This window comes from Tauraco erythrolophus, chromosome 11 (assembly GCF_009769465.1).
Source record: "Tauraco erythrolophus isolate bTauEry1 chromosome 11, bTauEry1.pri, whole genome shotgun sequence".
Lineage (NCBI taxonomy): Eukaryota > Metazoa > Chordata > Aves > Musophagiformes > Musophagidae > Tauraco > Tauraco erythrolophus.
Window position 1 is genome coordinate 15468697 of NC_141475.1, and position 248138 is coordinate 15716834.

General features: G+C 48.0%; 7 protein-coding genes across 12 annotated transcripts; 5 read left to right on the forward strand and 2 right to left on the reverse strand.

The window, feature by feature from the left end:
* Nucleotides 1–7600: 7600 nt before the first annotated feature.
* BDH1 (3-hydroxybutyrate dehydrogenase 1) lies at nt 7601–23907 on the reverse strand. The gene is made up of 7 exons (XM_086618263.1): nt 23870–23907; nt 22460–22591; nt 19313–19385; nt 17727–17837; nt 12470–12611; nt 10731–10883; nt 7601–9314 (listed from the first exon to the last, which is right to left on the reverse strand). The coding sequence occupies exons 2-7, from the start codon at nt 22540–22542 to the stop codon at nt 8845–8847; spliced, it is 1032 nt and encodes a 343-aa protein (XP_086474389.1). The 5' UTR covers nt 22543–22591; nt 23870–23907; the 3' UTR covers nt 7601–8844.
* Nucleotides 23908–24008: 101 nt separating this feature from the next.
* LOC104373143 (D-beta-hydroxybutyrate dehydrogenase, mitochondrial) lies at nt 24009–41649 on the forward strand. The gene is made up of 5 exons (XM_086618307.1): nt 24009–24122; nt 27894–28004; nt 34494–34635; nt 38879–39031; nt 40677–41649. The coding sequence occupies exons 1-5, from the start codon at nt 24009–24011 to the stop codon at nt 41156–41158; spliced, it is 1002 nt and encodes a 333-aa protein (XP_086474433.1). The 3' UTR covers nt 41159–41649.
* Nucleotides 41650–54609: 12960 nt separating this feature from the next.
* APOD (apolipoprotein D) lies at nt 54610–59822 on the forward strand. The gene is made up of 5 exons (XM_009981684.2): nt 54610–54674; nt 55683–55836; nt 56113–56234; nt 58038–58126; nt 59587–59822. The coding sequence occupies exons 2-5, from the start codon at nt 55714–55716 to the stop codon at nt 59820–59822; spliced, it is 570 nt and encodes a 189-aa protein (XP_009979986.1). The 5' UTR covers nt 54610–54674; nt 55683–55713.
* A 2296-nt stretch (nt 59823–62118) lies between these two features.
* Nucleotides 62119–77076, forward strand: PPP1R2 (protein phosphatase 1 regulatory inhibitor subunit 2). Of its 4 annotated transcripts, XR_015222404.1 has the most exons (8): nt 62119–62276; nt 66849–66956; nt 67417–67497; nt 67797–67900; nt 69089–69268; nt 70527–70737; nt 72288–72338; nt 73658–73692. XR_015222404.1 is itself a non-coding variant. In XM_086618278.1 (6 exons), exons 1-6 carry the CDS (start codon nt 62119–62121, stop codon nt 73723–73725), a joined length of 699 nt encoding a protein of 232 aa, XP_086474404.1. In that variant the 3' UTR covers nt 73726–77076. The 4 variants fall into 4 exon arrangements, 2 of the variants coding, with proteins under 2 accessions (XP_086474404.1, XP_086474403.1); XR_015222403.1 differs by having other exon boundaries at nt 72288–73699; XM_086618278.1 differs by lacking the exons at nt 70527–70737; nt 72288–72338 and having other exon boundaries at nt 73658–77076.
* Nucleotides 77077–79494: 2418 nt separating this feature from the next.
* ACAP2 (ArfGAP with coiled-coil, ankyrin repeat and PH domains 2) lies at nt 79495–148487 on the forward strand. Of its 3 annotated transcripts, XM_086618352.1 has the most exons (26): nt 79495–79576; nt 100883–100940; nt 103595–103714; nt 105055–105108; nt 108792–108850; nt 109348–109531; nt 111786–111830; nt 112775–112870; nt 116820–116894; nt 118277–118288; nt 123790–123902; nt 127741–127761; nt 130958–131009; nt 131747–131847; nt 133067–133172; nt 133620–133828; nt 134046–134115; nt 135467–135561; nt 136881–137065; nt 137395–137499; nt 137898–137990; nt 138865–139052; nt 139381–139490; nt 140493–140603; nt 140846–140907; nt 145716–148487. In XM_086618352.1, exons 1-26 carry the CDS (start codon nt 79524–79526, stop codon nt 145817–145819), a joined length of 2481 nt encoding a protein of 826 aa, XP_086474478.1. In that variant the 5' UTR covers nt 79495–79523; the 3' UTR covers nt 145820–148487. The 3 variants fall into 3 exon arrangements, with proteins under 3 accessions (XP_086474478.1, XP_086474477.1, XP_086474479.1); XM_086618351.1 differs by lacking the exon at nt 118277–118288; XM_086618353.1 differs by lacking the exons at nt 118277–118288; nt 137395–137499.
* A 2008-nt stretch (nt 148488–150495) lies between these two features.
* XXYLT1 (xyloside xylosyltransferase 1) lies at nt 150496–184850 on the forward strand. Its single transcript, XM_086618448.1, has 4 exons — nt 150496–150939; nt 157244–157391; nt 169754–169886; nt 184429–184850. Exons 1-4 carry the CDS (start codon nt 150496–150498, stop codon nt 184823–184825), a joined length of 1122 nt encoding a protein of 373 aa, XP_086474574.1. The 3' UTR covers nt 184826–184850.
* Nucleotides 184851–238574: 53724 nt separating this feature from the next.
* On the reverse strand, nt 238575–239663 carry FAM43A (family with sequence similarity 43 member A). Its single transcript, XM_086618536.1, has one exon. The coding sequence runs from the start codon at nt 239661–239663 to the stop codon at nt 238575–238577; it is 1089 nt and encodes a 362-aa protein (XP_086474662.1).
* Nucleotides 239664–248138: the final 8475 nt, after the last annotated feature.

A 248138-nucleotide genomic window follows, 5' to 3' on the forward strand; every position in this document is an offset into this window, starting at 1 on the left:
CATCACACCCCAGACACTGTCACACGAGGTCATCTGCCCGGCACAGATGAAGGGTGGCCACATCTAGAGCAAATCCAAAAAAGCCCATATTGCTGATGCTTCACTCTTTACTCCAAGGGATTTCTGGAGGATTTTGTCATGGGCTGCAGTTACGGTGCTAACTAGAGCACGGCTGCAGTGGGTCAGAGTCACAAAAGCATCCACGTGCAGGAGCCTGCTGTGAGATGGTGGTTGGGCATGGAGGAACATGGTGCAGGGTCCGGCCGCAGCAGCCAGAGCCACAAAGAGCCTTTCAGGGCAGGAAGCAGCGGCTGGGGCTCAGCTTGGTGGTACGGTACCAGCCCGCGCGCAGCTGGCAGCACCAGCATGTGGCCGGGCTCTGGCTGCACTTTGTGCCAGCGACTGAATTGCCTCTTGCGGATGCATCACCCATTGTTCTCCCTCGGCTGAAAGGGACCTTGTCCAGGCCCAGGGATGACTGCTTACCTTTGCCCAGTGTTTTGGGCACCCAGCATTTGCAGTCCCTGGCAGGACCACAACACCAACACCCATTGAATCCAAGAGGGGACTGCAGGGAATAGCACGACTGTAAGGTAACCAAGTCCTGGGGCTCCAAGGAGTGCCTGGGCTTGCAGACAAGCTAAAACACCCCTGGGAGAGGGATAAGCAGTGGCTTAATGCTTAGAGACAAGGACCCTGGGTCTCCGCCCACCTCATTGCCACAACCTCCTCTACACAGGAGGGCTGAGCTGATGCACAAAAGGGGCTTTGCTGTACGCTTGTCCTGGGAGCCAGGGATGCCATGCCAGCTTGCCTCCGCATGCAGACAGCAGGTGGCTGGAAGGGCCCCAGGGGTTTCAATCCAGGGCCAGCACCTCGGGGACAGCCCATCCTCTCACCCACCACCCCACAGCCCTCCCATGGCAGCCGGGACGGGAGCTGGCCAGAGGCAGTGCAGCAAACCTGCTCAGGTCACAGTGCTGTGTCATTTTCAGCAGCAGGTTAGGGCTACATGACCTCTGGCAGTGCCAGGGTCGGAGGCTCTCGCGTCAAGGCGGCACAGACCCAGAGCTTCCCCAGGCTGCTCCGGCCAGGGGGAAACGCTGCACATGGGAATGCTGCTCTTGGGGTGAGCCTGCTCCCTGCCACCACCAGCCAGGCTGCAGGCAGGGTTGCTTCAGGTTCCCAAACCCCTTGGGAGCGTACAGCAACTCACTGTTCTGCCCCACACACATCCCCATCCTGCGGCAGGCTGCCCTATGCTCCTGCAGCCTCCCCAAAATGCCACGCTGTCCCCCATGGCACCTCTGCCACATCCCCGCATGCCCATGTCGCCCCACAGTATCCCCATGCTGTGCTGTCCACACAGCACCTCCACACACGCCTCCCATCCGCTCCACGGTCCCGGCCCAGCTGAGTCTGTGAGGGAAACTTGCTTTAAGGAGAAAAAAAAAATAATCTACCAGCCTCTTGATGTTCCTGCCAGCCGCTCACCTTCCCTGTGTGCAGAGCGCTTAGGGAGTTCAGCCAGGGATGGCCACCATTCCCCAGACATGGAAACGATTTTGGATGGCAAACCGTAGCTGAGCTAAACCTTTCAAAAGGCCCTGTGCACCTGCCTGCGCTCTTCTGTCTCCTCTTCGGCAACAAAATGCAGACTGGGCATCCCCAGAGCCATGAGGTGCCACAAAACACCGGGGTGTCACTGCTCCTGCAGTCACCCCCCCGGGCCACCAAATCCCCAGCCCCAACTGCATCACCCTGCACAGAGGAGCCAGCCTCAACCCCGTGTCCGACAGGGGCTCCCACACAGCAGCCATCCCGTGTGCTGGTGACCCCCTCAACACAGAGAGATGGCAGCCCCACACACAGCCACACACACAAGGACAAAACCAGGGCCACCACCAAGAGAAACCTGGGAGCCACCTGCTGCCCCCCAGGACATTCACCCCTCCGAGCCTCGCACCAGTCAGTGCCAGAGCACAGCTAGAAGTATATTGATCCAGCTGAACAATTAACCTGAGGGATCTCCCAGGAGCTGAGAAACAGAGGAAGGGTTCAGGAGGAAGCAGGGGATGAGAGAGGGTTGCAGCCCTGGGGACGCTGCCCAGGCAGCAGCAGTACAAGTAGGGCTGGGCTGTATCCCAGTTTGGCCCCTCTCTCCTGAGCAGAGCCCCTCTTTCCAGGCATGCTGGTGATGGTGTTCATGAGAAGTGCTGCTCCACTGCAGGTGAGCTGGAAGAGCAGCACGTTCATCCTTGCTGAGAGATTCAGTGCTACAGAAAACCAGTAGTTAACACAGAAAGGCAGAGCTGGCCCCAGCACCAAGTCCCTGTCTCTGTGGGGTAGAGGGCGAGTCCCTCATCTGTGAAGGTCTCCGCCAAACACGGCTAATCCCCACGGAGCAGGCTGAGAGAGGTGCACCAGGAGCAGGGTAGCATCTGGCAGAGCTTCAGGGAAAGCACTGGCAAGCCAGAGGAAAGCAGCTCCCTCCACTCCTGTGGATCCAGCACCCTCTGCTGCAGGCCAGCACCCAGCCAGAGGCACATCGACCGGCTACAGCAGGGACCTCTCAGCAGCAAGAAGCAGCATCAGGGTCAAGCAGAGACAGGACATCAGAGCAGATCCATCCCTCCTCACTCCTGAGTGCTGCTCTTCCCCTGAGCAGGAACATGGGCTCTGTGCACTGCAGAGAGAAGTAGGCAGGGGTGTAGGAGTCACTCCAGCCCAGTGAAGCTGGAGACCAGCATCCTACATCTCCACCCCAACAGGGACAAACAGCCCCAGGCGGGGCTGAAATAGGATTCTGGGCTGTGGGCAGGGTGGGGGATTCCAGCTGGGGCTGGTCAGGTCCTGATGATCCATCAGGGAGTAAGATCTTTCTCAGTGTTTTTAAACTCATTGCATATCCAGAGGTGACACACAAAAAATAAATCTTCTGTTGAACCGATCTGTAATTTTTCCTGGTTTCTCCCTCAGACCAGCCATACTTTCAGTCTTATGACAACAAACACTCCGCTTTCATTGTGTTGTGAATTGGATCCTGGCAAGGTTTCCCACACCGCCTCCAAGATCTCACACTAGAGGAAGCAGTGGATACTGACCCTGTGTTCACAGGTACAACAGAAGCCTGCTGCTTTCTGCGCTAGTGATGCCCAGCCCTGGGTGGGCTGGCTCAGATGTGCCGGCAGCACTCTGACTCCTAAGGCCTGAAAAACTGGCTGGAAGTCTCTGTAGTAACATGTTATCTTACAAGATTTATGGTCCATCCTGCTCCAGGCGAAGGCAGAAATACCAGTGCAGTCATCGCTCCGGATATTACTGCGTTTTTATGCTGCTGCTCTGACATTTGCAGCTGAGGGAGGAATGAGGATGGGAATATTTCGCTTTCAGCCCAGGCTCCTGCAAGGAGGGGTTGGTGTGCAAGTATTCAAGGAGGAGGACAGCAGGGTCCTGTTACTTCCCAACTTGAGATTCTGGCTGGAAAATGAAGTTGTGCTCAAGGATGAATACCTGTGCAAGCCCAGGAGGAGGATTTTAGTCTTCTATGTCCACTTTTACCTTGGGAAAGGCATGACCTCTCCCCATCAGTGGCTGGCCCCGTACGCTGATGGAGAGGTAAGCAGTGAGGGGAGCAAATACACCCAGGACCAGCACATTGAAGCTTGTCAGAAATGCAAAGGGAAGAGAGGCCAAAGTCCCTGCCAAGGGCTGCATGTGTCTAGGGTGGCTGCAGTGAGGCCGTGGTTCCCAGGGCACAGTTCCTCAGTGCCATAGTCTGATTCCAACTGATCTGTGGGTGGGACGACCCGCTTGCTGCAGGTCTGTGAAACTGGAGCACCCCCACCTCAGGAGAGCTCTGGTTGCCCGGGACTCATATCAGGGGTAAGGACGAGTCTCCCAAGCTTTTCTGCTAAAGCTGTTCCACATCACATAAATAATTATACAACCTTTGCTAGAGAACAAGGAGAGAGGATGACTGGAGGAGCCTGCAGCCAGGTCCAGTCCCTCTTCCAATTCATTACGGTGGCAGAGTACTGGAATAGCAGAGAGACTCATTTGTGATCGGGGACAGACGCTGACAAAAAGTCATCTTCAAATAACCATGTTCAGTAGCAAACAAAACACTGTGTTAGCAAAAATTATTCTAAGATAGCAACCTATATCTTAGGCAGACTCCTCATCTCTATGCTTCCCACAGACCGCAGTGAGCTGCCTTCTGGCTACAGGAGCAGAGCAGCCTGATCCGCAGTTTTTCAATCAGTCCTGAAGACCTGTAGCCCTTTGGAAGGTAGAAGGTGGTAGATGACTAACTCCACCTGTCCCTCACCAGCCGCAGGGGAGCTGCAGAAAGGCATCCTTGCCACCGCATGTCCCTCCTGCGCGGTTGTGAGTGGAAGGCCCCGGTAACGCAGGCCAAGCTGGGACCCCTGTGTTTGATATTGCCACCCACACCGCTCTGCTGGCAGGGGTGATGGTGAGCCTGCTCCAGGCAGTCCATCTGTCCTGCTAACGCAGCCTGCACTGCCCCAGCTGACTGCCAACAGTAGGGGACATTCGTAGCACCCCTTTCACCCACCGCCCAGCAAGCACTGTGATGGGTGGTGACGAGCACGGCGTGGCACAGCCAGCGCTACCTGCCATCCATGTGACAAGTGCACGGGCTGCTCCTGGCCCTGGCATCTCCCGCTTCTGGCACTCATGCACGGTGGGGAAGAACTTGCTGCTCGCTGCTTTGGTGGTACCATGACAGTGCTTCATCTCACCCAGGGAAGCACCAGTTCAAGTCTGCAGCACCCCAAAGCTGCAGCGCCAGCCCTACACTGCTGTTGGGAAAGAGAAAAGAGAAACCAGTGCTGTGCTCCTGAGCGGCATCTCCCCAGGGAGGTGAGTTACGCATATGATTTCCTTCTTGTTTACTGGGAAGATACTTTCTTTTCAAAACCATAGTTCCCAAAGTGCCGGCAGTTGCATATACGCTTCGGAGCAAACTCCCTTGGCTTCAGTCCAGCCTCAGTAAGACAGGAATTTGACTTTGTGGCTCAGCAAAAGAGCCATTTGTATATTTAATTCACTATCTATTTATTTTTTATATTTAAACAGTTAGGGCAGGTACTCCGTGCTCAACTATTTAACACTGCCTAAGCTGGAGTGGTCTTTTTCTTTTTTCTGCATCCAGAGCAGTCCTGTTTCCGAACTGCCGGCCCAGGACCATGTCTCAGCCAGACTCACAGGGCTGAGACATCAACCTGGGAGGGAGCCTGGGCCAGACCTCTGTGAGGATGCAGGAACAGAGGCACAGGCTTGGGACCAGCTCTCCTAAAGCTCTGCGACTTCCTGGCTGTGAGATGATTTTCTGTTTAACTGGGAAATCCCTGTACTTCATCCAGATAATGTGGCAACAAGGGGTCACTAAATCCTGGTCTCAAAAGCAGCATTTACCACCCTCATCACTAGCAGCAGAAAGTTCTGAAGCGGGTAGGACTTCATGATTCCTCATTAAGGCTCAGAACAAGAAGTAACAACTGTAGTTAAAATTACCCCATCTCTGCTGCCTCCCACCACACCAGGGAATGTTATTTTTAACTCCAAGTTGCCCAAGGGATGCTGCACAGTGACATCTGTTGCATCATGACAACAGTCTTTTCCTGGCAAGAAATTAGGAATAAGAGAGACCTTCCTCCAGCCAGCTAGGATCAGACTAGAGCCCAGGGGTGGGCACCCTTGCAAACTGACCCCTCCAGGCCCCCCAGCTCCTCCCAACGGGGCAGAAACTTCCACCAAGGCAGCTCTGGGAGTGCAGAGGACCAGGTGCCTGGCCAAGTCCTCTTTTGCCATGCTTTTGTTCTTTTTAGTTTTCAAATAAACTTTGTGAGCTGAAGCTATTCCAGGAGCCGTGGTGGCACGGTGCAGGCAGGACCTAGAGTGCATGGAGTCACAGGGACAGTCATGCAAAACCAGAAGGGATTAGCTTTTAATGTGCTTCTCAGGGCAAACTCTGAAACTGTGGGATTGCCAAGATCCCAGCAGGAAAACTAACCAGCTTCCTGCCCTCCTGCCCACAAATCAGCTACCAAACTCTCCCAACTGTGAAGAAAACTCGTACAGAAACCTAGGAACGGCTGTGATGCACAGGAGCACCCCGGCCATCCCCTCCCCAGTGTATGTGGCCACATGGTTCCCTGTGAATCACACTGCAGAGCAGTGGTACCATCACATCTCCTCTGGCCCCGGAGCAGTGGCACAGCTTCAGAGCTCCCTGTGGGCATCTCACGTGAAAGAGTTCAGAAGCCTCCAGAAGAGATGCTGTGCAGATGCGAGCACGGTTATCACTTCGGCTTTATCTTTCTGGCTGGGAATGAATGTGCCACTGTTAAACATCTGCCACGTTTGCTCTGAGGGGTCTCCGAGCTAAATCGAGGTAACACAGCTGTGCACTCAAGTCTTTTCCATATCTAACTTCATTGATGCCTGTATTAAAACCCAGCAGTACATGTGAAATTGAGAGCTTGCATCCCTGTTGCTCACCAGCCTGGGCTGCGGCACCAAGGACGCTGTTGCATCTTCCGCAGCCAGGAGGAAATGGCCTGCCTCTTGTAGGCAGGGTCGGTACCTTGAGTTGATTAGTAATTAGTTCGTTATCTCAACTCAGTCCAGCTGGGTAATAATGACTGGATGCCATACATCCCAAGCGGAATTACATGATTTTTAGTGTTACTTAGCACCTTGGGGCTAAATCTTTAGACTACAAGAACTTTTCTTGTAAAGACTTTTTTCTTTCTGCTGTGTCATCTGCAGAAACCTCTGTCATCCAAGTGTTTTGCTCTGGCTTGCAATTTAGTCCCTGTGCCTGCTGGGTCTCTTGTGATTCATACTCTTTTATGTTTTGACCCAAAGAGAAGTCCACATACTGGGAAATGAGGCAATATGCCCTGGACCACAAGATGCAGCTACCACTGCTAGGACTCTGGAGAAGATCATGAAGGTCTGGAAGCTGGCAAGTCCCTCCCAGGGTTTTATTTGAGGTCAGTCGCTGACCTGTTGTGTGCCTGTCCTGCTGAATCACCACCATCGCCCTCCCCTCTTCAGAGCTCAGTTTCTCTTCCTGCTCCCTGGGAATAATCCATAACAATCCTTTGTAATCTGTGTGAGTCCGACACAGATGCAGGTTTAAGAGCTGTGAACACAGAGTGTAGGAGTTAGGATGTTTTTCAGGAGGTGCAGGACACACCTGGTGCTCGTACAGAAGTCTTGCACTACCCAGCACAGACGTGTAGGACCCAAGACTGAAAATCAGCCTCTGAATGCGGCGTGAATGCCCAATGCAAAGCAGACGCGTAACAGGTGAGAACCTTGCCAAATTAAAAAAAACACCACTGAAGAATATGAGCTTTTTGCCTTAAATATTTAAAAAACACAGAGAGGAAGCCTCTGAATTTTGTTACCATTCATGTATACCTTTATTAAGCCAAAAGAGTTTTGATCATGCCACGGTATGGTACTAGAGGATGTAAGATCCCTTCTTTTTAACTTCACTAACAATGGTTATTTCGATTACATTTTATTTTTGCTTTTCAAGCTTAAAAAAAAATTAACTCTTCCCACATTCCCCATGAAAGGCTCTTTTATGGTTTTTTTTCTTTTCTTTTTTACAGTACAAAACAAACGTTTCTCAGACATGTAAACAACCATCTCAGAAATGAAACTGCTCTTAAAGTTAACTTTATTGTTATGGACGTTCTGTTAGATTTATGTTGTGTAAGATGTATTTCAGCTCAGTGACTCCTTCAATGACAGTTATTACTGTTACCATCACCTGCACTGCAGTAGTGCCCAGAGGCCTTGGTCAGGGCTAAGGCCCTTCTGTGCAAGGTGCTGTACAAACACTCCGGTCTGAGGTCCCTGGTAAGGACGGCATTCACTGATGTGACTAGAATCCTTTCTGCTTCCCTCTGCTCAGCAGTGATCCTCACAAATTATAGGAGCTGGAGTGAAACTCTTCTCTAAACTAAGTCTGGAGCTGATGTTCAGTTACTGTTGAAGAGAAGAGAAATGTCACTACAGGCCAATCCTGATGCCTGCAGTCCTGTGTGTAAAGCTGCTCATACTCATGGGAATGCTCATATAAGTAAGAAACTCCTGTGGGAAAGGTCTGCAGGATTGAGTCCCTGGATCATTGAATTCTGTAGGATTGAGTCCCTGGATCACTGAACTCCTTTGCAAGACAGTATGCAAGAAAAGCAGACTGGTTCCTTTTCTCTAAGGTTTCATTAGTATAATTCTAAGAGAGAAAGGGACAGGGTCAGTTGCTCAGGTTCAGCACCTCAAGCATTTTGAGTTCTGATCCCCAAATTAAAAACGTCTCTGCTCTGCCTTGGGCTACTGTCACCAGGCCTGGAAGAGTCTGTTGGACACTCTTTGTCATCAGGAGGCAGTGGTTTGCCGTTACAGCATGAAGGGCTTCTGTTTTACGGTGTGAAGTCTGCATCCTAGGCAGGAATTGTGACTATTGTGTTCAGCATCAACAGAAATTATTCTGAAAACACTTCAGAGCAAGTGCTGTTTAAATAATAACTTGATATTTGAGGTGAGAAAAAAAGATTACATGAAATAAATAGCAAAGAATCAATGTCCCTGCACAAACATAACATATTCCTGCCTATGAAGCATCCCTTCCAAATTACTGCCCTTTAGGTTATGTCAGATGTTTAAATGAACCCTTGAGAGCTAAAATACAGTACTCTGAAAAGAGGTTAGAAAAATTTTAAAAGGACTAATGGGAAGTGTATACAATGCTCTCTTTAAAACAAATTTCCCACCTGGGCAGCCTAGGAGTGTGAGGCCTCAGTAGACATAGAGCCGATCTGAAATGGCAGCCGGCATGTGCGTCATGATCTGCATGCGCAGCCACCAGTAGTAATCCATGGGGTGGTAGCGGGTGTAGGGGGTCGTGGAGGTGAGCGCGTGGGTGACGCTCTCGATGACCGGAGAGGTGTCTGTCGAGCCGCTGTTGCAGTATGTCTCCATCTTGCTGACCTGCTCATCAAAGTACTTCCTGCCGTAGTCTTTGCGCACTATCTCGGGGAGCTCATCCCACATTTTGTCGGCTATGGCTTTGATTCGCTCGGGGCTGTACAGGTTGGTGGCAGCTATGAAGTTGCCAGGCTCCACGATGCTGACCATCACCCCCTGGGGCTGCATTTCATACCGCAGGCAGTCAGAGAAGGCTTCCACGCCAAACTTGGTGATGCAGTACGGTGACCGGGCTGGACTGCCCATCCGACCCATCATGCTACTGATGTTCACCACACGACCTAGGCAGAGGACAGGCAAAGCACGGCTGAGCTGTGGTACTCGATCCAGAGCAGGTACCTGACACACACCACCCAACAGATTCCTGAATGTGCATCCACCCGCCCGCTGCACATCCGTAAGGGCTGCCTGGCCTGGGTCTATCTGTGTGTTGCTGTCCTATGCAACGGCCTTCAGGCAAGAGAACAAGCCCATTGCTTGTGCTCCCTGGCTCTTTACACCTGAGGGAACAGGCACATGGTGAGGCACAAAGCTCAGTGCTACAGGGAACTCAGAAGAGGCTGGACAGAGCCTGCATGGTGGGAAACAGGACTGCTCAGCAGCAATCAGGGCTGAGGCCAGACAAGAGGAAGCAGCACCAAAGAAAGCCTCTGGCACCAAGGCTGAGCTTGTTTATTTGCAAGTCAAAGGCACAAAATCCAGGAGCCCAATGGTGGCTTATAGCATCTGCCTCTTAAAAGGGAATGGGTTGTTCCTGCACCACTGAAAGGCAGAGCAGTGTAAGTCCACTGCACTCTTTACTACCTGACAGGTGACAGCTCGACTGTAGCTCCAGGCACAGAGCTGGGGCCTTTCCCTTTCCCAGAAGCCATCCATTTCGGCTGGGGAGAATGCTGGAAGGAGACTGTGGATGCTGCAGCCTAATTAGAGGTTGCAGCTCTCTGCACCTGCTATCAGTGTTCATTGCTGAGTTGTGTTAGGAAGAGAAACTTTGACCACAAAAGTGAATATGCTTCATGGTGGAAGAAATGCTGCCTGGGCCACATACAGCCCAAGTCTGCAACACAAACCAACATTGTTAATGCCTGTGGATGCCTCAAGAGTAAAAAATATTCTCATTTAGCCAGGTAGTTGGTCCCAGTACAGAAAAATTTTTGCCCCTTTATGCCAAGATCCGTGCAAGCTCCAGGTGTGCATTCCTTTGCTGTACAAACCCCACCTCTCATTCGTTACAAGCTCCCAAAATAACGCAGTGCACAGCTGACAACTTCCCTGCAAGAAACACATCATTGCACACTGCTGCTGCCCACGCTGCCAGCAATGGCACAGCCGTTTTTTGTATAGAGGGGAGGATTTCTCCTGACACTGGAATTTACAGTGAGCTGCAGCTTCTGAACAGGTAAAAGAAGGTATAACGGATTAGTTTTTGCATGGGATGTTGCAGGAGAAGGCAGCACAGATGGGAAAGAGAAATAATAACTGGATTTCAGGACTGCTGCCTTGTTGTGTAACTCAGAGCGGTTAGAAAATCTGTTATTGGTGTGTATGCTGTGGGTCACATTCTGTCTGTAAAGGTATGAAGGTGGCCAACAGTGCAGAGAGAAGCGTAATAGACCTTTTGGCCTCTAATACAACAAGACATGGGGCAGGATGAGGGACCTGCTCCAAGGAGTGCCAGTCAGGAGGAAATCACTCACCCTTTGACCTCCGGATGAGCGGAAGGAAAGCCTTGGTGGTTCGCACAGTCCCCCACAGGTTCACTTCAGCTACTTCCATGTAGGTGTCCATGCTGGTGAACTCGACTTCCCCGAATGTGGAGATCCCAGCATTGTTAACCAGCCCCCAGAGCCCTAGAAGACAAAAATGAAGCAAAAAGTTTTCCCTCTGTGAGACCAATGAGAGCAGCTGGGAAAAGGCCTTGCTACCAGACTATCGAACCACACAACAGAGCTTTTCATGGTAATTGTAATGATGGAAGCCAGATAGAAGAGAGGCCAGAGTGAACTTCAGTTTCCTGAGCAAAGATAACCACAATCACAATCTGCCTGTACTGTCCAACACTGCAGCCAAAGTACTGTGAATAAGGCTTCCCAGGAAGTTCTGAGCTAGCAAACAGAGAACTTCAGCCTTGTCTAAGCTGTTCTCCTTGCCATTCTCTTTTTATCCATTGTGGTTTTTTAAAAGAAGCAAAATATGGTCTCTAAATGCAAATAAGAATAGGAAAGACCTTGTAAGAAACAAAAGAGTAACTCTTTTCAAGTAAAATCCCTTGTGTCACTAGAAGAACTAGAATATCTGTGATGCCGGGAAGAGGGACGTGGACGTGGGTGGACAGGCATGCCACGGCCTCTCCCTTCTATTCTGCTGCAACAAAGATGGCAACAACTGAAGCTACCAACTTATTTGGTAATTAAAAGAAAGATTAAAAAGGAATTTGGAATAAAACAAACTCACTTCATATAATATTCTAATTGCTCAGGACACAGACTGAGAAAGGTCTGGGACGGCTTCTCTCTGCTATTTAGAAAAACTCACTGTTATCTGTTGACTGACTGTGTCCACATCTGTGTTCTCAGAAGCAGCCCAGAAAAGGCAACTTCATCCTGGCCTATGCTTGAGAATATAGGGCTAGAAAACTTAACTTATATAGAAGATCCATATATAAAATTTAAACATAAAGAAAAATAAAAGAAATAGGTTTATCCAAAATCTAAAATAAAACATTACTGGTTGTTCTGCTTTTAAACAACCTTCATGTGTTGAACTGTGGATGTTCTTTAAGAGAAAAATATAGTTCACCAAAGGGTGGAAAGGTTTCAGGAATGCATGAGCAACTGGGATTTTCACAGTACTGGAGCAGAATTTGCTGTCATCACCTCAGCAGAATAAGGTAAGCAGACTAAAGTAAGGTAAGGTAAGTCAGTTACAACTACCCCTTGAACTCTGAAATCTGTAACATAGGGTAATGCTGCAATGGCATTAATGATACTCATCTGGCTTCATGGAAAATCCTTCGGAAAACCTCTCCATTTCCTTTGCCTTTTGAAAGCACGGGGGAGACACTTCCGTTGCTAATCCCCAATATTTGGGTACTGGCCAGGTTTTACAACATAAAGGGAATCACAACAAACTTCAGGTCACAGGAATAAAGCACTAATCCCAGGGCCTTGAACACCACCCTGATTTCTACTAATGTCCCTATAGGAGCTAGTGGAGAAAAAAGCAGTTTTCTTTGGAGATGCTGTCTTAAGTGGGAAGCTGCTTTCTGATACGGCCCAACATTTAAACAGACAATTTGCTCTGCACTGCTGCTCCTGAAAACTTTGTGCTCATCAATCATGTCAGCTTTGGAAATACACCCTGAAAATGCTCTCAGAGCCCAGCTGAGGGAGCTCCTGCCATCTATGTGACCTTAGAGCCCATTGCATGCACCTACCTTTCTCTGGGTCCTCCAGGCTGCTATTCACATGCTCCACTGCTCGGTCCACTTCTTTGCTGTCACAGACGTTGAGCTGGACAGTTCTCATTCGATCACTGTTCATGTTGTCCAGATCCTTGGAGCCACCATCTCCCTTGTCCTAGAGGGGAAGAAAGCGCTGGTTTGAATCTGGCCAAAGAGCTTGTGTAGAATATCAAACGCATAGCAACCATCAAATCAAGCCAAAGAGAGTGCACGGAGCAGTCACAGAATAAATCAGGACAGTCCTGCAGCTCTAAGAGGAAGGGGAACAGACAGGGCTGCTCCTGCAGAACATCATTCCTCAAGCATCTCCATCTGACCATGAGCCCTGCCACCCAGTCAGCTGGTACAAACTGCTTCGACCACCAAGAACACAGCCAGAGCTAGATCTGCCCCAGCAAGGCAACTCCTGCCTAGTACAAGCTCCTGAGACCAAGCAATGCCCCACTGCTGCAGTGGTGGGAATGTGATGCTGTTCTCACCTTGGCTTGCCTACAGGACACAGCAAATAGCTTGGCGAGGGTGTGGTATAAAATAGCCGGTGAGTGGCTGCACGTGGACATTGCACGTGCTTCTCAGTCACGTTGCCAGCTCTGGGAGCGACAGTCCTAGAAGAGGGACTGCCTGTCCACTGCTCTTAACCTTCAACTGATCTACACACACAGCTCTCACTGCCTAGAAACCTACCTACTGCCTCCAACAGACTCCTACGGAGTCCCATCACCAAGTGCCTGGCCAGCGTGCCCACTAGCAGCTCCCCCTGGCGTCTCCTCCAGCACCTTGCTCTCTTCTCTGCCTCCCCCCATGAGCTTTTTCTCACTCCCATTTCCCATCTCCACTCCTTTTTTCTCAGCTCAGAACAGGTTCCCCCAGTATAGACATATCCACTCACAGCCCAGCCAATTAACTGCAGCAAACCCCTGAGACACCTTTCCCATCGGCCAGAAGCTGCTAGCAACAAGGCTGCCATGCCCAGAGCAAGCCCCTTCACAGTGGTGAAGCCTGGCTATGGCACTTCCAGGACATGGGATAGTAATATGAGTTTGGGACTATCTCTGCATCACTCCCATGGTTATAAGTTACTGGACTGTGCTGGCCACTCCAAAGTACTTTTGTAGAGGTTGGTGAGGTCTAGCTCGGAAAATAATCACTTTAGGGCAACATCCCTGTCTTTACGAAACTCCCTCTGTCCCCTCAATATCATCCCTCACTAGAAGTCTTTTACTCCCCATTAACAGAGTAGACATGGAGCGTGTCCCACAGGATCATCTGACAGCTGCTCAGCTCTTCTTCCCCCACCGCTCAACCGTCCAGGTAGACCTGCTCACTGCGTCAGCATCAGCACGCAAGCATCGGAGTGCTCTTCACTCCTGATAGACGAGGCTTTTTTGGATAGACAGCTTTTTTTCCTCTGACCTGGAAGAGGCCAGTTCTTCATAGCAGGGCTGTTTCCTGACTGCTGAATGACATTAGATTGCTCTAAACACCTGGAGGCACAGGCGCTCCCTGTCAGAGACTGCCAGCAGTCAGTTGTCAACGAGATGGTGCTCGTCTCTGCAGTCTGAACCCAGGCTGCCCATTTGTGCCCCTGAGCGAGAGTTCCCTTCAGACACCACGCTTTAGATGGCACACGAGGGTGGCCATATGTCACCCTGTCTCTGTGCCACCTGTCTTCCAAAAAGCCTTCTCTTGGCTCCTCTCATTCCTGGGCTTACCCACCATGCTCACAGACAGTTCACTAACTTAAGTATCTGACATCTCCTCTGTCTTCTCCACCCTTCCTTATTCCATTACAGACTTTTAATAGCAGTTAGTGTTTATCCTCAAGAGAAGGCATCTACTGCACTCTCTTCACACGGAAGCATATTGCATACAAAATGGAGCAGTTAAAAGTCCCATGCACAGCTTACTGGTGTCTGCTTTTACAGCGACTGAAAACAGAACTTCGTGTGAAGTTTGCTGCTCACTCAAAAGCACAGTGGTGCCGAAGGCAGTGTGGATGGCAAAGCACTGAAAAGCATACAAGTGGCACATGTGGGAATGCCAATAGGGAATCAGCAAATGCAAGCATGCAAGTCCCTTGGAAACAGCAGATATGGCTAAAGGGAAGAGGAAGAACAATAAGGCCAAGGTGCTCCTTTCCCCAATCCCAGGTCTACGAGGTGCTACAAGATCTCTGGGACATAGCAATACACCAGCCTCAAAGGCCTCATAAGCTCTACTGGGACCTTCACAGCATCCTCTTCTTCCTCCCTTACAGGGTTGGCTCAGCAAGCCAACATCCCTCCTGCCCTCCCACCCATACACAGCTGGGTGCTTGGACAGGGACCCTTGGGGCTGGGATCCTGGCCAAGAGTTGAACTCCGGGCACTAACAAGACCCACAAGGCCACTCCCTCGGCTCTTCAGAAAGGGCAGATGGGTGGTGTTTAAGTCAGGCACCCTGTGATTGTGCCAAGCTCTCCTGGCATGGAGTGCAGCCTATCCCACAACCCCCAGGCCCATACACAGCAGTGGAAGGACCTTCTCATGCTACACCAAGAGACCAGTACATGTCTTTTGTCAGCCCCAGGGTCCACTGTCCCCATGGCAAGAGGACCCAGCTCTTGCATAATGAAACAGCACACCGCTGCCTCATCTTCCTCTTTCCTATAAGCTTCAGCTTGTGTCTTTATCAGTGTGTCCTTGAAGTGTCTCTGAGCACTCTTGTTGAGCCCTACAGTAACTGGCCTGCATGCTGGCTTGCTCAGATAACCTCTGCCTTCTCAGCCCCCTGCAAGCCCCAACAGGCCTGAGCACACAAAGCGAAGCAAACAGGGGTTCCACCACACTCCTGGCAGCCGTGACAAACATCACATATGTCCACTGGTAACAGACACTGATGGAAAAATACCTTCTTCATCTTGTGTCAGCTGGCTCCTCCAGCTATTAATCAGAGGAAAAAATAAGACAGCTGCAGTGCGATCGTTCACTGGATCCAGTCTACTACTGTCTTTTGGCTACGAAGCATCAACACAACAATATGAATACATCTGCCAGTGAAAATGTTAGGAAGAAACTGTGTGTGAAACAGCACACTTAGCACGGATCCATCCCTGGGTTCTCCTCAGTCATGACTCTAAACACCTCTCTCAGGTTTCCTTCAGTGAAAATACAGTCAGGCCCTCAGGATCTGGCCAATCTAGGTAACCTTTCCTGATGAAGAGTCAGTGCTGCAAACACTTTTCATCTGCAATAAGGACATGACGTTCCTAAGAACAGTGCATACCCTGAATACACGATGGCTCCCCAAGCTGGACTATGCTTCTGATGTGCAGGTGTGCTGTGAAAAACAGTCCCATGAAAATAACGCTGAAGTTTCATAGTCATTTCCTCTCTGTCAGGGCTAGGTCAAATATATCCAAGCAAAAGATGATGCTTCTTATTTCTACCTTCACTTCTACCTAGCATCTAAAAACATACCAGGCTTTTTCTGCCCCTAAAATCAGCACCAGCAACAATTACACTCTGATCAGAATTCTCCTTATGGTTTTGCTAGTGAAACCTGTGGCACTACGAGAAATCAGGTCAGTATCCTGGAGGTGTTTTAGTTTTACAGAGCAGTTCTACATACAGTATATGGCCTGAAGACACATAGAAGGCCAATTTGTTAACTAAGGAGCTTTGGCATTTTACAGTGGTTTTCTGATGACAATGGCTGTTACCAGTCTTGCCAAAGTCACACTGATTTTGGAACGCAGGAGGTGAGTCCAGCTAAAGAAGCAATATTTAATTACACAGTGATACAGCAAAGCTTTCTGCTGATTTTTGGCAAGGAAATAAATATTCATCAAAGCCTAAAAGAGTTCTGGCATGCTGCTGCATGTCAGCTCATGCTAAAATTGTCAAGAGGCCAAGATTTTCCACTAACATGCATTCAGTAGAAGGAGTACTGAAGACATCAAACTGGAAGGGAGGTTTCAGTGACAGTTAAAGACGTGCTCACTGAAAATCGCGTCTTTCTGCCAGCTCAGACAGAGGAAGTGAAACACAGAAGTAACTTTGCAGCTCTGAAATTTTTGGCTCCTGTCAATATAGAGGCAGGCTATTATTCTAAACAGTGGTTTTTAAATCTGCAACATTCTCATATTCTCCAATGTTGATCTTCAGTTACAAAAACCGAGTAGAAACATCTGCCAAAAAGTAGTCATCTATCCTCTCTCTTCTTGACACCTTTTGAAAAGTGGTAGTTTATCAGAAGTGTCTTGCTCTGCTGAGAAGCCTGTAGAGGGAGCCCAGGTTAACAAATAACCCCTTGACCCAAAGCTGAGACACCACAAGGGACAGAGCTATTGAAACACAAACTTCTCTTTTGAAAAAATGCAGCAGAAAGAAACTAATACTTTAAGCAAAACTTAGTAATAATGGAAAAATTAACAGCAGAGAAGTACTGATAACATTAAAAAACACATGGCAAATTATCTTTAAATAATATAACTATTCAAGATACATTTGTAGTGATAAGTGAGCTAAAAGATGAGAATCAAAATAACCGACCCACCCCAGGATATCCCGAGGAGTAAGTCTGTTTCTGTTGGGAAATGGCCATGCAGTTAAAGTGTAGTGCTTTATAAGGAGAGACTAAAGCTCTCTCCTATTCTCCAGACCAGGTATCTCTGACTGCCACACAGAGCACGCCCAGAGGGTGCACCAAGACTGCATCACTAAGCTACCTGTGGCCTGATTCTGCTCTCATCTGCACTAGTGGAACTCTATCGCCTTCACAGCAGTTTCAGGAGCCCCTCAATACACACTGAGGTGTGGCTGTACTCATGAATATAGAAAAATATGCTCATACTAGATGCCATAAAATCACTGGTGGCTTGGTGTACGTCACAATTAATCAAAATAAACCCTGTGTAGATACATATACTCTGAGAGCGAGGCCAATCTGATCCCAAAATTTGCTTACGGATAAGCCTGTAAAATTAAAATTGGCGTTCCAGTCTATCAGATATAGGACAGACCACAATACTGTTATTCAAATAAGAACCTCCCTAGATACTGTTCAGTCCTGGTTCTGGACTAGACGAGGTTAGACTATGAAATTCAAGCACCTGTGTCTTTCCCTTTGGGCTACCAACCACTCTCCCTCTCCTTGGCAGAAAGCTGTGCAGAGCAGAGAGGGAAGACTGGATTTGCTACGTGTCTCTGCACGTGGCCCAGGTGAAGAATACAGTTTTTGTTTTCCCTACCTTTTGCAGGCAGCCAGCATAAACAATGAAGCCTTTGGCATGCAGGTGCTTGGCTAAGGCAAATCCAAATCCTGAGTCACAACCCGTTATAAGCACAGCTCTGCTGCCAATCTGCAAAACAAAACAGAACAAAACACACTGGAATTGAGTATTTGAAATCAGTGATTTGCAGTGCACCAAACAAAACCATGTCCCTGGCCAGGGGCAGTCTGTTCCAGGAACGTTCTCTACACTCGTTGCCAGTTACTGCCACCCAGTGCCTCCTGAAGACAAGAAACAAGAGTTTCATACGGAATTCACTCCAGTGAGGCAGGATCGCTGTCCTCCCAACACAAAGAGAAGTTTGTCACCTTGGGCAACAGGCTCCCAAGGCAAAGAGACCAAGCAAACCACCATTCTCTGGCAGTTCACATCCATCTTGAAATCTGAAAATATACCAGTCAGTTCCCAAGACATGTTTTCTATTCAGCAGGAACTGTTCCTATATGTCCAAAGCAGGCAGGAGTCCACTATTCTATGCCATGCAGCCCATAGGGTACGGGGAAGACAGCTTGACTGAAGAAAGGGTATGAGTTAACCTTACTGAGCACTCACTCATCTTTCTCTAGCATGTAATTTCTCTAGTGCTGGGTTCTAAAAGCTAGACAGAATCAAGTGGGTTTAATATTTGAAACTAAGACCAGTTGTCATCAGTCTGTTTGTTTGGTTTTTGGTATTCTTATCTTACCTACTTACAATTTATATGCAAATGTACCTCCTTCCTTCTCCAAACCCCTTCTTGCAACCCAATGAGAGGCACCAGTCAAGTGACACATTAAAAACTGCATGGTGTATCAGACATTCCAGCAGCAACACGAGTACATGCAACAAGGTGTTGCTGTGGGTGGGATTAGGGAATAATTATTTGCGATTCATTCCAACTTATCTCTTTTAACAAAATAGAAATTTGGCTTTCCCCAGCATACACAGGAACTGACCAGCGTCACACTGGAAGCCCAGCAGTGACCAGCAGTGATGCAAGGGCCATATCCAAATTCCACTGAGACTGTCCCAGGGTTATGGAGCAAGATGTGAAGGCTCTAGCACTGCTACAGTGCTCAGTTCTGTGTCACAAGACAGGCAAGAGGGCAAAACGTCCTCCTGCCTTTCACCTGGCACTGTTTCTGGCAAGCAAGCACCTTCAAGGAGAGGCCTGTTAAAGAAGAGAGCTACTCTCCAGATCAAGAGGTGAGGACATACAATGATTTATTTCTGTCTCTTTACACAACCGTAATCCAGAAAGAGTGCTTTATCAGGAATTTGTCATGCAAATTCCCTCCACTCTAAGGTGGAAGATGTCATGTCCTGAGCGAGTTCCAAAAATAGAAAAAACCCCGCTAGTCTGATTGTTTATTTCCATCCTTAGCAGCGTGTACCATGCTACGTCAATGGAAGCTCTGTGCTAGGAAAGAATGTGGAGTATGTTGGAGAGGTCCAGCTCGGAGTCTTTCTGTCAAATCAGAAAAAAGAATTTGGTCACCAGGCTTCAGGGATTTTAAAACCCCAGCTCAGCACAACTAGTTCCTGGAAACCACAGTCACACTCACCTGATCGACTTCACTTGCATAAGAGCGGCTGCCACATGGGGACAACAGAGGGAAGCAAAATCTTTGCACAGGTCTGTTAAAAAAACAAAAGAAGACCAAACAACAGAACAATCAGGCATGGAATGTCTTCTCCACTCCCTGGTGCTGCAGCATACACATGAAAAGGAATGTAGTGTTGCCTATATACATGACACAGATCGTCATTTGAGAAGACAGAATCCAGTCTACAGTTCTCCTTAGTCTGAGCCTGTGTGTTTTCTACAGTACAAAACATTTGTTTCTCAAAAAACCTTGATGCTATTTCCAGCTGCAGAAACTGTCTGGATATTAATAAGAATTCTAAAACAGCTTCTGGTCTGGAAGCAAAGAGCTGCTTCCACCCACAAAACGGGCAGTACAGTGTTTTCCTTTCCAACAGTAACAACACTCTCACTTAAGTGTTGCACAAAGCTGGGACAGGGGAAGGTATTCATTTTCCAATGAAAGTGTTCTGCTGTGGTTTTGTCTCTGATACCCAGTCTAAGGTTGAATTTGCTTGGATGTCTCTCACTGCTTTTACACACAGCTCCACCCTTCTGTCATCTTGGATGACACTTCTTCCTCTGCAGTGTCTACCCATTAGATACTCCTAGATTTTATGTCTCCTCTTTGCAACTGTTTGAGCTAAGAGACACTAAGACTTTGAGCAATACCTGCCGTGCAGATCTGAAGCTCCTCCACATAGTATGTCTGACTCCCAGGAAGATGAACCATGTTCACAAAGACAGACCACAGAAAAGCAACAATGCCTTCCAGGGAGTAAGATTCTATTTAGAAAACCTATGCTACCAGTCGCATCATGCTCTGTTAGGTCTCACCATCATTCATCAAAACTGGGCCTAGACAACGCACCAGAGTGACCCTAGCCTCTGTCCTTGCCAGCCACCTCTCTGGTCAATATCAGCTTTTTCATTTTTGCTTTGGACACTGACATTGCCCTCCCAGAGCCTTCTGGCCTACCCCTAGACTTGCTGTACTATGTCTACCCTTTGGTCTAACAACATCTATCCTTCACCAGAGCTTATCTTCCAGGCCACTCTTCTGTCTTCTAAGTGAATTTGCATAATCATTCACAATTATCTCCTGCTCAGACATCACAGGCGCTCCCAGGGTGACCTATGCTACACTGAACAGCAATCTGCAGACACTCTGATCTGCATCTTGGGAAAACAAGACCAGAAAAAAGGATCTGCTAGGGCAGAAGCTTTGAACCAGATGGGTAAGGAGCTGATTTATATTCAGGCAAAGGCGTCCACTCACCTTCCTGCAACAGTTTAGATCTGTTTCTAACTTTGAGTGTCACAAGCCCCATCAGCTCTTGAAATAGCTACAGTCAATTTAATTGTTGCAAAGGTCAGTCCCCAGACAAAGTCTGCATTAAGATCACCGACCCGCAATCCTGGCTTGGAACTTTTATCTCAACAATAAGCCTGGTGTGTCTTAAAGAGCCCAGAAACAGTCATAACATTTCTTTCAGTTGTGTGAACTTGATTTTTATTTTTCAGTGTCATGTCTGGTCCTGTTATTTCACTGCAGAGCACTGACTTGCTGCACTCTCTTCACAACAACCTGTAGAGAGTAACTGCTTCGATATTCCGCCTACCTTGACGTGAAGGCAAGGCGTAAAATAGATGCCGGCTGCTGATCAGCAGGAACATCATCCGAGGAAACAGCTACAATGCACATGCAATGTTAGCTCCCACACAGTACAGTAACGTACCGTGAGCCATTTCTGTCACTCGGCATGACTGAATTCTAGGACCACAACTGAGACTTCTAAAATGCACAGATGCTCCTTGAATTGAATCTGTGCTTGTAACCATGCATTCACTTCTGTTCAGTTACAGCAAAACAGGCAGTCCTCAGATTGAAGAGTCAGGTATATAAATGCTACCTCAACGCATTAGGATAACAGTATAGTGACAACACTGCCTTTCAGATAACAGTTGGATTTCCATTTCAGATTTAGCAGCTTGTGGGTACTTCAAAAAATGCAACATGTTTTTGCCCTGAGTACAAGACAGACAAAGCACAAACACACAATAAGCAAAGCAAAAGAAAAAAATGCTGAAAATTATTCTCTCGAGTTAATAAAGCATTAATTTGTATTTTTAAGACCACAATAGATTCCTGCTGGTGAAGCTTTGGTGTGTGTGGAGTAAATAGGAGATAAAAGGCCTATGTCTGTTTGCAGAGGAAATCTCTAACAGCTTAGCTATCTTTGGTCTCTACAATGCCCTGTTACGGGAGCATCCATCCTTGACAGTGATAGCAGTGCTGGACACCACTGTCAACAGCAGTAGAACAACACTGGAGGTGGCACTTAGTACTTAGCAGGTCATAAGCCACTTTTAAACAGCTTGTGCAAAATTAGTGGTACACACACCATTGTTTGGGAATGCTGCTCTAAAGCAAAGCCAGTGAAAGCACTCAACTTGCTCAGAATTTGGACTAGTAGGGTTCCCATCATATATCAATATAAAAGGTATTTTTTTTCAGATCTAGCAATTAGAATTACATAGGTAATTTTCTGTTCATGTTCAGAAAAAAAAGTTCCATTATTCAGACCACCTCCACTTCTCACTAAAACCCTCCCTCTCAACTTTCCCTCTCATTTCTTGTGATTCATTGCCTCTTTAATGAAGTCATAGAAATATATGACAGTTCCTTGCACTGCAGCAAGGCCTACTTGCTGATATTCAGGAATAAATCCTTGCCTGATGCTGAATTAATGCTCTGCTCAACCCCCTTTTGACTGCACATGACTGTCCAAGTGTAAAAAACCCTGCATCATGTTGCCAGTCCCTCCTTGCACATAGAGGCCATCTCTGGACTCAGATCAATGACTGAGTACTGGCACAGGTTGCCCAGGCAGGTTGTGGAGTCCCTTGGAGATATTCAAAACCCATCTGGACACAGTCCTGGGCAATCAGCTCTAGCAGGCCCTGCTTGAGCAGGGGGGTTGGACCAGATGACCTCCTGAGGTCCTTTCCAACCTCAACCATCTTGTGATTCTGTAAATAAACAGTCCCACTGAAATCAACCGAGCCCTCAATGTGTGCTTTACTCAAGACCTCACTCTTTCTTCTTCTCCATCAAGTTACTTACCTGAAACCATTCCCTGGGTCCTTGAAATTCAAGGCTTTCAAAGAGAAGTTCAGGAGAGGCCGGGACAGCTTGGTAGCCAACATGTTTTCAATTAACACACTCTGCCAACAGCAAGACTTTTCTCCCTTAGCTCTGCAATACAAGATAGCACCTCTGTTTCAGTTGCTCAATTATTTTGTAACTCGTGCTGACTCCATGTATTTCAACAAGCAAATAAAGTCCAAAGAAACTCATCTTTCCCCCTTGCAGTCCCTCACACTGAGATAAACAGCTCAACCTTCAATCGACTCAAGATACTTTTGAACAAGAAAAAACATTATACGTAAACTGACAAGCAGGGAGTCATTTAAACAAAATGTCAATTTCTCCTTCTTTAATGCACCTCTAACTGCATTCTTTGAAACAGTTGAAAATTAAGGTACTTACATGGAATACATTCTTTCAAGTGAGCTATATGAAATAATTTTTAACTAAAATACAACTTCAAGTCAAGGGTGATATTGTGTCACATGTTCCCAAAGCAATCCTTGGGCTTTAAAGCTAGTACAGCCATGGGTTTAAAGATACATTTCTTTGTAATTAAGTAGCTGGTGATGCCGGACTATGCACAGGGAGTCACCATGAAACTCACTCACTATGGAGTGAAAACAGCTCGAGAACAAGAGTGAAGTACAGGAAGTCAATTTCAATCATATTCATCTCGGATAAAACTGATCCAGCACACAAAAAACATCCCAGTTTAACGTGCAGCCTCCTCTATTAAAGCAGAGAAAACGGTAGCTAATTGTCAGGGCTTACTCGCCTCCCTTACCCCGAAGGCTGGGCTGCTGCTGTGGCAGCTCCAGGGCCTGCTGGGAAACAGGCCTCGACTGAAAACCAGCGAAATTACCCCAAAAAGAGCAGTGGGGGGCCGCCGAGCTCGGCAAGGGGAGGTCTGGGCTCAGGAGGGCTAGCTGGCTCCGGCAAGCCTCACAAATTCGGGGGGTTGATCAAATTCAAGAGTTCAGTTGCCGCTCACGCAATTTTTTGTGCGGCATTTTGTAAGGAGGAGGCGAGGGGACGGGCCTGCCCCGCGCTGGGGCGCGGCTGCCGCGGCCGGGACGGGCTCCCGGCGCTCGCCAAGGGCGCGGAAGCGCGCGGCGGCCCCGCGGCCGCGGGAGCGGCGGGGCGCGGCATCCACGCGGCAGCGGCGCGGCGCGGGCCGCGGGGGGAGCCGCTTCGCGGGGGGAGCCGCTTCCCGCCGCCGCCTGCCCTGCCCGGGTCGCCCCCTCCCCGCGAGTGGGCAAGGTCACCGAGCGGCCCGGCAGCCGGGGGTCCGGCGGGACCCGCCTGCCGCCGCGGCCCTTCCCCGCCCCTCTCCTGCGGAGGCCCCGAGGCGGCGGTGGTAGAAGCGGGTCGCCCGCGCGTTACCTGGAGCCGGCGGGCCTGCCGGGCGCTGCTGCCGTTTGAATGAGGCTGGGCTGGTGCCCCGGCTGCCGGGGCGCGGCGGGGGGCGGGCCGGGGGAAGGGCCGGGGCGGGCGCGGGCGGCGGCGGCGATAGGCTGCGGCCATGCGGAGCGCCTCGGTGCTGCTGCTGGCGTTGGGCGCCGCGGTGCTGCTGGCCGGCGGCGGGCGGTGCCTCCTCCTCCTCCTCCTGCCGCGGCGGGCCCGGCGCGCCCTGCCCGTGAGTACCGCGGCGAGGGGCCGGGGGGCTTAGGCCCCTTCCGGGACTCGCCGGGGGGGGCTCCCGGGGCCCAAAATGGCGCCGCGCCTTCGGGCCCGCCTCTGCTGCCGGCTGCAGGTTAACTGGGCTGGGACTGAGGCGTCGCAGCGGTGGCAGCTGTAGGCAAGCCGGGACACTGCCAGGCTGCGGGGAGCCCCGGGCTGGCTGCCGGCCCGTCCCGGCGCGGGGCCGGGGCCGCGGTGCGGCCGCCTGCTGCTGCGCTGACCCCCCCGCTGCTGCCGGGGCCCGCGGTACTTCACAGGGCTCGTGAAACGGTGGGCGCGTGGATCTTGTTCCAGTACTCTGCATTTGGAAGTGAACGTAAGGGAGAGAAAAAAGCCCCGTGAGTGGAGCAGAATTGCTTAACCGGCCTGCTTTTATAGTTTTTTTAAGATAACAAAACGTCTGGGGTTCTTTGCTGGGTTGGGGTTGGTTAGCTCTTGCTTATGCTCCAGACCACCTTCCTGCAGGCACCAGGAGGAACCTCCCAGTGAGCATGATTTTGCTCCAGAGCCTCCAGCTCGGTCCTGCCTCTCTGAAATGGCCATATAACAGCTTTTGCCTGTTTGCAGCCTCCTCCTTTGCTCTTCTTCCGTCCATTCTGTCCTCTGACAGTCCCCATCCCTGTCACACTGGAGAAAATACCTTCCCTTTGGTGAATGTTTTCAGTTCCTTTTCCTGGGATTGAAGACCTCAACTTCCTAACTCTGGAAATAAGGAACAAGAGAAGTTTACTGTTTAACTGCTCTCATCTTCAAATTAATATGGTAACAGGGGAGGGCATCAAAGGGAACAGGATCTAGAAAACAAGTGACACAGTGGAAGACGATGAAGTCCAGGCAAGCATGATGGGTTCCCACATTGTCCAGAGAGACTGAGGCTGATGAAGTAGCTTTGCTTTCCTTAGTGTCTTTGGTAATAAACGCATATAGTTTTGACAGATCACCTGCATGAGTGAAATAAGTTCTAGTGTTTAACAAAGTGATAATATTCCAGTAAGAAAAGCTGGTAAGGTGTGTGCAGCTGAGCTGGTTGCAGGTTAAAATCCAGCTGCCTCACTGGGGCTGTTTGAACTGTGTCTCATACAGCATGGATATAGACAGTTTTACCTTGCCCAGATGCCACACCAGCACCTCCAGTATGAGAAGTTACTCTGTGCTCCTAGCAGGGCTCAGGTGCCCTGGCAGCACTGTACGCAAGTGCTGTCTCCTGTGCAGTATTTCCCTAGAGCGCCGTGTGACCATTAGTGAGTGAGGCACCTGAAGTTCTCAAAACCCTGATCAAGGTCACTGTGGTGCCTGCTAGAGAGGTGGTAGCTAGTCCTGTCTGCCTGTTTCAGCACTGTGTCAAACTGGAAGCTGCAGTCTGACCTTATCAAACTCCAGGAATGAGGCCCATTAGGCCTTATCTTGGGGCTGTTGAAAGATAAGGATGATCGGGATTTTCCATGTTCAGAGTTTTTTCGGAGATAAGATCTTTTTGACTGGGAATGGTGTTGCTCCCTGCTTTCATCCCTGAGAGCTCTCTGTCCATCAGACATGGCACAAAGACAGGGGCACCTACAGATGTGAGATCTAGTAGATCGCACGCCTGTTAGTGCTGCCGGGGCCTCTGTCTGTTGTGAGCCATGCTGCTGTAGTCACGTGTTTTATTACCAGCAATTAGGGTAATAGCAAGTAATTAACAAATAATCACAGGAACTTTCTCATACTGTGAGTCATCCCTCACTTTTTTCATTATAGACAGCTGAGAGGATTTTTAAACCTCCTCCTTTTTGTGTACATTTTGGTGGTTGGTTGATTGGTTGGGTTTTTTTTAACCTGAGAAAGCAAACCAGCTGCTGAGAGCTAAAACTAAATGTACACAGGAACACAGCCCAACCATTTGCTTTTATTTCCTGCAGCTGAGCTCTGTCCTTATTAGACCGGCTGATGAGGGAGCTAATGATGGCTGAGGATTGGGTATCATCTCTGTTTGCCTGTCCTGGACTCATGAATGCGATCACAACTTCTTGTCTCCTGCTCAGTTGCTGCCCTTTTGGAAAGCTCTGTCTTCAGGATTTGGAGGAAAGGATTCCACAGAAGTGAGGCGGAGAAAAAGTCAAATCATTTATTCTGTAAGGGTCAGGCTGCTGAATTAACATGGGTGATAACCTTGGCAAATTCTGTGGTCTGGTTCATACTTAATGCTCATCTCTCTTGGAGCTGTGTCACTGTAAATTAGATTAAGACTGAGAGTATTATGTTTAATTCTCACTTACCGTGTGTAGCTTTAGCTACCTTTGGAGCTTTAGTAGAGCTGGCCTGTAGCTGGGTGCTCTTTGTCTGAGTGTAGGAATCAGTGTTAATGTGAGTGTTTTTATGATAAATGCAATGTAGACTTCTGATCTGTTCTCATTTCAACTTCAGGTCATGACTCCCCTTTGAAAGCAATAGCTTCAACATGAGATACAGGACAGGGTGTAGCATATTGTACTCTGCACGTCTTGAGTTTGTACAATAATGCTCTGATTGCTATCTCCCTGCAATTATTCCTTATTACCACTTCACTACCACGCATGTCAGCAAAACGAGATCAGAGAGTACTGGTGATTGCCCCATTTCTGTCTGAAAAAGTGGCTGGACAAGCTGGTGCGATTCATGTGCAAGTAGCAAAAAATATGAATATTCATATTCCAGCTGTTGTTAATACACTAACAAGGAATATTAGTTGTGGATACCTCCACAGAGCTGGAAGCACTACCTCACTTCCTTATTGCATGCTCTAGATCTTTTTTACTGTATCACGTTATTGCCTCACAGATACGATTTCAGTTTGGAGCAGTGTGTGACACTGAAGCTGGGTGCCTGCAAGTTGGACTAAGCTTTGTGAGTTTATTGCTCCGCAGCTGTGGTGAGGAGAGCAGGGAGACAAGGCTTTCAAGCAAAGAAAGAGTGTGAAGGTGCAGTGTTTCAGAATGGGATTTTCTTTGAGATTTGGGATTCTGTTTTCAGATGCATCACAAGCCTGTTGCATCATACCAGATGGAGTATCAAATCTTCTCTCTCAATTTATCCATCAGTCAAAAGATAATAATAATGTAAGAGAGAACTGTAGGATTTGATAAGTTGTTCCTGTTAAGACTGCAGTGTTTCAGGAGGAAACTCTAACCTGCAGTGACATTCCTGCATGCTAAAGTACATGGAAAGTACTGCATAGAGTGGGAGTAGGTGGGGAACAGACAGTGGAGAGTCACGGCAGTCAAGAGCTGCTGTGCCGTTTAAGCAGGTGATGTACTGTCATGTACATTGCTGCTCTTTCTTACAAAGCCCGTGAACTGGTAGATCATTAACGTCTTTTGAAATTTGTGTTCTGTTTTGGCTGCTGATAGTTGAAAGAAAGAGCTACTGTTCTAACTTGAGTATCAAGGCAACACAAATCGTTACAGACCAGCAATTGAATAAATTCAGGGTTTCACAGTAATTGGGAGCTGGTTATGTTCCTGCACAGGAATCTTGTAATCTCATTTACACTGGCTGACCCAGCAGAAGCTCCACTGAAACTGTTGGGTTTAGATTGCAGTCATGTTAGTGTGCAGACAGGTATATACCCACTGTGGCTTACAGCTGGAATTGCATGTCCTAAACGCTGGCTGCAGGGCTGCAAGCTGCTCCTCTGTGCTGTGTTGCTCAGTGCTGGTGGTGCCTGCAGCGTTGTGGTATCTGATATCTGTTACTGTCTTTCCCCACACAGGCCGAAGGGAAGGCGGTACTAATAACAGGCTGTGACAAAGGTTTTGGACATGCCTTGGCAAAACAGCTTCACGCAAAGGGATTTACTGTTTTTGCTGGATGCTTGCTCGTGGTGAGTAGCAATATTGATAAAAATTCTTCTCTGATTGGAGGAAAAATGCTTCTCAAGTGACAGCGTCTTCATCTACAGCCTCTGTTTACCCTAGACCAAGACCTGGGGGAAATGCAGTGGGCAGGGATCGTTACATCTTCCATTGCTTCATCTGCCTGTTGCATCTTGTTGTTCCTGTAATTCTGAGCTCTTTAGGACAGGGACTGTCTGTCTGCTGCCTGTCTGTGCAGTAGCTCGCACAGTAGGGCACTGTTCACTGCTGGGAGCCTCTCAGCAGCACTGCAACACGCTCAATAAATCTGATAGTCCAAGATTGCTATGGCACTATGGCTTTCTGTCTATTCTGGCATCTCTGTTGCTGTCTTTCATTCTGTCACTTTCCTTTGGGGACACTGTCCTCAAACTCATGTCCAAGCTGCCTCTCTTGCCTTGTTCAGGGTCTATTTCCAAAGTGTTTTCTAACTGTGCTTCTACATTTTGTGTAGAAGCTATTCAGTTTCTGGATAGCTGAATAAACAAATTTCCATACCTTTCTGATATTTGTAGGTCTCACTCTCTGTCACCTCTGTTTATCAGATGGCATCACTTGTAAGAGATCAGTTTAGGCACACTGAATCAGAAGGAGTTGCAGACCCATCATCCCAGTCCCTGCTCTTGCAGGTAGCTGTGTTGTGTAATCCTCTTTATAAACTGGGCCAGCTCCACTTCCGTCTCTGCTGGGGTTTTACCCTTACTATGCTTTTTTTGCTGTTTTGATAGTCAAAACTCATGTAATTTCTGATTTGAATTGTTCAAAATTGTTCATTCCCTCTTGGTTCTCCATCTGAAGATGGCTGTTTCAGCACAGGTGCTCAGGGAGTGACTACCACAGACTCTTGGGTAGTGTGGACGGTAAGAACAAAAAAAGGTGTCCCTTGTTACCTGTGTGATCTCAGCGGAGGTTATGTTCTTCCACCACACCAGAAGGGAAAGTTATTATCAGCTGACGTATTGTGTAACTTGAGAGCAAGACAGTCCTGTTGGAAAATTGCCACTATTTGGAAATTTCCATGTGGAGGCTCTGTAAATCTTTCAGTAATCATGTCATACACTGCTTTGGGATGCTAGTGTCTGTGGTGATAGCAAGTCAGGCGCTCACTTTGGCTAGTAGCAGGTGTAGGGAACCAAAAGGAGAGAAGTAGGGTGATCTGAGAGGGCTGTTCAGAAGGCAGCACGCTAGTGTGGAGCAGAGAGGGCCAGGCTCTGTTTGAAGCCACGTAAAGAAAAGAAATGATCCCAAAGTGAGCCCTACTGGCTTGTTTTATTGATGAAAAAAAATGTTACTTCTTGATCACAGATTATTACCTGTCCCAGAATGGCTGCACAGCTCTCAGCACCCCCTCTGATCTGGCCTGGCAACTTCTTGCTCAGAGCCAAAACCTTTGTGGTTCAGTACTTATATTCTGTGTGGAAGTAGAAGATGGATCAGCAATTGTAGTTGATTTGCAGATGACTTTCAGGAGATTGACTGAGCACTTGAACCTGAAGGGGTAGAGTAGGAGAATGTGATTTTTCTTGTTTTCTGTATTAGTAAGTTTTCAGAAGACCTGGACTCAGTGCCCTAGGATTTCACTTGTGGGTGTGTTTTTTTTTCCCTGAAACGTTAATGATGTTAGGTGCATCTGAGGGTCAGGGCCTGGTGGTTACACAGCTATCTGGATAGCTGTTACAAAAGTAATACAGCCAAATGCTTTCTATGGTTCTAGGGACAGCCAGGATCCTCATGGAACAACGTTGTGTTGGTGGAGGGAGCTAACAGCCTAGGAATTTAAAATTTAGTGAGCAGGAGCTTCCTGAAAATCTAATGGTAGAATGCACTTGGGATTAAAATGGTTATTAATCTGGAGCTGACTGCTTCAAGGAAAGGAAGCATATAGGGCCTGCAGAAAAGGATGATGGATGCAGAAGGAGCAGGAAACATCAATGAAGGCAGGGAGCTGGTAGGTCAGATGACTTGTGAAGACCAAGGTATGAGCATATGAGTGATACTGCTAATGAGTGAAGGAGCGCGTGTGCAGTGTGGCTAAAGATGCAGCTGCCCCATGGTAACTGGCAGTGTGTGTGTAACTGCTCATGACAAGTGCAGGAAAGCTTACCCTGTCATGGGAGAAGAGTGAGCTGCTGTAGGTTCATTGCAGGGTCAGAGCAGGTATGGGGGCAGTTGTAGAGCAGATGCCAGGCTATTAGTTCACACATAGTTAACTCAATCATCACCTACTTGCATGGCTTTATACTGAGAATTAAAGGATCCCTGATACACTGACCACCACAGAAAGCTCTTGCATTAAATACAAGATGGTACATTGTCAGGTGTTTCAGGAGCTTTTTAATAATCAGACAGTCAAAAATAAAGCTACAGGAATAACAAGAATACCGCAAGCAGGCTGGGATAGAACTGGAGAGGACCAAGTGCAAAAGGGATTTCATTTAGCAAGGACAAGGCCACAGAGAAAGTTTCTGTTGATATATTACCATTAAGATGGAAAAATGCACAGAAATTGTTTACAAAATAACCTGCAAAGTAGAAAGTACAGGAAAAGTTGACATAATCATTGTCTTGTTTTCTTTAATTTTGCTGAAAAAAGGATAAATTGTTTTCAGATGCCTACTGCCAGCAGTTTTCGTGAGGACTGCAGGCAAGGAAAGGGAAGGAACAGAGAATGTTTACATAAATGGATGTGTTCAAGTTCACCAGGCCTGACAAAATGTACTGAAGAGTATTTAAAGGATGAGCCGTTGTGATTTCTGCCCCATAGGTGGTATTTCCAGGAACACCTGGAGGCCAGGGGATTTCCAGAAGGCTGGAATAAGTCAGATACTGTACTTCCCAAAGGAGAGACGCCTCTGGAACTGCCAACCAGGCAGCTCACCGTCAGTGTGCTAGATGAAGTAGCAACACACTAAACTGTTAATTTTAGAAATGTTTAGATCAGTCTGATATACACTGTCTATATAAACTCATTGGGACCTGACTGTGCTGTGTCAGTCTAATCTCATTCTGGCTAAGCAGCAGAGAGGTTAAAGCGGAAGGAATAAATGTATCCTGAATAAGGGTTTTGACACAGTGCCTCATGATAGTCTCATGAGCAAACTTACGCTCTGAGCCTGTGACTGCTGTTCAGTCCCAGGAAAATTTTCTTGGAAGTGCCCTCTGGAATAGAGAGTTCACTTGGAAAGAAACATGCATGGTACCAAGCAGGGCAGATTGCAGGTCCTTCAGGGAATAGGGTTCAAAGTGATCCTGATAGATCAGATGGAGTCTGAAATTAATTAAGTGGAAACCATTAATGACAAATACAAGGTGTTCTGCCTAGGAAACACAGGAAGGGAGCGGGTGGATAGGCATCAGCAGGGTGAGGGGGGAACTGACGCAGATGGAGCGAGCTGGCTGGATCCACAAGTGTTCAGCATTATGTTTGTGGCTTCCTGATTTATACTGACATGTCGCTGTGGGTGCCCAAATGCTTGCCAGGACCTAATCCTGAATCCCACAAGCTTCCCTGAGAAAAGGCCGTGGCACAGTCCGTTACAGGAGGGCTCTCTGCTAACAAGCCCTTGTGTGATCTGCCTGTCCCTCAGTACCAGCTGCATTGGGACCCTCTGAACCAGAGCAGGAGAAGGTGAGGGGAAGGTGGGGCAGCTGAAAGGTGGAGCAAGGCTCTTCTGCTGAGTGGAGAGGGCTTGTGTGGCTGTTGGGCTCTGCGCCCAGGAGCAGCCCCTGCTAGGCGGAGGGTGGGGTGGGCAGCCAGAACCACGCAGGACTGTGAGGGCTGGATAACAGGGGGAAATGAGATAGCCGGGAGGAAACGAGAACATCCCACTGAGGCCTCTCTGGAGAGTACTTGGGCAGCAGGCTGGGCTGGAGCAGGGCTGCTTTCAGCTCTGATGAAACTGGAAAGGGAAAGCTGAGAGGTTCTCCAAGAGCAGAAATATCAAACAAATAAGTGGCAGCAAAAGGAGGAGGAGAGATTTTGCAGGAGCAATTGGGCCAGTGCTGCCAGGATCTCCCCCAGGGATCCTGCTCAGCTCACACTGCTGCATGGCTCCTGCTGGTGTGTCCCAAGACCACAAAGGCCATGCCAGGGAGGACAGCGTGCCGGCTCCCATGGGAACTGCGCCAGGTATCTTCCCAGCTGGCAAATCTACCATTTAAAAAACAAGGAGGAAGTACCATATGAGTATCTGATCAGGAAATGTGCTTACAGCCCCTGAAGGGCACGGAACATAAGATGATATTGACTTCTTTCCATAAAAATACACGCTGCTTCATTTGTGAAGAGATCTTCTAGACCTAAGAGTTAAGCAATTTGTTTTACAGTTAAATAGTGGCTGAGGTGGTGTCTGCAACTATAAAATGTGGTTCCAATTAATACTGCATGTTGAAGTCAGGCTTCTAAAATCAGGATGTTTTGTCAACAATGAGTAAATTTTAGCTGAGAAGGTAACTTTGAAAATTGAGTTGTATTGGTGATAGGGGAAAATTCATTTCAATATGAATAATACAAACCATTTATACTGGACTTTTAAGTTGCTGGCCTATGACTTTGTTTCTCAGAAAACAGTAGAAATATTTCTTGTTTTGTTTATAAGCATTATGAAAGATTAAAAAACATGTAGGGAAAGGTATTTTCAGTGCTCTGAAATGACAACTGGCACTTGAGTACAGATATAGCTAAGTTTTTGTTTCTGTAGAGATACAGTAAATCTCTCTTTTTACAAATTGAATTAGCTCTACTTTATTCACTGTTGAGTAGCTGAAAGTTCTTTGTATAACTCAGTGAGATGCAAGAGCATCTTCCAGAAGTACAGTGAGGCATCACAGAACCCTCACCTATTTCAAAGGGAATATAATATTTTGGTGACTATGTTATTAAGTACTTGCAATGCCACTTTTTGAGATTCTTTTTGTGGCTAGATAAGAGGGCTAGACACAGTATGTCACTGTGTTTGATGAAATTAGAAAGCTTAAAGTCTTTATTTGCTGTTTTTGTGATACCTGGAAATAAGTCAGTTGTGAAATGCTATGCAGCCATAGGGCCAGAACCTCATTCCTACTGTCGTCAGAACCCTGGTGTAACTATATATTGATTTTTAAGAGAGCTACTCTGTCTTGCTCAAGACTGAAATGGACATTTCAGCTCTTTTCCTTCATTATACGTCATTGTTCACTGGACTAAAGGTGGAAGTGAGATGTTGTATACTATATTCATGAAGTAGCCTGAGATATGTATAGAAAAACGAAGTGGTTACACGGTTTTTACATCAGCCTGGCTGCAGAAGCAGCTGAGCAGGTGACTGTGGGAGGGCTGCTCGCCTTGCTTGCCCTTGCGCTGTGGGGGTTGGTGTCAAGTGCTAAAGGAAGAGTGGCAGCCAGGCGTGGTGACTCACCAATTCATAACTTCTTCCTCCCTAACGAGCCAGAGCCTGTGATTCAGGGTGTAGTTTGGTGAATTAAATCTCAAGCCTGCTGTGGGACTGCATGGCTAATCTGTGCTCTACTGACTTTTATTTGTTGTGTACCACCCGAGCAAGGCTGTAAGGCTTAGGCAGCAATCCTCTCTGGAAGTGACCAGGTAAAATTTGGAATTTGAACTATGTTCAGGTTTGACTAAACAAAAAAAAAAAACATAGTAGTAACAGAATCTCTAATGATAGCAGCAGGGGAGAAAAAAAAACGTGGAAAGAAAGGAAAAGGATAGAAAGGAAAGCACAGCCATCACATTCTTATTACCTATAGTGTAAAAAAAAGACAAAAAAAGCCAAAAACTTGTTCTTGCTTCCTCAGCCAGAATCTCCTCCTTTCATGCCTTGTGTCTGTAATCTTGTCATTGTGTGGCAGGTCTCCACTGTGCATGTATTCCTGTGCATCCTGTTCTGCTGTGTAGTAAGAGCAAAATACTATTATTATATAGGTTCAGCTGTAAATGTTTCCTGCTGTGTCCTGTACCATCAGACCATTTGCTGTTGGGCATGCCAAAGGTGTCCCTGCTGTCTTGCTTTCAAAGTGGTCTGACAATACTGTTTCATTAGAAGCCAGACAATATTTTGGAATGAGTACGGTGCCTAATTAGCCTTTTGCTTTTAAGCCTGGAAAATCTGACCCTGATTTCTGTACAAGTGTTTGCTATGTTACCTGCAGAGCATGGAGACTGAGGTGGTGGAGAGTCACCCTCGGTTATCCCAGGCTGGCGCAGTATTTGACAGCATTATGGATGTGAAACCCTTCATGCGAGGAGCTAACAGCAGGGGCTTTGTGGCCTTTCAGAGCAGTGGGTCACTGATGCAGATATAGGGCCTGTGTGGCTAGTTCATGTGGCTCACGTGCCTATTGTGCACCAGGTTTACACCTCTGTGTACATTTTCAATGTTTCCTGTCCATGTGAACTGGCCCCAAGCCGCATTACTGTTCCTGTCTGTCTTAGTGGGACATCTTTCTTTTCTGCTGAGCAGGACAAGAATGGAGATGGAGCCAGGGAGCTGAAGAACATGAAGTCAGATCGCATGCAAGTGCTACAGATGGATGTCTGCAGTGACCGGGAGGTAGCTCAGGCTGTGGATTTTGTGAAGAGGACCCTGAAGGAGCCAGAGGAAGGTATGTGTGTATCTTCATATTTCCAGCACAGAATCCTTCGTACGGAGCAGGCTGTACACTGGCCAGGTTGTTCCCTCTCTGCACCTCCAAAATAGGGTTAACAAGCCTGGAGGCCTGTGACTGTGTGGCTGGCAGTCAGGCAGCGCTGTACCCAGGTCAGTGAGGAGAATTGTCTTGCCATATGATGCTCACATGGGAAGAGACCAAGACTGGCTAGAGGGTGAGGCTTAACCTTACATGCTGTAAAAAGTGGTGAGTGGCAGCCAGCCCACAAAAGCCTGCATCTCTCTCCCTCAGTGACTGTGAAGGGCGTAGGGTGGGCAGAGCCTGATCCCTTCCTGGTGCTCCTGCTGCAGCCTGGCTCCCACAGACCTTTCTGTAGTGATCCTGCTAGTGAAAAGGTGACAGGCCTTGGCTGCTTACTGCTGTCCCCTCTGCTCTGGTACAACTTGTTTGTGTAACTGAGTGCTCAGCTAGAGCACAAAACTGACCTGCCCCTAAACCTGGATTATTCTTCAGCCAGGTCAATGCATGTTTTTGATTTGCCATGCAACATCCCAAAAGTGATGTGAGACAGGATCCAGGATGGGCTACTTGGCATAGGCCACCTTAATCCACACACAACCTAAAGTGGGTGTCCAACTTACCGGCCGTAGGAGCATGTGAAAGGAGGTGGGAGTCCCTTCTGCATGCTTCCTCCTTGGAGATATGCATGAGGCTGGGAAGGCAGGAGAGTGCTTGTTGCAGGACCAGTCCAGGGAGCACAGGCAGCTCAAGATGCAGCTAGTGCCAGGGTGCTCCATGTCTACCCTTGGACTGGCCTCTGGGCTTGAGTGGAGCAGAGGTACCTGGGGGAAGGGGTGGGTGAATGTATCACACTACACGGCTTCGCTCCTGGGTTGAATATCAGGCAGCTCCTCATATGAGTGGTTTGGCAATGGGATGTGAGCTTACAGCCAGAGCCTGGTGTGACATCACCTCACCTCTTCCCATGTGGTGAGGCTGTGAGGTTTCTTGCCCCGCATGGGTTTCTCTGCAGCCTCTGTGCAAGGAGCAAGCTGGACACCAGCTGTAGACCCAGGCTGAGGGTGGCTTTCACATCTGTGGCTCCAGGACTTGTGGGTTATGTGGCTGGAGGGTGGTTGCTCCTCTTGAGGCATGGATGAGACTGCCATGGGGCTGTCTTCGTTCACAGCAAGTATAAAGCTAGTAAATAACAGTAGCTCTAATCTTCATGCAAATTACACGAGCACACCCTTCCTTGTAAAACAAGCATATGAAATGTGACCGAGTTACATGCGAGCTCTGTTCCCACACATGTTCTCTCTGCATGATTTTTCTTCCTACACAATCACCCAGCCTTTGTCACACATTTCACAGCTTCTCAAGCTTTTCCTGAAGAGCCCAGCAACAGCAGCAGTGCCACAGAGCCATTTCCCACCGAGTGAAAGCTTGTAAGGGAGCAGCTCTGTTGCTTTTATAAATGCAGCAGTGTGCAAAACCCTGTGTGCAGCAGGGACAGAGAAGTCTTGCATCCTTGATCAGCAAGTTGAACCAGTTTTTCCTGCTCTTGAGAGCCTTATCCTGTAGTTGTTTGCTGCAGCACAGTGTGCAAAGCAGAAAAGGCTTCTTTTGAGGCTCATCAGTGTGACTGAGGTTTGGGGTTTGTTAATCAATAGTGCTCAGTAAAAGCACTGGAACATCGAGACCGTTGAGACTGAGGTGTCTTGCACAGAGGTGCTTGTGGCACACCGAGTGTGGCCCCAGAGGAGCCAGTGCAGAATCGTCCTTGTGCTGTACATTTATTTCTTCTCACTGTGCTGTGTATATAAGGCTAAACTCATTTTGATGGGAGTGCCCTGTTTGTTTTCGGTCTTATGCAGTTCCTACTGTATTGTTGACACTAAAGAAGTAATAGTGATAAGGCTCTGCTCAATAAACACACCACTGTCCAGCAAACAGCCCTGTGACCAGGTACCTATCAGCACTTTGTTCTGTATGTCACGTGACCTGATTGGTGAGCAATGGCATTCCAAGAATGAACTATTGTGAATCATGTTTTCATGAATGTCCCTGAATCTAACCTCGTAGCCCTCGTAAACCTCGTAAGAAATTGGAAATCGTTGTAGAGAAATTTAGGATCAGGAATACTCTGCAGAGGTCAGTTTGGGACTGATGGTGTAAGTCTTTGTGGTCTTTGCCAAATTTGCTCTGCGTAGCTTTTGTTACTGATGAAATTACACCATCAGTGCCCTGTTTCCATGGTCCTTCTGCTAGCGATTAGAGCCTGCTGTGCAGCAGCACAAGGAACCCCATTCAGGCTGAGATGCTCTGCTGGCTGCTAGGTGTGTGGATTTCAGTTATCTTGACCCATTAAAGCTGGCAGCTTGAGTAAGTGCAGTAGCAACTGGCAGAGGATCTTGGGCAGAGCAGGAGTAGAACTACCTGACTGCAGCATTTAGAAAATTGAATTAATAAAAACAGAAGTAAGGATAGGTGACCAAGATGTTTTCTTGGCTTTTACTGCAGGCCACAATTTAGCTGTTATCCCAAACAGCCCCTGGGGCTGTTGTGGCCTGGTGGGAATTGAGAAGGGGTTATTCTGGAGGAGGATAGAGCTGCAGGTCAATGAACTGGAGCAATATTCACCACTGTCTGTCAGAGACAGGTGTGCAGGGCAAAAGGGGTGCTGGGATTGCCGTGTGAGAGCTGGGCAACGTGAGAATGGTGGGAGCTATGAGAGGCAAATAGGCAAATCCATTCTGGGACAGACCATGAGAGAATGGTTCATGTACTGTTATCTCTGGGTAGGACATTACTTTCTCTGGTCCACTATACACAGCTGATCAACAGCCTTCAGGGAAAACGAGCTTAGCTGGGAGTGGGGCAGGGTTACTAGGCCTGGTGCGAGAGCAGAAAGCCAGTCTAACAGGGGCATGCTGGTGTTTTTAAATGCATCAGAACGATAAATTCCATTGGTATTTATTTGGCAATGGTAGAACATTGCAGTTTGCATAGAGGGCTGTGTTCAGTGCAGTACATGGTTACTATCTGACCATGCATAAATATAGGCTGGAAGTTATTGAAATATTTTCATACATAAGGGCAGGGAAGCCACGGAGCAGAAGAGGGGCAAACAGCCCCAAAAAATTTGAGAGAGTGCCTGGTAAGTTTTATCAACAGGGTGCCATGACATGGGTGCTTTTGATAGCAGTATCAGAACTCCGTGGACATGAAGACTCCTTCTTACCCGTGTGTTTGTTCTTGGTGGTAAGAAGGAGGTCAGGGAGTAGAAAGGGGCCCCGAATCCAACTGCTTCACTTATACAGTGAAAAGTAACCATGGTGTATGGCAAGGCATCTAGTGAGGAGCAACTCTGTTATCTTGTTCCAGCTATTCTCTTTGTTCCTCCTGCAGTTTATGGCTGCATAGTCCTGTGCTTCAGCAAATTCACAAAGTACAAACTCAATCTTACGAATGTTTGCCACTGGGACTCCTATAGTTTCCGCTTCGAAGGGTCAAGTCCTCAGTGACCTGCTAAGTCCTGGACATGTAAAGGGCTCAGTGCAGAAGCTCTTGGTAAGTGCAGTCAGTTTAATTTTGACAGGACTGCATGCACAAAAGATGTTCAATTTTGAATTCTAGTCATTTTAACAGTTGGTTGTAAGTTTGCCATGTCCTGCTGTAGTTAGGATTGAGGCAAACCAAATACCTGGACTAAAATAGAGCAGCTGGTAACTGGCCCATGAACCTGCAGATCAATACCATGCACTCTCCAAAACAGTGAGTCAGAGTTGTGAAGGGGATTTAGAAATCCAAGATACTTGCTTTCCTTCCTTTTTTTTTTTTCATTGAGGGAAAGTCCAACCCCCTCCAAATTGCAAAAGCTGTGATAAAGTCACTGAGTGAAGACAACCCAGGAGGCATAAAAGAGGGTCAGCCAGATCCAGCTGTACAAAGACCCAGGACAGAACTTGGCCTTAGAGGAGACATTCCGAGAGGCAATGCTTGTGTGACCTCGTCTGTCTCCCTGCTGCTCTAAACGAGCTCCACTGGCTTCATTTCTGATATATCAAAAATGTATTTCATCTCCTTGCTTTTACTCTACAACTTTTTCTTTTTTTTTTTTAACAAAAGTGCCCAGTTCTTTGTCAAGGGGTTGGGTTACTTTGAAAAACAAGGAAAGCTGCTTCTCTAGGACACTATTCCTCATTTCACTCTTTAACCATGTGTTTGTTGGTAGGTCTGTGGGGCCTGGTGAACAATGCTGGTGTCTCGACCTTCGGAGAGGTGGAATTTTCAAGTTTAGACAACTACAGGAACGTGGCAGAGATCAACCTGTGGGGCACCGTGAGGGTGACAAAGGCTTTCTTGCCCCTCATTCGCAGAGCTAAAGGTACATGCTGGGCAGTGTGGCAAGGCTCAGAGAGAGCTTTTGCAGCGCAGCAAAGAGATGTCCCTAAAAATCATGACTCAGACTGTGCTTGGAGGAGTGCCTGTGTGGTCCAAGGAGGGTGTCTGAAGCGTGCAGGCAAACTAGGCAGCAGGGTTCAAAATGCTGTGTAAGCATTTGGTAGCACAGGCCAGGCACCTACACAGCAGGTACTATTTTAAACATTCCAAGATTCCAGAGACCTTTGTGCGGTGCTGGCAGATACGACACAGGACTCTGGCCCACCTTTAGAACAAGTGACTGGGGGCCAGACAAGATAATCTTGTGCTCGTGCTTGAGTAACTGAATCTTCTCCCTTCATGTTATTCACTTCACAGATTATTGTAGCACGGTAGTGGTGCAATAAAGGATAGTCAGTAACAGCATTTGAGATATCTTACAAGACAACAGTATTAGCGAAAGTCTTTGGTTTATATAAAAAAAGAGTTCAGAGCAGAACTCTGAAGAGCTTCTTTTAGCATATGTGAGAGAATGCTGGCACAGCTGTGTGTTCTGTGAGGACAGAAAGGGGTTATATTTAGAAGATTGCTCAGATATGTTTCCAGAAAGTAAATACCCACTAAATGAGCCCCATCTCACTACAAAAGGTAGCTTACCCATCAGGTCAGCAGGTGGTTCTCACAGTCCCTCCAAGCTGCGCTTAGGTCTGGAATGAGAGAGCAGAGCCACCCACTTGTTTTTCAGCTAAAATTTCAAGATGCAAAAGGGTGTCATGCTCCACGGCTGTGAAAATCCTCTCTGTAAAAATAGCTGGTGAGATTTCAAGGGCCTGTTTGTAAGTGCATCTGAAACCATAATTGCACACATCTTGTCTTGGGGAAGGACAGAGCCACCCACAGAGGAGTGAGCACTGCTGTCACTGCCCCTGGGCAATGCATGATCTAACACAAGCTGCCAGAGCTCTGGAATCGGGCTGGCATGGGCTGCTGGTAGCAGTTAGGACAATTGCTCTTCGCTGCCCCATAGGCAGCAGCACATCAAGTCTCCTTTCCGTTTTTCCCAGTCATATAGCACTCGTGGCCGGCTAGCTAGGTGACCAGGCTGTGCTGCTCACGCTGCAGGTTCAGAGCAACCTCCACTGGTTCTCTGCCATCCAGCTCAGGTCTAGAAGTGTGTAGCTGCGTTAGGAAGAGTGGCTGCAGAGGAGCTGTCATGCTTACAGAAAGAACAAGAACGCTTCTATGGTGTCACATGGTGGTATGTGCTTTCCAGCTCGTAGCACTGCTAGCTGGGAGCTTGAATGCTTCTTTAGCAAGATGCAGGAGTCAGGCACGCTGATGTGACTAGCACACAGCTAGTAGCCTCAGAAGATCTGGGTACATCCCTACTTGGAAATTAGGAGGGAAATGTATGCTTTGTAAATCCTTTTTAATACAGAGGCAAGCATGTGTACCATCCACAGAGGAGGTCAGAGCAGGGGCTAGCCTTGCTTGAGTCAGTAGAGAAAGGCTCCTTGACAGGGGATTTGGATACCTCTTCAAGATTTAGATTTTAAAAATCAGCATCATCCTACAGAGCACCTTTTTACTGGGATGTTCAGGCTGCTTCCTCTGCATCCCATCATCTCTCCCTGCTCTTTTCTCTCTAGGCCGTGTCGTGAATGTCACAAGCATGTTGGGACGGATGGTGAGTCCGTCTCGCTCCTGCTATTGCATTTCCAAGTTTGGGGTGGCAGCCTTCTCTGACTGCCTTCGGCAGGAGATGTACCGCTGGGGTGTCAGAGTCATCCTCATTGAGCCCAGTAACTTCGTGGCGGCGACGGGCATCCTGACGGCAGACGGCATCGACAAGCAGGCTGAGGCGCTGTGGAGTGGAGCCAGTGACACGGTGCAGGAGGACTATGGGAGGGAGTATTTCACCCGCCATGTGGCTCTGATGAAGTCCTTCATTAACAGCGGCCTGAAAGATATGTCTTTGGTCTTGAATGACATCACCGATGCGCTCACTTCCCCGCACCCGAACAACCGTTACAATCCCATGGAGACCTACTGGTGGGTGAGGATGCAAGTCATGACTCACTTGCCCACTGCCATTGCCGACTGGCTTTACGTCCCCGGAGCCACCCTGTAAATGGCCGTCCTTCGGGCGTCCTTCCAGTGCTCATACGTACCCACAGGTTAGAGCTGGCTGAGCCAGGGCTGTCCTGCACCCTTTGCTGATGCGTCTCCCCTCTAGATGCTTGTGCTTTCACTTTGGGTTGTGGCTTCAGGTCTTGTGCTGTGGGATGCTGAGAACAGCATGGCTTTTTTGTTGGTGGTTGTTTTTTTTCCTAATTCTTGCTCTTTGTATCCCCTGCTGTCCTGATTAAAGTTGAAAGGTGTTTTCCTTTTAACTGTGGAGGAGGCAGGAGAAGGTTAACATAATGGGTCAAATATGTGGCTAGTGCAGTTAGGTCAGCAGAGTTCCCCCAATGATAAATTTGGCTCATTAATGGGCTCTTGCTTTTCCTTACAAGGACAGGCTGCTAATAGCAGAGCAAAGCTGTTGCTATGAGATATCTCAAAGGGAGAAACTAAAATGGGAAACAAAAGCAGAGTTTTCCATTTGATTGGAAATGGGTCAGTCACTGCCTTCTGTTGTTTTCATGATACTGCTAGGAAGCTCTGCTGCTGTCTGCTCTTTCCAGGAAAGCAGCAACGCTGCCTCTGAACAGCCACGGTACCTAGCTCTGGGGGTCAGATCTCTGCAAAGAAGGGTTCTTCGCTCCCAGCACTGTGGCCAGGAGCTGCCAGAGCCAGTGACTGCAGACAGGCTGGGCAGGGAAAAGCCTTTCTAATAATGAGTGAGGTCTGAGCCAGCTCTGTCAGTCCCTGTGGATGCTGGGACTTGCAACCTCTCTCCACCCACTGCTGATGAGATTTGTGAGACAGGATTGAATCTGATGTAGCAAATAAATTTGGCTCCTCTGACTGCTACGTTAGGTACTGCTGTCTGATACTGGTGCCTGAACTACCCGACTGTGGTACAGATACTGTCCAGCCATCCCCCTGCTCCCCTCATGTCACGGCCCCATGCTAGGCTCCCTCTTGCTGGTGAGGGAGCTGCTCTTGCTTTCCCAAATCAGTTTTTTGGTTTCATCCTCTCTGCACTTGAACAGTGATGGGGCACTGTGCAGCCACTATGAGCTCTGGAAGGGTGCTTTAAGTGACATGTTTCTCTTTTTTTAACATTGCACAATGAAATTTCTATGTCACGCGATTGTTTCCTCAGAGAACCTCCGATAACTGGTATGAGCTACTTTTGCACTGTATCCCCAAGGGTCTCTCCTGTTGTCCATATATAGGGATTTCAATAATTTGTCCAAGTGTTGGGGCTGCCTGGCTTCATGCCCTGTTCCCTCTGTCCCAGTGGTGACCACCAGTGGAGCAGCCAGTGGGCTGTGAGCGCTGCTGGCCAGGCTGGGACTCTACCCTCTGACTCTAGCGACCAGCTTTCCCTGCCACTGCTAAACTTCATTCTGTTTTTTCCTATGTGAGATTAAGTGGCTATGAGAAGAGCTTATTCACTCTTTCCTCATCTGTCTCTGCTAGCTCTGGCTTGGAAACTCTGCTGTAAACTTTTTGTATGCCGCTGGCTGTAAATGCTTGGAGTCCGCACGCAGCTGTGAATGCTGTGATGCCTGAGGAGGAACGCAGGCTTCCCTTGGAGATGCTGTGGAGGTAGCTTGTATTACAAGTAACAACTACTGGAAATGCTGGCTGTGCAGTTCTTTCCTATTCCAGATCATCAGCACATGGAGATTGCCTGGGATCCAGAACTCAGAACGATCCCACGAACTGCAGCTTAAGCAGTGCTGTAATCACTTCTGCCCCCTGCACTGTGAAATGTGAGTAATGTTAAGTTGCACCGATTTGCACAGAGAAAAAATAAACTGTGAGATTTGTAAAGCACACGTCCATGTCTCTAGTGCTCATTTCTACATTGTTTTTCCCACCTCCTTGGAATCTGAGGTCAGGATTCAACCGGGCTCAGTAATTAAGGAGTTGGCAGTGGTTCAGCAGGTGGTGGGACTGTGGAGGCTCAGTGAGAACTGCCTGGAGCAGATCGGGTAGCACCACCCATTTCATCAGCAGCAGGCAGCTAGAGAGAGGCCTCTCTGCAAACACAGTGTCAGTGTTGGTATTTTATGCGGTTCCCTCAAATGCCACTGTTGAGAGAGTGGTGCTGTGCCTTATTCATTGCCTCAGTGCTCTGCGTAACTAATCCAAATGCTACAGCTGCCTGGCAGTAAGGATTAGCTCTTCTCACAGACGGAACAGGCACTTACAAGTGAAGAAGTGTCTGAGGCTGTGCAAGGACCTTGTGGCTGAGTCAGGGTTAGGATTTCACAGCATGTGAGCCCCAGTCCCTCCCTCTGCCCCCTGAGAAATGCTCAGGTGAGCTGTCGGTTCCTGATCTGGTTTCTGCCTGGGTGAGGAGCTCTGGGTGGATGCCTGGGTGTGAGAGTAGCAGAGTGCTGGTGTGGGAAGAGCAGGTATCAAGTGTTTCTGTACAGTGCAGATGATCACGTAAACTCTGAGCCAGTGGAGCAAAGCCAAGATGACTGAGCAGGTCCCTTCCCATCTTGAGCTTCCAGCAGCCGTTCCAGGGAAAACTTGGTTCTGAAATGTGTTCCCTGAGGCAGCCAGACCCTTGTTTCACATTGTAGTGTTGCATTAATTCAGGCATTGAGGGCAGATCGTTGCCTTGCTGGTGAGTTAACAGAAGGAAGAAAAACTAATTTCCATTTGACAGTAACCTTCAAAGCTGGAGGATGGAGGAGACAGAAGGAAGTTCAGTGAAGTCCCCTGTAAGTCCATGCTCATTGTTGCTGTGGTATCCTGTGAGGAGTTAGGCTGCCGAAGGTGCCTGTGGCTTTCCTTTCAAGGGCCAGCTGCTGAGGCCATGGTAGTGTCCTACCTTTTTCTGCATGTTTCTCACAGTGCTTTGGAAGATAGCAACGGTACAGCTCCTTGGTGCACCCTTTAGCCTTTGTAAAGTGTCTCTATTTTCCCTTTGGATCAGCGTGGTTCTCTGTGATGACACTGGAAACCAAGAGGTGGTCCTCTGCATGTCATGTTTGCTCTGGCTCAACTTAACACAGTAAGGGGCTTCCCAGGGTCTCCCAAGCAAGCACTGTGAGTCTGGATACTCCAGATAGCTTCAGGTTCTGTCTTGACCAAAAACTGAGTCCCAAACCAGTGGCAAGTCCTAGTGTGTGTCCCAGACCTCATAGCACCTGTGATTCCTGGTTTAGCCCAAACATGAAACCTCCGCTAGAAGCAAAGGGAGAGTTTAGAAGACAAAAAGCTTATTGCAGGTGAAGTGAATAAAGATCATCTCTAAAAGCCAAGAAAAAACAGAAGTCTCTTCTGAGTGGCAAGAGCTGCAGAGGATGTGGTTCATTTCAGGCAGAGGCGAGAAGCAGCAAGTTGCTATGGAGATCTCTCATTGAGAGTCCTTTATGTGTTTATCTCTACAATGAGCTGCACAGAGGATGGGAACGTATGTTTCTTCCTTTGGGCTTCAAAAGTCTTTACCAGTGTCACGAGTGGCTGACGTCTTAGGTTTGCTGTTCTGTTGTGGCTGAAGAGCTCAAACAGTTGCAGAGCTGGCCAGGAGGCACGCTGGCCCACAGGCCAGCTGTGCAGTGCCACTGGGAGCTAAGCTTGGCAGTCTGCTGGGCTGACAGGGAAGACCCAACCCAGCCTTTGGAGGCGTGTTTGTAGGCCGTGGGATGTGATTTCTCTTAGCTAATGGACACTCCTGTTTCTGGCCAGATGATGCATATAACTGACTTGGGGTATGTTGGCACTGTCTGCTATGTAACCTGTTGTTCTGACACCTGGGATGGAGTTGATAGGGGAAAGTTTAGGATTTGAGAAGCACTTCTTGCGTGCCTGGCATTGAAGCTGCAGCTAAGGAACTGTGCCACTGCCAGGAATGTTACTGGGAAAAGGAGGCCAGTGATAGCAGTGCTTCCACACACAGCAACAGCCCTGAAAACAGCATGGGAGCTTACCCAGGGCATCTTTCCTCTGTCCCAGGTCAGGGCTTTACCTCTGCTACCCCAGTGGTCCTTTCCCAGCTTCCAAAGGTCTCCACATGGGGACTCGGTGCCTCTCTGGTGGGCCGCCTGCCCCAGGGCTCCTTGGCTTTCTTGGGAAGAAATAAAAGAAAAACATAATCAGCACTATCAATTAAAAAAAAAAAAAAAGTGTTAAACATGTCAAACGAAGATTAGGAAGCTGTGCTGGCAGCCAGGGCAGCGTATGGGACCAAGACACCTTCGCTTGCTTGATCGCTGCTTCTGCAGGGAGCTCTGCTCATCGGCACCCAGCTCTGCAACAGTGCCACCCAGCGCACCCTGAAACAGGAGCCTTGCTTAGCATTTTAGAAACTTTTAAGACCCAGGAAACCCAAAATGGGTTTATCTTTCTAGCTTGGAGACCCCTTGCCGAACATGGTGGTGCTGTGTAAATAGCAACGGCAGCACTGTCCTTCTGGCTGGGGTTTTGAAACACGAGTTTTCAGCTTCTTGTGCAACCACGGTGCTGAGAAATGTCTTAGAAACAAACCAGAATGGATACTGATAGCAGGTTTCTCAGCCAGCAGCCCGAGCCCTGAGAATTGGAGAGATGCTACAAATAGCACGGGAATTTGTAAGAAAGCCAGCTCCTCCTCCGGGGCCTGGCCCGGAGCCAGACACAGTTAATTCATTCTCAGCAATGCGGGAAGGGCCACAGGGATGCTGCTGGTACAGCCATACCATCCTCTCCCCTGGCACTCTTTGAGGAAGGGAGCAGACCTGCGTCTTCACCTCTGACCAGTGATGTGAAATAATACTTTTGCCCTGACAGCAGCTCATCGGGAGGCACAAAGCGGCAGCGGGCACAGGTCTCCTGCAGCACACAAATGCCTTCCCTTGCCATGTCTTCATAGGGAACCAGCTCTTCAGAGTGCTGGGCAGGATGCGGGAGAGGCGTGCGCTGACCTGACGAGCTGTTCCCTGAGCACATCTCCTGCTCCAGGCACGTGGGCAGCAGGGCTGGCTGGTGGCATCGGCTCACTGGTGCCGAAGCGAGCTCTGGGCACAGCGCTTGGCTGAGCTGGTGTTCAGGTGCAGTTATCGTGCACATGCTACAGTGAACATGCAGTAATTTGCTTCCCTCAGGGTGGTTTAATTTGGTTCCCCGAGGGCCGTTTGCCTCACAGCACTTTTTGCCAGTAGAGCAGTAACGGAGTGGGTCTCTACTCACCCCATTGCCCACGGATTTGCAGTATCGCTTTCCTCTGTCCTTAACAGAGAAGCCGTTTGTGGTTTAGTCCCATAGGTATGGTCAGGGAGACATTTTTCTGGTCTCCTTTCTGATAAAGCACATCGTTATCAGGTTATCCTTAATGAAAGAGCCCTTGCCACCAGGCAGCTTCCAGCCTGAAGGAGTCAGCATGGAGAAAGAGTATGAAGTTTTCTGGCTTTTTGGAAGAATATCTATATTTTTAAGAGTTTCTAAGGCTCAGTGGTACTGCTATGCCATTGCCAGCTTTGCAGCTTCATAGCCCTTGCATTGTGAAATTGGCCCAAATACTATGAGTTTATGGGTTTGCATTGAAAAGCACATAGTGACAGTTGATCTGCCTACCCATTCCTCACGCTTGCCTTCCCCTGTGCCTGCCTGCTCCTAGCCAGCACGGCTAGGCATGTTGTGTCAGATGTTTGGGACCCTTATATGAAGGCTCCTTCTCGTGCAGGACCTGGTAGATGATGTGACAAGCAGTGACATTTCCCAGTTCTTGCCCACTCCAGCACACAACCAGAGTAGCTCTGGTCCTCGCCCACTCCAGCACACAACCAGAGCAGCTCTGGTCACCTTGAAAGTCTGGCAGATCTCCCATCACCATGTTCACCAAGAACATCATCAATAAAAGTAGAAACATGTAAAATGAAAGAAAGAATTTCTGCCTTGATTGTAGAGAAAGCATTCAGCAGAGTAACCAGGTAAGAGCTGGTCTGTTTTAATGGTATAATGGAAAGACTTCTGCCTAGGACTGGGATCCAGCAGCTCTCATCCTGGCCCTGCCATTGGCTTGCTAAGTGTCCTGAACAAACCACTCTGCCTGCGCCAAGCTCCCTTACCATCCCAGCCATCTTTGGCACCACCCTGCCCATGCTGGAAAGTGGAAAACAAAAAAGGATACATTGCAATGCACTGCAGTGCTGTTTGCTCATTTTGTTGCTATAACTGATGCCAGAACAGGTGTTATCCCCCTTTCCGTAGGCTGAATTACTTTTTGTGGCAGAGTAAAAAATGTGGTGTCTCCAGTCTTCTGCATGAAAGGTGCTACAAGTGGCTTATAAAGTCCTCTGAACTTTTATAGCTTCAGGGAGGAAGGTGCCAGGGTTGAGGGCAGACATTAACACTGTTGTGCTGCTTTTAAATGGGCACCGAGGTTAACCATCACCCCATGGTCACCTTGCCCAGGGACCTTGAACCCAGCTTGAGGGAAAGCTCTACATCGTCTTTTACTGTGTAACTCCAGGGCCTCCCTGCCAGGGCAATCATGCTGCCAGGGCTGCTGGTGGTACTGTCACCTTGTGGGGTCAAGTTGTTTTTCTGGTGGGACTTTAACCAGGGTTACTATGACAATCAGCGGGCTGCCAGCACCGCGTGTCCTTGCGTCTCCTTCCTGGTTTCTGCCTGCTCAGGGGCGTTGAAGCGTTCGGAGCACAGCAAAACACTCTCCCTTTCCAACTCCAATGAGATGCGACTGTTGCTCCAGGAAGCACGACTAACGAGGGAGCCGGCAGGACAGCGAACGCACCCTGGTTAAGGCCCCACGACTCCATCAGCTACTGCGGGGAGGGACGTGGCAGTTCCTGCATCCCACTGGAGACATCCAGTGGATGTTTGGAGTATGGCTACATGGCTCCTCTTCCTATGGAAAGCAGTGCAGGAGCGCTTGTGCTTGCGCATGTACTTGCGCTGGCAGCCCTCCAGAGAAGACGGGGATCAAGTGCTCCAACACAGCCGAGGTGCACTTTGGTATTGGGAAAGTGCCTGCAGAAAATCTGCCTGGGCACTCGGGAAAGGCTTCGAGGTGGCAATGGCCGTCTTTAAAGAGGACGAGCTAGTGCAGTGGCTTGGCTCTGTGGCAGGAGGTGGCTTAGTAGGAGGTGCAGGATGGAGTCATCCGGTGAGTGCAGTGGTCTCTCTGTCTCAACCAGTGACTCCAGCACTGAGTTTTCTTGGGGCCGGCACTGGTGTGGGGATGGTGCCAGTGCTTTTACTGGTAGCTGCTGCTGCACCACATGCACACGCAGGAAGCACCTCTCCTCCCTGTCTTCCTCATATACTCTCAGCCCCCACACTAAGTCCCAACCTCACGCCTCCCTCCACATACTCTTTTGCTGCACACCTTCATCGACAAGCGAGTCCCTGAGCCTCTGTATCCCCAAGAGCACATCTGGACCTTCTTTTCACACTGCTGGCACTTTTCCACCCCCTGACCCACACGTGAACTGCCTGGTTCCCTAAGGCTTTGGGGACACCTTGACTAGGTGGCCCCTGCCCACCTGCAGCACTAACAGGAGTGGGAAGCCCCCAGCTTGCCAGGGGCATGCATGGCACTCGGCACAGCCCCATCTGGCTCCTGGTTCAGGCAGCTCTCCTGCTCATGGGCAGTGGCCAGGAGCCAGCTTCCAGCTCTGCCTGCACACAGGCACTTACGGACTCAAAATCAATCCCCAGTTGCTCTGTTGCATCCCGAGGAAGTTCTTCCACTCCTGTACAACTGTCCTGGCACGGGAAGTTTTAGCTCTATTCCATGTGAAACAACCATTTGCAAGAATAATTACGGCTAGGAATGTAAGGTATGACATCTGTTTTCAGAAAAATTCAAGTTAATTGGATAAAGCATCTGTTGTGTCACTCCAAGTCTCTTTACACTGACATACATGCCTGGCTAGTATCCCTGGGGCGCAGCACAGATAAAAGCGTTTTTAACACTGTCTAAACTAATCATTCCTAAAATCTCCTAACTTGTTTGAATGAAACTCGCTATGAATGGTATCTCTGTGCTGTTTCATACTGTAACTATGTGTTGAAACAAAGTCAGAGCATTGACCACTGAATTCATGTTATTTATTTTCTGTACAAAGTAAACTCCAGCTTAGCAAACGCTTCGGCTTGTGTTTCAATGCAAGGCATGTGTGCCCGGGCTCAGTGGCCTCAGTGCAGCTATTCACGGGAAAAGCCAAACACATCTGCCAGTGTCTCTGCGGTCTGCAGCCTGTGCGGAGGGATGTGACTTACTCTTTCAGAAAAGGGATTTTTAAAATCCTCCTCTGACCTGTGGTGTGAGATCGAGAGGCTCAGAGATGGGGGTTGGAAACACTGTGCTGGCCCTTGGAGAAGTCTATCAGGGCCAAAGTGCTGCCCTCAGATCCAGATCTTCCTGGTGCATATATAAAATATATATAAAACAGCCTCACAGCATAGGAACAGAAGCTATGTCAGGGTCTGAGGCCACCCCCAAACTCCATGTGATTCCTGAACTCCTGGTAGCTGATACAAGTTGCTGACTTGGAGCCGGCTCCAAACTGCTCCTGCAGCAGAAGACCCGCATCCCTGCTGAAGGGCTCCCTGCTCGGCTGGCAGGACAGCATAATCTGCAGATTTCTGAATTGCATTTCTTAATGCACTAGAGTCTGTTCTCCCTTTCCGTGAGCAGAGCTGCAGTTACCCACACACTATAAATCAACATTGTGAGGAAGATTGTGTAGGTTGTATGTAGGTCATAGAAAATATAATTGTGTAACTGCATTAACGCATTCATGAGCTAAGGTGCTGAAATATGGTTTAGCTGCAGAAAACAGGGCTGTGGGCTTTAAATAGCCTTACTTGGGCATCTCATGGACAGATCTGGTGATGCTGTGAGCAGATCCCTGGGCCTCCTCCAGGAGAACAGAAAGTCCCTTTGCAGAAGATGCTGTCTAAGAATGTTTAATGACATTTTTTAAAGCTTTTACACGTTTCAGTATGCTGGGGGCCACTTAAGGAGTCCAGAAAAAAGCATCATGAATCCATGGGAGAACGTGGGAGCTATCCTCTGAGAAGCGGGATGCAGAGCATGGCAGCAAACATCGGGGTGCCTGCCAGGGCTCAGCCCGGCGGGGCGCAGACGCTCCCGTGTGAGGGGGAAGCAGCAGCCGGGGCCCTCTGTGGCACCCCCAGCCCAGCCACCATTCACCACCGGGGCTGCGGGACTCTGGTATCAGACCGCGGGATCTGCTCCCGCACCCCGGGAGGAGTCCTGCACTTCCCTCTTCTGCTGCGCGCTTCCTCGCTCCTCTCTGTGAGAAGGAAACCCAGCTGAACGCCTGCCCTGCCCGGTACCTACCACGTGCTATGATGACCTGGCAGCAAAATAAAACTTAAAATCTTTACCTTATTTAGCTGTGTAAGGCTGACCCTGATGCAGGGCATTTTTGGGACATACTGAAAAGCCAGGATTAAGTGCACTGCTTGAGCTCTGGTTTTTACGGTGAGCACATCTGCAGGGGTGAGGTGTCTCCAGACCAAAGCTTTATCGCTGGTCCAGCTCTGGCTTTGCAACGTAGTTCTGTCTGTAGAGACTTGCCTGTTGTCTCTTTGTACCTCTTTGGCCTTGTTTTAGTTTGCTCCGTTTTTTTTTTTTTACTTTCAGAAAAGAAGAGATTTCCCTGGCTCCTCTCTCCAGAGACTTGGACCTCAGCAGCAGAGCCAAGCAGGTCAGGGAGCCTTCTAGGAGCCCAGCCAGAACCACTGCTGGCCCTGCGCAGCAGGGTTTATCCCTTAAATAATAATATCTTTTTTAGTATTCTGACTTCTTAAATCTCTCTCTTTGGTTTCTTCTGTTTTGAATACATAATCAGATAATTTCCAGGGTGGAGAGCTACTCACTAATTGTATATACATGAATCACAACATCTTTCGTGCACTTGCCTTGGACTGAGTTCCCAGAGGCCAGTTCACGCTTCCAGAGTCTGTTTACTTCCTTTGGTGTCATAACTGTAATTTGAAATTTTACACCATTTTGCATGAACAGATTTCAAAGCACTTTCTGCCACTCCTAGAAGCAGAGGAAAATTCCCACCTGCCTTCCCTTTCTCTGTCTTGTCTCCTGCATGTTCATTTTTGTTTCTATATACATGTGGCAACTTGCCTGGGCAGCCTAAAGCCCCATTTCCTTTAGAAGAGGGAGAAAAACAACAAAAATGAACTTGCAGGATCAAAAACAGAGAAAGGAGGGAAGGCACCTCCCGAGGCAGGAAGAGCTGTCCATGCAAACAACAGTGTCTTTGTGCTGGGAGTCTCGGGACTCCCAGGATATCCTGGGTCCCAGGATATGATGCCTCAACACTGCAGGTCCCGCAGAGAGGCTCCAGCACCGGGGCTTCAGAGGCAGCAGGCCTGAAGGCAGGATCTGTTCACGCAAAACGGTGCAAAATGGGGGCCGCCGCGCCTCTGCAACGGACAACGGGCCGCGCGAGAGAATCCCGGCGGCACGCGCCCCGCGCGCAGCGCTGCCCGACACCGCGCACGGCGCGCGCCCCGCGCGCCGGGCAGCCGCACCCGCCCACCCGCACCCCGGCACGCGCTGTGCAGCTCGCGCCGCCTCGCTCCGCGCGCGCTTTGCACCCGCCGCTGCCTCCCCGTGGGCGCGCGCGCTGCCCGTACGCCCCGCCCGCACCCGCGCCCGCCGCGCGCGCGGCGCCGCAGCGCCCCACCCTCCGCGCGCCGCGCACGCACCGCGCGCGCCTGCCCGGCAGCTGCGTCGTGTCCCGGGAATGCGGGGGAGGCTTCATTCCTGCGGGAAGCGCTCCCAGCGTGTCTGGTGTGTCCCCCTTTGCCCCAATTCCCCCCCTCCCCAGCTCTCCTCCTTCCTGGCTCCCCACCCCTGCTCCAGCTTCCTGCCCTTTGATGTGCCACCCCTCCTCTGCTCCGGGGCACGAGCTGCTTGCCAGGTGGAGACGGCTTCTCCCCACCCGCAATTAGGGGCAATTATAAGGTTACACTTCTCCCCCAGCCCTCGCTGTGGTGCACGTGGAAGGTGGACGGGCTCACGAGCAGAGTCCTGCTCCAGGCTACTGACTGGCAGGACGTGGAGCAGGACCTGGTCTGTGCAAGCCTGCAGGCCAGCAGTGCCGGGAGGTGCTGGAGGTGGGATGACAGGAGAGTCCTGGCGGTGCTGGGGATGGGGTGGCCACTGAACACATCCTGGCCTGGTGGCCCCGAGCAGGGACTCAGCTGCAGGAGCCCAAGCCTGCTCCGCTCCAACACGGGAGCAGCAGATACCTGGGTGCTTCCTGCCCTGGTCAGGCGGAGCCCAGAAATGTGCCCCTGGGGAAGGTGCAGCCAGCGCTAGCGTGGAGACAGGTCCCAGCAGCTGGCAGTGAGCTTGGCTGTCAGCTCTTGTCATCTGTGCTTCAAGCTGTGCCTTGGCACTGTGGGACGCCCCTTGGCTGGCAGCAGCCAAGCAGAGGAGTGGGGCTCCACAGACTGCAGCCCCCGGGCTTCTGAAGATTCCACCTTTGGCTGGAGGTGGGACCTCCATGTCTCCTATTAAGACACAGGTTTGCTTCCACTGCTGTCGGTGCTGGCTGAGAGCGAGCTGATGGCTACAGCAGATCCCACTCCATGTGCCATCCCTGCTCTCACTGGGGTTCAAGGAGTGTCAGCTCTTGGTGGCTCCTGGCCTCTCATCTCCTGGCCAAGTCCCAGGTGAATGCGTATTCCTGCAGCAGGTTTCGTGGAGCATGGCTGGGTGAACGCCTCATTGCTCCAGTGTGACCTTGGCTGCAGGGTGCTGGGAGCCAAAACTGCAGTGCCCGGCCACCTGGGCACGTCTCTGGCAAGGCCAGCACTGCAGGGCAGCCCTTGGGTGCTCGCAGTGCCTGGAGGCTGGAGCCAGTATGAGCCCCTCATGCTGCAGCAGGGTGAAAGGCTTCATCAGAACAGTTCCATCCAAGGACACAATTCTGCCTCCACAGCCAGGGAGTCCTCGCTCAATCCCACAGGAGAATGCTCCATGTGCAGATGTGGGTGCGTACACAGGCCTCCACGTGCTTGTCCTCATGCACACTGAGCAAATGCTCTGCTGTGGCCAAGGCTGGCCATTCTGCAGTGCTTTCCTCCCTGTTTGCTCTGCAGGAGCAGAGCAGGAGAAAAGATGAGCTCACTGGTCCACTGTGTGCGTGGGATCTCCCCTCCGCAGTGCACTATGGCATGGCAGCACTCGTACCGTTGAGGTCAACGTGTCTGTTGAGGGGTTTTTCTGAGTTCTAACCTGTTTGTATCCCAAAAGGTGCAGATGAACATGGGGCTTGCAGAGGGTCTGCAGGACACCTCTGGCTATGACATGGGCAGCCAGAGCAACCTCATCAAGGACACGCACATGGTGGCTGCCAAACCACCGAGGGAGCTGGGTAGAGACCCTGTGTGCTCCCCTGCCCCGTGCCAGGCACTGCTGGCAGCGCTGCGGAGCAGGTGCTCCCCTCGAGCTCTTCACCCCCTCCAGCACTGCAGGGTCTGTGTTGGATGAGGCATGCACAGCTGCGATGGCCATTGAGGTCCTGGGAGCACCTCAGCTGTGGCCGTGTTTCAGAGCACACCTCGGCAGCACGGCCCCAGTCAGGGACAGGACAGAGCCATTTGTGGCTCTCGAGGTGGCGTTTGGGCAGCCAGGGGCTCTGTGTGTGTGTGTGTGTGCGTGTGTGAGGAAGGCATGCGGTGTAGCGTGTGAAAACACACCTAGAGAGAAAGTCTGAACAGAGATTAGATTAAAGGAAAATGTAATTAAGCACAGAGAGCATCCTGTCTGTTACTCAACTCTCCTTACGTAACTCTGGGACCGGCTGCCTTCACAGATGGCTGCTCTGCTGTCAAAGTCATTTGCTGGGCACCTGTTGGAAAAACTGCCAGGTCAGCACAGAACTAATTGCACAGGCATCTCTCCTTGTAGTAAGATCTAAAAGTCCAGAAGAAAAGTTGCTGACAGGTCTTGCAGCTCCCTAGATGAGCCTGCGATGCCTCCTGCTACTTAATCCTCCTCGTGTACTCCTGCGAGTGACCCAGAGGGTCTCCAGGGCTCAGGTGGCCCCTGGGGGATGAGGATGTGTGTGTCCCCTGGCACTATGGCAATGGCTGCTGCTGGGCCAGAGGGAGCAGGATGGGAGCTGCTGCTGTCCCCAGCCCCTCTCAAAGGCTGCGGCACTTCTCCCGTTTCCCAGCTGTTTGCACCCAGGTCCGAGGCTCTTGGGGGTGGCTGGACCACAGAGAGCTCCGCAGCTGTGCAGCGATACCCAGACACGTGGGGTGCCTTTGTTTGCCTGGGTGAGCAGCCAAGTTGCAGCCCATCTCCAGCTTCGTACCAGCTGCAGATCCAAGGCAGCTGACTGGCCTGCCAAAAAAACAAAACACGTCGAGGACCAGGGAGTGGCTTGTGCTGGCGCTGAATAATGATAATCCCAGCACGCTTATAAAACGACGAGGCGAAGAGCTTGCCACAGAGCTGTTCCTTGCAGCCCTGGTCCTCCACAGAGCATCACTCCGCCTCATCAGCCAAGGTACGTTTCTGAATTAAGAGCTTCAAAATGGGAGCTGCGTTTGTGTTCGCAGCGGGGCCAGTGCTCTGCGGCTGGAGATGGGCTGGGCTTTTCTTTTAAACTTGGGGAAAATGCTACCGCTGCTCTTGCAGAGGAGTTTCCGGCCAGGGAAGCAGAGCAGCCCCATGCTTCAGGGTCTGTAGGTGCCAGCCTGCCCCAAGCGAGCCCAAAGCACCTGGGCAGCATCCTGGCTCCAGGGGCTGCTGGGGGGTGAGCAGCACAGCTCCTGCCTCTGCTCCGCCACTGGTGAGCATGTAGCAGAGGGGATGCCGCACCGTGCCCGTGAGGCGCAGGGCTGTAAGGACCTGCTGCAGGAAAACGTGTCCTCTCCCTCCTCACAGAATGCTTTTGGAGGGTCAATTCATGTTTTATTTGATGCTGATTTGAGTCTCTCAACCAACTTCCTCATCCTACAGTGCTGTGTACATCCTGGCACATGAAGACGCCCCTCTAAAGGCAGCTGCGCTGTCCCTCCCGCCGCCTCGCAGGGCCAGGCAGCCCTGGCACATGTGGGGATGCCCCACTCACCACACAAGCTCCTGCTGTGGTGTACACCTCACTTCCATGTCCCAGGGCCCCGGCTCTGCCCTGGCTCCGGAGCATGTTCCTTCTCCTCAGCATTTTATGGCAAACGCCTCCGCATTTCTCCTTGCTTCAGCTTTGCACAAATGACGATGCTCCTGAATGTCCTCGGGCATTTGTTACCCCTGCATCTTGCCAGGTGCAGGTGATGGGTCACTGCCTTGCTTCCCGCAGAGCTGCCAGGCACAGCCTGAGTGCAGGCAGGGCTTCAGGCCATTTTGGGCTGGGAACTTACCTGACACAGTGCCTTCATGCTCTTCTCATCATCTTTTTCTTCTCCGTGTGCCCCTAAGGAGCCCTGCTGCAGACGTCCTGTCTTTCTTGCCTTATTTCACACCAATTTCTACCCCAGGGAGGCCTCAGCTCAGCTATTTTCCTCCTCCCCAGGTCCATATCCCGCCTGCATCCCGGCGCAGCCATGCTGGGCACGGCAGCGCGGCTCTCGGTCCTGCTCAGCCTCCTCGGCTTTGGGAAAGGCCAGATGTTTCACATGGGACCGTGCCCAGATCCGCCAGTCCAAGAAAACTTCGATATCAACAAGGTGTGAAGAGCTTTCTAAAAACCTCACGGCAGGTAGCGAGTTAGGCTAAGCGGGCATGGGAGCAATGGCAAATTGCCTGAGTGTAGGGGGGGTTGGAGGGTCCGGTCTCAACACCTTGTGCCAGAGCTGCCAGCATGGTCTGTGGCCCCGTGGATCCCCATAGCCTCCTGCACCACGGAGGTGGATGCGAGAACAAACCGTGCTGGCAAACAAGCCAGTCTGCTCTGCCTCAGCCCTCCTATGCTAAAAGCATCTCTCTGGACTTTCTTTTATCAGTATTTGGGGAAATGGTACGAGATAGAGAAACTGCCCTCAACTTTTGAGAAAGGAAGCTGCATCCAGGCAAATTACTCGCTGAAGGAGAACGGGAAGTTCAAGGTGATCAACAAGGAGATGCTGTAAGTGTTTGCATTCAGGCTGTGTCCTCGCCACAGCTGTGGCACTCCTGTCACCTCTCTTGCTGTCCTGGGTGGCTATTTTTCTCCAAATTGCCTGTTTCTGGGTCTGGGGGTGCTGGGGGAGGCACTCTGTGATGGCAGTAACTCTGCTGGGATAATGGGCTTTGCTGCGGTTACGGCAGAGGTGTGGGTCTCTGGTTTCTGCCTGTGCTTCCCTGGGGCTCAAGCAGGTCTCTGTCTTGTTGTCCAAGGTGAGCAGTGAGAAAATAGAACAAATGCACATGGTGACTCCAGCATGAAATAGACAGGTCTGCCCCTGGCTGGTTTGTGATCCCCAGTGATGGCTGGGAAGCTGGATGCCCCAGGTCCTGTCCCGGTGGTTTACAAGGCTGGTTACAGGACAGTAGCCACCACCTTGTGCCCCTGCGTGCGGAGAGGTGCCCGTGCCCTGCGCTCCTCTCTGCTCTGGAGTAAAGGGACCCGATGAAAAGGGGCAGGGAAGGTGAAGCATATGGGTCATTTTTACCTAAGCAAATATTTGTCAGCCTTTTTCTGGAGCATTTACCTTGCACTGGCAGCAACTGCTGTGTAAGGGGATCGGCAATTGCTGCCCATTTAAATCAGTGAGCAAAGTGAATGCACCGATTGTCCTCTTTATTATACTTGCTGGTTTGCAATTATCCCAAGCTTTCCTTGCTTTTTGCACGGATAGATGCAGATACTAATTTATCTGCTTCCATCACCAGCCCCAGCTGCCGTGGGGAGCTGCTGAATGAATGAGAGGGAGCGAGCAGTGAATGCAGCACTGTCCCCTGCGCTCCTGGCATGGCATGGGGACTTTGTTCTGGCTCACAATAACAACAACGCAGCAACACATCCCCCGTGTCCGGCAGAGAGCAGCGTCCATGCTGCTCGCTGACCGCGCTGCACTGTCTCTGCAGCCCCGCTGCCAGGGCAGTGCCTGGCGAACAGCTGACCATTTATTTGTGCCTGCATTAATCCGTGGGCGACTGATCTTACTGTTGGTGTCACCGCTGCAGCGGCTCAGTTGGGAAATATTTTGGGTCAGGGGTGCACTGAGCATGGCTCCAGCCTCAGCCCCTTGACCTCTGCTGCTGCCAGCACTGGCTTCTGCCTCCTTGAGTCTTCCTGTTTCACAGGGAAGCATGAAAGTTTCCTGCCCCACAGGCAGCATGCAGGTCTTGAGACATCCAGGGAAAAATGCGATTATAGGACAGGCAGCCCGAGTCATAGGGTTTGCTGCCAGCAGGGCAGTGCTCTGAACCAGCAGCGAAACAAAGCCCAGCTCACCAAGCAGAGTCAGGTAATTTGTGTGCAGAGGAATGTGCCGTGACCTGGAAAAAACACAGGTGATTAAACCAACACGAACATGTGCCTTCCGCAACTGCCAGGAGTTGAGCTGCTCCCCAGAACATCTGAGATCAGTGCTGGGATCATCCTGTCCCACTTGGAGGGGTCTTCCTCTTCTCAGTCACCGTCCCTGTGGCGCTGAAGAGCACCCTGCTGGCAGGGGCACACGGAGCGAGGCACGCTGGGGTGCTGGGGTGGTTCAACCGGCTACGGCATTTGCACCTGTCCCAGGACCTGGTGTGCCTTGTGTGCTGCTGAAGCCATCCCCAGAGCTGCGCTGTTCCTCCAGGGATGCTGTGGTTAGGTGGTACATGCTTCAGCCACCTCTTGGCAGGTGGATGCGTCAGGAGGGATGATTTAGTGGAAGACCAAAAAAAAAAGTGATTTCAAACTCACCCAATTTTACTTCTTGTCTTGTCATTCTCCGTTTAGTTCCAATGGCAAAGTCAACGAGGTCGAAGGAGAAGCCATGCACATGGATGTGAAGGAGCCAGCCAAGCTGGGCGTCCGCTTTAACTGGTGTAAGTGTGTGGCTGGGAGGCTCACAGCCCACCCTGGCCTCAGCAGGGCTGCGGTCCAGGCACCGCAGGAGGGTGCCACCCTGCCATGTGCATCAGGGGTGCAAAACTAGCAAAGCGAGAGGCGAGCCTGCCCTGGTGACTTCATCGCAGCAGGATGGGGCAATGGCGAAGGATTAGCACAGACGCTGTGACCAGCAGGCAGTGCTTTGGTGATACTTACACATCAGTTACAGCAACAGCCCCCCGCAGCGGTAGAGCACTCCTCACCAGCCAATCTCAAAGCAAGACAGATCAGCAGCGTGACTGTCCCTCCAGGTTGTTTCACAGATGGGGGAGAGGCGAGAGAGGCAGCCCTGCAGCTACTGCAAGGGCCAGGAATAGGCTTGTTTTTCTGAACGCAGCAGCATAGCTACTAGCCCACCCTGCCTCTGCTTACAACTGCCTTTAACAACCATCAATAACACGCTTTTTTTGCTTTTTCTTCCCTTGCCAATGGTGTAAGACCCAACAGGGCCTGCCGAGGTGCAGTGCATTTTATTCAGGTTGCACCGCGCTTCCCTCTGTCCCAGCAACACTTGGAAAGTCAGCAGAAGCCTCCCCTTGGCTCCTTTCTATTCTGCTCCCTCACAGCTTTTCCTTGGCTGTTCCACAGCTCTGACACAGACGGGTTATTAGGAGAAATGGGTGGAGCTGGGGTACTTGCAAAGGAGATACAATTATTGTTCATGAGCAGAGCTAGACGCCTTTAAGCACTGCTAAGGCATCACCTGAAGCAGAGTGTGCAACCCCAGCTGTCCTCACGGACACAAGCTCCAGAGAACAGTGCCCGGCACATCTAAGCACATTGGAAATAAATCCCAGGGTGCCTACGCCTGCCCGCTGGAACCCCTCTGCTTTCTGCCTGACGGTTTGAAGCTGGAGGGGTTGTCCCTCATCAGAGCAGCCTGATGCAGAACAGAATTTGGCCCAGGTGGCTGGTGCTGGTGAGATGGGCTGAGCCATACAGATTCCCATGGCCCAGGCGCCAGCTGGCTCCATGAGGCAGGGCACTCCGGGGCAGCGGGTGGTGAAGAGGGAGGTGGTGGTTTGTGTTCCTCAAGCCACCAGTGTCAGCTCCCAGCCCTCTAGCTCCTTCCCGTCAGCAAGCACCCTCACATGGGTACGAGCTGGGCTGGCTTTTGGTGGCCCAGACGAGCTGTTCAGCTCTTAGAGTTAACTTTCCAGCAAGACTTTCCTAGTCAGGGCCTTCTGGCTTTCTCGAGTCCCTCTGGGCAGGAAAAGGAGTCCTGACAGGCTTTCATAAATTATTGCTCCCTGTACTGATCACAATTACACAGCTCAGGAGCAGCACAAGTGGGAGCAGCACAAGTGGGAACAGCACCAGGAGCTGTGGCTCAAGTGGTGCAGAACAGTGCAGAGTCGGTTACCCACAGCGTTCATGGTGCCCTTCTTTCTCCTAGTCATGCCTTCTGCCCCTTACTGGGTCATCTCCACCGACTATGAAAACTACTCACTGGTTTACTCCTGCACTAACATCCTCTGGCTCTTCCACATTGACTACGCCTGGATTCTCTCAAGAGCTCCCGAGATGCACCCAGAAACCGTGGAGCACCTGAAGAGCGTTCTTCAGTCCTACAAGATTGACACTGAGAAAATGATGCCCACGGATCAAGTTAACTGCCCTCCCGAGATGTAACGCCCGGCATGCAGTGACGTAGCGCCAGATCAGCAATAAAATTTGTTGCTTTCTTTATTATCCATTAGAATTTCTCTATGCAACAGAGAAATGTAATAATCCTTTTGCTAACGGTAGTTTGCCAGCCCTGAGTTACTCCTTGCCATCATTCCCTCTATCGCTCTCCCTCCTTTTTTGTCTCGCTCTGACTTTTGCAGGGTAACTGACTGGTTCAGAGCTAATGGGTGAAGAAAAGAAACCCTGAAGTGCAGATGTGAAGCTCTGCTGTTGCTGTGAGTCCTCCAGAATGTGGATGCAAAAGGGTATGAGATGTGATGTGAAAGTATTAGTCCCAGGGGACAACCTGTTGTTGTGTTCCCCCAGGTTTGTTTCCTATTTTTGTCTTGATGCTTCTGGGCCTGCTACGAGTCTGCGGTGTATGAGCCACATCACAGGCACTGCCTTCCCACCGGCAATGCCCAGACACAGGGGGGTTGGGCCTGCAGCCTGGGAACTGAGCCTGGGGGTCTTTCATGGTTTGTGTTGCAGGCCTGTAGGTGTATGTTACTGCCGAGTCAGCAGACCTCCTCGCTAGAAATCAGATCTGGCCCTTGTATTTGAAGTCCGAGAAGCCTAAAACTGTCCAGAAATTCAGCATCGCCCCATCCACAGTGTCTGTGTGTGACCTGTCGCACGTGGGGCTGGTCCTGCATTCCCAAGGGGTCAGCTCTGAGAGTACCCGTAAGCAGGCAGAGATGGGCTGCTCCTTTGTCCTCTCCTCCTGAGGCTTCTTCCCGAACACAGAGAGACGTCAGGCTCTGCCTGACATCCTGCTCACCGCTCTTGTACCTGCCGAGTGCCCGCTGGCACTGCATCTGCCCTGGCAGGTGTTCACTGGGCACCACGACAACTCCGCTTGAATAGCATTGATGCAACTCATTAAAAATTAAATCAAAATATCCGCTTTGGGGCTTTTGTACCTTCCCAGCTGCACAACCTTTTTGAGCAAGCCGGGGGGCTCGGCATGCGGGGTCTGCCCCTCCTCTGAGGCCACGGCATGGGCACCACCGGAGCAGGAATGCAATGCAACATGAGCAACCATGTCTGAAGGGAAATGGTTTGCTCCAGGAGCCTGGAGGTCTTTCCAGCTCTTTGGGTTTGGATGGGTGGGCTTCCCCCATCATCTGAGCCATGCCAGTGACCCCGTGTCGTGGCTTCGGCAGGCAGTGACCCCATATCCTGCTGCTTGCAGTGACATGAAGAAACAGCGATGTGGATGCAGGACACTAAATCTGTAGGAAATTTACATCTGTAGGAAATGTACATTGCTGTGGTGGGACCCCGATGGGTGTGGGTGGGCAGCAGAGCCCTTTCTTGCCTTGGGAGGGCTACAGGGACTTGGCAGGCAGCCACCATTTCTTTAATCTTTGCCAGTCGAGGAGGCTGGGATGGGAGGGAGGCCAGCAGGGATCAGAAACAACTGCCATGTTTAAGCCATTATCCCCTTAAACTTTTAAATCCCAATGCCACAGTTCCTGTCACACAAAATCAAACACTCCACCTGCATCCTCCACCTGGAAGGGTGGTGGAGGGACATGCCAGGATGCTGACAGCTGCGTGGTGGCTCCCAGGTGCATTAGATTTTTGGGGTGGATCATTTCATCACTGCTTCCTATTCCTATTTTCTTCCTCACACGGATGGCGATGCCCACATCCCCTCACAGCTGCGCTGCCAGCCCACGGCCGGGCGGCTGTGCAGGCACTGAGCCCGCGGGGTGGGAACACCCGCTCGGAGGGGGCGGCCACCACTCCTGGATCCAGCCGGGAACCGGGATCCGCAGGTCCTGCGGAGAAACGGGAGCACAGGGGGCCTTCGGGGACGCCTCGCGCAGCAGCGGCCCTTCCTGCGACAAACCGCGCGCGCCAGCAAGCGTCTCCAGTAAAACAGCGAAACGCCGTGCCCGTGCCAGGGCCCCTCGCGTGCCCGCGCCTCGCTCACGCCCGAGGACGCGCAGAAGCCCCGAAGGTGCGCGGGCACGAGCCCTGTGCACACGCACGAGCCCGCGTCTCAGCTGCCCGTGCGCGTGCGAAGGAGCCCCACTCGCGCCCCAGCGCCCCGCGGGCGGGCACGCTCCCGGTGCGCGCGCCGCCCCGCGCGCACGGCGGGGCACGGCAGCCGGGGGCTCGGCGGTCCGCCCGCCGCCAGGGGGCGCGGCCGGAGCGGGCCGAGGCGGCGGCGCGCGGCCCGCCCTCCCCGCGCCGGCGGTTCTGACGCGCGGCGGGGCGGGGCGGCGACGGAGGCCGGAAGCCGGCGGCGATGGAGGCGCCCTCGGTGCCGGCTGCCTCGACATCGAGCGCGGCGGGGCGCGGGCCCATCAAGGGCATCCTGAAGAAGGGCGGCGGCAAGCTGTCGGCGGGGGGAGCGGCGTCCGGGGCGCGGCGGGCCAGTCCGGCCCGCGATGAGGACGAGCACGGGTGAGGGCCGCGCCGAGCCCGGCCGGGGCCCCGGTCCCAGCGGGCCCACCCCTGCGGCCCCGCTGCCCCCAGCCGTCCCGCTCGTCCGGGGTCTCCAGCTGGCGATTTCTGGGCTCTCCCGTTTTTCAGGGCCGGTGTTCAGTGGGGTGAGCGGGTTCGTGGGTCGTTCCCGTGTGCGTCCCGCGCCGCGGCGGTCCTGGGGCACAGCTGCACACGCCGGTGGTGGTCCGGCAGCGGGAGCGCCCAGCTGAGGCTGGGGTAGAGCTCGGGGCAGGGGCTGTGCGCCTGGGTGGAGAAAGGGAGGGAGAAACTGTCGTCGGGCTCTTCCCGAGAGCTGAGGTGCTGCTTTGCTGTCCGTGGAATATTAGCAGAAGCGGTGTTATCTTCAAACGCTCGTTCGGAAAGACAAAGAGAAGGTTTTACAATGGCTATAAGGATAGTTTACAGTTTGGGAAATGTGTTTTGCTGTGGGAGACTTGTTCTCAGTCCTGTCCTCCAAGGCAGCTTATTTCTCTGTAACCAGAAATGTGTCCGTGGAAAGAGAACCTCTCCTGGGTTGGAACATAAGTAAGATGTGCTCTCGTTTTTTCAAGAGGAATCTGTAAAGATCTCACACTTGAGAATATACGCTGGCCATATGGTTTGTGTTTTGAATGACAAGAAAACCTTTGTTTAATTGTAACATGCTGAGTTAATCCAAATATGCAAGAAGTAGTTTTTAGCCAGCCAGCAGCTGTCCTTGGCCAGTGAGGATTCTTGCACTTTTCCTGATGTTAGCACCAAGTATGTGCTGCCTAACGTTCCTCTGAGACTCCATCACATTACGATGACCAGGGTTTGAGCTGAACTTGTATGTTTGTAAAATTACTTTTGGTGGTTTTCTTCATTTGGCACCTCACTCAGCACTGCAAGGAGAGAAATAATGATGAAATAAAATGGATGTGCAGGGTTTTTTTTTGTATTATAGTAGTATTCCTTTCCCTTCTGCCTAGGTAAGTCATAAGTATCGTCTAAAGTCAGCAGGTAGGAACGAAAAGTTTTTGGTTTGCTCTGTTGTGTGTGTTAGGTGCTCCTGCTTTCCAGGGAGAAGTTATTGCAGCTGAAGGAATGAGACAATGTTTTTGAAGGAGGTGAATGTAAGTAGCAATATGGTACACAAATGTGTTTTTTTTCCTGTTCTCTAGTTTTAGTATAATATAGCACAAAGTATTTGCTGCCAAACCAGACATGAAGTAAAACTGGCGATTGGTAGCACCTGTTTAATTTTCTGTAGTGTCTTTTGTACCATCTTGAAGAATGATCAGAAATTAGATTACAAACTGGTGTTCTGAATATATAGTATATTGGTTATAGTACACAGTAATTTCATGCAAAGCAGTTAAGTGGGCAGGAGTCCAGCTTCTATTTCCCATTTACCAATGTGAATCAATAAAGTCAATAAGATGAATTCTGAAATTGCCTTGCCAGTTAAAGGATTTTGGCTAAACCTGGCAGGCTGCGTTAGAAGACTTCCTGGAAAGATCAGTATACGGTATTTAAAGCTGGTTTGTGTGCAGATACTACTCTTGGTTGGCAACGCTTCAATAAATTAGTGTTACTTCTGACTCTCACACTTAAAAGAATGATAAGCAGTAGAGCTGTGATTTTCCTTGAAGATTAAAAATTAGTTTATAAATTCAGGTATCTGTTGTCTTCGTGCACCTCTATCAGCAGCCTCTCTGCTTATTTCTAATATGGAAATTCAGATCTGAATACCTTTAAAAATAGCTGCAGATGAAAGAGCTCATTGTGTCAGCTGTCATCTTTCAAAGCACTGTATTCAGCAGAGCTCTCATGTATTTGCATCGTTACTAACTTTGCACTGTTGTTAGTGATGGTAAAATTCTTTGGAAAACTTCCTTAATGAAAATACAATGCAAAAGGGAAGCTTGTGAAATTGGGACACAACTGGAATTACACCCTAAGAGCTAAGATAATGGTTTAATGGTAGATACATTCTTAGCATTCCTGGTGTACAGTATATTTTGCCTTAGTTCACTGGGCCTGCGAACGATCTGATCTGGAGTTTTACAAAATAAGTAACTCAGCATGTGTGTGTAAACAGCTGTGTTGGAATAGGCAGGGGAAGAGTCTGCTATGGCAGGAGCAAGAGGGGTGTGAGAGGTGTTCCTTCGAATAATTCTGCTGCAGATACTTCGTGCCTGTCAAGGTGCGGTCTCAAAATAAATGATTATATATATTTAAAGATGTGAGAGAATGCAAATGAGCACTTCTGAGATTTTTCTGAAAACAGATTTCATATTTCTGATTCTGACAGGATGTCGGGAAGCGTTTTCCTGTGATGGTCCTAAGCTCTGTCATTAACGTCATGCTGCTCAGGCATGCTGAAGCATGCTAAATTGGAGACAGTCGAGAGAGGCGTGTGTTTTTAGAGCACTTAGTTACTCTCCTGTGATGGCTTTTTACTCGGAGGGGTGAAGTGATGTGTTTGTCTGTTTGCCTCTAATGATATTTTTTTTCCTAGCTGAATTTTAAATTGAGCTTTGGGAGATGTTCCGCAGCCAGGCTTTTAGTGTTGGAATCGAGTTTAAAGAAAGGAATGTGAAAAACGAAACCACTAAAATCTTCCTCAGTCTTGTGTTGACGTGTTGCTGAATTGCTAGCTGTGGGCTGTCTAATTTCAAGAGCAGTGTATGCCAAAGAGATGCTTCTAAGGTTGCAAATATTATTATTAGGTATTGAGTTGTGAGCCCAGGCAATAAACCTTGGCGCGCTCTGGGCAGGTGCGGTGAACACAAAGCATATGATGAAGAGGAAATGTGACAGATGGCAGAAACTCCTAACTAAGCTCTCTGTCTTTATAGGGGCTGTGTACCACTGTTAGACTGCCATGGCTCGTAGAAATTCTTGTGCGCTCACTGTGTATCCGTGTGATCATCTTACGTCAGTCATAGATGAACTTTAAGCAGCCATTTGGCTGATGTTGAACTGGTCGTTTTTCAACTCCTAAATAAGTTTGCATGACTGGCGTTCCTAGATGAGAGCTCTTGCTTTGTCATCATGAAGCTCATGACTCTCCACCCTGCCAGAGCAGGCAGTCTGGCTCACGTGTTGTCTGCTTAGGTTGCAATCCTTGTGTTGCAGTTGGAACAGAACGACTGAACAGATCTGGAACCTCAGACAGGAGAGTTTGGCACTGGTTACTGTATGCCAAGGGGGTTAAGCTCACTTAATTTGTGTGCATTTCTGGAGTATAAATCTGGGGCATGTAGGATTCAGCATCAACTCCATCAGTGCTCTCCATAAATGTAAAATTTAGTTTGCCCTTGGAATTTTGCTTTATCAGTTTTGTTTTACACATAGCATTCCGCTCAAGAGCAGTTGTGTTATTGAGATTGAATATATTTTTCAAATTTGTTACTGGAATGGTCTGTATTTTTATAAGACTAGTTAAGTTAAAGTCTTCTCGCTCGCTACTCCCCTCCCCCCCCCCCCCCCCAGTCAAACAAAAAACCAACAAAACAAAAAAACAAACCCCCAAACCCAACAAAACAAACCCCCAAGACCAACAAAGCCCTCTAACATTTGCTTCCTTAAATAATGGTTTGCAACAATTCAGGAATTTGTTAATGCATAAGGTAACATTAAACAGTGGAATGATTTTACTATTCTAAAGTTACATTTCTTGATTTAGTCGAAGGGAAAGACCACCTCGTATGAAGCTTGTAGTAACCTTTTTAGAGACAATGTGGAATGTGGTGGGCTCTGTTGATTAAACATTTCTGTGGCTTTTAGATCAGTGGATGGGTGACTCTTCCTCTGGCTGTAAGGCAGTTGCTTTCCTTGTGGCTTACATATTTTGTCAGTCTGGGTGGGCTTTTGTTTATGCAAATATACATGAAATGAAAAATGATGCATTCTTTGGTTAATTGAGGAAATTCTAAATATTGTAACATCATTGGTGCCTGTCTGTAAAATGTGAAACTCCCTCGGCTTAATTACAGCTGTGAATCAGTTCTGGTTTATGAGTCCACTTTAGGATGACAAAAGCAGTATTAATAACCAGCTTGTTCAGTGCTATTTATTTTACTGCAGGAGATGATTTGTTGGTTGGTATTGCACTAATAATCACAGGTGCTCACTGAGCAGAGATGAGGTGGAAGTGATTTGGTTCTGTTGAAGCGTTGTGGGTTGTAGTAAGAGGAAGAATGATTTTACAGTAACTTGTAACAGGAGCAAGCAGTTAACGGGACAGTGATTGAACAAGACTGGAAGTCTTTTGAGAAAATACATGTATATGAATAAGAATACATTTATGGATCATTGAGTTTAGTTGTTGTGAATTGTTAGGGAAATTAAGCTGCACTGATGATTTGTCATGACTTAACTGAAGTATGTCTAGAAGAGGGTTTAATAGCGATACTTTGAACATGCCTGTGTATCATAACAATATTCTTTGTGTATAGTATGTAGTAGAGACCAAAAGACATTCTAAATATTCCTTTTCTGTGGCCAAACAGAACTAATTGTTTTTAGAATATAAGAAAATTTAACTTTGTTTTCTTATTTCAGTAAAAAATCCCAGAAGTGGGATGAAATGAACATCATAGCTACATACCACCCAGCAGGCAAAGATTATGGCTTGATGAAAATAGACGAGCCAAGTACTCCTTATCACAGGTAGGCTTGCTAAACTGATAGTAAATGATAGTAGTTTTACAGCAAAATTGACTTTGTAGATGATGCAGTATTTACTGTAGCTGATTGCCTAACAGACCGCGCGGCCCTGTTGGATCTATACAACATAGTCAGATTTACAAAGCTTCCAAGTAAAGGCTGATAGCTTAACTATCAAGGAGAACTGTCAAAAAAGAACAAGGTCAATTTTTAGAAGGTCTGTGCCTAGCAGGCTTTGAATGGAATAAGTAAGTTTAACTTGTATTCTTTTTTTTTTTCAATTAACATCCATGTACTAGAATATAAAGTTGTCATTCATATCAATATTTAAATTAGATTTGGGAAGTTTTTTAAATTATTAAAGGAGTCTTTTAATTGAGTGTTGTAAGGTTTAAACTGTTTAATCAAGCAAATTTTAAGCAGCCAATTATTGATAAAGGCTACTTTTTTTTTGCCTTCCAAGCATGGTAGGAGAAGATGATGAGGACGCAGTGAGCGACTCAGAATCAAATGAGCCCTTAAAAGCAGATGTATTGAGTAAAAAGTAAGTATTGTAATAGAAAATTGACTGAGAATTAAGATAATTTTCTCTTTTCTGGAGTAGTTTTCTTTTTGGAAAGGTGTTGCTGTTTTCTCTAGAAGTTAAATTTTTGCCGTGGTCAAATTAAGTAGATTCTGGTGTTTGATAGTGCCACTGACACTTAAAACCTCTTACAGGTTGTTAGTACATTAAATATGGCAAAAATAATGAACTAAGCAGTTCATGAGTGTTCTGAAATTTCATGTGGTTTAAATAATGAAGAACTTGCTGCTTCAGCATTTTGTACTGCATGTTTTATGTAGACTAGCAGCTGCCGCTGAAGGCAAAGGACCCAAAATTATAGCAAGGCAAGAGGAAAGCAGTGAGGAGGAGGAAGAGGATGAAGAATTAACACCTGAAGAACGAGGTAGGCATAAATTATTTTAGTTTGTGTTGTGTTTTTTTTTTCCTACAGATGGTTTCAGTTTTTCAGTAAGAAATAATGGGGAAGAAAAAGTACAATCTAATAGAAAGATGATGTCATTTGTAAATGGAGATATATGGTCTTTGATGGGTAAGTAAAAGATTGAATAAATGTGTTGTGGGAATTCCTCTTAAAAAAAACAGGTTTCTCCAATAAGAGGCTCTTCTGGTTTGAGGGTGAGGGAGTACTTCTTAATCCGAACATATTTTAGATAGATTTTACAATTCAATGAGTACCACTGCAATTAAGATGCTACTAATTGCTTGCAAACATACAGATTATTTTTCTGTTGTTTTGAAAGCAACTGGTATATGGATCCAGCAGGAAATCTACGTTTATTTCAAAGCAAATTGCATCTTCAACAGATATATTGTGTTATGTTAGCTTGGGCTAGAACATTTTGAGGAAACAGTCAAACAATAATACTTCTAAGGTTTCAGGTTTGCGTTATCTAGCTGTTGCTTCTCATCTTTCCTGGCCCCAACTTTGAGCATGTAACCTTACTGTTCTAAAAGAACAAAGAAACAGTGTTGGTGCTGCCAATAAGCAAAGTTTAATTTAATTGTAACGTGTTACTGCCAGACCTGCTAATGTTTAATAATGGAGCAAAGTTAGGCTTCAGGCCATGGGGAAAGTGGAAAATACCTTCTTCTACGTGTGGTAAATATAACTCTCATAATTAGCCTTTGGTAGCTTGCCAGGAGTCAAGTCGGACATCTGCAAAAGTGCATCTTCTATCCCACCAGTACATCTCAATTTGTCCTTAAGTTTACTTAGAAACAAGCCTTGCAAAACTTTGGAATTTCTTATGCTGTTACTAGATGCTTCTCTGGTTCAGACAGGCTCTTAGTTGAAGACAGGTTCTTTTAAAAGAAGTGCTGCAGCCTTTCCAGTCCATTAATTACTAGCCTTTTTGTAAATCAGACTTGTTTAAAAGAATGCTCCGCTGCTAGAAAATCATTTGAATTTGGTGATTACTTGATCATATAAACAATGGACTTTTGTAGGAATAAAGGTAGGAATAAAATTGACCTAGGAAGTAGATGGTGCCTCTCTGAAAAGGAAATAAGTTGGTTTGTTATTTTTTTAAAAAAAGAGAAGAAATAAATATTTGCATTTATGTGTTCACAGAGAAGAAGAAACAGTTTGAAATGAAGAGAAAAATGCACTACAATGAAGGACGAAATATCAAACTGGCAAGACAGCTCATTGCAAAGGAACTACGTGGTGAAGAGGAGGATGATGATGAGGATGAAGAAATGCAAGATGCTGCAGATGTAGAAACAATGAATACAGAAGCTACTGAACATGGTGAGTTACTGATGAATCAAAAAGCACGTTTAGGTACCGGTGGTCCTTTCAGCTGTTGGGAAGGGTATACCTTCAAGTGTGAGAATGAATGGAATGGAGGGTACAGCGTGTGTGCAATGCCCAGTGTGCAAAACTGCCTGCTGTCTGAATAGGAAGATTGGAAGCGTGGTACCAAACCCATCAGCATTGTTAAATAGCATGTGGGCTTTTGTTTGCTGTGGCACGACAGAAAAGCAAACACATCTGCTTCGTACTATTTCCCCAGCATAACTGATCTGAGTTGGCAGCCTTTTTCAAGGAGGAGTTGTCCTGTACAGAACACCTAAAGCTGTGACCATGTGGGAGAGCCTGGCCTTACGTCGTGGTTCCATTCCAGTTCTGCTCCCAAGCCATCCTGTAGCCAGCAATGGGAAACTAGCATGAATGCTTCCTCCCTGTTGAGAAGTGTATCTAACTTCCTGAGTAAGAACTACTCCCTATTTACTGTAATGTAAAACTGCTGTTAGGACTGCAGTACGCACTTGTCCTTAAGCAGTAATATTAATTTCTACAGTATGGAGTAAGACCCTCAGCTTTGCTTTTAGTGCAGCTAGTGGAAGAAAGTCTGGGACTTCTAGCTGGAGCTGTTTCTGGAACCTGCTTCAGGGCTGTCTCTTGATAGGAAACTCATAAAACTATAATAGAGGCTGACACCTTCTCTTTCATCTTTAAGCATCTCTCTGGGTGAAAAGGATAGACTGTGTAATAAAACTCTTTGATTTTTTTGTGGTGGCTGGCTGGTGAATAGCTAAAGCTGTTCACTACCCACCTCTGTGTGTAACATAACAGCACTTTGAACAAGTTTTTGGCATTTAAAAAATAGGCATCTGTTGCTCACGAGACTGATAGCAATGGAAGTCTGTAAGCCTCATTCTTCTGTTGCTGGACAAAGCTATGAGATGTCAGCAGTCTGCAGACTTGGGAAGATGCTGCATGGGTTTAACTTGGTTCACATTTGCTTTTCACAACCATGTGAACTAGGAACTCTTCTAAAATTAGTTTAAATTCCACGCAATAAAAAGGTGATTTGCAAAGTTTCATGTTTTTAAATTCTGTGGATTGTACACTTTAGTCCCATTATTTATTACAGGACTAATGCCTTCATAATTGCTCTGAAAGGGTCGTTTGGTATGTGTCTGAGACCCATTAATGAAATGACTTTATCTAGTAACTTACCATATGCCTTAAAATGGCTATTTACTAGAACTTCCCTCTCCAGGGGAAAGGAGAGCTCCAATAGGCAACCTTATGACCTTTCTCCATGGCTTGAAGCTGCCATCTCTCTGCTCTCTGATGTAAACCAGAGGCAACTCCGCTCCACAGCTGCATTCGCCAGTGGAAAGAAGGCAGACCTTTGCAGCATTTTTCCATCTCTGTTGTTGAAGTCCATTTTCCACCTTGCCTCATAACCAGCTTCAGAGCCACAACTGGTAATTATCAATTTTAGACTGCTCATGGCCAATAGAGTCCATAAATGTAACTGTTTGCCAGTTTATCAACTCGTTAACTAACTGGTTCACTTCCACACTGTGGCATATAGAAATACTTTCCATTAACTTGATGTAGTTCTTAATTCTTCATTTTTGCTTTGTATAATTCTGCTTAACAAACCTTGCTGTTTCATTATCTCCTAATCTCTACATCAACCATCACAGCTTTTGGTCTCTCTACTTGATCAGTTCTTCTGAGGTTAAGTACTGGTCTCACGTTGGTAACAGCTAGTGAATTGAATGCCCTCAGACTAATTGTGTGTGATTCTTTGTAGCAGGATTGGTGAAAGGATGATGGAATATGGTCAAAACTATTAATAAACTTCTCCGTTTCCTGCTACTACCCATGTTTTAAGAAATTCCTGTATCGAGAAGATAAACACAGCAACATAGCAGTGTTAAAGTAACGTCAAGGTTTTACTGAAATAACTTTTTTGAAATGGTATCTCTTGATCACTCTCTCATCTATATTCTCAGGGCACAAAATAATCTCCTTACTCATAAATGTTAATTAAACAGATATTAGAGCTGCAGAATGTTTCTCAAATAGCTCGTTTTAACACTCGCCACTTGGGTTCTTTGCTAGTCTCTGCTTTTGGTCATGCCAGGCTTTTGGTTGTATTAGGCAATTGTGTATTTAAAACTGTATTTCAGTTTGGTTGTTTCCTTCATGGAAGTGGATCAAAATGCTATTAATATTCTCATTCCTGAGATTCCCCTGTTAGGACTGTAAGCATGTGGAAAGATTATTCATCTGGATAGCTTTTCATGAGCTCTTCGACTTCAAATTGTTGTATTTTAAAGTGCTTTTTTACAGGCCAGAAAAGGAGGGTTTTCTTTACTCAGTGTATTGGGTGATGCAGGAGCTGATCTTTGTGATGGCTTATTTTGGCTGCACTCTACATCAAACTAACAGCTCTGACACTTGCTTTTAACTTCAAAGGAAATGTCTGTCTTCTACATGTTGTATTGTAGCTACATTTTGATAATTTCTTCCACTCAACGTCAGTTCTTCCGAAGTTACAGAGATCATCTGGTGATGTGGCTACCACTCACCTTTATTTACAGAGACTGTAAATCCATGTAAGTGAGAGCTGGTATGCAGTGTGTTTTTATTCCAGTAGAACAATATGACTTCTGTAGTACTGATGATCATTCCAGGTGAAGATGTGCCATAAGAGGCATTTCTCAGTGGTCTGTTGTGACTCTAGGGCTCCACTGGCTCGTGGGTTGTTTTTCAGGCAATTTGAGACCCTCTTCTCACTTGGAGTTTTTTTGTCCATGAAGTTCCCTTAAAGGTTCTGTGCTTCACTTACCCGATGCTCGTTTCTACCCACTAATCCTGTCTAGTTTGTATTTGAGTAAAACTAACAGTGCTTTTCTAATCTCTACACTCTCCTTTTGAAGAAGGGGCTAAAGACTTAGGTTTTTGAGAAGGCTTCTGTCAGATACCACCGGGTCTGCTAATGAGTTGCCCTTCTTGGTTACAGACTGAGATTTCTTGCTGATTGAAATGAAGATGGCCAGTCCAGTCAGTGATGGTGAGAACTGTTTGGATATTTTTGCCCCTGTCTTCATTGTGGGCTACCAAGTGTTTTAAGTGGATGGGTCATTCCTTTCTTGCCTCAAGCAGCTGTAACTTATCCCATGCATATGGATTCTGGCAGCCAAGGTTTTTGGTGGAAAAGAAAGTTCAAGTTGTAATAGACTGCATTAGGATTGCTTGCCTTTCAGTTTTGTCTGGAATTTCTCTGACTGCTCCCTATTTATGACTCAATGAACAACGTAAATAGACTTTGCCAGCAAACTAGTGACCTTTGTTCCTCTCCACAAGGATTCCCGATGTAGGCAGATTTAAACGTGATGATTTCAATGCAGGCCTGTCTTTACTTCTGCTACACAAAAGTATCACCTACAAGGGTGTGATCTGTAGCAGTTCAATTGAGAAGCAGTAAAACTATTGTTCTCTCCTCATGGTTGGTTTAGCTGCTCAGATACTGCTGATCAGCTTCGCTGTCAGCTGACTGGGTGTGCGCTTCTGGCCTTTGGGAGGTACAGAACGAATTGTGTTCTCTGAACCTCGGTGAGCATCGCCCTGAAGATGAGTAAGGGGGAAGGCTGGGAGCACACACAATCCGTTCTGCTTGTCGGCTGTGCGAGTCGCTGGTTAAACTGCGCTCCTACCAAGTGTAACTCGTGCCAAAGCCTAACTGGCCTTTTTTAGCAAAGATTACTGCCTGGATGTGTTTTTTTTCTGATCTTTGCTTTATGTTGCTCAATTTTCAGGTGCATATATAATTTTTTTTTGAGAGATATATATAGAGAGAGGGCTTTTTCATATGTAAAGCACTAATGGGAAGGAGCTTTCTCAGATTTATTGCAGTTCTTTGGCTCAAAACCAGGAGTTTAACGACTTCTGGAAAAACACAACAAGCTGTGCTCCTTCATTTATAAGCTTGTTTTGTTTTGAATTGTCTCATCTGGAATTGAAATTTGACCTGAAAAGTACTATGTTTGCTCGTGTTTCAGGAACCTCATACGTTAGTTCTGCAAATTGATCTCTCTCTGAATTGAACTCCTGGCTTGCATCCTCTCAGTTCCAGGGGTGGTGAGCATTCAGTGCTTGGCATACTGAACAATGGTGTTAGGAATTTCTTCAGAACATGGCAGTGAAATAACTATTTCGGAATTTTCTGCACTCTCAAACTAAAAGCTTGTAATTTGCTAAAATGGGCTGGCAAACATTACCTCTGGAGAAGCAAAGATGATTTCAAGAGGATATTTGTGTTTATTTTTGAAAATATTCAATGAGTGTGAAGAGTTATCTGTTTTTTTTTTTTTTGTAATCTTTCTTACGCAGCACATGATACTCGTGACCAGCTGGAAAGTAGAGCACACAGCATAGAAGAAATCTGTCCAGAACTGTAACTGCTTGTCAAAGACACAAATATAAACATCGCTTCGTGTTTTTTGCCATTAAGGCTCTTAAATATTGAGAAGCATATCAGTTACAATGTTGTATTGCCAAGAATGTTAATTTTAGACTTGTCCATTAGGCAGAAAGAACTGTCTAATTGATTATTCTTGTGCCTAGTATTTCATGGAGAATACTGCTTCATAATCTGTTCAACCAGAATGGCATTCCCTCTGTGTAAAATGCTGATTATCTTGCGTAATGTGCTGTTACTCTTCATGCTTTGAAACAGACAGCATCTTTTGGTTTTTCACTATTTATTTGACAGTGCTCTACATGCGGTATCTCTTATGGAAAGGCTTGGGATTCAAGAGCCAAACGGTACAGCATATATCAGATTGACATGCAAGCTATTTATCAGATGTGTTAAGCAGTTTAAAAAGGGATATTTAAGTCTTACAACTTTTTTGTAAAATGTTGACCTGTTAATCTAGATTTCGATACGTTATTACCTGTACTTTCCCAGTCTTTAGAAGAGCTGTATTACTTTTTTTGATAGTGCTGTTCAGAATCAGTTGTCAGTTTCTGACTAAGGCAGTACAAATGTCTGGTGGAGGGAATGTTTAACACTGGAAATGTTCTAACTTGAACTTTGCATTTAATTGTCACTGTCTTGTCCATCGGGACTGGATGTTTTGTGGAGCTCTGGCTTATCATGAGAACATGGAAGTTTCCTTCTACTTTTCTCTTAAAACCACATGCACTGTCACTCTTCTGGCTTGTTTCAAACTTTTGGTTGTTTCTAGTTGCATGAAGAGGCTTGTGCTACTAGCATCTGAGGAAAAACACCCAAGAGCAAATCCACATCAGGGCTGTGAAGATGAGTTGAGGCTCTGGCCTTCTTCATGTAAGGATAACTGCTGCAGATCTTCTATTCATTTGGGGTTGGTAACTTGCATACTGAAAACCACTGGTCTAAATCTTCCTGTATCCATTGCAACTTACAGCAGCTGCTTTTGTAAAATGAAGGCTGTTTGGAATAGAAGGGAAACTGCCTAATTCAAATACTTGTTTACAGTGTGGTTGTATAGCCCCTGTAGAGGGGGATTTTGAACCTCTAAATTGCTGTAAACAACTTCCCACTCAATGGAATTGACTGGTGAATGTTCCAGTGTTGAGAGTAGTTCCTGGGTTTTATTACACAAATGAAGTATACACTTAAGCTTTAGCTTGGTTATGGACTACAGTGTATATCTTAATTTAGATCTGAATTTGATATGTTGCAAAAATCCATATAATTATATGGATCTATTTTAAAATGTCTTTTTGTCCACTGTATATGTGAAGTTTGAATAAAGGAATGAAAGTTATTTTACAGTTACATGCATTCTCAAGTGTGAGCTTTCATGAAATCCCAGAGAGATTGAGAGTGAATAAGGCAATAGGATGCGGTCCTTTGAAAGATTAATACAAGAATAATTCATTAGAATGGGTGAGTTGCCAAAGACACCTGTGAGTTGTGCTAACTGGGTGTTGCAGTGTGCCTTTCCCAACTATCCTCTCCTTAGTAGATAACAGGGTTGTCAGTTGTGGGATATTTAGTCTTAACGAGGGCCTGAATCAGGACTGATAGTGTCATTTCACGAGAAGAGTTGAACTCTCGATTCAGTCCAGTGTGGTGACATTAATTTTCAATATGGAGAATACTATTTCTTCTTGTTTCAGATGTGGTCACTTCTGTAGAATAAACAGAGGCAAAGAGTAAGTAGGCATTTAGATACTTCTGACGCCTCAAGTCACTTACTGTAGCTTTAAATCTGGCTCCCAAGAATAGGATTTCAAAACAGTTTGCACCCTTCGTATACCAGCTTGCAATGTTCAGACTGTGGGAATGTCTGCACCGACCTGTATTTCAAACTGGCCTGGTCTGCCTCAGCTGAGCCTACTGAGAGAGTGTCAGCACTCAGGAAAGCTGTGTTACTTTGACTGGAGCATCAATAGGTCGAGACTTGACCCATGGGTTTGGGTAATGCAGATGTCTCCTGCGATGCTGTAAAACAGATTACTTGTACTTTGTGTTAAGTACAAGTGGGTACTTTGTACCCACAGTCAAGGCAGAATCCATCAGAAGCAGCTCTTACATGCCATGATGTCCTGCTTTCCTTCCTCTCACACTTTGTGTCCAAGACCTCATTTTCCTTTTGGTGCTCAGCAGGGGTACTTTGTACCCTACAATGCCCGCAAAGCATTTTGTTTAAGAAACAAAAAAAAACTTTGCTAGCTTCCAGTAAAGACCTCTCCTGTAATGGTTTCCAAAATCCTGGATGAAGTAGTTATGTACCTTTGAGGGAGGTATAGTATACGTAAATCTGGGAAGATGGTTTTCAATGAACCTCAGAATGTATAGTAGGTCCCTTCGTAAGTCAGATGATTTTGAGCTGTCTGGGTGATCTCCCTTTTTCTGTGCCACCAAACCCCCAAATTTTAGTCAGATGCCATTTTGAACTGGTACTGGTTTTAGTTATGGGTTTTATTAAAAGCTTTGTTCTCCTCTTAATGCTCTACAGTGCTAGCAAAAATTCTTTTTGTGCTTCTTCATCTTGCTCACCTGAAGTGCAACCTGATGTAGGTGACGCTGCTTTTAACTGAAAGGCTGGTTTATTTGACTTTATCCAGGCTTACACCTTCATGCATTTTAAAAGCTAAAATAGGCAAGTTTACTTTGCAGTAACAAGAGATACTCTACATAGCTTTCTGTACAAAGGGATGTCCAATTTCCTTCTATTGTGGAAATTTCAATTATAGTTCTCTGCTGAATGGAGACAAGAGAAGAAATGACTTTTCTCTTTACATTTGATGGACACTTAGCTTGCCTGCAAGTCTTAATCCTGGGGTGCACATGGTAAAGGCTCATTAGTAGAGTAACGAGTGGAGTAAAGAGGAAGCAAAAGACATGCAGCCCTTACTAGTGTGGACAGTGAGCTCCACAGCATTGTAATTGTGAAGCTTCTCGCACAGGTTTAAGTCCTCAAGCTGCATCCTGTTCAGAGAAAATATTTTCAATATGCTTCCCATAGGAAGATCACTTGCACTTAAAAGCCTTAACTCTGTGTCTGTTTCTGTCCTTAAATGTTTCTTTCACACTGAGTTCTATACACTTCATGGAAACTGCAAGTATTTTTTCCACAGCTGGCTGTCTCCTGTTTAATTTCTTCACCTTACCAGAACTTTTTGTTTCTGTAACATGCTTTTTGTGGTGTTTACTATGATACCACCTCACAAATGTAATTATTCTCTTTGAAACCAGTGTTAAGTGTCACAACATAAATAAAACCATTGTTTTCATTACTGCCTTACGGTACTGATACTAGATGTATTGGTTTGACTTCTTGGAGCTTTTTGGAAGAAACCAGCAACTACTGTCAAGTTTGCAGGTGTATTTATAGATGAATACTTAAACCAATATTGCCATTTCCTCACCACTGCAAATGAGGAAGTACTCTCTAGTGTAGCTTTGATAGACATTAGTCTGTACACACTTTCAGATTTTGCGGTTGCTTGGCTGCCTAGACGTGAGGGTAGATCTGGGAACCAGAATCATGAATTGAAGACAGCAGCATCACAGAAAAGGCTGCATTTTTCAAGGTAATTTTCTTTGTGTATTGTAGCATTAAAGCAAGACTGGTCCGTCTGTTCATGGTCAGCATTGAGTAACCACTCACTAGCATTGAGTAATGGAAAATGACTAACTACTCCTTAGGAAGTAAAACTGTATTCAAAACAAAAGAGAGCTGGGCCCTCTTCAAGTGCACACTTTAGTTGAAAAGTGGATTTCACAACATAAACGCAGCCTAAGTGATACAAAAATTTCTTAACTTGCCAATTTCTGCGTGGGACAGCTCACAAAAATACACCATTGTTGCATCTGTGTAACTTGTTGTGTGGATCTGATGTTACACCGGTCTTAAAAGAAGAAAAAAAGCCTGTAAACCCTAGACCACAACTGACTGAACCAAAAAGCTTCCCTTTGCTTCTGTGAAAGGACACCTTAACACAGGAAGGGACAGTAAGGGTACGGCAGGCATTCAACTGTTCAGAAAGAAGTCTCATGTTCCCTCCATCCTTCCATGTTGACTGTTTCTCCTTGTGAGACTGAAAGGAAGTGGAGGGAGACAAAATGGGTGGGATAAGAAAAAGGGAAAAGGATAAAAAAAAATAGAAGCAGCTTGGTGCAGGTGATGAGACATGGGAGAGGTGGATGGGGTGAAGACTGCAGAGGGTGAGCAGGCTCCCTAGGAGCAGGTATGGCTCCCACTCTCATGGAGGAGCTGAGAGTGAATGTCATCAACTCACGTCAGCTTCCCAGCACGACATCTGCGTAACTGCAGGACAGAGCCTGTGACTTGGTGTAATATTGCTTCCTCTTGGCCAAGTTTAACTTGAAGAGTAACTTGGACTCCTCTGTCACTGCCTTTGAGGATGAGTGGGCATGGCTGCCGCTCCTTTGTGTTTGTCATTTTTACATCTGGGAACAGTAAGCAGTGCCGAACTTGTTAAAGCTCTTTTTCTGTTTTCTCTGAAGGGTTCAGAAATCTACAGTGTTCTGCAGCCCTTCACTGCCAAGTGGGAGAGGACCAACACGGTCCTTTTCATTCCATAATGCAGCCCTTCTGCTGCCTGAAAACCTTCAGGAAGTACGCTCGGGCAAAGTTCGTACAAACTCCGAGCACGCACGGCTGACGGTCGCTGTGCAGAAGAACCTGCTGCTCGCCTTTCTGCTTCGGAGAGAACTTCCAGCCTCCCCAAGTAACGCAAATCCCGGGCCCAGAGCTGAGGCGCTGGCGCTCTGCCGGCGGCACGGGCTGCCCCGGGGAGCGGCAGCCTCCGCGGCCGCGCACCGCAGCGACGGGCTGGCTTCTGCCCGCCGCCCCGGCCCTGCCCGGCGCTCCGGGGCCCGCTGCCCGCCGCAGCCGACCCGGCTCCTCCGGACGGGCGGGCTGCTGGCGACCGGGCCTCACCTGCTGCGGTGGGCGCCGGCCGGGGCTTCCCGCGCGCGTCTTATGCCCGCGGGAGCATTGACCCTGCCTGATTACCGGGGTGAAGTCAAGCAAAAGGGGCCAGTTCGGAACGCTCGGCGGCCCGCGCCGCGCCCCGGGCAATGCCATCCGCCGTGAGCGGCGGGCGGATCAGCCTATCACTGCTCTGGAGCCGCCCCCTCAGTGTTTATGAGCGCTGCGATTGGTGTTCCGGATCGCTGTGGCAATGGAGCTTGCCAATTGGCGGGAGGCCAACGGCGGTTTTCCCGTTGGCTTACTAGGCTGTCACTCTTGAGGACACCCGATGAGGAAGTACTCACTGCGGCACCCGGCGGTTGGCTGCCTCCTCTGAGTGGCCCACTTATTGGGCGGTCTTCCTGGTATGCCCTCCTGTCTCGCCTTGTGATTGGCCAGAGCGCTCTCCTGCGACTGGATGGGAACTTCTCCCGCCCTAAGCCGATTTGGGGGAAGCCCCGCCTTAGCTGGCGTCTTATTGGCTGTTTCTGGTGTGGGCTATTTTCCATTGGTCAGTCGGGCCGCCAGTCGCGGCCGGGCACGGGAGGCGGGCAGGGCGGGTTTGTCGGTGCGGCGGTCCCCCAGCAGCCGCCCCGCCAAGGCCGCCCCTCCGCGCCGCCATGAGCGCCGCCCCTGCCTAGCCCCGCCCGGCGGCCGGCCGCGGGTCGCCTCGCCTCGGGCTCACCTCGCCGCCACCACCACAGGCAGCAGCAGCAGCAGCAGCGGCGGCGGAGGCAGCGGTGCGCCCCGCGGCGGAGAGGATGAAGGTGACCGTGGACTTCGAGGAGTGTCTGAAGGACTCGCCGCGCTTCAGGTGCCCCCGGGAAGGGGCTGGGCCGGGGCGTACGGGGGGACAGGCCGCGGTGGAGCGGCGGGGTTCGCGGGGGGCCAGGGAGCGGGGCCGGGTGCCCGCAGGGCGATAGGCCGCGCAGCAGGGCGGGGAGGGGGCCGCTGGGGCGGGCCGGGCTGTGGGGACGGGAGTTTTGGGGGCCCTGGGGAGTGACAGCTGGCGGCGAGCTGTGGGCAGCCGGGTCTGAGGAGGGTGGCAGGCTGGGACGGGGGCCTGGGCAGTCCCGGGGGCGTGGTTATGTGGGGTAGATGAGGGACCAGCTGTGGAGGACAGGGTTTGGGGAGTGTGGATGACAGGGCAGGGGCAGTGTGTGCGGAGAGGGGGCTGTGTGGCGAAGTCGGGGCCATGTGTGAGGAAGGGGCTGTTGTGGGGCTCTGTAGGATGAGGGGCCTGCTGGGGTGTGTGGGGGCTCTGAGGAGGAGGAGGGGGATGCGGGAAGTGCGGAGAAGGGAGGCAGCGTGTGTGGTGTGTCAGCTGGGTGGGCAGTGTGCGGGGTCTGGGTGTCTTGTGGGGGCAGCACAGCCTGCAGTGAACACTGCGGGGTCACCCGCCTTCGAGCAGATGTGTCGGGGTGAAGGGCGGCAGGCAGCTGATTCAGGAAGTGCTCAGCAGCCGCAGCAATGCCTGCTCAGGCTCAAGAGCGTGAACTCCCTGGTGGTCCATCTCCAGTTCTTCAGAGTTGTGCTTACGCTTCAGTGCCCAGTGTCTCCTACCTGTGTCTGCTGCATGCGTCCGTACTCGGTCTGCCCACTGTTGGGGTGCCAGTGCTAAGCAAGCTCAGTATAATTTTACTTCCCGTTGTCAGACCAAGGCATGTACTTTTTTGTTTTTCCCCACTTGAGTGGCCACTTGTCTGTCATTGCTGTAGGCTTACTTCTGCTTAAGTTGGGCAACTTTCCCTTTCATCTTTCCCTATGCTTTTATCAATTCTCTCTCTATGTATTACACCATTGTATCTACTCAATATCATTCTGCCTCTCTGTTGGATGTGTGGCTGGCCTGTGCATGTAGGCCCACTTTCCATGCTTGGTGTCACCCTGCTAGCTGAGGGAGAGGCAAACAGCTCTGTGATTTGATGTGATGTGTCACTGTTGTGCCCCTCTAGTCCCATTCTGAGCCTGTGTTTGGAGCACTTGCAGCTTTGTGGTTGGCACAGACTGGGTGAGCTCTGACTGTTGGGGGAATTAGTCCTGCTCTTCCCCTGGTCTCTGACTGTGTGTTCACGCCTCCTCTTTGCGTCAGCTTTAGCAGTCATGTGGTTCTGGGATGTGGAGGAAGTTGGAGAAGAAGGTTTGAATGGCTTACCTCTGCAGAAATTTGAATTCCTGTTCTTCCTTCTTTGCTTCTGTCTCTGCTGCCAGCTTGTCCCTGCCTGCTTCTGCCATGGGTTTTTCTGGTGGCCGTGATGTTGGATCCTTCAATGAGCCAGCTGCCCTGGCAGAAGAGACTGGATGGTTTTCTGCTAGGTTATTCAGTTGAGCCAGTGTTGCAAGGAGTCTGAAACCTACTAAAGCTTATGGGGAGGAGGAAGAAACTTCATTGCCAGAAGCAATACTAGGGGAAGGTGGTGGGGAGTGAGACCTTCCCTGAAGCAGCAGTGAGCTTTTGCATCGGCTTAGCTGTGCCACAAAACTTTGCCCTAAGTTGGACATGCTTGTTGGCATGTGTACTTTCTGGCACAGTTATGTTTAGTGTGAGTCCATCCTATTTGACGACAATGGAGTTAGATTGGCTTAATTTAACCGTAGAACTATACCATGAAGTATAATTTTGTTGGTTTGATTTTTTTATTTACTGATAACTGGTGAAGTATAGAATACGATTAAGAAAGCAAGAAACAGTGACTACAATTTGTGGGCAGAAGTGTGCTGCTGTCTTGTCAAGTTAAGACATACTATTTCAACTCCCTTTGTATTATTCTCCTTTTGAGTTTCTTGATTCCTTTCCTTCGAAGAGAGAAACTGTGGAAAACACTTTGTCAGAGTCTTCTAGTATATTATGGTCTTTCTGAGAGTCTCTGATGCTACTACCTTTGAAGAAATTGCAGAAAACCTTATGGTGTAGTCACTTGATGCCAACAAAATATCCTTCCAACCTTTAACTGATAGGAAGTGGTTAAAATCATGAAGCAAAAATCCTGTAGTATTTCTGAAAAAAGTCCATATCTTTCATTATTAGTCATTAATATTTGCTATTATAGCATTGGTCATTCTTAGTGTTCATATGAATCACCAAAACTGAATACTAGAAACCTTCTAAATGAAGTTTTTCTGCAGTGATTTTTATTAAGGAATAGTAGAGACACTAGTGTAGAGCAAGGTCATTACAAAATCCTAGCACTCTTGCAGGGAGTAGTGTGGACATAAAGCACCTTCCTGTGCTGCGTTCCTTATCTTATAGCAAAGCAGAGCTGCAGCTTTCTCCTGACCTTGTTGAGCAGGTAGGTGTAGTCTCTGTCCTTCCCATCAGTATACCTGTTGGAGCAGTTAAATAAACCTGTTAGGAGGCATATAGTGTATAGAAATGTCATAGTGTACTTTCTTATAGTCACGGAGAGAACTGTGAGGACGTGGGTGAATCAGTTCCTGAGTCAGATCCCTGTTTTCACAGGGAGCTATTTAAACCTTTTAAAATATGCTACTACATACAGCTTCAGACACTGAGCTTTCTTGCTCATCTCATGAACTTCATGTTGATCTCTTTTGGCTTTGAGATGTAATCAGGAATATCATAGTTACCTGAATCAAAGAAATAAAAGTTTGTTTGATTGCTTAAAATGCATACGAAGGGAGCATGGGTTGTCACTTGAGTTGCTGATATGTGATTAGATAATGGCTATAAAGATTCCTGTCAGAAGTATCGTGGGTTATTTCATAGTAGGGCATGCTTCTCCCCCTAGTAGGTAAAGAAATCTTTGAATTACAAAACCTGAAGCAATGATGGCCTATTGCATCACTAGGTTTGTAAACTTATGACATACCAGATCAGTCTGGGGTTGGAAACTTGAGATTTAGAAACTGATTTTGAAAAGGGTAATGGAAAAGGCTGTGAATTCAGGAACACTTTTGAAAATTTGCAATCATGTTTTCTTTTAAATCTCCCTGAAATCACATGCTTTTCCTTCATGCCTCCCTCTCTTAAAGTATGGACAGACCAAAGATCTAGCAAGGAAATGCGTTTGCAGTTCTCTTACAGTGTCGGTGACTTCCCATCAGATGGAGAAGTTGCTTGGGGAGGGGCCTTGGAGCGGTCCTTAAGTAGTAACAACTCAGCTGTGCTGGCAAGTTCTGTGTAGATAATCAGGAGTTCTTGGAGTGGTTTTTAAATATGCAGATAGTGTTTTGAAATAATATTTTTCTCTTGATCTTTAAACAATGAAAATTTTAGTTTCAGAGTTTAATGGAACAGGCTTTTACATTGATGTTTCATTTTCATTTTTTCTTCTTAATGAGTGAGGTGTGCGCTGTAGCAGCCACATGAATCACTGTGAACCGGAATTTTTAGAAAGGAGAAGCAAGTTTAAGTGATGTGGAAATATATCTGCTGAAAGTAACAGTTAACAATCTCTATAAACAACAAATAATAGAAAAAGCAAAATTATGTTGCTTGTGGTGTGTACAATTATAAAAACTCTTTAGAAAAGCCTCCAGTCTGTTCCAGTCATTAAAAACGTATCAGTGAAAAGCTGTGCATTTTTGAGATCATCTCTTGGTCCTTATCTGTCATTGAAGTTTCATTTTTGTTTTGTGTTCACTTCCTGAGCCCCCAGCTGCAGAACAGATGATGGATGAAAGAGGTAGATGAAAGAATATAAATGAAATTGTTGCCAGTCACCATTTTTAGTAAAAGCATATCATGGGTAGTTTCTGGGTAGAACTGGTGGTTTTAGCGTATTCCCTTCAAAGGGACTTGTCTGAGGAGTCTGCCATGTAGATTGAGCTAAAGCATTGCTCTGTGTAGGCAGCCCCGCAGTGTGAGTGAGACTGGCTTGTCACTGAAGTTCCCTGGTGTGTGTGCTGCTGGTTTTCTTCTTCTGTGCCTTCAATTCTAGTCTGTCTAAACGAGGCCGACTGAAATGTACCTTATGCTTATGCAGGGGATGGAGGCTGAATAGGTCACTTGTGCCAGTTTATGGCTTTCTAGATTTATCTTTTTTTTTTTTCCCTCTCTTCTTTAGTCTTTAGTACTGTGTAACCAAAGTTTAGTCGCTAAGCATCTGTGTCCCAGGTAACGGGAAGTGTTTTGTCACTTTATAATATGAGTAATGTAAGAAAGTGACTTATTTAACCTATTTGGAATAGGTCTTGTTCCGTAGTCAGAGAAATTACTGTGTGTGCCTAACACATATACTTTGGTCTGCTTATTATTTTCTGAAGAAAGCATAGAAATCAGAACATCAGCAAACTTGTCCCTTCTGTGGTGACTTCCGGTGGGTACGGTGCTGTGGTGCAGCTGCCTCGCAGCGCGGCGAGCGCTGCGCTTGGCAAGTCAGCGTGTTCAGCGTGGGCTTGTAGCGCGGGTGATTCGTGTGTGGTTGTGGTACGGCTGAAATCACTCAGGCTGCTCCGTGGGGAAACCCAGCCACGTTTAAGGTGTTCAGAGGCGTGTGACCAAGAGCTGTCCCCACATGCAAAATCTGTTTGTTTTGCTCAGGCTTACCTAGCTGTTTTAGGAGGAATTTCCAAAGAAATGTTTGGTCTGGGCTTTCTGCCCTTGGTGTTTGGGACTGAAAAGCAAGTTTGTAACTTACTTGGCAAGGCAGGGTGGAAAGTATTGCAGAAGAAGGATACAGTAAGTCGAGAGAGAGCTGCCAAACATTTGTTTCTAAGTTTGCGTTTACCTCTTTTCATACTTAGGTGGTTATAATTTCCAGTATGTAATTGGAGAACAGCACTTTTCATAGCTGAAGTGTAGTGACGTGGAGGACAATCTTAGTGGGATGCTGAAGAGTTAGTTACACGTGTACAACATCTCTGTCCACACTGCTAGGAGTCTGGTGGAGTTAGTTATATGGAGTGCTTCTAGATTTCTAATTCTTCCCTTTTGTGGAGATTACAGTCAATGTGCTGTTCTGCTCAGACTCTAGTCAATGATTGATTTATTTTTAAATCTGTGACTGTGTCTTACATATGTACAATAAGAAAACAATTGACCTACAGCACGGGGAATGTATGGGAAGATAAGACCCAATGTCAGAGCATTTACTTCTAGGATAATTGTACCAGAGTAAAGAAGTTTCATTGAAGATCCCTCTCAAATACATTTCATCAAAATCTCTCACACTGAAATCTGAAGTCTCTTCAAATTTACTAGTAAGTTGTTATAATCCTTCCTTATGGAGATTAGGGAAATGTGTCCTGAAATCAGGTTGTCTTGATTTGGTTAGTACACCTAAATTGTTTTAATTAAAAAAAAAAAAAAAGTTAGTTGTCATAATGAAGAATTACAAAGGTTAGGATTTTTTAATGATGATTCTGGTTCTGTTTCTTTGTTGTTTGATTATGATTTATGTTAAGTAACAGCAAACTGAAAAATCTTAACTATATCTCAAATTGCTAATGGGAACTTAAAATGTTAATTTCCTTGGTTTTGGTCTTTTAAAGTTTTTTGTCTGGAATGTTTAAAAAAACCCCCCACGCACTAGGAAGGGAGCTTAAAGTGGAAGTAGTAACAAAATCTGCTAGCTATTGTAGTGTTGCTGTAGCACAGTAGCAGGCTCAATTGCTGAAGAGCTGATATTAACTAAGCCTGTGCAACTGTTCTTTTGGGAGTACTTGCAGAATTAGAAGGACAGCTTACTTATGCGTGTGCAATGTAACTGTAATTATACAAGCTCTTACAGTCATTCAAGTTTTAAATATAGATTTGAAGAGGTTTGATTCTTTAGCCTGGAGTGTTTCTCCTTTATGTTGGCTAAGCATATCTCATGTAATGACATTAAGAACTAAAGTTATGGAGATGACAGTTTTATATTTTAGGGGTGAGGAGTGTCAACGTTAAAATCTCTGGAAAGCAGAGTTATTAAACAGAATATTCATTAGGAAGGTGACAACTATAAAATAGAACTGTGTTTATCTTGGGCTGGGGCGGCCTTGGGTGGCTTTGTTTTTTCCTGTACACATCTGTGAAATCGACCACCAAATAGCAAATGTACGGATTTAGCTGTGTTCGCAGTGTCCTGTGATCTCTTTTCAGGCTTCGCTTCTTGACAACCTTGTGCTGAGAACTGCATTATTTAAAGTTAGCATTTTTTCTGTTCTTACTTCGCGCAGTGAACAATATGACTTAAACTTAAGTTACTGGTAATTTTTTACTGTAGTATATCATTCTAAAAAGTCCACAAGGCAAACTCAATCCTGATAACCTGCTATAGGAGAAAAAAGGAAGGGAAATACCTAATTTTCATTGTTTGTGGAAACATTCCTACTGAAATTACAGTTTACAGAGCCACAAAGTCCTTGCCTGAGTCTTGATGCAGGCCTTTCTGACTAAATTAGTTGAGTATCTCAAGGAGATGCAAATGCAGAAGTGTCATGAGGGAGTGCAAAAAAGAAAAACCACCCCACCAAAAACCCCCATGTGGTTACTTAATGTTACGTCTTACAGCACCTTACGTTTACATGCGCAGGAAATAGAAGAATAAATTCTGACTAATTTAGTTACTTTTTTTTGCCTCTCGCTTGTATGTGCAGAATTCAGTTTACACAGCTTAAACTTCTATCGACCTTTTTAAATGCATTTGTTATCTTTTTGAGCAGATATTGTGGTGTTTGTTTGAGATATCCCTGTGAGTTTAGGTAATTTCAGGTGGTTTGTGTTTTAATGGTGGCAGATTTGTAACAAAAATAAGAGCAACATTAGCAGTCTGCAGTGGAAGGCCATTATGAGGAAATCATCGAATGGTTTGTGTTGGAAGGGACCTCAAAGATCATCTAGTTCCAACCCCCCTGCCATGGGCAGGGACACCTTCCCCTAGATCAGGTTGCTCAAAGCCTCATCCAACCTGGCTTTGAACACTTCCAGGGACGGGGCATCCACAGCTTCTCTGGGCAACCCGTTCCAGTGCCTCACCACCCTCAGAGTGAAGAATTTCTTCCTTATATCTAATCTAAATCTGCCCTCTTTCAGTTTAAAGCCATTGCCCCTTGTTCTATCGCTACACACCCGTGTAAAAAGTCCCTCTCCAGCTTTCCTGTAGGCCCCCTTTAGGTACTGGGAGGCTGCTAGAAGATCTCCCCAGAGCTTGCTCTTCTCCAGGCTGAACAGCCCCAACTCTCTCAGCCTATCTTCACAGGAGAGGTGCTCCAGCCCTCTGACCATCTTCGTGGCCCTCCTCTGGACCCACTCCAACAGATCCGTGTCTTTCCTGTGCTGAGGACTCAGCCTTTTGCCTTCCTGATAATCTCTTCAAGAGGAGTCCTTGCATGTGCGACAGAATAATTACTTCACGGTTAACATTTGCTTTGTGAATATTAAAAGTAGCCAGGCCTCAGACCTAGAGTAAATTGATTGTTTTGTTTTGATGCACTGTAAATAACTTACACCTGTGTGGAGGAGAAATCTAATTTATGGGATGATGTCCTGTATCCATTTTCAAACTGACAGGACACAAGGGTAGACTAAGAAAATAGTCCCTGCTGCAAAATAGTCCCTTCAAGTGTTTTATGAATGAGAGGAGGTTTTGAACAGAGAAAATGCCTCTCAGATGGTTGGCAGACTTACTCGTGTGGCATGAGTCTTTCTGGGAATCAGGCTTTCTGTTTGATATTTTAGGTTTTCTCTTTGAAATTTTAAAACTCTACAATATGCAGACACGATGCTCTTGAATAATTTTTAGAGTTCATATGTCAGCAGTAATGGCTATTTAAATAGTCATATTGTGGTTTCTGTATGAGAGATAGTCGAACAGTAGTCAGTGAACACGTACAAATTACCTTCTTTCTTTTCATGAATTTATGATATGCCTTCAGTAACAGTCATTAAATGAAGACTTCTGCAGGGAATTTTGTGTGAGTAAACATAAAGTGGAGCTAGTGATCAGTTTGCTTGATGTGATTTTCAAGTTTCCAAACTTCCAAAATGTATTTTTTTTTTGTTTTAGGTTGGATGTAATACAAAGAGAAATTGGAGAAACCATATGTAGTGAAATGTATTCAGTCTGACAGAATTTTTTAAAAAAAGCTTTGTGCAAGAGAATTCCAGATTTCTGTCTTTCTGGGTGCCAGATGTTGATTTAAGTAGGAACACATGGATATCAAACACACTCAATATTTCTGTGCATTTTAAATATTCTAGTCTTCAATTATTTGTGATCTTGTAATTATTTTTTAAAAAATGTATAACTTATGCAATGCTGTAGATCCTGTAACAGATTTTTGTGTACTGATGTTGAGAACAATGTTTTGTGGATTGAAATTTGAATCGAATCAACTCCTTCGGTGCAAAGGAAAGACGTTGTATTCAGAGTCTGACATCTGGCCATGAATGCTCTCCCTTCTGCCTGACAAAGCAGGTGTGCACTTTCTCCTGGGAGATGGGGTTTGGATTTCTGCTCTGTGTCCTCTACCCAGGGAGACACCGAGCCTCTTCTGTCCTCTTCCTCACTGCTGTAGCGATCCCATCTGGGTTCAGGGCTCCCTCAACTGCTTTGCACAGTGTGGTGGCTGGTGCGAATTGGTGCTGGGAGATCTGTCCCGCTGTCTGATGCCTTCCTAGACTCCAGCTCTCCAGTGAGTCCCTTGCTGCTATGGCTGCTCGTCAGTTGGCAGTAATGGGAGGCTGAATGTTGCTTATTGTTAGGATAGAAAAGTGCAGCTTGTGCATGGTTTTTTTTTATTGTTTAGAGTACTTTGTGTAAGTAGTCAGACTCTGCATTTGATTAGATTATTCTGATGAACTTTAACGTAAAGAACTTGTGGTGGTGTTAGATAAAACAAATGATACTGTAATACGTTGTTGCTAACGTACTTCAAGCTTAAGATGACCCAAGTAAGAGCCGAGTGGGTGAATAAGAAAAGTAATGTAAGTAGAGCAGTGTTGGGCCTTGTGATCTTAACTGGGACTAGCAAAAGGCATTAAAAAGACTCTCTGCTCAACTGGAAATGTAGGTATATGCCTGTTTATTCTATCCTACTTGATTTATCCCCAAACTAACGATCAAAAAATGACAAGGTGAAGTGTTAAGTGTGCCTACTATTGCAAAATATCCACTGTATTGTAATTATAGATCTTGCAAGGTTGTTTGAAAATATTTGCAGTTGATTTAAGATGAGAAACCTTTAGTATGTACTTAATAAAGGATGTGAGCTTCTGTTTGGTTGAGAAATAGCTTATCTGCAGTTAGCATCAATAGGTGAATGGAAGCCTAGAGTCTTTAAAAAAATTTCTTTATGACTAAAAGTAGTGGGTGAAAAGATACGAAATGTACCCAAAGAATATTTAAATCTTTTCCAGGGCTGTGCGTGTGCAGTATGCATTTTGTAGTTTTTATTTTATAATATTCAAAATGCTTATTTTTTTAATAGATCGCCCATTATCATTTGAGAGGGATGAAAAGTAAAAGAGACTGTTGTTTGTTTTTTTTTTTTCCCCCAACTGTGAAAATAGTAAATTTGAGGAAAATGCCAATACATTGTATTTCTATATTCTCCTACTCCTGATGCTTATGCACTCTGTTATCTTGAGACTGAATTCATCTGACTGGCTACTTCAGTGCAAATAAAAAGGCATAAAGGACAAATGAAGACTGTTCCTTTTCAGTATGTGGGAATGATAAAACTCTTAATTTACATGTAAAATGCATTTACAGTAACTGAGTGTGACATGTATGCATATGTACGTAATAGCTAAGCAAAAATTTCAAGTTTGGAACTTTTCTATTGCCACAAAGCTGCAGCCTCCCCTCTGACTGTCAGATAGGGCACTCTGATTTTGTGAAAGTGGATTGCAAAATATTTGGGTTCTGAAATGCACAAAAAGGGTAAATACTTGCTGAGGATTCAATCTTCAATAGCGAATCTGAAACTTTCCTCTGGTTTCAGTAAGGAAGATCCACCTGATATAACCGGAATTGTAGAGAGCTAATGATCCTTGGCTCTTCTGAAACATGGTGAGTTTTTGTTATAAAGACTTGGCCGTCTTACGTTGGTTTGGGCACAACAGTACCTTTCTAACTGTAGTAGGTGTGAGATAGCAACTAATGAAATTACAAAAAGAAAGAGACAGAAATTACCTTATTTTTCTGAAATCCAAGCAAACAAAAGACTTGCATGAAGATTACAGGCTATCTGTAAAGACTGATCTTTGATTAAGTAATTATGTAGTACTCTGATCTCCAGTTGCCTCTGCTTTATGGGATGTTTTTCTGTACAGATCATTAAGTCTTACTGTACCAATTCTGAACATGTTGATACTGAGAATCCTATACTGAGGGGACCTAGTGACACTTCTGTTTTCAGGCACTGCTGCCCTGTCTATGGGCTGCATTGGAGCTATCTGAGGAGTATCTTTCCAAGTTGGGGATTAGTTCCTTCATTCTCCCTCAGATTGTTATTACTTATAGCTTTTAAAAGATAAGTTGACATGACTCCTTAGCATCTGACTAGGAACTCCAGATCTTGAGACTAATGGTTAGGGCGTAGTGTTCTAGATGCAGAGATGGCCCATCTTACATCCTTAGCAGTTGGTTGCTTGATGGTTGCGTTTATGGTTCCACTTCTTGACCTTAATACGTATTTGAGTTTTCAGATGTTGAAATCCTTTATTCCTTCTGCTGCTTCGGTGTTCAAGCTCCTGGATAGTTGCTGAGATTTAAAAGATTAAAGCAGCTCTGTGATGTTTGCAAGTTTTCAGCAACAAGAAGTTTTTGCACAGCACCATTAGTTTCTTGGTCTTGTCCCTGCTGCCCTTTTTTTGTTGCAACATCTTGATACTATAGTCCTACTTCCTTATCTGGTAGTAAGGCCTTCTAAAAAGCTTTTGACTCTTTCTTGAGACGTTGGAGTTACTAGTCAAGGTTGTGCAGGACAGGTATTGTGATGTGTTGCATTCTTATCTGAGTTCGTTTAGCAATGTAATCAACTTCTTGAAGCTGTGAAGCTTTCAGGATCACCATTGTGTCCCCATCTTGTTAACGGCTGTCTCATAATGAACAAAACATTGAAGTTGAAAAATGACCTGAATCTGCTTATCAGAATCTGCTTATCAGAATCTTTGTGGAAGAAAAGGGTCGCTAATTTCCTATGTCAGGCTCTCCTGAGGTAAAAAAGCTTAGGGGAAAAATATTAGGCAAAACCACTGGGAAGAAAACACGGTTGGGCATTTCTGGCAATTTACTGCAAAAGCGTAGTGAGAGAAAAAGCTTGAGAATTTAGGGCCAACAGGTAGCACAGATGTCATTGCGGACTGTGTATGATACATTAAATGCTGCTGCAAGGGTAGAGGTAATTGGTTTGACTTTGAGCGGTGTGTCTTCAGTGCAATAGAATTTGTTCCGTTTTGAAGACTGATTTGTTTATCATGTTCATTGTCTTTTGAGCCAAGTCTTGCAGTAAAGAACAAATGAAGTGAAGCATGCATCTTAAAGGGATTTGTCCTGTTTCTTAACTTGTTATATCAAAGGCCATATGAACTACTGAGGATGAACTAAACTTTGTAGATGAAGATGACTTTGAAAACTGGTACCTACAAGCAGGCTTTTGGTTTAATGATTAAGTGAATTCAATAATATTCTTGTCTTATTTCATTTGCTTATTTTGTAAGAGGAAAAGTCTGACCTGCGAGGAATAGACTAATGGTTCTCCTCATATTGAGGACTTTATTCTTGTTTCTTCTCTCTCGGTAAATTTGAAATACAGATATTGCTTGCTGTGGACCTGAGAAAACTTGGCGTATTCATCAACATGATAATCTTCAGTTCAGGAAATGCATTTCCGTGTCTCAATCCACCAAGCTCATAGAAAATTCCTAGGATTTTGGGGTGGGGGTGAAGAGAATGCCACATTTCTGATTCAAAATCCTACTGTTCAGATTTTGAAGCTTTTCCAAGCTAATGATAAAATATTTTGTGGCAATTACTGGAGAAGTAATAAGGTAAAGAGTAGTAGCATGACTGAGGGAGTTCATCTTGGCATGTCAGGGAGCATTCATCATCTGTTCCTCAGCATGGAGGGGCTCTGTGCCAGCAGGGAAAAATCTCTGTGATGCCAAATCAGGACTTCAATGGGCTCTGTGACAGGCTGCAACAGCGTTCTTTCTTCAGACCGTATTAATGGTTATGACACATCTCATAGGTTATAAAACTCTTCTTGTATATATCCGTGCTGTTATCCAAGATTATTAGGCCTTATTGTGCAGTGTATGACTTCTTTGTCCCTCAATATGTCATGTTTCTTTTTTAATCTGCGGTTGTCTGATGCCACAATACATGTACCAAATGTATTTGTTATTAGCATGCTGGTTAAGATGCCTCTAGATACCTGTTTAGCTATAGATGAAAGAACTCAAATGAAGTACACAGTGATTGGAAGGAGCAGTCGATATGCTTGAGAGTAGATCCGCTAGCAAGGAGGTCCTCAGCAAGGTTGACCAAAGCACTGGTTGAAACCTCCTGAAGCTTAACCAAGACAAATGTGATGAATTCCACTGAAAAGGAACAACCCCGTGCAGCTGTTCTGGTAGACAGGAATCTTTGTGTCCTGGTGAACAGCAACTGGACTATCAGCCAGCAGTGTGCCTGGGCAGTGGTGAAAACTACCAGTGTATCATAGAATCATAGAATGGTTAGGGACCATTCAAAGGTCATCTAGTCCAACCCCCCTGCAAGGAATAGGGATATCTCCAACTAGATCAGGTTGCTCAGGGCCTCGTCCAACCTGATCTTGAACGTCTCCGGGGATGGAGCATCCACCACCTCTCTGGGCAACCTGTTCCAGTGTTCTACAACTCTCATGGTAAAAAATTTTTTCCTAATATCCAATCTGAATCTACCTCCCTCTATTTTAAAACCATTACCCCTTGTCCTATCACAACAGGCCCTCCTGAACAGCCTCTCCCCATCTTTCCTGTAGGCCCCCTTGAGGTACTGGAAGACCGCTATAAGGTCACCCCGGAGCCTCCTCTTCTCCAGCCCCAACTCTTTCAGCCTGTCCTCATAGGAAAGGTGCCCCAGCCCTCTTATCATCTTCGTGGCCCTCCTCTGGACCCTCTCCAACTGGTCCATGTCCTTCTTATGTTGGGGGCTCCAGAACTGGACGCAGTACTCCAGGTGAGGTCTCACGAGGGCAGAGTAGAGGGGGAGAATCACCTCTCTCGACCTGCTGGCCACGCTCCTCTTGATGCAGCCCAGGATGTGGTTGGCCTTCTGGGCCGCAAGAGCACATTGCCGGCTCATATTGAGCTTCTCGTCCACCAGTACTCCCAAGTCCTTCTCCTCAGGGCTGCTCTCGATCCATTCACCACCCAGTCTGTATTTGTGCCTGGGATTGCCATGACACAGATGTAGGACCTTGCATTTGGCCTGGTTGAACTTCATGAGGTTGACATGGGCCCACCTCTCCAGCCTGTCGAGGTCCCTCTGGATGGCATCCCTCCCTTCCAGCGTGTTGACAGCACCACACAGCTTGGTGTCATCGGCGAACTTGCTGAGGGTGCACTCCATGCCACTGTCCACATCACCGACAAAGATGTTGAAGAGGGCCGGGCCCAACACGGACCCCTGAGGGACGCCACTCGTGACCGGTCTCCACATGGACATCGAGCCGTTGACCACTACTCTCTGAGTGCGGCCATTGAGCCAATTCCTTATCCACCGAGTGGTCCATCCATCAAACCCATGCCTCTCTAGTTTAGAGAGAAGAATGTCGTGCGGGACAGTGTCAAAAGCTTTGCACAAGTCCAGGTAGATGATATCCATTGGTCGACCCTTGTCCACCGATGCTGTCACCCCATCATAAAAGGCCACCAAGTTGGTCAGGCACGATCTGCCTTTGGTGAAGCCATGTCGGCTGTCACCCACCACCTCCTTGCTCTCCATGTGCCTTAGCATGGTTCCCAGGAGAATCTGCTCCGTGACCTTGCCAGGCACAGAGGTGAGGCTGGCCGGCCTGTAGTTGCCCAGGTCCTCCTTGTTCCCCTTTTTAAATATGGGGGTTTGTCGTGGACTGCCTGTATCTTCTCACAGTGGGTCGCAACCAAACGGCTGTTGCGACCACGACGTATCTCACAATCAGAAGGCTGATCCAAACTCGCTGCTATCTCAATTCAACAGAGAGCTCCAACTCACGCTCTCCGGGGGCTCCTACCACTCCAGTCTCCAGGAGGGAGCTGCCCCACTCTCTTCTGGGAGTGCCCTGCCTTTAACCATCCATGAGTCACGTGGTCTCCGGCTGACCAACGTGACTCACAGCACCTGTCCTGACGAGGCACAGGTGCTTTCTATTGTAACAGCCAGGAAACTTCCCCGACAGGGGTTATGTTCCCTCTCTTCCAGTCATCGGGGACCTCGCCAGACCACCACGACTTCTCAAATACAATGGCCAGTGGCTTGGCAACTTCATCCGCCAGTTCCTTCAGGACCCGCGGATGGATCTCATCAGGTCCCATGGACTTGTGCACCTTCAAGTTCCTCAGATGTTCCCGAACCTGCTCTTCAAGTACAGTGGGCGGTGGTTCATCCTCACAGTCCCTGCTAGTTCTTTCCACAGCTTGGGTGGTAAGACAAGAGGCTTTATCAGTGAAAACTGAGGCAAAAAAGTCATTGAGTACCTCAGCCTTCTCTATGTCCCGGGTAGCCAGAGCACCAGTATCCTTCCGGAGGGGGCCTATGTTCTCCTTGGACTTCCTTTTGTCCCCTACATACCTATAGAAGCATTTCTTATTGCTTTTTATATCCCTTGCCAAATTCAATTCCTTCAGGGCTTTAGCCTTCCTCACCTGATCCCTGGTCACTCGTACAGCTTCTCTGTATTCCTCCCAGGCTATCTGTCTCCGCTTCCACCCTCTATAGGCTAACCTCTTCATTTTCAGGTGGTCCAGGAGCTCCTTGCTCATCCACGTGGGCTTCCTGGTCTTTTTGCCCGACTTGTTCTTCATCGGGATGCACCTCTGCTGAGCTTGGAGGAGGCGCTCCTTGAATGTGGACCAACTTTCCTGGGCCCCTCGTCCCTCCAGGGCCGCCTCCCATGGCACTTTGCCCATCAGGTCCTTATGAGCTGTATTGAGCTGTATTAGCAAGAGCATAGTTGGCAAGTTGAGAGAAGAGATGAGTACCCTGTATTTAGCAGTCATGAGACTAAGTCTGGAGTGTTATGACCGGTTTGGGGCCTTGCCAGTACAAGAAAGATATCACCAAAAAGGAAGACGTGCAGCTAAAGGCAACTGGAATGGAAAACGTGGAGCTCAAGGGAACTCAAGGAAAGGATGAGGCATGTGGTCTTCTTTGGGCTAAAAAGGCTCATGGAGGATGGAATTGCCGTCTTCAGTTACCCAGTAGGATGTTACAGAGTTCAGGTAATAGGTCTGGGTGTGGGCTTTGTTTTCAGGTGCACAGTGGAAAGATGATGATTGAATGATGCAGCAATGCAAATGACATGCACTGAGGTTTAAGCATGGGAACAAGTTGCCCAGAAAGGTTGTGTTGCTTCCATCCTCTGTTCTCACTCAAAGTGGAGAGAATCAGGAGTATTGGTTATAATGTAGTTACAACTCGCTTTAGGTGGAACAGCATCATCAAGTTATTCCCTTTTTGGTGTTTTTGCTACAGCTGTGTTACAGCTTCTTGTAGTTGAGATGTGTGTTGATCCTTGGGTTTTTTAGCAGAGAGTGCAGATGAAGTACAGAGGCTTGAAATGTGTCTCCAGTAGAACTGGTTGTTTACTTGTTTGGCATGGTATTGCTGTTTTGTCTTTTTTTGTGATGTTCGTAACAGATTTCTCTTTGGAGGACTTTGCTGTCAACATTGTACTTCTCTAAATGGTGGCATTAGTCATGATGGTGTGTTTCTAAACTAATCTATAAGTAGTTGCGTAGCTTCTGAACTGTGATACTAAGGTATAACTGCTATGTGTGTGTAGAGAGAGCAGACCAATTAGATGACCAAAAGTAGTATCTTGTGTGGTATACCTGCATTTTAATTTGCCTTTACATCATACTTGCAGCTTGTAGTCCATCCTCTGATTAATGTCTACTGGGCTTTTTGCTGTCTGCCACCTAAAGGTTCTGGCATAGAGGAGGAGACATTCCTGTAAATAATCAGGTGCATATTCTTATCTTGCACTTCTGTATGTCATCCTATTTCCAGTTTTTCACATTCAGTAGTACTTATTTTCAAGTTATCTTTAAGGTATTTTGAAGTTATCTTGCTTTGAAGTCTCTCATATCATTATAAGAAACTTAGTGACTGATTTACTTCTAATTCCCTCTGTCACTGACGATGTTGAATGCAATCACTGTTGGAAGTGGTCCATAAGCAACTCCTTTGCTGATTTTATTTCAGTCTGATAATTGAAATCAAAATGATTAGAAGTCACTAGCTTACTGGCCTTTTCATCTGAACCTGGGCAGCACAGCTTGAAACCTAATTCTGATATCACATAAAGCTATAGCCTGAGTGCTTGGTAATTTTGATATAGTTTGATTTTTACACACATCTAGAACTGAGATGCCACTGTGGGATGCACAGATAGCTTGCAGCTAATCTGTCCTAGTGTGTGTATTTGGTTTGTATTTGACATGAGGGTTCGAATGGTCAATTGCTTTTACTTCAGGCAGTTATGAACCACCTTTATCCAGCTTTGGCCCTTGCAATTAGTGAGCTGTACATAATCTTGTAACTGCCTTTCAATTTTCTTAAGGTCCATAAAGTTTAAAATGAAATTCAGTTGAAGAGGACAAAGGGAAGTTAATTACAGTACCATTTACTTGTTGGTTTTTGTTCAATGTTCTCTGTCCTTCCGAGACTGAATTGTTCTCCATTGGCAGTGGAGCATGGTAATGCTTCTTTATTCTTCTGATACACAGCTGATCTCATGAACTTACACTGCAGTTAATGAAAGAAAATGTGAATGTAGTCATACTTGAATATGTGTACTCAAATACTTGGATTTATCTATTGATAATTTGTGGCTAGTCTTGTGTGTCAACTTTATACTCTGGAACTGTAGTGGATGTTAGTTGAAAGCATACATCATCTGCAGTGAAGTCAAAGCTGTGCAGTAAGGGGCTGTTTTGCATAGAATATGTGCAAGTAAGAGAGCTGTGTCTTTCCGAGATTTGAAGACAAGACTTTAGCAGTAATATTATTGAAACTGCCATGGTGGGAATCTGTTATTCCCACTTTGAGTCCAAATACATGAATGTATTCAGAAGTTCCAGTCTGAATAGCAGTTGATTTTTGTGTACTCGTTCCTATTCTTCTGAAAGTATAGTCAAGAGTTGAATCGAAGATTTAGGTTTTAAACTTTCAAAAAAACCCCACCAAACCACCACACCACAAAAACCCAAACCAAATGCAAGCTGTAGGAAAATACTTATTAATGGGCTTTTATTCTTTCATTTTTTTTTCTAGTGGGACTTGTTAATTCTAGAATTAACAATAATGAATTGTTAATTATCCATAGCACCTTTTGACTTCTCCAGTTTGTTGTTTGTCAGCATGTAACGTAAAATGACTGCTGATTCCAGCCTCCTCACTTTCAGGAACACAGTCTGAAACGCAGGCTAGAACATGATGAATGAGGGGAGGACTAAGGGCAGGATGTGGCTTCAATGGCAGTTGGATATCGTTTGAAGAACAGCTGACTTTAAAAGCATTGACCATTGCCACCTTTTTACACTGTAAGAGCAAGCAGGCCAAGCAGACACTTGGCCTTGGCATTACAGTCAGCAGCGTGGAGTGGTTTAGTCCAGACTAAGTTATTTTCTTTAGCAAGTGTCTGCAGCTCAGGGCCTAAAGAGAGACCGATGTGCTTTCTAAAGGAGAGTTTAGTTGTCATCTGTGTGGTTCCTGAGATTCTTGGAGTCCTGTAGTACCTTAACCTGGAAGCAAGTCTTTCAGTGGTCACTTTAGAGGAATGCTGTGATGAACACCAGAGTTCAGCTTTCCTTCATCGTATGCTGGGCTAGGTAACTGGTGACATGATCCTGGTTTAAAAAGGCTGCTAAGTCAGGTCTTGAGTTTTCTTCCATCACCTCTGATGTTCCTCCTGCATTGCAGGTGTGGCTGTGCAGGAAGCTGTATCTAGCAAACTGAATTGTGTTTTAGGAGGGAGTGTGGAAGAGAGGAGGAACAGCAGAGGAGAGAAACATTCCTGAGAATCCTCGTTATGGAGCATGAAGAGCATGGGAAACTGCTCATTTATAAAAGCTGTCCTCCGGCCTTAAGCAGCTGTTCTGATTGTGTGTTGCCATGCAGTGTTTGAACATCTCGGGAAGCCACAGATGTTTTACTTTGATTCATATACTGAGGCTGATTTGATCCTTATTCCTAGTGCCAGAGCCTTCTGGCTGAGATTACCCTGATGCAAGCCTTGCTCCCAGCTCCCATTGCACGAAGGAGCAATGTTTTTGGTACATGGTGGTAGGTCTGACACTTGGTCCTCAGCTGTTTTATGACCGCTTCCTGTGTTTATAGCTGGAAGTTGGGTCTTGGCTGTGGACATGAGATTTACTCGGAATTATGACAATTTTCTGTGGACTTTAAGTGGTTCCTGACCCAGATGTTTTAGAGAGAAAAATGCATCTTTTTACTCCGTGGCTTCAAAAAATATTAAATTAAGAAAAACAAGGATGGCATTAACATAAGTACAGCTCAGATCAGCTGTTCTTAAGGTATTCCCCAACTCAATATGAAAACAATTTTTGTGACTAGATGGTGTTAATACATTATTAGAGATGTGTATCTGTATTCTTATAATCTGAGGATATCCTCTCCATTGTTCTTACGCTGGTAATCTAGCCTTGGTCTAATACTATGGGTATGTTTGCTTGAGAACAACTTTTCTAGTTTTTGTATGATGGAAACAGTGAAAGTCGGCAGTCCTATGCAAAGAAACAAGGAGTTGAAACAGGGTTTAGCTGGAACCTAACAGCTGTTTGATCCATATCCAGCTGTAGGGCTGAGGTGTGCCCTGCCTCCGTCGTGTGGCAGTGGTGGAAAATAGCCCGGAGAACCAGCCTGGTGCTTCAGAGGCCTGTGGTCATTCAAAGATGATATGCTATGAATCAGGTGGTGGAGGGGGTGTATGTCGCTCTTCTCCCATGGTATCTCTTTCTGCTTTGCTTCATACTTCTTTCTTGACCTGCCCTTCATCTTTTCAGCTTTTGATGTTCTATTTTTATTTCTCTTTCAGTTGAGCTTATTCCGTCTTAAAATTTTCCCCTTGGAGTAGAGCTTTAATTACTGAGCAGATGTGTTGTCTTCATTCTGCCTGCTCTAACTGCCTTTATCTCTCTTCCTTATCTTGAATCTTAGACTTTTTAGCTCATTAAGTCCCGTGGAGCTAGAACTCTTTGCTAGTTAAGAATATTTTTTTTTTGTTAGTGTCTTTATCAGATCTTGCTGCAGTTCTGTAAACAAGCTACTTAATCATGCTTTTATGTTAATGCCAAATAAACAAATAAAAATTGGTTACACTGTGATTATAAACAAACGAATACAAAATTGCAGTCTAAATATTGAGATACTTTTCCTTCCTTTGTTGTTTTTTTCTTTCCTCTGTAATGCTCTCTGAAACAAGGTTTAAATCTAAAGACTTAAATGAAAGTTAATCATTTATGGAAGAAAATAAAGTAAAAAAGAAATAGATGTTGCCTGAAATCCTTCATAGTCCAAAGCCAGAGAAGAGGCAGAAGCTGAAATGTAACTGTGCAGGAATGTGCTTAGATATAAACCTAGGATGTAACTGTGGGAATGCCTTTGGATACAAAAACTGGAATGTAACTATGTGTTAGTGAAATGTGCAAAAAGCTGGGAACCTCATGCTGAATGTTTGAGAACTGCAAGCTATTGGCAGTGTTTTTTAGAACTATTCTCGTAAAAACTGCTTTTCCTGGGTTTCGGGCCTGATCCAGTCTTTTTTTTTTTTTTTTCTGTTCTTGGCTTGAACTCACGTGAACTAGAATGGAATTAGCAAGAGACAGTAAAGCTGTGGTTTTGTGTGCTCTCTCCTCAGTGGTAAAGCTGGCTTAAGAAATTCCTGCTCCAAATCATACTTTCCTGCCTGTCTCACTTTTTCCAGGAAGAGTTTTCTGTTGGAGTGAAATGTGAAATGTATCTGATCCAATTTTCCAAAAAGCATTACAGAAAACTTCCGATTACTTGGTTTTTGGTTGTTTTTTTTTTTTTTCCCCCAAGGCAGACTACTGCTAGTGAGCAGTGTGGCTCTGTGAACAGTTATGCTGGAATGGCTGAAAGAATGAGGTCCCTCGTGCAAGGGATAGGAATACAGCTGTTCCTACCAACCTCTGTGTAATGTGAAATCCCAGCCTCGTTGGATAGATCTGTGTAGTGTAGCATTGGTTGCCAGAAATGAGAACATTCAAGCTCTTAAGGCAGTAGTGTGGAGAAACAGCTGTGTTGGCAAACTCTCTGAGCACTGTCACCCTTTCTGTCTTCTGTTTTTTCAGGTAGCAATAAGCAAGGGAGGAGATGTTAAAGGAAACATCCGCTCTAAAGCGAAAGAAATTATGCTTTAGAAATGCTTCATGAAAGTAGCTTTTACTGGTGAATAAAATTTGACTGGCCTGAAAGTTGCAACCAGTCCAGGCTAGAGGCAAACATTATAAACAAGTGTGCCATCTGAACTTCCTGTGAAGTCAGCTGACTAATGGCAAATGCTCCATTTTTCATAATCTCATTGCGAGGTTGTTCCTTAAATAGCTGTAGGTTTGCAGGTTTGAGCCAGGAGAGTCACCAGAAAAATTACTTAAGAAATTTCCCTTAGACTTTCAGTTTCTTTCCTTTGTTATTGCCTTTGAACGTATAGACTATTGGCTATACATGAATAGAGGAAACCTGTTTCAATATGGCAAACATGAGGATTAATAAAATTTCATCTCAAATCTTTATGACTAAGCTATATGTTTTATCAGTGATGTAGTTTTTCTTCTTTTTACTGTCAAACTTTTTGCAATTATCTGTAATTCCTGTACTGTTTTATACTTGAAATTTAAATGAAACAGTGATGGCAATAACATGTCCCTCCCCCTTACTCCCAGTCCCAGAGTATTTTCTGTATAAAGTTTTACAGGAAAACATTTTTTTTAACCATACAGGGCAGCTTTAGAAGAAGTAGAAGGAGATGTGACAGAACTGGAACTGAAACTTGACAAGGTAAGCTTCTTAATTCAACAATGTCTGTTCTGAAAAATATCGAAAGATATGGTTAGGTTTTGTTTTAGAGTTCACAGCTGGGAAGCTGCAGTGGCTGTGCCGAGCGTTGTGCTCTTTCAGCGGGAAGGGATCTGGGTGGAGTGCACAGCTGGGCCCCAGAGACCCGAGCTTGAGAAACAGCGGCAGCAGCCAGCGTGAACTTGCTCCCTCCTCCATTTGGGGGTTTGGACTGTGCGATGCCTTCCTGCCCGGATGGCTCCTGGCACTCGTGTGACTGAGCCCCACAGTGGGAGCAGCGAGCAAACCAAGTCAGCTTCCATGTGGGTTCAAAGCCAGGGGCTGACCATCGCTGCGTGGAGAGCCTGTGCTTTATGACAGCTGCCGACTGTGAGGACATCTGGATACTCTTTGTTTCAGAGATGTAAATTCAATGCTTTGTCTTTGGCAGTCTGCAGCACAGTCACATATATGAGGTATATGAGAGGTATATATGTCCTTCACTTTCATCTGCAGGACTACTGTAAAATCCATGCTGCTTTTTGTCATGCTTTCTGCATGTATGTACAAGGTTACACACAGCATCTTTTCAGTGCCTTACAATCCATTGATTGGTTTCCTAAACAGTAGTATTTGGAGGCTTTTGTTCTTTCTTTGCTAGTATTTTGAGGGTGGCTTATTTTTGTTTTACATTTGTAGAAAGTCTCCTTTCCTTAGCGTTTTATGCAAAATATTTAAAATTATTTTTGGCTGTGTTGTGATGTGGTAGGCAGAAGTCATTTGTTCACCTCCTTAGCTACTTTCTGAATACAAACTTTTGTTCCTGCAGCTGCAAGTTGGCTGCAGAAAGAGAGAGTGACAAAGTCAATGTCAAGTGTAGTGTTAAGTCTGAAGACTTTTTGTTACTTCTGGTAATAATATTTCTTGCTTTTGTAGTTAATAATGTAACCATTTGCTCTTTCAAAATAAATGAAAGACACTTAATTTTGATTTGGTGTGTATTTTGGTGAAACTGATGGGTATAAGACACGTTTTTACTGTAGGAGTGATGAATCTGTTTTGGTAGATTAGATTAAACCATGCAAATATGTAAAGGATCTGAAAAATCTGTCTCAAAAGTGTGTTTTTTCCACCAGTCTAAAAGGATTATTTTTGGGGAAAAGAATTCTTAGGTTCCTTAAGGGGCATTATTCTGGGCCTTGCCCTCAGACACTTGCCAGGAGGCCAGTGCCTAACATATCGTTCTGTCATGTAAAAGCTATAATTGTGGTATTACCCTTTGCCCTGAGACAGTATCCTAGTACTCCTTAAAACAAAACCACCCAAACCCATTTGCTCCTCAGCAAGAAAGCAAGTACACAAGGAATTTAAGTAGATCCATTGTAATGTTGAACTACAAGTGATCTAGTGTAACACGTAAGTTGAAAGCCAAGCTGCTCGTGGGAGCTGAAGTAACTAAGGCCTGAAGGTAATGATGTGTCTAGACTGGGTTGGTGACTTGTTCTGCTTAGTTATTCATTCCAAACTTAGCTTTGTTGTCTCACAATGGTGACTTTGGGCTATGTTATCTGTGTTTTTTTTCCCCTCTGGAGGAAAGGACGCTGGGTTCGAGATTGTGACCCATAAGCAAAAGTGAAGGAAAAAAGGGATCATGTTGGTAGTGATTTTTCTGTCCATTGTTCAAGCAACTTGGCCGTTCATCAGAACGTGGGAGATGATGCTCAGATTTCTGGGTAATTACATAAAAATTACAGGGTAAATCAGGTGGGAAGGTCACTTGGGTGGTTTCCTTGCACCAACATAGAATCAAGTACTTCTTTGTTTTTCTTCTTGAAAATTTATACTTGAAAAATCCTTCAGAGATGAAGGTTCAATATTCTGATTTTTATTCTCAGTTTGATTTAGGGTGAGGGAACTCAATCATAATATGCCTTCTCTCAAGTGATCATCTTAGTGATCGCACTAATAATTCTTTTTCATTAACTAATTAATTAAAAAGTGGAAAAACATCCATCACAAGATACTGATGGTGTTCATATCAGACTCTGCCAGTACCATGATAGCTAAGGTGCTGACCTAAACAGTGACTGGTAGGGATGGAAAACCGTCGGAGAAAGACTAGACTGTTGTATGCGTGAAAACAAGAATGATTTCACCTTCTGAGATGTAACCATCTCTCTTCAGTTGTGCTTTGTGCCGATAGCCTTTTGTTTTCCTGTGCCTGTGTTCTGAGCGTCTGAAGATAAAACAACTGGTGTGGGTTTCTTTTTGAGGTTTTTTGGCTCGGAAACCACAAAACACTTATTTGCTTGGGTTCTAACCAGTTATGTTTTAGTTGCTGCGCTTTCTGCCCTCATACAGCCCTCTCTCATGAAATATGTGCAAAGTCTCAGCTAACAATGAAACAAATAAAATATAATTTAAAAAAAATACAAAGAGTAGCAACTGTCTCAATGGCATATCAGTTGACCTAGAGTAGTATTTTTATAGTTATCGCTATCCAATAGGAACCTTTTCATAGAATGTGGGGCTCTGTAAATTTAGAATTTAACTTTTGAGATTTTTGTTTCTTAGACTTAACTAAACTAAGCTGTTTCCTATTTATGTAAAAAACAAACAAAAAAAACTTCCACTTTGTTATTTTTTCCTCTCTTTAGCTGGTGAAGCTTTGTATTGCTATGATTGATACTGGGAAAGCATTCTGTACAGCCAACAAGCAGTTCATGAATGGAATTCGAGACCTTGCGCAATATTCCTGTAAAGATGCCTTGGTTGAGGTAAGTTCTTTAAGAGGTGAAAATGGAAGGAGAAAAATGTCACTTAAAAAGGGTAAAATATAGCAGTTGGCAAGAGAAGCAGTTGAGTTTATACTATTATTTGCCTTTTTGCTCCCTTTTCTTTGAGATGTCTTAAGAGTGAGCTTTTTTGACTGCGATGCACTGCAAGTGTCTGTGCTGTTTAGTTTCAACTTTAACCTGCAATGGCAAGGGTTTTCCAAATGCCGGAAAACAGGTATTAGGTCAGGAGTGGTCATCTTGGGAGGAGTGGAGAAAGTCAGGCTGAAGCTGTGAACAGCTGCCCTGTTTGCTTTGCTAAATAAAGGAGTTCTAGTCATGAGATCCTAAGAGCCAGTTCCCTGCAACTAAATTCCCTTAGTTGTTCTCTTGGGTCCTGGAGCTGGCACTCTCTAATACACAGAAATTTAAATTTTTCAATGTACAGAACCCACTTTGGTGGTGTAACCTCAGACTGATGGTCTTGTTAGGCTAATTTGGAATGCCTAATATTTCCTGTCCATGTTAGTTTGAAATGAGGTATGAAATTGTGTGATATGCAGTTCTAATTATGTGCACATCTCTGTGTATATCATCTATATTGGATGCATATTATGTAATAGAACATACATTGCATGTATGCATCTTCACACACCAGTTGAACTGTATAATGCCTGTGAACTTCAGTACAGTCTGCAGGCAACCGAAACTGCTATTGTCTGGAAAGTTACTTACAAGAAATGTAGTGCAATGTCAAACTAACAAAACTTACATGATTTGATTCCAAGTAGGTTTTTGTTACACTTGTTTTGTAAGCGATAAGCAGTTATCCAAATGTATTGGGGACTGTTGTTTTCTAACTGTTTGAGACATTGATTGTACAGATTGATGCCGGCGTTACTAAGCGTATCAGCTGTGAGGCAGGAGTTCCTACTGTAAATGTGTGTGTACTGATGATGACAACATGTTAACCAGGTTTTTGGTCTTGGAGTATTAAACGTTAATAAATATTAAGTAATATAATATTAAATATTGTAAATTAATGTGTTAAATTATGTGAACTTCTCATATATTAGTCAATTAAATTTTTCCTGCTTTACTTCAGTTTGGTCCTTTATAATAGGTAGGTAGCAGTAACATTTTTGTTGTCTGTAGCTTTAATAGATTTACTTCATATTATCCCCATGTTCTTCTTCTAGCATAATGGTTTCAGTTTAGTAATCATGCTATGGAAAATCGGTTCCCAAGTTCTTTTCTGAAAAGCTGTGAAGCTCTGAAACATTGCTTTCGTGCTGTGTATTTGGTAGGGCTTGACTTAAACTACTTTGTTTTTCTCTTTACAGACCAGCTTGACAAAGTTCTCTGACACATTACAGGAAATGATCAATTATCACAATGTAAGTATTTCCAGCTGAAACGTGACACTGATAGCTTACCTCCAGATATATGTGATGGTAGAATAATGCTAAAGCTTTTCTTGTTGATAGTATTTGCAAAGTTGTGGTTTAAGTGGTATTAAATACCTCTGATTTTATACTTGAAAATATTTTATTTATATTTTGTTTATGAAGTATTTATAAATATCCTCTCTTCTGCAGGTTTTTATCTCAATTTTTTGTTTAGAATTTGAAGCTTTGCTAAAACCCAGTGCTGTAAGACAAAGTAAATACTGGATTGTTTCATTTTTTTTAAACAAACTGATGGGCAACAGAGACAAATTATGAGCATATTTCTTTGCTGGACTGAAATAATAATTACCTTTTCCATAACTTCTAGGGTTTTTTTCCCCATTCTTTATAATGCACAAAATGAAGCACCTCTGATTTGTGTGTAGTTTTGTTTTTGAAAGCATGGCAGATTTAGACGATGTAGAGAAAGGAGAAAATGCTGGGATTTAAAACTAATAGTGATTTTTAGCATGTCAGACTTCATCAGAAAGCTCGATTTCTGAAATTGTGTAATATGCAGTTATAATTATGTGCACATCTCTGTGTATAGCCTCTATATTTCTATAACCAGTCTATGATTTTGCCTGGATTGAAAAATGGTTTATTTTTTTTCTCCTCTAAAGAGTTTAGTCTTGTATCCTGAAAGCCAAAGGGATGCTTGTTCTTCTATTTTCTTCCTCTTTCCTTGGCCTCTACTACTTTTCGTTCATTTTCCAGCAAATTGCAGGAAAGCAACTTAAGTGTCTCCAAAGTGCTGAAAATATGCAGGGCACTTAAATTATTTTTTTTAATACCACTAGAAGTTTGAAATGTCATGAGATACAAAGAATGCAGCTCAAACAGCTTCAGCTGAAATTAAGTTTGTCAGCATTAACTTCGCTTCCTAAAACTGCCTTATTAGGCTTTTTTTTTTTAGATGCATACTTATAGAATGGAAGAGAAACAAAGGGAAGAAGGTTAGTACTGAGTTGGATTGAGTTGGATTTCCTTTCCATTGCGTGAGGTGTACATATCTACACCTAATATAATGAAAACTGTAAAGAGAGGAGTAAGTGGACGGTGATACTTTGGTAGAGAGAAACTAGTGCAAAGGTTCAAACAGGTCCCTATTATATGCTTTTCATCACACTTCTTGCTGCTTGTTACCCTCTTAACCATGTCTTTGCCATATGGTGTGCTCTTTTTGACATATCTGACTTAGGTCCTATATTTTTGTTGCTGTTATTGTTCTACATGACTGTAGCTTGCAGTGCTTTGGTAAAATTTGGCTCAGCACAACTCTCCCTTTAGGGCAGTTTGAAAGCAGAAAGCAAAGAACAAGACGTATTAAAAGATTTCTTTGCAGATCTAAGTAGGACCACTCTGAGTTCTGTCCTGCTTTTTTTGCCTCCGCTTCCTTGCTGTGCTCAAGCATAGTGAGTAGAACAGTGACTTTTATCAAAAGGCACAAACATAAGTTTGACATCTTATGGGGTGCTGATGTAGACCTTTGCCAGGCATGTTGTGGTCCTGCGTTGCTTTTTGTGGATCTGCTTGGTTCAGCGGGACTTAGTAGCTTGGAGTGTCAGCTCTGTTGTTGAAGAAGTTGGCAGGAGAGCCATCATGAGTGAGAAGAAGTTAGAGGAAGAAAGAGGAGAGGCAAGCATCCTCCAGAGGAAGAAGGGAAGGGATAGGAGATGGTCCCACTGTCGATTTTCTCATATGAGGTTTTGCTACAAATAAGGCTAGGAACCAGACTAATGCAGCATCTTCACTGATTCAGCAGTGGGGGAGTAGCTTTGACAGCTTATGGCAAATAGCAGCTCTCTTAGACTTTGTTTGGAGTGTGTGAAAGGTAATGTGTTGGAAAGGCTGTAAATCTAGTCAGATCATGGTCTGGATGCTTTTCTGTTCTTCTAGGGGAAAAAAAGTGTGTATATTTTTCTGCCTAGCACTTTTTTCCTCTTCATTGCTGTAAGCAGAATTGCAAAGTTCATATTTCTGGATGTCCACTGATCAGTTGAGTTCCCATCTGGTTATACTCTTTCTGTATTGATCTTGATTGGTGCACTCCTCAGGCACTGGCAAGCTTAAATGTCAGCAGTGGGAGTAGTCCCAGCATGACTTCCAGCTTGTCAAGAAGTTCTTTATTCTAGTTGTCTGTTTTTTCTGGTTTCCAAAAGTGGGAATACAAACAGGTTCTTTCATGTGTTACTGTTGGATATAGGACAAGTTAGGTTGGAAAGAGACCTCAGGAGATGTCTGGTTCAACTACCTGCCTAAATCGGGATCAGCCCTGAGGTTGGAGCAGGTTACTTAAGGTTTGATCCCATTTGGTCTTGAAAACATCCAAAAATGGAGACTGAATGGAGGATGTAGTACCACTGTTCATAGGTGACTTAAACTCAGTCATGTTTTCCTTCCTTCAGTGTTTCTAGAAAAGAGAAACAAGCTGGTGAAGGTTTTGCTGTCAGTACTTGGCATTGCATGGCTTTTCATTCCTAAATTTTGTGAATAGGGAAACTAAGACTGAGAATGTTTAAAGAAAACATTGTTTGACCTGAAGCTCTGAGTTCTTGTCTCACTCTTTCAATAAGATCATTAAGCACTTGAAGATCTTTACCTTTTGTAAGAATTTCTGTTCAGTTGGGCCAACTACCACTTCCTTATATTCTTTCATCTCTATTTTTTGTGGTTGTGCCTTGTATATTTCTGTAATGCAGAATGGGAGGTGTAAAGGAGTTGGAGATTAAGGCGTTGTTTGTGGTTTTCACAATGATAAGTGGCAAAAGGATTTGTCCTGTAGCCATTGACCTGTTCTGCTCTGTCCTGAAACTGAGAGGGCGAATGTGAAGCTGAAGGGATGTGCATTTTCATTCCTCAGTTAGAATTTCTGGGATCATAAGAGAAAATACAAGTTGTCTAACATTCAGGTATGCTTTGGCCTTGGAAACTTAACAAATTTCTCAGACTTTACAATTTCACTGAGTAAATGTCTCTCCAAATCATAAGAAATTTGAGAACCATGGCTTGGAACACTTAATCTTAGAAAAAGAAGCAGCAATTCTTCTTAGCAGTTCAACAGTGCGTGTTATTTTACAAACATATTATGTATAGGAGATGATACTAATTAATACTGTTATGCTTTTAGCATTATTTTCAGTCTGTGGTTTATTTTTTTTTCCAGAAGCTAAGGATATGTTCTTTCAAGGGTTTTATTTGTCATTTAGTTGTTAAACTGTGGAAGTCTAAGAATGAAAAAAAGTTGTTTCTTAATATTCAAGGTTGTTTCTTCTTGACTGTTTAATAATGTTTAATAATCATGATAAACATCTTCTATGAAAGCAGGCATGTCTTATGTTGTCAGGATGAGAGAATAAGATGCCAGGAGCTCTGTCTCTCCTTATAAGAGCATTTTTTAAGAAAAGACAAGAAAAAGGGGTTGGCTTTGTGTTATTTTCTATATTTTATTCCCTATTTACTTTTTATTTATTTCAAAACTACTTGGAAGGAGTTTATATTTTGATATCAGACACACATTGGTTTAATAATAATTCTCATCTAATTCTGCATAATAACCATGTATATGTCTAAAATGAAAAGTTATGAATACTCCTAAGTTATTGACCTACATAATAATGCTTTTCTTTCAGATCCTGTTTGACCAAACCCAAAGATCAATTAAAGCACAACTTCAGACTTTTGTTAAAGAGTAAGTTAATTTGCACTTGCAATGGGAAAATTACAGGTAAAACAGAATTTAAAAATATCTGATTTGATTCGGTCTGTGAAACAGCTTTCCTGAAAATGAGCAGTCATAGAGAAGTCTGTATTGTTGTCAGAAATTGCCCCAAATCAGTGAGGCTTTGGATCCAGCTGCAGAAATGTTGAAATATTATGAATTACTGATCTTAATTACATGTTGTCATTGTCTAAGCTTAGGGGAAAAAAACTCTTACCAAAGCTTTTCCCCAGTAAACATGAGGTGCATTTATTTAAATATTGATGTTGTGCTTTCCTCAGAAGAGAAAGGCAGAGAAGCTTCTATCATACTTCGTATGATTTCCATTTGATCCAAGTGTTTATTGAGGAATATGAAACCCAAGAAACTAGCTGTAACAGTCATGAGCATGGTCTGTCTAGTGTATCTTTAAACAATTTTTTCATGCTTTGGAATTAATTTGTTACCCACTTTTCCTTTTTCTTTAGAGATATTAGGAAATTTAAAGATGCAAAGAAACAGTTTGAAAAAGTTAGTGAAGAAAAAGAAAATGCTCTAGTCAAAAATGCCCAAGTTCAAAGAAATAAGCAACACGAAGTAGAGGAAGCAACTAATATTTTGACTGCAACACGGAAATGTTTTCGACACATAGCTCTGGATTATGTTCTTCAGGTAAGTACAGCAATAAAAGTTATTTTTCAAAACCATTTGTTACATATAATGAGGGATCTGTCCTTTAGAAGTTCTTATTGTAAGCTTCTCAGAAGCTCGGGAGCTTCAGTGAAAAAGGAATAACTTTGCAAGTAATTTATTTTTTAATGAAACCTGAGCAAAATTAATTTAATCGATGCATTCTTACTGCTTAATGCTTTGGTATTCAGTGCTGTTGCTGTAATGACACAGTTTAATTTTTCAACTTGAACATTAATTTTGAAAAAACAGTATTTGCCTGATTCTTACCTAAATGTATTTTGTGAGTTTGCCATGCTGTAGTTCCTTATATATTTGAAGTAAAAACTGTAACCTAGCCTAGGAAATACAAACTACCTGAATAATTCTGATACAGGATATATGCTACTAAAATTTCAGCTATTTGCTTTGGATTTTATTTAACAAATCCTACTCGTCTAGAAGCTTCGGAGTTTGGCTTTGTGCCATCAGGGAAATCAAGAGCATAACTGCTCTTTTGCTTTTTAGTGCAGATCTCCTATAGAGTATTGAGAGACGTTCTTTGTCCTACCACTTTGAATTCTGTGAAATAATAATAAATTTCCTGTCGATACTTACAATTCATCTGTTTCATAGTTGCCCACAACTACAGCAAAACAGGATTATTGCAGCTTGGATGGTATGAGGGGTTGGGTGCTCCTAAATGGGTCTGGAGGTCTCCTATGATCAAACACAGAACGAAGCTTTAAAATCATGTCTGGTTTTGTATTAGATGTTATGTCCATTTGTGACAGTCCACTCAATTGCTTAAAGCTTAGTTAACTGCTCTGTAAATCGCGTGTATCTGAAGTGGAGTTGATCTGATTGGCACAGGCACATGCACAGATATGGTGGTCAGTGGTCAACGCTGAGCTCCTGCCTGTTGAATTTTAAGGACAAAGTTTGTTTTGATGTTTTAAGTCACATGAATTATGCACCACTTGATTATTTGTAATAACATGAAATATTAGCAGGAGAGGGAAGCTGGCAGTCATTGCTGTAGGCCAGTTCCTTGTGTGTGCATTGATCGTTCGCTTCCTGCAATTGGTGTGTTTAAAGTATGAGCAGTTCCTGGGATAAAAGTGCATTGGAAGTAACAGGGAGAAGTTTCAGCATCTCTTAATGCAGGTAAAAATGAATTCAGCTTTAGGAATTCTTTCCACTTGAGTGACTCTTTTCCACTAGAAAAGTGGTGTCATGACTACGGTCTCTTTATAGCTATATTGGCTTTAAACTATATTTCGAAACCTTTGCTTTCCTTTTATTTATTTTTTTTTGCCTCACAAGTTGTGAGTTTCTTCTATACAAACAAATCTTAATTATTTTTGCTGCAGAAGGTTTTCCAAAATACCGACTAGTTAAGTATAGAAGTACAATCTGGTTTTGATTGTAGCTTCAGTAAGTTTATTTCTTTTGCTGGAATTTTAAATGGACGTAGAGGTGTTAAATTACAAAATCATGCATGTTTCTGCTAAATGGGCTTTTAAAGAAAATCTGTAGTTCTGAGTGACAACCTTCAGGATTAGGGGACAAAGAGTATAGAGGAACGAGTAAATGTGAAACGAGTTATTTTTTTTTTCTATATAATTTGAAATTCTTCAAGTTCTAGGGCAACACCATTGGTCAGTGACTTCAGCTAGCTTAAAAGTGCAAGTGTATATGAAAAGTTACTTATTGAAGTTGTTACGATCTTGCTTGTTTTCAGAGGCAGGGGCTAGATCCCAGTTTTGAGACACTTCAGACATGTCAGCCTGAGTGGAAAAATAAACATACCCCTGTCCTCTCCTCTCCCCTCCCCTGGCAGAGGTGGTGCTGAGTGCAGCTTCTTCAAGAAGTTGGTGGGCTGGGTGAGCTCATGCTGTTGGAAAGGGTGTTTGAAAGATGTTGAATTCAGTCTCTTGAAGACACGTACCAATTTTCCTTGCTTGAGAAGTGCGTTATATTACTTCTAGCCAGCAGGCCATGTCGTATATTTTCCCTTCTAATGTAAGAAAGTTGTGGCTATCACTGAAACTCCAGCTTCACAAGCCTTTTCTGATTGCATCACTTCAATGTCATGACAAAACCAGCATGAATCTTTTAAAAGTACTTTGTAAAGTCTGATATTGAGTTATGTTCTTCCAATGTTTTAAGCTTTGATATGATTATTTGGAAGTTTAATTCTGTGGGGAAAGTTTGCAAGTAGAATTAAATAATTTACTTGTTTGGTTTTTTTTAGATCAACGTTCTTCAGTCTAAAAGGAGAGCAGAAATCTTAAAGTCGGTAAGATACACTTTATTTTCTCTACAGAAAATATATATAATACATCTGAAATTAAAAATGTGACTGCAAAGCAGTATATTAAAAATTTAGTCCTTTTACCCATCAAAACATTATCAGTACATTTGGCACTTTAGTGACAGTTTGGCCTATACTGTAACTGGGCATAGATGTTTAACTGTTTTTGGCAATCCTTTTGGTTCAGATTTGAATACTTTTAAGGTTTCCACTGCTGTTGTCTTTGTGTTTCATGGCTAAAATTGAACTTTTGTCAAGAATTCTGCTGTTTAGGTCTACTATATTAATTTATAAACAATAAGTACTTTTTATAATCTATTTTAAGATGGATTCAGCTCTTTCTACAAAAATGGTATTTTCAATGTAAATAGCATATTGTAATAGCAAATATATAATATGGTAATTGCTAAATTAATATACAGCTATATCTGCATGCTAGTTTTCTTCTGATTGTGTTCTCTTTTCTGTTCTATCTTGTCTTGGTAAAAAGTTTACTGAAGTAGAGACTGCCAAATTGTGCTTTTCTTTCAAAAGTCTAAATATGCACTCCCATGATTTCCTTAATTCCTTTAAACTTGTTTTTTAAGACTTGTTTTTTAATTCCCAACTTGTTTTTTAAGACTGGACAGTCTTCTCAGCTATGTTCATAAAGGTTATGGTTTTGGATGATTAGTAAATAAATTGAGAGGGGCTACAGAATATGTGTGTCCTAATTGAACACACGGTCACATGAATCAGAAGTAATTTTCTGCCCTTAGATAGAATTGGGCTCGATGAGATGATGTTGTAAAATTGCCAGGACACTAGAGAGCAGAAATTAACCCTGGAATTGTATTTTAAGTTTGTTCATGTGGATTAGTTAAGTGATATATTTATGTGATAGCTGATAAATACTTATCCTTTTAAAAAGTATACTTTTTTCTTTCTAGATGTTATCGTTTATGTATGCCCATCTGGCTTTTTTCCATCAAGGCTATGATCTTTTTAGTGAACTTGAGCCCTACATGAAAGATCTTGGCGCGCAGGTAACAAATTACTTTAAAAATTCGTAACTGTATGCTGGAATAGGTGAAAAACTTGGTATATGCATATATATCAGATACATCATAGATTTTTTTTCAACAAAAAGAACTGTTGTGTGATATAGGCAAAGCATAAATATACACTGAGTGGTTTGAATGAAAATAGTTAGAAACTGAAAGTTGCCTGTTTACTAAAATTAATGCTCTCTTTAGGATTTACGTACTTAAACATAGCCATGTGGTGCTGTTTGAGGTACTCTGTGGTGTACGGGGCACTGGATTATTTTGTTTTAAAACTTTTGTATATGACCTGTGTTATAAATATGTTCAGCAGCAATAAGTAGATTAGTTTTTTTCGTTCTATTTGTATATATTATTTACTGTATAAACTAGACAGTGTGCCAAAAATAAAATTGATGTTAGCAACTTAGATCATAAAACAGAAGTCTGATTTTAATAAGTGGCTCAAAACTGAGTTCATACACCGAATCCTTCTTGCCCGGTTTTGTTGTTTAAGAACACATAATTGCAACTTCCTGGTTTCCAGTGAGGGACTCATGAAAAGGTTAGATGGACCACAGTCAACTGCACACATGAGGCGCTGAAAATGGTTATGCAAAATAGAACATACAATATTCAATTGAAGATCTGTCTGTGGTGCATGAAAAACACTCGGCAGTGTCTTGACCTGTTTTCAGTGCAAGTTGAATGGGCCTGGAAATCTGTCATCCTTTTGCTTGATTTGGTAAGGAGCACTGTATAACGTTCATTATGGTGCTGGTATCATAGCAACTGAAGGAGTTAAATTTAGAAAATCCAAAGCTGAGAATGTTTAAAATATATTACAGTTGGAGCAAAGATAGACTGAAGACCCTAAAGTTGTATGACTTGCTGAATTATTCTTTCGTGGCAGACCTTGGCATTTAAGTAATGGCTCAAAACTTACGGAAGTTTAACAGTTAATGGCTTTGCAGTTTGTAATAGGTTGAAGTTTCTGCCTTTAACAGGTCAACAAGAAGGTATGTTGTGACATAACACAGATTTGCTAGATTTTTCTGAAAATACTGTCAGATTGTTTCTGTTGGTGAGTTTTCATTCCCAAGTAAATTTTGTTTGTGATCTTAATTACAAGGTTTAACAGCACCTGAAGTATTAAAATTGAAGTGATCTTATATAATGTAGTTATAAATTCTTGTGTTTTGTGTTTTCAAAATAACTGGTTTACATGATGGAGTAGGATTGAGCAATTTTGCTTTCTGGATATTTTAGATCAGGGTAGGATTACTTGTGGTTCAGATCATGGTAGGGGAATCTTTTATCAAAGATAAACTATCTTATTATTTTGATAAAGCTTTTGCATGGAAATTATGGTATTTGGCACTTTTCATATGAAATGTAGTTTTAGTTTAAAAAGAAAACCTACTTGAATTTTTATTCTGAGATGACTAATCAAAAAGCTAAACATTTAGTATGACTTAGTTCTCTATAGAAAGCCACTTATAGCACTATATGTTTGTATAAATACATTTACCAGTGAATGCAGTATTTTGAAAAATCTAGTTTTTTTGAAGACTACCCAGTGGTAGTCTTCATTATAGTGGTATAATGACTGGGATTTTGATAGTTTAGTTGTGTGATTAGCCACAGCTCTTGATAGTTATATGCTGTTGGTCTTTTTTAAGACAGTTGATGTGCTGTTCACCTGAGTGAAAAGAAGAAATTCTGGTCTGCGCTTGGAAACTGAAATGATGCAATGCTGTCTTGATAGTAAAAAAAAAAACAAACAAACAAGTAAATGTTGAAATGAGCTGCTGTTAAGAACTCTGGTTTGACACTTACACTGTGGTAAATGTATCCTCAAACACTTCTATTTAAGGTAAATTAGAGGTAATTGCCCAATCTGAATGTGGCTTCCTTCTGTTTCATCTAGCTGGGTAGGAGGAAGAATTTCTTGGGCACCATGTGCAGATTCCTGAATCTGAGGTTTTAGCAAGGAACTTGGTGCCTCAAGTCTTGAACAACCCTTGGACCCATTCTCATCTTTATCACAAAAGAAAGGCTTTCCCAGGGTTCTTGGTGCAAAACAGTCTTTGAGCACAATGGCAGCCCAGTCTCTGTTTTAGAGGTTCTACTATCATTTTTTAAGTAATATAGCAACATGAATGACATCTGGACACTTCAGTCTTCAATGTGTTCGTGTTCACAAATACCTGTAGGATGTGAAAGTGCTGGTATAGCCATTTGAGCCAGAGAAGCAGCCAGGGAGAGAGGAGTTAAGAAAAGAAATAGAGTATGGAATTGGATCCATATGTCCCAGCTATCAGATGGCTGCTTAATTGTTGGAGACTGCCTAGCACAAGGGCATGAGAGCCAGTTGTTGTCCCTCTTTTCTCTTGTTTATATTGTTTCAAGTGGAGGAAATACAACATTGGGGAAAATGACGGGAGTTGGCAGGGGTTCTGGCTTGTGGTTATGAGAGTGGGTGGAGACGATCCTATTTGTGTGTGAATTAGATGTTCTGTTAGTCATACTGTGCCCTCTGCCACCGGACTGACTTCAGCTGGAAAACTGGTGTTGCACGCTGTTCATAGATTCATAGATTTCTAGGTTGGAAAAGACCTTAGAGATCATTGAGTCCAACCATCCCTAATCCCCATTAAACCATATCCTCAAGTAGATCATCCACTCTATTCTTAAACACATCCAGGGATGGGGACTCAACCACCTCCCTGGGCAGCCTATTCCAGTGGCTGACAACCCTTTCAGAGAAGAAATACTTCCTAACATCCAACCTGAATCTCCCCTGACTAAGCTTATGTCCATTTCCTCTTGTTCTATCACCCATCACTAATGTAAAGAGTCCTTCCCCTACCTCCCCACCATCTTTTCTCAAGTATTTATAGGCCGTAATCAGGTCTCCCCTGTTTCTGGTCTCCTCGTTCTAGGTCTGCCCCACAGACGTAAGGCTGTGGACTGTGCCGCTGTGTTCGATGCTCCATCTGCATCGTCATTCAGTCAGATGCTGTGACTGGGCTTGATGTCAGGCCTGTGGTGCAGGCTGGATAAAGGAGGAGTTCGTCAGATTCCATAGCTTGTCGCGTAACTGCCAAACTTTCAGGCTGTCTTTCAGGCAGCATCTGCTCCTCCGCTTCACCATGTTTCTTATTTAAACATCAGTCTGTACAGAAAAAACCTTACTCTTACAGGATATTTTAAATTTCCTGCTTTTTTTCCTTCTGGTTTTAGAAGGAAAAAGTTTATATGGTAGTGCTATAGACATACTTGCAGCAAGTTTTTGCAAGTGTCGTCTGTCTTATCAGACTGTAAGGATGCTACCTTAAATCCTCTCTGCTGTGACAGTCTCTCTTCTTTGCAAAATCATATTGCTATTTCTGAAACTAGAAACAGTTTGAGTGGTTCTGCCTAACGTTTGGAGGAATCTTGCTCAAATGCTGCTGGTGACCTGATCAAAACTATCAATACAAAAGCCCGGTTGAGGCAGTTTCCCCACTTCACAGAGAGGAAAAGTCACCAGCGTTCACTGCTTCTGGTTTTGCTGCTCATGCCAGTGCTGCTGCATAGGCCAGCCAGCCAGCATGAAAGAGCAGCTAAAGCATGAGTCATTCTCTTCGGAGGCTGAGCACCAATGCGGTATAGAGTCGCATATGCTTGGCACCATGCTGGTCTTTGGAACGTTTCTTCTCAGGCTCACCAGAAACGTACACCTTTCGTAGAGGTTAAGTCAGGGTGGTAGTGCAGTGCTTTAAACAAGGCTGCAGTGGTTATTCAAGGTAAACACTTTGTGACCAGAAAGGTCATTTTACTATGCAAATAAAACAAAAGTCATGCACTGTCTAGACATAATGTGTTCTTTTTTTGTCAGCATTATGAAATCTACTGATCCAAATTTCTCTTGAAATCTAAAGATCCAATTTTCTGTTTCTCTTTACAGCTGGATCAGTTGGCTGTAGATGCTGCAAAGGAGAAGAGAGATATGGAGCAAAAGCACTCCACTATTCAACAAAAGGTACTTGCAAGAATATAAAAGGCAGACCGCACAGACGTTTTTCTCTGACATCTCTCCCCAGCAGTGCATCTTGCATCAGACTGTGAGGAATGGTATCTTTAGTGCAGAGAAACAGACTTGCACATCGTTAAGCGTAGGGTTAGATGGCAGATATTAATTTTGTACTACAGAACAGGGTATTATGTTTAGTTTTGACTGAAACATAAATAGAACAGTAGAATTTATTTGAATGCTGAAAGTCTAGCATTTCACTAGAACTCTTAATTCTGATTACATCTTGGATTCAATATAGTTGTAAAAGTTGCTGTCTTTCCCTCTTTTGTATCTGTGGAAGAGGTATGCATGCTACGTAGTCCTACGTATCACTTTCTGGACTGTGCCAAATACGAGTGCAGCACTTTTAGGGTAAGTGTGGCAGCTGCTACTGCATATGAAGAGCAAAAGTAAACTTTTGTGAAGGCTGTCTAATGTATGGTGTTCAACTGTACACAAATATGAAAGTGATAACATTAAATTGCTGTTTTGAGAAGATTTGTATGTGCAGTAATTCTTATTTTTGCTTGTTGAGAAAAATGTAGATAATTCATGTTGTGAGGGGAATGACTTACGTTGTTTGGATGTTTCAGAAGCTCTGGATGAGTATTGGTTTTGCAGGTATAATGCTAGAAGTTAAAAATGTTTCCACTGAACTCTCCAGTAGTGAGCTAATACTGCAGGTACTTTTGAAAGGGATTAGATACCAGTTTAAAGGTAATGCAACACTTCTTACTCTCATTCAAATACCTTCTGTATCTGTTCAGGTGGCATAAATTCAAAAAAACCCCATAATGTAAATTAAATCTCAGGAGCAAATAAATTCAGGAATTAAAACATGCCAAGATTATAATTTAGGTAGTCTTAGTAGGAGTCAATATTAATACTAATGGGAAAAGGTGACATTTTTGTTCACTGAATATGTTTTTGTCACTTCATTCCATCATCCCTGCAGGAGTTGGTGGGAAATCTCAGATGGCTATAACTGTGAAGTTGAGCAGACATGATGATAGGTTTTAGGGCAGTGCTCATGTGCTGTGTTTTGAGGCACACAGCAAATAACTATAGGCAAGGAAGGGGAAGAAAGAGGAAATAGGAAAAAGATGAAACTTGAGAATTAATGTTGATGCTGAAATTTGAATTTGTTTGGGCTCAATAGGCCTAGTTTCAGGAGTGGGCATTAGCTGGGGATTTTACTGTCAAAGAACAGCAGTGCTTGGTGAAGGATGTAAATTATGGGCGATTATCTTTTAATTGGCCATAGAAATAACAACTTGTTGCCACGAATTATGGTCATTACTGTTGCCAATAGTGTTTACAGTCTGTTTTTTCTTCAAATGCTGCTTAAGGCTGCTTTACAGGTAAACCATTTCTAATAGTATCAATGGTTATTGAAACTTTTAAGCTTGATGAAACTTGATAAGCTGTATCTGTGTGTAATATAAATATAATGGCAATCATAATGAGGTTATTTGTATATTGTTCCTTATTTTAATTGCATGACAATTTTACACTGTCTCTAAAAGATAATCAGGACAGTCAGATTGTATGTTGTGCTCTAAAGTTGTTTCATGTCATACGTGTTGTCTCTTGTCCTTATCAGTGGAGTCATTTTGTGATGATGCCTAGATTAATGCATTTAGGCTTTGGAGGGCATACTTTATTGGAAATTCCTCTTATAGCTCATGAAATAATTGTCTTGGTTTCTTACTCAAATCATGTTGTCTGTCTGTTTTTTGTCTCCTCCTACTTGTTTTTCCCAACCTTCCCACCAAGTTTGCTTCCAGTTCATCAGGATTTCAGAATCTTGAACTGCATTAGACCTTGGATCTTGTTCTTTATATCATTATTTGTCATCTGGTCAACCTGACCAGGATGGCAATCTTGTTCTCTTCTCATGGCTTGTCATGTCTCATGGCTTTCCACTGGGCTGCCACTTAGGCATGTGTTCCCGAATCTTCCAGTGCCAAATCCTTCCATTTTTTTATAACTACTGAAACTTCTGCTTCTTGTGTTGAATATTCCATGAGGTATATATGCATTTAATATACTGAAGTTTTAATCTAATGCTTCAGAATGATGCCTTTTCTTCATTGTGTGGATAAAGAACAGTTCCTTTTCTGAAATGTATAGGTAAGTGCACATGTGCACACACCTACCCACCCACTACCTGTGTTTGCATATATGTGCATATGCATGCTGAATAATTGCACTAATTAAATAACTTATTTCACTTTTCTTTATAATCATCATCCTGTTTAATTAGGCTGTTGCTTGAGAGTCTAATAGAGAAGTCCTGGAAGGTCTTGGTCACCACTGTAGATCGACTTCTGTTTTAAAAGAACCAATATCTGACTTTTTTTGTTTAATTTGTGTGTTCTATTTACTCAGCAAATATGCAGGAAACAGTTTTATTTATTTTTAGTGTAAGAAATTATTTTTCCCATATTAATCTGGAGGAACACATGCTATGAATTAATCTAGAAATGTCGTGATCATCCTGGGAACGTTTTGCAATATATTTTTATAGGGAAAAATTCATATCACAAGAGTAGTGTCACTATCACTTAAGACTTTTAACGCTTGTTTTCTGAGCAGTTTGCAGCCCGTTGTTCTAGTAACATGTTGAATTAAATAATTTAAAAATTGGCTGGACCTGTAGACAGCATTACAGCTGTTTGATTTTTGTGACAGAGCTAGTATTTTGTTCTAAAACAAGGGAAATGATACAGTAAAAAAAGCTTGCATTGAACTTCAAATAGTTTTCGTTGTATTCAAATCCCTCTTTAATTAAAAAAAAAAACAAGAAAAAAAAAACAACAAAAAAAATCTGCATCCAAAGAACTGCTCAGGAAACAGCTGGAGTGAGAATGATTTGAAAATTTTTGACATCTTGAGTAAACAAGGAGGAGATGGGAAACCAGATGCTACCACAGTCATAAAGCAGGAGTAAACCAGAGCTGCTGTTGAGAAGTAATGCAAACTAATTCTTAGCTCAAAAACCTAAGATGTGCCAGTATTTCAAGTGACTTATATGCTCAGTGACTATCTCACCTTCCTTCACCTCGTCTTGGACTGTAAACCTTGTTACTTGTTCTGTTCGTTATTGTTTTAAGCCCTTCCTCAAGGGACTTTCGACTTAAGCATGACAAACATCTCTTTTGCCAATGGGATGGGAATGGAAGAACTTTCAAAAAGGAATGGGGTGGAGTATTGCACAGTGTTGTCTGTTTAGTATATCCTGGAGTAACTTTTCATATTAATGTTTTCTTTGGTACTTATGCTCTCCCATTTACTGCCTTTTTAAAAACTTTTTAAAAAATCTGCTTCGCTAAAGTAAAAAACATATTGAATACTTATTCGATGTTAAAATGCTCATACTCACGCTCTCCAAGATGTACTGGTTAAATGGCTTGAATAGCTTTCATGACCCGCTAGCAATCTTCATGTTGAAAGTAAATTGGAAACTCTGCTGCTGAAAAGTAAGGGAGTTTATGTTTTGGTAACAGAAAATTGTATGTAGAGAAACAGAAAACATGCAAGCTATGAAGTGAATCTAGTATGTGTGATTAAATTGGTAAGTTCATGTGAAAATGCATTCACTGAAACACTGTCAAGAATAGTAAGTGTTCTGTGACTCACCAGATCATATTAATTGTGGAAATGAAAGTTGTTTTTTTCATTGCCAGCTGGTTTACTGTCCCTCATGGACATTTAAAGAAAAAGAAAAAAAAAAGACATGAAAGTACACTGTACACTTCACTTATATAATCCACTTCTACGTGCTTCTCTTGCAGTAGCTGGCTAACATTGAAAAATGAGTATCAGAATAGAAACCATAGATGTTCCTTCCTTCAAATCTGAATTGAATGTGTGATATAGCACTTCAGTGTAACTTTCACAATACTAGCTTAATTTTCTTAGTTCTGTTAGGTGAAATGTACTGAAGTCCTAACTGACATCTGATTAGTAAATAAATGAGATTTAAAATTCAGTCTTTATCAGTTGTGTGTTTGCTTAAGGAATAAAAATTCCTGAATCACCTGAAGTGACTGGGTTTATTAACATGTGATTCTCTTATGCAGCACACTGGAAAGATATGGATGTATTTCTCTCCACTCCCAGATTATTTTTCATGATTCACTAAACTTTTCCATGCACCAAGATAAAAATAAACTATAATGTGACTGTTTTTCTCCTATTCTTTAATTCTAAAATAGCGGAGTCTATAAGACAAGACACTGCTTATCTAGTTCCTTTTTCTACTTTTATCCTTTTAATTGAAATGAAGTGTGTTGTTTTTAGTTTGTTCATCTTTTTCCTGACCACAACTTTATCAATGAAATTTTATGGATCAAGCATACAGAAGCTTTATTTCCTGCCTCCCGCCCACCCCCCCTTGCCCCCGCCCCGAGTTGGGTAGCCTGTTATGTATAGTTAGGAAAATGTTAAACATTTGTCTGTATGCTCCTTTGTCTTTATCTACTTTATAAAGGTGGAACTCAAATCAGGGAAGCCATTAAAAGCGCTACTAAGTGCACTTCTTGAGGAAGGCTCAGTATAGACAATTTGGACTGAGAGTGTAGCATGATAAATGATCCAAAGGAGTTTTCCTGTCATGTTTGTATGTCTTCAAGTGTAAATCTAGATTAATTGGAAGAGACAGTTGCATTTTCTGCAGCAGTTCTCCAAACCTGGAGGAAAATGTGATTACATAACTTGGACAGAAGAGACTGAGGGAATGCATGTTATGTTTCACTAGACAAGGAGTTGCAGGAACCACTGAGGCAGGAAGATGCAGATCTTTAGCAGGTTTCATTATGTTTGGGAGCTGGTAAGTTAGAGTAATTTATCAGGTTTTTGGAGGGGGTGGAAATGTGACATCAGCATGTCTAAGTCTGTGCTTATAAGACTTTTCATAGATTTCATAGATTTTTCTAGGTTGGAAAAGACCTTAGAGATCATAGAGTCTTTTTTTTTTTTTTTTGAGAGGGTAAGGTTAAAATGGAAAGGACTGTTAACACTTTGAGAATGTTCATGTCATAAATTGCGAAATACTAAGTTAAAATTGTTCTATGATATTTGACTGTCTTTAATGTTCAGCATGTACAGATCTAGAAAATAGGCAGAAAATCAAAGTTATTAAATACTGAATAATAAATGCACAAGTCAGATTTTTTTTTTTTAGGAGCTTTTATTTGCAAACTATATGTTTATTCAGATCGGTGTATGGATATGATAGTTCCATTTTCTTGTGGAACTCCTACTTTTGCACTGATCTTCTGCCAGTGAATTAACAAAAATCCAGATTTAACATTTCAAATTTAGTGAATCTTTTCAGATGGATAATAGCTGAAAACACTCTGAGTAATCTTATGGAATTTGGTGCTCTGCTGGCCTTGGAGTGTACAGGGCCTATTTTGATATTTGTAACCACTTCACTGCCTTGTTTAATTAACCTTGAATTGGACCAAACCATCTGCATGTGTAAGAGTAAACACAGAGTGTAGCAGAAAAGTTGTGTCCAGGCTGGAATATTACATAGGGCTGATTGAAGCGCTTTTTTTTTTTTTTTTTTTTTCATATAGCCACTTTTCCCCTATGTATAGACAAATTTCTAAGGAGCAAACTGCAAACCAGATTTACAGACATACTTTTCACAAAAAGCTGATGTTTGCAATTTACAAAAAGTACCTGCTGAAGGTATGGGGGAGTGACATTATGAAATGTCCTGCATCTTCAAAATTTAACCTGTTTTTTTGTACTGAAAATTAGGTTTCAGTGAAGTGTCTCTTCTGCCTTAGTTACGAGGAAGAAGCCGTATGTTGCTAGTCTATTTTAATGATACATTTTACTAACAGTGAAATTAAATAATAGCATGTACATTTTTTTGATCTCTGGACGTAGCTTATGATAAATGATATTGTTCCATGTGTGCTTTTTCATGCACACCTAGTAGCTGTTAGCCTCCCACTGGCTGAATACCTGAGCTCTGTAGCTCCCTGGGAAGAGTTGGTGCTGTTTTAGATGAGATATGGAAGCAAAGAATCACGACACGTATTACTACTTAATCTACTGTACCTTTGCTGGTGATGTCAAGCAGTTCACCTTTCTAAAATTTGTAAAGCTGCTGTGAACTGTTATTACATGTTATTATTTGTTATTAGATTAAAACGTATATCCTCTTGTCATACTTCTAGCTTCTTGTCAAAGATCACAAAAAAAAAGTTACTGCAAAGTTCTTGTCATCATTGCCAGCACCTTGACAGCTTTAATTTAGGAATAACTGATAGCGTCATCTTTATTTGCCTTGACAGCTTTAATTTAGGAATAACTGGTAGCATCATCTTTATTTGGTTACTTGTCTTCGAAGTTCTGATCCAGCTCGCTTGTCAAGATGAGAGCTGAAGAAAATGCCAAAGCACAGCTGGCTCTCTACAGTTGTCTGCAACAGGCTGCAGTTGCTTTTCAGTTCTGACTCCGTACTGCTATTGCCTCTTTTCCTCTACCTTAATCTCGTCTTTCTTTGGAATATATATGAGACCATTTGAGCAGACAGTTGAAGCATCAGGTGCTGTCAGTAATGTTTGCCCTCTACTTGACCATAGAGGTCACTAATACCTGAGCAAGAAGTTCCCCTGTGTGCAGGTAAAGTAAAAATCTTCAGCATTCTGATCTCCTAAAAATACTTTTTAAAAAGAGTGTCAGGGGCTGAGAATCATGGTGTGACTAGTAAGTGTTGCAAGCAAAATATCATTCCTAAATTATTGTTGGGATTTTTTTTTTTTTTTTGCATTAATGCTGCTTGTATTTGGAGTTTGATTTGAAACTGCAATGTCTCTTTCTTGTTCCTTTGTACTAGGATTATTCCAGTGATGATACTAAACTAGAATACAATGTAGATGCAGCCAATGGTATTGTTATGGAAGGTTATCTGTTTAAGCGAGCCAGCAATGCCTTCAAGACTTGGAACAGGTAATTATTCAGAACCCCTATTTACTAGCTTATTAAAATAGTGCTTGTTGAGCTCAATTCTGGTGTGATTTATAACCTATGCAACTCACTGACTCCACAGTTTTGACAGAACACTTGGACAACTCTGTTAATTAATATACAGATGACACTTCAAAGCCATTTTTCCTTATTTTCTGTCCTAGTTGTTTGCAAATCTTTTTCTAAGTGTGTATCTTAAAGTCTGGAGAAGTCCAATGTATAGAAAGCTTGCTTTGTTGTGTGCAGTCTTGTCTGTAATTGTCGTTTAGCCTTTGGGGTTGAAACAGAGCAGTCCCTATGGTTGTATACAATAAGCTATGTAAATGTATATGCTGGGAAAATAAGTGTTAGAGAACAAAGTAAATGGAAGTTGTACAGCTGTTGAAAGCAGGGAAACACAGTGAAGGACTCAAGTACTGAAGTTTTTTCCTGAAAGATGAGCATGTAATTGTTATCCTTTACAATTCCTGTCCTGTGCAGTGATTTCTGCTTAATAGTTTTGATGGTCCTGTTGGGAATTCAAAATGCGTTGTTCAAAAGTGCTGTCTCTTTAACAATGTATATTTTATTATTGTTTAAATATTTTTCTCACTGAACAGGATTTATTTTGCATTTCCAAGGGAGTACGCTTTTTTTCAAGGAAATACTATATATGCTGGAGCGTTTACAGTATAGTTGGATACAGTTCTGTAATTTTAAAGTTTATTTGTTTTGATATAGAGCTACTCTTACTATCTTACGCTCTGCATTTTTTTGAGCAGTGTTTCTGTTAAACTATTTGCTGTGTTTCAAAGGCCAGAATATGCATTTGGGTATGTGGTCCCTTCCAATTTTAATTATTCTATAATTCCTTGAGGATCTGGGAACATCACAAGTCTCTAATAAATTGGGATTGCTTCACTTAAATCCGTAGACTGATGCAAGGGCCGCTGGTGTCAATAAGACTTTCTATATTTGCAAGTCATGTGCAACTAGTATAAGGGATTTTGCTTTGGGCTACTTCTAGTCTGGTCCTGTGGTCTGGTTATCTATCTGTAAATGTAATGCACCTTCTGGCTTGGTTTCATCCAAGCAGAATTCAGAGTTCTCCAAGACGAATCTGTGAAGCTTCAAAGGATGGCAAAGGGAGAAAACTGGGAGATATGCTTCAAAAGCATGTTCCTGGTCTGAAATAAAATCTTAGTGTAAGCACATGGAGAAAAATCCACAGTAACAGGGCAGGAGATCATCCTCTGTTGGGTTCTCAACAGTCTGAAAAGGTCCTTTTTACAAAGTGTTTTGCAGGGTGGACTGCAGCCTCTTGATAAGTGACTGAAGACAAAACTCTGACTCCCTCTTTGGGTTCTTTTGGATAACGTAAAGGCTTTGCTATGTAGGGAGGTAACAGAAGGGAGCGGGATAGGAGTGTTGGAAGGTAGCTGAGAAATACTGTTCTTCAACATGGCTTCATACCTTTTAATACTCTACATGTATCTGACCTTAAAGTGGTCAAGGAGTAGGATTCAATTAAAGCTAACTTCTGTATGTTGGAAATTTAAATGGACACAAAATAAATATGGAGGAAGTCATAAATAAATCAAGATACACAATGACATTCATTCAGCTTAAGTTACAGGTTTGAACTTACATAATAAAAACATATCCAAACAGTAAGTTATGTAAGAGAGCCAAGGTCAACAGCTCAGTAATGAGTCAGAGCTACCTACTTTTACTATACAATTTATATTTGAGATATATATATAAAATTTATATTTTATATTTCAGTTTTTTCTTCTATTTGTCACAGAAATAGTCAATAAAGCTAAACCTGTAACCTTTGTTAATCTTAGATTTTAGATAATTTATCTTGCTGTGATAGGTTAGTTAAATGCTTCAGAATTAGGCAGAGAATAGCATTGGATATGCTATCTATAAACACTGTTTAAAAATTGAATCAATCATTTAAATTTTGTGCTTCACATTGACAAACCATTACTAATTGCTGTGAAACTGCTACTATTATCATACGTGAAATATATGTTTAAGACTTTCTTAATTAAGACTGATTAATTTTTTAATCTAGCACAATTTTTCATGTTTTAATAAAAATAGGAAAGTACTTTGATCTTATTTTTATTTCTGAATACATTTGTAATTGCTTGCTATGTTGTAGGGATGGAATTGGTCATTGCCATTTTCCACTGCCTGTTTCCACTGATGGAATGCTTTCCTTTTGTAGTATTGCAGCTTCAGGGAGATAATACTGATTAAAGTTTACCATATATTAGAGGTGAGAGTGTTTTTCCAATCAGTAGGCAGAGTACAAGAAAGGACTGTGTCATTGCATTAAGCTGTTTTGTGCATAAAAATGTACAATGAAGTACAACGGGAGAAAACATTTGGAGAATTATCTATTTTATATGAGGGAATTCAGAGCTGAAGTCAGAGACCCCAAGATGGACAAGGTATTTTCAGTGTTCTTATCAGATGGGTAGTTTGCTGCTTTGTTATATGCCCATCTTTGGGGGAGGTGGATGGAAAACCAACCAGCTTGAAATAAAACCAGAAGAATTTGCATAGAAAGAAATACTGCAATTTCCTGATGTTCTGAACCAAAGGCAACAGCACCGATATTCCTTGCTAACTGCTGATTGCATTGTCAGTTGTAATTTGCGTTTAAAATGGTAGTTTCTCTTTTCCCTCTGTTGGTATCTATCAGTTGGTATTTTTATGGTTCTAGGCCTTTTAAAGTACTGCTTTATGACTGAATTAGAAGCACTGAAACTTGTAATTACCACTATTAGTGTATACTTGCTAGCATTAAAACCATAGGAAAAAAGGAAATGATACAATGGATTTTGTCTGGCTTTGGCACATAGCAGTATAATTCTAGCTAACAAATTAGATAATTGTGATGCTTCTGTGTGTGTGTCTTCATCAATGAATCCATGGGCATCATAGTGGATTATCCTGGGAAAAGTCTGGTTACTGGGGAGAAAGCAAAATCAAACCCATATAATGCAGCCCCTGGAAGGGGGGCAAATCTGTTTTAATGAATGAAAACTTGTTTCCAATCCAAAACAACTTCTTGCTAGGATGATGTAGTTTCTTGCTGGGGCAACTGGCAGCTTGAGTTTAATTGTCCAAAGACTATAGTTATTTGGGCTTTTACGTCAAGTTTCCTGTTCTTGGGATAGTTCTGCATGACACTGGCATTTGTTTGAGGAAGAAATAGTGTTTGTGCAGGTTACAAAGCAAACCACATGAGTTATTTGCAATTCAATGTTGCTGTGTTTCGGAAGAGCTGGAGATTTTGCAATCTTTTTTTTATTATGACTAGATGGATAGTCTATAATGCACATGAGTATTTCAGATAATATACTCTAGTAAAATCAAAGATATACCTTCATACTAGAAAGTTTTACAGCAACAGGTATGGAAACCTATATTTTGAATGTATGTCTATGTGTTTGTAAATAATAAATCTTACTGTACACAATTTTTTCTTTACGGCATCAGGAACGTGAGGTCAGATGCATTTATTATTGTGGACCAGTAGTGGAAAGCTGTTTTAGCTCCTAGAAATTCAAATGAAAAATAAGTCTGTGTCATGAAGTTTAAAGATATGTGTGAATAAATGTGTATGGGGAGAAACACCTTTATCAAACACTAGGATGTTCTGAGTAGTTTTTAGGTTGGATGCATTAAATGTTTTCCTTTTTAATTCTGCTGTATTTTCAGATCATGCTAAATCTTTGCTTGTTTTGCTCATTTTGCATTTTTCATTCCTTCTCCTCCTTTCCCTTATGTTTTAATCCTACCCCATTTTTTCACATGACAGGAAAAAGCCAGATCACATCAGGTACCAACCCGCTTCTTTTATACCTTCCCAATGTTTCTTTGGCACGCAAAAAGCTCTTAATTAACCCTGCATTTAATTTTGATTACTTGCAATGGATGTATAAGTGGCTCAGTCTAAGAAAATAACAGAAGGATTCTGCCTGGGATGCCAGCATACCTGATGCTCCAGACCTTTAAAAAAATTAGGAAGATTAAGCTAGTTTTAGCTAAAAAGGATTTAACACAAAGTTTCTCCACTCAAACTTCTGAGCATATGAGATCAGTGTTTTGACTTTTTCCAATTGAAGTTGGTCAGATTTTTCTCATCAACTGCATTGGAAATAGACCTAACTTTTAAATGTTGTGCATTCTTAAAAATTCTATTTTATTTGCGTGCTGATAGCACCTAGTAAAAGAAAACTCTTTACTTTTGAAAAATCAGTTAAGCATGATTCAAAATTTATGTAAAACTTAAATGACTTTTTTTATTACTTCTCTCAGTTCTCAAAAATTTGAAATATTTTTTGTATTGTTTCTAATTTAACAAATACTTTTTTGAATTTTGTAGGTATAAATGATGGAAAACATTTGATTTCTAAACTCAGCTATATTTGAGCACTACCCAGTGGAGCAGTGCAGATTACTTAAGATTTTCTCAAATATGTTTTCTCCTTCACAATGCTTCTCTCCTATTTTTGACAGAATGGTACATTTAAAGAAACTTTGATACCACTCAATACTGACTGCACACATGTTGCCTGAAGGCTTATGAACATGAATTCTTAGAACAGGATAGGTGTGGTATACTCTACAACACCACCTTCAGTATGTATATTGTACCTCAGTTTCCTGGCTGCTACTGCTGTAGACCGCCAGTAATCTGTTTGCTACAGTAATAAGTAGAGTTTATTGATGATACTTCATCAATTTTAAATAATTCATGAAGTTTTTGGTGTGAATGAAACTGCTGTGGTGCTGTCATTAGAGGGGAGGCTGCCACTTTTATTCAAGCATACAATGAAGTGTATGAACTTTATTTTCTGTTGTAGATCAAACTTCTGAAGGAGATGTCAAGTTATACTACATTCTAAATTGTTGATCGTGTTCAATAAAAGTTTATTGAAAAAAATATCAAAAACTCCACCCTTTTTGTCTGGGCTGGAAAGTTCTCTTAAATAGATTTAGTTTCTCTACTAGGAAAAAAAGATTCTGGAATACTTTGAAAACTTGTTGACTAGGCTTTAAAGATGACACAGATTTGTTGTACGATTTGTGTGCTCACTTCTATCCAGTTGATCAGGTTGGAGCTTATTTACTTTAGTAACTCACTAAATATTTAGCTGTAGAACAAATTGCATTAAACAAAAAGCATTGCATTAATGAAGTTAATTACAGTACTGAAGGCCATTATTAGGGATTTGCTCCATTGCATGTTATCTTGGGGCAAGGCTACTTTTTTTTTTCCTTTATCACTTAGGCACTGCTTTTCACATTTTTCTATTCGATGTTATGTTCAAAAAAAGCACATTAAAAAGCATGAGTTTATTTTCCTTTTTTAGTCTGCTTTTTTTGTTGTTATCTGTTTAAGTACAAATATAGCAATAACCTGCTTTATGCTCATATTTGAGGCTTAGTTACTGCATCTGTGTTTTTTATAATTGGGTGGAAACGGTGATACCTTTTAAATAGTAGTGACCAAAACTACTGCTGTTAATAAATAGAAAAAGTAGCTAACTTTTTTGCATTATTCTGTTCAATTATCTTAACCCAAAAAGATGACACTCATTGCGTTGGAAATCCAGTATTAAAAGAAGATCCTGATGTTGTTTTTTAAATTAAATGTCTCTGCACAACATTTGAAAAGATTAATTGTTAAAAGGTAGAATCTCATCTGTCTACTAAGTACTAACTTTTCTAACAAATACTAGATTTTCTGATTTGGATCTAATTTTTTGATATATTGTTTTTTCTTAACAATCTATGCGTGCTTCTTTTCATGAATGGCTTGTGGTGGTTGAACAAATATATGGAGCCCTCTTGTTACTAATTGTAGTAAATTGAAGCTTGAAGTTCAACAGCCTGTGGAGAGTAACGAGATATGTTGCAACACAGTATTTTGTACACAGTTACCTTTCAAACTAGTTGTCAGTGCCTATAGCAGTGGGTTGTTTGAGGTAATTGAGGAATTATGCCATGATAAACACAGGTTCACATTATAAACCTGAACAAAACAAACAAAGTGTAAATTTCACTGCAGGACTGAATTATTTTTTACATTCCTTTCGTTTTTGTCAGTTCAAAACCAGTGATGATTCATTAGCTTTTGTTTTGTGCATCCCCATAAGAAACAGGGGATCCCTTTGTGCATCCCTAGAAAGGGGTGGTTATATTTGCTGCTTTTTTATATTCCATGGTCTGATCAAACACAGTTGTTAGAGATCTGAGGCACTTGTAATTTTTTCCAAAATATGACTCATCTTTCCATTCTCTGAATCGTATCCTGTCTGAACAGTGAGTTTGACAAGGAAGGATACGGTTCAGAGGAGTTTAAGTATTATGTTATCTTTTGAATTTTATAGGATGCGTTCATTAAACTTCTTATTGGATATTTTCCTGCAAAGCTGAGGCTTAAGTTAGGATCCTACTTAAAAGGTTTTCCTTGGTTTTGCTTTGGTTTTGTATGCAATCTCTTTATTTCAGCATTTAAAATTTTAAGAAATGCTAAATACAGGTAGACATTAAACCTGGATGGGATGGCAACTCTGTAGTATTTGTAGTGCCTTAGTAAGTTATTTCTTAGTTCTACTCTCAAAAACATTTCAGGACTTGAGTAGTTTACATAGCTGAAGCACGTTTGTTATTCAGGCTGTCTGGATTCATATTATCAAACAGTTACTGAAAACTATAGCTTGCTGCTAAAATACAGAAATAAATGTTCTTCAAAATGAAGATGTTTTGTGTGATAGCTTAACTAATGTCATAACATGAATGTGTTTGTTTAGGACTCAAATTATTTGAACCTTGCTTTCTTTTCTGTTTTGTCCCTGCTTTGCCTTTTTTCCTTATTCTTATGAAATACTTGCCAAAACTGACTGTGGCGTTACTTCTGTGAATTCTTTTATGCAGTCTCTCTGCAGACCTGTGTGTTAGCACATTTTGATCAAACTAGCACTGCAAAATCAGTTACGTATTCTCTGGATCTCTCTTTATTTGAATAGGCGCTGGTTCTCAATACAAAATAACCAACTTGTGTACCAGAAGAAATTTAAGGTAGGTAACAAAAACTGACTTTGGATAGTTTGGGGTATGGGTGATGGTTTTCCTGATTGATCAGGGAAAGGAGAAACAGAGTGCTGACACTGGCATCCTGTGTGGTCTTCCACAACCTACTGCTTTGTCTGAATTGATTTCTCCCTTTGTAAGATGAGACTAATAGCTACAGGTACAGATTTTGAGATTCCTGCCCAGTGATTCCTAGCACAGACTTGATTTGCTGTGGGCTTTGTTACCTTGTTGCAGACAAGGTTTATGAAAAGCCTTAGAAGTTGTTGGTCCCAAAAGGCTTGTACACACTTGCTAGCAGTGAAGTATTCCATGCTCTTCTTTGAGCAGTTGTGTTTAACTCTTTCGGGACTTGCTCCTTCCATTTACTTACCGGGTTCTCATACCCAATTTAGCAGTTGGGGAGAGGTACTTTCTTAGAAATTATCTTTGAACTCCTTTGAATACTGTTGTTTAAATTTAAGGTATTGATTATTTAATAGATTGAATTGTAGGTAAAAAGAAATTCTTCAAAGTTTATATTAAATTTTCATTAAATATAACGAAACATTAAAATTTCTTAAAATTTCCTGCTAAGTATCACTGATCCCATGTTTTTGGGGTTTTTTTTGAGGAAAAATTGATGTAAACAAGCAACTAGAATTAAATGTTAAATAATTTGGGATTATTAGCAACTTCATTATCTTTCCTCTGTGTGACTCTTTTTGTAAATTTTTGACTCTTAGGATAATCCCACAGTAGTTGTTGAAGACCTGCGGCTTTGCACGGTTAAACACTGTGAAGACATAGAAAGACGTTTCTGTTTTGAGGTGGTTTCTCCAACAAAGTAAGGAGAAGTGATGGAGCATGTTTGTTTAAAAATAAAAAAAGCATTACATTCAGTTGTCTTGAAATGCAAGATTACCATGTCTCTTGGGATAGATGAAAACAGGAAAAGTATCTGAATAATTCTGTTTTCTGAAATTTTGGCGAAGAGAAAGCGATGCTGTGAGAAGTGTTCCTAGTATTTAGTTTACTTTTGACATTAAAATAAACGTGCATTCTTGTGCTTTATGCATACGTGGCTTGTGGTTGTGGAGCTCTTGTGGCTTAGTAGTAGCTGATACTATCAAGCTGCTTAGTAATGTAGAAAATACGTAGACTTTTTCAAAATTTCTGGTTAGTGTAATGACAGAGAAACATATTAATAAGTTGTTGTCTCAGTAGTGTTAAATTATGTTTCAGAATGCACTAACTGAAACTACCAAATAAAGTGGTTTTTTTTCAGCTCTAGCAGTGCAATGTATTGGTTCTATTTGGAGAAGTGTGGCAGTCCTGACGCAGCAAGGGCAGGACATGGATTTATCAGTACTGGTTTTGAGATGTGACCATACTTAAGTTTTTGATATAAGGTCAACCTGCTTTTAGATTTGGATGTTATCTACACTCCCCACTCATACTTACATTTCTCTTTATAATGGATTGCTGTCCTAATGTTTGCATCCTCAGTTGTGGTCACTTCAACATGCATTTCGCTCCTGCTTGCCTATTCTTTTTCAGCCATAAGTGTTGGAGCAGTTTTATACTTTGTGAAATGTTTCCTTTGACTGTTGGTGTGAAAAGTAGTTCACTCTTTGTCAGATAACTTGAAAATAATTTTATTTTGATCTCAGTGAATGAAACTGTTTTCAAGGACTGATATCTCTATCTTGTGTAATTAGTCGTGGAGGTAAATTGCATGTGAGGGTATAAAAATGAAAAATCTAGAATAAGAAAAGAAAGGGAACAGGAAGCTAAGCTATTCTCTGAGTTATTTGAAGAGTCATATCTAGACGTTTTAACATTACCTGCAAAATAGTTTTGAAACAAGGAGCTTGCAATTCATAAAAGGTCAGCTGCTTTTTATGTCAAAATAAATGGGTTTTTTAGATGATGCCTAAACAGTATACTTGTGGTGATAGCAGAGAACTTTTTCAAGAGTCTGTATTTTATTGAACAATGTGTTGTTTGATGTTAGCTGCTTGGTCAGTCTCTCTGAATCCATGTACACATGTGATTTGTCGCAGAAGCTGCATGCTTCAGGCTGACTCGGAAAAGCTGCGGCAGGCATGGATTAAGGCTGTTCAGACCAGTATTGCTACAGCATATAGAGAGAAAGGGGATGAATCTGAGGTGAGTTTAAAAACCAACCAAACAACCACCCTCCTTTAGATCCTGAAAATTAAAAATGCATAAAACCTTTTTATGAGAAGACCGGGGGGGTGGGGTGGGGGAATCTATTGATTTGTCTTCCAGTGGAAACGCAATGAAATTTTGTAGGCTATGATTTATATCTAATCTGTCTTTTGTTCCATCTTACCAATGTTGCTTTGACCTATATGTTTTGATGAGATTTTTCTGTAATGTGATTAAAATTCATAGGATACTTCTATATTCAATTCTATCTTTCTTCTAAAAAGCTAAACATTTTTTCAGTTCTATAACTTTCCTTGGTCTTAAATGCAGAAGTTACTTTTCTAGGATTCTAGTGCACAGTCAGTATCTGTAGGACTTCTATTTCTTTAATTTAGCATGTGTGTCTTTTTGTTTTTCGGTTTGTTTATTTCTTTTCTTTTTTAGAAACAGGAAAAGAAATCATCCCCTTCCACTGGAAGCCTAGAATCTGGCAGTGAGACAAAAGAGAAGTTGTTAAAGGGAGAAAGCGCTCTACAGCGCGTTCAGTGTATTCCTGGTAATGCTGCCTGCTGTGATTGTGGTTTGACAGATCCTCGCTGGGCCAGTATCAACCTAGGAATCACGCTGTGCATTGAGTGCTCTGGGATTCACAGGTTGGGGAACTCTTCAGAACTGTCTTTGATTTGTGCATTGACTTAATTAGGAAGGGTGGTGTTTGTCCCTTCAAATGTATATTGAAGCAAGATTAGAGACCCCTGTTTGTAATCAGAAATAAGGTAACTGCTTAATTTGCATAAAATTAATGGTAAAGCACTCTGAGGTAGGACATATCGTGTAGTTACAAGTTAAGACTTTTTTCATGCTGTTTAGGAGCTTGGGAGTCCACTTTTCAAAAGTAAGATCTTTAACGCTGGATTCATGGGAACCTGAACTTCTAAAGGTATGATAGTATTTTTGAAACAAGCTTCTGTTTGGTACTTAAATTGTTGTTCTAAAGCCTGTGCATCAGAAAGGTCAATGCAGGAAACACTTGCATTTATACACGGTGCATGCCTTGCACTTTTGAGTAGAAAATGTTTATTGTTGTGTGTTTGTTTTTTTAATTCACTTTCTTATGGCGCATGCACTAGCAGCAGTCATTCTTGTTCTGACTCATAAGTTTGTAACAACTTAAGACACTTTCAGGTTCGCAAATGCACTTTGATTAGTAAGTTTCATCTGATACTTTCAATGTGTAAAAACGGAATTCTGTTTGCAGACCAATAATATAGTGGGCTGAAAAATTTTGGAAGTGCTGTGTCAGCCTAAAGCATGATCATACTTGAAAATTCAAATGCTAACTCTTACAGTGAGATCTTGATTTCTTACTCCTGCTGGCTTATAGGAGAACATTCATGCAACTGTTCTTGTGTGCTATTTGTGTGCCAAAATTTTAGATTGAAACATGGTTATGGCACTGAAATACCAAAATAGGAACTCACACATGGATGCATGTGTGCAACTGGATAACTGATGCAAAGCATTTGTTTCTAGCTGTGGTGTTCTGGTACTTAGGTATTGCTTCTCTGTTCTGAACAATCAAGACAATGTGAGTAGGGATGTTTTTCTTGTGTTTTCACCTTAAATAATTTTAGTATCAATGTGTTTGTACTGAGGAAACAAACAAAAAAACCCCCAAAACTACACGTCTTGTCCTGTTCTTGTAAATACCAGAGCTGAATATTCTACCTGGTATTGGAAGCATGAAGTCTGTTCATTGCCATCAGTAGGTTGGACTTCATGGGCCAAATTCTCCTTAAAGTAGTATCTGCAGGCTATTATTTGTCTTTGATCTTTTTTCTACAGACATAACAGATTATGGTTTAGCAAAAATGTCTGTTGGACAAGGTGGAATGGAATTGATTGAATTGTCTCTTGCCAATGGAGTAATAATAGCTACTGTGAAAGCTGGTGGAAAAGAGTGCCTTTGTTAATGAGGCCTGCAGATGTCATTCTGATGGCACAAAAAAGATTCTTAAATGACAGATGGTCATTTTTGCAGTCCTTTTTGCAGAAGGGAATGGCACTTTAAAAGAGTGACTAGGTTTTTTTGCTGTCTTACTGAGAATTTGGTCTCTATTCAGATTCACTGTTTCATTATCGTGCTATAAACCCATGCTTATCTCTGTAAGTGTACGTTTACCAGTGAAAATGCTAAGTTGTAAAAATAGGCTGAGTGAGGTTAAAACCGACTAAATAGATACATAAAGCCTTTTGCAACTGTGTTTGAATTTATTTATTTTGCTTCATAGCTTATGTGTGAATTGGGGAATGATGTTATAAATAGAATATATGAGGCAAAGTTGGAAAAAGTGGGAGTAAAGAAGCCACAACCTGGAAGCCAAAGGTAGTAATTTACTCGCTGTGCCTCTTCCTTTTTTTGTTGCTTCTTCAGCCTCCAGCTTTAAAAGATGCTGCTGGTTAACTGTGTAGCACTCCTTTGATTTACTCTGTTTCCCCTTATCACCAGTATGTTTTGCTCTCCTCCTTTTCTCACTCTTTGTCTTTATTGGGTATTCTGCTGTTAGTCCCTTTTGGCTTCTCTTGTTTGTTTATTCTTTCTTTGATCTCACTCCCTCCTTTTAATGACAACTCTATAGCATCCTGTTCTGTCTCATCAACATGGCATGTTGATTTTGTTTGCTGTGTACTTTGTACCATCTCAGCCAGTGTACTTGGTCTGTAAGTGCTCCTGGAAGGAGCCTGCGACTTTGTCTTTTGTTTGCAGTGACTTTGTTCTTGAGTTTGACACTTCTCCCCTGATCCCCAGAATGCTCTTTTCTTTCTGCCTACATTGTACATGAGCTCTGCTGCTTTACAGCAGCCTTCTAATGATTGCACTGCTGTCTTCCATTTCTCTGGTGATAATTTGTGTTTGAAGGTAGCTTCCTAATGTTTTGTTCTACTGTGTAAGGTGTCTTTTAAAACTTTTTTTACCAGCTTTCCAGATCTGTGGTGCTTGCTGTCAGGCAGTTTTATGGTAAAGAAAACAGCATTTTATGAAGTGTTGGCAATTTGGAGACGATGATAATAATATAAATAATGTAGGAGATTTGTTAGGTGTTCCTTCTTGTGGTAACTGCTTTTCAGCAGTAGTAATGTTTTTATAGCCCCTTTCATCAGTTTGTCACAACTGGTCTGTGTGTCTTGAGATGACACAAGAAAAAATATTTCACTGTTCATTATGAAACTGGTGGCTTTGCCTACCTGTGGCTTATTGTTATTGTTCTCTTGTGCAATCTTGATGTTCCTTTAACAAATATTGCAATTTATATTTATCTAAGAAACTAAATATATGCTGTATTAATTGTTTATTAACAGTGTAAAACACATATAAAGGATTTATACCAAGTAGTAACATGCAGTAACTAATGCTTATTTCTACCACATACCGCTTTCTAAAGTCTCTGCCTGAAAGAAAATATACATATGTGAACTTAACAAAATTATTTTTTTGAGGCTTACACAAAATTCAGTCAAGAATCCAAAAAGAGTTAGATAGCATGCTTTGCTTTTCATCTTTCTGAAGATGTACTGTAAGTGTGTCTTGGGTCAGTGCCAAACTACAATTTTTGTTACTGGCTTTAGTATGAAATAGATATTCTTTTAATACATGAAAATACTAAAATATTAGCTTACTAACTTCAGGGATTTTGTACATGACAGGCAGGAGAAAGAGGCATACATCAGAGCAAAATATGTGGAAAGAAAGTTTGTAGAGAAGCATCCTGCGTCAGTGTCTCTGCTTGAGTCTGGAACAAAAATTTTGCCTCAAAGTCAGGAAGAGAAAAGGCACAGCGGCCCTGAAAAATTACTTTTGGCAGGGGAACAAGGCGCAGCATCCCAAAAAGGTATTTACGCACTTCTGTGCTTAGCTATAGCACGTATTCTTTTTAAAGTAACATATTTTTGTATTGATTGATTTCCTGCCTCCTGCAGAGAAATGGGAATCTGTCTTTTAATTGGGTCAGCCTAGTTCAGAAGTATAGGGGAGAAAAGATTCATTCGGAGATTTTTAGGTGGGAAATAATTTGGAGTGGGGATGCTTATCATTCAGAAACGTATTAACCACCTTCTTTCCTCAGTATTTTCATCCTTCTTAATTTTTCCAATAACGTTCTTTCCTGCCCTATCCCTTCCTTACTGCCTGCTTTGTGCTTTGCTAACTTGCATGTCCCAGCGGTTGCTGTAAGTAGCGACGAGGCGAGGCGGGAGTCTCTGTTCTGTCCTGATGAACTAGATTCACTCTTCTCCTACTTTGATACCTCTTCAAAACTACGTAGTAGTAAGTACTACAGCTATGGCGTGTTCAATATTTGCACTGTGATCCATTGTGTGTTGTGGCCATCTCCCTGCCTTTAATCCATTGTCTCCAGGCTACTGCATTGCTTAGTGTTTTCATGAAATAATTTAAGCTTTTTTACTTATCCTGATCTTTTCCTTTCTGATTATCTTTGACTGCAGTGATAATGACTGCAATCAATGTTATGACTGCAATATGTGACTTCATATTTTTCTATGGATATTTTAAGAATATGGAATAATTACAAGTAATTTAAAAAAAAAAACACCAACCAACATGTATTCAGGACCAAGTATAAGAGCTTGCTTTATTATCATGGTATCTGTGAGGAGCAGGTAACTTACGGTCTGCGTAGTAATTACAGTTTCTCCCCAAAACAGTACAAAGCAGTGACAGTGGGATCCAGCAGAGTGCTGATGACAGCAGAGAACATCTTGCCTGTACTATATCAGCTAACAGTTTGTATGAACCAGGTGCGTTAGGCTCTGCACTTAAAGATGAAAATTTAATCACTCCTTCTTGGTAGCGTGCTCTTATCAACGAGATTAGTACTTGATGATACAATTTATGTCTTTTCTATCCCGGTGGGCTGAAATATTTTTAACAAGGGTCATAATTGCTTGAATAACCTTTCTTTCCTCCAGGCTTGGTAGAAATTATGACACTGAATCCTTCTAAATGAGTTCAGAGAACTATGTTTTCTTCCAGTCAGATGATACTCAGCCAGAACTTTGGGGTTTTTTTCATAGAGAGAGGAATGCTGCATTTTGATACAGAGAAGTCTCCATAGAAATGCATAATCCTTTTGTAAATAGTTAGATCCTTGGAGATGGGATTCCTGTTAAGTCACAGATAATAGACTTTTATGTGTTATTTGAGCCTTCTTGCTTAATTTTTGTTTCCCACTTATGTGGAATTGACCACGTCTTTAAACATTACCACCTCTTTACATAACAAGCTCTTGTGGATAAAGATATATTTGTATGACTACATCTCTGCAAGAAATTAGTTTTGTCCATATCTTGCAATATAGAATAAACCACACTTCTAACCTAAAATAATTTCTTAGAAATGACATGGAATAGGTAGATAGAAGGACATTCCCATGTGCCAGTAATGTGGAGAGAATGTTTTCCGGGCAGTGGTAATTCTGTGAAGCACCCACGCCTGAATGGTGGAACAAGCTAAAGAGATCTGTGGCTTCTTCTGGCAGAATGGGGCAACAATGCTCAGCATTCTGCAAAACCTGAGCTACTTTATGCCAGAGAAATTACATTTTTGGTCAGAATTCCAGGAGGTACCTTATAAAAACAGGGATTACAGATAAGCAATTTTTTTTCTTTTCAGAAGGAGACAAGCAAGAGTCTTCTGTGTTTTATGACTCCAAACAGCCTAGTCCAGGATTGCAGCTGTATCGAGCTGCCTTTGAGAAAAATCTTCCTGATATGGCAGAAGCATTGGCCCATGGAGCTGAAGTAAACTGGGTCAATGTAGAAGAAAACAAAGCCACACCACTCATTCAGGCAGTGCGAGGGGTATGTGATACATAGCGCTGACTGACGCGGGAGGAGGGGAAGGGGAATAACAGGGATATTTCTGTGTCACTGTTCCTTTTGAGCTGCTCACTTCCCTAATGAATGATAATGCCATGCTGAAGTTGTCTTTACAATGTTCTCTGAAAGTTGTTTCTGAACAGTTTTGTTCCTCTTAATGCTTTGTTTGAAATTATATAACCTATTAGTGTTTAAATTTGATATGAAAGCCAATCCCTCTTGTTTCCTTTGCCACGTGACTCAGTGTGACAGATTTGGCTTTTATTCTAGAGGTCTGGTGCTGAATTGTTTCTTTGCTTTTATTCTGTAGGGTTCGTTAGTTACTTGTGAATTCTTGCTGCAGAATGGGGCCAATGTGAACATCAGAGACATGAAAGGAAGAGGGCCCCTGCACCATGCCACGGTTCTAGGACATACTGGGTAATTCACTGCTCCGGAATTTGTAAATGGCCTTCCTTTACTATAGTTGTTAATGTGAACCTTCTTCATTTCCCCAAATATTTTGGCATTTTAATATATTTCAGGTGATCTAAATTTTTCTTTAAGCTTTTGTGATGAGAGAGGAAATAACATTTTGAATTAACAGTCTTAGCCACTATCAAACCGCACGTCTATAAACTTACTTGTGTCCATTTTGTAAAAACGTGTATTTAATCATGCTTCAAAATAGCATGAATGTTTGGTGAAGGCTCATGAGACTCTTCTCATTTTCTTAAGAAATACGATACGAATAGGAGAAACAGTCATGTGTGAGGGCCGAGGCTTTTTCTGACTCATCCCACTTGAGTGCTGCACTGAGAGTGTATCTCATTTCAAAATTTACTGCGTAACATGAGTTTTGGAATCATGGCTTTTAACTGAAACCCTGTACCAGCTCAATTCGAATTATTATTCATAATAATCTGACCGATCGTTCCCAAATGGTTTGCATGCATGAATTCTAAATAGAGTGCAACAACTTGGGAGAGTTTAACGTGTAAGCTTAGTCAGTATGCTGTGTTTATAAAAATGAAGAATTATAATAGAGAAAAATTAGATCAGTTTCTATTGAGTAAATCACATCTGTGAACGGTGTTGTTTTCTGTATTGATTTATGCTGCTCAGGGGTTCTTGTCTGTCATGGTAAAAGGGATGAAGTTTTTGGTTCTACAACCTAAGATGATACAGGAAGGTGTCACTTGTAAAGCGTTCAACTCCTTGCTGCACGTGTGATTTGAGTTAGGCTACCTTTCTAACATGAATTAAATAATTAAAGGTTTTGCTTACTACTGTGTTAACGTCTTGGTTGTTCTAGATGAATAGCACTGTTTTGAGATGTTCAAGTGACTTTTGGTGATTTAAGCCAAATACGTTGCATCCAGCTTGAATTTATTTGCTTTTTCCTTTATTGTTGTGAAAATTATTCTTAAATGCTTTTTCTAGACAAGTGTGTTTATTCCTAAAACGAGGAGCAAACCAGCATGCCACTGATGAAGATGGGAAGGATCCACTCAGTATAGCAGTAGAAGCTGCAAATGCAGATATTGTAACATTGTAAGTTGTACATTCTGTTTTTGACTAGATAACTGGGTTTTCCTATTCTATTTCAAGTTAAAAAAATATAAGAAATGTCAAAATTCCTTTGCATAAGAACAGGGAGAGTGAAAGAAATCCGAGTGCGCTATCTGTAAGTGACCTCACTGGTGCGAGGTTCAGGAGTGCATTGTAGGTCTTGAATTACAGTCTGTTTTAGTGCTTTAAAGATGACATTGTTCTTTTTATTTCCTAAATCATAGGTTGCGTTTGGCAAGGATGAATGAAGAAATGCGTGAATCAGAAGGACTCTATGGACAGCCAGGTCAATACTCTACTAATAACCACACTGAAATGCAGTATAAGAAGTGTATTCAGGAATTTATCAGTTTACAATTAGATTCTTAGGATCTGAGGGAAATTTAAGATCGCTTCATACAATAGTGTGTTTTATAAACAACTGACACATGTTAAAGCTTCACTGAAATTCACTGGTGTGACTTTGTCAGATTATGTAGGAGACCTAAAAGGAGAGTGTTTAAAGTACATTATTGTAGTAGTGTGTGTTACTACAGCCATTACCAACCTGTTTTGCTGGTAGTTGTCCACAATTTTCTCCTATTGATGTTCCATTGAAAGTCATGTGATGTTAGGATTTACCTGACATTACTTAATAGCAGCCTTCTGACCTGGGTTGCTCAGATACAGTTGAGGAGTTCATCTTATTACAGGATACCATTCTCCTTCCTGTGGAATGGTCCTCTTTCTTTTTTTAAGAAAAAATGCTTGCACACCAATGTAAAAATGTACATCTGATATTTCAAAATAGCTCCAGACAGAAATAGGAAAGTATTATTTCCTCAAATTTTATTTTTAAATATTTTTGTTTAAGGTACAAATAAGAAATGAAGCAGTCATTCCTAAATAATGTATTTTTGTATGCATAGTATCTTACCATTTGATTAAAAAAAAAAATGAATTGGTAGACATTTGAGCCAACTGGTTCAAGAAAGTAACAAATTATATTTAATGAATATGTGCAACTTTATTCTCAGGCACTTAGTCCCAATCTACAGTATGTTCTGATGTGATATTTATGCAAGTCGTTTCTTCTATTATGGTATGCTTCCATAGGAACCTAATTTAATCTCATGCAAATATCAATAATGAAGGCACGCTTGATTTTCAAGTTAGACAGCTAAAAACACACTGCTGTACCTGGCAGTAGCGAAAGGCAAACCTTATTTTTAAGATTGAGTGCTCTTGGTTCACTCCTATAAAGCCCTTCTGTATTTTCCACTGATTAATGAGGATTCTGTGTGCTTATGTCTTTTACCAGATTGGGGCTGGAGTATACTGGAGGGGCAAGATTGGGTCTTATGTCAATATCCCAGATGGACTCTATTAAATAAAACAATATTTTTTCAAATTTATTTTTAAACAAATCTTCTAGGAAATTCAAATTAAAACAATAAAAGTACTACAGGCACTCAAACATTCAAATGCTTTCTTTGGCAGAGCAACAGATAATTTAAAAGTATATACTTCATTATGAGCTTAAATGAGGAACAATTCCCCACTCAAAATGCAGCAGGCTCTGTATATGAAACAAGTCTATTGCCAGTTTAGTCATTTTGAACGTAAAGCTGTTTTCTGATATAATGCATACTGCTTCACTGACAGGCCAACGGTAAAGAATACTGAAGTATTTTTGAGTTTCCTCATTTTTATCTTAAGAGGATTAAAATTGTGGCTATCAGTTTCAAATAATAAAATGCCTTTGTTTTAAGGGAGGGAGGTATTTTGATTCAAAAACTCTGTCCTAAATCATAAATTAATATTTTAGATCATTTAATCGACCTGTCACAAATCCAAAATTATTATAAACCAGAAAATGTGTTTCTATAGTTTGTACCAATAGCCTCATTTGGTTACTAAACATTACAAATGTTTAGTAAAATGTTTAATTCGTAATATACAGGCGGTACTTACATGAAAATATGAATGTGTTTAAACTATAGATGTCAGGGAAAATAGTCTCTCCCATCTTGTTTAAAATATTTTTTTAAACGGATTCTTCACTTAGCCAGCTTTTTATTTCATCTGCCTAAGTTTTCATTGATAACATCTTGACCTTGTAATCAGTTTGTGTTACAGTACAATCTAGAGACTGCCGTTGATACAGTCTGATGCAGATGTTTTACAGATGGTATCTGATCTTTGTAAACAGGCATGATTGACAATGGAAAACAGACCTGCCACAAGGATAGAGCTGCTGCAAAATCAGGGGGAGAGTATCATTAGAGTAACTTTTGAAATCCAGGCCACAAGCTGTAACACAATGTCCCAGCCAGGAGATTCTGGTGTATCTTTGGATAGCACAGCTCTGCTTTCCTTGATTCTTTACTTTCTGAAGTCTCTTTTAAAAGTTGAAGTAAATATTTGAGTGTTTTAAATGTTAATGTCTGCTAGAAGGGTTGCGTAAATGTGTAAGTGTAAGCACAAAACCTCTCTGCTGTCACGAGGTATGATACCTTTACGTAGCACAGAGGAGGCAGGCCTTTTTCACTGCATATACGTGTTAAATTATCTGTGCTGCCCTTGATTCAGAACTCCTCTCTTGCAAAATTATGATTCTAGAAGAAAACAAGGATTCTCAAAACAATTGTGTGTTTGTTGGGTGCTATGTGAGGATAAACATCGATGTATGAGTTTTGCTGTCATCAGAATGAAGCCAACTGCATATTTCTCCACTATAGTAATGTGGGTGATAAACAATTACTAATATAGCTAGTGACATCAACATTTCTAATTTAAATATTCCTGGCTGGTTTGAGCTACTGAGAGAATGCATATATTGCGTTGCAAGGTACAGTTGGTCTTCCAAAATATTCCTAGGATGGGAACTAGCTGAAACTGGCTTGTTCCACAGAAAGTTAACTGTTGGTGTTAGAAGCCATACGCACCATTGTACTGTTTCTTGTATAATAACCTGAGTGCTCATCTTCTGGTGCTACAGTATGTCTGCTAACTATTTGATATTAGTATTGCTACTTTTTCTTCCTGTCTTTTCTTGAATGTATGATGTGTGCCTTGTGAGTTACTCCAGTGTTAAATGATAAAGCGGTGTTACAGTATTTTTGTACATAAAATCTGCACTTTAGGGAAAACATTGCTTGGAAAAGTAATTTCCAGAATTCAATTTTAAAGTAGGATGTTAAAATAATTATAAGGTTTACAGTATTAAGTATTTTAATGCAGCATACAAACTAAAGGGGCACTTTATTTTAGTCTATTTTTGTATGTAATATTTTTGTTAGGTAATAGAGCCAAGAACAGAGCCACAATGTATCTTGCAAAATAGCTTTTGTTTTTTCTTTCAAGTTAATTTGAAAGAACTAGATGTGGCAACTTGAACTACAGCACTGGTTCACCAGTGGAACCTACATCTGTATTAAAAGCATAATTGATTTTATCGTACAAGCTTGATTCTGATTTGTGCTCTTCATAGCTGTGCTTTCACAACTCCATTCGTTCCGTGCTTATCTCCTAGTGCAAGCAGTTATCAGAAACTGTTACAATAAAACGTGTCCTGTGGCTGCCTCATCTCTAGAATGTACTTGAAACTATATCTGAAAACCAAAAGAGAATTTCACTAGAACTGACTCTTCCTAGTAGAGCAGTATTGAATGTATTTGTCTTTTAAAGTCTGGGAAGAATTGTCATTACATTTTTATATAAACCCACATGCCATGCATGTTAAATATTTCTGGAAGGTCAGTTATCATTTCTGAAAGTATTTTCAAATGAATGGAGTCTCATCTTCAAAAGAATAATAGTTCTAATGTTGGAAATCTGCATTAAAAGATGGAAAAACAAAACAGTGTAACTTTTCACTGTACCGCAAAATTTTAAACACAAAAAAAAGTCCTTTTTAAAATTGCTCTTTGGAAAAAAGTGGCAGAATGGTATTTTTCTTCCACAGTCATATTGGGGGGGAAAAAAAAAATCTTCATGTTCAACATACATGACGAAAGAAATTTTGGGTTGATTTCTCTGTCATGCTATTAATCAAGCCATCAGTAAGGAACAGTAGTGCTGGGATCTTGTGTCCTGTGTGGTCATCTGTGTTGGGAAGACAGTAAATTTTGGATGACTGCATAGTTCCTGACTGGACCAAATGTTTTATGCATTTAATTATGTTTGAAGGCAATAGGGTATGGTTAATGTTTTAAAATGAAACCTGAACTCAAGTCCCAAAATGCTGCAGCAGATGAAAGAAATGTGAAAATGTCCATTTTAAAGTGGCAGGAGAATGACTTGGCAATGACTCAAGAAGTAATTGTTCCCAAATGTGTTTTCCTGTGTAGACAGGGAGGGGGAGGGAGACAGGCCTGGCAGAATTTGCTGCCATCCCTCATTCAGGAATATGTACTGGTAGTCGAGCTGTATTTAAGCACAAAGGGTGTAGATAAAAAAAAAACACCACACAAATGAAAAGTGTTTAAGGAAAGTATCATCACTCTTACAGATAAAACTAAAAGATGTAGTGAATGTTCAGTAATGCATGTAAAAATTTATATTTGCTAAAGTAGTAGACCGAAAGCATTTATGAATAATAATTTCTCTACTTAGAATTGCTTTTTTTTATACTGTTGGTTGCTGGTTGTTTCTTTCATGGAGAGTTCTGCCTGGCTGTAAGAATTCTGACCTCTGTTTCCAAGGAAATCTTTATTTATGCCATAATTCTACTTTTCTGAAGAGAATCTTGGTTAGCAGTTCCTTGCAAAAACAAGAATTTTATTCTCTAATAGCTAATAAACATTTTTTCTTTTTGCATTGCTTTAAAATGCTTCCATTTTTCCTTTCTAACTCTGAACTTTCCTCTGTGTGGCTGCCTGTGAGGTACTATTTCAGGTATAGTTTGGCTTTGTTTAATTTGCTTCTACAGAATGTGCATGCAAGTACACAGTCCCAAAGAGTTCACATCAGCATCATTCCATCTATAAGCAATCTTTATACATGAATAAGTGTTATACAGTGTTTGGTAGCACAGTAGGGCATTTGTGCAATGGTGGGCGATGTTAACTATCACAAATGTTTAAAACTCTCTCCCTTTTCTCTTCTACCTAGGAGATGAAATTTATCAGGACATTTTTCGTGACTTTTCTCAAATGGCATCAAATAATCCAGAGAAGCTAAACCGTTTCCAGCAGTCGGATTCTCAGAAGTCCTAAGTGTCAAGAAGGAAAAGAACCTGATCCTTATAGTGCAAGTCTTTCTTTAACAGAATGAGTTACATGCATTTTGTTAGATAGTTTGGATAAAATGACCACTCTAATGTAGCTGTAGATTGTGGTAGCTGGGGAAACGTGTGAGTAGTTTTATGTTCTACAATACGTATACCTCAGCAGCTGAAGATGATGTTTGAAAAAAAAGTAATACCTGCTAGCTGAGTATAAAAATAGTACCTGTTAGTAAGGACAAAATTTGTCTGTGGCTTGTACATAAAGTTAGCAGGGTGTAGCTGTATGCCCTGCAGGCTCCGAGTGGCAGGGTGATGAGACCATCTTTGCTATTTAGTATTCTCCTACTGTCATCTGTCTCCCTGTTGCCATAGGGAATGTGCCTCTGACAAGAAGGTCTGGGTTGCATTTTCTGGGACTGTTTGGAAGGGAAATCAGATAATGGCTTACCTAGTTGTCCTTCTATTGGTGGGCTGTAACTGAACAGATTCTCTTGTTCCTACGCTGACTCTGGTTAGAGGTAGGCTGTTAATAACAAGACATGGTAACTCTTGCTCTTCTGCAAGCTCTTTCACAGTGGAAGCTTTAATGCCAGGCTGGCCTTTATGCTAGTGACTGCAGGTCAGTCACAATAGGTATATATCCTGGAGGACCAAACTTCTAAGAGCAGTCTATTTTCCTTTTTTTTCCTCTTAAATTAAACTTTCTGTGCAGCGAGTATACTTTTAAAGGAACGTGTGGAACCTTTCATGAAAAATAAATTTAATCCTTCTGGACATGTGGGGTTTGTTTGTAGTATTTTGACATCACAACTTGAAATTTGAGACATGAAAGTGAATATTGAGCCAATGGAGTTTATACAGAACAGTCGTATGAAGGCTGTTTGTTACCTTTTCTTCTTGCTGTTCTTACTGTTAGCCCTAAGCTGAATATATAAAATCTCATATGTAATGCAGCCACCCTAAATTTAGAGCAATCAATTCTTTATTTCAGGAGGATCTTTTATATAGTCTGAAAAGATGTGTATGTATACATGTTGTCTAAACCAAAGTGTGCACAAGAACACCTAGGAATTTCAGAGCATACTTCTGCAAAGAATGATGAGTGTAGTCTCCAGCTGTATTCTGAGGGCAGCAACACGGTTTGCTTTATTCAATAGTGAGCTCCACTCTGCTGATGTGCGTGTATGAATGGCGTCTGTAGAGACATGCTTATGTGTCAGGTTATTTAATACCTAGATAGTAATCACCCGAAGCCCCAAACCAGCAGATGCCATTCTTTGTGCTCTATTTGTCTGCTCTATGGACAATTTAAGGACAATTTTTAGGTAGTGTAGTATCAATGTGAGTTTTTAACAATCCTAATAGCCATGGCATTATGCTAGCCTGCTGTTTAAATATAGTTAGGAAATGAATTGGCTTTTCTCCAAGTTGGCTAAGATAAGCAAAATTGGATAAAAAACTTCTGTAAACTATGGTAAAATTTAACTTTCTGGCATGTTAAATTTTAACAAGGTATTTCTAATATTTATCATTTTGCATCAAATGTGTGATAGTGCATTAAACCTGGATGATTATTGCTGCAAAGCTAATAACATTTTAGAAGTCTCCAATAGGTTCTTTTTCCAAACAGAAGAATCTTACAAAAGAGTTCTTGCTTTGTTCGTGGGCTAATTTTGCTAGAAAAAGCAGATTCTGCCCATTTAAAGAGTGCATTTAATCTGAATAATAAGATATTTAGGAATATCACTAGTAAGCAGTAATTTCTAGTAAGTTAGTTTTTAAATAGCTGTCTGTGAAACTATAGTACACTGCCTGATCTGCAGTATTTAACAGCAGTGGATGTTTTAGTAGATCCTAGAGAAAGTTAAATTCCCGGTGTACCGTTGGAGCAATGTAAGATGTGGCTGTGTGTAGTATACACTTTAGACATATTTTTTTTCCTAAAGATTTGTCTTTTGCAGCCTACATGACAGGCAATATATAGTGTGATTGGCTGCAATGTAAAGCTATCTAAAGCTTAATGGCATAATCGCTGTCTCAGTCCATGCTGCTGGAAAAATGTCTGGGATGCTTATTTCAAATATTTCCACTGGCATTTTCCTTCCTAGCCCCAAAAATCTCCGTGACAAATCTTGCAAGACAACTTCCTGTAGGCAAAGAATTTCCCTGTAGCTCTGCAGATCAATTTGCTGCATTCCCAACTCTCGTCTGTCTGGGAAGTAGTATCGGTCTATTTATGCGAAAGGACTAATAACACACCTGATCCACAGGTTGTATTACTCTTTTCAGGAGCTCTGGAGCTTTAATGTTTCAGGGAGTATGTATATCACTTCTGGTCCTGCAGCCTCGTTCCCCAGTCCTTTTAGGTACACTCAGATGTCCCGTATAAACTGCATTCAGTTACTTTTTTCAGGTCAGGTGCAATACATGTGTTAATATGTTGCTCGTCAGCAAAAATGAATATGCTGTTAAGTTGCATGAAATACTTTGGGGACTTAGTCCTACCAGACACTGACAGGCTCAGTGCTCCAGGGCCTTTGCAATTTGAAGCATTCAGCCTTCAGTTAAAAAAAGTATGATTAACTCAAGTACTCTGAAGATCTGAACTTCTGTATCAAGTTCTGACATCAAGTGCTAATCTTCTGCTCAAGTAATATTAGGAAACTTTCATTTTTATTACAGTATGAATCTAACTAGAACAGCAGACATTAACCCGCAATGGAGCCTTAGTATCTTGGGCTCTACCAGAAAATGGAAAGCTTCAATTTCTGTTCATGTTTCCCTGTAGCTATGAAATGTAATAGGTCTTAATCGGTGGGCTACAAAGCAGTAGATTCCCAACACAGTTTAAAACCACCTTTCATATATATTTTTAGTAATTTACTAGATAGCCCATTGAAAGATTTTTATAATATTTTTGCTAGCCAGAGTTAGATCATGTGTTCCAAAAGTCTCTTGGAAAGATGAATGTCAAGGAGCTCAACATATATTCCAATGCATATTGATTTCAGAGGTGTAACTCACGTTGCGTACTGATTAAAATGGTGTCTGTGGTGTCTCCTGAATGGTTTGTATTGTTTTGATTGTTCATAAGTTTTCATATTTTATGTTAATGTCAGTACAGTGCATATAAACTTAAATGTTTGAATTATCATGCTGAATCATGCCACCAGATTATATTAGATATGCTGGAATTTGTTCCTGTCAATTTGGGCGGCGGCGGTGGATGGTAGAAGACTGCCTTTGCTTTCAAGAGCTGTGCATATTGCAGTCTGAGCGTGTGTTTCAGCAGTTCGTCAGTACGTTGTGGACTTCAGCCTCTCTACCAATTAGGACCTAATCCAGGAACTCCCTGAAATCGGTGGCAGTCTTTCCACTGATTCCAGAAGCTTTGGATTGTATCCTTTGGGGCTTCTAATGGTAGTGCTTTACAAGATCCTGTATTAATACTACATTTTTTTCACTCTGGGGGGTTTTGTATTTTTACCTGCTTTATATACTGAGCTGAAATAGTTTTAGAAAATGCAACCCGACCTTCCAACTGCTGTCAGCAAATCCCCATATAAAAGGAAGTTTCTCCTGTTTTCCAGTATGGCATCAGTACGCACGTTGTCCAAATTATTAGCCTTCTCCTTGATAGCGCAAAAACTTTGTAGCAGGAAAGAAAAACATGAGAACTAGGATAAGCATCAGATTGGCTGTGATGTTTCCAGGAATTTGGTGCTTCTGTGCAGCCATCTGTGTTAAAGTCTGGATGTTAACTCTGCGTTTTGATCAAGAGAATCTCAAATGACACAGTGAACATAAAAGGACCATTTGATGGAATTACAAATAATGTGAGAGTACCAAGGATGTAATATTTTTACGTTGTCAAAAGGACTGAGCTGATTATTTAGTACACTGACAGTATTTCGAGAGTCAGTTTTGCAAACTGCCATCTCTGCCCGTTCACAGATGGACACTTTTTCCCAAGTTTATGCCACTTTTTGTGCAGCCTGACAGCCGCAGTGTCTTGCTGTTTTGCTTACACAAAAGCACCTTTTTAGAACAGGGACAACTCCGGAAAGGCAATGCTGGGGAAAAGGATGAATGTACCACTGTGGTATATCACCTTTCATACGCTTACTTTATCTTTCTGCGTACAGTATTTTCTTGTTTCTCTTCCCATGGAAGGAGATGATAGAGGAGGAAAAAAAAAAATCCCACTCACTTTCTTTTAGGATCACCGATTTTCCATGTTTTGATAGAAATTGCTGAGAAATCATCATTTCCTCAGGCAGAGGTGACTGTTTGAAATGATGAACTACTTTTTTTTCTTTATCCACCTCTCCCTCTGTACTTGGTGGTTTTTGAGCATTCCAGCAGCGAACTGCTTCTGTTCTCCCGTGAACCCTTTCCCCCTGGAGGTGTAACTGTAAAGAACGTGTAACCAGCTCTAGCTCGCGTTTAGTGCGCCTGTAGGCTTTGTATCTGGAACTCGAATGTAGTTTGTCATTGTAAATGAGAGAAACGCGTGATTACCTTTGTAGTTAACCGACTGTACATGCTGTAAGGATTGTAAATACCGAACTTGATTAAACCTTTGTACGCTGTGAACGGCTTCCCGAGGCGGGGCGCGGCGGGGGCGGGACGCGGGACGCGGGGCGGGGCGGTGCCGCCCCCAGCATGGCGGCGATGGGCCGCGCGGGCCGGGGCTGGGGCCGGGGCTGGGGCTGGGCGCGCTCGCAGCCCTGCGCGCTGGCGCTGGCCGCCGCCCTGGCCGTTTGCGCCTTCTACTACCTGGGTGGCGGCGGGGAGACCTTCTCCAGCGCCACCCGCCGCCTCCGCGCCACGCCGCCCGCTCCGGCCCGCCGCCACCCGCAGCGCGGTGGCGGGGAGGAGGCGGCGGCGGCGGGCCGGGACCTGCACCTCCTGCTGATGTTCACCAAGGCGGAGCGCAGCCCGGCGCTGCGCGCCAAGGGGCAGGCGGCGCTGCGCTCGCTGCTGCGGCACGGCCGGCTGGGCGGCGGCGACGCGCTGCACCTCCACCTCGTCACCGAGGGCGCCAGCAGGGACATCGGCCTGGGCCTGCTGCGGGACCTGCTGCGCGGCGCTGCCTTCCGGCACCAGGTGCGACCGGGGGCGCGGGGAGCTGCGGGGGGACCCCGCTGCGGCCCTGCGCTCTGCCGCGGCCGCGGGGAGCCGAGCTCCGCGGCGCCGCGGTCCTGCCTTCGCCGCCCGTGCGCTGGGAAGCTTCGGCTGGTGGGTGCACCTCTGCCGGAGCATCTTCTGCGGCTCTCGCCTGCCTTCCTGCCCAGCGTCACCCGCCAGCGGGTTCTGAGTAACGTTAATCTCCCTGTAAACCTCTCCTCCTAACGGGAGCAGCAGTTTAGGGAAAAGAAACTTTCTCAGCTGAGCTCCCTGCAGAGGTGTTTGCTTGCCGCTGTGCTGGAGAAGGCTCCATCTCTCCCCAGTCTCATCCATCTTTTGAAGGGCTTGAGACCCCGTGCTCCTCTGCTGCCAGCTGGGAGGTGTCCTGGGGCAGCTCCGGGGTCATCTTACCGTGACCAGGTGGCTGTGTGGCCTGGGCAAGGCCTCCAGCAAACCACTTCTGCTGGAGAAGAGCGGTGTCTCTGAGCAGTGCTGCTCCTCTCCTGGAGACCCTGGTGTTAGCCCCCGTTCGGCGTCTCAGCAGGAGGCCCGTGTGTGCTTCAGTGTTGATGAGCACAAAGCTGCCGAGTAGGACTCAGTGCTTGTGTGCACGTGGCTTCCCAAGTGGTCCTGCGGGACTGTGATGAGAAGAGGCTGTCGCCCTGCTGCACTGGCTCTTAAGGGACTGTGAAGCTTGGGGGGTGGATGTTTATCCTGCTACCGAAACAGTTCCAGCTCCTAAAGTGTAGTCAATGCAATCTGTGCAAAGTCAGGCTTTCCTTCACGTTAAACAGGTGTCTGAGAATCATAGAATCATAGAATAGTTTGGATTGCAAGGGACCTCAAAGACCATCTAGTTCCAACCCCCCTGCCATGGGCAGGGACACCCTCCACTACACCAGGTTGCCCAAAGCCTCATCCAACCTGGCCTTGAACACTTCCAGGGATGGGGCATCCACAACTTCTCTAGGCAACCTGTTCCAGTGCCTCACCACCCTCAGAGTGAAAAATTTCTTCCTTATATCTAATCTAAATCTGCCCTCTTTCATTTTAAAGCCATTTCATTTCTCATCTTTCAGGTATTTTATATTAGCTGAACTCTGCTGGAAAAGCCTGAGATGTAACTAGAGATGTAACCTTAACACCGTTTGTACAAAGCATTTGTTGGTAAATAATCTCATCTCTCCTCGTTCTTAAACAGCATTTTACTAGTGCTGGTGCTCTCAGGCACATATCTGTGGTGAGTAACCTGCGCTATGCCACAGTGCTCAGCTGTCTGAAGGCTTCCACCCTGCTGCAGTGGGGTGGGCTAGTGGTGCCCCATGATGGTGCAGTGCAAATGTGCAGTGCCCAGCCTAGCTCAGGTTTGTGGTATCGTTTTCCCTGGAGCAGGTGGACCTCCGGGCCATCATGATGTGTGGGTCTCTCCCAGTCACCCCTCTGTGCGTGTGGTTGCCTTACTGCCCTCTGCTCCTCTCAGAAACCAAATTCCCCTGCAGGCAGCTTCTCCAGCAGGTCACGGGTGTGTGAGTTGTACGTTGCGGGAGATGGGGGCATGCATTGACATGTCTTCTGCAAGATGGGTCGCTGTCTGTCCGTAGGTGGTTGTGGACTGGTAATGCCTGACTAACATTTGGTGAGTAGGGCCTGCACCAGAACTGATCTCTTGGATGTGAGCAAGCGGTGTGGTCTGGAGGGCTCAGGTGAGATCTCACTGAGATCTGCTCAGTGGGACAGCTTCTTCCCTCTCCTGGCAGAGCCTGATGTGTCCTGGTTTCATTAGCTAGCCCGTGGTTGTCAGTACACTTCAGACCTCTCCAGTTCTCTGCTTTTAGGTAGAGAATTCCTAGAGAATAGAGGTTGTTGCCTGCTTCTAAGCATACAGCCTTGCCCTTAATACTGGGACAGTTTCTGATATGCCAGTAGGTGACAGTGCCTCTTTATTCTTGCTGTGTTTTACTTCATTCCTCCTCTTTATCACCAGGAAATGTCACTGTAACTTGGACCTTTGGTGCTGCTAAACTGTTGATCCTCAAACTGATGCTCAGGTAGCTCCAGCAGTAAGCCATCTTATTTTCATCCTGAGAGCTCTCCTTTCCTGGTTCGCATCGTGCCCCGAGAACACTCCTGGTTCTCACACTGTTTTACTAGACTGGGCCCAGAGGCTTGATAAAGAGCTCGGAGGGCAGCTTGAGCTGCCGACGCAGGATTGATGGCAACCCTGAACTTTACTTTTTCTTCATGAGGATGATTCGGGCTCTGCTTCTGGAGCTGTCCTTGCCCTCCTCTCCTATCAGAGCTGGGATCAGGTAGGTCCTCTGTTAGAGTGAAGCCCAGGAATCAGAAGACCTGGATCCCAACCCTTGGGGAACATCGTGGGCCAGCTCTCGTCTCTCCCTAAGGTACTTATTTGCCCTAAGGCAAATTCAGGTACTGACAAAATCTCCTGGAGACGGAAGCAGCCGGCTGCAGCCTGCCAGAGCAGCGTGCAGGTGGTGGGAGCAGGGGTACCGTGGGATGCTCCGTGGCGGGGTGTGTGGGAGCAGCTTAGGGGCAGGGCAGGGCAGAGCTGGGCTGTCACAGCCATTGGACTGTGGTGACATGGTGTCACCGGTCCCACAGTGCCTGTGCAGATGTGTCCCAGATGTGGAGCTGGGAGCACAGTGTGCCGATGGCAAGCAGCAGATGGAGCTGGTGCTCTGCGATGTGGTGCCTGCGTGGCTTTTTGGCGTGGGGTAGAGAGCAGCGAGGATGGAGGAAGTTGGCCAGGAAGCACTCGCGAGCAGCCATGCCGGAGGAAGAACTTGCCGCACGCCGGCACCCAGGCAGGTCTTGGCTTTCCCGCCCGTGCCTTGTCCTCCCAGCCCTGGCTTGCGGAGGTTCCGCTGGGCTTTTACCAGGGCTTTTATGCTCGTAGTTGCAGAGAGCGTGTCCTGTGCGCCGCAGGGTGATCTCTGCAGCGTCTCCTCCTTCCCAGTGAGCAGGAAGTGCCCGGGAGTGAGCCTGGACACATCTCAGCAGCTGATACTGTGCTTACAAAGAACCCCGACTCACCCCATTTCCTGCAGCTCTGGGCTGTGCAGTCTGACTCCTTGTGCTGATTCATATCGCGTATTTATTCCGTTATCCTCCGAGGGTAAAATTAACTGCATGCTCCACTTGCTGCTCTGCCTGGTTGCTTGTTTAGATCGGCCCCACAGAGGATGCTGCCAAACGCCGACTCCTCCGCGGGTCTGGTGCTGCGCGAAGACGCGCTGGGGTGAAGGTAACTGGACTGCCGTGACCCCACACCTGGAAGAGGGTTGCAAAGACACCTGGCACGAGAGAGAGGGAAAGTTAAAGAGAAAGAAAATGTGAAAAAAACCACAAATTTTTCTAGTGAATCAATCGAGAGGGTCTTTTCTCGGTGCAGGATGTGTGTTTATAAAACTGTGCTTGCACAGGAAACCCCTAGAACTTACTTTTCTTAATATCCTCAGCAAACGTGGTCGGATTTAGCTACGGGATTTACTGAAAGCTGCTACACAAATAAATAACGAAGTACAAAATTAGCAGCAGATAAACAAGCTGTGCTAAAGTCAGCAGTGGGGAGAGAAGCCTTCGCAGTCCTGGAGAGGCTGGCTGGCCTGTGGCTGCGGAAGGAAGATTCAGCTGGTCAGGAGTTTTCTTTGAAGAAGTGCCTAACCAAAGGGTGGGCAAAAGACACAAACTTTCCTCTGTTTTCTTTGGCAGGAGAGGGAAGGCAGATGATGCTGTGTCTGGAGTTTCAGGAGTGTTCTTCCCATGGTTTTTGTCCACTGGTGCTTGGCACTCTGCTCATTTCGGAGGTGACTGGAATTGGTCTGACTTTTTTTCCGCCTGCTCAGCTCTTTGCTCTGTGCTCTGCAGACCTCAGGCTGCCCTTGCTGGGTACCAAAGTGCGGTTACAGATGTTGTATTTCTCTTCCATGCCTCTCCAATCTGGCCAGACGAAGCTGCCACTGCTGAGCTGAGCTGGGAGCAAGCCGTCGCACGTCCCAGTGGCAGCAGTGCTGGTGGGGCTCAGCTCTGTGCACCTGGTGAATGGTGTCTTGCTGTGTTCGGTCACTTGGGATTGCTGCCGACAGCAGCGCTTGGTGCTGCCGATCTCCTCCCAGCTGTGCCGCTCTCCCGCCTGCTTCTGCAGCGGTGCTGGTGCTGAGCGTGATGGTGAAGCTGGCCGCGCCACTTGGCAGGGCTGGGGCCAGATGCTGCCGTAACGTTGCCGGTAACGGAGTTTCCTCCACTGTGGTGTTTTGGGGAAGGATTATGTATGCTGTGCTGTCTAAAGCCAGGTGTGGCTGCTGATGAGCTCTCTCAGTGCACTTTCCTGGTACATATTGTTCTGTGTTTTTCCTGCCATCCTCCTGCAGGCGCTTGGCCCCAAGCCCAGCAGCCGGGATGCCAGCAGCGTGGCCACCCCACTGAGGGACACGCTGGCTGCAGAGGCAGCGCGAGGGCTCTCGTACAGCGCCCGGCTGATAGCACAGGCCAGCATCGAGCCTTTGGCCAAGGGCGGGTGTGTGGAGTGCCCGCCCCAGGAGAGAGGGGCTGTGGTGTGACTGTCCTCCAGCAGTACCCCACCGTAGGCTCAGCTGTCGTGCTGGGGGTCAGGATGGGCACATCACCTTGCATCGTTCAGCATACTGCAGGTTGCACGAGCGGCTCCCAACCTCCAGCGAGCTCTGTGCTGTTGCGAGAGTGCTTTGAACTGGATAACGTTTTCCACAAGAAAGTGTGGGAGGAAGAAGCTCCAGACTGCCCACTGCTTCCGTCTCTGTGCCAGCTTGTCTGGGTGTCAGAGCAGCCCCTTGTGCATCCCATAGAGAGGATGGTCTGCACCAGCTCAGACTCCAGAGCTGCCTCTTCCTCTGAAGCACTTGACTTGCGCTTTTTAAAGAGAAAAAGCAGGCGAGTGCTCTGTTCTGCGTGTCTGAGTGTATAGCGCAGGGCTCCTTGCTCTTAAGCAGATGAAGATTTAGTTGGAAAAAGGAACAAAACTATAGCACCATTGAATAGTTTAGTTTGGAAGGGACCTACGGAGATCGTGGGGTTCAGTTCCCTGCTGAAGGCAGGGCCAGCTTGGGGAAGCATCTTGATATCTCTCAAACAAGGGATATAGGCTCCCCTTTCCAAAATTCAAGTACTGCTGCAAAGTTGTGTCCTCGCCAGCCTTCAGTTCCCACTGGACGCTTCCTGCCTGCCCTGGCCTGGAGAAGGCTGCACGACCTTGAGTCTCCACGTTCAAGTTCCTGCATTTCCCCTTATCTGCACCAGGGTCATGCCTCTCGTCTCTCTTAATTACCCTGGAAATCCCTCCTGCTATCTTGCATGATTCAGTGACCTGTGTCCTCTGTGCATATAACGAGCATCAGGCTGCATGAAAGTTCCTGTTCCTCAGACTTTGACCAAAATTAATTACAAGCTTGTAAAATTTCAGTAGCTGACAAGGTACATCTGCAGTTGCTCCTGTTTCTGGCCCTTAGCCACAACGTGCGCGGCGTGCCGAGGCCGCTGCTGGTGCATGGGCTTCGGCAGGGCTGAGGAGTGCGGAGCATTGCTGGCTGAGCATGAACAAAGCTCTGGCACAAGCGGGCTGAGCTCCATCTAGAGAAGATGCTCGGCTCCGCTATAACTGCTGATGTTTGGATTTTCACCAGCATGCTGTGGCCTGTCCTCCCTTTCCCCCTCCAGCCCTGGTGGGACGTGCTGCAGAGCCTGTCTCCATGCCAGGCTGAGGTTCAGGAAATCCGGGCTGCGTCCCTGGCCCTGTCACAGCATGCCTCTAGCAGAGAGCGAGTCTTGCTGCTCAGGGTGAGTGACGTGGTCTGGCTTGCCTCAAAACAGCAGGACACCAGGAGTGAACAGTCACCTCTTCTGATGGACTCCATATGGGAGACCAGATACGTGGTTGCATTAGGCAGTGGGAACAGACCAGAAAAAAAAACCAAAACAAAACCAAAAACCATTGAACAGACTTGATTGTATGAGTGGATTTGAGTCTCCCTCAGCCCATCTCACGTTTATGAAATGGTTGTAAAAATCCTTCCCTCCTTTCCCCGATGCCTTAGCTGGCTCTCGTGGCTGGGGCCGGGGCAGTTGGGCCCCTTTGTGCAGCTGCAGGGCCAACCTGCAGTGTTTGTGCTTTAACAGCCTCCCCACTCCGCCACCCGCTCCGTGCCGGTGCAGGCTGAGCAAAGGCTGCCAGCGCTGGGACAGTCCCCAGAGGCAGCAGCTGAGAGGGTGTTTCTGGTGTCTCTCCTAGGTAATAGTCCATGATGTGAATGAGCTGACAGAAAAGCTGTTTCCAATTGTCGAAGCCATGCAGAAACACTTCAGCGCAGGATCAGGGACCTACTACAGTGACTCAATCTTCTTCTTGTCAGTTGCAATGCATCGCATCATGCCCAAAGGTAAGCCTCCGCTGAGCTGCTGCAGCAGCTGCTTCTGGCAACGCAGGATCTCTTTTTCTTCTGCACCAAGATGTTATCCATTTGTATTTGAAATGCAAAAAAAGTTAACAAACTTTTGGGGTTGGCTCCCAAGCTTCTGCTCCTTCCTGCAGTGATGGATCCTTTGGTCCAAGACCGCCCACATCCAGGTCTCCACTGGTGGGAGCAGCAGGAGGTTATCCGTGCCGCACGGCAGCTGGCCCTGCCCTCATGCCCTGAGATGGTAGGAGAGGCAAGATAGGAGCAAGTGTGCTTGCCGTGTGTTTGTTCACAGCGCCCTGCCCCATGGCGTGTCAGCAGAAAGAGGTGCCTCATGTTGGTGGCGCAGCTGCCTGGCTGCGTGCTAGCAAACGTCAGCAGAGAGCGGTTGTTGAGCCTTTCCTCTTGGCTTCAGTGAGCTCTTGGAAAGCTTTGCTGATTAGCAGCCACTGATCACTTAAGTTTCCTTATTGGGCCTTCGCTCTGCTCTTATTGAGTGCAGGAACAACAATAAATCTGCAGGAAAACAAGGCAGCTGGCAAAGAGGCCTTGGCTCAGTTGTTGCCATGTTTTCCTTCCCTGGCTGCACGTGGGTGCTTCTCCCAGGACCGATGTGCTCTCTAGCCTCGGACTGGTCTCATGAGGAGGGTGTTGTATCCCTGGACTCCAAACCCCTTCCCCAGAACTCCCCCAGCCCTGCTGGTCCCTTCCCAGCACTGCCCTGCTGGCCTCACGCACCAGTGAGGGCAGCATCCTCTCTTGGGCCAGCTGCTGGCCACATTCCTTCCCTGTGCCATGGCAGGGTGCAGGTGGCAGTGGTGGCAGGGAGTCCCAGAGTCCTGCCTGGCCGTACACCTGCCCCGGGAGGAGAGGTGACCCACCTCTTGAAGCTGCTTGTGAATGGCACATGGTGGTGGCCCGTATCCACACGTGTGTGTTGCTGAAATAGCTGTTCCCATGGCTAGCACTGCCAGCACCGGCAGCTTCCTCGGCATCTGGAGCCTCTGTGCAGCCATAACATTCCCTGCAGACTTCCTGCCACAGATCTCAGGCGCAGTCTTGCTCTTGCTGGGACGTGAGTGGGTGCAACTACCCTGTGTCCCTGCTGAGCCCTGTCCCAGTTTGGGTCTGCCCAGTAGCTCCTGCCTTTGCACTGGTTTGTGAGACTTCCTCTGGACATGCCCCTGTCTGGGGGGCACAGCCATCCCACGTTAGCTCGTTAAGCGGTGGGGCAGTGGTGTTTAATTTGTGCAGGCAGGCGTTAGGGAAGAGCAGGCAGGGAGGTGGGCTGCTTCGTCCCCGCCGGGGGCTGTGGGGCAAGGCAGCCCTGAGGGTCCCATCCAGCCCCCCGCGATTGTTACTCTGTGGTCTCTGTACTTGACTCTCCATTAGACTTGGGTAATTTTTTCTTGTCAGGTGATGTCTGCGTTGCGAGTGCTTTGAAGCCCGCTGAATACAAATGGCGGCATTAATGCTGGCTAATTCACTCGTCGCGATTCCCTACCCTGTCTTTACCATGTGCTAAAGATATCTGTGTCGTGCTGCCTGCCAGCAAGAAGCGGCTCAGTCCGAAATACCTTTTCTCAGTTCATCAACCCGCCGGCTGTCTCATCTCTTGGAAAGCTTGTTTGCTCTCCCTCAGCCTGACAGCGCTTTCGACGGTCTGTTTGGGGCACAGGAAGTTTAAAGAGGCATTTTTACAGTTTCATGAGCTTAGTGTTTGTTTCAGAAGCTGCTAGTAAAGATGATTTATATTTCCCTTCCAAGGGAGGTCAGATTTACTGTGCTGGGTGCCTGGTGATTTATGGGGCTGGCGGGGCTCCCCGGCCCTGTCCCTGCTTCCCAGCGCAGCTGGCACTGGTCGGGAGGCAGCAGGGAGGGCGGCAGCTCTGCTGCCCGCTTGCAGGCTTCTGGGTGGCGTGGGAGTGGCACGGGGCTCCTGCCGCTCTCCTGGCTCTGACAAACCATGCTCTGCTGGCCTGAAGAAAACACTTTGCTAAGGTGGATGTGAAAAGACTAAACCTTTCTTTTCAGACAGTATTAGCATTTTTCCTGGAGCGTTTCTGTGCCATTCCACCTGCCCTGAATGCTGCGTCTTTTTGTGCACCTTTGCAGGCACATCTGGTTCCATAGTGTTAGCACCATTTTTTTGCGGAAGCCAAATTTAACTGGAAGCTTAAGCATGCTCCAGCAGAAATGAAGGCCCTGAGCTGAATATTAAACTCTCTTGTGTATTTGTTTGCATTTATGTTAATCAGTCTATAGAGTTTTTTTCAATAGCTAGCAACCTTTGCATTAAAGTTGTCTGGCTTTAGTTTCCCAAATTTATCATTTTTTGAAGGGAGGCATTTCTGTAGTATCCTGACCTAGTGATTTGTTTGGAACCTTGGGGTTGTGATGAGACATTGACTTTGCAAACCAATGACACTGAAAACTGAACACCAGGGTTGTTGTTTTTTTTAAAAAGAGACTTTTGTGGAGCATGTGCTGGCTGTGTGCATGTTGCACTGAAAATAAATGGGTTTTGCCACTCAGCTGCTCTGTCTTTCGCTGTTGCTTGGGATCCTTGCCCAAAAAACTTCAGATCTAAAACCCGCAGTTGCCAGACTATAATGTAACAGCTTCTTAGCTGGTGTAAATCATGGAACTCTCTTGCCTTAAATGTCTTACATCAGTGGAGTTAATCTGATTTAAACCAGCTGGGGACTTGGTATGCAGCGTGCAGAGTGCAGACTGCATAACTCTTGTCTGTGCTTGAGGCTCATAAATCCCGTTTTAATGTGGTGTGGCCAGGCCTGAGGAGCTGGAGGAGGGCTCGATGCATTGCAAAGGTTCTGCAAGGGAGAAGTGATGGGAAAGTTACACAGAGAGAGGACGAGCCTTCCAGTGGTCTCCCTGGCCTCAGACTCTGAACAGGACAATTTCTCCAGCTTATTATCGACAGCTGTACTGATTATTAAGCATAGACCGGATTATAATGATGTTTGTCCAAGCTGCCTGTTAATGACCAATTTCCAAGTCTCTTGGAGTTTGATGCTGCTTGCAGCAGGTTCCAGCTGCTGGCTCCAGCTTGGTCTGCCATGAAGCTGATATCAGCCTTTGCCTGCACTGGGAGTCCTGACCTGGAGACAGCAGCCTCTGTGAGCATCAGCTTATGCCTTTCCCACCGAGTGGAGCTGGAGGGAGGGCAAAGACTGGGGAGGAGATGTGTTGGAGCGAGCATGAGCTGCTCTTGGCCTTCTCAGGGCACCTTGTCTGTGCCAAGGCCAGGCACCCGGAGCACTCCTGCTGCTGGCTGTGGAGGTGGAGAGTGTGGGAGCCAGGGGAATGGGTTAAGCATGGAGGTATCGGGAAAATAGTCTGTTTGCTGGAAAAACACCTTGACAGTTTGTCTTCTTCTAGTGCGTTTGTGTAAAAGCAGGCAGGCAGCGTCCTGAAAACGTTGTCTGTTGCATTTGTAGGTGTGCATGCGTGAGGGTTTGCCATTGCAGCTGCAACGTTTGAATCCAATGTTCGAATCCATAATGCAGGATTGCCCAGGTCGGGCTGTGTTTGCCCACAGGGTGCCAGGTGACTGCTCGCGATGTTTCCCCTCGACAGCGCCTGTGTGCGGTGAGTTACAGTGCACCGATCCTGCATCATAGGATGAACAAAGAAACGTGCATCAGAGGTCTGTAAGGTGGAGCCCGGCAGAGGGAGATGAGGAAGCATCACCTCCACTTCATCCTTCTGTCAGCTGCAGAGTGATTCCTGGTGCACAGTGCAGCTATCTGCAAAATTCAGTGACTTATAATGTAATAAATGAGCATTTTGAGAGTGCGTCACTCCTGGCCCTTTCCTGCTGGCTGGTCGTTGCTGAGCCCCACCACATCAGAGGTGTGTGGAGATGCAGCGGGTTGGGAGAGTGCTGGGAGGAGAGCGCCTGTGTCCCAGATGCTCCAGGCCTGATTGTGCATTATCCAAGTGGAGATGTTGTGAAGAGGCACAGAAAATAGGGGTCTGTGGTGGAGTCATGGGAGAGGGCCCCAGAGCCATTTGCTCCCAAGCCAATTCCCACTGGATGCTGCGGTAGCTGAAGGGTTTATTTTCTGGCCAAAATCTTTACAGAGATTACAAAATCTTTACAGAGGTGGAGAGAGCGTTAATAGTTTCTGGTGTGCTCTCATAACCTCCCTCCCTGCTTCATGCCGCAGCCACGTGAAAAACAGCCAGATTCCTTCCCCAGCCTGTCTCTGGGCTGTGCTCGCTCATGTCAGACCCTGCGATGAGAAGAGGCTGGAGTGATGGATTCGCGAGCAGTAGGGAGAGTGGTGCCAGCCATTGTTCCTTGCTGGGGCAAGCCTGTTGTGCCGTGGGAGTTGTTTTCGTGTTGCTTTTTGGGAGCAGGCAACAACGGACCTCCAGATAAGCCCACCCCAGGTAAACGCTGGAGGCTGTGGCCTTGTAGCAGGGGTCCTTGCCTGCTGAAATGAGATGCTAACCCTGTCCGTCTGCCTGCAGGACGTGCCTCTCCTGGCAGCAGAGTCCCCAGCCCAGCCCTGCTGCAGAGGAGCCATTGGGAAGGGCTGCTGCAGTGAGGGGGACACGGATGCTGGTTGGCAGATGCCTGGCAGCCCCCGGGTGCTTCGGCATGACAGAGGCCCCTTCCCCGTGGCAATGCTGCCGCTGGGGTCCGGCACGACCTGCAGCCCCCAGGGGTGGTGTCACTTCTCATCATTTCCGCTGGCTGCACCTCGCTGCAGTGCCGCCATCGATTATTTTTGGATGTCCCAGATCTGTCAGGCTGGGGCAGGCGCGTGCGGCTGTTTCCCCCCTCCCCACGGAGCGGTGGGGTCTCAGTGCCTGGTGCTAGGGGTGGGTGCTGCTCTCCCCGTCCCCAGCCAGCCCCACTCCCCCGTCCTCAAAGAGTGAAAGGAAGCTGCTGGGGGTCACCCGGCATTGATGCCGGGGGCTGCTCTCCCCCGTGGCCTTGCTTGCCACTGCTGTAGCTCGTTATAGCTTAGCAGGAAGAAACAAGGACAAAGTCTGCCTGCAGGCCTCCAGCCCCTTCCCCACCATGTGCAGTTACTTGGGATGTGAGCTCATCTACCTTAATGCATTTATGTTCCTGTATCTCTTTTTGGTTTCTCTTTCCATCTCGCCCACTCGTTACTTCACAGCTTTCCATCCACACTGCTTTATAATTTATGGCAACCTGGAATTAAACCTTATTTTGTCTGATTATAAGGTTTCCTGCTGCTCTTCCTGCAGCTCCAAAAAGTGTCTTCACACTCCTCCCCCAGCGGCACCATATATTAAATATATTGCAAGCAGCACTCCCAGCTCCATCCTGAAAGCTGTCATGTGCTCAGTGACTGCCTTGGAGTCCAGCTAAGAGCTGAGGTGTTGAGCGCCGTTAAATATTAGTCCCTCAGACCTTGACGGATTACGAGGACACACTTGGATGCACAGGAAAAATTAATTTCCTGGAACGAAACGCATCCATCTCCTACTGAGTCTTCCCCGTCCCTCCGGAGATGGCCACGGGGTGCGGAGCAAGGGGAGCAGAGCAGCGCTGCCGTGAGCACCCAGGGCTGTCACTGCTGCACCAGACCCCTGAGCTCACCCAGGTGCCTGCCCTGCATGGGTGGTAGCTGTGATTTGTCATCTGTCCCTGGCAGGCAGCCTAACTTTTTTATTAGCTGATAGGCTGGAATCGCTGTGCAGCAGCCGCTGCTCTGCTCTGCCGAGTGCCTAATCGGTGCTGCGGAAACCCGCGTCACGGCATGGTTAGCGGCCAGGGCGCTTGGGTACGACCCCCCTCGCCTCCTGCCCTCCCCGAGTGCCCTGTGTGCAGGGAGGGGAGGCTACTTGATGGGGAGGGGGGGCTGCTAGGCTGCCCCAAGGGGCAGAGGGGACCCTTGGCTGCACAGCAGAGGTGAGGAACTGCGTTTAAATGGGCTGCTGGAAAGTAAACTGCCTGCACCTCGGCAAGCCCCACCAGCGCAGGGCTTTGCAGGATTGTCTTCTCTTGGGAGGGTAGGCTCCAGAGCAGCACCCGGTCCTGGGAAGGGGGACTGCAACCATCCCCAGTGACCAGCACGCTGGCAGCAAGCTCTGCAGAGTGTGTCGTGCTTGCACACACGTGTGCCTGCCCCAGCCTCGGCTGCCTTCCTCTGGGCGAGGCTCTGCGGTGCTGTCGGGGTCAGCTGCGCAGGCAGCGGTGATTAATCCTGGAAGCAGAGGGGGAGACTTTATCTGTGAAGAAAATAAGGCCTGGCAGGAGGAGTGCGCAGCCGGAGAGGAAGCTGCTCGCAGCCTTGCGAACAGCAGGAGGGAGAGCAGCTGGGGGCAGCTGGCAGTGCAGGGGGGTGAGCCAAACACAGGGAGCCTCTGATGAAGGGCAGGATGGAGAATCCGGTGTGTTTGTGTAAATAAACCACGCGTATCCGCTCTGGGCTTGTTGTGGCACTGGCATCACCGCCCAGCACCGCAGCTGCGCTCATGCTCCGCTGCCCACTGCAGCTCGGGCTTTCGGGGTGGATGGCTGCTTCTGCCAGGCAGCACCCTACGGGTTACACAGGGACCCTCTGGAGCCTGTCGCTCTCCCTGTACCCACACCCAGCCTTGGTGCAGGCTGTAGGAGTGATGTTTTTCTTGGCCACGCATCCCTCTGAGCCGGCAAGGGCAGAGGATCCTGGTTTTGCAGCCAGCGCAGGCGGCTTTGCAGAGTCGCATATTGGCACTGGCAGGCATGCTGCCCTCTGGAGCAGGGGCTGCTGCCACACTGGACCAGGACGTTTATTGCCCAGGGCAGTGATCTGAAAGTCACTGCTGATCCTTCACAGCTCCTAGTTTCCTTGGGATGTCCCCCTGTCGTGATGGGGACAGCTAAGAATCCTTCTGGCTAAAAAAAATAATCAGTTGTCAGAGACAAACTCAGAACGATGGAGTGAGGTGGAGGGGAGGCTGTCCAGGTGTGCCCAGTGTTTGCAGACCAGCAGACCTGAGCCCTCCAGCCCCGCTGACCCCAAGTGGGAGAGCCTGAGCCACCTGGTCCTGGCCCTCTTCCTTCTGACGGTCTGAATCAAGTGGCTATATGCGCAGACACCCCCTGGCCCTTCCCAAGACCCTGGCAGCAGCCCCGCAATGCCCAGAGCTGCAGCCAGCAGGGGACACTCCCGTCCCTTTGCTGTGCTGTGTCCGCTGTGCTGGCTGCAGCCACCGCTGTCCCTGCGGAGGGTCTCTGAGCTGCTTGGTGTCCTGCAGCTGTCCGTCCCTGCCCAACGCCCTGCCCTTGTGAGGCCATTGACCCCCACGCGGTCCCCAGAAGGATGGAGGGGGCTTCTGCGTCTTTTTGTTGCAGGATCGCTGCTTCTGGCTTTGCGGGGAAAGGCGAAGCGGCATCCCTGGGTCGCGCAGCATGCAAGGCACGGTCAGCAAGCTCGGTTATATTCCCCTTGGTCTCACCTCTTCTGCTCTATGCGGGCATAAGGCACCAGCCTTTGGCCCCATTCGTCACTACTGTGATGTAGGGGAGGCACAGGGAGTTTGGGCTGCTCCCATCTGATACATGTTGGAGGAATCTCTCCTTATTGGCATGGCGCACCAGAGTGCTTAGGTCCTCAAAAGCAGGTTTGCTGAGACAGGTGGAACTCCAGTGCAGAGGATGGCAGGAGAAGAGTAAGTTGCCACCAGCATCGGTGACAGGCATCTGCCTCAGGAGCATGTGTGAGATTTGGGCATGGTGCAGCCTGGCAGGGCAGTGGCCTGTCACCTCCTGCCACCCCACCGCTCTCTGCAGCATCTCTGGTTGCTGCCAGAGTAGCAACCCTCCTACAGAGAAAGTTGTTGGGATGAGTGCAAATGGGTTTGCCTGCAGAACAGCCTGTGCTGCCTGCAGAGGCCAGGCTGTGGGGCTGTGGGGTCTTGCTTTTCTGCCTTGTGTAACTACTGGAGCCTAAGGCACCATAGTGAACCACCCCGGGCTCCCTGCGCTTGCGCCCAGGGCTGCCTGGTGTCCGGGAGGTTTGTAGCTCATGTAGGAGCTTCTCAAATCGCATGTCATGCTCCAGAGACTAGTTTTGGCCATCACTAGGTGACTTGTGGATGCTCTTATGCACATGGAGGGTGGCAGCATCATCCACCCGACGAGGAGCATGTGCTGCTGCTGCCTGTCTCTGCCCTGGCTGCCTGCAGTACCGGGGAGGCAGGACTCCTTTGCTGGGGGCAAAGGCCCTGGAGCAGGAAGAGGCAAATAGCCAAGAAAGGGATCTCCTTTGCTCCCATCGGGTTTCTAGCTGGCAGCTGGCGTTCCCAGAGCAGCCAAGGGAGTTGTGCCCGCAGCTTACCCCAGGCTCTGTGCAGCTCCTGCCTTTGCATCTCCTCTTCTTCTGGCCCTCAATCTGTCATCCATCCACTTTCCTGTAGTTTTAAATCTACTATTTAAATCTCTTGCAGGCTATCTCCCCGACTCAGGCTGCCCATCCATTGGCTGCTCTGAACAGTGGCTATGGGTCAAGAAGGGCTGGAGGGGTAATACCTGCTGCAGGGTTGCTTGCTGCACAGCATCCCCAGCGCTCTGGCTGGGCCAGCCAAAGCAATGCTCCTCTTCCTCATGCCCCACTGCTGCTGCTCATGCTCCCACCTGACTCTTCTGAGACGAGCAATTTGCTCCAAAGGGTTGTACCCCCGTGTCTGTGGGATGGTCACCACATGCCTCCTGCTCCTGTCCCGCTCTGTCCCTGCTGTGCCATGGGGCAGACCGTGGGGTCAGTGTCTCCTGGGGAGGCCATTGGACCTGCTGCAGAAGCTGTCCCCTGCCAGAGGGGCTCTTGGGTGCCGCTCAGAGCATCCAGACAACCTGCCAGGCCCCTCGGTACACACCCAGGGTGCCTGCCCGTGTGCTGGCATGGATCGGCCAGGTGTCGGCAGAGGATGCTGGGCAGCAGGGCACAGGGAAGTGACCTCCGCCCGCCTGTGCCCCCTTGCTGGGCTGAGGATTTGGGGGAAGGAGGGAGCACCCTCACGAGAGGGAGTCTGCGCTGGCATCTCTCTGGAGTCCTGCTGTGGGATAACCTGGATTCTCCTTCTGTTCCACAGCTGAGCCCTAGTGCAAGGCGGCTTGGGCGCTGGTGCTGGTTTTCTCTGCTAGTTTCCAGCACCGCAGATCCTGCTGCGGGATCGCACATCCCTTAAGCTGGTGTTTCTCCTCTGGATGCAGCTGGAGGGAGGGTTTGAGCCCTGCTGCAGCTGCTGGTACGAGGCTGCAATAAAACATTACGAGCGTTAAATGGGGCCAGCCCGTGCCATAAAGCTGTCACTGCTAATGGAGATCATCTCTGCTTTGAGTGGTGTAACTGCCCTTTACGCACCGTGGCTGGAAGAGCCGGAGTTGAGTGGAGCAGAGGGGAATATACAATATGGCAAAGTTGGAAAACTCGCTTGCTGAGCAAACGCTCTCAGCCTTTTCCCACATTTCCAGCTGGACCCCTCCAAGCAGTTTGTGCCTAAGAGAGCATGCGATTCCTCCACCCCCACATGGCAGCCGGGACAAAGCGCTTGGTAAAAGGACAGAAGAGCATGATACATCATAAATATGAGTGCCTGGCACCTCGCCAGTCACAGGCAGGGAAATCATCTTGGCCATTAATCTATCCGTGCAAGCTGCATCTGGCAAAGGGGCGCTTAGTGTCACCCACGGTCATTTTTGTCTCAGTGTTGCAGTTCATGCTTGCTTTAAAGAAATCAAAAAAAAAAAAAAAAAGGAAAAGTACTTTGCGCTCTCTGGGTCTAATTTGTCAGTGAGTTTTTCCTGCAGGGCTCTGCCAGTACAGCATGGGACCAGTGCAGGGTACTGGTGGGGCTGGAGCTTCCCCCAAGTTCAGCTTTCATTCTCCGCTGTGATTAATTGCAGTTAGTGCTCATCTGTAATTTTAGAGAACAATCGGATGACGTGCCTTGCAGTTGATTTAATTGAAACCTGATGAGGCGTCAGAGGGCTGCTGTGCACCAGGGTGAGCCATGCTGAGATCCCCCTGGGAACCCCATCCTCTCTCTCCGTCCTCGGCAGCGCCTTGGAGGGCTCAGGCTCCCGCCGTGTTTCTCTTGGGCTGAGCTTGTGCTGTAGGTCCAAGGTCTTCTTGCCCTGGAGTTTTGTGACCAGTCTGGATACTCTGAAGCGCAGTATTGTTAAGGATTTGGGGTTTTGCACCGCTGTGGTATGGACCACTGTGGAGATTTGGGGTATTTGGAGTACACGTCTCGTTCCCCATTGCAGAAATCCTCCTCTCTGCCTGTTCATCTGCTTGAGTTGTGCTAGCAATTTCTAAGGCAGTTAGGAAAGCTGTGGGAAATTGCTTTCAGGTCAAGACCTGCTTTAGCCTGTAGTGAATTACTACGCCTGGGTTTTAAATCTTTGCAAACAGAGGATTATGGTGGTGGTAAATACTAGATAGGCCTGGGGATTGCCGTACTGCTGGCCGAAGGGAGTGTGGCCTTTCCCTGTAGCAGAGAGAGTGTGATGGATGTTAAAAAAATAAATTGAGATACAGCCTGGGTTGTAGCTTAGATACTATTTCTCCTTGATTTATATTTCTGCTTGGATGCTTCGCAGAGTAAGCAACGTATTTCTTGCTTAACCTCACAGGGCTTTTTCCTTCTCAAATGAGGAGAGCGTGGTAGATGCAACCCGTTGCCAAGAGCCCAGGATTAGTGCATGATCTGCAAAAAATTCAGAGCTGCTGTACAGCTCAGCGTCTGCTCAAAACACAAACCCCAAGTGTTTCCATTTGAGATGGCGAAGGTACATTCCTGTGCCGGAGAATGGCTGCCCGTGCCTGGCTGCTGGTCCCTAGTCCTGACGGTGGCTTTGGAGGCTGAGAAGAGAGCGATCGCCTCCAGCTCTCAGCAGAGCAGGGGTAGCCAGCAGCCCGTCCCGAGCACAGCGAGGTGAGGGGGTGAGGAACCGTGGCAGGGAGAAGGCTGGAGCATGGGCAACGCTGCAGAAACACCAGCCTGATGGGAAGCTCTGCCCGTAGCCAGGCCAGCGAGGGCAGGCTGGGCTCGTCCTCCTGTCTGCAAGTAGCGGTGTTTGCCGAGTGCTGCGAGAGCAGTGGTGACACACGGCACATCTGGGCTGCAGGATGCCGTAACGGCACCTGTGCTGGTGAGCGGGGCCGAAACAGGTTGACACGGTCTTTATAATCCAATTAGTGCCAAGTGCTAAGCAACCTGACCAATTCGGTCTTGGCTTTTGTAACACATATAAATAGCGGCAGCGTTACGTAACGCCATGGGAGACGACTCCACTCACTGTCCCAGAGCAGGGCTGAGCTTGGCTGGCCAGAAGATGACCGTGGCTTTGCCTGGGGCTGGGGGAACCCGTTGATGGTCCGATCTCTTGTAGCGTTTGCGTTTGCTGCATGCCACTTGGCCTGGTGCAAGCCGTAAAACATCCCCAGATCTGCTTGGGACAAGCAGTCTTGATGAGGCACATCCACTGCACCCTCTCCCAGGCAACATCTTCATCAATCAGTCTCGTGTGCTGCTGAGGAGACTATGACAAATGCAAGCAGAGACCTGACCCGGTTAATGAGCTCAGGCCTGGCCTTGATAGTGATATCCTCCAGCCTCTCCTCACTCTTGACTTTCCTGCTGCAAGTGGAAGATGCTTTCATGTATGCACAACCCTCCTTGACTCTGACAGAGTACCACCAGCAATAATAAAGTTTTCCAGGCTGCCAGAGACCACCAGCAGTTCCATGCAGGGCTGTGACCTCTGCCCTCGGGGAAGCCCGTGTCAGGCTGCTGGCAGCTAACGAGCTGGTGCGAGTGTTACTGAAAACTGAATTATCAATGTTGTCCGTGATGGGAACTGCTCTGATACTTGGAGCCAGCGAGGGATGCTCTGTGGGCTGGAGCTGAGAAGTGCTCATGGAGTTGGTAGCTTTTCCCAGAAGTAGGTAGCAGAAGATGTACGTGGGGTTTTGTGTAGCTGCTCCTGCAGAAGCACTTCCAGGAAGGGAGAGGCTGGGTTGAAGCTACCTCTTGCTTTTGTCAGTCGTATGGAAAACCAGTCTTCTGGAAGGAAGGAGGGAGTGGATAGAAGTAGGAGGTCACCAGAAATGGTTTCTGAAGTAAATCATGCCTAATGTATGCAATGGTAAATGCTGTCGTGATGGTTGAAGGTTGGTAGCTTTATGTAGAAGTTGTAGCTGGATTGCGTTTGCCCTGAACTGGATGAGTGTTGCCCACAGGGCTGATCACACCAAATCCTTGTTGGGTATAACTTGTCGAGTAGCTGTCAGTAATCACTGGATACAATTTTGTCTTATATAGCTGACTTTTCTGTTTTGTGCTTTCAGAAATAACACAGATCATCCAGGTAGACTTGGACCTGAAGTACAAGACCAACATCCGAGACCTGTTTGATGAGTTTGAGAACTTCCCGGAGGGAGCAGTCATTGGGATTGCCAGGGAAATGCAACCAGTGTACAGGTACAACCCCCTCCCCTTGGGGCGCAGGGGGTGGGCAGTGGGCAGATGGCTTGTCTCCTCTTCAACTCAGGTTGGTCTTTGGAAGGAAATCTAGGAGGAAGCAGTCTGCCTGCTTTAATCCCTACAGGAGGACTTAATTTGAAACTTGTAGGTCAGTATGAATGAAGTGTACAGCATCACTGTGGTTTCCTCATTCTCACGCACCATCACAAGGCTTCCAGAGCCAAGTTCCTGGTCATCAGTGCCAAAATCCGTACCTGGATTTTTCCACATCTGCTAGAAGTGTGTTTGCCCAGCCGTGCCTGCTGAGGTGCTGTGATTGCATTCTGGAGCATCAATTTGTACGTTGGGGCTCAGAGGTTTTGGCTGTGAATGTTGCAGAGCATTGAGTTTGGGCATCGGTGAGGTTCCGGGTCCCTGGAGTGTCAGTGCACCTTCTGCTGAAGAAATATTTCCCCAGGGAATACTGAACGGGCAACTCTGTTGGTGACCTGGGCTTGCAAGCATGAGGATAGCCCCATGGTCACTTGCTTTTCAGACTTGTGGTCCCCCCGCCGGTACTGGCTGGTGGTGGCAGTTAGCAGTGGGAGCCACACGCTGAGGAGTGGCCCAGCTCTTCCCACTTACGGGTCACCGGTGGGCTTCAGGGACACAGACATTTCCAGGCTGGTGCTTAAAGAAATTGGTTTTGTTTAGCCTACGTTGTTCCAAGGATGAACCTTGGGTTTTGTTTTAATCCAGGGTGAATCAGATCATCAACTCAGGATGCCTTAATGGCTTCTCAGCTGAGCAGAGTTGGAGCATCTGAGATGGCTGGGCTAGATTTGCTAATCGTAGTGGAAATGTTCTCGGAGAAAGATAAAAAAGCTTAAGAGCTCCGTATGTCTTTTCCTTCCCTACTGAAAGCCTCAGTAGTGAGATCAATAACTGAACCTCCTAAGACATGTCCAGCGGCACTCTTGGGCAAAGGCCGAGCTGCAAAGGTCTGGAGCAGCCGTTCTGCTGCATGTCCCTCCGGATGGAATGAGAGTGGGGATAGAGAGAAGTTAATGAGCAGGAGATTGATGGTCCTTAATCACCACTGATCGTTTCCTAGAAGTCAAAGCCAGCTGATAGCATGCTCATGAGAGCGTTTCTGGTTGCTCAAACTGTTCCCGGACTGGAAAAAGACAGCTCTGTGCCTGTGGCAGAAGTGTCACCTCCCCTCCTGGCTTTTGCTCTTGGCAGGGAAAGCTGGAACCAGAGGAACACGGACGCTGAGGTCTCATCTCCATAGGGCGGCACCACGCTTGGAGCATGGAGGGCTCCTGTATCCGCTTTGGGTGTCCTGGAAGGATTTTGGTGCCCAGAATGGTAAATCCAGCCCCAGTTAATCATATCCAATTGTTAGAGCTTAAAGCAGGATGGAGGGAGCTGTGACAGCGAGCGCGGCCGTGGGGTTGTGTCGTACTGTCAGCCTCAGTCGGCACTGCCCAGCAGAGCAGGTCCCGTTCGTTAGCGGTGCAGCCTGTAATGGGATAAATTAAGCGTTTGTTGGCTGCAGTTAGTCCGCAGTGGAATGACTCCATGTTTCTGTCTCTGCAGGGATCGCTTTTGCATTATTTCCACACGTAGCTGGGGAGCGGGGATGGTGTTCCGCTGCCTGAATGTGATTTGAGGGAGCGGGATGCCTGGAGGGGACCGAGTTAAGCTTTGGGGCACTCTGCTGGAGGGAGAGGTCTCCAGCACAGCAGGGAACGAGGCACGGGACTGTGGGGCTGAGCACTGGATATCTGACCCAAGTCGAAGCTGTGCTCTCCCCAGTCCTGCCGCCCGCGGTGGGGACAAACACGCCAAGCGCTGACAGCCCTCACAAGGCTGCATTTTTAGGCTGAACTTTCTGTTGTTGCAGTTTTGACGTTCTGGGTCACTTCGGGCTATGTTGTGCTTTTCTTCTTGTGCTGTTTTGATCTTCGTGTGAAAACAAGTTCCTGATCCTTCTTGTCGCCAGATCACCCGGCGTGGGGCAAGCTGTGCAAACGCCAGCCTGCCCTCCCGCCGAGCCCTCCACCCCGCGGGGCTCACACCTCGCTGCTGAAAGGCTTTCCAGACGCAAATGCGAGCTGACGAAGCCTGAGTGTCTTTGTGGAAAAAAAAAAAATCTTTGCTATTTTTATACTTTTAGCAAGATAAAAACGGATTCTAGGTGTGAAATAAGAGGTGCCAGCTCCAGCCATGTGACTTGCCACGTGCACAGGCTTGAAGCGTCAGTTGGGAAGGTGGTTGTGGGGGTGGAAGAGGGTTACGGGGCGATGGTGGGGTCTCTCCATTGCCACCCGTGTTTTCCTCCCCGCTTCGCGCAGCACTCTACCGTACCAGCGCTGACCAGGGGGATTTATCCCAGCATTGCTTCTTTGTACTCAAAGCGTTCCCAGCAAAGGCAGCAAGGTGATTTCCTTGGATTTGCAGCCGAAGGAGATGCCAGTGTCCTGGTACCTGCTCCCACAGTGGATCAGGAGGTGCTTTCCAAGCAGGACGTGGTGCCTGGGGCTGCGCAGTGGGGCTGTGACTCTGCAGCAGCAGGGGTGCACCCTTGCGAGCAGTTGTGTGGTTGTGAGCCATGGCTGCGCCAGCACGCATTCAACACCGAGGCCTTAAAAGCAGGTTAGCCAGCATGGGGCAAAATGTCAGAGAGCTTGGGGAGAGCAAGCAGAGCTTTCCTGAGCTTGTTCAGCACTGTGGACTGGCACCCGAGGGGCAGGGTAAGCTGGTCTGGCTGGGAAGGGTCTGGGTGCCATCTTCCCATCTCCATAGTGATGGGGAACATGGATGGACATCAATCCACTTGGCTGTGTTGGATCCTTGTTACCTACTTGGCTTGTCAGAGAACCTAAAAGGGTGAAGACTGGCACCCTTTTGTAAGTGATGCAGTGTTTTCTGGGAGGCGATGCTGTGCTCACTGACTGCCTGTTGGCTGGCTGGCTGTAGGCTGCACTTTCCAGGCACGGTCCGGGGCTGCACAAGGCTCGGGCTGCTGCGCTGGTCCATGGAGCAGTGCTGGGCACAGGCGCTTGCGGGAAATGGAGGAGTAAGAGAACAGCAAATAGGAAACGTCGCGGAGCCTGCCTGCACATCCTGAAGGTAGGGGGAAACCTCTAGACAGCAAAACAGGATGACACAGGAGCATTTCCACTCATTTGACTCATGCTGAAACAATGCCCGGCTGCTGTTTGTCTTGGACAAATGCATTTCTTTAAGCAACAGGATCTCCTGGCCCTCTTGCAAAGAAAATGCTGGGGTTTAACTGTTGCGCAGCCGGGGGCTAGCCTGCCCTTCGAGGTGGCTCAGGGTGGGCTGGAGTGGCCTGTGGAGAGTGGTGGCTCCTGCTGAAGCTGTACGTGGATCGCCCTGCAGATCTGCTGCCCCACCGTGCCCCACAGGGCAGTGTCTGGCAGGGGGTCCTGACTGCGGAGCGGGGAGGTTGCAGGAGCCCACAGCGGGTGCAGGAGTCGGTCTGGGGTTCAAAGCCATTGGTGTCAGATTTGCTTGTCTCCAGCTGCAGCAGAGGAATCTGCACTCTGCCTATGGGTCAGGTGAGTTGTCCTTCCGGCAGCTTTTGGATCTGATGTGTGACTCGAGGTATGGTCAACACCTCTGTGGATGGGGTCATAGGCAGGGCTTTGTCGCGCAAGGGGCTGCCAGGGGTGTTGGGGATGCTCAGGCTCTTAGATGCTTGTGGGCTTTCTGTGGCAGCACTGGATGCCTCCTGCCAGGTTGACGTTTGTGTGCTGGCCTGCAGGCAGAGCCTCTTCCCAGTGCTGACATATGCCTGCTCATGTGTCTGCCTGCACAGGATCCACACCACGGCCAAGACCAGGAGCTCCTGCTTCAGCAAGAATGATTTTGATGGAAAGATTAAAATCTGCATCTGAGGTTCACCTGGTCCGAAAGGCTTTCCGCACAAGAAGTGCTTCTGCAGAGTCATAACCTTAATTAAAAATCCTGTTGTCCCTTGCGGCATTTCAGCTACTCGGGTGTGTTGGCAGTGTCTTGTTCACCAGGCTGCAGAGGGCGGGTGATGATGCTCTGTATAAATATTTATGTTGGGCCTTCCGTGCCAGATCTTGGCCAAACTGAGAAGTCTAAGCCCTCCTGTGCTCTTAGCCCTGCTAAGAAACATGCAGGCAAGCATGGCAGATGCAGCCTGCAGGACACCTACCAGGCTGGCAGGCAAAGTCACCGTCCCCAGGGCATGTGTGGAGTGTGTGCCTGGCCTGGGGAGTGTCTGGAGCCGCAATCCCAGCTGCGATGGGTCTGAGTGATGGGGAAGAGAAGACGGCTTGCTGTGGGTCAGCCTCCTGACCTCGCATGAGCTCCAGAGGCTGCATGGGGCACAGTGGAGGTCTCCACTGGGGCACAGTGAAGGCATCCACGTGTGGATGCTGCTGCAGCCTAGACCTCCCTGGGGGCCTTTATGCCAGCCTGACTCGGCTCAGCGCTGCCGGGTGCCGGAGGGAGAAGCCACCCCATTTCAAAGCAGCCTTGTGGCTGAGATGAATGGAGTAGAGAAACACCGCAACACTCCCAAAAATGTCCTGAAAACTCTCTGATTACGGAAGGCAGAGATTAAACCCTGTTCCTACTGAGTTTCCTGGTTATAGATCCCTCTGGTCACGCCGGTGGTGTGCAAGAGGAAGCAGGACAGCCGTATTGATTGCACAGCTGCTCTCAGCGGCCTCGAGCTGACCCTGGACCAGCGCGCTGCACCGTGCTCCCTGCTCCCATCCCCATGACCATCTAGGCCTCTTTGCTTCCTTTGTGGTGCCAGTGAGGTTACTGGCACTGCCACGTGGCGGTTGGTTCTGGATGCCCACCACTGCAGGCACCACCTGGGCTGCCCAGCACTGATCCCATATCGCTCACCATGGATATCTCATTGGAGAGGAGTGGTCTGCTGGCAGTGGGGAGGACTTGACCCACAGGTCCTCAGATGGGTGCTTTTATCCTCTTGCCACGGATGGGAGGAAGGTACCTGCTGGCTGCCTGTGACGGTGGACCTCAGGATCGGTCCCAGACCTTCTCAGGTCTAAGGATGCATGCAGCTGGGGCTGAAAGGGTGGCTGCTGCCTCCACTCCTGCTGTTGGGTGAGATCTTCACTGCTGTCCCCTGTGACAAGGAGATAATAAAAGCTGGAGGCGTCTTGGGAATCCACAGTGCTTGAAATTATAAAGTTTGTCCTGCAGGAAAGGATATGTACATCAAAGGGACAGCTACAGACTGCAAAGGATGGACATTTGAGTCCTTGTATGGCTGCAAGGCCATTTGCACTTGTTTCTCCCGTAAACCTAGGGATAGCTCGAACAGGACACTATTTTGTAGAATGGAAAAGCTTTGTTTCCGCTTGTGATTGTGTGGGAGCTGCTGTAGGTGTGCTGGGTGCTCCGTCACATGGGTTTTGTTTGTTTGAGAGCTGGTAAAATAACCCTGAGAAGCCCGTTACTGAGTGGAAGCAAGCCTGTGCAACCTCCAGGCCCGCAGGCACGGCACTTGCAGCGCTCGATGCTTGCTGGGAGCTCAGCGGCAGCGGTGCTAAGTCAGTTTGTCAGATGTTTGGAAGAGGAACGGAGTTATCCTGGTCTTTGAGCAGGCTGATGCTGAATCCACAGCCAGGCTGTGCTGTCGGCGCATCTGTGCTGAGATAGTACGTCCTGTACCTTCTCTTGGGATCTAAAAAAAGCTCCAAAGTACTGCTGACGGCTCTGAGCAAGGAGGGGCAGCTGGATTCCCTGAGTATCAGCTGAGGCAGTGGTGGTGGTTGTAAGATACAGCAGTGCAGGTGGGCTGTTGCCTGGGATGGAGCTTTCCGGAGTTGGAGATAACCATCTCTAGCAGGCAGGTCCTCCTGCCTGAGTTCGCCTGGTTTAGTGGGCTCCTCATGCAGGCAGGTTTCCCTGATTTGGAGACTTTGCTCTTTTCCAAGGGCTTTTGTCCTGCAGGAGCAGGGAGCAGGCTCTGTGTTTCCAAAGCCCCTCCGTCAGTGAAGGCAGGAGAATTTGCCTTGCCTGTGCCCAGCCAGGCGTGGTGACACCGCTGCTGCCTGCCCACAGTCCTGCAAGCCGGACCTTGCGCTCTTTGGATTTTAAACCATTTTGAGGCTTTGACTTGATTTGTGGCAAGTGCTGCTGGTTGGTGTGCGGGGGGAGCGGTTCTAGGAATTCTTTGGCAATTGCTGCCAAGAAGCAGCCAAGATTACAGAACGCGCAGAACCTGCAAGGAAGTGGCAGCAGAATTGATTTCAGAAATTCAGCATTACTTTCTGATTAAAAAATTATCCAGAAGGGTAAAGAGTTTTGTTTTTTACATCCGTGCACATCATTAATATGTAGGACCCGTTGCACTTATTCCCATTACCAACCAAACCTGAAACCTCATTTAAAAACGATAAATAAATTTGACGAGATCCAACAACCACAACTGTGCATCGATTAGCATGAATACTATTAGTAGTATTAATAGTATTAGCTGTCCCTTTTGAGATATTGGACATCACAAATGTTATTTTTTCCAACAACCAAGACACTTGTGTATGTTTGGGTAAGGCAGTCAGGACTCTCCAAGCATGGGTTCAAGCTTTGCCCTCGAGGACTTTGCTGTCCTGCAGAGAGCACATGTGGGTGGTGGTCCTCGTTTGCAAGGGCTGCCTGAGAAGTTTGCTGTGACTTTGCTGTGAGGTTTTTTGTTGGTCATAGCACGCAAGTCCAGGGTGTGTCAGGTGAGCATGTATTGGTTACCATACCTGCACTTGTCTTAAATGCTGAACTTCTCCGTTTCAGCTCCTGACCGTCTCAGTTTTGGTGTCTAGAAGTAGGTGTCACACTGGTGGCATCTTCTGGAGCTGGCAGAAGTGGCCGTCTCTCCTCGTGGGCAGCTTCTGCTGCTCCTTCTCCAGCCTCTGCACCCGCCCTAAGCCTGTGATTCCAAAGCACTTCAACCAGATTCACTGTCTTGGAAAAGGAGCAAACCCAGGTGTTCTGCAGGAAACTGATGCTTCTGGGCAAACCAGGAAAGCCCTGTTTGTTCGGGCATCTGGAAAACTGGAGCCCAGTTTGACCCCGTGGATTTACATTGCCTTTTCCATGGCACCGTGCCATCAGCTCTGAGAGCTGCTGGACCAGTTTCTCCATGCCCAGTAGCACAGCTTCTTGCAGGGTCTGCACCGGCAGTCTCTTTGGCCTTGTCCCCTCTGATGCTTTGCTTTGCAAACCCACACCACTGACTTTTTTGGAGGACCCTGTTTTCCAGCTATTCGGGCCATCCCAGCTGCCCTCTCCAGTAGGTGGAGCTGGAAGGTGTCCTCCTGTCTGATGGGGGCGTTGCAGGGGGCAAATAAGTTCCCCTGCCTTGTGCAAAGCGGTGTTAGCAGAACTGGTGTGAGCAGAGGCTCTGGGTCTGTTTCCCTGTTCTGGGAAGCACGCTGCAGGGTTGATGGGAGTACCTGCACCGGTAGCAGGAAATCGAGAAGCTTTGCTGCATAGCTGGGATGCTTTCCAGAGCGATGTGGTGCTGGGGCCGCGGGAGCAAGCTCCTGGCAATCATCTGGAAGGGCCCCCGCAACACCCTCCTGCTCTCTGAAGCTCGGTGGCAGCCCTGCTCCGTGCCAGGAGTCCCCTGCAGCAGCACAGCGTCCCACAGCCAGGACTCCCAAATGGGGATGGGGGATTGGAGGCCCTTTATTTCTCCTCCCCACAGCAGCAGGTGAAGGGAGAGCATCTCCCCTGTTCGCAAGAGCCCTGTCGGTGGGCAGGGTGGCCGAGGAAGACTGCCCGCACCTCTGAGGCAGGCAGGAGAGTGCTGCCGGAGCAGCCTCTGCTCGCAGTTGTCACAGAAATCTGCCATTTTGGCAATAATTAGGCATGCAGTGTTTTGAGAGCAAACTGCCGCCGCTTGTGCCACGAGCGTTTGATCTATAGAGGGAGGGAAACCGATGCAACCCAGGCAGAGTGATGTGTTGTCCCATGTCTACTCAGAAAGTGATTTTAGCACTGGAGTGGGGTGCAAAATTTTAGATGTTGAGGGGGACTGGCCTTGAAAATCCGTATCCCAGGGAAAGGTTTTGCTTGTGAGCTGCATTCCCAGGTTGCTCCTAATAATCTATTTAAGTGTGCCCATTTTTGGACTGCTAAATGTAATCATCAAGAATCAATTTGCTGCTTCAAATACAAGCCTTTTAAAAGTTTGGCATGCAGACCATGCTCTAGTAAAGACCACTGCTGTACAGACATAATTTGTGCATTACGTGAGAAGTTTGTTAAGGAATTAGTGATGTCTTCATTGAAGAGCTCACTCTTGTTGGTTCATCAGCCTTTTCCAGGGGAGGGCTAGAGGTCCTGCCTGAGCTGGACCCTTGCCCTGAACCCACCGGAGGACAACAAGACAGTCCTGGTGTGCACGGCAATGCATCCTGCTCTTTGTCCTGGGCTGGGAATTGGAGTTGCTTTGCCCCAGGGTGACATTATCCCCTGCAGGGTGGGGGTGCAGCTGTGTTGGTGATGCCGTTGCACATCACTGGACACATCATACTCCCGAGAAGTACGGAGCTGGGATTTCCCGGGTTACACAAGCTGCTCAGCCTCAGCTAAGGTGCTCTGGGCCGGGCTGGTACTGAACCTGCCACCCAGCTCCTTAAGGGGCTTAGCCTTTGCACATGGGAAACAAGCAATTACCAACAAGGGCCACTTTGTTGCAAAGCCTCCTCCTGAGCAGGGCTGAGCTGGTGCGGCCAAGGCCGGGCAGTACCAGAGCGGGAAGGGGGAGCGTGGGTCGAATCCTGTTTGGGTGCAGCCCCGGGACAGCTGCCTCCCTCCGGCTGCGGCAGAAGCTCGAAGGGTCCGTCTTCACCGCAGCGATGTGGGGGGCAGCTGGAGGAAGGGGAGACGACCTTTTCCTGAGGGTTGATCTCAGTCAGACAGGGTGGTGGTGAGGGGATGGCAGCTGCCTGCCACAGGGAGGCTTGGTCAAGAGGAGGAGGAGAGGGGTGCAGGGAGGTTTCTTGGCTGTGCTCTTACTGCTTGCTGAGGATTAGGGAAAGCCACCGTCATCCCCTGGACAGAGGACAGAGTCATCCCTGTGCCATCACTCTTCCTTCTCTGCTGCCTGTGCCCTCTCCTCCAGGCAGGACAGAAGCCACCTTTGAAGGGTTCTGTGCTGCTGTGGGACCTAGGTTGCTTTTGAGCCTGTATCTGTTGTCCCCAGAAACTTTACAATTATTTACCCCCTCTGTTTGCTCTCTCCCCCTCCATTTCAAATGCATACCCCCAATCCCCATCAGGACGCTGCATGCTTCCCACTGGGGCTCCCATCCCATCTGCCTCCTCATCTCACCGGGGCCCCGCAGGTACTGGGCACCAGCAGATGGGCAGCTCGGCAAGGGATTGCTTGGCAGAGCCACAGCCACAGCCCTGTCCTCCTGACCTCCCCGGGGGAGTGCTGGCAGCGGCACGGAGCGGAGGAGCACGGCATGCTCCTGCCTTGTTGCTTATTGGACAGGAACAGCGGTGTTTGCCAGCAGCTGCTGCTGGGGATAACGCTGCCAGTGTCTGCTTTCTGGGTCAGGGACCAAAAAGCATACTCAGAAGTAGCAAGAGTGTGCGCTTGTTGTTTTTGTTGGTGTTTGGGCTGGCAGGGCTGCTGTCACAGTGGCACGGAGAGGGACAGCAGCCCGTGCTTCCCTTCTGCGCCAGGAGCTCTGTGCCCAGCTGGCTGGGTATGGGGCTCGAGGTCCCCCAGCCCCTGACCCTCGCAGGAGCAGCTTGGTGACAAAGCGTATCCGAGGTGCTGGCTTGCCACTGCTGCCTGCCCTGCCCTCCCAGGCAGCTGGCCCAAACTCTGCCAGCGCTGGCAAGAGGTGGGAGCAAACTGGTGAGCCCCAGCAAGGAGTTTACTGGTCCGAGGATGCTTATTGCATCCAGAATCTTACAGACCCCTTATTTTTGTGGGTTTATCCTGTGGCTGTTGGCTTCACTTTCCCCTTTGGTGAGGGACAGGTCGTGCATCCTCCCTGCCGAGGTACCATGCTGCTCAGGCTGGTGCAATGCACGTGCATGGTGGCTTTCGGAGACCCTGCACCCTTCCAGAAGCATCCTCTGACCGCAGCAGCCCTGGGGTCGGCCCAGCATCTGGTTTCACTTCACTTTTTTCTGACCTGGCTCCTCCTTTCCCTGGCTGCAGTGCCTGGAGGGGATCCTGCAGGCTGTCTGCATTTCTGGAGATGCAGCTGCATGGCCAGGATCCGCATCCTCATCAGCAAGGCCAGCGGTGGCCGTGCAGCTGGTGTGGCAAGGTTGCATCCTCTTGAACATCTCAGGTGGGTACAGGCGCACAAGCCCAGTCCACTGCCTGTGCGGCCACTGGTGACCCAGCTGGCAGTAACTCCTCCATGTTGCCTTTCCTGCCAGCAGGGGCACCCTGCTGCTTTACCAGCAGTTTCCAGCTCATCCCATGATTGTCCCATAACCCAGAACTGAAGTAAACGAGTGGAAGTTCATGGGGGAAGACTTTGTCCAAACCCACCCCAGGATTTGCCCCTTGCTGTGCATGAAAGCAAAAGAAGGACCTGCAAAATACAGCTGATAGGTGGAGGTCCCTTCTCTCCTGGCAGCTGTTCCCAGCAAGGCGTTTTGAGCATGCGATGGCAGCTCTGCAAGCCCGGGGCTCGTGACCACCATCCGGCGAGGCAGGGAGGTGTGGCCGGAGTGCCCTGCGCTGGGCCAGCAGGGGAAGTCCTGGTGGAAGCAGGAGTTTTTATCTGGGCTGCCTGGGCCCCGCGTTTGAATGCTTGGAAATGCTCTTCTCCAGATGTTTCCTAGCACACGCCGGCTCTGTTTATAAACAGCTCCTCAAAGCAAAGCCCGTCAGGGCTGCGGGCGGGCGCTTGCGGCAGCGGCCCCACACAGCTCCCCCGCGCCCACTGTGGAGTCGGGGGCCCAGGGTCACCTCTCTCCCCTCCCGTCTAGAGGGGCCAGCGTGGTTAACAAAAGCCTGCAATGCCTCCTCTTCCTTTCTCCTCCCCTCCTTCCGCCAGCAGCTTCCTGCCCCGTTGCATCCCGGCGGTGGCCGGCATCTCCGGGCTGCCTTCCTGCCCTGGCTTTCACTGCTGGGGGAGCGGGGAGCAGGGCACCTGGAGCCGAGGTGGGCGGCCCTCCCTGAACCTCCTGGTCCAAGGGAGATTCCAGAGGCTTGGAGGAGGGAGACATTTCCACTGCATCCAACCAGGGTTTCAGTTCCTTAGAGGAAAGTGATTGCCTTGGAGGGGGGCTGCACCCCTGGCAGCCCAGCCCCTCCCCGGATCCTGACAGTGCGCTCATCAAGCCCCCGCAATTTTCCCCCATTTTGCCAGAATTTGAGGTGGGGGCCAAGGGCGATGGCGGGCAGGGCAGAGCAGCACGGGGTGCAGGCTGGGTTAGCCATTCAGCTGGTTGCTGTGTTTGCCCGGCCCTGTTTCCTCTGAAGAAAGTGATGCTCTCGTACCTGCAGCTCCTTCCTCTTCCAGGTGAGTGGAGGTGCCTGTCGACCACGCTCTTATCTGTCCCAGCCCTTGGAGAAGGAGGGAGCTGAAAGTTACAGTTAGAAGGCCAAAAGCTGAGTGAAACCCAGGCTGAACAGATGCTGCCGGTGGCCCTGCTAGAACACCTTTTCCTCAGTTGGCCCGAGCCCAGCACTGGAAGGGCTGTGTCACGGTGCTGCGAGCAGGTTCCCGAGCTGTCAGCACTCCACAGCTCGTCGCATCCTGGATCTCGCCCCAGCACTGCTCCCCGAGGACAGCCCTGTCCTCCCCCCGGCCCCGCTCCCCTGCGGTCCTTGTGCGTGGCCGGGGGAGGATCGTTCCGTCATGCCAGCGCCAGGAGGAAGGGCTGAACAATTGCTGCTTGTCGGTCTGTCTCCTCTCCGTGCAGAAAAGGGCACGTTGTTCCCTTCTCCTTATCAGCCATCACCGAGTAATCTGTTGGGGAATGGCTTTGCTGAAAAATTGAGTCATTTGACACAGACCTGCTTTTGCCCTGGTGTGGCCTGGCGATGCCAAGGGTTTGGGCACTTTCATTTTTCCTGTTGTCGCTGCTTGCAGGGGCTGTCATCTCATCCCTTGGCTTGGGCAGGATGTTTTTGGAGGCAAGAATGTGAAAGGAGTTGGCCCCACTGCTATGGAGCTGGAAAGATGCCTCCCTCTGTGACACTGCTCTCCACCTCCCGCCTGCCAGCTTCCAGCATCACTTTTGGGGCACAGGGATGTCTTTCTCGGCACTGCTAGGGAGAAGCAGAGAGAGCAGAGTATGCAGAGGTGGGCTTGAGCCAGCCTCTGCTCAGACCCCGGGACCTGAGCACCTCAGGAGACCCATCACTGCAAGGCTGGGTCTTGTCTTTGCAGGTTGAGCTTCCTTCTAATGCTGCATGGAGAGCACTTTGCCTTCCTTTTCCTGTGAGCATCCACAAGTCGTCTCTGCAGTGGCCTGGTGCCTGTCCTCAAGACATAACTGCTCTTTGCATGGGCAGAGCCCTTTTATCTCTTCCCTGCCCTTTAGATCAAACGAGCGTTGCTGCCCGCAGGCTCCGATGAGGCGGCCAGTCCTCCGCTCCCCTTTCCCAGGAGGCGTGGAGATGGCTGCTCAAAAGCTGAGCCTTCCTTCCATGGGAAACTGGCACTTGGAAAAACCCTTTCTGTCCCGAATCAGGCAAAAGCAAGCGGTGTAAAGACCCTTAATGAAATGAGAAATTTCAGAGGTTTGAATCTGAAGCATCTAAATGGAAAATTTTAAGGAGGTGAGACTGCATGGTGGTTGTGGTTCTCCGGATCAGGAAATAAAAAAGGTGATCACGGTTGACATTATTAATAGACCTGCATTTTCTGCTGGGATAATTCTGCTGGTGGCTGCTGAATCCTGGCTCTCACCTTGGCTACTCTCGCCTGGTAAGGCTCCTCGCAGTCCTGCGCTGTCCAGGCTCCTCTCGGGATCCAGGGGATCCAGAGGACAGGCCAGAAGGATGGATTTAATAGTCTGATCTCTGCACAAGCCGTAGGATTCCCTGAGCTAGTGCTCGTTGGAGCTGAATACAGCTTCTTACATGAAAAATTTCAATTTAAGTGTTTGCAGAGGAGCAGTAGCCACTGTGACTCCGGAGCTGTCCCAAGGGCTAATGTCCTTGCATCTTCTTGTGTCTGAATTAGCCCAGCTTCAGCTTCCAAACATGGGACCACTTTAAACCTTTGGGTACTAAATCCACACCATCTACCAAATTCTTGTTTCCTGGAGGTGCACAGAGAGGCGTCTCACAGATTCAGAGAGGAATCAGTGGCAGTCTTGGCTTATTCTTTCTAACAGTGTTTCTCCTCAATATCTTCACAGCAAATTGCAAAAAAAACAAACCTCTGTAGCTTTGCCTTAAGTGTTGGGGCTGAAAGGAGAGCACAATGCTGGGATCCCCAGGCTGTCAGACGGTGGGGTGGGGGCCGCAGGTCCCTCCTGCCCTCCCCCAGACTGCAGGCTCAGCCAGCTCTCAGCTCCCGGGCTTTGCAGCAGAGGATGCTGCCTGGAGGCAGAAGACTTTCAGACTGAATGGGAGTGATTTTGGGGGGTGGATTCAAGCCCAGCTGCTTGGATAAGAGCACGGATGAATTCAATTCCTGCAAGTGAGAGCAGTGGTGTGTGTATGGTGGGGTGTGCTCACCACCCCAGGGCTGAGGAAGGAGCCAAAGACATTTTTGGGCTGCTTGCTTAGGTAGTCTAAATTCTTCCCATTTGAATCACCCTCTGGAGTTGGTTTTGTGTGTTGCTAGACTCTCACCGCTCTCTTCTCCTTGGCAGCTGGAAATTAGCTGGTAAAGATGGTGTCTGCCAGAGCTGCTACAGCTGAGCCTTTCTAGGGCTGCAGTTGCTGAAGGCAGCGCTTATTTAGCTAATGAGATGTTGCCATTGGATTTCTTTTTTTATTATTTTTATTTTGAAGAAGTACTTCCGCCATTCGAATTTATTTCAAGCCTTCTTTTTACACAGCCTCAAACTGGGGCCAATCTTTGATCCGGAGCTTCCCCCTAATCAAATAATAATAATAGTAATGAAGCTATGAGCTCTGCTGCTGAGATCCCATTAACTGCAGGACATTTTCCTGGCATGTACCAGCCGTGGAGCCACTTCTGGAGCTTCACCCCAGGCCCTGGGGATGTGATTTCATCTCCCCGCACAGCCATGTGAGCAGTCACACAATCCTCTGTCCTGTTGGCTCACCAGAGCGATGCTGGTAGAAACCAAAGGGGCTTAAGGAGCAAGCAAGAAGAGTGGTTTGAGGTCTGGGCAGTATCCTGTGCAGGGGGATGGAGAGAACCGCAGCCGGTGAAGCACCAGGCTGCTCTGGAAGGCTGAGTGCCTCCAGACAGCAGAAGACAAGCACTGGGAGATGTCTTGGATGGGTGGTAGATCCTGTGCTGTGGTCCAGACCTGCCCAGACTTGAGGTGGCTGCTATTCAGGCTGCGCTCCCTGACTCCCCTGTTCCCGTTTTTCCTCTCTTTGCAGGCACACTTTCTGGCAGTATCGCCGCGAGAACCCCCAAACCAAAGTGGGGGACCCCCCTCCCGATGGGCTACCTGGCTTCAACAGTGGCGTCCTGCTCCTCAACCTGGAAGCCATGAGGCAATCCAAGCTCTACAACCAGCTGCTGGAGCCCACCATGGTGCAGAAGCTGACAGAGAAGTACCACTTCAAGGGCCACCTCGGGGACCAGGATTTCTTCACCATGGTGGGGATGGAGCACCCAGAGCTCTTCCATGTGCTTGACTGCACATGGAACCGGCAGCTCTGCACATGGTGGAGGGACCATGGATACAGTGATGTATTCGACCAGTACTTCCAGTGTGAGGGTGAGGTCAAAATTTACCATGGGAACTGCAACACCCCAATCCCTGAAGACTAGGGCACCCGCTGCCCCCGGAAGCAGCTCTGACTGCAGTAAGCCCTGCAAAGCCAGAGTGGCTTCCCTCAGGAAGGGTGGCCAGCCCTGATCTGTTGCATCCTGGGGGGATCCCTAGGGATCTCAGGAGTGTTCAGTGTCCCACTGTCTGTAGCCTTACCCCTCCAGGAGAAAGCACAGTCTGGCAGTTGGAGCAGGACATTCAGGACATTCACAGTCACTGTGCCTGGGCTCAGCTCCCGGCTCTCTGCTTGGGGCAAGCCCAAGGTGCCCGTCTGTGCTACAGCCACCGGGGCATGGGGACAGCCGAGGGCCTTCAGGCGACCACTTCTTTTGCACATGGCAGGGTGCTGGGGCCATGGGCGCTGCGCAGCCTTGTCTTGTCTGGTGAGGAGCAGGAGGCCACAGCCAGGCAGCTGAGTTTCGTTTTGGCATTTGTCCGTGGCCTGTTTCTGCATCTCATGCAGAACGTCCGTCTGATCTCTCTGGAGAGCAGACACCATCCTCAGGTCTTTTTCCTTTTGAAGCATTCCAGAAAGGCGAGAGGGTTTCAAAGACTAAAAAGCTGCTTTAAATTGGGTTACTTACAAACAAAAATTGAATGCTAGGTAAGCTTTAAAGCCTCCCGTTGGTTCTTCTTAGCAATAACAGCTTTACTGCCCTATCTTGTCTTAAAAGCGTTCGGTGAGCGTGTACCAATAGCTTCGTTTTTCTAGCTTCGCCTTTAACCTTTTGTACAAGAATAAAGCTGCAGAGGTAAAACACGCTCGGCTGTTGTTCTGCGGCACAACTGAAGTCCTGTGTGATAGGAGGTCTTGCGCTCTTCTTGCCGTGATTAAAAAGTAGTTGATGTGTATCTGTTGGGCAGTTGAACGTGGTGCCCCACATAGCTTATCGCTGTGATTATCCCACGTCTGTCCTGAGTGAGCGATGCAAATAAACGGGCCGGCACACAAGCCGTATCTTAAGAGAAGATCATCATCGCAGAGCAGGTGCACGCGCGCAGTAACCCACCTTCAGCCCAGCTTTTTTCACCCCGAGCTGGCGTGTGCCTGTGTGTGTGCGCATCTGTGCGTGCTTCTGTGCGACGTGCGCGTGCACGAGAGAGGGATGGGGACTTCAGTGTGGCTTAACCTAACAACGGCCCGTGCAGTGTGTGGCAGGAGTTTCCTGGGCTCCTTCCTCTGTATCCATGAGTGAAGGTTTATCTTTACTGAGGGAGAGGCTCTCCTCCCTCTTGCTGGTGTATGGGAGCGGCAGGCTGCCATGCAGCCTGCAGCCCTAACCCTGCCCTCTTCCATTTGCTGAACCGATCCATTTCCAAATAGCACACAAGCTCGGCTTTAAGTATTTTGACATCTGCAGGGAAAGAACTGCAAAGAGGTGACTAAAGGCTAGTGAAAGAAGCAATAGCCTCCTGTATTAGATTCACGTTTTCACCAAAAAAACAAGGTGATAAAGCCTCGCTGGGCAAGGCAAGGCAAGCAGCCAGGGAGGCTGCAGCAGGGCAGGAGTCAGGGCAGGCAATGCACCCTGATGATGCACCCTGAGGGACGAGGAGAGTTTGCAGTGGCTCAGCCAGCCAGGGTTGCTGCCATGCCCGGAGAACATGCCGTGCTCTTTGCTCAGTTGGTGCCCACTCTGATCTAGGTGTGAGCTGAGTGGAGATGTCCCCGCAAGGCATGGCCGGGAGCAGCCCCAAAAGCCACCCATACTGCTTTCCCAGGATTGCTGGGTGAAATGGAGAGAGGGCAGGGCTTCCCAGTGCAGTGTCACAGTCCTGTGGTTGGCATTGGCGCTTCATCACCACCCTGGTGTGTCCTGAGGCCCCAGTGGTTGCCCCGAACAGTTGCTGGGGCTGCCCCATGTACACAGCCCCTGCCATGCCCAGATGCTGCTGTGGGGACTCAGCCCTGTGCTCGCCAGCTAGGGCATGCAGTGGCACTGGTGACACACAGGGCCTTGCATGCCAGGTCAGGACCTTGCCATCGGTTTGGAAATAGCTGTGCTGGAAATACAGGCCTGGGGAGTGACAGGTGATGAGCAAACATGGCTTTTCCCCAGGGCTGAGCAGCTCTGGGTGGCTCTTGAGTGTCAGGGCTGGCCCAAAGCAATGTGATCAGTTTGGGTTGGCACTGCCACGGGGTGACACCGAGGCTGCTGGCCTCAGGAGGCAGGGCTGTGTGGGGCTGGAGGCACCCAGAGCTGGGCCAGGTGCTGGGCACCCTCCACCTGTGGCCAAGGGATGCTCTCTGTAGGGCTGGGAGTGCCTTTCCCTATCTGAGGGGTCCCAGGGGCTGCGAGGGGGGATACGCCTTCATGTGGCCACCCCGGCCCCTAGGTTGAAACCTTTTCTTAGGTATCTTGCAAAAAAAATGTTTCCATTTTTTTCTGTGTGAAAAGGCAGTCCATAGGGAAACTCACTGCGTTTTTTCGGCTGGGAAAACTGTAGTAAGTGAAACAATTCAGCTCGGAGTGGTTTTCCCCAGGCACCACAGATGGCCCAGCGGTGCAGCTCCCCACGGAGCGGTGCCTGCACCCCCAACCCACACTGTCCCCGGGGCTGTGACTAACCATCGCAGGCAGCGCAGACCCACACAGCACTATGTATAGACCCTGCACGCAGCCGGGGCTGTGCCCCCTGTGTAATTATCTCCCCTTCATGCCCTGCTGATTGCAGGCACTAATGAGCTCAGCTGCAGAAGATACTGTGGGAGCCTGGGGCCAGCCGGTGTGGGGCTGCTGGCTCAGCCTTTTCAAAGGGTGCTGCTGCTGGCTGCACTTTGGAGCACCCCTGCGGGCATCCCACAGCCAGTTCCTGTGCTCAGTGCTCAGCCTGCTGGTGGCTGCCGGGCCATCCCGTGCCCTTCCTTCGGTGATAATTCCTGGAAGAATGGGGACTTTCCATCCCCATCCCTGTTCACCTTCCAACACTCTCCTGCTGCACAGCCCCACCTCGGGCAGATGCTGCTCCGGGCACGCAAGGCCAAACCTGAACTTCCCCTCCTGGTCCCCGTGACACTGGCCATCGCATCCAGCACTAGCAACTGCTAGCACAAGCATGGTAAAAGATGCTCAGACAGCATTAAGCAGCACAGGTTTGCTGCTGGACACTGGAGGTTTGCAGCGATGATCCTGCAGCAGGGCTGACGGGCAGCTCCCCAGGGGCTGGTGTCGTGTCCTCGGGCCAGCACTGGTCCTCTGTGTAGCAAAGGGGATCTGCGGACTCCGGAGCCTGGTTGCACATTGGTTGGGGCCCCTCTGGAGATGTGGTGGGCGAAAGGCAGCCCTGGGCAAATGGGACATGGGAAAACGCTGCTGTGACACACAGTGATGGGGGGACACAGCTGCAGGGAGCAGGGGACCAGCCCCGCCAGCATGGGCTGACTTCAGGGTTGGGGCTGTGCTTTGTGGGCCATGGGCATTGCCCCCCAAGGGAGGGCCGTAGTGCTCCCGGCCAGGGCCCGTGAAAGAGGACGGTGGAGTTTACACCAAGGTTACTCAGCTCCTCCATCTCACCTGTGGGCTGCCTGCTCCTTGTCTTCTCACCCACAGACTGACAGCAAAGTGCTACTTGTGCTGAGAGCCCCGTGTTTTTCCAGGATGGAGAAGGAGATGGGAGCGCAGAGGGGTCTTCCTGAACTCTTTGTAGAAGATCAGGCTGTGGAAAGTCGTTCTGTAGCTTAAGCTGAAGGAGAAAATTAATTTTCTTTCCTTGTATCATTGAGCATTCATGAGAAATTGCACATAGAGCAAGCAAACAGTATCCCCTGTTTTCCGGCCAGCCTTGCTTTCAGCCCCGTGCTTGAGCTGCATGGGATTTCTGCTCTCCTCTCCCGCGTTTCGTAACACTGTCAGTGTTTATTCTCTTACTCATTTGTACTTCTTTCCCATTTGAAACGATCAATTGTTGGTATAAACTCACCTAGGGAGCAATTACTGTAAGCCTAACCCAAACAGGCGCTGGGGGTGCTCCATTAAGCAATATAACCCCCTCCCCTCTCTGCTGCTCCCAGAGGAAACAGTATTTACTTTTCAGCTCTCTGCTATTCATACCGAGCGCACTTCGGTCAGTGTGCCAAGAATAACACAAACCATAACAACGGGCTTAAGCGCTAAGATGGAGTTCCTGGCTTCGCAAAACAACAACAACAAAAAAAGCCAACCTATTATTTTGCCTTTGCTAAGGAACGCCTGGCTGCAGCAGAGCGAGTGGGAGCCCGAAACGCCCCTCTGCCTTCAGCAGAGTCACGGGTAGCGTGAAATCTGCCCCGAGGGAACGGAGAAAGAGAAAAAAAAAAAAAAAAAAAAAAAAAAAAAAAAAGAGCAGTAAGCCTGGGATGCGGGTTGGTGACTGCCAGTTTTTCTTTTAATGCAGTTTTTTATTAGGTTTCTGCATTGTTTCGTGAGCTTTTCCTCAAAAGCTTTGCAGAGCGATGGAGGGACGCGTTCCCTAGCACCTCACTTGTGAGTATTTCAGCCAGGATTTTAGTAGCTCCATCTCTGACCATCATGAGCCTCCGTGGCTTTAATTACTAATTGCAAATAAATTGCTGCCCGGTCCTGTTAGTCCTTTCAGTGCCGACAAGATTCAGTTCGTACAGTTCTCCTCTGGAAATTATTTATTCACTAACCAGCTGCTAATGGGGGGAGCACTTGGAGCAAATCACCTTGCTGCGATATTTCACGGGAATTAACTATATTGTTCCTAAAGTCTCAATGTTAATTTAGGTGGTTTGCCTGTCGGACGAAAAAGCTGAAACAAAGCAGAGTCCGGAGCTGCCAGAATGGGCCATGAGTCTGGCCCTGGCAGGAGGCTTTGGCATTGCCCACCTGGGGAAGGGGATGCTCAACAGTTCGAGGGCCATTCCTGAGAGCCAGATGTGTTTTTCCTGGGGCAGATGTTGCTCGCACTGCTATTGTGGCAGGTAGGAAGCTATGCCCTGGGCTCCAGCTCCCTCCCCTCCGAACAGAGAGGCACCTTTCAGCTCTTTCTCCCAGCTTGCTCAGGATGGATTTGGCACCTGGCAGCCCTGGCAGGGCACTTGTCCCCAGTGCCAGCCTTTGCAAGCCACAGGCTGCACACAGAGCCATGGTCACAGCAGGCACTGCAGGAAGTGTCTCCATTTATCACCTACAGACCGCTCACTCTCTGCATTTCGCAGCTATTGAAAGGTTCGGGGCCTTTGTGGTAACGCGTCCCCTCCTTGGAGCTGGTCAGGATAAATATCCCTTTTAAGTGCTGAGGACAGTCTCAGATTGGGGAACAAAACACTTGCAGATGCCCTGTGGCAGTGTGTCAGAAAGAAAAGATGTATTTTTATTTTTTCTGCATACTTTTTACTTTCAAACTCATCTCTTTTCTATGCTGGAGGACTTTTCTGGCTACCTGGGGAACAGAGGAAAGACGTACCCTTCCAGCAAGATCTGCCGTGCTCGGGAGAGGGAAGTTTTGTACAGAATGCTGAAAAACACCAGCAGCAGTAGGGAAAAAATGAAGAGGCATGTGAGATTGAGCCCCTCAATCTTCTTTTGTGGGGGCAATTCTTGGGCTTTCAGCACCATCTCAGGGGAAAAATGACCAGGATTTCTCGTGCTACATCTGCAAGTCCCCCGGCAGGGACCCCGCTGGGGGCTGCAGAGCCGGGGTCGGGTCGGAGAACAGCAATGCATCTCTCCAGGGATTAAAGCAGCCTTCAGGTTGTGGACAAGGATGGTGCAATTGAGGAGAATCAGCAACATTCACATCCTCTCCTGGGAACAAACGAAATTTTGCAATTATGCAGGATGTCTGCTCAGTGGTTTGGGAAACTCTTAGTGCTATAGAAAAGGCAGAGATGGTCAGCAGCAATTTTTGTCTGGTAGTTGGAAAAGATGTCCTGGCACTGTAAGCCACTGCACACAGCAGAAGCGAAACAGCAGTGCCTGGAGTCCAGTGGGGCTGGGGCATATTCCAGTTAAATCACGGGAATAAGCTGTAATGCCTGTGCAGAATGCAAGGAGGATGCTAGTCCTGTGCCAGTGTTCAAAGAAGGCTGGCAACTCCAAGTTAGCAGCTTGACTCTCAGGTTGGGCAAAAGGATGGGAAAGCTGGTGTAAGATTCACTGGATAGTAAATTTTCCAGGTCAAAGGTTTGATGTGGAGCAAGAGAGCAGGGAGCAGGGCTTTGGACATCACATATGTAAAAGATGCAGTAACTGATTTAGAAGAAAATACCATACAGTGGAAGAGAAACAGGCTGACACACCAGGGTTTCGCATTTTCAAAGCAGCAGACATTGCAAAACTAAGAAATACAAGAAGTCAGTGCTATTAAACCAAATGTAATGAAATATCCTATCATGAGTCATGTACTTGTAAACCTCAAAAAATTTTCAGCAGGTGCCATGAAATTTCTTTTGCCAGTCATTGCTCCAGTGAAGTTTTTCGAGCAAAGAACGAGGAGGACATAAAATGCACAGGGTGTTTCATCTTCTCCTTCCCTGAAGAGCTGTGTGTAATAGGATGCATAATCGAATAATAATAATAGGGGAAGTATTTAAATAATGTTGGCCTGAGTAGGGAGTGCCAAGTCAGTCATATACTTGTCATAAAAACAGAGTACCGGTTCTTAACGAATAAATGTGTCAGCTGAATTTGGGCAGGAGCATCAGGCAGGTGAGTGGGTGCCAGTAGCATCACATATAGATGCTGAAGAATGGTTCTGTGGTCTCCAGTAAGAAGTTACTGGTGTTCACAGTTCTGCAGCTCCTCCTGCCCACGGGTTTCTGCAGCCTGTGCTCAGCTAAGCCTTCCTGTAAAGGGACTGTGGCGTCCTGATTTTAGACGGGAAAAAGAAGCAGAGGCTGAGAAACCACTGTCTGACATGGAGCTGGGAAGGAATCTCTAGATTTTTTGGCTGTCCTTTCAGCTCCCAGTCCTAAATGTCCCAGACTAGAGGGGACAGGACACTGACCTGGGAACTAGGTATCCCAGGGTGATGTGGCTCCTTTTCCCTTTTTCATTTTCATATCTCCCAGGGGGGAGCGATGCCCACCCTGCTCTGGTGGGATGGGCTGGTTCAGCAGATACCCAGAGCATAGCACACATGCCGGGAGGGACGTGGTGCAGGGTGCTGGGGACATGCGTGTAAAAGCACCAGGTAAGGGTGCACGTGGGCACGCAGAGCGACATGGGAGGGTGGCAGGGCATGCTTTGGGGAGACCTCCTGCAGTCAGAAGTCCTACTTGAGAAGCAGCAACACTAGAAAGCGAAGTCTCCCTGTCCCCAAAGTCACATCAGGGACAGGACATGGAGTTTGAAGTGCCACTGCGCTCAGCAGAGCAGGAATGCTGTGGGTGGACATGAATGATATATAATAGTCTCGGCTACATTTATCCTTCCCGAAATAACTTTTCTTTTTGTGGATCAGTTGTCTGAAAACCATAATTGATGCTCTCTGAGCCCTTTATAGTTGCTTGTAGAATAGCAACCTCCTGGTGATGAAAGCGCCGACGTGGACCTGACCAAAGCTAAATCAGTGCTGAGGCCAGCAGCAGGGCCACGGCTGAAGGAGAGGACGTTTTTGGCTGTCCCACACCTGCCCAGGGAAGGCGTTTGTTTGTCTGTCAGCTGCAGAGGGGGCACTGGGACATTAGCGATGTCCTGGGGGTCCCAGCACCACTGCTGGGGCTGCTCCTTGCGTGTGCATGTGCCAGGCTCTCAGGGTTCCTCCTACAGACCGTCCAAGTTCAGGCTGCTGTCGAATTTCCGCATGGTAAAATGCGTGCTAGTTCCGCCAAATCCCAGGTGTGGGGAGCACGGGTGAACCCCTTCATTTTGTTGGGGAAGCTGAAGCCCTGGGTGCTCCACGGTGCCGCTACAGGCAGTCCGCTGGCAGGGTGGTGTGCCCCGCAGCTGATCTATGCAATCTCTCAGTTTTTCGCATACGGCAGATCAAACTGTTATTTTTAGCCAGGCCTTGTTAAAAAAAAGTACGGTGCATTGTGGAAGAAGTTAAGAGTCATGTAAAGCCAAGGAAGAGTTAAGGGGCTCGGCTTGGCAGGGCAGGGGGCAGGCACCTGCCCTGGGAGTGGGGAGGCTTTGCTCTGGGACACCTGCCTGGGGAACAGAGCTGCAGCTTTAGGTGTGAGAGCATTTATGCTGAAATGCAGAATTATGCTAAAAATGCTAAATCAGTGAATTCTGAGGTTTGTAGCATAGGAGTATCCCCTTGCCAAGGTTGCACACACAGTGCTGCAGCAGCGGCGGGACGGGCACAGAGGCTGATGGCAGGAGCAGACGCTGCTCTGAGCTGGCGCTTGTTTTCTTTGGAGTTGTGTTCGGCTCCGGTCGGCAAACAGGCATCCTGGACTAAGAGTGGTACCAAGGGCCACCGCCTTTGCGAGTGTGCCCATCGCAGGGGGCTGCGGCATGGGCTGGGCAGCAGCATTGGAGAGGATTCAGGCACTGGCAGCTTCTCTGCCCCCTTCCCACCATCCCTACCCTGAGCTGTGCAGCTCAGCAGCCCTCACTGCATGCTCGAGGAAGCGTGTCTGAGCTGGGAAACATCTCGAGATCGTCACAGATGGCAAAGCATAAAGATAACTGGCTTGTCAGGGCACGCTTCTGCATTTCCAGGTACTCCAAGCCGAAAAAATGAAATCTCCCCTGTAATCCTAAAATCCTTTTGATGATGAGAAAAGGCAATTGAAAAGTTTTGTTGCACAACCTTCAAGATCAAATGGTAATTTATTTAGAATGCACTTTGTGGTATCACATGGCATACAGGCTCAGCAATTAGGTGGAAGCAAATATTCCTCTTCATTTTCCATGAGCATGTCATTAGGATAGTGTCTCACCAGTTTAGCATTACTATTATCAGCTGCAAATATTGTCAAAGTGCAAACTATTTGTATTTTCAAATATTGTTAATTCTGCTTCATTGCTGCCTCGGAAATAATCAGGCGATGGTTTCTCCTTTCAAACTGCCTTTAACAAACAACTGCTGGAAATACTCTGATATTTCTACAGCTGGAAGTATCGATGGCAATCAGAGAAAATGCTGCTTTCAAGCAATTTTTTAATAGTTTATTTTCCAGCCGAAAGAATGAAGGTATTATATCCAATGCACATAACTTCTGTCTGCTGCTCATCTCTGATGTCTCTACAAGCTTCACAGCAGCTCAGAGCCACCAGCAGCCATGCCCAACACTGCCACAAAGCCTGGCTCACTGTTGCCTTCCAGCCCTTTGCTAAACCTCTGCAACAAAATGGGGGCATTGGGAGGGGGCACATATATGCTTTTTCCATAGTTATGAATAAATAAAAATCTTTGCCACGCCATTTCCCTGCCTGGATTGGGAACATAAAGAGCAAAAACCTGAGGTAACCTCTACTGGGGAAGCCCAATCCTGAGCACAATGTTTCGGTGTGGGCTCGCCCTGTGAAGAGCAACTCAGGGTGCTGTGAGGACGAGGCAGAAGGCAAAGTGCTGCCAGCCAGGGTTTGTGTTGGGCTTGTGTGTGAGGGTTTGGGTTTTCCAGCCTGACTCCCACGCTGAGCCGAGGTGCCCTGATGCTCTCCGGAGTTGCTCTCCAGCGATTCTTCTGCCTGCACCAGTTTTCTGCTTGTTCAAACAAAGCAAATTATAGAAGAGGGGTATTTTTAGGAAACTGCCTCCCCACCTTTTCAGCCTGTTGCCCGTGGCTGGCGTGGCATGGGGGAGGCTGTGATGCTGCTTCCCTTCCCTCCACAGCATTCCGCTGCAGGGCAGAGAAGTGGATCGTGGCCATCCCTCACCCCTTGTGAACAGACAGTGGGTATTTTACTGTTTTAGGAGAAAATTTGATTTCAGCATTTCGGGCTCGTTCCCAGCCCGCCAGCACCAGTGCCAAGCCTGCGGGACCTCTTCTGAGCGCCGTTGTTGGAAAAGGGAGCAGGCAAGCTCTGGTCTCCGGGAGCATCTCGTGGGAAGATCCACAAAGCCCTCCTGGCCCGTGGGGCGGCTCTTGCTGGGTAGCACTGCAAGCCCAGGCTGAGAGTGTGCCGGAGAGGTCCCACGCCTGGGGACCCTTCTCCTGGAGCTGGACTCCTTGGGGCACCACAGAGGAGGATGGAGGCATCACTCCTCATCGCTCCTGCATCCTCTCCTCGCTTCTGCCTCCCTGCTGGGAACAGCATGTCGTGCCCCACAGAGTACACTGGACCGGCAAAGCTCCTTGCCCAGTTGATCTGGAAACTGTAATTTTCCAGCAAGATGAAATTTATATGTGCAGGGGAGCGTTGCACAACCTGTGTTTGACAGGGAGGAAACGCTTTCAGATAGGGCAAAGATCTTTGGTCAGAGGCGTCTGATAGAAACAAAGATTGCAGAGCTGTGGGAACAGTAATAAATGTTTCTCACAGAAAAGGCAGTTAATCCTGGAGGCCTCAGCTATTTTTCCTCTTTCAGAACGATGCTAGGTGATAATACGTGCCAACAATATTGTCTTTAAAGCCTTGAGAGCTTGAGAGGAAACTAAAGACCTTCTTCTGGTCGTATTAAGTCCAATAAACAATTTCAGCCCCAAACAAACACTTCCCATCTGTGTTGCATGGGAGGCTTTGTATCAAGGGTCTTTGGCTATAAATCAAAAAGTAAAACAAATTAAGATGTGGTGCTTTATTCTGCCTGTTCAGGTGAAAGCCCCAAACATTGGTCGTTCCTTGCTCCCAGGCCATGCCACAGCCACGGCTCGTGTTCTCCACAGTATATTCTGCATTAGGAGAACATCAGCTGAGCTTTCTGCATGGATTTATGTTCACACCTTGCGAACCTACGCCTCCAGAGGGAAAAATGATAGCATGAAAGATAATATCTGCCGGCAGCTTTTGCACCCACCCGAAGAAGGCATGAATTATCTCCAGTCGTTATCAGTCACACTTATAATGCAAGAGGCTTCTTTCAAGATGTGGTGGGACCCAGGCTTTTTGCACATTAAATGTTAAAAGGTAGTGTCAGCTTTCACAGTAATTTAAGGCTGGTGTTTCTTCCTGCCTTATTCTTGCTTCCAAAGTGCACCGAAGGGCATCTTTCATCTTTTTAGGAGGCTTATCGTTATTAGACATCATAAGCAAAAAGACTTTAAACACTCTCACTGTCTCTGGTAGACCGGCTTCATCCAACACCTGACCCGAAATGCAGGGTGCCCCTTTAGTCTGCGCTACAGGACATTCGGCCAAGGGTGGTGAGTGTCTGAGGGAGGGCGAGCACACGCGGGTGTGCGTTTGTGCATGGACATGTGAGATTTTTCCTGTCATCCTCTCTAGCCTCTAAAGCACGGGCAGTGTCCTGCGGGAGGGTGGGATGGGACTTTTCCTGGCACACAGGCACACGTGGCTGCCTGGCAGAGCAGGACCGCGGGTGGTTGCACGTGTGCCCAGGCGTTTTGCTGGAGGAAGCGCAGGCAGGAGCCCCGGGGCAGAGCTGCAGGTGATTTGGGGAAAAAAAATAAAATAAACAAAGTTTAAATCTGAGGAGGGAGGTACTGATTGCTGTTAAACACAGGGTCGAGCAGCAGCTCACTGTGCGGTTGTGGTCCTGCTGTCTCAATGCACCTTGGAGGAACTTTTTGGATATTGTGGTCTTTGTTTTCCTCCAATGTGTGAGTGCAGATGTGAGGTGAGATGCAGATGGAAATTTTGAAGGATTTGGCTGTGTTTTTTCAAAACCATTATCAATCCACAGAGCTTATAAGGGAACCGCCCTCAGGCAGCAGGGTGTTTCCAGCCCTGGCACTGGGGAGACCCCTTCTCCCCAAACAGGGCCTGATCCTCTTCCCATTTAACCGAGCTGGTCCCACACAGAGGCTGCCCTGACCTCCCTCTTCCCGGAGAATGGCCGCCTTGACCTGCTGGCCAGGCTCTTCCTGGCAATTAGCAACCAGCCGAGCTAATCAACACCTCCTGGCAGAGCACCACTGCAGCCAGGAAAACGGACCGTGTGCTTGATCCGGTGCTGGGAAGCACCACGAGCCCTGGCCAAGCCAGCACTTTGCAGGGCAGGGTCCCACCTGCCAGACGGTGACTCCAAGACCCTGAGAGCAGTGGTCACGGGGAGGAAAATCCTTGTAGTTTGCAGCACACATGCTTTTCAGCAGGTTATGCTCTGGAGCGTGAGGACTAGGATTGCTACGTGGCTTCTGAGAAGTGATAAACAGCCATGTAGGAGTCTTGCATAATGTCACAGCCTGATTCCCAGCACTGCTGAGCACCTCCATTGGAAAGAGGAGCCACTGAAACTGGACTGTGAGCCAGTCTGTGGCCTGTTGCTCACAGAGCACAGTCTTCCGTCCTTCGAGTTTCAGAATACGCACAGCACCCTCCTGTCCCCCTGGGTTCTCCCACATCTTCACGCCTGTCAATGCTGCTCTTGGTTTGTGCTGGAGCAGGGATGAGCAGAGCTGGGCCAGATCCTTCTGCCCCCGGTTCACTGCCCCACTGGCTTCGTGGTGTGGGCAAAGCCCTGGCAGCCATTGCTGTGGGCAGGGCAGAAACGTCCCTGCCAGCCACTGCATCCCCTGCGCTACTAGTGGTCAGAGCCGCCAGCTGCCCAGCGTCCTCTGCAGAACACGCTCCTCAGCGTCCCCAAGGTGGCAAATAAATGTCCTCGTGTTCCCTTGGCTGGCACATGGCTTCACCCGCGATGCTGTGCTGGGGCATGAGGGCTGTGGCCCTTGGCCCAGCCGCCCTGTGACTCGCACCCAGGAGGTGCCTCCAGCCCCGGGCTGGCACACTCAGGGGGTGCTGGGGAGGTTTGGCAGCCGGGAGCACCCAGCCGCTGGCTGGAGACGGGGGTTGCTGCAGGCTCCCTGCACCCACGGAGCTCATCTGGAGACTGGCCACTGCTGGGAACCCCAGGGCAGTAGCCCATGGACCAATATCTGGGATTGCCATAATAAGCATCCATGGCAGGCTCATTACGTTTTCATTAAAATAAGCAGGCATCACTGCGCCCCGATGGATGCTTTGCCACCGACCGGCAGTGCAGTGCCGTGGCAAATGTCAGAGATGCAGGAAAAAGGCAGCCGGTGGCAGAGGGCTGTTTAAGGAGGGACATGCCAAGGCTAGAGCAGAGGGGAATGACCAGGAAGGGCAGCTGCCTGCTGGAAGGGATTAGGCGCAGGTCGGAATGCAGAGCAAGGATTATGGGCAGCCAAACCTGCCAAGCGGTGCTGATGTGGAGGGTCGAGGGGAAAAGAGAAGCATGAATTAAATGATTGCTGGGCAATTAATTTTGGGGCACTACCTCTGCTACCAAGTGCACTGGGCTGAGGGACTCTTGCTCCATTCCCACAGGCTGGGGGCAGGGGCCAGCACAGCCCTGCTCAGCTCTGGCCCTGGTGCATGATGACAGCGGCACGGAGCTGCCCTGCCCGCAGCCAGCTCCTTCGGCATCACACCCAGGTACTTCAGAGCGATTTACAAGGAGCTGCCACATCACCAGAGAGAGAAACAACCTAACACGATGTTCCGCCACGCTCCTTAGGGTGAGCTCTGAGTAATTACTCCAATTACATGCCAAATTACAGAGAAGCTGGTGGCCTCTACACGAGGACAGATTGCAGGATCCATCTTTAATCGTGGCTCAGGTGTTGTGCTCTGCTGCCTCCAATTTGAAGAACATGTTCGTTTCCCCTTGTGAGTCTCTAATCATGCTGCTTATCGTCACCTTTTTATCCACTCCTCTATTTCTAGCATGTCAAAGAAGACAGCGTATTAGTCAGCCTAGTTTTCTTTATCGCTTCTTGTCAGCAGCAAGCTGTCTTCTCCTAAAAAGGAGCAACCAAGTGTCTTCACCTGGATTTGCCTAGGAGAGGCATCCATCAAAACCTGACAAGTGACAAGCCCATGGGGACCATGATTTGTTGCTCTAGGTAAAGGATGAAGGACAGGGCTCAGCCAGGCAGAGAGAGGCCAGCCATAAATCCAGATCCCTCGCTGAGGCTGTCTTTGTGCCAATATTTATGAAAGCCCATCAATAGCTTCTCCGTCTGCCTGCAGCCCTGGTGCACCTTCCCGAGCAGGGCTGGCACCCCACGTGGCAGGGGGCTGATCTATAGCACGGATTTTGTCCATAGTGGAGCTGCAGGGCTGTGTCATGCTCCTTGCCCCACCTGAAATATGTTCATCCCAGTTTAACCTAAGCTCAGACCGATGAGGGCGGTCATGCTGGGGGCCACCGTGGTGCAGGCATGGGGACCTGTGTCTTCTGGGACCTCATCACTTTGGACATCTGGTTGCTTCACCATGACCTTCCCAGGGTGCCCAGGTGTTGGTGGCTGCACCCACTTCAGCCAGGTCCTTCCCTCCTTCACCTGGCAGGCAGAGGTGATGTGTCCCCATCCATGAGGGGACAGCTGTACCCCTGGGGGGACAATGACAGGCCAGAGTTTCAGTCCAAGCCACAGTGCCCAAGTGTGACATCCCCTGAGGGCTGGGGCTGCTCTGGCACCACAGGCTCCCCCCGGGGTGGAAACGAACTCGCTTCTGATTTCTCCATAACACATTTCTGACAAAGACCTGTCTCATGCACAGGGACCTCACACAACTTTGGAGACAAGCCGGCGGGGCAGCCAGGTCAGGGGCACGCAGGCTGAGCCTGCCCAAGCCTAAGTTACAGCATTGTCAGGGATGGGGAACTCACCACAGATTCTGACAGAGCATTTCAGGGGCCAGCTACTCTCATGCATCAAAATCCATGCCTTATTTCCAACCACAGCCTTCTTTCATCCTTGTCTGCCAAACTGAGGCACTGCCAAAGATTTAATCACATCAAAAAGAGCTTTAATAAGCTGGGATCAAGTTAGCCCTTTAACCTCTTTTTCTGGCCCGTGCAGATGGTGTCCCGGGAATTTCTCTCCATGAAAACTCTATCTTCCCATTCCTCCGCTGCTCCCTGGCTTCCTCTTTGGGCTTTATCCAGCTTCCCTGCCTCCTCCTGAAATGCTGACCCTGCACTGGCACGGCTCTGCAGGGGGACTGCAGACCCCTCTGGGGCGACTGTGCTCCCTCCCTTCCCCAGGGAGGCATCTTTTTTAGGAGACAGATCCCCAGCCTCCCTGGGTGCAGCCCCCCTCGCCTGGGTGTCAGGTGCTGCGTAGCGGTACATCCCGCTCCTGGGGCTGTGTCTGTGCCAGGATCGCTTCGCCAGAGCCCGGGCATCTTCTGCCTTCCCTGAGAAACCGAGAAGGTGTTAAATGATGGAGGGCTGAGAATTAATCCCCGCCAGAGGCCCCTGGAAACACCCTGGCTGAGTGGCGGTGCCATGTTCGCAGCAAGGCTCTGGGACCTCTGGAACATCTGGATTTCCAAGGCACTAACTCCACGCACTTGCTCCAAGCAGCTGGAATTGCCGAGCGCCTTGCACAAGCTTCTTACATCAGTGCCGTGGCAACTGTGACCGATAGGGGCAATCTCAAGAACATAGATGTGCCAAGATCTCTTTTCCGTAAAATGATGCTAATTGACACTCATGATATTTCCCTGCTTCAAACTTTCACCGATCGAACCCGGTTGCGGCCGTTTCAGCGCTCAGCACAGGAATGATGTCAGCCGGAGCGGCCTGGGACATCCTGTTTACTCCACAGAGGTACGGGCAGGGCGCCAGCGCTGGGACCCCGGGGGAAGTCCCAGGGACCTGCAGGCTCTAATTAGACGGCTCCTTACCCGGCTCCTTTACACTCGCCAATGTGCCAGACCTGATAATTTAAAAATCTAACCTCAGTAGCTATTGTTTAACATCTTCCTGGAACCCTCATAGGATGGAAAGTGTTTTAAAACCATTATATTTTATTTTATAACATGCTGTATTGTTTGGCTTTTGAGTCCCAAAAGCTGAACAGAAATATTTATCGAATACCTCTCCTTTTCTGGGTTGCTGCCTACATGATTGGTCACCCTCTGCCTTTTTAGGCCAGGCAGAGATGTCTCCTTGCGCTCACTGCTTCTTTCACCAGTCTTGTGGGCTCCTGACATACATGCAGCTTGTCATAAACTTATGCTTTTTATTCTAGTCTATGTTTTCGCAGCTGCCTTCACCTCTTGCGAAGCTTGCGACGTGCAGACCTGCACCTTCTCCCGGTCGCAGCTTTGGGGACCCAGCCCATGCGTGCTGAGGCAGCTCTCGGCCACCGCTCTGGGGTCTCTATTTGCACTCCCCATTCCTGGCCGATCGTTTCCAGATTTCACAGCATGGGGCTTTCCATCCCACCAACTGCTCCTCTGGGCTGTGGCACCTGCAGCGCTGTCCTGCTCCCCATCCCCTCTGCGTGGGTGCTGACCTGGGAGTAGTGCTCCCCTTGGGCTCTCCAGCCATCACGCCAGGGCAGAGGTGGAGGTGTGCAGTTGGGCAGGTTCCTGCTGGGTGTGTGTGATGGCTGCCTTTCATCCCCAGGAGAGAGGCAGATAAGCCTTTCGTGCAACCCAGTCACATGCTTAAAAGCACAGGAGCCAACACCTAAAACCTGCCTGCATGCAAAGAACGGAGAGGGGGCTCCTCCAGGAGTGGGAGCGTGAGCACCCTGAGGGATGATGCTTCAAAGAAGCAGCCCATGGGGGAGGTGAGCAGCTCCTTGGCGCTGGGCTGGGATGAGACCCCTGCATTCCCCTCCCTTCACAGCTTCTCAGTTGCCAGGACTTTACACAGAAAACGTGTTTTTGTTCCAGTAGCAATGAGAAAATACAAAGAAACCTGCTTTCAAAGGTGTGTGGTGGCAGCCTGAAGAGCCAACACCTCAGCATGGTCCGGAGCTGGGGCTTGCTCCAGCTCCCTTCCGCCCCAAAAGGGCGCATGGCCAGGGTGGACGGCGGAGTGGGGGGGTCTCTGCGTTTGGCATCCAGGAAAGGTCCTACCCCACTGCAGGGAGTGGGTGCTGTAACCTGAATATCTCTAACCCCGGTGTGCCCAATGCATGCACGTGCATGGCCACGGCTGATCTCACAGGGCGAGCCCATCTCTCATGGCCGTGCTGGGCTCCTGCAGTTCCCTGCCTCGGTCATAGCCCTCCGCTGGAGCTCCAGAACTGGCATGTGCGCCAGGCATCACAGCAGGCAGGCTGTGGCGAGGTACAGGTAGCAATTAATTTCTTCTCTACAAATTATCAAATTGCAAACTTGCTTTTTAATTGTGCACTCTTTGAAGGAAGCCACTGCATGGCTGGGACATCCTTCAGCCTGTGGATCACCGGAGAGCTGGGTGGCAGCTGTTTATGGTGCTAGTTACGGGGGGAACGCTGAGCTCTCCAGGCAGGCTAAACGGCCGTACCCCTGAGGCCGCCGCCCCGCTTCAACCCCGTGCTCCTGCCGTGGCCACCTTCCCCCCAGCCAATGCACGGGTTGCTCTGCATCCCAGACGCCTCTTTCCACCTCCCTGAGCAAAGCCCCATGCAGAAGCACAGCTCCGTGCAACCCCAGGGCTGCCCGATCACACAGTGGGGACCAAATCGCACGGCAGTCTCCAGGCTGTGCGTCCAGCATCACTTTGTGTCCCAGCTTGCTCCCCGGAAAGGCTCGCCACCCGCCCCAGCCCTGAGGCACTTCCCGCGGGGCTGCCAGCCTCGTGCAAGAGCTGGAGTGCCTGGGTGGCTGCCATCACGCCAGGTCTGCGTGGGGACTGACTCGGTCAGAGAAGGGGGAAGGAAATAGGAAGGTGCCCGTGGGAAGGGCAGCATCCCAGAGCACAGGGCGCTGCTCCCCAGCCACTGCCCCGCACACCCACACCCGAGGAAGCTGCGATGACAGATGCTGGTGGGTATGAGCAGAACAAAGGGCTAACAGAAGTATGATGGGTGGCTGATTTAGCTGGTACAGGGGCTTTCCGCAGCTGTGTGTCAGCAGCTGCTTTGCAACAGCTGAGTGCAATTGAGAGCTCTCCTGGCACCCAGCCCAATCCCATGGCACAACACACACCTGTGCGTCCCCCTCACTTGGTTTTTGTATTGGCCATCCGCTGGCTTCGTGCACTCACCTGCTCCTGATCAGGCTATTTAGGCGATGCAGGCAGTTGTAGGTTGTTCCCTGCTATCAGAGGGCTCATGCTTTCTCGTGTTCAAGACCTATGGTGGCAATTGATCCCTCAGCTCCTGGTAAGCTGGTCAGCGTTTGATCTATCTCACTGTAGAAAAACTGCTAATGATTTTGAGGTGGCTTTTGTTGAGTGCCATGTGTTAGCCCTGAGGTGCTGTTTGGTCTCCCCTCATACTGATGGAGGGCTTGGTTCCCCTTCCCATGTGTCTGTGTCCACCAGCTGTGCCTGTGATGTCTTGCCCTTCATACCATTCCCTCTGAAGGCTTGTCTTGTTGGTCAGGCAGCTTTCCTCTGTCTTGTTGTGCCAGGAGGCTGGTGTGGTGTTGGACCAGGTCACTAGAGAAGTGATTGTGAGGAGTCTCCATTCTTGGAGGTCTCCAAAACTCAAATGTCTTGACCCGGTGTTTGCAACGGTCCTGCTGGGAGCAGAAGGTTGAACCGGAGTCCTCCAGAGGTCCTTTCTGGTTAGAAAGCATTTTATATTTCTCTGAGTGCTGCGTCCAGCACAGACAGTAATTTATCAATGCTCTCACCATCGCAGGGCAGCGGGGTTGTGTTCATCAGCTGCAAACCCCTGGTCATGCCCTCAGCCATTGCTTCCCTGTACTGAGTCTCTCATCCTTTACAGCACCTGCACCCTCAGGTCCCAGTCTGACCTTGTGTTCATGGTTTCAAGGTGTATTTGGGGCTGTGGCTGTTCCCTGGGTGATTCAGATCATTGGCACTAGCAGCACACGTTCTTTGCTGTTTATGGCACTATCAGCTTGTGTCATCTGCTTGTCTTACCAGGAAAGATTTTTCGAGTCATTTAGTTAATTGGTTAAAATATTAAATTATGCAACACCAGGAGCTGATCCCCCAGGAGCTGCTTGTAACAGCCAAATGGCATCTCTAATTCTCTCTCGCACTTCAAACTTGGTCAGAGCATCTGTTTGCACGCGATATTTTTGCTCAGATTGTCAGGTGGCATTAAGAACCTTGAGGAAACTGGATTGCAAGGCAGCAGCCCAGCTCATCAGGCAGGGCCAGTCTCTCCCAAGAGCCATGCTGGTGGAGAGTGAAAGGTGCTTAACTGTGTTTGCACGCCACCTTGCACCTTTGTGCCGTGGCTGTTTGGCTATGGAGGGGTGGAGTTGGTGGTACTGGAGTGTTCATTGCCCTGTTCCTCTCTGAGACAAGGCTCTGCCTGGTGCTGGGTCTGCAGCCCTCCTTCCCACAGCTCCTGGATACCACACTGCATCAGCTCCTTCATCGCACAGGCTTCAACACAGCAAAAATCAGTGGCAATCAATTGAAAATATTAATGGGAGAAGCAAGTTCCCATCTGGGGACAGCAAGGACTCCCTGCTGTCTGTCATCGGTTCCTGGTGGTGCCTTGCTGAGCATCCTTGTCTTGTGGGGCTGTCTAGGGGTAGGCAGCGGTTACGAGGCTGTGCCGGGGCTCACTGATGGTGCGCATGTCCAGGGTCACTGCTGTGGTGTTGGAAGAAGTGATGTGGGCAACGACCATCAGCAGACAGTGTCCCTGCCCTGCCTATAGCTGGTCTTTCCTCCCTGACGCGTAGTTCCTGTAGCTGGATGTGATTTGCCTGCGTGAAGGCTGGAGGCTCCAGAGCTGTGGCAGCATTGTCATTCCTGAGGCTGATAGACTCATTTCCAGGTTAAACAGCTGAGTGGGTTGACGCGGGAAGTCCTGCTGTGCCTGCAAAACTCATCACCCCGGCAGGCTGGGGGAGAGGCGAGATGCCTGTCGCCCTGCTGCGAGGGAGGATGCAGGCTGGAGCCGGCCGGCCCCGCTGGTGGGATGAGAGTGGCAGCTCACGGGATGAGCTGAGTTATTGGATCCCAGTGAAATCCCATGTGCCAAGGACATGGAGCTGCAGCTGGGACTGTACTGCCTGAACTGGGAGTGGCAGAGGCTGAGCCAGGACCAGGCAGTGTGTGTCCCAGGACAGGCTGAGCCCTGTCTGCCCCGTGGGTGGAGGAGACAGAAGTGCAGCACGTGGGCAGCTTGTCCCATGTGAGGTGGGGAGGCAGCACAGGGGGTGCTGGCACCCGGAGTCCCTGCTTGCGTTAGCACCTTCTGAGAAATGAGCCCTTGTTCCATAATTCCTGCTGCTCCACACAGATGTTTTCTGGCTGTGGCTGTGAGTGTGTAACCCTCCTCCGGGAGGATGCTGGCTCACTTGGCCCCGCAGCCCGTCCTGCCAGTGCTGCAGGTGGGGCGGGCAGCAGCGGGGAGAGTTTTAGCCCTTCGTGGCTGCCCTCGTGTCCTTGGTCAGCACATAAGGGAGCACTGGAAAAGCAGCAGGCTGTTTGGGGAAGCCTCTGCTGATGTATTGGCGTCCTCTCTGGTACCCTGTGGTTAGAGCAGCGTGCCAGAGAACTGTGCAAGGTCTGACATGTGCACAGTGCAGGCAGGGGATGCCACCTCTGCACCCCTGTGCCGGACCAAGGTCTGCTCTGAAATTAGACCTTGCTTAGTCTTTCTGCAACTTGCTTTGCTTGTGTGCTGTGGGATAGGGCTCTTGGATTCTGTTCTCGACTCTAAAAGCTTTTTCTAATGTAGTGGCTGTTTGTGGGCCTGCAGCACGGGGCCTCCCAAAATCAATCCTCCAACAGAGAAACCTCCTTGCAAGCATTTCTTGTCTCTCCTCCCTGGCAGCTCCAACACCCAGAGGAATAAGCTGCACAAGGATGGCCCCAATCTCAATGTAACATCATAAATTATGTAACACAATGTCACAATTATTCATTTATGAAAGAGAAGTAGGACAGGGAGCTGCCGGAGATGGCTCTGCTCTCTGGGTGAGCAACACCCACAGGCTGCTGCTGAATGAACCGTGATCTGGTGGGGTCACCTCCCTCTGCATCCTTAATGCCACAGTTTGCCGCAGAATTAGTGAGAGCTTTCAAGATCCCTTTTTTTCTTTTCCCTTCAGAGGCAGGGAGATGGGGAAACTAACAAAGGGAATAAGCAGGTAATTTCTGCAGCCAGCAGCAGGCTGCCCTGCATGATGCTTGCACAGCCCCTTGGCATAGCATTTAACCAGGGCCCTGTTCTGGGTCAGGTCAGAGCACTTCTGGATCCTCTGACCATCACGTTTACAGACCCTCTCTTTGCAGTTTCTGTAACGATATACTGAGCACTCATGTTTCATCCTCTTCTCTGCACTGGGAGAAGAGTAACTGCGTCGTGATCTTTGCAGAGCTTGTCAGAAGTGGGCAAAGAAATGCAGAGACTGAACTGAGTCGACTGGTTTGGGCGATTCAGAGCCTGCAGGAAGAGTCAGCAGCCTGTGTTTCATCTCTGCTTCCTCTGCTCTGAACACGAATGGGAAAAACAGGAGGGGGAGGAAGGAGAGGCAAAAGGAAAGCGAGAGACAGGAGGAGTGAGTTCTGGTACAACACTAACAATGTTGTTGAAGCAAGCTAAATATTTTAGAGCAAAACAGCGCTTTGGAGTAATGCAGAATTAGGGGAACACTTTTTTGGATTTGCTATTCTGACTGTTTTGATCTGAGAGACTGGAGTCAATTGCAAAGTAAATAACTTGAATATTTCCTTTTCTTCCTCTGAGAATAAGGAATGAGCCCTCTGGCTGGCTCTGGTGGTGGGCTGGGAGGGAGGTTGTGCTCCGCTGCATGAGTGCTAGGGTGTGCACGGTTGTAGAGGTGCCAGGTAGTTGTGTGAAGGTGTCTGGAAGCAAGCAGAGCCCAGGGCATGCTGCAGCTGCTGGGTGTCCTTGCAGGCAGTGATGTCCCCCACCACGTGCTCCAGGATGGCTGGAGAAAGTGCATTGCACAAAGATAAGATATCTGAGATGAGAGAAAACAGTGCCTAATCTGGGAGAAACTGCGGAGCTGGATTTCCACTCCTTATTCCCAAGAGCTGAAGCAAGCGCTTTCCCAGCAGCTCTGCCCTGTGCTTTTCTTTTAGGCTTATCCAGGCTACTCACATCCTTGCCGCCGTCCCTGGGAGCTGTGGGCTGGGTTGTGCATACGTGCATGGGGCTGGAGGAGCAGGGTTGAGCATGGCGCACTCACGCCACTGTGTACCTCCCCCATGGCCCAGCTCCTGGGGAGGAGGAAATCCTGCCAGAGTCACTGGACGCAGAGGGGAATGACCCAGACCCCCAGCAGACATGACCTGTTCCTCTCCCACCAAGGCACACAGGGCCGTGTCGTGCACGTGAGCACTCATGATGCCGGTGGAAGAGGTGGAGGCACTCGTGCGGTGGGTGGGTATGTCACATCAAGTCCTGAGAACGTTTGTTCAGAGTGGAAGACCCTGAGCCACGCTGCTACAGTTCTGACTCTGTCAAAGGCTATCGAAGTCCTCCAGGTAAAGCAAGGAGGTCGGGACGCGACAGCTCTAATGTAAAGCTGCAGCAGGAGGAGACAGCTGCTTTCAAAAACAACCTTTGCAAGGTCATCTCTGAGCACGGTGAGGCAGCAGCAGAGGGCTTGAGCACTTTTCTGCAATTCAACTCAAAGACTGGATCTTGCCCTTTCTTTATGGGAAGGAAAGCATGTGATAACAGGTCTCCAGAGCTTTTATTTTGAAGCCAAACGCTTTGAGTGCATGAAGACAGCAAAAGCATTTTCCTTCAGGCAATACAAATCAAATGGAGACAGCGTGGCTGCAATTCTGTGCAACAGTCAATGTGAGCTGCACTTGTGTCTTGGCATCACGAAGGCATTGATGACAGGAGGTGTCTGGGTCTGGCAGTGACAGCAGCACTTCTGCCCAGATGTTTCCTACCCAATGGGTTGGTCTCTACCCTGGTGCAGCTCAGTGCTGGAGCTTTTGCAGCAGGGTTTTGCTGCCTCTTTGTTAAAGATGAGTGGGTGAAGCTGTTGATAGCATTTTATTGTACTTTAATGGTATAAGCTCCAGGAGAGGCTGTCTGGTTTAATTGACTTTCTGCTCAATATGCAAAGCTGAGTGATGTTCCTATGGGAGTATATGTATTTTTTTATTCTTGTGGGAGAGAGACTAGGTTTAGGATGGAGCACTGCCCCACTCTTCCCAGTGTGCTCATGGCCATAGTGCAGGTTGCTGCTCCATACCAGAGAGGTCCTGTAAAGGGACCTGCCCTCATGGGCTGGGTATTGCAAGATTCTCTGGGCTTTACCCCACCATCTTCACCATGCTCAAAAGATGATTCTGGGGCTCTGCAGAGCTGCTCCAGGCACTCATGAGCACCCCTGGGTGGGGGTGGGCTGCAGAAGGACAGCTGCCTGGTGTGACCCAGGGGAGCTGCCAAAAGCCCAGCAAGCAGCAGCTGAGAGAGACCATGTGCCCCAGTGCTCGCAGTGGGGAGAGGCTGTGTGCTGGCCCCATCCTGGCAGCGGGGTTGCAGCTGTGTTCTGTGGATCATGCAGACCAGCTTTTGGGAGCATGGGGTTGTGCCTTGGGAATGAAGGAGGGCTGGATGCAGTTAACTTGCCTTTGCTGAACTAATGTCTGCTAAACAAATGATCCTGAGTGCAAATTGAATTGTAAGCAACACTAAAGAAATGAGCCAGTGGATTTCGTAACAGCCCTAGAGCTCTTATCCTCTCATTAATGGGGTTTTACAGCTGTCAGAAGTGAGCCATCTCCCTGGAAATAAAACGTTTTCTTTACAAACAGCACTTTAAGTGTTGCAGGCTATTTAATAGATAGGGTTTGTTTCTAATTAAAAGAATCATTCCCTTAGCTTGTGTGGTTTGTGGCTGGACTACCTGCCACAGCTGCAAGCTGGAGCAGTCCAGGGAGGCCATGGGGTCTTTAGCAATTCTGCTGAGTGAGGGGGACCAGATGTCCCCTCTCACTGGTTTGGAGGAGCTCACCCTGGTCTCTTGCCTGTTTCACAGGTGGTGCTGTGCAGCACGGGGGGTTGGTGCTGCCTTCCCTGCCCCTCTGGTCAGGAGTTGGTGCTTTGTTTACACACATCACGAACAGTGCAGGAACAAGCTTTTATTCAAAGCCCCTGGAAATGAGAGTGAGAAGAAGCAAGGCTTGATGGCATTCGCATAATACCAGCGAGAAATCTATTTAATCCCACTGTGATGAGTTTACTGTATCTCTCCATATGATTTATAGGGGCAGTGCAATGTAGACTTTGAAACAACCAGCAGCTCTGTTCTCCATCCTGGCCAGCTCCTGTTACAGCTCCTGGAGCTTTTGCCAGAGGCTGTAAACCTGCTCCCTGCATCTCCTGGCCCAGCTGGCTTTGTTGGAAGGGTCCATCTCCTGCCTGATCTTTGCTCTGCCTCATGCAGGAGTGACGATGCAGCTGTCCCACAGGTGGCTGTGACCATGCCACCCTGCCTGGCACTGCCTCCAGGTATAAAGGCAAGGGGCATTGTGCTCCAGGGTGGTCCCTGCCCAAGCTGGGGTCCTATGAGCCCGACTGAGAGCCATGGGTTTGTTTGTGAACTTCTCACTTCCTTAATGGATCTCACTTCACACTGGGTTGGACTGCGTCCAGGCAAACGCTTATCTTCCTTCCCACTTGAAGTTGTGCAGGCTCATGCCGGCTGCTGTCTGAGGAACTGTTCTCCATTTCAAAAGAAATCAAGCCATTTTTTTTCCCCAAGCCTCTATTCATCATCTTTTCCACCTCTTCTTGTCTTCTAGCAGCAGGCTCTGCTTGGCCTTTTGAGCTGGAGGATGTGAGAACCTTGGCTAGGATTAGCTCTGGTCTAGCCCTGCTGTTTAAGCTCCCTCCTGACCCTGGTCCTCTGCAGAAAACCCTGTCAGGCAGGATAAGTGGCACTGGTCTGGGCAGTTTGCTGGTGGTAGGAGTGGGCACCAGGCACTTGCTCTGCTTGAGATATGCTTCTAGGTCAGAGTTTCCCATGCACGTAAGCTTGCCAAATGAATCATCACCACAGAAGGACCCAAGTTCTCTCCAAATCATTCAGAATGTGAGTTTAAAGGCTACAGTCAACCCCAAATTCTGTACCTGACTATCTGTCATGGCTGCCATGCCCCACCATGTGTGTGATCTGTCCCTGTGTGGGGACTAGGGGAGTCCTTTAAAAAGCAGAAGTGACCATTCTTCTGTTCTTGAGCAGGCATGACCTCTGCAGCTGCCAGTGCTCACAGCCAAGAGCTCACGTGGCACCTCTGGTCGCTGGGGATGCATCTGTGCCAGGAGTGCTCCAGACTCAGGAAAGTCACTGGTCCTCCCCCTGGAGCTGATGGACCAGAAAGGCTGATGTAGCTGTAAGAAACCGATGTTAATTACCAAAGGCACTTGTGGCTCAGCGGTACCTTGGGGAAATGAGATCTATTCAGTCCCCACAAGCTTGTTGGCTGCAGAACAACCTCTGCCATGTCTCATCTTGTAGCAACACCTGCAATATATCTGGTCTCATTGAGAAATAGCCTTGCTCTCTGCACAGACCTGTGCCTCTACTCCTTGAAGCCCCTTCCTTTGTGCTGACAGATGTCCTGCCAGACCCAATGTGCTTTGTGACATGGAGTTGAGAGGGCAGGTATCTTTCAAAAGGGCCTGGACCTGGATGTGAAGAGTTAAATCATGGTTGACATCCAGTCCTGCTGTGATTTGTCAGCCTGGACACATGTAGTCTATGGAGAAAAACAGGCAGGGTAATTTCCTGATTGAAACAAGTTTCAGAGACCACCGCAGGAAGGAACTTGGGATGAGTCCAAAGGGTAACCAGGCCATGGAAAAATACCAGGCAGGGGAAGGGGCCAGAGGAATCGGAGCTTGAATCTTCCCGTTTGTCGCTACAGAGGTGGCAGCCAGCATTACATTTTCCAGTTATGAGTGCAGTTTAAGGAATTTAGGACACTTTAAATGTCAGGTTGTTGAAGAATCAGCTCTTCCTTAGGGGAAGATTCCTTGGGAGCCTAAGCCCTTCCCAGCTGGCATTTTACTTTATTTACTGAATTGCTTGTTGTACTTGCGTCCTGAGTATAAATCAGAAAAGGTCTTTGCTGCTGCCTTTCTTGTCCATAGACAAGACACTCGATTCAGGTGACGCTTTGTTGAAGTCATGTCTGTACTCCCTTGTTAGTGCCAGGGACCAGTCTACCCTGTTCCTCTTCTCCATGATATGCCACAGACATGGAGGACAGTGGCTTTCTGCTTCTCCTCTCATGTTTTTCTCCTGTGGCCCTGGTCTTGCAAGACATGGCTACTAAGGCAATTCTCAGACCCCACAGGGTCCACCCCTACACTTCCACTTGCACCTCTTTTGGAGGAGGATGGCTCTGCTTGGTGGAGATGAGCTGTAGATGAGACTTGTGCTTTTTTCCAAACTAGATCATTTCCTAAATCTGCACATGGGCTTGGAGAAGCATCCCAGGACCACTGGGAGCAGATGTGCTGCTGTGGCCTGGGGTGGGGAGTCCGTGCTGTGCTCAGCTCCCATCCAGAGCTTGTCCAAAAACAAATCTGTCTGGCTTCCTCAGCCTCAGTGCCTTACCATGGTGTTGCTTGCTGACATGGGGACTGCATCCCTGGGGAGGCTTTGCCGTCTGCAAAAGACACTTTGAGGGCAAAAGAGCCTTGGTTGGTGTCCCTCAGCAGGGCTGAATGGCAGAGGCTGGCGCTGCTGTCTGTGGGAGGCTGTACAGGCAAGATATTGCCTGGTTCAGGAAGTCCCAGGGATACATTCTTGATGACTGGTGACACATCCTGGGACATACCATTAAAATTAATGTCTTCTTGCACCCTTCTTTGTGAAGAGCATGTGCTACAGCTGGAGCTGGGATGCTGGGTGAGATAGGATCTTGAGCAGGATACCCCCTTGCCATAAACCAGGGCAGCTGCTCCTCTGTTGAGGATTATTTATTTCATTGTAGCTCACAGCAGTGTTGTTCTCTTTTTCTTTTTTTTTATAGTAGCTTCCAAGGGTCCCAGACAGAGGAGGGTTGTCAGGATGCTGGTGGTTGTGCAATGAAGTAAGGTCTTGTGGTACCTGCTCTCAGTGGCCTTATTTGTCAGCATGTGTCTTTGTCACCCTCGCAGCAATCCTGGCACAAACTTGGTGATGGACCAGGTGTGGGATTTAAATGACAGTTCCAGGGGTCAAAATGTTCGTAAAAAATGTGAGGGGGTCTGAACTAAGAGAGGAGAAATGAAGCTGAGCCAGGTTGCAGAGACCAGAGGGCTGGGGTTACACATGTTCTGGGCCATGTCCTGGGGACATGGGTGATATTTCTGTACAAAAAAGAACTGGCAGAGCAGCGAGACATAAAGGCATGTCCCACTTATTTTCATCCCAGGGACCAAAACTTCCCCAGCAGCAAAGCTTCTCAGTCATTAAAAGTCAGTTGAATAGAAAGGCTTTTGCAAGTGCTTTCGGCACCAGCACAGGCTGGATTGCAGAGACGGTATCTGCAGAAAATACAAGCTCGAAGAAAAAGTGCTAATTGACCACAACTGAGTGAATTTATCATCCTGCTTGAGATGCAGGAGTTAATAGAATAAAAGCCTTGTAGATAGTGTGGAGGTTATTTTCAGGCTATCATCAACCTTAATTCAATATCCTCATTCCAAGGATGCCTGAGTGAACACTTGTGCTACATTAAAAGCTGAGTAAGCCTGGCTTTTTTTATAAATTCTTTTGCTATTCTCCTGTCTCCTGTGATGTAATTGCATGGTTATAGCATCATAATCGATAGCCTTTTTTAGGTTTAGAAATTTGTATGAAATTTAACAGCATGGTAAAGGATTCAATTAGCTGATCTGGGCTTGGATTTTGTTTAAAGAAACTGGAATACATGTGAGAATCCTTCAACACACAAGGCACCTCAGCCTTAGGGAACTGTATCTCCCAGGATTTGCTGTGCTGGGGTCCTGGGATCTCCCAGACTGTGTCTATGAGTTAGAGAGCAGGGTTGTATACAGGGGAAGAGGAGGAATAAGTGGTGGTGTAAGCAGCATGCTGCAGACCTCTTGTTCGTATTCCAGCAGTGGAAGTTGTGGGAAGCAGCACTTTTGGGGATGAGACCTGCAGGTGTGTCTCCATCTGTAGGGTCTGAGTCTTGTGGCAGTAGCAGAGCATCCGGAGCATGTTGTTGCAGGTTTCAGCTGGAAGGGCCTGGAGCCCTTCTGGCAGTGGCTACCGAGCTGGGACATGCAAGCATTTGTACTGCATGCAAAATACATCTGCATTTGCAAAGTGTGGATAATCGGTATTATAGGCTCTCCTACTAAGTCCATATTCATGAGTGTGCTTTTCATGTTAGCCTCATGCTGCAGTCTCCCTATTTCTTCCCAAGTCAATTCCTTCTTTCATATGGAAATCCTCACGTTTTCACCCATGCCAGGTTCCTGGGGCTGAAGCAGGGTTTTCTCAGAGATCTGGGCCCTTAGCTGGAAGAAGCAAACGTCCTCTGGTGACCTGGGAGTCTGAGGTGGCTGCCTGAATGCTGGGAACTCTCTGTGACGATCCACATCAAAGCACTTGGATGCCTTTTCCACTGACTTTATGGCTCCGCATTGAGATAAAACCTATGAAAGACCCAACAGTAGATTCTCATGCCTGTCACAGGGCTGAAAGTGGTGATCCATCACATGCTGGCCATCCCTCCCTCCCATGCCAGGGATGTGGCTGCTGGGGAACTTTCTGGGCTGAATGTCAGAGGGAGCAGCGTGTTACAGGTAGCTCTGGTCATAACTGGTAGTTGTGTCGTCTCCTTGCAAAAGCTGGGAAGGTCCCAGATGTCTTTTATGGGGTCATTTTAGACTGGGACCAGCCTGACAGTGGTGCTGTGCACTGGATGGGATGCTGTGGTGGGAAGTTGGCTTGGACGGGGGATGGTGCTGAAAAGGATGCGTGCAGGTGTCGAATTGCCTGGCTGGATGTGATGTTTCTTGTGTCAAAATGAAATATTAATTTACTTTGCTTTGACTTTGCAATACCTGTGTGCTTCAGGTGGTGTATATCCCAGTGAAGTTAAATAGCAAACTGAAGGTTGATGCTGTAGGAATAAATATTCCTAAAAGTAAACAGGGAGTTAGAAAGCAAGCCCTGCTCTGAGGCAGGCAGCTCCAGGAAGGGATGTGGTGTTCCTGCCCTGTGGGAATATGTTTGGAAATGCTACGCTGGCGGCACTCACTGAGTTAATGGAGTCTGGGGAGGGAAATGACTGTGAGTGCAGGGCTGAAGTTCAGCTGGTGACCATCCTGCACCCAGGGTCCTCTCTAGTGCAGATGTATGGCCCAAACTGGAGAGCTCCGTCTGTTCCCACACCGAAAATAAACATGTAGAAACATAGGACCTAGGAGGGAGACAGGCAGCAAGGCTTTTCTCATGGTGCCTCAGAGAAAAGAAGAACAGATACCTGCAATAACTTGCAGTATTAAGCTTAAGGGCAGCTTCAGCATCTTGGAAGCCAGCGAAGTAATTTGTGGTATCCCGTTACTGCAAATACAGTTCTTTGCAACCAGAAAGGAATCATTAGTGACACTGAGAAACCACTTGAGGAAAAACTGTGTGGATTGATCTGCTGTTGTGGATGAGATATATTCTGCTGCTGTCTTAGCAAGAGGACATGTTTGTGACAGACTCCGATTTAGTGTGTATTAAAGATCCCACTGAAACCTCCAGATTTATTTATGAAAACACTCCTGGGGCACCAACTGTGTTCTGTGCAATTTCATTCAGGCTTTTCAGTGGGTAGAGCTTGAATTAAGCATGTAACTGCCCACAAAAAAACATTTGTTTTATTGCTCTCCTGATGAGACAGAGCAGAAGCCACGGCTGGGCTTTGGAGGGCTGCATATCAAATCCACCAGTGTCTAGACAGAAAATAAATACAGTGCTGGGAGGGACGTGGGGGCCCGATCCTTTGCTATGGGGATGTGGTCTGGGGAGGATGGTGAGGGCAGGGGGATGGTCTTGGGGGGGAAAAACACAGCCGAGGATGTGGGGGCTTGATGGCTCTAGAGGGCTGCTCTGCTGGGAAGGCTTTGCACCGGGGACTTCCTTCTGGCCTGGCTGTGACTCTGCGAGGGCTTAGAGCAGTTTAAACACTTACCTACCTTAAGCTTTTAAGACCTCTTTAATGGCCTCAAGTGTTCATCTGCATGAGGAGCTTAGGGTGTCCTAAGCAGCCTTATGTCCTTTGGGAGGCTCAGGGACTGGAGCTGCTGCTCAGCACTGTGGAGTGTTTAATGGGATTTGTGCTCGGTGGCACAGCTCTGCTGCATCCCTGCCCAGCCTGGGAGGGGAGGCTGGGGCAGGTCTCCCCCAGGACACCCCTGGCATGGCCACTCTATGATGGCTGGAGAGCAAGGGGGTGGATGCTGCTGCCTGTCAGCTTGCCTTTGGGGTACACAAAGGTCCCCGAGAAGAGCCAGGTACCACCAGGAGCAAGGGCCAAGGATGCTCCTGAAGGCTTGCATCAGCCTGATGAGGCTGGTCTGGCTGCAGTGCAGCAGGAGCCCAGCCTGGATACTGCACAGCCCCCAGCATCCTCCATTCTGTCTTTGCTGCCCACAGCTCTGACAGTGCCCCTGCTAACACCACGTCCCTGCTGCCAGGGAAACAGTTAAGTAGCTGATAACAAACAGCCAGAGACAGGGCTGAGCTCACCCATCTGAAAGCCTCGGGAGCGAGTTCGGTGTGCATCGGTCGCCCGAGCAGGCATGCCTGGAAGTGAGCAAGTCTCTGCTGCAAGTTTCACAGAAACCAGTGTGCTTCATGGCAAGTGTTTTACAAATTCACCCCTTCCAGCCCCAGCTGCAGCCTCCCCAGTGCAGCCGACAGTTTCCAGCAGCCTGGCTGGGCGTGCGGGACATCACTGTGTGCCGGTGGCAGGATGGAGAAACCCACTGTCCCTCCTGCCCTTTGCTCATCAGAGATGTAAAGCCAGCTGGTGGGTAGCACACACTGTGCTTAGCACTTCCAGTTACTGCCTGCTGCAGCACTGGCAGCATTCAGGATGGGTAACGGAGCAGCAGAGCTGTTGGCACAACCCAGCATTTATGACTCGAGCTACCAGCCTCTTCCTTGCAGGCAAGGGTCGTAGGGCAGCCCAGCCATCCCCCAGCTCTGTGCAGAGGGACTGAGCCTGGCTAGTGTCAGCCTGTGGAGTGTGGCACTGCTGCTGTGGCCACTGCAGGACTGTCCTTTTCCAGGGGGACCAGACAACCACCTCTGGCACTGGTCCCTGTCTCCTCCAGCAAGCCTCTCCCCTACTTTCATCTGTGTGGGCAAATATAGGGCTGCTGTTGTCTCATTTTCCTATAGAAACAAGGGTCATGCAACTGTGTGTGCCTGCCTGGTCATCTCCTCCCCTTGCAGGGATGCCTGCTGGCATGTTTCATTTCAGGGCCCAGAGGCGAGCAGGAGCAGACACCACATGAAGGGTCCCCATGCCTGGCAGGGCTGCAGCAGGAGCCCAGCACTCACCCTCCATGCTTGGCCTGCCCAGGGTACCAGCAGCATCCCATCCAGTCCATGGTTTTGGCGGGGGTAGGAGGCAGCTGAGAGCAATGTGAGATGGGACTTTTGCAGGCATTGCAGCAGTGGAGGGTCCAGGGGGAAGACACATGGTTGTTGTAGGGGTATAAGGTGTTTGTTAGGTTCATGGGAGGTGCTTTGGGGCAGAACAAGCAAAACCCTCATCGGTTTTGCATAGAGCCACCCTGGTGGTTAGTGATCCTCTGTGTTGGGAGGCTGTAGTAATCCAGGGACCCTGGGGATTTAGGCAGTGAAGTAAGAGAGGCAGAACGTAAAATAAGAGGCAGAACACAGCCTGCTCGTCCTGGAGGCAGTACTCACGCAGCCAGCAGAGCCGGGAGCGTTTGTGGGGAAACTTCACACATTGTGGAGATAACAAGCACAGCAGAGATGGTCACAGCTGGCTCATGGGTGATTTACAGCTGGGAAGAGGCAAGGCTGTGCTCCCAGGATACACGATCTATCTGTTGCTTTTTATTTCACTGTGAGCAGTATGTTTTGCCCACAGGTACTGCTGCTCAGCCACGCATAAGCTGGATGTGTCTCCTTCTTTGGGTGCCATCAGCACCTTTCTGGGAAGCTTTTAACTCCCAAATTTAGTTTAGGAACTGATTAGTAGACTTAACAAAATCCTATGGTCCATGTGAGGGTTTTCCAGGGCTCTCAGAAGTGTAGTAACATGGGAATTCAGGCAGGACTGGGAAAACCAGGATTGTCACCTCCTCTTACGCCATGTCTCCTTGATCCACCCAGGACAGGGCAGGTGCTGCTGGGAGGGAAGCAAGTCGAAGCTTTCCCTTTCCCATCAGCATGCACATTGCAGGAGGGAAGGAGACCTATGGCATGATGCATCATCTGAGCCCTCTTCCCCTTCCCTGCTGTGGCTGGCACAGATTGCCTTCCCAGTTTGGCACTGATGTCTCTGCGGACCTGAAGCCCCTGTTGCCCCTGGACCAGCCTGTGCCTGCTGAGTGCACCCAATGCAGTGAGCTCGCTGCTCCTTCTGCCTTCACCACTGCCTTGTCCTCAGGGCTGCCTGACCTCCTTCCAGACCACGCTGACCTACAGAGATTTCCTTGGCTCTGATGGCACATCTCTGCTGATCAGCACTAATTAAACAGCCCGGAGGTGGGTGGGGGGGAAAGCCCTCCCTGTAATTAGAAGTAGACACCTGCATCATGGGCTCTTGCCAGCCACAGAAAAGGGAGTCATGGCTAAAGTCAGCTCTTGAGCAACAGCAAGTCCTCTGCTGTGCTGAAGCAGGCTGGCTTGGAAATCTCACTATGGAGGGTGAAGACACCAGTGTATTCATGGACATGGGCCCATCTTTAGCCTTCAGGCAGAATGGTATTAGCATTCATATTTAGCAGTAAGGGTAAACCTAATTTTATATTGTCTGAGTATCTTGGACGAAAGTAGAAAGGCCTTGAAACAGCCCTGGATGACAGAGACCTGCCAGCTGTTCTCAGGGCTATTTGGGTGGCCTCATACTGGCAGCCCATGCCGGTGCTGCATGGCAGCAGAGAGATGGGCTGGGGCAGTGGGCTGGAGTCTTGTGGAAGTAGCTTGTCCCTCTTTGCTTATTGGGAGAAGTCAATGCCAGGGCTTTTCATGCTTGAGGCTTGCAGTGCAACAGCCAGGGTCAGTGCTGATGCTGCCAGTGCTGCTTGAAAACAAGGATTATCTGGTTAAACATACTGGTTCCTGTGTCCCTTCCCAAGGCCAGCGTCCTGACTGCTATCCTCCCTGCACCAGGACATCCTCCAGGAGAAACCCAGCCTGGCTGCCCCTGTCCTGGGAGTTCCCTCCTCTTCCTCCCCTCCCAGCAGAGCTACTGGCATTACTCTGCCTCAGCTCACAGCTTTTCCAGCAACGGCATGTGATGGCCAGCATAAGCACCCAGGATCTACTGCTTCACTGCCATGGATCCCAAAGGCACAACCCCTTGCTTTGTTAGCAGCTGCAGGTATGAAGTCAGTCTTGCCTGCCCAGATTATCCACCCGCTTGGCAGGATAAGACGACTTCTGGCAAAAGCACAGAGGAGAAATCACATCCCTGTGCTGGAAGTCAAAAACATTAATTAAACCTGCGGTATCATTGATTGCTATCTCAGGGGAGAGGCAGGAGTGAGAAAAAGCTTGAGGGAAGGAAACCCACAGGTGAATTTGCTAGGAGCCTTCCTGACCTTTAAAAATTGGTTGATTATTTCTGGGATGTTGGCGTCTTCTTATGGAGAGGCCCTTGGAGCAGGTCAAGCTCGTGCTGGGGGTGTGCAGGGAATGCAGCCCTTTAAGGCAGAGGGGGACACATGGCCTGGTGTCCCAGGACCTTTTCCAGCTAAATATTTGGTGCTGCCCATGTAAGAGCCCTGCCCATGCCAGATGACCTAGCTGGTACTCCTGCAGCAGGCACTCTGACAGGGACAGTTGGATCCTGAGGAAAATCAGCATCTTGGGGAAATCGGCCCTTTTCGTCTGGGTGTGGAAACTGGACACCCCTGGAGAGCTGGGCCAGAAGCACCAGGCACTGGGCTTTCTGCTCCTTGTATAATGGGATAGCACAAGCAAACCCATTTAGGCAGCCTGTGTTACCAGGCAAAGCTGCAATTACTCCAGAAATATTCATCCAGCTGAACTCCTCATTACAAGCCATTTGCACCCTGTGGCTTTATCTAAGCACAACTGCTTCAGCTGGAGTAAGCTGTGCCAGAGGCTTTCCTCTTGGACTGCCAATATCCAGCCCTCAAATGGCATGGGAGGTCTGCGGCTTGTGAGCCGCCTCCTTCTCCACGGATCCTGCCCGTCTCCCTGCTTGCAAAGACGATGGGCTGCATGGGGGTGAAGTCCCCCTTTCCCTGGGACTGTGGGCAGAGCCCAGCCTACGTGCCCCTGCCCAGGACAATGTGCTGCTTTACCAACTGGGACCAGCTAACCTGCTTTACTGGCTGTCCTGCCTTGCCAGGGCCAGCTAACGCCCTGGCCTTGCAGGATGTCCCTGTGGGGATAGTGCCTTTGGGGAGCGGGTGCTGTCCCCATGCCCCTGCATGCTCTTGAGGAGAGCTGGGTACTCCTACACCAGGGAATGGTGGCTGTGGTCCCCATCCCTTCTCCTGGGGACAGCAGTGGCCTGGTGCTTATGGTGACCACTTGGCATGTGCCATGCCCTCCCGTGCCAGCTCTTTTGCTGGTGGTCCTGCTGCTGCTGTCTCTCTGCCTCCTGTTGCCTGCCATGCTGCCCTAGGGCACCCCCAGCCCTTGCCCTCCTAGACATGTTTTCTAGCTGCTCGTGCTTATTCATCTGGCAGGGGCTGCAATGAGCTGCTTGAAGCTGGCTTTGCTCTTTTAGTGGAGAGGGTGGAAATAGAGATGCAGGGGCAAGACAAGGAGCCAGGACTGAGCAGGAAGAGGCTGTGGGGCAGGATTAGGTGTTGGGTAACAAGCTGGGTGGCTGCGGGGCACAGGGTTGCACAGTGCCCTGGTGATGGTAGCAGCTGCCGAGCTGGCTGGGCATCATGCACCGTGCTGACGTCTGCTGCAGAAGGTGCTGCAATTACTGGGAATCTGTTCCTGTGGCACTGACAGCTCAGGGTGCCAGCTGGGAGCCAGGCTGAGGGCGAAGGCGGGTTATCTGCCAGAGTCAGCGTGGAGAAGAGCCCCGGCTTGCTCCAGCCCTGCTCCCACATGAGCGTGGCCAGCACAGAAGCACGGTGGCATTTGTAGGCAGCGGCTCCTTTCAGCTGGTCCTTTCATCCCAACTTGTCTGACATGAAACGGTGCGAACAAATCTCCCTGCTTGCTTTGATCGCTTCCCAGCGATTCCTCCATTTGCATTATCATCAAGTGATGTTTTGCTGTATAAATAAACCTGAAAGTTGACATAGAAAGGACTTATCGGCTCTAAAGGTATTTGCATGTTCCCCAGAAGGAAGGAAAGAGCCGCACCGGGATTAAGTAGAAACAAACTTCAAGTGCTGGTGAGGACAGTGAAGATTTACAGCAAGATGTTCTCCTGACACTTTAGAAGATAAGTTGTGCCCAGGGCTGTCACGGAGCAGCGAGATGGAGGTTGCTACTGGGGTAAATGTCTTGAATACTGGCCTGAGCCACTCCTTTTAGCAGTGCTGCTCCTCTGGCTGGATCTGCTCCTCTCTGAACCTAAGGGTGGGATCAGGCAGTGAAAAATGTGATGTATTCTGAGTGGGCAGTGTCAAACAGTTTATTTTCTCTTGGAAACATCCCAGTTTCTCCCTGACAAGCTAGCTAGGCTTAGAGAGGGAACATGAGCAAAGCACCAACCATGTCGGTGCCCGCCATTGGCAGATGCTTTGCCACAGGTCAGGGTACGGTTCAGGTGTTCTGGGCAGGCAGGTACCGGTGCTTCTGCTTTTATCACCTGAGTTCTTTGCTCTCCACCAACACTAAGGAGAGCAGAGGAGCCAGATGAGGGGTCAGGTCAAGCTGTGCTGCCTGGAATGGGGGGAATGACGCCCCCTTTGCCTTGCAGATGTGAGCGTTCACCCCTCCTGCATGTGTAGCACAAGTCAGCTGGGTGCTCACTGGATGTGGCAGCTTTGGACCCATTTTAGGACCCTTGCCTGACTCCCACCAAGGAGTGACACCAGTGGCTTTATGGTCAGGTTCATAGTGGTACATTGAAAACCAGAAATACCAATACAAGGTTGGCACTTGCCTGTGCTCAGCTGCATCTGCAAGTGATTTCTGAGTTTCTCTGCAAGAAGAGCAGAGTGCCGGGCATGACGTCTTGCTGGCATGCAGCTCAGAGCTCTGGCTGGCGTCTGCAAAAGCTGCTTCCCTGACCCACTGACTCTGCAGCCACGAGTCTCAACAGAAACCAGCTCCTGCTGGTGCAGAATCTGACTTTTGCAGAATCCAGCTTTTGCTAAAACACTGACAGGACTATGGTATCAGAACACAATTTGCAAGTGAATTGGCGAAATGTGGCAGCACAGCAGCTGCAAAATCAGGCACATCGACAGCTCTTAGGGTGAGGACATAGGCACAACTGCCCTGGCATGGCCATGGGTCCAGCCTGCCCAGCTCCTGCTGCTGCCATCTTGGCTGCTGGTGAGCAGTCCACATGCTTTCCCTTCTTAATCTCACGGTTTTGTGGAAAAGCACTAGAAGAAAACATCCCTGTGCAGAGCAGGGCACAGTGGGGAGCGAGTGTCTCCTCTCCTGGGCTGTGGTGAGGCTGCTCCTGGCCAGCTTTGGGCTCTGCAGCTCAGGGGGAGGCAGGGGAACTGGAGAGCATCCAGAGGAGAGCTGGTGTACTGGTCGGGGCTGGAGTGTGGGGAGGAGAGGCTGCAGGAGTTGGACCGCTCCAGGGAAGGGCAGACTGGGGGAATGTGAGTGCAGCCACTGGTGCTTTGCTGTGGATGAGTGGCAGAGGATAGAGCTGGCTGCTCTGGGCAGTTGGGCAGCAAGAGGCAGCAGCTCTGGACTGGGTCATGGGGGGGACTGGCTGGGCATTAGGACAGCAGCTGGGACACCCTTCTTCTCCATCAGGGACCATGCCACCTGGCCCCATGTCAGGCTGTGCCTGAGTGACCTACATCCCCGCAGCAGCCCCACCATCCCCGGGAGAGCCAGCCCACGCCAACTGGCACGTTACACAACCCTGCCACTGCCTGCACACTACAATAGGCACTATTTTTATTCTCTTTCTGGTTGTTACAGGCAGCACAAAAGTCCTTGGGATGGAGGCTCTCCTCCTGCACTGTTATGTAGGACATTTCAGCCACTTGTCCTTGTGCCCTGCTTGTGCCTGTTCCCGCCAGCCTAGCACACCGGCACCAGCAGGGACAGGACACTAGGTCAGCATCCTGCAGGAAGCAAAGCCCCAGGCCTGGGCACCACTCCGAGTCTGCCTCCCCTGCAGACACCAGCCTGGAAGGGACATGTACTTTTGGGGTGATGTGCTTTTGTGTACCCCATGCACGTGATGGCATCACTCTCCAGAACAGCAGGAGAGCACCAAGATGTTATGCCTGCCCAGCCGTGGGCCCCACTGGTCCAAACCTGCAGGTGGACTTCCCACCTTGACCTAAGCCATGGGGCTGCCTGGGGCTGCCCCCAGTGTCCTGCTCTGGGGTGGTGGGACGGGCTCACTGTGAGGTCCTGCCCTGCTGCCCCAGGGAGTGAAGCCCGCAGCACCCTTACACTTCCTGATGTTCCTGGGAAACTGCTATCAGTGGTGGGTCTGGCCACTGGTGACAGCCAGTTACTCAGAGTGAAAATTCCTCATGGGCGTGATGTGGATGAAGTAATTTTCTGCACAATTACTCCAGTTTATTCAGGGTGATAAACTAATATTACAGAAGGAGGAGATGAGGCATGGGAGCAATGTATCTTCCTTCTGAACCTATTTCTTGCCATGTAATACAGCCTGGACATTGCCTAATGGGGCTGGAAGAAGCGGGGACCTGCAGCATAAGGATTAGATTAGACTAGAAATAAAATTCCCGCACTTTCTAGGTTAGAGATACACATACTGCGGTTTCAGACTTCTTAGACTCGACAAAATTATTTCTCCCTGTGTGCTTCATGCAAGTACCAGGTAAGAGAAAAGCAAAAGGTGCCGCCGCACGAATAGCTTTGCTATGGAGAGAGGAAAATTAACCTCTCCTGGTAGATGGTAGCGGTGCCGTGTGGTAAGCGGGAGAAGGTGTCGGTGGATGAGTGGGGACGGTGGCCCCTGGCCAGATCGGGCGGGCAGGCAGAGCCAACATGGTGCCCTCCTGTTGCGTGCCTGTCGCAAAGCCTCCTCCCAGCGATGCAGATCTCCTCCTGAGGAAGAGCCGATGAGGCTGTAATTCCAGCGGCTGACGTGACATCAAAGCACTTCTCCCTACCAGCACTGCCTGCCAAGTCATGTTTTCTGTGGTGTGATCCTGCACCACTGTGTTCACATGGTCTGAGCAGGTTCTGGGGCCCTTCTTGCACCCACAGCACGCTGCCAGGCGTGTCCCCTTGGCAGTGCAGTTTCCAAAACCTGGGGCTTGCAGCACGTCTTTGAATAGTCCTGCTCCCCCAAGGGCTTCTCTGCTCCTTGTGGTGTCTCCTGTTTTCTGCCTTCTCCAGCTGAATGATGGGGCCAACGTGCCCCTTGGAGCAGGCACCCGGCAGGCAGTTTCCTGGGGAGAGCCCAGAGTAAAATGCTGAGGGAGAAGTGTGGATATGATTTCATTGCCAACTGAATGGAGACCTTGTTGGTGAGGGAGCCAAGCAGAGGATGACTATGAGAAGGGCTGCTAAAGACAAACCCCAGTGGCTTGGTGTCTTATGGCTGCAGAAGCACGAGACACGCTGCCAGCCTTCTGCCTGCCTTCTCCACCACTGCCTCCTTGCTCTGCTCCCCTCCCTGGACCCTCTTTCTGTCTTTTCTCCTTGAGCCTGGATCTGCCCCACAGCAACCTGGAGCCACTTGGAGCCTCCCTTCCCTGGAGCAGCAGCTCCCTGCGTCTTGCCTTTCCCAGGGGCCCGTTACAGCCTCTCATGGCACAGAGCCTTGCTGCACTCAGCAGGAGTTATTCCTCTTTGCCCTTTGATGTGCTGCACTCCATGGCTTGGGACTGCTGATGGGGACGAGCCCTGGCTGATGATCAAAGTCTCCCTGCCGAGCTCTGCTGCTGCAGCCTGGCCAGGTCCCTGGGATTTCCAGGTTGGAAATCCCTTGGTGTTGCTCTGGGTGGTGACACAAAGCACAGCATGGTGAGTGCTGGGAGCTGCTGATGGGCCATGGGGACCAGAGCCAGCGTGGCACAACACCTGGCTGCTGGTAAACGGGCATAGAACAGAAAAAGTTACTCAAAATATCACAAGGAGGTGCAGCCAAACGCAGCCATTGGGAAAAGTCCAAATAAGTCAATATGTTACATGGGTGCCCATCAGGCGAACTGGACTTCGAGCCCAGGAGGTCCCTGGGTCCCCAAGGGATCCCGAGGCTGGTGTAGGAAGCAGCACGCGGCGGCTCTGTGCCAGAGGCAGGGCTGGTAGGATCCATGGATTTACCCACATCCTGCTCAGTATCTTATGCTTTTCCAGTGGGAGAAACCACCTGCCTAATTAAAGATCAGTAACGAGCTTGGTATAGACAGCCATGGCTGAGCACACTGCAAACTCCAATGGCACTTAGAAGAGGGAATGTGCTGCCTTCTGGGTCTCTCTGCTAATATTTAGAAGGCTGACAGCTGTGTCTCGAGCCCAGTTGGTACAAGGTATAATTAGAGAAGCTGCTTGAATAGTGTTGTTATAAAAGTGATGTTAAAATAATGGAGTGGAAGGAAAAGCTGGGGCCGTATGTTTCTGGGGTGTGCGTGCTACACTAGGCACGGTGCCCGGTATGCTGCAGTGATACATTTAAGGCAGCCTCTGCTGAGGGCAATTAGCATCTCTGTGCTGTACACAAGGTACGCTCTGTTCTTCGGATGCAAGTTGAGAGTCACATTTAAAACCATCCAATAGAACATTTTCCAATTTTTATTTATCAACAAGCATCTACGCGTATTCCTGGAGAATGAAATATTTATCTACAGACGCATGCAGAGTGTGAGAGTATCAATGTATTATTTATCACCACTTTCCTCCCGTAGCTTATAAATAACTCATGAAACCTGGTTGCCCAGCACAGCCTGTGGAGCTACCTAAAGCAGCTCCGGCTGCTGCCGCACACCAGCTCGGGGCGTTTCGCCCCAGGCAGAGCATCCCCTGCTCCCAGGCCCTGCCAAGGAGAGGGCTGGCAGAAGATAGCAATGCAGGGTGGCAGTGGCCTCACGGTGGGATGCCTCCGCACACACCCCCGCAAGTCCAGCTGGCTCTTGCTACAGTGCCTGGAGCGGGTCGTGGTTCCCTGGCCACAGCCAGGGCAATGGGACCAAGGAGCCGAAGGGAAAGTGGACAAGCAGCAGCGTCTTTGCTGTGCTCCTGTGGAAGCAGCATGGAGGGCTGCAGGTGCAAGCTTCTGGCTCGGCCACCAAGAAGGGAAATTGAGGCAGCACCAGCAGTTCTATGGAAATGCTGTCATCTCTCTGCAGATGTCAGACACTGAGAGCTGTTGTGTAAATAACATCCCCCCAATATGAGATACGTCATTTGTAATGAAGCTATGAGAGCTGCAACCAAGAAAGACGTGCTGTGTGGGAGGGAGAGGTCGGATGGTGACAACTCAATTAAGTCCCTGAATGGGAGGCCGAGGCAGGGAGCCTGGATCAGAAGCCAGGCTGCTCGCATGCAGCCTTCGCCTCCCCAGCCTCTGGGAGCAACGCAGTAGGTGTCATGGATTGCAAACTGGGGAAGAGGAAAGCACCAGAGCCTATTCTGGGGTCTCTGGGGATCTGTGGGTGCAAATCGGTCCCCCATGGTGCTGATCTGGGACCCTGTGTTTGAAAGATGCTGTGGGTGAACAAGAGCAGACGGTGTCAGGCACAGTTTATGGCTTTGCACATATAACTAATTTCAATCATGTTAGAAAAAATTGCCCTTCTACTGAGCTTGAACATCACCTTTCTCCAGTGCTTGAGATGGACACAGATGAGACAGACACCAGGGAGGTTTTTGCTTCCCCTGTAGAGTGACTGTAGACAAATCAGAGCTGCTGAGTGAGACCGGGGCCATGAGCTGGGGCAGGTTACAGAGGCCGGGCTGTTCCTGCTGTGCTGCAGGTGACGAGTCGGGGTCTGGTGCTGAAGGTAGAAGGGGTGGGGGTCCCCTTGGCAAGGCCGCGCAGCAGTTGAGGAGCTCGCGCGTCTCAGGCGGTGCTAAGACAGTGCACAGGTCTGACTCTCTGGGGTAGTGTGAGTCAGAGCAGGGGAGAGATTACACAAGACCTAAAAGAAATAGAAAACACGGTATTAATAGCTAAGAATTGCACTAAATGACTTGATAAGTGAATTATCCTCCCTACATTACCTGCTGGCAGCGGGAGCATCCCTGCCTCCTCTGCAGAGAGAGGATGGATGGCTGGGAGCTCGGTGTTCTTGGCTTTGACCCTTCAGCGCTGCTGTTCACTTGCTTCATGCAGAAACACTTACGAATGGTGCTCACAGGGGTGAGGGCTCATTTCGTTTATTGATAAATAGCGGCTGCTTGGGAAACGAAGTGCAGCAGCTGTTTGGCTTTGCACAGCGATCCAGCACTGCAGCTGAGAGCATGGATGTGGCTGGGGTGGCAGGAGGAACTCAGTCGGCACACTGCAATTGCCTTCACTGTCGTCTGTCCAGGGCCAAGCAACTGTCCTGCTCCTGGACGTGGTCGGGGCTTCTCCAGCAGCTGCTGGGTGCGGGAGGACCCAAGGGGAGCTGGGGGGCAGCTGCCCCATGGCTAGCTCAGAGGAGTGACAGCAGCAAAGGGGGTATGTGGAGGGCTGGGAGTGGGGCTGGAGTGGATGCAGGTCTCGCTGCTGGAGCATCCCTTGCCCTGCAGAGCCCAGCGGGGTGTGCAGCCCAAGGGGGAAAAGGGCTCAGTGACCCAGGAGGGCACCAGTTGGCATTGCCAGGATGCTCCTGCTGAGCATCAGAGTCTTCCCAGCTGGAGGAGCTCAGTCCCCTCCCAAGGCCACATCTCCAAAGAGAAATGGAAACACCGTCCTAGCACATCTGTGTGTTGGGCTTGCTCAGGGAGGCAGAGCCCCAGGGAGGTCAACACACCTGGATCATTTACAGGACTGGAGATGTTTTCCCTCCACCCGGCCAGCCCAAAGCTCAATGCTCATCAGACACGGGCGCCGCAGGTCCTCGAGCCAGGTCCTGAGTGCCAGTGAGCCGAGGGGCAGTGTGGCCGGATGGGAGCCAGACGCCGGGCTGCTGCAGAAAGTCAGCAACATCCGTCAGCCTCCTAAGAGCATCATCTAGCACTGGGTTATTTCTAGGCCACGGCAGTCATCGGCAAGGCATTATGGGGCTGTGAAGCACAGCGTGTCTCTCAGGTGGAGGTGTGCTCGTTGGCTTGGGAGCTGCACACACCAGCCATCCTTTGGGAACTCGCTGGCTTTTGACTTCACTCCGCTTCAAAGCCCAGGCTCCTCATGAGCGTTTTAGCGATGTTCACACACTCCAGGTTTCTAGGCCAAGCGAGGGCTTTGATTCCGTGCTGCACTCAGCAGTTCTGCGGGCAGGTAGCCTGTGGTGAAGTAAGGTGAGAGGCTGAAAGTGGTTCAATTTTGCAACAATAGCTGAGAACAAAGTACAGATTTTGCTGTTTAAAACTGGGACAAAACAGAGCTGGAAGGTTTGTGATTATTTTTTTCATTTTGCTTTTAACACTCAGTAGCCTCTTTTGAGTTGAATTAAATATACAGTGCTGGTGGCCTTTGCCTCACACTGGAGCATTCCTGTTTGCATCTGAATGGCAAAGCCAGAACAGGGCAGTAGCACCTGGGGAGAGAAGGAAGCAGAAGGGGAGGAGAAGGACCTCAGCTCAGGCTTGCTCTCCTGGCCAGGGTTCATCCTGGTCTCTACAGCCAGCTTCTCGCAGCACTATTTTTTTCATCTTTTTTTGTCCTACACCCAGCACATCCAGCTCACATCTGGGCCTGGGGTGCATAGGAGTGACACCAAGACAATCAATCCTAACTGAGCTGGCCCAGTGGCTCTTGTTCTCCTTCCACCCTGGGCTGACCTGCAGAGCATCTCTTCTCCTTGCCAAAGAGTGTTTTTATGTTAAACAACTAAAAGTCATCATCTTCGTAATGGTTCTTACAGCAACCCAGCAAACTGAGCTCTCGAAAGCTTCTCTTGCTTAATGCATCTCATACGTGGGCCATTACGCTTACCTTACCCCCAGGAACACAGGCAAGCCCTGGGGCTGAGCCAGCTCCTCTCTGAGCTGCCCCCAAAATGGGACAGGAGGGATCACCTGTGCCCACAGAGGGCACCTGAGTAACAAAGCAAGTGCAATCACTGCCACCTCAATCACCCACTGATACATTCCTTATGGATACCATACAGTCCATAACAGCCTTGGAATCATTTCTCTCCTTACAGCCTGAATTTTAAGTCACCCCACAGCCTCCTCCTGAAAACCTGCCAAGCTGAAGCCGCTGCGGGTCACGTTGTGCAATTTGCCGTTGCAAGACAAAGAAAACAAGTTCTTCTTTTTCACAATTACCAAACCACTTCATCGAGCAATTTCCCTGCCTCTGCACTTCAGTTTCAGTTAACAGTATTCCTCGGGGAGGGAAAGTCTTACACCTCCGAGTATCTTACTGCTGGTTCTGCTATTACAGATGATTGTGAAAAGTTGCTTAAGTGCCGTAACTGCCAGCAGCAGCTTTTCTGTGCCTTGCACTAGAGCCAAACCTGGACGAGGCAGGCTGGGACTGCAGGCAGGTGCTGACTGGAGGGTCCTGCACAGCCTCGCCTCAGGCACCAGCCTTCCAGCTTTTGACTGCCTCTACCCAGGGTCGAAACCCGTCTGTCTGTCTCAGTGTGGCTTTCGCTGGGCACTCCGCCCTTGCATGAAAAACTCTGGTCCCAATGAACCGGCTCACGCTGGTGGTCCCAGCACAGCCCCGGGTACTTGGCCGAGGCTCAGCACCAGCCCAGGAAGGAGAATGTCACCCCTGCTTCAGGGCGGAGGGCAGAGAGGGGGCTGTCCCCATGGCATGCAGCTGCTATGGGGGAACCACAAGCCTCCATATGAAGCAGCTCTCTGCAGTGGCTGCTCGCGTCCCCGTCACCCCATGCACGGTGCAGCAGAGGCACAGCTCCCCACACCGCAGCAGGCACTGATGCCAGGGGTGAAGCTTGGCTGCACCAAACCAGGGGACACGGTTTCCTCCCCATCACCCTGTGGCAGGAGCTGGCACCAGGGCTGTTCTGGCTGGTGGGTGCTCACGGGTGGGCTGCCACTGCACTGGGAGCAGGCAGGACAGTCCATCGCCACCAGCTTTTAGGACCAAGCCATGCCAGGATGTGAGGTCTGTGTCTCCACCGCTGCCTTTCCCATGCTCAGGACTGCCCCACTGGAGCTTCCCCAAGGATGGGGGCAGCATCAGGGCCAGGCATGGGGACCGAGGGCCAGGACCTCCCATATCAGCTCTTTTGCAGCGTGAGGGCAGTGTCCCCATTTTGCAGGGGGCAGGACCCTGGGTCTTGGCTTGCCGCAGCTCAGCTGCCAGCCCCTCGAAGCCTCAGCCCCCTGAGGAGTCCACGGGGGTGCCCGGGCTCCTGGCTGGCTGCAGCTCTGCTCCAACCCCTCCAAACTTCCTGCATTTGTTTCGCTTGAGCTATTTGGGGGAAGTAGAGTGTTGTTATGTCTTCAGCTCAGCATCTATTTAGAGAAGGATAATGCCATTGTGGGGGAGGACAATGAGAATTTTAAATGTCTAAAATTCTCTGTCTCTCACTATTTTGACTAATTTCTTTCTCTTTTTTTTTGTTCCAAATGGGTATTTCCTTGGAAAATTACAGTGAGATTTGATGGGCCCTGGTGCAGGGGGTAAAGTATGAGTCAAGCCCACCAAGATGAGCCCAGACTGATCCCTGCTTTAGTCTCAGGGCAGGCAGGTGAATCCTGCCTGCTGCCCGTTCAGGGCCCATCAGAGGAAGGGCAGGTCACAACAGGGAAGGGATGTCCAGCGCAGGACCAGATTCCTCCCCAGCTGTGGAGGACGGCAGCCACCTCCATCTGCCACTCTCCCAGGGCTATGTTTAGCTCCTGGTTTGCTCAGGGAACCCAGATGAGCACCTGGGACGTCTTAATGTCATTGTCCCACCAGAGCTGGCTTTAGGGGACTTTTTTCCCCTTGCAGGATATAACTAATTGGACCTGACATCAAGGAGAGTCATGTTGGATCCTGAAATAGCTTTCTGCACTGAGTTACTCGCAAAGGTGCTGTGAGGAGGCGTGGGTGTAAGTGTCCACGGAGCCGTTTTCGCTGGCACTGGGATGCTCTGTGGATGGAGTGCACCTGAGGACAGGTCATGTCATGTGTCAAGTCCCAGCAGCACAAACTGAGGGAGCGGGACTAACAACTGTCATGGCCTGGCTGATGAACCCCAAGTCTGCGCTAGCAATGAAACCTCTCAGTCTTCTTACTGCTACACAGCAAGTCCTTGCAACACGCCGTGTCTGCAGTGGTCCTCACTCTTCTGCCTTGCTCACCAATGGAAACCTTGGAGGGTCTGGTTTCCTGGGCATTTTTCTCTTTAGTAACAGCAGTGAAACCTGGTCTGAGGCAGCGGGTTCAGCTCACTTCAAAGCAGCACTAATCTAAAGGTCTCTATGGGATTGGGCTGGGAGTCTAAAAAGGGAGAAGGCAGATATTCCTCTGGCTTTTCCTAGCAATGGCTGTGTACCTCCTGGCCACCAGCTCCAGCAGATCCTGGTGGACCTTAGGGTCTCCTGCATGGCTATACCGTGCTGTACGCTCTGCTAGAGATCTGCTGAGGCCTTACTCAAGCCAGGGCTGGAGCCAGAGGTTTTTTGCAGCGAAGTCATGTGTGAGGGATAACTGCTGGACTGGTGTGTGGGGAATAACTGCTGTACTGGTGCAGGGACTCCCCTCCTCACCGTGCAGAGCCTTCGCATTACGAGATGCTCTCTAAAGCCTGGCGATTGCTTAAGAAAGTAAAATTAAATCAGAGCAGCACTAAGGATAAGTGGCTCAATTCTCGTTCCGCACTCTTGCCAGAGCCGTGTGGCAGGCCAGAGGCAGGACAGGACATAGTGTCACCTGCAGGGGCAGTGGCAGGCTGCTCCCGGGGAGCCCAAGCTCATAGACCTGCCCCAGCCCTGCACTGATCAGAGCTGGATGTGCAGAGGTGTTGGAGATGCTGGGGGGATGCAGGAGATGGACAAAGTGTGTTGCTACTGTCGATCCAGGGTGGAGCAGGGCAGAAATCTGTCTGCTGTTCCTGCTTCGGGGATGCCTCCAGGTGGGTCAGGCTATTTCTCAGTCAAGGGCGAATGGTGGGATGGAGAAGGGCTTCCCCATGGCCCTGGCTGCTCCTCAGGGGTTTGTGCATGATGGAGATGCAGCACATCTTCTGCTTTCTGCAGCCACATCCTCCCCTTGCTCATGTTGCCTCCTGGCCACGGTCCCTGTCGCTGCTGGGGCCCTGGCAGCTGCCTTCAGTTCAGGCTCTCCTGGGACCCTCAAAGAAGGTGATGCACTGTCCCACGGCAGGGCACAGACCTCAGATCTTCCCCCACTGCTGGGGAGCCTCTGTTTCCTCCCAGGTGGACGAAGGCAGAAGCAGGCTGTAGGGCAAACACGCTCCTGTCCATTTTCAAAAGCCAACATCGCTAATGCTCAGCTTTAATTAGCTATCACCAATGAATGTTCCTGCCTGGGGCTGGCTCTCTGCTCCCACCACTCTCATCTCCTGGGCCACCATGGCCATGGACTGAGCTGCCCCTCACCAATGACAGCGTGCACAAGCAGAGAAAATGCAGGCATCCCTGCTCAGAAACTAATATTTCCAGATTATTCTCCTCCACTTTCAGGAAAAGGGAAGATGTTTTTGCACTGAAGTGGGCTGCTCTCAGATGATCCCATTGCTGATCCTGTAGCTGAAGTTAAAATCCCCCACCAGGCAGAGGGCAATGAGGCTTCCCAATACCCCGAACAAGGTGCTGGGGAGATACCGCACCCCTACCTGCCATCCCTGCCAGCTGCCTCACCGTCCCCACGGACCTGCCTCGTGCAGCAGAATGAGAAGTGGCTGGTAGAAAAGCAGGTGGCTGCGTGCATGTTTGGCTCTATTGTTTTGTAATTATTAGCAGAGTGATTGAAAATGTCGTTATGATAATTAAGCTAAATCACGATCTTCCTACAGGAGCTACCAAATTATTTATATCAACTTTTCATCCTAATTCCCTTAACTGTTCCCTGCCCAGAGGCGGAGGAGCCCTCCCTGCTCTGGGCTGCCGCACTGTGTGCCAGCTCAGGCAATCCTCGCTGGCACTTGCTGAAACAGCAGCGAGCGGCTGCTTTTACTCAGCATGAAATTGGGATGGGAAAAGAGCCGTGTGAAAGACAGTGGACCCGAGGGCTGGAGTGCTCCGGGGGCCAGGAGCCACAGCAAGAGGGGAGAGCCAGAGGGGAGCACGCAGGGCTGGGAAAGGCAGCACCCGGCTGCAGGCTGGGCTGGCTGGGAAGGGCAGAGCGGTGCCGGGCAGATGCTTAGCAGAAGGCGGCTGCCAGGGCTGGATTCGGGCACGGCATCTCCTGTCCCTTGCAGCTGAGGGTGTACCTGCCACCCTGATTTTTGGAGCTGGAGTGAGCACAGAGCTCAGCGTAGCAGGGCTCAAGGGCCATGGCATGCCCAGGCCAGCCCGCTGCAGAGCCTGGCTCTGCGCACAGACTCAGCAGCGGCGGCTTCGGCGCTGTTGCTCTGCTGGCTCCCTCCAGGAACACTGTCAGCTCTAATTAATGTCACAGTTTAGCTTGCTCATGCATCCGAGCAGACTGCGTACAACTTCACGGTGCCGTGGGAAAAGTGATGAATCCTATCTCAGAGCCTTTTCCTTTTCCAGCATCCCCTAGGTTCTGCAGAGCATCCGTGCCGGAGCAGCAAGGATTTCCAGATCTGGACCTGACACCAAGCGTGTCACCACCACCCTATGGGGGGTAGCAGCAGGACCCGCTGCAGGAGGTAGGCTGCCCAGCTGCCCCCCATTTTGGAGCAGGAGAGCATGGGAGGAGCCCACTTTGCTGGGGCCAGTTCTCCAGGAGAGAGCTCATGTCCTTCCTATGGAGCTGAGGACATGTTCAGGGCATGGGGACAGATGATGTGTACCATGATGTGCCACCACTGGGGCTGGGGCACCTGGAACAGAGCTGAAGGGCAGTAGCATGAAAGCCCTGATGCCTGCAGAAAGCAGACCCTGCCCTTCGGCAGTCCTAGGCTATCCCATCCCAGACCTTGCTCAGCTCCTGCCATCAACAGGGCTTCATTTAAGGCAACAGATGGGAGCTGGGCTCTGGCTTATGGATGCTGAGCACGCAGAGCATCTCCCAGCTTGGGAAAAAGCATTTTGCAGCCTTTCCCCCACCTCCACCCCTCGACAGCGGCACGGAGTGCAGTCACCAAAGCCAGATCCTGGAGGGTGCTGGGTAGCTGCAGCCTGGAGCTCAGCTCCTTGCAGAGCTGCTGCTTCCAGCCGAGGGCAGGATCGGGCCCATGTCCTTCATTATATAACTGTTTCTCCAAGTGTTTTCGTAGCGCTCAGCCCTCCTGCCAGGCAGAGGCCCCCACTGGCAAACGGGAATGTCATGTTTTTTTTGAATGCACAGCTTTGATTTCACGCCAGGTCGTAGCAGTGGCAAATTCTAACCCCCCCCAGAGCTTATGCACCTTGCAGGGCATTAACCAAGATGTAGTCCCCTACAAACCACCAGCCAGCAAGCTGGAGGTGACACCTTTGGGGTGAGTGATGGAGCTCATGGGGAGAAGCAGAACCTCAGAGGTCAGGTCAGGTCGGTTCATCCGCGGGGCCTGGGACCCCACGCTGTCCATGCTCCGCCCCAGCTGCTTGCCCTCGAATTCCTGTCCTTGTACATCATCCCCATCCAGCTGCTGGGGAAAACAGCCCCCGCTGCCACCAGCGGCTGGGGTGTGGAAGGGGAGCTGCCTTCCCAGCATGCAGGCTCTGCAGGAGCTGGGCCAGCTGCTGGCCTTGGAAACGCAGGTTTTGGGTTTTTTCCAAGCTTCAGGAGAACTTGCAGCCCTGCATATTTTTTTCCATCACCGATGGGACCCTGGTCCAGGAAACAGGTCCTCACCAGGAGCTGTGCGTTGCTGTCACCCACACCCCTTTGGCCCCATCCCTCCTTTGCAGGCTGAGATTTGGGGGTTTTCCCCTTAATTAATGGGGAGTTTTAGTGTGCTGGCTAAAAACTGGGCAATAGGACAGTTGTGGTGTCTTGGAGATGACTAACAGCAGTGGGACAGGTCAGCTGCTCCTCTCCAACACACCGCCGATGAGGAAATCCTGATGCCTTCCTGCTTCCCCGAGAGAGTCGCAGTCTGTGTGCTGAAGATGACTCGGAACCGCCCCAGGGGCTGGAGCTCTACTTGATACTGGGTATTACCCATAGACTCCAAAAGGTCAGTTTTCCACCACTGACCTGGTGATGTGCAACCCGACCTCACACCTGGGAGTCCGAAGCAGCCCCTCAGCCAGCAACACTGGCAGCATTGCCCCTGGCCAGGAAAACTGGATGTGGCCCATGCACGGCACGTCACCAGACTGAACTGTAAATAATTCTGGGTGTAAATTGGTATGCCAGTCTCGGCTGAAAGCAATTTCGTGACCTGGCTCACTCCACTTGACCTCTGGCTAATTTTTCTGGTTGCAAATGATATTTTTTCCTGTTGCGGATGGAGAAGATCTAAAGACAGGAGAAGGGCAGAGAAAAACAAGAAGCTGCACATGGGATCCTGTACACACTTCCACATTTTTCTGGCCTCCCCTCAGCCTCATTACACACATGCAGGAGCAGTCTGTAGTACACCAGCAAGTACACAAAGTCAACAAATAGCATTAGCAACAAGTGCTCCTTTTCCCTTAGTCTCTTCACATTCAGGGAATCACCATTGTTGCCTGGAATAAGCACATGCTCTGATTAGCCATAACGTGCTTTGGAAATCTCAGGTACCTGGTGCGGCATCTAAGCCGACTTCCCAGAGCATCTGCCTCGTGCCGGATTTGGACCAGCAGCCGAAGCCTTTGGAGCAGGATCATTGTCTTTCCTGGTATCGTATCGTTTGTTGTGGGTATTTTCTGGCCTATTCATCACAGGCTGCCTGCTAGGTCAGAGCTGTGTGCGCCTCAGCGTCCAACCTCGCCATGCTGGAAGCATCCGAGGGCTGCCCAAGCCCAGACCGGAGCATGGCCCGCTGAGCCCTGGCTGATGTGTTGGTGAGCAGGGCAGCGATTTGCACCAGGGGAGAGAGCAATGCTTGACTTGCAATTCTGCAAACATCTGCTCCCACATTTGACTTCTCTCCACATAGAGATTTCTCTGCCGGCAGAGCAATCAGGCTGCCTTTGCTCTCCTTTTGCAGGTCCATCCCTGGGAAAGGGGTGCTGGGACGGGGCTGCTGGCCGGTGGGGAGCAGTGTCTCGGAGGCTGTGCTGCTCTTTGCGCAGCCCACGTGCCTCAGCTGTGTCAGGGGCTGATTCACCATCCCCAGCTGTAGAGCTGAGTTAGCACTGATGGATGGAGCCCGATCGACAGGGGAACGCGCGTCTCTGCTGACAGCCCGAGCAGGCGCCATGCCGTGCTCAGCGGGACACTGCACCTCGTCTGCGGGGAGCAGCCCTGGCATCAGCCCCAGCGCTGAGCACAGACACAGAAAGAGTATGTCCTCTGCTGCTGGGAGCAGTGCCTGGGACAGGAACAGCCTCACAGCAGTCAGCAGAGGCTGCATGTCCCAAAGAGGCCACGTGTCCCACAGAGGCCTTTCCCAAAGCCCTGCTATTCTCCGGGCTGTGGCCCCAGCAGCCCACAGCAGGCTCTTCAGCTTGGCAAGAAGCTGCTTGTTGCAAAGGAAAATCATTAGCAGCTCAGCCCTTTACGTGAACCTGTTACCAAGAAGGTCTCTCTCTCTCCTCCTCTCCTTATCCTAAGGAGATGCTCCTTCGAACTTGCTGCACAGAAACTACAGTGACCTTTTTCTCCTTACATGCACTTGTTCTCATTTGCAGGCCCATGCATGCTGCTATGGGGAGGGCACAGCAGTTAAGCACACGTGAATAGCCTTGCAGTAACACTGCAGACATCTGTATGATGGTTTTTTTCAGTGTTTCTAGTACCAAAATATCCCAGGCACAAAGGGATTTGAATCCCACGTTTACAGCTAATGATCTGTACCGGCCTCTAAGGAAACTGCACAGTAGCCTTGCTAATGGCTTCAAGGGGAAATGCTTCAGGCTCCGACCGCTGCTCAGGGAATTCTGCTTTCAACTCCGGCATGCGATAAAAACCTTTCCTTACTGTTGCAGACATGATGGTTTTTCTGGAGAGAGGAAAGGCATTGACTGAGCTAATGCCATTAACTGCCTTTAAGCACACACAGAGGATGTAGAAGCAAACACCTCCCGGTCATTCAGCAACTGGGGTGGGCTCCAACCAGCCCATGCATTCTCCAGCGTGTCCTGCTCTCAGGATGCCGTATCACTGCCCTGCTCCCTGCACCCCAGGAGAGAGAAGGCTATGACAGAGAGCCCTGGGCATAGACCTGGGGCAGTCATGATCTGGAGGGCTCTGAAGGTCCCCTGCCATGGGCAAGGCAGACTTGCAGCCCTCACTCTGGGGAAAACACTGCAGGATAAGCTTTCCTGGTGCTTCATTTCCCCCTCGTCACCTGCGCCTTCCCTCCCTGGGAAGGGTAAGAGGAGCTTTGCCTGAGAAAGAGCTGCAAGACGCATTTATCTCTTTTGTGAGGTGTGTCTCAGCAGTGCCAACCTGACCGTGCCCTGTGCTCAAATCTAGCTGTGGCCACTGTCACCTGCTGCATCTCGCTGCCCATCTTGGGCTTAGTGTGACCTGGGCAAGAAGGTGCCCGCCCTGAGCGAGGCTCCCCCTCCTCTCGCCATTACCCCTTCCCATGCAAACCACCCCAGTGTGCCGCCCTCCTCAGCCTGACTCACACTGAGGCAATAGTAAAAGCTTCTCGCTGGTGCGGTGGCAGATTTTGCAATCTGTTTTAATGAGGTATTTACAAGTTTTGAGGCTGGCTTCTTGCACAAGGAGTGCAGCCTGGCCCCAGCAGCAGGTTGGGCTTTTCACTGGCATTCCTGCAACTCGCCCGATTGCAGCACAGGCACAGTGGAAAACATTTAGACATCAGAAATGCCAGATTAATTATCTCTTAATTGATACCTCCACTTGGGGACAAATGAAACCGGAACATCTCTACTGCCCTGGGAGCCTGCCACTTACAGATTTACAGCTAAAAATACCGCAGCAGTCCTGTGGCTAATCAACTTCGCTGCTTACCCTGGGTGAGGTTATGAAATTGTCTTGGGCTGGCACTGCCAGTGGTGAGGGATCATCCGCAGCGGCGGTGCCCGACTGCAAACCCCATGAAGGCTGCCCACCACCCGCGAGCACGCTGCCAGGCAAGGAGCAGCTCGTCCCACAGCAGCCTCAGAGATGCGCAGTTAGGTCTCTTGAGTCTCCGATCCAGCCAGAGAGCCCCGACACGAGGCTTCTCGCATGTTTCTGCCCCCATTGTTAGAGGCTGTGGAGAGAAAAATCTCATCCTCGTGTCTTTTATAAGAGACCTTAAGTGCCTCGTGCATTTCCCCACAGTGTTAAGATTTCCAGCCAGCTCAGGGATTGCACTCGGTGCTTGCTGCGAGGGCCTTTTTGCACAGTGCCCTCCAGAAGCTTCAACACATCCCAAGGGATCTCTCGCCCCGGGGCCCCCATCTCCTTACAGGAACGCGCACACAGAGAGGCCAAATCACCACAGCGACCTCCGTTTCTTTTAAATTACTGTCATCTTTATTTTCTTCACATATGTGCAAACAGAGGAGATCGCAATGGTGGTGTTCTTAAAAATAACAAAATGTATTTGCATACATTTCCCTATGTACAGGTGAACAGCCACGAGTAGAGTCTTCTTTTGCACAGCAAAAGATCTAGAGCATTTGAGACCGGGGACAGGACCAGGGCCCAAAAAAAAAGGTCTAACTTAAAAATAATAATAAAAAACGACAAAAAAAAATCACAACAGTGCAAACCTCTCGGACACGACAGCACGATGGAGTGACTTTAATGGAGAAATTGGCGGGGGGGCCCTCTCGGATGTGAGATTTCTGACTGTAAACAAGGCGCAACACCTCCCTCTCGCCGCCCTCCCCGGGAAAAGCTATTCCAGGAATTTGGCAGATCTTCAAGGGCTGAGCCGGAGGTAAACAGCCCGCGGCCGCCTCCCCTCCTCGGGCCACGGCGGGCTGGGTCTCGGCTCCGGCGGCCACCGGCACCGGGAAGGGCGGCCGCTCCCCGGGATGCTGCGGAACGCGGTCGCGCCGCAAGGAACCGGGGCGCCCGGAGGGGCCGAGGGGCACCGGGGAGCTCCCGGAGCGGCCGTGCGTTCCCAGAAGGGGCCCCGATGCGTCCCGATGGGGCCGTGCGCTCCCGAAGGGTACGATGGGCACCTGATGCGTCCCGACGGGGCCGTGCGCTCCCGGAGGGGCCTCGGTGCACCCCAGCGAGACCGTGCACGCCCGGAAAGGACCGTGCGCTGCCGGAGGGGCCGCGGCGGCGCCGTGCACGCCCGGCGCGGCCGTGCGCTCAGCCAGTCTCGGGGTCGCCGGGGACCGGCTGCTCGGCGCCGTTGCAGGGCGGGGCGGCGCCGTCCGGGCCATTGCTCTCCAGGGAGGACTCGCTGCCCGTGCTCTCGCCGGAGAGCAGCCGGCGGACGCGGAGGTCGGCGCGCAGCGAGCGCAGGTCGTTGCCCAGGCTGAGCTCGCCCAGGTCGCGGAGGAGCTGGCCCAGCTCCGGGCCCTCGCCGCGGCCGGCGCCGGCGCGCAGCAGCTCGCCCTCGGGCTCGCCCAGCGCCTCCAGGATGTCCTCGCAGTCGCAGTGCATGGCCCGCTCCTCCTGCTCCTCGCCCAGCAGGTCCTCCGTGATGGAGCCCAGCTTGGGCGCGCTGCGGCTCCGCTCCACCGGCGGCTTGTAGCAGCACTGCCCGTTGAGCAGCTTGCGCAGCGGCACCAGCGGGATGCTCTGCTCGCCCACCAGCTGCTGCTGCTGGTGCCGCGCGTCGTCCCGCTTCTTCAGCCGGCGGAACTCGGCCAGCGCCGTGGCCGAGGTCTGGTAGAGCAGCAGGGCCATGGCCTTCGCCTTCTCGGGCTTGGAGACCAGCACGGCGTGGCAGCGCAGCATCACCGCCTTGTGCTTCAGCTCGTGGCGGTAGATCCAGGCGAAGACACGCGGCAGGCGCGGGTCGGCCACGCAGTAGGTGACCCGGTGCAGCAGGTAGAGGTGGCCCGGCCGGCGCAGCCCCTTGTCCTCGGCGTGGGCCATGCGGATGCCCTGCGCGCTGATGGTCAGCTTCATCTTGGTGCCCTGCCGGCCCGCCTCGCTCTTGCTCCAGATCTTGCAGACGGCCAGGTCGGTGCAGCCCTCGCCCTTGGACTGGATGGTGGTGGCGTTGCCCAGGTAGAGCACGGTGTACGTGGGGTCCTCGCTGGTCACGCGGAATTTCCGCCGCTTGGAGCGGAACATGCTGCCCACGCGGTGCAGGGCGCTCTCGGGGCAGGCGCGGGCCAGCGAGGTGAGCGCCGAGTAGTGCACGCTCACCGCGTACCCCTTGGGCTTGCTCTGCCGCCGCGCCTCGCCCGCCACCAGCTCCACCTTGCTCCGCTTCCAGGGCAGCATCGCCCCGCGGAGCCGCGGCTAGGCGCCGCGCCGACGGCTCCGGGCGCGGAGGGGCATGCCACGGCGACGGCGGCGGCGGCTGGGCTGCCCGCCCGCCTCACATCCTTGCGGGCGGCGGGCCGCCGCGGCCGTAGATATAGGCAGGCGCCGGCGCTCCGCGGGCGCGGAGAGGGGAGGCCCCGCGCACCGAGGGCGGAGCGCCCGCGGCCCGCCGAGCCGGCGGCGCGCTGCTCGCCGCCCGCCCGCCGCCGCCGCTCTGCGCCGCCCGCCGCGGCGCCCCGGCCCCGGCCCCGGCCCCACCGCGCCGTGGGGCGGGCAGGGGGCGGGCACGGGGCGGTGCCAGCCCGGCCGGGCGCCCTCCCCGCCCCCCCTTGCCTTCCCTGCTCGTCCCGGGCCGCGGAGCGCGGCCCGCAGCGGGGGCACCGGCAGCTGCCGCCCGGCCGTGGGCGCGGGGGAACGGGGCGCCGCGGGGCCGCGGCCCGCCGGGGGTGCTCACGCCAGAGCCGTCCCCACGACCAGGCGCGGAGGGTGGGTGCCACAGCGCTCTCCTGCAGCCGCCGGCAGCTTGGGCGGGCAGGATGGCGAGGGCAGCCGGGGGGGAACGGGCAGCCCAAAACCTCCCAAACTGATAAAAATCCCAAGGGCGCTGCGGGGCCGCGTGCTCCAGGAGTCCCCGCGCCCGGGAGAGCCCAAACCCCGGCAGCCTTCCCGGCCAGGGCGTGCCGCGGAGGAGTCCCACTCTTGCAACATCATCTTTTCTTTGATTTGGTTAGTCCGGCTCTGAGAGCCGAAGGGCCTGCAGCAAATAAAAGCTATTATGTGTGAGTAATGCTTCGCTCTTTGTTTATACGCAGGAGCCGAATAACAAGAAGCTGTCTTATAATTTCTTGCTGGAGTTGCTCGAGTATAGTCACAGACATAATGAGAGCTTTGGAAAGTTGGTCTCTGTGTCGTTGCTATAGCTTCTCGTGTCACGTATCACATCCTCTGCCAGAAAGAATAGAAATTCCATGGTTGTGGAGAACCGCACTTCGTCCGGGTTTGCATAAACGCCTGACAAAAGGGGAGCGGTACGTACTCATGCCGTAAAATATGTAAATGCCTGCTTAAATTATTTGACAGATCATTCCTAGAGTCTGGATCAATTAAAACAAACACGTGTATCATTATCATTATTATTATTATTACATTATGCCATCTAGCAGATTACTTGGGAACTGCAAGTAACCTCAATGACCGGCGTCGAATTATTAAAAGCACTTGCCCATTTGCTTACATTTCAAAAACACCCTCTCACTGGAGAGCAGCATCCTCCACGCCGTCCCCAGAGGCTGCTCAGCCACAGCTGGTACCAGGGGATGCCTGACCACAGCTGTGGTTTCCAGAGGCCGGTGGTGGGTGTGGATCTGTAACACGCTGCATTTCCTGTCTTTGTTGGCTCTAGCGCAGCACTTTCGCAGCATTAGGAAGGCTGTTGCTGGCCCTGAGATGTGAATGTGTTAATGCTCCCATTTTCCTATGGGAAAACTGCAGTCAGAGAGCTGTAGTGCCTGGCGTGCACTGGTCATCACGCACGAGCCCTGGCACAGCCCCTTGGCATAAGCCCAGAACCTTATGAGATGCCCATCGGGGCTCAGCACCGTGCTGAACCGAGCCCTCTGCCTCTTGGGCAAAGTCTTGCTGGGACTACGCAGGAGGGCAGGCGAGGGGCTGAGGGCCGCCCCGGCTGGCAGTTTCCAGCAGCTGGGGGGTCCCTGCTTTCAGCCCTGCCTGGCCTGACGCAGGCTGGGTGCTGGGCACCCATCGGAGCCCCTCGCGGTGCTGTCGGAGCAGTGGGCAGGAGGAGCTACGCACCACACTGCAGCCCACTGCAGACAGCTCCTATCAGCCTGCAGGACCATCCTGCTGTGTAGCAGGGAGAGAAAGACTTTGGTCTCTATGGCTAATTAATTAAATCTCCATAAGCATCCAGTGTGTTTTTCCTTTGTCTCACAAGGTGAAAACAGAAGACACTGCTGTGCACATGAAATAAATCGAACAGCTTAGGGTGGCATGTGACACCCACGCATGGTGTGGCACTCCCATGGTGCCCACTTAGCTGCCTTCTTCCCTCGAGGCATTCTGCTGAAGCCCGGTGCTGAGAGCCTGCAGCTCCCAGCTCGCAACCCCAGACCCACGCCTGCCCCGTGCTCAGCGGCTGCCACTTCCCTGAACAGCACCTGTGAGCTGCAATGCTGAGAGCAACCCCGGCTGCTCCCCCGAGACGTGTGGGCACGGGACTTGCCTTGCCAAAGCCCTGCCTGCCTCTGGCTGTGGGCAGAGGAGCTTGTCCGGGGTCTCGGGCTGGTGGCTCTGCAGGCAGGTGTTTGCTCCGGGTGGGACAGAGCGGGCAAGGAGCCCCCCACGCCTCCCTGCAGCGCAACCTCCAGAGGGTGGTTGGTGCTGGGGAGGCTGGTGCGTGGACACGTCTGATAATGACTGCCATAGAGCTGCTTGCAGAGCCATGCTGGGCAGGCACCTCTGCTATTCAGATTAAAGTGACCCATGTTCAGGAATGAAAACCTTAAATTTTCACAGCACAGCTTGCGCGGGCTGCCGAGCCCAGTGTCTCTCCAACAGCCCTTGGGCAAACCCCAGTGGTGTGTAACGTAAGGAGGGGCTCTGACCCCCTCTCTGTCCCTACCACCTCCCCAGCCCCCAAGTCAGCAGGACTTCCATTTCTGTGTTGCCTTCTCGGTGTGCAGATCTCCTTATCAGCCCCTCAGAGAGACCTGCTGGGGGCTCCAGGTGGTGGCTGGGCAGCAGCAGCACCCCCAGCATAGCCACCTCTGGGCCAGCTGGAAGTGCAGCTGCAGGGAAGGTGTCTCATGGTTACAGCCGTGCTCAAGGATGGAAACTGTCTCAGCTCAGTTCCTCGCCATGCATGCTCAACAGTTGGTGTGCCATAGATCATTGCAGCCTTCCTTGCTTCAATAATGGGCCCAATTAGCTTCAGAACTGTATTTTTCCTACTGTGCGGTGGCTGTTTCGGTTCTGAGCATGGGGAATCACAACACGCTTCGGCAAAAGAAGAGCACATTGCAAATCATGGTGGCCTCTGATGGCAATTCCCAGACAAAATGCTGACCCCTCCTAGTCCTGCGCTGGGCTGAGGAGTTATGCTGCAGTGTTTCCAGTACAAAGTTGGATGGTGCTGGGTATTCATGTGAAGTCTGGCAGCCCAGAGCCACCCAGTTAAGTTTGGGGCACCTGCCCTAAGCGTGAGGCTGTTCCTGTAACACTGGATGTCTGTATTTCACGTCCAGGGGGGGAAGCTGCGGCACGGTGAGATGGAAGCCGAGGCCAGCAGCACCCGTGCTGTGTAGGACATGTGTGCTGGGGGCTTATCTGCACGGTCTGTAGCCTGGGGGGAGCAAAGCCACCTGCTCTCTATTTATGCAATACCCCAGCAGCTACTGAGCATCACCTACCCGCGCCCGCCTGGAGAACTTGTGCAAGGCGTGGGAAAGTCTGTAAGATACCATCTCTCCTCCGCCGCCCAGCCTGTCCCACACCAGCAGCAAGGCAAGTGCCGCACTTGGCCCTTGGCAGACCCCCTGCTCCCTGCCTCGCTCCATCGTCCTCCTCCCCTGGCCGCTCCGGTCTGTACTGGAGCCCGTGGTTGCACCCCACCATGAGCCCATGGGCTCTGGGTGCAGGCTGCCCCGATGGGGCGCAGGCAGGATGGAGGGGGGTGCCAGGCTGCCCATGCTGGCTGTCCTGTTACCGTGAGGGGAGATGCTGGGGCCTGCCCGATGGCAGAGGGTGAAACTCTGCAGAGAGCGACCCTGCTTTGAAGATGGCTTCTGTGCCCAGCAGCTGGAACTGGAGCTGATGTGGGTCTCTGCTTGGGAAGAGCAGAGGGATGGAGGTGCTGGGAAAAGTTGCTATGGCAAGATCAAAGTGATTCATGGGCATGTATAAATTTGGTCAGTGTATGAAAACCATCCCAAGCTTCCTCCTCTCAGACACAAATGGAGCTCGTTGTGCTGCAGCAGCCGAAGTGACACAGTCAAAGTGAAACATTTCAAACTGGCATTTTGGTATTTTCCAAAACAAAGTATGTCAGACACTCTGTAACTGTGCTAAACGTCGAAGTTTCGACCCTGTTCTGAACCAGGACAAAGGAAAATGCTGAACTGTCAGGATTATCCATGAAATGGAAAGGCTGAGCAGCAGCTGGGCCCTGCGGGCCATTGATGGGGACAGGTGGGGTGCCGCGACCCCCAGCCCCACTGGCCATCATTCAGGTCACCAGCATCTCCTGCTCAGGAAGAAGGGTCCTTAACAGCCCTTAATGGATGTCTCGTGCCACCCCTGCTGTCCTCCTGCTGGCAGGGCTCCGAGGGTGGATGCTGGAGGCACAGGCAATGCTGGGGCACTGTGAGGACCATGGAAGGTCCATGTGGTGATGGCCCTGGATCCCCTTGGGTGCACCAAGGGCGATGCCGATGCAGCGTGGGGTGCTGCAGCCTGGGGGCAGCCCTGGGGCCAAGGCCGTGCCGCTTGGCAGGGCCGTGGTGGTGGCGGCACACCTCTGTCACGGTTGTTTTTCATTCACTGAGGGCGGCACACCCCGCTTCCTGCACAGGCAGCCCCAGCGCTTCCTGCACCCGCAGCTATAATTAGAAGAGCAGCTGGTGGCCGGGGATTGAGAGCCCTCCCTCGAGGGTCACGGCATCCTCGGGGGGAGCTCGCCGGGCCAGTGGGGCTGTGCTGGGCACCTGTCCTCCCACCATCTCGCCAGCCAAGGCATGCAGAGGGGGTGTCAGGGCGGCACTCTCTGCTCGACGCCCCGTACTGGGGGCTGCCGCCAAGTAGCCAACCCTGCCCACGTGGAGGAGGAGCTGATGCAGGCAGCAGTGGACAGCAGGGCTGGGCAGTGATGGCACACTGTGAGCTGGAGAAATCCCCTACCACCTTCCTGCCCCACACTTTGTGCTTTCAAAGAGGCAGGCAGCTCTAATTAACCTTCCCCCACCCTGCCAGGCAGGGAGGTGGTTTTGTCTTCACAGGGCTGGTTGAAGAAGCAGAGTCTAAAAGCTCGCCCAAGAGCTCTGCAGGGTCGATGCCTTCTTGAGGATCAGTCTCGGCCAGGCACCCCCGCTTCAGAGCCTCCCCGGGGTGCTGCTCTTCCTAGAAGGGACCAAGCCTGTCCCCGAAGGATGATGGAGCTTGTGGAGGTGCAGAGGCCCAGGACACAGCGGGCTCCCCTTGTTCCTACAGTACTGGCACGCTCCTGAATGCAGCTGGAAAGAAGGGGATTCAAGCAGCTGCAGTTGTGCACAGAGCAAAATTGTCTTTGTGTCTTTGCAGAGGTGCTTTAGGGGGGGTTTCTTAATGGGTCTGCTTGTCAGGCTGAGGCTGGCAGTACTGCTGAATCAAGCATTGTGAGCCTACATGAATAATGAATAGCCGTCACATGAATATTTTAGAGACACAGTCCTGAGATCTCGTAGTGCTGCCTTAGAGGAAAAAGGAGGAAAAGTTGTCCAGAAAGAACAATGTTTCCTTTAGGCAAAATGCACCGGTGTCGTTGGCTTTTGAAAAAAAGCTGCTGCTGCTAAATAATTCTCAGGATTTGCATTGAAAACTGGATCAGTGGTTTGGTTCCAAGACAGAAGAAGTTGGGAGGGCAACCAGCCCTTTTGACACAAGTCGATGATTACAGTGCGCTAGAAGAACAGCAGATATTGCTTCATCTATGCGATGGTTTTGTGAGAAGTCCCACAGCCATGGACACCGTCCAAAGAGCTGGCAGTGCTGAGCTCTCAGTTAATGCACTTCAAAGGGGCGGCGAGAGGTTTGGTGATGCACGGGGGATGCTTGCTTTCCAGGGACAGCATTGTGCCTCAGCCCGAGAACTGCTGTCAAAGAACTGAGTTGTAAAAACAAGGCCCAGCAGTGAAAATCATGTTCATTTTGCATGCCATGGTGGATGCTGCATTGTACGAGAATGGGCTACAAATCAACAGGTTTATCTGACTTCTCAGCAGTATGGCCCTCTACTCCACTCCTCTCCTTGGCTGTCTGCACTCTTGGCATGCACACACGGGTGCCAAGCTGCCTCTGCACAGCTCCTGTGACAGCAGCTCTCCCTCGGTGGCCCTTTTCACTGCATGCGATTAATCCACACATACATGTCTTCTAGGAGAAGCAGGTTGTCGTGTTTAGGTAAAACCAGAAGCAGCTTGTCTCGCTCAGGCAGGCACAGCAGAGCAACAGGAGTGGGCTGCGAAATGTTGCAATTAAAAATAGGCAATTAAGACTGTAGCCATAGCTCTGGTGTCTGTCACTTGGATCACCCAGTCGGTATCTCCTTCAGCATTGCTCTGCTCAAAGCAATCCTCACTGTGCTGCTGCCATCAGCGGACAGAAATAATTCCTTAGTGTTTATGAAGTGCCCAGAAACATATCTTTTGCAAGAATGAGGCAGTTTGGGCATTTCTTCAGCAGCTCCTGCAAAGGTGAAAGAAAATATCTGCAGTGACTGTCCCTGGAGCACTTCAGTCTGGAAACAGGGAATGTCTTGGGGGAAATAAGGCAATGTGTAGCAAAAACATCCCAATCGAAATGCACTCTTCTTTGCTCTTCAGGTTACCCTCGAACCGCACTGCCCCAAGGATGCACAGAGGATTGCAGGGGAGCAAGCGTGAGTCTCCTTTTCCCGCCGTGGCAGCACTCCTGCAGGTCCACAAGCATTTCTGTTTCCAGTTCATGGCACCAGCCGTAGCTGCTTGTGTCCCATGGACGGCCATCAAGCTCTGCCCTCTGTCCCAGTGGCTGTGTCCCCAGCCAAGGACCTTGGCAGTGCCGAGGCCATGCTGCCAGGGCTGTGATGATGAGATTGTTGAAGCGTTTCACCCCTGGATGGGCAGCCTGGGAACGGCATCGCACGTGCCTCGGCTGGGAGGTTAGAAGTGCTGCCAGACCCAAGGCGTGGGGAAAGGCCAGGCTGGCTGGCTGCTCTGGTTGATGATTATGCAGTGTAGAAGAAAGGTAACTTTTAACTGAAGTATAAAAGAAATACAATAATGAGCACTTATATTACTGCCTCGGTGCCCACACAAAGATCTGAGATGGTTTTATTAAAGATGACTTGATTAAAAATGAATTTACTACATTGCTGCGTGCTGTCTGCAGCCCACCAGCCTTCCACTGAAGCACCTCGCATAGATGAGAAGGCGAATGTTGAGTCCCCTTTCATCTGTCTTATTTGCCTTTAGGAGGCAAAGGAGGGGCCAGGCCAGGCTGGCGGTGATGGCAGAGCCTGGGATGATCATGGCAAGGGTTCAGACGCACTTGGGAAATTTATGCCGTGTGGTTGCTGGCTTTGAAAAGAAGAAAGGAAGAGCTGTGTCTTCCTAACGAGCATTTATCAAGGGGAGGCATCACGTAGTGCTGAGCGTGAGAAAAGACCGCTCCTGCCCACGGGGTTTTGCACGCTGCCGTGCTGCTGGCGGCCAGCAGCTGAAGTTTAGCTTTGCCTGCCTGTGCAGGCAGTGCCCAAGTTTTCCAGGGATTAGCCACATTACTCTCCAATTGCAACTGATACACGTTACTGAGTTATGGTAAAAAATGTCTGGCCTTAACCCAACACCCATAAAGGAGAAATGGTTCATAAATCAGTTCACTATGCAAGAACAGGTCGAGTTGTTTATTAATTTAACCTTCTCTCCTATCTTGACCTGGACGGGCCACAACGGCTGCTGCCGAAACCCGTTGGATGTTCCCTGGCTGGGCAGGCAATATCCTCCATCTTGCAGATATTCCCAGGCTCTGGCTAGATTTTGACAGCTACCTCATAGCAAACCTTCCACCGTCGCATCCAGGATCCCTCTTTGTCACCGTCATTCCTCGTATGCACTATTTGCTGTGTTGAGATGATGGAGACTGGGAACGGGGACCCTGCGTTGGGCTGTGGGTGTTAACAGCGCTCAGGGGCAACCTTGGCCCCGGGACCTCGTGGCTTCCCCCGGAGGGATGCACAAAACCCCTGCCCCATCACCGGCTGCCGGGACAAGGTTTCGCACGCTTCGCTGCCGGCGTTGTTTGCTTCACGGAGATAGCATCTGTGCCAGGCCGAACCGGCAAGCGAAACTGGCCCCACAGCCGCCAGTGCTGCCGTGGGCTCTGCCAGGGCTCGCAGCCCCGCGCGTTGCCCGTCTGCCACGGCCTCCTGCAGCAGCACAGACCTTGGGGTGTGTGGTTAGACACGTCCCGGGTTTTATGGGTGCCATGTGTTAACGGTGGGGCTGGTGGCTGCTGGGAGAGTGAGAGGGTTAGAGCTGGATTTGGAGTGGGGAGCATTGGAGAGGCATGTGTCCGTGCTGAGAACCATGGGGAGGGATGGAAGGAGGGAGGGATGGATGGAGGGATGGAGGGATGGATGGATGGATGGATGGATGGACAGGCAGGGCAGCGTGGGGGTGGATG

Coding starts and splice junctions, on each gene's coding strand:
- BDH1 (XM_086618263.1), bottom strand. CDS start 22,542: ATGTTGGCTACCAAGCTGTCCCGGCCTCTCCTGAACTTCTCTTTGAAA. Junction 19,386..22,459: donor GACCCAGGGAATGGTTTCAG/GTAAGTAACTTG, acceptor TTTTTTTAACAG/ACCTGTGCAAAGATTTTGCT. Junction 12,612..17,726: donor ATGCTGGCTGCCTGCAAAAG/GTAGGGAAAACA, acceptor CTTCCCCTCTAG/GACAAGGGAGATGGTGGCTC.
- LOC104373143 (XM_086618307.1), top strand. CDS start 24,009: ATGCGGAGCGCCTCGGTGCTGCTGCTGGCGTTGGGCGCCGCGGTGCTG. Junction 34,636..38,878: donor CCTGAAGGAGCCAGAGGAAG/GTATGTGTGTAT, acceptor GTTTGTTGGTAG/GTCTGTGGGGCCTGGTGAAC. Junction 39,032..40,676: donor CCTCATTCGCAGAGCTAAAG/GTACATGCTGGG, acceptor TTTTCTCTCTAG/GCCGTGTCGTGAATGTCACA.
- APOD (XM_009981684.2), top strand. CDS start 55,714: ATGCTGGGCACGGCAGCGCGGCTCTCGGTCCTGCTCAGCCTCCTCGGC. Junction 55,837..56,112: donor AAAACTTCGATATCAACAAG/GTGTGAAGAGCT, acceptor TTCTTTTATCAG/TATTTGGGGAAATGGTACGA. Junction 56,235..58,037: donor GTGATCAACAAGGAGATGCT/GTAAGTGTTTGC, acceptor TTCTCCGTTTAG/TTCCAATGGCAAAGTCAACG.
- PPP1R2 (XM_086618277.1), top strand. CDS start 62,119: ATGGAGGCGCCCTCGGTGCCGGCTGCCTCGACATCGAGCGCGGCGGGG. Junction 67,498..67,796: donor GCAGATGTATTGAGTAAAAA/GTAAGTATTGTA, acceptor TGTTTTATGTAG/ACTAGCAGCTGCCGCTGAAG. Junction 69,269..70,526: donor TACAGAAGCTACTGAACATG/GTGAGTTACTGA, acceptor TTCCCTCTCCAG/GGGAAAGGAGAGCTCCAATA.
- ACAP2 (XM_086618352.1), top strand. CDS start 79,524: ATGAAGGTGACCGTGGACTTCGAGGAGTGTCTGAAGGACTCGCCGCGC. Junction 100,941..103,594: donor TGGAACTGAAACTTGACAAG/GTAAGCTTCTTA, acceptor TCCTCTCTTTAG/CTGGTGAAGCTTTGTATTGC. Junction 111,831..112,774: donor GAGCAGAAATCTTAAAGTCG/GTAAGATACACT, acceptor TTTTCTTTCTAG/ATGTTATCGTTTATGTATGC.
- XXYLT1 (XM_086618448.1), top strand. CDS start 150,496: ATGGCGGCGATGGGCCGCGCGGGCCGGGGCTGGGGCCGGGGCTGGGGC. Junction 150,940..157,243: donor GCGCTGCCTTCCGGCACCAG/GTGCGACCGGGG, acceptor TGTCTCTCCTAG/GTAATAGTCCATGATGTGAA. Junction 157,392..169,753: donor GCATCGCATCATGCCCAAAG/GTAAGCCTCCGC, acceptor TTGTGCTTTCAG/AAATAACACAGATCATCCAG.
- FAM43A (XM_086618536.1), bottom strand. CDS start 239,663: ATGCTGCCCTGGAAGCGGAGCAAGGTGGAGCTGGTGGCGGGCGAGGCG.